General features: G+C 41.7%; 3 protein-coding genes and 1 pseudogene across 10 annotated transcripts; 2 read left to right on the forward strand and 2 right to left on the reverse strand.

Moving 5' to 3' along the window:
- Positions 1-11,694: 11,694 nt before the first annotated feature.
- LOC133226888 (basic proline-rich protein-like) lies at positions 11,695-17,287 on the reverse strand. Its single transcript, XM_061380934.1, has 2 exons — positions 16,545-17,287; positions 11,695-11,843 (listed from the first exon to the last, which is right to left on the reverse strand). The coding sequence occupies exons 1-2, from the start codon at positions 17,026-17,028 to the stop codon at positions 11,815-11,817; spliced, it is 513 nt and encodes a 170-aa protein (XP_061236918.1). The 5' UTR covers positions 17,029-17,287; the 3' UTR covers positions 11,695-11,814.
- Positions 17,288-17,591: 304 nt separating this feature from the next.
- On the forward strand, positions 17,592-30,285 carry TSKU (tsukushi, small leucine rich proteoglycan). Of its 2 annotated transcripts, none has more exons than XM_061380933.1 (2): positions 17,592-17,728; positions 27,805-30,285. In XM_061380933.1, the coding sequence occupies exon 2, from the start codon at positions 27,812-27,814 to the stop codon at positions 28,886-28,888; it is 1,077 nt and encodes a 358-aa protein (XP_061236917.1). In that variant the 5' UTR covers positions 17,592-17,728; positions 27,805-27,811; the 3' UTR covers positions 28,889-30,285. The 2 variants fall into 2 exon arrangements, with proteins under 2 accessions (XP_061236917.1, XP_061236916.1); XM_061380932.1 differs by lacking the exon at positions 17,592-17,728 and adding an exon at positions 20,342-20,431.
- Positions 30,286-83,135: 52,850 nt separating this feature from the next.
- Positions 83,136-242,115, forward strand: ACER3 (alkaline ceramidase 3). 7 transcript variants are annotated; one of them, XM_061380941.1, is made up of 12 exons: positions 83,233-83,466; positions 84,171-84,274; positions 137,996-138,106; positions 160,482-160,534; positions 180,300-180,352; positions 183,067-183,148; positions 185,955-185,990; positions 201,829-201,887; positions 225,536-225,637; positions 230,252-230,356; positions 239,619-239,664; positions 240,151-242,115. In XM_061380941.1, exons 3-12 carry the CDS (start codon positions 138,019-138,021, stop codon positions 240,202-240,204), a joined length of 678 nt encoding a protein of 225 aa, XP_061236925.1. In that variant the 5' UTR covers positions 83,233-83,466; positions 84,171-84,274; positions 137,996-138,018; the 3' UTR covers positions 240,205-242,115. The 7 variants fall into 7 exon arrangements, with proteins under 7 accessions (XP_061236927.1, XP_061236925.1, XP_061236926.1 ...); XM_061380942.1 differs by having other exon boundaries at positions 83,270-83,466; positions 84,167-84,274; XM_061380947.1 differs by lacking the exon at positions 83,233-83,466 and adding an exon at positions 83,579-83,678 and having other exon boundaries at positions 84,167-84,274.
- LOC133226889 (heterogeneous nuclear ribonucleoprotein K-like) lies at positions 174,879-176,988 on the reverse strand (annotated as a pseudogene).
- Positions 242,116-243,793: the final 1,678 nt, after the last annotated feature.

A 243,793-nucleotide genomic window follows, 5' to 3' on the forward strand; every position in this document is an offset into this window, starting at 1 on the left:
AGGCATTCAGAGGTGCTGGGAGTTAGGACTTGAATGTACGGATTGAAGGGGAACTCATTTCAGCCTGTAACGATGGATAAGTGACAGAACCAGGCTGAATTTGGGTCTTTCTGGCTCGAAAATCTACCTCTTTCTATCATACCACGTTATCCTTCTTCCTCTCTCCCGAATCCGAGGTTGATTTCTCATGAGCCTGCCGAAAGGCGAGCTAGCACGCTCTCAGTGTCTAAGTGCTTTGCCCCCATGACTGCATTTAATACAATACTGTGAGGTGGGCACCTTGGAGAAACTGAAGCTGAGAGAAGAGAAGTGGCTGATGGCACGCAGGGAGTTCATAGCTGAGGCAGGGCATGAACTCTTGTGTCTGACCTGCTCTACCCACCACACTGCTGCTCACCCGGGGCGATAGTCACACTGCTTGACCACTCTATGGCCACAGAGCAATATGGCGGCACGGATAAATGGAGGTTGGCACTCCTGGCTAGGACAGGGGCTGCCAGGCACTAACCACTGAGCTGCTGGAGTGTCCGGCAGACTAGGGAGCACTAGAAGAAATGAAGGGAAATGGCTATTTACAAAGCAAATAGAAGTATATCCATCTTTTCACAGTCAGTGAAGCAGTCCCAATGCACACAATCTGAATGCCAGGCCTATTCTCTACCATCAGTCATTCCTTTGGTTAGTTTAATTAAGTTCAGTCACTCAGTCGTGTCCGGACTCTTTGTGACCCCATGGACTGCAGCATACCAGGCTTCCCTGTCCATCACCAACGCCTAGAGCTTACTCAAACTCATGTTTATCGAGTTGGTGACACCATCCAACCATCCCATCCTCTGTTGTCCCCTTCTCCTCCCGCCTTCAATCTTTTCCAGCATCAGAGTCTTTTCCATTGAGTCAGTTCTTCACATCAAGTGGCCAAAGTATTGGAGTTTCAGCATCAGCACCAGTCCTTACAATGAATATTCAGGACTGATTTCCTTTAGGATGGACTGGTTGGATCTCCTTGCAGTCCAAGGGACTCTCAAGGGTCTTCTCCAACACCACAGTTCAAAAGCATCAATTCTTTGATGCTCAGCTTTCTTTATAGTCCAACTCTCATATCCATACATGACTACTGGAAAAACCGTAGATTTGACTAGATGAACATTTGTTGGCAAAGTAATGTTTCTGCTTTTTAATATACTGTCTAGGTTGGTCATAGCTTTTCTTCCAAGGAGTAAGCGTCTTTTAACTTCACGGATGCAGTCACCATCTGCAGTGATTTTAGAGCCCAAATAAATTAAGTCTCACACTGTTTCCATTGTTTCCTCATCTGTTTGCCATGAAGTGATTGGACTGGATGCCATGATCTTAGCTTTCTGAATGTTGAGTTTTAAGCCAACTTTTTCACTCTCCTCTTTCACTTTCATCAAGAGGTTCTTTAGTTCTTTGCTTTCTGCCATAAGGGTGGTATCATCTGCATATCTGAGTTTATTGGTACTTCCCCTGGCAATCTTGATTCCAGCTTGTGCATCATCCAGCCTGGTATTTCACATGATGTACTCTGCATATAAAGTAAATAGGCAGGGTGACAATATACAGCCTTGACGAACTCCTTTCCCGATTTGGAACCAGTCTGTTGTTCCATGTCCAGTTCTAACTGTTGCTTCTTGACCTGCATACAGATTTCTCAGGAGGCAGGTCATGTGATCTGGGATTCCTGTCTCTTGAAGAATTTTCCGTAGTTTGTTGTGATCCACACAGTCAAAGGCTTTGGCGTAGCCAATAAAGCAGAATTAGATGTTTTTCTGGAACTCTCTTGCTTTTTCGATGATCCAGAGGTTGTTGGCAATTTGATCTCTGGTTCCTCTGCCTTTTCTAAATCCAGCTTGAACATCTGGAAGTTCATGGTTCACGTACTGTTGAAGGCTGGCTTGGAGGATTTCGAGCATTACTTTGCTAGTGTGTGAGATGAGTGCAATTGTGTAGTAGTTTGAACATTCTTTGGCTTTGGTTAGGACCATCACTAAAAATCAAGGTGGAAAACTGCCTGGAATTCCTCCTGACCTAGAAGGTGCTTGACAAGAAGGAGTTTCCTTCCTTTGAAAACAAAAGCCATATCTAAGGAGTCATAGCTCAGAGAAGAGGGTACAGGGCTGGAAGGGGCCTGGATGGAAGGGGCCTGAGAAATCGCACCGTCCAAGCCCCTTACTGGGCAGATGGGAGACTGGTGCCAGGGACAAGGATCTGCCTGGTGTGTGCGGTGAGCTGGGCCAGAGGCAGGGCTGGCACTTTAATCTCCAGCTTTCCTGACCACATGTGCCCAAGTGCCCTGACCTCACCAGAACCAGCTTTCCACACACACCCATGACCTCAACCCATAGGAACTGCGTGTAAGTTCAACAGCCTCTTATCTGCTGGTTTCCACTGGAGATAAGAAGCCTAGAACAGGGCACCAGAGTTCCTGCAGTGTCACAACCTGCCCTGACCCAAGCTGAGCTAAATAAGCCTGGCAACCATCCCTAGAAGACATGCCTCATCCACTTGCCTGTCCCAGGCCAGGCCAGCTGACCATGCTGTTGAACTTGGGGGCTCAATGAGCCCCTATCCACGAGTGAGAGGGCAGGGGCCTCAGGGCACAAGTGGAACTTCCTCCACCCTGAACCCCCACGTAAGTGAATTTAGAGGGCCTGAATTTAAGTCTGGCTCTACCACTTACTAAGTCCATGAATCAAATAAGTTATTTAACTTCTGTATGTCTCAGCTGGACTTACCTGGTGGCCCAGTGGTAAAGAATCCACCTGCCGATGCAAGAGACCTGCGCTTGACTCCTGGGTCGGGAAGATCCCCTGGAGAAGGAAATAGTAACCCACTCCAATATTATTACCTGGAAAATCCCATGGACAGAGGAGACTGGCAGGGTCACAGTCCATGAGGTCACAAAAGAGTCAGGCATGACTTAGCCACTAAACAACAACAACGTGCCTCAGTTTCCCTTTCTGTAAAATAGGAATGATAACATTAGTGCCTTCCTCATAGAGTTGCAAGGATTAAATGAGTTAAGATCTGTATCTTGCCCATTGTAAGTCTCAGTAAGTTGTTAAGTCTAAGTTTTATTTAACAGAGCCACCGACACAGGCACCAAGAGCACAAAAACTAACTTTAAATCGCAGCTCTGCCTCTTTCTCACAGCACGGCCATGGACAACCTCTCTGAGCCCCAGTCTGTAAAGTAAGGGCTTTAGTCCCACTTTCCAGGGTCCCCACAAGCATCAAAGGTAACCACAGCAGGAAACCTGGCAATAGTCTGCTTGCGTGTGTGAGCAGTCGCTCAGTCGTGTCCGACTCTTTTGTGACCCTATGGACTGTAGCCTGCCAGGCCCCCCTCTGTCCATGGAATTTCCCAGGCAAGAATACTGGAGCATCTCCTGTGTCTCCTGCATTGGCAGGATTCTTTACCACTGAACAACCTAAGAAATAGCCTACAGACATTTAACTCCTGTGACTACCCCCAGAAATTAAAATGAAAACATGTGAACAGACAAATATCCTTTTTGTGTTTGGGTAGGGGACTCACCCTGAAGCTTTAAAGAATAGGACTTGGAGCCTGTTGGGATGAGGAGGAGGCCCCCATCTCTGACATGGACAAGTCACTGATCCCGGGTGCTCACCAAAGGCCGAAGCATTCCTCTCTTGTGCAATTGTTTCCTGGATATTTGCTCTGGAAGCACAGAGCCTGCCACTGATGAACTCTCTTCACCTGCCTGGGAAGGTACCTGAGTTCAGTCACGCATTGGCCCTGGGCACGCAACTTTATGTAAGAGCACCCTGGGTCCTGCCCTGCCCTTTCACCCTCTTCTCTCCCAACCCTCTCCCTTCCTTCACCTCTTCTTCTCTGCTTCCTACCTCCTCACCCTCAGATCATCCTGCTTCCCCGGCTCAAGCCCTGGTTTTATGGATAGACCTTGACCTCCCGGCTCCTAGGCCTTTACGACAGATACTCAGGATTTCATCTTCGGGTTTAAGGGGAGAGGTTACTAAGAATAGAGGAAACAACCAGAGCAGACGTTTGGAGGATGGAAAGCATGCAGTGTCTGGGGGCCTGTGGCTGGTGCAGGTGACCATCATCTGTGTATGTGGGTGGGCAGATGTGTGGTGGGAAGGAGCCTGGATGGGCAGGCAGAGCCCCCCTCATGACCTCCCAAGAGCACTGAGAGACTGAGGGTAGCAGAGGTGATGGGGCAAAGCCCTAATGATCAGCGTGCGCTTCCCTGGAACCAGAGCCCCCTCAGAGGGTCCATTGTGGTGGCCCTGTGTGGGGCGTGCATGGGGCGCCTCTCAGCAGGAGAGCTAGAGCTGACTCACCTGCTCTGAGGGAGGTTCTGGCAGGTGTGAGCCTGGAGGGGTGTGGCTGAGTGCTCCAGGCTTGCAAGTCCCCAGCCTGAGGTTTAATCTCCATCTAGCCACAGGCAAGCCATCCAACCCCTCCCTTTTCCTAAGCCTCAGTTTTCCCAGCTCTAAACTCAAATGAATGATGGCACCTACTTTGTTGTGCGTGTTCACAGAGGTGATGTGGGCGATCGTGACATTTAACCCAGTGCCTGACACACAGCAGGAGCTTCAATCATATAAGTCCCTTCCCTTGCCCTCCACTCCTTTACCCTCTGCTCTAAGCTCTGCGGGCAGGTACATGATCTGAGCACCCCAAATTAATCAATAAGACTTTACCGACCACCTCCTTCTAAAATGTTTATTGTAAGAAATAATTATTTTATTGACCATAATAAACACTTGGGCTTCCCAGATAGCACAGTGGTAAAGAATTCCCCTGCCAACGCAGAAGACACAAGAGACACAGTTTCAATCCCTGGGCTGGGAAGATCCCCTGGAGTAGGAAATGGCAACCCACTCCAGTGTTCTTGCTTGGAAAATTCCATGGACAGAGGAGCCTGGCAGGCTACAGTCCATGGGGTCACAAAAAGTTGGACGTGACTGAGCACATACACACAACATGCAATAAACATTTACTGAGCAAGTATTATATGTCCAGAATCATGTGAACCACTTTACATAAGTGAATCCATTGGATCCCTTCCACTACCTTGCAAGGTAATAATTTCCTTTATTTTACAGAAAAGGAAGTGGAGTCTTTAAGGGCTAAAAGGAAGCAGCAGAGCCCAAATTCCATCCCAGGTCTGTATGTCTAAGAGTTGACCTCTTCCCACTTTTTCTGGCTGTTTCCACTGTACTCTGTGGTCCATCGTTTTCCCAGCAGCCTCCCTGCTCAGTCCACTTCCCAGGGCAGGAGGCAGTGAGTGCCTAAGGGAGGCAGCGTGATGCAGCTGAAACAGTGTGGGCCTCAGAATCAGAGAATCCGGCTGGAGTTCTGGCTCTTCCATCTGTGAGCTGAGTGACAAGCTGTTTTAACTCGCTAAGCCTCAATTTCTTCATTCAAATGACAGAGGTAAGATGATGTAATGGATGTGTGCCCTCAGCCCAGAGCCTAAATTAAATGCCCCTTTCCTTCTCTTCATCTCACACAGGGGTATGAGAACCATTTTGTGCACATGACCTTACTGTGGTCATGGCAGGAATAATTAACCAGAACTCTCTGCTCAGCTGGCAGACCCAGAATGTAATGATCTGGAACCATCTGAAGAATGAACCTGGAACACTGCCATCTGCAGAAACCCTAAGCATGGTTCCTATTGTTCTAGACCAAAGTGAATGCCTCCAGGTAGTCTAGAACTAGAGAGATTGGGAATCTAAGAAGGAGATTCCCTGATGACTCAGAGCCCAGAGGAGTAGATTCTAGCTGTGGCTCTGCCCTAACATGCTGTGTGATCTTGGACAAGTTCCCACCCTCTCTGAGCTTCAGTTTCCCCATCTGTAAAATCCAGACTTCGAAGGCAGTTCAGCCTGACTTCATTATAGAGAATTGCTCCTGAAGGATATTTGTCCTCTCACCCAGGGCCTGACTCTGGGTACTGATGCATGCCAGTCAAGGGCAGGGGTTGTCCTGAGTCCCCAGGCAAATAAGCCCCAAAGCACAGATAGTTTAAGTAAAATAATCCAACCAGGTCTCCCCGTGAAAAGCCCAGGATAGCTGTTTGGTTGCAAAGAAACTCAATCAGATCAGAGGGAGCAATATGTGCACACTCATAGTCACGTTCATGGTTTCATGGCTTAAAACCCACAGACTGGACTGGCAGGGACTCTTATCAGCGCTTTATAAAAAATGAAACCAAAAATCAGAGAAAGGGTTTCATCAACTTGCTTGATATTGCAGCTGGGAAGTGGCAGAACTGAATATCCTTTGGTCCCACAAATCTGTATACTATAAGCCCAATCACTATGTGTCCATGATTCCAACATCCTCTGACTCTGTAACAGTTTCTGTTCCAAATGTTGGTTACTGTCCCTAACACTGTGGTGGTTCTGTTATGTTTCCAACATTCGTTCAGTCTAAAAACGCATTCTTTTACAAATTCTCATGGAGTGTCTATGTTATGCCGGAGACATAGCAACCAACACAGCAGAGTCCCTAGACTCACAGGGCTTACCATCTGGAGGCAGAAAGGAGAAGCATGAGCCCATTATGACCCTGTGAGGTGAGAACCATGATGGAAGAGGCAGGGGATACTGCAGACCCACTTAGAGCAGGTCAGAGAAGGCCTCCTGAAGAGTTGCCCAGCTAAGCCGCACATGGAGACAGAGGTGCACATTAACCAGAGTCCTAGTTCTACAGAACTAGGTGCAAAGTCTGGAACAGGGGTAGGGGCACCTTGTCCAAGGAACCAAAGGTGGTTGCTACGTCTGGATACGAAGACACAGGAGAAATGTGAGGCAGGAGAGGTAAGCTGGGGCCAGATTACACAGGATTCTTTATATCACGCTGCTGCTGCTAAGTCGCTTCAGTCGTGTCCAACTCTGTGCGACCCCATAGACGGCAGCCCACTAGGCTCCTCTGTCCCTGGAATTCTCCAGGCAAGAACACTGGAGTGGGTGGCCATTTCCTTCTCCAGTACATGCAAGTGAAAAGTGAAAGTGAAGTCACTCAGTTATGCCCGACTGAGCCAACCAGGCTCCTCCATCCGTGGGATTTTCCAGGCAAGAGTACTGGAGTGGGTTGCCATTGCCTTCTCCTTATATCATGCTAGACAATTACAACTTCACGCTAGAAGCAATAGTCTTGGGAAGATTTTAAACCAGATAGAGACAAGATCACTATTGCATTTTAAAAGAAACCCTCTTACTGCTCCAAAGAGCTTGGTCTGGCGGGTGAGGATATGCAGGCAGGGAGACCTCAAGGTATCTCCACAGTCTAGGCAAGAAATGCCATCATCTGGACCAGGATCAGGTGATGCAAACAGAGAAGTGGATAGACTTGAGAGGCTTGGGCATGTACTGACTGTGGGGAGGAGGAAGAGGGAGGAGGAAGAGAGAGCAGGAGCCTTGGGGGAGTCACAGCTTCCTGGTTTATACAGGCAGGTGGGTGGTGGCACCTTTCACTAAGATGAGGACTCGGAGGGGCAAGTTTGAGTGAAAGCTAAATCTTTGATTCAGGCAAATGAAGTGCAAGGCCCATGGAACTCCCAAGTGGAGCCAACAAGCAAGCCAGTGGCCAGAGAGTTCTGACAAAGGCTGATATCAGAGATGCTGGCAAGAGATACAGATACACATGCCTCAACTTCGGGGAGCAGCTGAAGGCAAGGGGCAGGGGTGGGGTGAGCAGGCCCAGGAACCAAGCACAGAGTGAGAGGAGCAGGGGTTGCAGGGCAGAGACTGGGAAACAGTTACATATGGACTGAGGACCAAAGAAGAGCCAGCAAAGGAGACCAAGAGGGAAGCCAAGGAGAAACGGAGTCATCTTTGACAAATGTCAGGTGTTGAGGGCTGGTGAGCCATTGTCAGCAGCTTAGCAATAAGTAGCAAAGGGCAGTTTATGATTTTTAGAAGGAATGAATGGGAGGTGGGAAAGTGAAAACAATAGATCCAGGCTATCATTCAAGAAGTTTGATGAAAAGCAAGGAGCTCAGTAAATTCTCAGTAAATACATTTGTAAGTGAATGTATCAGAGACCAGTTTTGGAGAGAAAGTTTTGGTGATTATCATCATTATTCCTAATGGAACAGAATAGGAGGGAAAAGAAAATATCGTAGTGTACCATCTGTGGTAAGGGTAAATATTGTTTTATGAAACTGATTTTATCCATGAAGTGAAAAGTGAAGTGAAGCTGCTCAGTCCTATCTGACTCTTCGAGACCCCATGGACTGTAGCCTACAAGGCTCCTCTGTCCATGGAATTTTCCAGGCAAGAGTACTGGAGTGGGTTGCCATTTCCTTCTCCAGATTTTGTTTTTAGTCAATAGATACATAGAAAGGAAGGAAGGGAGGAAAGGAGAGAGGAAAGAAAGGATAGGAAAAGAAAGAGGAAAGAAAGGATAGGAAAAGAAAGAGAAAAATCTGAAAGCCTCTTCAAAGAACTTGTTTGCTTATGGATTAGAACGATGCTAAGGTTTTCTGAGAGTCAGTTTCTGTGGGGGTAGAATTCTGCAGCTCTGTTTGTCCTGGGACAGATGGTAATAAATTGAGCACACACTCCTTTGCACGCAATAACGTAATTATGTAACACAAGCCTTTTAACAAGTTCCCCAGAGTTCACTGGCCCTCAAGGACTAGACTAGCCAGAAAGGCTGCTGAACGGTGTGTAGATGAGCCCTCTTCCCCTGTAGAAGGCGCTGTGGCAAGGGGGTCAAGGAGACAACAGTCCTCTGACTTTATCAGGGGAAAATGGCCGGGCAGATACGTTGTTGTTAACAAGCTGTTCTTGCCCAGGTCAGCTGGTGACAAAGCCAGGCCTGGAATCCCATGTCCTGACCTCCAGTCCGGGGTTCTTTGCCTGCAGAGTGTGGTGGTAGGAGACAGTCTGTTTCTTGTCAGGAAGATTGGACAAAGGGGAAAGGTGGGGAGGGCCCAGATGATTGATAAGGATTGACAGGCTAAAAAGAGACAGAGACAGGGCCAGAGGAGGGAAGGGGGAAGGGGGGAATGACTAGTGGGGGATGGGGAGGGATGGAAGGTCTCTGGAAGCTTTGGCCCCAAGGACTGTCACCTCAGCCAACCCATAGGGCCCCATGCCCTGCAACTTGCTCCCCTTCTCTCAGAACTGTCCCTGGCTGGGCTCCCTCAGGTGCTGTAGCCCAACAGTACTGAACCACTTATTGTTCTATACTCTTCCCTCTGGCCTTTGCTCCCACAGGGGGAATGCCCTTAACTTGCTCCTTAATCCCATATTCCTAATCTCTCTAAACCCAGCAGGGTTCTCTCAAGCATCACCCTCCTGATGACACATTTCCTCATTGCTCCGACTAGAGCCTGGCCCCTCTCTGTTCTGAATGCTCTGCACAGGTTTCTATCGGCATCCAAAACTCTTTAGGACCTCAGACATGTCTTTGGGACCCACTCCAACTGTAAACTCCGGGAGCCCAGCACCAGATCTGACATGTGTCAGAGGTTCAAGAGGTGAAGATTTGTTAGATAGATGATGGATGGATGGATGGATGGAGAGTAAAGACATTAGGAAAGATGAATGGAAGGATGGTCTGGGAGAAGAGGAAGCACGCAGTTGCAGTGAAAATGCAGAGAGGTTAAAAGAACTCTTAACTGGGAGTCTAGAAACCTTTGTGTTCATTAGCTCAGTGACCTGGGACAAGCCACTCCACCTCTCTGGACCTCAGTCTCCCGCCTATACAGTGACAGAGGTGATAGGGTACAATGCCTGATATCTGATCCCCAAGGGCCCTCCACCTGCCTTGCTGGCTCCATGGTGGCAGATGCATCGCATTCTGTCTGAACACTCAGGTCCACTTGGCTCCTGGATACAGGGGTGGGGGCCAAGGTTCTGGGGTCAGAAGAAGCCTGGAAGCCAAGGTACAAAAGGGCAGCACCTGAGGTGTGGACCCAGCCTCCTGGCAGGAGACCACCTCTGGCAGCAACTCAGGAAATAATTTGTTCCTGACCTGCTACCACCACTACCACCAAACAGCAATTTGGAGGCTGAGGACTTGGCAGACTTGAACGATAGCCGTCTGCTCTTTGCAGGCCATGGTCTCCTTGCCCAAAGGATTAAACAGAGACCCAAGGCTCCAGTTGAGGGAGCCTCCTCTACTGTGTCCCCTCTCTTCACTCAAGGTCAAAGCCACCTCCCATTTTTTTCTCTGCAGTGGGAGAAAAAACCACTGTACCTGCCAAGCTTCCTACATCTCCCACTGTGTTCTCCTAGGCTATGCAATCAGGCTCCTGCCTCAGTTTCCTTGTCCAGTTTTACATGTGTTTTTCTTATGAACTAATAAATCATAATATTAGTTACCCACAGTTATCCAGTGCTCACTAGAGTAAGTCACTATTCTACACGGATTAATTCACTTAATGTTTGCAACAACGCTTGAGCTAGGGACTATTTTACAGATAAGAAAAATAAGGCAGAGAGAAGTTTCAAGAATTTGGCCAGTCTGAAGCCGGGATGCATACCTAAGCAGTTTGGCTCCAAAATCTGTGCCGTGCTAGAATGAATGAATTAACGAATAAATGAACAATCCTGTTCACGACAGAGGTATCCTCGCTGTACCATGGAAGCACAGAGGAAGGGCCTCCAATGGTAAAGTTAAGGGTTGGGAAGATCAGAGGAGGCTTCCTGGAGGAAGTGATAACCTGAGATGAATTTTGGATGATAAGAAAGAGACAGGGATAGGGCAAGGGGCACTTCCAAAGGTGGGGCAAAGACATGGAGGCAGCAAGGAATTGGCAGAATGCAGGGAACCCCAACAGCTAAAGATGCTAGGGAATCAAGTCACAGCAGGAGGCAGGGCTAGCGAGGGGGGCTGCACGGAGGCACAACCCAAGTGCTTCCAGGCTCAAAGGAAAGAAACTGGGCAATGGAAATGTCTTTGTGGAGGAGGCAGCAGAGCTTGGAAGCTAGCGAGGACTGCAGCTGGTAGATAGGCTGGGAAAGTCATTCCAGGCAGGGGACAAAGTATGGAGGTGGGAGAGTGGGAGAGAAATATTTAGGGAAGCATCTGATTTGGCAGGAAGGGAGGAATGTTCGTTGTACAGTGACTGCTGAACACCGGCAAAGCCCATGCACCAAATCTGGCCCCGCAGAGGAATGGCTGGAATTGTTTTAAAGAACCACTTGTAGGTTCTATCTGGGTGACCCTGGATGAGTCACTTCAGAGTCTCAGTTTCCACGTCTGTAAGATGGAGGTGATAAGAGACTATCCAAAGTTTTTTCTAAGAGGTTTCAAAATGAGACTATCTGTGGAAAGACATTATAAACCCTAAGGCACTCTGCCATGTCCCCCAATCCCTGTACTGAACCACCATAGGCGCTTTTAAAAAACACAACGTATGGAACTTCCCTGGTGGCCCAGTGGTCAAGAATCGGCTATCAGTGCAGGGGACACAGGTTTGATTTCCTGCTCTGGGAAGATCCCACATGCCGCAGGGCAACTAAGCCCGAGCACCACAACTACTGAACTGGTGCTCCGGAGCCCACGTGCCTCAACAACTGAAGCCCTCGCACTCTACAGCCCGCACTCTGCCACAAGAGAAGCCACCATGATGAGAAGCCTACACACCGCACGGAAGAGTAGCCCCTGCTCTCCGCAACTAGAGAAAGCCCCTGCGTCGCATCAAAGACCCAGCGCAGCCAAAAATTAAAAATAAATGAATGAATTAATTTAAAAAAACACAACAGAATCAGGAGGTTGAACTGGCATTTTTTTTTCTTCCAGCTCTTCTTTTCCATTATTTCTGCACAAGGTCTTGATGCTCTGTTAACTTTCGATCTGCCAGCTTCTGACAACTGCAAAGAAGAAAATACAGTAAGAAGAATAGCCAGAGATCCTGGAGCTTCATGGGCTTCTCTGGTGGCTTAGTTGGTAAAGAATCCGCCTGCAATGCGGGAGACCTGGGTTTGATCCCTAGGTTGAGAAGATCCCCTGGAGAAGAAAATGGCAACTCACTCCAGTATTCTTGCCTGGAAAATCCCAAGGACAGAGGAGCCTGGTATGCCGCAGTCCATGGGGTTGCAAAGAGTCGAACACAACTGAGCGACTAAGCACTAGGCACTGGAGCTTCATGGAAATATATTGGATTTGGATGCTTTTTCTGGTCAGGGCTTGACAGATTTGATAAAAGAGAAAAAAGAAAGACCTTTTAGCATTCTCAAAATGTGGGAAATAAGCAAGGTAGCCAAAGGGGCTAATGAGGCCTTTGACCTCTAATCTGGAGAGTTCTGAGAGAAAAGAGATCCTCAGCCAACACCCCATTTGAAGTATGTCTGGTCAAGAAAAGTACACAAAACCCTACAACTTACAACATATTTATATATGTATTAATCCAACTGATCTACTCCATATCCCTGTAAGGTTATTGTTCAGTCGCTCAGTCGTGTCTGACTCTTTGTGACCCCATGGACTGCAGCACGCCAGGCTTCCCTGTGCTTCACCATCTCCTGGAGATTGCTCAAACTCATGTCCATTGAGTCGGTGATGCCATCCAACCATCTCATCCTTGTCATCCCTTTCTCCTCCTGCCTAGAATCTTTCCCAGCACAGAGTCTTTTCTAAAGAGTTGGCTCTTTGCATCAGGTGGCCAAAGTATTGAAGCTTCAACTTCAACATCAGTCCTTCCAGTGAATATTCAGGGTTGATTTCCTTTAGGATTAACTGGTTTGATCTCCTTGAAGTCCAAGGGACTCTCAAGAGTCTTCTCCAACACCACAGTTCAAAAGCATCAATTCTTCAGTGCTCATCCTTCTTTATGGTCCAACTCTCACATCCATACCTGACTACTAGAAAAACCATAGTTTTGACTTTGTTGGCAAAGTAACGTCTCTGCTTTTTAATATGCTGTCTAGGTTTGTCAAAGCTTTTCTTCTAAGGAGCAAGTCTTTTAATTTCATGGCTGCAGTCACATCTGCAGTAATTTTGGAGCCTAAGGAAATAAAGTCTCATTGTTTCCACTGTTTCCCCATCTATTTGCCATGAAGTGATGGGACCAGATGCCATGATCTTTGCTTTCTGAATGTTGAGTTTTAAGCTAGCTTTTTCACTCTCCTCTTTCACCCTCATCAAGAGGCACTTTAGTTCCTGTGAGGTATGGTTTCTTATTTATTCTCATCTTACAGGTTAGGAATCTGAGGCTCAGGGGGAGAGAGTGACTAGCCCAAGGTCAATAGGTAGCCGGGGACAGAGCAATGATTTCCACCTGGGACTCTTAGGTACCAAGGCCTCCCTACAACACCACATTCTGCTTCTTGTATTGATTGTAAGGTAGTAGGAAGAGCACTAGAGTCCTAAATATTGTTCCAGCTCTGCAGAAAACATACTGTGTAACCCAAGAGAGATCTCTTACCCTCTCTGGGCCTCATCACTATCAATCTAGGGTGGTTGTTACAGGGATTAAATGATATAATAACCGTAAAAGTATCCAGCACAGTCCCTGGCATGGGATAACAGCCAAGACTGTTGCAGCAAAAACAGTAATGAGTGAACAGCCTTTTGTCCATACCAGCCAAACAGAACTGCAAGAGTTAAACAGTCTTGGTTATTCTTTAGCTGCTACTACTAACAAACAGTTGTAGCTGGACTTGTCCTTCACAAAACTAATTACTCTCTGACTCCGTATAAATTATACTCTACAGCTGGCATTCTTCTCCCCCTACACTCCCTTGTAGGATTCTGCACTTCCAAAGGAAGGAGCTCACAGTCAATAACTTCAGGGACACCAGAGCAGGTGGTTGAGCTACCTGATGCCAGCTTTTGGCTGTAAACTTGCAGAAAAAAAATTATATACAAGACTTTGATGAGGATATAAAATCTCTCCCTGTTCCCCATAGAAGCAGGGCACAGTTCTTGAGGCGCTAGCCTGCTGTGTACTCCCCTTTGCCAAATGAAGCCATTTCTCTATTTCTTCCAAACTCTGTCTCCGCACGTTTTTTATTCAGCCCTGGGTGACAGGGGGTCAAGATTTTGGCAACTATGTGACCACAAGAAGGGGAAGAGAATGGGGAAAGTGGTAGTGCATATGTGCAAAGGGTGTAGCGACAGAACAGAAGGAGGGACCAAATTCACCAGGCATTGGGTTTCTGGGGGAGGGAAATTTGGACAGAGATTTGAAGAATTCAGAGGCCCTTCCTTCCCTTCCCTCTCTCCCTCTTGTTTCATGTGACTTAGAGGACTGGAGCTTGGGATGTGTAAAAGGGGAGCGACCAGAAGTGAAAAGCTAGGATCCAGGGGAACATATTACAGGGGCCTTGAATGTGAAGCCAAGGAGTTTGACTTTTGCCATTGAAAGGTTTTAAGGGGGCAAGCATCCTGATCCATTTTGCAGATTTGCAGTTTAAAAAGGTCATTTTTACTGCAGCAGGAACAGCAGACAGGAGGAGGGGCCTGGAGGCCAAAGGACCATTGTGGGGGAAGGGGGGAGGGCTGATGGAGATGCCCAATCCAGTCTCCAGAGGCCACCTCCCACTGAGAAAAGATCAAGCAAGGGAAATGATGAATGTAGCAGTACACTGAAACTGCCACCAGCTGCCGGCCAAGGTGTGAAAGGTGGTTTGTTAGGCTTCTGTTATGAGAGAGGCCCTTTGGAGGGGCGTAGAGCCTCCAGCCTCTGTGGTTGGAGCCTGCAGACAAAGGACAGTGGGAGTTAGAGTTAGTGTTTAGCTCCATTGTCAGATGCTGAGCCTGAGCCTCATCCCAGAACTCCACCTTAAGGGAGGGGAGGATGCAAGTTCTCCAGCAAAGAGCAAAGGTTGAGGGGGAGGGGTCCTTTGAAAGATGGCTCCGTCCCCCACGGGAGGGCAGGAGATGGCCAGCAGGTGGGCTAGATGAGCAGAGGGTCAAGTGACCATTCTCCTGGCTTCTCCCCTCCCAAGCCAGCTCAGCTTTCCAGACTACACACACCATCCCTGATTAGAGACAACTTGGTTTAATAATAACGCTAATAACCCACAATGGCACTTCCTATCAGCCAGACTAAAGCCTTACTAAGATACTGTTTACTCCTCACAACAGCTCTATTACAGCTGCAGAGACTCAGAGAGGTTAGGTAACTTCCCTAAAATAACCCAGAGCTGGTAAGTGCCAGGGCTGGAACCTGAACCCTGTCCAAGCTGGGGGCCCTCACCAGACACGAACTGGCAGGTCTTTCCCACCTCCAGGCCCAGAAGAAGTAGGAGCGGGAAGGTCTCTGACCCTTCTTGACGGCCCCAGGATGCACAGAGAACCACAAGGGGATGCACAGTTGAATGTCAACAGCATCCTTATTAAGCACGACTGTGAGGAGGCTGGGTGCAGAGAGGCCTATGGTACAATTTCAAAGACAGTTGTGATGAGACGTCTGAGCTGGTGGCCTCCCAGTTCCAGAAGCTGGGATTCTAATGAGGGGAGGACAGTGAGAGGCAGAAAGGAGGGAGGGGAGCTTTCCCTGTCGCAGGCTGGTAGGACTAGGCTCCCAGCCTTCTCCCTGCACCTCCCTAACTGCCAGGGCCCCCAGGCCTCGCCATCCCAGGGGAGCAGAGTGGCCACCAGCACCACCACCACCACCACGCAACCACACAGACTAGTGCCAGTGAGGGCCTGCAAGAGCACTTTGTCCCCTGGAAAGCCGATTTGTTTTCGCTGCCCTGAGGCCCGGGCAGTGGCCTCTACTCCTTCCTCCCCATCTCCTTACTTGTCTCTCTCCTTCCCCAGGCAGACAAGCAGACACAGACTCAGAAGCCCAAGCAAAAAATTTTTAATTAAAAAAAAAAAAGCAATAAAAGGAACAAAAAGACTGGGTGTGCAAGTCTGGGCTACTGTAAAGGGAACACTGCCCAATCTCTGCACAGCAGGAAAGCTCCTGGGAGGTCCAGTGTTCAAGGCCAAAACCTCCCTCAATCCCCAGGCCATATACTTCTGGGGTGCCTGAGAACTAACACCTCCTTCAACCCCAGAGTGTCTGGGTGTGCAGGGAGACTCAAATTCAAGCCCCTCAACCAAACGCACACACACACTACTTGTAGGGAATGCATCCAACAGGCAATTTCTTCCCCCCAACTCCCAAGTGAAAAAGGTTTCTTGGATGCTTTTCTGCACTTTTTACCATAAGGAAGGGTGAGAGAGGATGGGCTGCAGAGGGAGGAATAGATTTAAACTGCTCCCTGTTTCCCTTCTTAGAAATCTAACCAGAAGTCGATGGTTCCCTCCAGGAAAAGAAAAAAGAAATTAAAAAAAAAAAAAATCTGTTTCCCTCTCTCTCCTCTCTTGCCAGCTTTTCTGCCTAAGCCTGACTGTCTCTCTGTCGATTCGTCTTTCAGCCAGTCTTTCCCTGCTTCAGATTCTTGGACTCCCTCTCACTAACGTCTTGGAACCTCTTTCACCCGTTTTAAAAAACTGGGGAACCGGGGGGATGAACTCGAGAAGAGGGAACCCTCACCACCCAATCTCTTTCTTAACAAAACATCTCTCTTTCTCTCTCTCTCTACACACACACACACACACACACACACTCCAGCGACCTCCAGATGTTCCCGACCGTGCGGCCATCTGCTGAGAAGGCTCAGGCGCTCCGGGGAAGCGGGCAGGGACCCCGGGATGCAGAAAGCTAGGAGCAAGGCCGACTAGAGTGGGCGGGAGCTGCATGCGCACTTTTGAGACGCTCCCTAGGGTGGAACCCGGGCTGGGCACGGGCTCTGCCGGCGGGCGGGGGCGCGGAGTGGGGAGCGCGCCGGGAAAGGCCAGCACTTTAGCGACACTCCCTAAGTCGCCGGGCGGCCGGCCGGAGCCGCCACTGGGCGCCGGGCGGGCGGGTGGGGGCCGGGGGGCGGGCCACGCCGCGCCGAGAAAAGCGCCGGCCGGAGGGCCCGCGGCCGGGCCGCCTGGGTGAGCGTGCCGAGGCGGCTGCGGCGCAGGCTTCCAGGTGGGTACGGGTCCCCGGGCAGAGCGGGAGTTCGCGCTGCAGGCGAAGGACCGGAGGCCCCTACCCCAGCCTCGCCGCTCCATCCGGCGGGCGAGCCGCGCTGGACGCAGGGGCGGGGCCGGGGCCCCTCAACTTTTCCCGGACCCAGGGCGTCGGCAGTGGCCGCCTGACGCTTGGGGCTCGGCCAGAGTGAGGAACCTGGACCTAGAAGGGGGGCTTCCAGGAGACAAAGGCTCTGACCCGGGGCCGTGGGCGTCGGCCGGCGCCTCTGGGGTCTTTGTGCGGACACGTGCGTTTGTGGGTCTTTGTGAATTTGGTCCGGGGACATGCATCTGCCGTGCCTTTGTGTGTCCGTGATTTGGGGACGGGGGCAAGGACCCGGGATGGGGGCCCGCGTTTGGTTGTGGGTGTGGGTGGACGCATCGTTGTGTCCGCGTACGTGGTCTGTGCCTGTCGACGTGTCTGGGTTGGGTGTCCGCGGAGTATGTGCGCGCCGAGAGCCAGACACCGCCCCAACTCCTCGCTCCCCTCAGTCCACCCGGGCCGACTTAGCTTCAAACTTTTCTCCGCGTTCCTCCTCCCCGCTGCATCCCGGGCCGGGGGGCGGGGGTGGGGGGTGGTGCACTGGCAGTCCTCCCTTCCTACACCTCAGGGATTTTTAGAGCCCAGAGGGAATGAATAGGATTGGTGGGTGGGGGGATCGGCAGCGCCTGAAGACTGATCCGAGCCAAGGCTGGGCAGAGCGTGCCGGACACCCTAGGCGAAGTGGCTGGGAGAAGAAAGGTAAGCAGCGGGTCCTGGCCCCCCGACTTGGGGGTTGAAGAGAGGAGAGGAACGGGCACCGGTGTGGCCCGCCCCACGCTTCTCGGAGAGAGTGTTTGTGACCGAGAGAGACTTGTCTGTTTGGCGGAGAGGCCAGCCCCTGGGGCCCCCCTTCCCCTCCTCCCGCGCCTCCTCTTTGAGATCCTCACTCGGTTTGCATCCCGCCCCTGGGGTGAGGGGGTTGAACCCTCCAATCCCAAAGGTGGAAAGGTGATGATGGCTCCGGGGACCTCCAGCTGGGCTGCTGGCAGTAGGAACCTTGCACACTGTAGTTTCAAATGGAACATCCACTGGCCCACAGTATGGCACTAGGCAAGTTGCTTAACCTTTCTGAGCCGCAGTCACCCTGTCCTGGATGGGGTGAAAACTCCCTCGCGAGGCAGAGCCTGCGGTGGGGATGAGCGGCGCAGCCAGGGACGGCCAGAGTGCAGTGCCCACCCACACTTGCCTGGCGGAGGAGGTGACTCAGGAGCTTCTGATCCTCCCTGCCTGCTCTACCCTTCGATAAGTCCAGACTTGCAGAGTTCAAGTCTGATCTGAGAGTGAGGGCTCAGACTGCCGGGAGCCTGCTTTTTGATCCTGGATGGCAAAGATAAACCCAACAACCCCCCTCCCTCCCCTACCCCTTGCCAGTCTTTAACCTAGAATTTTGCTAGGTCCTGCAGATGTGAAGGGTGGGTACAAGCCACTCACCTTGGAAAGAGGCAACTGTGGGCGCTTTCCTTTCCCTCTTTGGGCCTCAGTTTCCCTGCTGGAAAAGGGGTTGCTGACAGCCTCTGTCTTCCCTTCCAATTGTGGCTGACTGGTTGAGACCTTAGAACCTGGAAACACTTTGATATTTAACACTTCCATTCTGACTTGGCACTTATTTACTCTTTTGAAGAGGGAGAGGGGAGATGGCTGTGAAGTTATGTACAGATTAAGGCCTTCCTGGAGTCCCTGCAGTCCAGGAAGGCTGAAAAGCAGCAGAATGGGGAAGTGGGGGGAATACACTGGGAAAAGAGGCAGAAAGTGCCTCCCCCCTAGGGAGCTGCTCTGCATGACTCTGTGTGTCCCGAAACAGCACAGGGGTGGTCAGCATTGTGGACTGCCAGATGCAAGATTGGGGAAGAAGGGATGGACTTCACCCTGAGGCTGGGAGGGACTGCAGGGGCCACAGAAGAGGGCCTTGAATGCCAGACTTAGGAGCGGAGATCTAGGCAGTGGAGAGCTGCTGGAGGGTTTTTTAAGCTGGCATGATAGGGTGGGGTTGGTAATTCTCAGAAACTGTCCTCTGGCTTGTGGGTGGTGCTGGAGCCTGGGAAGCCAGTCTGGAGGCTTGAGTGCTCCGGCCTCTTAGAGTCAGAAGGAGATTTTCACTTATTTCATTGCTTCCTAGCTCTGTGACCTTGGGCAAGTGACTCTTCCTCTCTGATTCTCAGTCTCCTCATCTTTCAAATGAGGATAGTAATTCTGGTCTCACTGATTGTTATGGATGTTAAGTACGATGACAAACTACCTGTGCTAATAAAATGAGAAGAGGTTTGTGGCCTGTATTGCATTGTGCAGACATCTGTCGAACTGCACTAACAGTAGAAGGCAGAGCCAGTATCTACTGTGGGTCCTAAACCTTAGTTCACCACCTGGCAAAAGCCCTAAGTATCCTGCAAGCTTGGACCAACTGATACCCTCTCCTAGCAGAGGGAAGCTTTTTGCCCAGGGCATTTCTCCCATCTGGCTTATCCACTTCACATGGCCAGGTCCACGCAGGAGAGGAGCTGGACCATCAGAATTGGAGATGGCCACACGTCACAAAGTGTGTTGAACCTTGACAGGGGTGGCCCAGGAGGAGAGTGACCTTTACTGGATGAAGGGCGAGTTAGACTGGGAAAACCTCACAGAGGAGGTGACTTTTGAATCAAATGAGTGAGAATTTGTATGGAGGACAAAGAAAAGGGTGTCTCTGTCATCTTCACTGAAGGGGACAGCCTGTGCAAAGACATGGGGCCCAAGGAGAAAGACAGGCCCCCAGACAGGCAAACTCTCTTGGCAGGAGAGGCTTTAAAGTAGGAGCGGTGGTGCAGTCCTGGTCTGTCTGGATGGCATTCTGGTGCCCAGCAAGGCTGGCAGTTGGAGGCAGAGGGCCAGGAATGAGGCTGTTGCAGCAGTTCTGGCCAGGAGGCCTCCTGAACCCGACCGGGGCAAGGCCCAGGGGAGAGGGAGGGGAGGACTGTGAGCCACCCACCCAGGGGTGGCTGCCAAGTCTCAGGTCGTCATTCTGTCACCGGTGACACACCTGCTTCAGCCTCCTCCAGCCTCTGCAGTATTTCCACACTCCCTTATCAGCTCGCTGGCAGAGCACTTGTAGCCCAAGTGAAGCCCTGGAGGGTGCACTGAGAATCCAGGAAGAGCCCACGTTGGAGTCTTCTCTGTCCTCTGCCCCTGCCTCGCTCTCAGATCTGCTCGTGTCACTGCTCCTTTTTCTTTCCTGGTCTCTGAAATTACGCTCTGGTCAGGGGTGGGGCAGGAACCCACATGCAGTGAGCGCCAGTGTGTGCCAGGCCTGGAGCTCAGTCTTCCTTTACCTCCTGTAATCCTCAGTGACCTTGTGGGAACAGCACCAGGTTTCTCACCAGGTTGCAGATGAAGACTCGGCAGGGAGAGGACACACAGGCCTCCTAGCAGGTGAGGTTTGGTGGGGTGGAGCCCAGTGTGCCTGACTGCAAAAGCCATTTCCTCTGCCCCATACTGCCTTCCCGTGTGTCTACACATGCCTCAGACCAAAGGGAACTTGCCAAGCTTCAGAATGGAGAAAATAGTATTGGGAGCCTTGTCCATTTCTCTGTAGATTATTCTCCAGGGATGATATCATGGAGGAGCGTAGGCACCAGGTGTCAGAACACCTGGATCCTGAGTCCAGCCTCTGACCTCACTGTCTCTGTGACTCTGGGCAGATCACCGAACCTCTCTGGGTCTCTAGGCAGGTGTACAATAGATACCATGCCATCCAACCTGCTGATCTTGTAGGGTAACTGAGCAGATGAGAGTTGAGGAGGCAGTGGAAAGACTGAGAGGTGTCCTTTGATGAGGCGGCAATATTCTAAATGCCTGGTGTATCTTCATATAGTACCTGCTCTGTGCCAGGCCTAGCAGTCAGCTTCCAAGACCTAAAAGTGAATCTAACCCCATGCCTGCCCACAGGAGCACAAATAGGTAAATGTAATTATAGTCCAGCACAATCCACATGTGCCCATTTGTAAGGTGAGGCACAGCCGTATAAGGAGCATTGGATTTGGTTTGAGACTGGTTCCTATTCTGCCCCACTCAATGTCAGTCTTCTTGTCTGCAGAACAGGGACAGTAGTCCCCATGGTCAAGGGTGGTGGGGAGGCAGGAAGGAGCCACTGCTGTAGAAGTGTGTGGTGAGCTGATGTGTTTGCACAGATGTGTGGCGTTAGTGCCTCTGTTGGGAGAGCCAACCCTCAAGGCTCCGGGAGTTTGGCCCTAGGCATTCTCTTTGCCTTGCGTTTCCAGAACTGACTTAAGCAGTTGGGGGCCAGGACACTGATGGAATTTCCACCTGGGGATTTCATTGGCATCAACTTGCGTGAGCTCACGATGAAGGGTGGGACGTGACTCAGCACTGAGCAGCCAGTGGAGACAAAACCCATCTTGGGTGGATGCTCGGTCCCCTGCCCAGCTCGTCCCTTTACCAGGGGCTTCCCCTTAAAGACATGGTGAGGAGCTGGCAAATCTGTGGGCCATAGATGCTGGGGTGCAGGTGAGTGGGACCAGGAGGACACGAGCTGGAACCCCTAGCCCCAGATAGGCCTCAGAGGAGAAAGGAGATGGGGGCCTTGCCAGCAGACACCAGCATGGTGACCAGAGGCTGTTAGCACAAGTAGTCAAAGACCCGTCGGGTGCCTGGCACCTCTTTGGGTAGTTGGGTGGGGAGGAAAAGAACAACAAATAACATGGTCATGGCTTTCAGAAAGCTTAATAAATCGTCACAGTCCTTGTCTACTATGCATTCGGCACTCAGCTTGTAGGAGTTGCACCAAATGTTCCACTCGCTGTCCCCTAATGCTTCCACCAACGCTGTGTTGTCACCCGTGTGGAGGACACTGAGCCTCAGCAAGGTTGAGACGTGCTCGAGGCCAGTAGGTACAGAGCTGAATCCACAGCCAGCTCTGTGTCCCACGGTTGACTCTTAATTTCTGGGCCCTCCATTCATCCAGCAAGTTTGCCATGCCTGCCAGGCCTGGCTCCGGCCCCAGCTGGGGGAAGGGTTAACAGGTGAAGAAGGCAGGGTCACCGCCCCAAGATGCTTCACACTTCAAGTCAGGAAACAGGCAGGTCAGTAAAGGCAGAGAATTTACCTAGTGTGCGTCTGAAGGTGTGTTGACAGTACGGAGCCAGAGGCCCCGCGAAGCCAGGAAAGGAGGGGGAGTGGCCCAGGGGCCTGAATGGACAGAACGGGCTTTGTTCCACTGGCAGGGCTGGGGCAGGCCTGGGGGATGCGGCTGTCCTGGCAGTAGTGTGAAGCATCCAAACCCAGGCCCCAGGTCCTGCTGTGCTGTTTCCTTGCCATCACAGTCCCTCTCTGGGCCTCAGTTACCTGTGATCTCGGAGGGGCCTTCCAGCTCTTCCAGTCCTGGAATCCTCTTGAGTTTGGGGAAGTGTGCACTAATTCAGAGGCCACCACCGTAGGTTCAGATCAAGATGGGACTTTCAACCCGAGGGAGGACCATGGGGGCAGATCTGCACAGAGGTGCAGATACCTGTGTGCCAGAGAGAACTTGGTTTCTGTAGGTAAAGCGGAAGTCAGGAGGTTTTTAAGAAGGGGCATGATCTAGCCAGAGCTGCTTGAGAGGCTCTCCTAGCGGAGTCCGCAGTGGGGAGACCTGCCTGGGGACCTCTTAGGGTCCCACCACTGACACTGTAACTTTCCTTAGCATCCCGATGCACCCATCAAGGAATCACTCATGGCCCCTGCCCAGCGGACCTCATGCCGCTAAGCCTTTGTCCGGCTGCCCTTATGTTCTGTAACCTGGCTCATCAGTAGATGACTTTGATCTGCAGGTTAGGATTTGGAGAGAAAGTGAAGTATCCTCTCTTGGCGTTCCATGGTGAATACCTGCCTGCCTTTCCCTTTCTCCCGAGCGTAGATCACAGGGTCTCGAGAGAAGGAAGGAGGCAGAGTCAGTTCTACAAGACAAGAAAACTGAGGCTCCAAGAAAGAAGACTCTCAAGTTCACACAGTTAGTAGCAGGGCTGGCACTAGAGTCCTGGTCTCCTGGATCTAAAGCAGGTGCTAGATCTTGATATGAGTTGGTATCCTGTCCCCATTGCTGGTCTGTAAGCCTCATGGGGACAGAGGCCCTGGGATCTCCTGCCCTGACCCCAGCATGCACCTCACAGGGCCTAACAGACCGCCTTGCCCTCAGCAATTTAGTGCTGTGGTTGATTGTGTCTGCAGTGGATATGGGTAGAGGTGGAATGAAAAGGCACAGTCTTTGAATTATATGGCTTCCACCCCCTTGGGGCCTCATTTCTTTACAGGGATGTTGGTCTTCTGAGTCTCTTCACAGCCATCTTCTCTGCAGCTGATGGAACCATCATTAGTATCCCAGATTCACAGCTGAAGGTCCAGAGAGGTTAAGTGACTTGCTCAGTTCTACTGCAAGTTGATGTCGAGAGTCTTCTCAGTCTCTGTGCGGGCCTTACCTCTCCCTGGAGCTGAGGCTAGTGGTTTTTGTGAAGAGGAACTCACATTAGTCATCCCTTCCCAGACGCAGCAGCCCTGTTGAGAAACAGCATAGCTTGGTTTCCCAGGAAGAACTGCTTTCCTGGAGGGCAGTAGTAAGACCTTTGTCATGTTTGATAGTGTCTGCTGGAGGAAGAGAAATCCCCTCCCCAGCCACTCCCTGTCTGGTGAGGAGGGCCGGGGAGCCCCCACTGGACCCTCCCCCATGTGGGGAACCATGCTCAGGTGCCCCCCCTGCCAGTACGTTTCATCCTCTTGACAGGCCTGTGAAATGGCTATTAACACCTGTATTTGACACATGAGGAGGATGAGGCTTGGAGATTGTGGCTAGCCAAGGTCAGAGAAAGCAGAGATGGCCATGAGACAGTCCTGAGTCTTCATTACTCAGTCTGTTTTATATCTATATATATATAGTTACTATAAGAGAGGAAATAAGAGGGGGAAAAGGAGATTAAGACATGGTGAAACCACCCAAAGTTCTGCCATCTAAAGGAAGACCACTACAGGGTTGACAGATTTTCTTCTAGACTTTCTAAAATTACCGTTTAGGTTAGTCTTTTTTTAAATGTATAGCTATAATTTTCTTAGCATACAATTTACCCTTATGATCCTTAGCATTATGGCATCAGCCCCCTCCTACATGAGGTTGCAGACTCTTCTGAGCACTATTTTTATTGACTCCATAAGATCCCTAGGAGAGTTCCACAGGCATCTTGAGGGGACTGGGAAGCACTGGGCCTGGAATCAGAAGGTCAGAGCCTGAGCATCAGCTGCCGTCACCTCACTGGCGACCCAGGGACAAGATGAGGGACCTCAGCTTTCTCATCTAGAAAGTGAGGGATTGCACGCCCTGCTCTGCAGCCCTCACAGCTCAAATAAGCAAAGGTCTTTTGGAAAATATCAAGGGCTGTGCCCTTGGCAGGGGTTTTCCTTATCTTCCCTCAGTTTCCTCCTGGGAAAGTTCTACCCTGCCTTTGGCTCCTGGGCCTTTTGCTCTAAGCAGCAAAACCAGACCTCAGCATCTCTGAGTCACTCACACAAAGGCACTCCTCACGTTACCCAAAAGGGGACATGACCTCTGAGCAGAGCAGGGGTACCAACCCTCAAAGACCACTAGCCCACGTCTCTGCCTTTGCCCCCTGCTGGCTCCAGAGTTGAGAGACCTTCCAGAGATTTCTCTCTCCTTTTTTTCTTCTCCCAGGGAAAGATAAGGAAAACCCCTACCAAGGGCACAGCCCTTGATATTTTCCAAAAGACCTTTGCTTACTTGAGCTTGTGAGGGCTGCAGAGCAGGGTATGTAATCCCTCACTTTCCAGATGAGAAAGCTGAGGTCCCTCATCTTGTCCCTGGGTCCCCAGTGAGGTGATAGCAGCTGATGCTCAGGCTCTGACCTTCTGATTCCAGGCCCAGCACTTCCCAGTCCCAGCTGCATGGGACAACCCTGAGAGACCTCTGGGCTCTGCTGTGACCTCAGGAACACCCAAGAGCCACTGAGTATTAGGAAGCTGGGTACTGACGGTCACAGCAGCCGACAGTAGCTGGAGCCTGGCCCTGGGACCCTGGACGCTTAGCTCTTTTCCCAGCAACACATAGAAGTGCACATTCCCCCTGAACCTAGCCGGTTACGAGGTTACAAAGGCCTGAGTTCGCTTGCTGGTCTCTGGCGCCTTCCCTTGCCATCCTCAGTTTCCTCTACTGTAACACGGACATAAGAATGACCTCCTGGAGTGACCGAGAATGGCGTAAGGGGACATGTGACTGGCACGTGGTGGGGACAGGCTCAGTCACTGTCAGCACTTTCCACTCTGTCCAGGCCTGGCCCAGAATGGGGGCCCATGGAGAGTGTCCGCAGTGCAGGGCTGAGCAGGGACCTTGTCTGGGGTGTCCTGGAAGCATCAAAAACAGTTTTCCAGGCGGGTCTCCATCCACACTCCTGCCCCTCTGTGGCCCGGTGATGACCTCCCAGCACAGGTGCACAGCGCTTCACAGTTGGCATTGCTCTGCATGTGACTTGCATCAGTGTGTATGAGGCAGGCAGGAATTACTGCCTTGTGGTACAGAGGACAAAGCCTAGGGCTGGAGAGGCCCCTCGTCAGGGGGGTAGGGGAGCACTGAGCTGAGTTACATAAGCAGGAGCTCATGAGGGGCTGTTTGGCACTTGAGAGGCACATTGTATAATCACCTTTGGGAACGAAGGGTAATCTTAGGCCTTTTTGTGTGCATTTGGTGTTTGTTTAAACCCCAGGAAGGGGTGGGTATGAGCAGATCAGCTTAGCAGGGAAGGTGAGGCCCTAGGTAGTAATGAACTCCTGCTGTGAGAAGCTCACCCCGGGAACAAAAGGGGTGTGAAGCAACTGAATATTTTCCTTTTGGTTCCAGACATTGGAACACTCTGTCCAGCCTCAACTGGGACCGAGCCCAGGATGCACCTGGGCTGGGTTTAATCCTCAAATTGGACTCCACAAAAGAAAGGGGTGGGAGAGGAAGGGCCTGCAGAGGGAGGCCAGGGAGAAGCGCCCAAGTGCAGATCAAGTGGCTGCCCCTTTAAAGTTTCATGTAGAACTGGTAATGCGATCCTGCTGCTCCCCCATCCACCCTCCCCCCAGCCCACCCCTCCCTAAAGGCCAGGGGGAGGAAGGTTGGGGGGAAGACGTGGCAGGGGTGCAGAGCGGAGAGCTGGGCCACTCCAGCCGAAGGATCTGCTGGCGTGAGGCTTGGTGTCTTCTGCTCTTCTAGCAGGAGAGGGTGACCACAGACTGTCCAGTTAGCAGCTTTCTTTCACTGCTCAGCCTTCTCTCTCATCCTCCAGGGAGCTGCAGATGTGTGGGGGGATGAGTGTTGAGGGTGGCAGTGTAGAGGTGGTGCTTGGCATCAATGGCAGCTGCTGTTAGAGTTATCCAGGGAGAGACAGTGAAGCCAGGAGAGGGGCAGTGGCTTGCATTGTAGCCCCCGTCGGTGGGAAGAGCCCCTCTTGGATCGCATCTCTCCTGCCAGTCACGGAGGCAGTAGAGGAAAGTAGAATTAGGACTGAGCAGGCCTGGGTTCTAATCCTGCCCTGCTTTTTACATACGGGTTTTGGGTAAAACCCTTTTTGTCTCTGAGCCTCTGTTTATTTATCTGTATAATGGGGGACACAGCCCAGCTGCCTGCCGTGGGTTAAAGGAAGGGCCAGAAAAGTGTAATCACTGACAGCTTGGGGGTCAAGGTGGGCAAGGGGAAGGGACTCAGCAGAGTGGTCCCCGGGGCCCATCTGGAAGTCTAGATGCAGGGTCCCCTGTTGGAATGAAGGATCCTGCCCCTAGAGGCCAGGCCAGGGGAGAGGGCTTATGACAACCCAGCCATTGTTACCCACAAAAGGAGTGAGGAGGGGACAGTTGCTACAGGCCCCCCTTGCAGGAGAGGCCTTGGTTTGGGAAGCTGGAGCAGGAGTCTCAGGCACAGCTCAGCACGACAGTGAGCCATGCCCCTGGGAGCACCGTTCAGTTCCGCTCCCACTCACATGTGGCCATGCATGGCTTTCTGAACCTGAGTCTCAGTTTCCTCTTCGTGAAGTGCTGACAAGATTGCTGCCGTGCGGCTTCTGTGGCTGTGAGGGCTGAGTGAGGCCGTGCAGAGAGCCAGCGAGCACAGCACCGAGCCCGCAGCACAGGCTCTGCAGAGGTGAGGGGAGCACTCCCCAAAAGCACCTGCCCTTCACATCCCACGGCAGGACGGTGAACATGCACGGAAGACTCAGGCTCCCACCTTCACTCCAGAACAGGCCCACTCTCACCTGCCAATCTTATTCAAGAAAGGGTTCACATACTTCCAGTTTAAGACCCAGCTATCTAGCCTAACTCGCCATATCATACAGATGGGGAGACTGAGGCCAGAGAGGAACAGGGACTAGGAATTATTTGAGGAAGGGGTATTCAGGGAAAGCATCTAGGGGCACTGAGGGGCATGTGGCAATTTTCATCTGTGCCTACACATGTTGGCCGGGGTCTTCCAGGTTGGGCGAGAACCATCTGGAATGGGGTGCGTGCGTGCTTATGGTCAGTTCAGTTGTGTCCGACTCCTTGTGACCCTTTGGACTGTAACCCTCCAGGCTCCTCTGTCCATGGGATTCTCCAGGCAAGAATAGTGGAGTTGGTTGCTATTCCCTTCTCCAGGGGATTCCCCACCTAGGGATCGCTCCTGCATCTCTTATGTCTCCTGCATTGGCAGGCAGGTTCTTTACCACTAGTGCTACCTGGGAAGCCCCTGGAACGGGGTACCCACTGCCAACCCTCACCTGTGGCTCTCTTTCTAGCCCCACCATGCCGTGGCCCCTGCTGCCGCTCCTGCTGCTGCTGCTGCTGGCCGCAAGCGGGGCCCAGACCACTCGGCCCTGCTTCCCCGGGTGCCAGTGCGAGGTGGAGACCTTCGGCCTCTTTGACAGCTTCAGCCTGACACGGGTGGGCTGCAGCGGCCTGGGCCCCCACATTGTGCCCGTGCCCATCCCCCTGGACACAGCCCACCTGGACCTGTCCTCAAATCGGCTGGAGACGGTGAACGAGTCCGTGTTGGCAGGGCCGGGCTACACCACGCTGTCTGGCCTGGATCTCAGCTACAACCTGCTCACCAGCCTCTCGCCCACGGCCTTCTCCCGCCTCCGCTACCTGGAGTCGCTCGACCTCAGCCACAATGGCCTGGCCGCCCTGCCCACCGGGAGCTTCACCAGCTCGCCCCTGAGCGACGTGAACCTGAGCCACAACCGGCTCCGCGAGGTCTCCGTGTCCGCCTTCGCCACCCACAGCCAGGGCAGGGCGCTGCACGTGGACCTCTCCCACAACCTCCTCCAGCGCCTGCTGCCCCATTCCTCGAGGGCTGGCCAGCCGGCGCCCACCATTCAGAGCCTCAACCTGGCCTGGAACCGGCTCCGCGCTGTGCCCGACCTCCGGGGCCTGCCCCTGCGCTACCTGAGCCTGGATGGGAACCCACTGGCAGCCATCGGCCCCGGCGCCTTTGAGGGGCTGGCGGGCCTCACTCATCTGTCGCTGGGCAGCCTGCAGGGTCTCCCCATGCTGGCGCCCCACAGCTTCCACGAGCTGCAGGGCCTGCAGGTCCTGGACTTGTCCAGCAACCCCAGGCTCCAGTGGGCAGGACCTGAGGTGTTCTCAGGCCTGGGCTCCCTGCAGGAGCTGGACCTGTCGGGCACAGGCCTGGTGCCCCTGCCCGAGAAGCTGCTCATCCACCTCCCCGCACTGCAGAGCATCAGCGTGGGCCAGGGCGTGCAGTGCCGGCGCCTGGTGCGGGAGGGCACCTACCCACGGCAGCCTGGCTTCACCCCCAAGGTGGCCCTGCACTGCATAGACACCCAGGAGTTAGCCGCCAGGGACTCCAATACCTTGTGACGAATGGTGCAGCCTGGGGCCATGGAACAGACTGTGTCCTGAGTTTCCTCAGGTCCTGGGTAATTTATATTTTAATGTGCCAATGCCCACAGGGACTCTCCATTCCTGTGTGGCAGCATCATTGAAAGAGAGGCTTTGAACCTGGGACCCACACCCAGGAGCAAAGTCTTGTCCTTTGTCTGTGTTGCTCCCCGGACCATAAGCCGAGGGTCTTCGATGCCAAACCAGACAGCAGCCCCCTGCTGTCCTTCCCCACTTGTCCCCAAAGTGCCTTCCCTGAGGCCTGGACCAACCTGACCTGTGACAGGAGGTGAGTGGGAGGGAGGTCCAGCCGCTCGGATGTGGGTTCTTCTATGGCATAAATCTCTCTTTGTTCTGGCCACGTGAGGCCTACCTCATTCTTTTTTCTTCCCCTAGAACTCTGGATAGGACTTCAGTTATAAAAAGGATGGGAGAAAAATGTCAAGCCCACTTCCTCATGTGACAGATAGAGAAACTGAGGCCTAGAGAAGGAAAAATGGTGTTCAGAGGTCTCACAGCAGCAGAGGCATGAGTGAATCAGTGTCTGGCCTGCCTGCCCACAGGGCCCATTTGCACTTTTCTCTCCTCTAAATCATGCCCCCCTCCCCTTTCTGGGCTCCCCCTTGCTTCCAAGACACATCCTCCCATTTGTGCCCTTTCCCTGTCATCCCCAGGAGGGCAGGCCAGGGCCTCAAGGGTGGCACTCTGGGCCCGGTAACTAGCTGTGGCACAGGCTACAGTTCACCTCAGAGCCTCTGGAAGCCTCAGGGGTGCCAGTCCCAGTTTCCCACTTGGGTGGCATCCCCCAGCGTCCAGAATGGAAATGTGCTCCTTGACCCCTGAGGTACTGCCTCTAGCTGGTTCCTTAGGAGTTGATGCAGTCCTGGAGCCCCACCAGCTCCGAGGGGCCTCCTGGAGTCAGCCCCTACTGGCCTTGTGCCCGACAGCCCAGCTCAGCCTACTCCGAACGCAGCCAAGGAGGCAGGGTAGCCCCCACCCATGTTTATGCTTCCCCACCAGGGTGGCATCTCAGCTTCCCAGCCCTGGGCTCTTTCCTTAGTATCAGTTTCATAAAAGTTGTTGCCTTTTTAATGGACTGTCACTTAGGACCACCCCCCCCCCATCCAGGTCCCTGCTGGCAGGGGATTGGAAATACGTCATTTGTAAAAGAAGGAAGACATTGCATTTGTTCACTTTTGTAACCCTGTGTCCTGGGGATGAGCTGGAGAGGAGGTGTTGGGTAGAAGCCAGCCATATGTCGCCACGTGGGCATCCATGGGGCCGGTCCCTCAGAGACGCCTACAGGACAATGAGAGCTCTGTCCTCCCCCACAAGCCCCACCCAACATCTTGGTTTAATAAACACTACAAAGAGTCTTCCTCTTGCCATCATTTGACCAGTATCCATTGACATTCCCCAGACGGGTCTCTGGGGCCACAAGGATGAATCAAGACAAGCTTGTTCCCTCTGAAAAGCCCAATAACCTCCTAGGATTAGGGGAGTGAGGGAGGGAGTTCCTTGGGGTGGAACCTTTCGGTGCAACTTACACCCTCGACCTTCCTTACCTCTCTTCCTGCCTCCCCAGCTCCAGCTGTCAGGCCCTTGCATGCCTCTGCCTTTGCTCAGGCTGTTATTCTGGGACCAGGCCCTTGCCCCCCTACCCCAGCTTCTCTGCTCCTTCCCAGCCTAATAGACCCAGTTTCTGCCTCATCTCCTTAGAAGCTTTCCCCAAGGTCTCCACCATCCCTCCTGCTAAGCCCCAACAGTACTGTGTTCCTTCCTGGCATCTGAATACTGTGGTACCCTCTCCTGTTCACACACTTTCTGTGACAGGGAACCCACTTCAAGCTCATCTGAATGGCGCTGCTGTCAGCAAGTTCTTCTAACTGGCCAAGATCTGCAGGCATATATCCGTAACGGTCACCACCACCACCAAGCTTATCCTGTCTGTTCTGTCTTCTGGGACTCAAGTTCCTGGGATGGGAGGGGACAGGGACACCTGACTAAGAGCAGCACAGGGAGCTGTGCAAGCCCTGTGGTGGGGTTAGGAAGGCTTCCTGGAGGAGGCTCATCCATGGGGTCAAGAAGAAGGACAAGTGGACTTGGACAGAGGGGGCTGGCACTTGGAAGGGTCATCGGTGAGCAATGGCACAGATTCCCAGGACATTCACGCTATGTGTGTGGTTGGGGTGCTTGCCCATCACGTGGCTTAAGCCCCCCACGGCTTGGACTCCCTGAGCCAGAGCCTGGCCACCACCAATATGGGAAAGGTCTGAAGCAAGGGGGACAGGAAAGGATCAGAGTGAGACCCCAGCCTTCACAGTCCTCAGATTAGTACTTCATCCTCCCACATTCCTTGGGGCAGGAGAGACCTCAAATACAGGGGTGGAGGGAGGGATCCCTAAGACTTTCACCCAGTGGGTCTTAAAAGCCCCATTTGAAGAAAGTGTCCTTGGGGGAGGGCTATCGAACATAGGGGTCTTAAAATTAGTGGCGCTGAAATCGGAGGAAAGGTAGCCGGTAGCCGGGGCTCCTGCAAGTCACCTGGCCCTGAGCTGCAGCTTCTACATCTGCAAAACGGGGCGGGGAGGGAAGCGCCAGCAGGATGCTGGGCTCCTCCTTCCCAGTGGGGGCATCCCCTTGCACACCTCCAGCGCCTGCGTGGCCTCACAGAACCAGGCGTTCCCGCGACCCCTCCGGAGGCTCTCAGCCCGCAGCGCCACCTCGTGGTCGCGCATGGCCAGACACCCCAGATCCGAGGGGTCGCCAAGCAAGGCGTAGAGCCGCTGGAAGCCAAAGTAGACCAGTGCAGTTTGCGCGGTCATCCCTACTGCCTTCATCCCGCCACACTCCGCCCTCTTGGAATCCTGGGGCAGAGAACGAGATCATTGGAATCTTACAGTCATAGAGATTAGTGCAAACCTTCTGTTTTGGAGTTCCCAAAAAAGGGTTAAAATTGTGTGATTTCGGCCAAGTCACTTTTCTTCTCTGAGCCTGCAAAATGGGGATGAAAATATCTCCCTGCACAGGATTGTATGGAGAGGAAAGGACGTAATAACACTTGTAAACAATCAGGTACAGTGCCTGGCAGAAAATACAGACTCCAGAAATGCTTGTTTTCTCATTCATTCAACCATAGAATCATGAATTAGATTGTAGAACCACGTGGTCGTAGACTCATATTTTGATATTTGATTCAGAACTGAAGGATTTCATAAAGCTTTAGGATGGTAGACCTGCAGAGCCATAGTGTGGTCCATGGGATCTTTGCTCTGTGCACCTAGGCAGAATAGACCTTCAACACACACGTCAGCTGAGTTTTAGAGATGGGGAAACAGCTGAGCACAGGCTACAAAATTTCACTGCACTTCATTAATAATTCAGTTGTGATTTACTGGGCACATGTCCTTGGACATGGTGTACATGCCATCCTTTCCTCCCCATAACTGCCCTGGGCATTACTGTCACCATACACAGCTGAGGAAACTATCCTACTCCTGTCTTCATCTGTCAGATGGTGAGTCTGGCATTCCTGGCTGTCTCACCTCAGTGTCCAGGTCAACTGTGCAGAGGTGTCAGGGCAGAGGTGCTCTGAGAAACCAATAAACACTAGGACTCCATTTTTTTTTTTTTTTTCTGCTAGAAGAAAAAGACAGGGTGGAGTTATGCAACTCTAAGTATCTCCAATCAGACCATGGACTCTAGAGCATGAAAATGTTAGTCACTCCAACTCTTTGTGACCCCATGGACTATAGCCCACCAGCCTCCTATGTCCGTAGGATTCTCTAGGCAAGAATACTGGAGTGGGTAGCCATGCTCTTCTCCAGGGAATCTTCCTGACCTAGATATCGAACTCAGGTCTCCTGCACTGCAGAGCATGAAAAGCCAAAGATAAAATCCTTCCCCTCCTGGCCCCATTTTACAGATAGAAAATGGAGGCTCAGAGAGGAGCAGCCCAAGGTTACATGACAGGTGACAGGGCCCCTTGGCCAGGATTCTGTGCTTCAGGACTGGCTATATACTTGGTGGCTGCTGCTGCTGCTAAGTCGCTTCAGTCGTGTCTGATTCTGTACGGCCCCATAGACAGCAGCCTACCAGGCTTCTCCGTCCATGGGATTTTCCAGGCAAGAGTACTGGAGTGGGTTGCCATTTCCTTCTCCATACTTGGTGGAACCTAGGGTAAAATGAAAATGTAGGGTCTTGTGTTCAAAATTATTAAGAATTCAAGATGGCAAGAGCAGAGTCTTAAACCAAGCATGGGGCCCTTCTAAGTTCCCATTGCCCATTGAAGCCAGTCCTGCTGTGCTTAGATCTTGAAAATCCAGTAATTTCCCTCCATGAGTGTTATCATACCACCCGCTGATTTCCCCAAATTGTCATGGCCAAGCAGTTGACCTCTCAGAGAGGGTATGGAGATACCATCACCCATCAACTGCCTCCAACTCAGCTCATAGGATGTGTCTCTGGACGAGACTGCCAGGCATGTGGGGAGCAGGGACCTACTTCTGTTTGTACCTAATGTCCACCAAGACATTAGACATCATCACAGGCTAATAAGGTCTTGCCCATTGATGCTCAATGTTGTATGACAGCTAATTTCACCAGGGGGCAAATGTCCATTGATAACTGATATTTATCAGCACCCATTGTTCATCCCTGACAGCCCTCACCAGTGGCTGATACTCACAAAGGGAGAATGCCCACTGCTGCCCAACATACCCAGTGCCAGGGCTCACAGGTAGCTCACTGCAATGATCATTGCTCTGCATGTCAGTACCTCGTGTCGGTCCATAGCTCAACATCTGGCAACAGCAAATAGCCATCTGGTGAAGTCACATGCCCTGTGTTTATTCTTCTATTTATTTAAGTCCCGGTGGTTGTATTTATGGAGATTAATGTGTTTATTGAGCTGGGTGGGAAATTCTTCCTGTGTTTACAGTGTGATTCCAAAAGCTATTTATTATTTTATTTGGCATACCATCAGTCAACATATTCTGAATTAGGAACGCAAGCATACATTTATGTTTCTTGATGTATACACGTTCGTATATGTAACATGTATATATATAGTTATTAAATATAGGAAAGGTACAGAAGGACAGAAAAAGAGAAACTGCTTTAAGGACAGAAGTGTCAAGACACGAAAAATTTTCTAATTAGTTGATTCTTAGAGGCAGCAACTTTTCCAAAACGGAGTTAATAATTCAAGACATCAGCCCCCTTGCTCTGGCAAAGAAGGACACAAAGCCCTACTTTGGGCTGAAAAAAGCTAAGTTCTCAAATCAAGTTAAGTCAGTGACGCAAGTGGCTTAGGGCAGCATAACAAGTGGTTATGGCACAGGCTCTAAAAAGTGGCTGCCTGCGATCAAGGACAGCTCTGTTACTTACAGCTAAGTGAGCTGGGCCAAGCCGCTCAGCTTCTCTCTGAGCCTCAGTTTCCACATTTCCCATATTTCCATAAAATGGAGATACTAGTCACCTCAAAGGGTTGTTACGGGAAATAAGTAAGTCAATGTACGTAGAATACTTAGAACAGTGCCTGGCATATAATAAGTTCCATATAATAAGTGATAGGAAATGCAATTGACTGCTGTGCTGAGCCATTATACATTGGAGTGGTTTCTTACACGGCAGTGAAAGTGAAAGTCGCTCAGTCGTGTCTGACTCTTTGAGACCCCATGGACTATACAGTGCATGGAATTCTCCAGGCCAGAATACTGGAGTGGGTTGCCATTCCCTTCTCCAGGGGATCTTCCCAACCCAGGGATCAAACCCAGGTCTCCCGCATTGCAGGCAGATTCTTTACCAGCTGAGCCACCAGGGAACACCAAGAATATTGGAGTTGGTAGCCTATCCCTTCTCCAGGGAATCTTCCCAACCCAGAAATCAAACCAGGGTCTCCTGAATTACAGGCAGATTCTTTACCAGCTGAGCTACCAGGGAAGCCCTACATGGCAGTTGATAACCAAAACAAACAAGTCACAGGCTGGGTTCCCCCCTCACACACACACACACCAGCCCTGTGGTCCCTCTTCCACCCCTCTGGCTTTCCTAGTGGAAGAATGGCTAACCTAGCCGTGGTATCTGAGCAACCGAAGAGGCAGACACCAAATGACAAAGCCAGACATCCAGAGCCTTCCCTAGGGACCAGGCAGAGAGGCACAGCTGAAAGGAAACACATGTGCCCCCTATTTTAAAGTTTATGGGGCCTGCACATGAGCTCATCATCTCATGTTATATTTTTGCCTCACAGCCACCCAGCAGGCTTGGCCTGTCTCCCCTCAGGCTTGCAGTCCCCTCACAGCCCAGACAAGTGACCTGCAGGTCCCCAGACAGACCTACCTCTCACCCTCATCTGTCCACAGCCACAGCTGGGAACTGGGAGCGTAAAGACCTAGACCCACCCTCCTGCAAAGGGACCATCTCCTGCCCTCAGGGCCTTTCCTCCAGACCCAGGGGCTTACAGGCAGAGGACTGAGGAGGCTGGGGGGAGGACAGGCACTGGGCCGGGACAGGTGAGAGCAGTCTAATGAGAACAGGCAAGGGAGGACCCAGTCTGGAACACAGAGGGCCCTGGGGAAGGCGTAGCTTTTTAGCACTTCCCGCAGACTGTGGACAAAGTCATACTTAGCTCAAGCTTTAAAAATAGTCTCCCCACACACAAACACTGTAATTCTCCTGACGGGCCCCACCTGCGGGTAAAATCTGCGTCTGTGCAGACACGTAGGGCGTGGGGACCAAGAGGAGTGCTTGGAGGGAGTGTGGTTTAGGTTTGGAACAGACTCCTCAGGAGTGACTGCGGAGAACTTCCCTTTGCCGACAGGTTCTACGGGAAGACGATGCTTGAAGGAACAGGGTAGGGGGCCATGAATGCTCCCCTGCCTTCACACCTGTCAGCCCGATTACCTCCCCCTTATCCTTCCCCTCTCAGTGTCCCTGCCACCTCCTCTGGGATGCCTCCCTTGACCACCTCTGCCATCCCACTCTAGGTAAGATTAAGTGCATCTCCTCCATGCTCACCTCATCTTCCCTCCAGAGTGACACTCAGCGCGTTGATTTTCTGTTTATTTTTCCAGCTTCCACTTTACACTGAGAGCAAGAACTGTGCCTACATTTGCTCTCCAAAGGATCCCTAGCACCCAAGCTGGGTGCCTGGCACATAACTGGTTATCAACGCACATTCAAAAAATAAAAAATATGTCCATTTTATTGATGGTTAAGTGGAGGCTCAGAGAGGTTAAGGGATTTTTTCCTAAGGCTGCACAGCAAATTCAGCAAGAAACCAACTCTTGAGACTTTCAGTTGTGAAACAGGACCCTCCCTCCCCCTGCTTCCCTCCCCATCCCTCAGGTGGCAAGTGTGTGCCCTGATAGGCCTGAACGGGCAGGAGTCCACAGTGAGGATCCACCTCTTCCTCTCCAGCACCCTGACAGGGGCCCACCTCTACTCTGACTTCCACCGGGTGACTAAGTCTGTGCCCTGCCTCACCCACCCCAACAGCAGCCCCACTAGCTATGGGAGGGCAAGTCCCACTTCTCTGAGTCTGCTTTCCCAGCAGAAACGTGAGTCGGAGATCCGGAGGCTCCTTCTAACTGAGGGTCTGGGAACTCCTAGGAAAGAGACTGAAGAAGGCTAGCTGGCCAGCTTTCTGTGTGGCATCAAGCACAAACCTTCACCAAGCACCAAAAAGGCCCAGAAATCTTGTTTTTTTTTAAACGTACCAGAGTTTTGAAGTGAAGAGAAAGTCTTTCAGTCGTGTCCTACTCTTTGAGACCCCATGGACTCTAGCCCTCCAGGCTCCTCTGTCTTTGGAATGCTCCAGGCAAGAATACTGGAGTAGTTTGCCATTTCCTTCTCCAGGGGATCTTCATGACCTGGAAGAGGACTGAACCTGGGTCTCCTGCATTGCAGATGGACTCTTTACTAGCTGAGCCACCAGGGAAGGTTCCAGAGTTTTACTTTAGTATTTTACATAAGTTTCTAACTTTCACTATATATTATATTGTGTGTGCGCGTGTGTGATGGTAGTTTCCAAGGTTTAAAAACAAACAAACAAAAATCCAGAGGATTCTACAGCGTAATCAGGTCTAGGCAACACTTTAAAGTTTACACAAAACTTTCCTCTCACACCCACACCTCGTGTCCTCTTCACAACCTTCTCCTGAGGAAGGTCTATCAGGAACCCACTTCACAGGTGGGGAAAATGATGCCCAGAGAGTGGGTGGCAGAACCTGGGACTTGTAGTCAAAAGACCTATTCCAAACTCTCCTCCCACTTCTCCAGAGTGATTGAACCAGAGTGATTCTGGTTCAAACAAAAAAGAAAGAAAGAAAAAGAAAAAAAAGAATAAGTATAATTACTTGAGACCTGCCCAAATAGCTTGCTGAGCCCTGGCAGAGAGCTAAATCATTTGGTAGGAAGCCCATTCTCTAGGAGGTGGGAGTGAGAGATGACAGGAATAATAAAACTCGCAGACAAAGGCAACAGGCTGCTGAGAGACTGACTCAAACGATTAGGGCAGCCCAGGGGGTGAGCCCCAGGCCTCAGAGCTCAGAATCCGCCCACGCGCACTTTTAAGCCAGCGTTTGTTAGAAAGAAACCACAGTCCTGGCCACAGGGCACCCAGAGGTGGACCAAACCCAGCCCTGGTCCCGGGGGATCCCTGTCGACTCCAATACAAGGCGGCAAGTGACTAAATAGGCGGGACTGGAATGTGCCTTCCCATCTGACAGAGGGACTAACGGAGGATCCGCCCACCCCTCTGGTCCCGGCCAGACCTGAGCTGCCGGCCGAGCTCCGGGCTGAGGCCAGGTCTCTGATCGGCCACCAGAGGGCGCTGCCTGGGACTCCCCCCCGCGCCCCACCCCCGCCGCCCTTTGTCCGCGCCTTTTTTCCTGGGTTGCTCTTGCCCAGGCCTAGGGCGGAAGGGGAGTGGGGGCATTCCTACAGGGGAGCTGATTGCGAATAGCAGAAATTGGAAGGAACAGTGGTTTTCGGCAATCTGCAAGGACTCCATTACCTTCACATCTTCCCCTGGATGAAATAACTCCCAGCCTTGTGTTTTACAGAATTTTAAAACGAACATGTATTCAGGTTTTTTTTTTTTCAATTTAACAAATAGTTGATGTTTATATTAACTATTTATATAAGAATCCGCCTGCAGTGCAGGAGACTGCTTGCAATGCAGGAGACCTGAGTTCTGTCTCTGGGTGGGGAAGATCCCCTGGAGAAGGAAATGGCAACCCACTCCAGTATTCTTGCTTGGAGAATTCCATGGACGGAGGAGCCTGTTGGGTTACAGTGCATGGGGTCACAAGAGTTGGCCACAACTTAGCAACTAAACCAATGCTTATACATGGACTTATTTTATTCTTACTATACAAAATGGGCTTCCCAGGTGACTCAGTGGTAAAGAACCCACCTGCCAATGCAGGAGACATAAGAGATGCGGGTTCAATCCCTGGGTCAGGAAGATCCCCTGGAGAAGGAAATGGCAACCCACTCCAGTATTCTTGCCTGGAAAATCCCAGGGACAGAGGAGCCTGGTAGGCTACGGTCCATGGGGTCACAAAGAGTTGGCCACCACTGAGCATACACATACACACATTATGCAAAAAGGTGTTTGACAGTTGAAAACACTGAAGCTCAAAGAGGTTAAATAATTTATCCAAGGTCGCACAGCAGGAAAGTGACGGATTATAGATTTTAAAAGTAAATCTCTCTGATTCTGGAGCCCAGAAATAAAATAAGTGTATAGAAGGTAAAAGTAGAATACTAACCTTACATAATCAGGAACAGAGGATCCCAGAGTGTCAGTCTCCTTGCTCTTTCCTTAACAAAACCAAGATGGGCTTGGTGGGGACTTCAGAAGGGACTCTGGGTCCCGCAGGCCAGTGATCCAACTGCTTTGACCCAGGCTCCAGCCCAATGCTACAGCCTCTAAGCAGGGTCAATCGGAAGCAGCGTCTGCTCGATGCTGCGTGGTGTTTTCCTGGCCAAGGACAGTTACTCTGGGAGGCTCCTCAGTGTGCATTCTTCCCCTCCTTAGGTAACCTTCTCAAAGCTGCTCAGCCATGTGGTCATGGATTTGAACCTGGGTCCTCTGACCTTCCTATCCAGGCGGGTCCTCCCTTTCCCTCACAGGGCCCTGCTCAGCACGGGGTAAGCCCAAAAACGTCTCGTGGGCCACTGCTTATGGCAAATGAGGACACGGCCTAGTCTCTGCCCTGGTCCATGGCTTTCTAATAGGGACTTTAGAGATTTGCTAAAAATATTTGGTTATGTGAGGATTCTCAGACACTAAGGTAGGTCAATGGGGGAAGGAAATATTTTGTGTCTCAAATCAGGGTGGCAGGGGGAACTTCCCTGGTGGTCCAGTGGCTAAGACGCCACGTTCCCAATGCAGAGGGCCCAGGTTCAATCCCTGGTCAGGGAGCCACAACTAAGAGCTGGCATGCCGCAGCTAAAGAGTCCACATGCTGCAGCTCAAAGGTCCCGCATGCACAAGTGACGATCGAAGAGCCCGTGTGCTGCAGCTACGACCCAGAGCAGCCAGATAAAATCATTAATATTTTAAAAAAATCAGGGTGGCAGAGAAAGCTGTGGGCACCTTGCATCCCAGTCTCTCCTGCCACTTTTCTAGTTGCATCACCCCAGCCAAGGCATTTTACCCTCTGAGCTCCAGTTACCTGGCAGGAAAGTGGTGACCTTAACAGTGTTTACAGCACATTCTCACCACGCTCAGAGCCCCATCACATGCCTGACCCACTGAGGGACTTAGGTAGCATCAGCTCCTTCCTCCCCTCCCCAAGGCTGAGGTTCAGGGTGAATATCCCAAGACAGGGCCCCACGTCGGTTTTGACTAGTGCCATGTTGGGCAGTTACATCCTGTGACTCTCTTCTGCTGCTGTCCTTACATCGTTAGGTCTAATCTGGAGAGTGAGGACCGGGTCATTATCTCATCGACTACTCAGTTGGGGGCACTGATAAAACAAATGACACTAATGCAAAGTTTAGCCAGAAAATACTCAGGAAGAGGAACTAAAAGGAACAGTACAGTGAGTAATGCCCTACAGCCTGAACAGCATGTAATATTTCAAAGCCATTGCATGTCCATGACGTATGTTGATCTTAACAAAAATCTGTGAGGAGCTAGGATGGCATTGTGAGCTCCCTTTACAAAAGAGGAGACCAAGGGTCAGAGAGGAGGAATGGGGTTTGTCCAGGGCCGAATATCCAGTGATAGGAGAGAAAACTCCAGTCCTGGTCCCCAGACCTGGTAAGAACACATAGAAAGACAGGGAAGAAGGAAGCAATATGGGAGCATAGAATCCCCTATGTCTGCCTCCCAGGTTGCCTTTAGTAATGAAAGAATTACAAATTAAAACACAGTGGAGAGCTCATGTGGTTTCTGTTTGTTTCCAGGAGGCGGGCCCTCCTGGGAGGAAGGAGGTGGCAGAAGAGTAGGCTGTTTCATGCCAGCATATTGGCACCAACTTTGCTGAAGAGCAATTTGGCAATATGTACCCAATACCCTAAAAATTGCTCTGGTAATGCCACTTTTAAAATGTTCTTGGAAAACAATCATGGAGAAGTATAAAATTTAGCTACAAGGTTATTCATCACCTATTGATAATGGCAAAAATATTGAAAACAATCTGAAGATTCATCGATAGGGTAGCTGTGTAAGTAACTTATGTCTAAGGATAGAATATTGGCCACTCATTGAAAATTAAGCTGTACATAGACAAAACCGAAAAGTCAACACTAATCCAAATTTCATACTCTATACAATATTAACTCAAAATGGATCACAGGCCTAAATGTAAAAGATAAACATATGCAAATTTGGGGGGGGGGGCGGAGAGAAAAGCTTCAAGCCTAAGATCTAGCCAAAAAGATTTTTAGACTTGATAACAAAAGCACAATCCATAAAATAAAAATGGATAATTTAGACCTCGTTAGAATTTTAATTTTTTGCTCCATGAAAGACCCATGAAGAGGACGAGAAGACAAATTATAGATTGGGAGAAAATAGTTGGACACCACATATCTGACAAAGGACTTGTATTAAGAATGCAAAAAAAAAAATCTCAAATCTCAACAGACAAAGAACATCTCAAGTAGAAAATGGGCAAAAAAACAAGAACAGAGATTGCACTGAAGATGATATACAGATGGTAAATAAATGTGAAAAGATGTTCAACTTCATTGGCCATCAGTAAAATGTAGATTAAAACCACAGTCAGATACCTCAACACACCTCTCAGAATAGCTAAAATAAAAAAAAAAAAACAGTGATGATACCAAATCCTGACAAAGATGTAGAGAAATCAGATCACTTGTACATTGCTGGTGGGAATGCAAAGGGAACGGTCATTCTGGAAAACAGTTTGTTATAAAACTAAACAATGCACTCACCACACACCCCAGCAATCACACTCTTCTGTATTTATCCCAGAGAGATGAACGCTCACGTTCACACAAAATGTGTACACAAATATTCATAAAGGAGATTCACAATAGTCAAGAAATGGAAACAAGTTTTCCAACAAGTTTTCCTGGCTGTCCATTGGTCTTAACCCCTGTAAGGGACACAGGTTCAATCCCTGGCTGGGGAACTAAGATCCTGCATGTCTTGAGATGCAGCTAAATAAATAAATAAAGGCATAGAAATCTCATGCTTTGGGTTGGAACATTCAGTTTTGTTTTGTTTTGTTTTGTTTTAAAAAGAAGGAAACAAATGGGAAAAAATGTTCTTCAACAGATAAATAGTTAAACAAATGTGATATACCCACACTATGGAATACTGCATAGCAATATAAAGGAATGAACTCTTGGTATATGCAACAACTTGGGTGGATTTCAAGGGAATTGTGCTATGTTATGGGCTTCCCTGGTTGGCTCAGTAGTGAAAGAATTCGCCTGCAATACAGGAGCTGCAAGAGACTTGGGTTCAATCCCTGGGTCAGGAAGATCCCCTGGAGGAGGGCATGGCAACCCACTCCAGTATTCTTGGCTGGAGAATCCCATGGACAGAGGAGCCTGGTGGGCTTTGGTCCATAGGGTTGCAAAGAGTCAGACAGGACTCAAGCAATTTAGCACTCACACACACATGCTGTGTTATAAAAGATAATCCCAAAGATTATGTGCTGCATGATTCTATTTATTTAATATTCTTGAAGTAACAAAATTATGGAGGACAGATGAGCAGTTGCCAGGGTTTAGGAGTAGGGGAGTGGATATGGTTATAATGGGCAGAGCAGGAGAGAGCCTTGTGGAAATGAAACAATTATGTATATTTATTGTAATGATGGTTACATGAATCTGTATCAGTGACAACATTGCACAGAAGTACACACACAGAATGAGGGCATATAAAACTGGTGAAACCTGAGTGCTCGGTAGATGATACCAATGTCTATTTCTTGGTTTTGATACTGTGCTATAGTTGTGCAAAAATATTGCCATTGGAGGAAATCGGGTGAAAGATACACTGGACCTCCCTGTACATCTCTTCCGCTAACTTCCTTTGAATCTATATTTCAGTTCAGTTCAGTTCAGTCACTCAGTCGTGTCCGACTCTTTGAGACCCCATGAATAAAAAATGTTGTATGAAGCTACAACCCCAGGGGTGAGAGGTGGTGGCTGGCAGGAAGCCTGAGGGAACCCTCTGGGGAGCTGGTAATATTCTGTTCTCTTGATCTGGGTGCTGGTTACACAGATGAGTTTGGCTTATGAAAATTCAATGAGCTGTACATTTATAATCCATGAACTTTTCTGTATCTATATTATACTTCAATAAAGTGTTTCCTTAAAAGTTAAACCTACAGAAGAATATTTAAGGATGTGAGAAAATGTTCATGTATATATAGCTATCTTAAGTGGAAATAAAAGCAGAGGACAAAATAGTATCTATTATTTGATATAATATTTAGTTTAAAAATTATATGAATATATACACACAGAGAAAAGTGAATAAAGGAAGACATGTCCAAATGTTCACATTGGCAGTCTCTGGGTGGTGGAATAATGACTAATTCTAAATTTTCTTTGTTGGTGTTATTCATATTTGCTGTGATAAACATGTTTTACCTTTGAAAACACACACACGAAAAGTCATTTTATATGCTAATCTTTGATATTTGTATGGAATATCCTAGCTTACAAGTATTATTGTTAGTAACCATGTTCTCAGAAAGATCAGCAAGTGAGAGAGCATTATTCTGGTTTAAGATCAGGCAGGGACTTCCCTGGTGGTACAGTGGGTAAGAATCTGCCTGCCAGTGTAGAGGACACAGGTTTGATCCCTGGTCCAGGAAGATTCCACATGCCTCAGAGCAACTAAGCCCTGGAACCACAACTCCTGAGCCTGGATGATGCAACAACTGAAGCCTGTGGGCCTAGAACCTGTGCTCCGCAACAAGAGAAGCCACCCCAGTGAGAAGCCTGTGCACTGAAACAAAGACCCCGCATACCTAAAAATCAATTAAGTTGAGAAAATTAAAACTTTAAAGAGATTAGGCAGTTGTAGCGCAGGGAGGAGGAGTCACTTATCCAGAGTCTCCAGACATTTACAAATCTGAATGAAGACTAGCTCTCGGGTCTGCCAGCTCTGATTCTGAGCTTTCACCTTCACCACCCTGCTGACGTGGGCAAGAGACTACGCTGGGCACCAAGGGGACTTCCAAGGGTGACTGGAATCATAGCCCTCTGAGTCAGACCTCACATGTCATTCAGTCCAGTACTACATCGTGTCCCCAGATTCCCACCTGGTCCTTACTTGCACACCTCCAGTCAGGGGAGCTGCTTCCATTCTAGAGCTGCTCTAGTGCTCAGTGGACCACCTGGTGTTTCCACTGACCCCAAATCTACACCCACTCCTCCACTCTCCTTCATCCACCTTCACCCTGCCCCTTGGGCTGTACGAAGAGGCATGATCCCCTTTTCATGTGCAGTCCTGAAGAATTCGGGAGATGACAATCTCTCCCTGTCCCTATTTCCTACGGACAAGGCTCCAAGCTTCTAAATATTCTAGATCTGGACTCCGAGGCCCAGAGAAACTGAGTGACTTACCAAAGGTCACACAGCAATTTTGATAGGTGATTAATCAGTGGCTGTCGTGGCACAGCATTCTGTTGACTCAACTGACATGGCTGGAGCACTCCGGACACTGGGGGGCCATCTGGGATTCCCCTTTGAGGAGCAGGGGGTAGAAAGGGGACCTAGGAGACATCTTGGTGCCAAGCCTCTTCGGGGTCCTGTGGGAGCCAGCATTGCCCTTCCCCCACAGACACCCTGGGGAGCCTGCATGCACACAACCCACACACCTCACTGCCCCGAACTGCCTCTGAAATCCCTCAGGTCTCACGAAACCCAGCTCTGCTCTAGCAGTCCTGAGGGACATGAGTCGGGTGAGAGGAGCTGAGGAAAAGAAGGTGAGGAAGGAAGGAAACAGTTCCTGGTCTCCCACAAGGCATTCTGAAATGACCTTGAACAGGTCACTTCTCCCCTTGGACCTCAGCTTCCTTGTTTGCCAACCAGGACGTGTGTCCCCACCGTCAACCACTTCAGGGCTGCTGTGAGGATCCAGTAAGACCAGGAGTAAGGGAGGGAGTCCCTTGGAGTCAATCTTAAGGAAATCAACCCTGAATATTCATTGGAAGGACTGATGCTGAAGCTAAAACTCCAATACTTTGGCCACCCAATGTGAAGAGTCGACTCATTGGAAATACCCTGATGCTGGGAAAGGTTGAAGGCAAAAGGAGAAGAGGCCTGCAGAGGATGAGATGGTTGGATGCATCAATGACTCCATAGACATGAATTTGAGCAAACTCTGGGAGATAGTGAAGGACAGGGAAGCCTGGTGTGCTACAGTCCATGGAGTCACAGAGAGTCAGACACGACTTAGAAGAACAACAACAATCAGGGACCTGGGATAACAAAGGTGATCCAGGAGCTCTTGCTCTTTGGAGTTCTGGGACCAGCCTTTCTTCCCTTTTCATCCACTCATTCAGGCCTTCTCTCTTGGCCAAGCCCTGGGCCAGGCACTGGTGATAAATGAATCAGCCAGGGTCCCACCCTCAGAAGTGTCCATGGTGGCAGGAGGCGCTAGGGGAGAACAGGGATGAATGTAGATGAGTAAACTAACAATTGCCAATGATCATGAGACGCTCAGCAAACTGTGGGAGAATCCAGAGAAAGAACTCAGCCTGTGAGATACAAGGAAGGTGGAAGTGACCTTAGGTTAGGATTTGAAAAAGGAATGGGAGTTTGCCCTGGTGAACAAGATGGGAAAGGACAGAGCCAACTTACAAAGCAAAGGCAAGGACGTGAGAAAGGACCTCCCCGTCATGGTCCAAGAAGAGCTTTCTAAAGATCCATGTGAAGACTGAAAAGTCTTCCTTGGAAGGAAGGGCCTGGAAGGAGCTGGCTGTGTTTGGAATACTCTGAGGAGACAAAATTAGTAGGCGACAGAGAGGCTGGAATAAAAGGCCTTTCATATTTTTCTAAAGTCTGAGATTCCAAGTTGACCCTGATTAAAAGGAGAACATAAGGTTATTTTCCCTCTGCACCCAAAAGGCAATGTCATGTCTCTGGACTAAAGAAGGGTCTGGAGCCAAAGTTACAGGATTACCCAACTCCCAGTGGGATCTATATCCTGCTGCAGCCAGCCTTCAACACGCACAGCCTCTCCTGCCCGGAGGGCCTTCATCTTCCCAGAATCAAGTTTTGGCTTCCCCTTCGCTTCTCCAAGGAGGGGCTGAGCGCTCCCTGCCAGAATGAGGACTTGTGAAAGCACAGGGAAGGGCCCAGAAGGGCTCCAGCCAGCGGCCCAAGGTTGAGCTCCCAGCCAGCACCCTGACTGACCCCAGAGGACCCCCAGCAGAGATCCCGGAGATTCAGAACTGTCTTGTTCTGACACCCCATCACCAATTTCTCCCCTGTCCCCTGGAGGCTGGCATCCTCAAAACATGGGTATGGCCATCCCCATTAAACACAGTTCTCTTCAGCCAAGACTAGGAGCTTTTGGCTGCATTCTCTGCCCCCAGTGACATTAGATGAGTAAACTGAATATCATCCTGGTTCCAAAATGATTCAGAGTGGGGAGGAGGAGGAATTGAGGGATGTCTCCGGGAGACCAGACCTTTGTGATGGTCCAGAAAGAACGGACAAGGTCTGAGCTAGGGCTGAGGCCCCAGAGAAGAGATTGTTGGGTGACTGGTGACTAATTGGATCGGGGGGGCGGGGGGCGGGTGAGAGGCAGGGAGGGGATAGGATTGATTCCAGAGTTCTGGCTTGGCTGACAAGCTGGTGGATGAAACAGAAGGAAAACCCAAGGGAGAGGGATACATAGTGAGTTATTAATAATAAGAAATGCCCATCATCTCTTTTAAAAATTTACTTTTTGCCCAGTAGGAAAAACACTATAAATAACTTAGATGTCAATAGAGAGGAAGTTAAAAAAACTGTTATATCTATACTAAGCAATATTATGAAATATGAGGAAATAGTCACAATAATTTATGCTTTGGAAGGGAGTCATAAAAAAGTGTTACAGAATAATTCTGTTTTTGTAAAAATATTGCCTGTGTTTATGTATGAATTTTTTTAAAAAAACTAAAATAGTAAACATCAAAGTATTAAAAACAATTATCTCTTAATGATGAATCACAGGGGATTTTTACCATCTTTACGTATTTTCCTCATTCCTTCTCTAGGAACAAAACCAAATGTTACTAATCCACGTCCTCTGCTATAAAGATACAGAGTCTGAACTGACAGTCCCTTAGAGCCATGCCAAAGGGTCTGAAGGCACTTCTGCCCCTCACCCTGAGTGTTTTGTCACGTGGAAAAGCAGCTCCTTGGGCCCTGGCAGCAGCTGGGCAGCTACTTCTCTGGGTTGTGAATGGTGCAATCCTTCTGGAGTCTTAGACCCTAGTCTAGGTGGGACAGAGGCCACTAATGAATTGCATCAGGATCTCTGGCTTAAGAGGGTGCTGGGGCTGTTCCTTCCAAGTGGATGAGGAGGACAGGGGTAAGCTGCTGTTGGAGGCCCACGAGTACATGACAGTCATGCAAGAAAACCATATTGAATGAGTTGATGAAGGGGCGAGATCAACACTTTTGAGTGAATCTTTTGGAGGTATTGGGAATTCTTTTTATCAAATGATGAGTGAATTGAACAAATTATAAACCAATTAAATCACCAAATACAAGTCACTATATGTTAACTGCCCCAGATTAGTAGAGCTCAGTGCTAGTAAAATCTAAAGGGTGAGAGACACCCCTGAGTCCTCAAAATCCCCCTGAGTTCTGGAGTGAGAAAGAAGGCCTGTTCTTCTCTAATGGTGGGGCCCAGCCCACATGGGGTTCAGTTACATTCTACTAAGTGCAGAGAAGCGGGTGGAAGCGGGGGGGTCTCATTAGCTGTGTCTTGTCACCCCCCAGAGCTCACTAATCTCTCACTATTCCCCTCAAATTTCTACATGCCCAGGATGTCCTTGGATACTTGACTGAAATTGGCAAAAAGCCCCTGACCTTTTTCTAGTGAAAGCATTATCAATGTTCTCCGATTAGAATGACAGCCCATTGTGTTTTTCTTCCTTTCCTGAAAACCTATTCATGGAGGAGCATGGGGATTTCAGAGTTGGTGATGACCTTGACAGCTTCTCCGACCACTCTGCCTGGGGAGGCCTCAGGCATTCAGTGGTATTTCCTGTGAGCCTCCTAAGAAGCTTCACGATTTCTAGACTCATTTCCGTCTAATCACTCTAGCATCTTCTAAGCAGATGTAGTTGCTGTTTCCTGGCAATTACTCTTTATCCTGCCTCCCTCTGCTCTGCATGGCTGTGATTTCTGGCCTTCAGCGTTGGCAGAGGTTTAGAATCAAACACTCAGTCAAGCGCTCATGAAGGTCAGAGCTGCAGTGGTCCTGGGAGGGCACGGTATCCAATCCCCTCACATGAGAGCTCATTTCAGTTCTTTTCATCCATCATCACCGAGCTGCTCCTCTGTCCTGGGCTCAGTGCCAGGCTCTGGGGGCTCAGAGCTGGCGCTCCTCAGTCTCCCCAACAGCCCTTGAAGAGTTTGCTCACAGTCTCAGAGTAAAGACAGACAGTAAACTTATGAAATTCACTCAGTATGATGAGGCTTCAGTAGACAGCCAGATAAAAGTCCAAGAGCAGGGATCAGAGAACTGAATGGCCAACTGGACATGGTGAGGTCAAAGAAGGCTGAGTAAATGGAAGTGGTATTTGAAATGTAAAAATTGACATTTTTAAGGATAATAGTTAAGGTGTTTTCAAGGAGATGAGGGAGTAACATGTATTTCCAGTAGAAACAGTGGCCTGATGGTACAGAGCCTGAGCACTGGTGTGACTAGCTGGGTTTGAATCCATCTCTAACCAGCCATGTGACCCTGATCAAATTATCTATTCATCCTCTCTCAGCTCAGCTTCCTATTCTGTAAAATTCTCAGACATCTTAAGCAAGTCTGACCCATGCAGTCATGTGGCACGTCAGGGTGCCCTTCCCAAGGTCGTGCCCTTTCCTACTGAGAGGCGTATGTTTGTTAGAGCAGCTTTCCAGTAGATAGTAGTCTAGTGCTTGCTTCCCCATAATATTGTCAGTTTGTCAGACGCAAGTTGAGGGTCCTGAGGAAGGGCCTTTTTTCGAATTTGCACAAAGGTACCAAGTGGGCTACAGGTGGTCCAATACTCATGGTATTTTTCTTTCTCCTTTCAAAAACGAAACCCTTTCTAACAAGCAGGGGTCAGAGGCATTTCAGTCTTCTTGCCTCTCTTCAACTGTCCACCCTGGAGCACTCTTGGCAGTTTGGGCCACTATCCACTGGGCTACAGGTCTCTGTCTTGGGACCTGGGCTGTAGCCCCTCAGTGGGATGTGAACACCTTTCTCCATAGAAGTCCTGGGGGAGATGGAAAGGAACAAGGCCCCTTTCTCCCCACTTCCCTGCCCCTTCAGTCCCTCTAGTTAAACATCAAACTGGGCAGGGAATAAAGCTTTCTGCATAGAAGGATTGAACAATCCTAAAAGGTGCTACAGTATCCAAGGGGAAGGCTAAGGCTCTCCCTCTCTTGACATTTCCCAGCATATGGAAGGGAAACCCTTAGGACTTTTCATTAAAGGAGAGGTTCCCACAGGGCACACCCGTTTCTAACCTCCCCTCACTTGCTGGCAACCCACTCCAGTATTCTTGCCTGGAAAATACCAGGGACAGGGAGCCTGGCAGGCTACAGTCCACAGGATCGCAAAAACTGGGACATGACTGAGCAACTAACACACTTGCTCTGAGATCCACACCTCTCTTTCTCCAAAAGCCTCCTTCTCACAAGCCTCTCATTTGCTTCCAATCCAGTCCCACAGAAATCCAGTGCCCACCACAGGAGGGAGGTCTCACTGTTTGGATCTACCCACCCAGCCCACCCTGACCTGAGATGTGCAGAATCAGAATCCTGGGGGTGAGCCCAGATATCTGTACCTTCAACGTGTCTCTGGGTAGTTTTTAGACTCATCGAGGCTTGCAACTTCTGCTCCTTGGTTCTCTCCCTCAAATGAAGGAGGTGTTCAGATTGATCATTCCCTTTTTAAATATTTATTTAGCTGTGTTGGATCTTAGTTGCATCATGTGGGATTTTTTGTTGCAGTGCACAGACTCTAGTTGTGGTGCGTGGGCTTAATAGTTGAGGCATGAGAGCTCAGTTACCCCACGGCCTGTGGGAACGTAGTTCCCTGCTGAAGGATCAAACCTGCCTCCCCTGCATTGCCTTCTTAACCACTGGACCACCAGGGAAGTCCCCAGACTGACCATTCTAATAAGGATTTTTATCAAATGCTTTAGTTCTCTTCTTGATGTATGTGCAGTGAGTATGTATGTGTGATGTGCATGCATGTGTGTGTTGTGGAGGTGTGTGAGAGGGTGGATATGTGAGTGTGATATATGTGAATGTGATGGGCAGCAGGCAAGCCGGGGGAAGGTGGGTCAGTTTTCCACACTACACACCAAAGTGATAAAAGTACTTATCTCTGGGTCATGGTAGCTATTTTTCTTTTCCCTAATAGCTATTTTTCTTTTGCCTCCTCTGTATTTTTTCAAATTTTCAACAAGGAAAAGCTTATTATGTAATAACGTGCTGAGTCACTTAAGTTGTGCCTGACTCTTTGCAACCCTATGGACTGTAGCCCACCAGGCTCCTCTGTCCATGGGCAATAATACTGGAGTGAGTTGCCGTGTCCTCTTCCAGGAGATCTTCCCAACCCAGGGATCAAACCGACATCTTATGTCTCCTGCTTTGGCAGGTGAGTTCTTTACCGCTAGTGCCCTCTGGGAAGTATTTTAAGAAATTCGCTGTATTTCATTGTCATCCATCTTGAATCTCTTAGTCCCATTAAATCCTTTGTGCACCCTGCTCTCCCAGCCTGATGCGTCAGTGAGAGTTGATCAACTGCTTTCAGAAACCAAGCTGTTCCTAGGCGCCATCTGGAAACACGGCCCTGCCCTGCTCTGTCATCCAGGGTTCGCCCAGATGGCGTCGTAGGGCCTTGGCAGCGTCCTGAGTGAGTCCCAGGGTTCCTGGCAGCTTTGGACCTGGATTCAGGCCAGGGTGGGGGAACCAGGTGCAGGCTCTGGAGAGAGGCCTGGTGAGAGTCAGGATGGCCCAAAGCAGTCCCATCCAAGAGTCCTGCTGTAGCTCCTCACCTCCAAGACATGCCTTCTTCTCCTTGGATTGTGTTTTTAATTTGTGATGTGGCTGAAAATTTGTATGTACATTTAGTGAAGCGATATTTCTTGTCTTCCCTAAAGGTTCTGATTAAATCTGGGAGTTTTACACAGAATGGAGCACAGTGCCTGGTTCATAATAAAATGTCTGTTAATAACTGAATACATATATGACAAGGAAAAAATAACATCTGTCTTCTTATGATAAGAGTAAAATGCCTGCCACTCACTCCAAAGTTAGTGATGATTGTTTTGGGGTCTCTCTTGGGCTTAGTTAGCTTGGCACAGTCTCCCTGGGGGACAGACATTTTCCTTCATGTCTTTTTTTAAAAAATATTTATTTATTTATGTTTATTTGGCTTCGCCAGGTCTTAGTTGGAGCATGTGGGGTCTAGTTCCCCAACCAGGGATTGAACCCAGGTTCCCAGCATTGGGAACACAGAGTCTTAGCCACTGGACCACCAGGGAAGTCCCTCCATGTTTTTACACATACAACCATCCTCAGTCATCTCCCCAGAAGCACTGAGGAAGTTCCTGGTACAAAGTAGCAGCTCAGTACTGGGTTCCACCATATCCCGGAACTCCTCCCATCTACGGCATGTGGAATTCCTGTCCAGAGCAGGCCTTTTCCTTCAGAAATATCTTTGCTTAAGGAAGGTAAGAGATGGAACTGAGTGGCCACAGTGTAGCCAGACGTCAATTTAAAACAACAGGCACGTAAATTATTATTATAATTTTTAAAAAGCAACAGGTGGGACTTCCCTGGTGGTCCAGTGGTTAAGACCACGCACTTCCCTGGTGGCTCAGACAGTAAAGCGTCTGTCTACAATGCCAGAAACCCGGGTTCGATCCCTGGGTTGGGAAGATCCTCTGGAGAAGGAAATGGCAATCCACTCCAGTACTATTGCCTGGAAAATCCCATGGACAGAGGAGCCTGGTAGGCTACAGTCCATGGGGTTACAAAGAGTCGGACACAACTGAGTGACTTCACTTTCACTTTCACTTTCACCTCCATTGCAGGGGGCACAAGTTCAATCCCTGGATCCCTGGTCAGGGAACTTAGATCCCACATGCTGCAGTGCAACCCCTCCAAAAAAAGCAACAGAAACTTCCCACTCCTATTCCAGGGCAAAGGAGTGGCAGTGTTTAAAGGGATACTAAAAAAGAAAACAGTGATTTATTCCAGATGTGGAATATTTCATCACTACAAGGAAATGAACTATCTTGAATGATTATCCCTTTGGATTCAGAAGGAAATGACTGAGTCCAGAGGTCTCTAAGTTGGTGCCCTCGGTGAGCTGGGTATCTCCACACCCAGCTGTTCTAACTGCTGTTCACCCCAACCCTCCCCCACACATTCTAAACCCCCCTTAGGTGGAAGCGGAGGGAAGTTGAGATCAGAATAGCCGAAGTCAGAATTTACAGGTGCAGACATAACACTGGAATCTTCTTGAATGTAGCTGTGTGATCACTGGCATTTGCCTTGTGGAAAGGCCTCATGGCCCTTCCCCATCCCTAGGGATCTCCCACCTTTGGCACCTTGACATGGTTTTGCCTTTTCTGCCTGAAATCTATGTATTTTCCCTCAGTTCAGCTCCCATTCAGGCCCTCTAGGGGTCACTTGCCCTTCTAGAGGTACCTCTTAACCTGCTCTTCTCCATGGAGACATACCTGGCTGTGGGAAACCCCCACGCATCCCAAAGCATGCCATGTCATGACTCGGCCACCAGTGGGCGCTCTAGCCAAGGCTGTCACCCATATACATGTTCAGGTGTGGTTCAGGGACTAGTTCTACACTCACGAAATGTTGACACACAAAAAAACATTCTCTGGGTGGTTCCCTGGAGGCTTCCCTCAGTTGGTTTAAGAAAGGAAGAAGCTCCCTTTTACCCTTCTCACATGGGGGTCTGTACAGGCAGGGATGGAGAGGAACAATACTGTCCACTCTCCAATGAAACCTTCTTTTTCCATCAAAGTCTCAGCTTTCATGTATCTTCAAGGTGAGGATTTTAGTCTCTCAGCTTGTCCCATGTAGGTTGTCTTGCCTATGGTTTTTGGTGCCCCCAGAGATTCTTCCAGACAAACAGGAAGCTCTTTCAGCCCTGTGAGGCTCCATTGATTCCATCAACACTTAGATTCTCACGTAGTCAGTGGGATATGGATTCAGATCCCAGCCCCTTCCTCAACAAGCCTTTGGGGCAAATTGCTTAACTCCTGGCTTCAAGTTCCTCACTTGAGAATTGAGAAATTCTAAATTAAGAATTTAGAAATCCTTAGCTCACAAGGCTTGGGAGAAGTTCAGGGAAATTATATTGCAAGGCATTTGGCACAGTGTTTGGCTTCTAATAAATGCTCACTTAAATAGGAATCGATATTTACACAGCCCTGCTGAGATGTGAGCTTTTTGCTCTCAGCCTGGGAGGTTTCAGGCTTTCAAGAGCTGTTCTGCAGTGGGGATAGGTATGTATGTGTGTGTGCTCAGTCACTCAGTCATGTCCAACTCTTTGCAACACTATGGACGGTAGCCCATCGGGCACCTCTGTCCATGGGATTTTTCAGGCAAGAGTATCGGAGTGGGTTGCCATTTCCTCCTCCAGGGGATCTTCTGGACCCAGGGATCAAACCTGCAGTGGGGATAACCTCATCCGTTTTGCGGCCAGTTGCTAGGTTGGCTCCCTGAGATGGTAGGGAAAGACCACAGGGGTTATCTTCATACAAGCCCTGGTTTCCATTCTGCCCTGTCACTTCTCAGATGGATGACCTTAATATACCCAGGCTCCAGGTTCTTCCCCTGGAAAGTGAAGACGACATCAAACTTTGTCTTGGAAGTTAACTCTCCTTGGCTTCACTGGGCTGTCGTGAGGACGAAATTAGGTGGCATATGGCAGGTGTCTGGCACAAGGCTTGTAGCCTGCGGGCCCTCAGCAGTGGATAATTCCATCACCCTTCCCACTGAGAGGGAGCAGTGGGAGTGGTGTGGGTCACCTACGTGTCTTAATCCACGAAACTGTTGTGACTTTTGAAGAAAAGAGTGTGTGTTATAAAGGGTTGTAGGCATTGTAAAGGATGAGTGGGCTCAGAGGCCAGAGGGTCTTTGAAAACTTCCTGAAGAAGCCGCCACTTTAAATGTCATCCCTCAAGGAAGATTCAAACCTATCTATTCTTAGGGACTTCCCTGGTGGTCCAGTGGTCAAGACTTCGCACTTTCAATGCAGGGGATGTGGGTTCAATCTCTGGTTGGGGAACTAAGATTCTGAATGCCAGTGTGGCAGAAATAAAACAAAACAAAAAACCAGTCTGTTCTGCTGAAATGTATTTCTTTTATAGGAATAGCGCACACCCATAAACATGATTGATAAAGGCGGGGAACCCTGTCCATACTATGTGGAAGTTATACTGATTCCTATGCAGTATATTCCAGAACGTGCTTGTTTTAAAGCAGTTAGGAGCAGGCCTTCTCACCACTAAAGAGGAAACTGTAACATTTTATGAAGACCTTACAAAAATGCGGAAAACCCTGCAGAAGTGCTTTGTTCTGGTGCACATCACCGGTTTAGTGGCTTTGGGAAACACCATCCTTTCCAATGTGAGACTCTCTGGGGAAGTGGAGAGTGCAGATACTTCCTGTGGTATCTAAGAAAAAAAAAATAGTATTCCTTTTGAAAAAATCAAAACCTTAGATTTTTCACTCCGGTGACCCTAGTCTCTGTCAGAGGCAAATGCCATAAAGATCCTACATCTGGGGGGAAACACAAAACCTGAGGTTCTAGGCGGCTAGGATGAAGTGACCATGAGAAGTGTGTTAGTCGCTCGGTCGTGTCCAACTCTTTGTGACCCTACAGACTGTAGACCTCCAGGCCCCACTATCCAAGGGATTTCCCAGGCAAGAATCCTGGAGTGGTTTGCCATTTCCTTCTCCAGTGGATCTTCCTGACCCAGGGATCAAACCCATGTCTCTTATGTCTCCTGCATTGGCGCACAGGTTCTTTACCATATCATCTGAGCCATCAGGGAAGCCCAAAGTGACCGTGAGGCTGGGTGCAAACGCTGGTGGTGATTAGCCCTGCTAATGTGTTATTGGGACCAGTGCTGTTTGTCTTAGTGCTCCGCTTACACAGATTCATAGATTTAAATGATCTGCCCCAAACTTGGTTGTTAAATCCTATCATGTTTATACCATGTGACTTTGCAACAGGATTATGTTTTACTTAGTTTTGTTTCAGGATCATATATATGGCATTACGGCAAAAATGTCCACATCAGGACCCAATCAGCAAATCAGAATTACCTAAACGTCCAAGAAGCAAAAACTAAAGTGTTTCAGGGGTAGTTCATTTCTCCTCACCCATACATTTTTCAGGTTTGAGGAAAGCCCTGTTACCAGGGCAAGAGAATATTCTTCACAGAGAAAAAAGTGAAACTGAGATGTCACCTCCTTCAGGAAGCCCTTCCTATCTACCAAGTTGGTCTAGGGACTCCTCCTCTGGGCTCCCCCAGCTTCCTGTATTTTTCTGTCTCTGCTCAGAGTACATCGTGTGGTCAGTGCCTACGTCCACGCCTGTTCCCACCCCTTAATCTGATGTCATTGGTCTTCCAGAGTCCAGGGCTCAGCATAAGGCCAGCCTATGGGGTGATCAGGAAGCATTATGAATTGAGCAGAATGACAGAGAAGCACAGTTGAGGGCTGGTGAACATTACTGTGTCTCTGCCTGTGCTTATGGTCACTGATAATTTATTCCAGAGTTTACCATTGCAATCCTGTTGGCACACTTTTTATAAAGCTTGTGAAGTATTTCCATTTTGTTTACCAGCTCTGGCACAGGCTTCCTCCGAGCCTAAATAGCCCCCTGAGCTGCAGAGAGCTATGTGGCTGCATACAAAACCTGGGACAGGCCCCAGAATGCTGCGTGTGAACAATGAATAAAAGCAGAGAGCAGAAAATGGAGGAAAGGGGGATAAAAAAGCACCGGGCTCTAAGTTAAGCCGGGCTCTCAGCCACTCTCTGCCATTCACACACTGTGTGACAGTCACTCTGCCTCCCTGGGCTACAGTTTCCTCCTCTGTGGAAAGAGGTTCCACTATTACACAATATATACAAGTCTTTAGGACCTGCGCAGCCACACAGAGGAGATATTGAAGATAAGGCTGCCCTTGGAGGTCACATCCTGGAGAGTGAGACGGGCTTGTGCCCACAGGGTCCCCATGGAGGTAGGAGGAATTAACAACTTACTGAGCACCAGCTATGTCCTCGGCACTTTACGTCTAATGTGTAATAGAATGCCCCCTCTAAGGTAAGCATTATTACCCCCATTTTATAGCTGGTGAGACTGAGGCTCAGAAGGTTAAGTGGCATATGTGTGCTAACAAACAACAGATCTGGCATTTGAACCCAGGTCTTCCTGGGCTCCCTTGGTGGCTCAGATGGTAAAGAATCTGCCTGCCAGTGCAGGAGACTTGGGTTCAATCCCTGGGTCAGGAAGATCCTCTGGAGGAGGATATGGCAAACCACCCCAGAATTCTTGCCTGGAGAATCCCATGGACCGAGGAGCCTAGTGGGCCACAGTCCATGGGGTCTCAAAGAGTCAGATACAACTAGCAACTAACACATTCACTTTCTTTTTTTTTTTAATTTAATTTAATTTTATTTTATTTTTAAACTTTACACTATTGTATTGGTTTTGCCAAATATCGAAATGAATCCACCACGGGTATACATGTGTTCCCCATCCTGAACCCTCCTCCCTCCTCCCTCCCCATACCATCCCTCTGGGTCCTCCCAGTGCACCAGCCCCAAGCATCCAGTATCGTGCATCGAACCTGGACTGGCGACTCATTCCATATATGATATTATACGTATTTCAATGCCATTCTCCCAAATCATCCCACCCTTTCCCTCTCCCACAGAGTCCAAAAGACTGTTCTATACATCAGTGTCTCTTTTGCTGTCTCATATACAGGGTTATTGTTACCGTCTTTCTAAATTCCATATATATGCGTTAGTATACTGTATTGGTGTTTTTCTTTCTGGCTTACTTCACTCTGAATAATAGGCTCCAGTTTCATCCACCTCATTAGAACTGATTCAAATGTATTCTTTTTAACGGCTGAGTAATACTCCATTGTGTATATGTACCACAGCTTTCTTATCCATTCATCTGCTTATGGACATCTAGGTTGCTTCCATGTCCTGGCCATTATAAACAGTGCTGCGATGAACACTGGGGTACATGTAACACATTCACTTTCATTGCCTGACTCTAAAGATCAAGATAGTTTCCACCCAATTTGAACAGTCTATGACACCATGATTAAAAAAAATCAATTCAGGAGAATGCATATTCACTTCCTTCTTTAAATCCAGACTTTTAATCTTTTTAATTAAAAAAAAAAACCTTCTGATTCAGGAAATGGATAATATCTTGTTTTAGAATATACGTTACAGAAAGCTGAAAGATGGTTCATTCATTCGTTCACTCAGTCATTCAACAAATACTTACCAGTTGTTTATTATGTGCCAAATATGTCCTGTTCTAAGCACTGGATGTATCATAATGAGCAAAGACAGACTAGGTCTCTGTTCTCAGGGAACCGATTTTGTATTGAGAAGACAGATGACAAAGATGAAAACAATTAAGGAAGATGATTTTGGTTTGTACTAAGTTCTAGGAGAAATGTAAACTAGGAGAATTGATATGGTAAATTGGGGTTCCATCTAAGTTCAGATGGAAATGGCCTCTTTGAGGAGATGAACTTTGAGCTGAGATCAGGTTGCAAAAGACCTAGCCAGATAATGATCTAGAGAAAGTACTTGCTGGGCTGAAAGACAGCAGGTGAGAAGCACTGAGGTAGGGCCAAGCGAGACTCCCTGAGGAACAGAAAAGAAGCCGGTGCGGCTGGCTTAGATTAAAAATAGGAAAAGTGGCAGAAAAGGACATGGGAGGGTGATGGGATCATATGGGGCCATGGCATGGAGTTTAGATACCTACAGAAAGTAAGGTAAGCAGGGTAGTTATATTTAGCCTTAGGGATGACAGGAATAGTAGAGTCATTCTGACCCAAGCAACTTACCTCACACTGGTCCAGAGGAAGAGACCTGTCCAGAGACTAACAGGGTCCTCAGTGGTAGAGCCAGGAGTTGGTGGGAGATCTCATTCAACCAGAGCCCTCAGCCAGGCCACCGACACCCAGGTTGTAATACAACTGCCCAGCCACCATCCTGGCCCGGGCCACCAATGTGTCTTTCTCCTGATCAATTGCACCAATCTTCACTGGTCTTCTGACTCTCATCCTTACCCTCCTAGGGCTTGTTGTCTACACAGCAGGCAGAATGAACATGGTATCCCTTCCTTTAGATAGTGTCTTCCCTCTGCCCAACCCCTCTGACGTCTTCCCTGTTCCTCACTGTACCTGTTCACTTGTCTCTCTGCCAGCCCTGAGAGCAGGCCCTGGTCTTAAATATCCTTGGATTTCCTTGGTGTACTGGATAGAGGACCTGGCCCATAAAAGGCACTCAATAACTGCTGAATGAACAAATTGTATTGTTGTTCAGCTACTCAGTCATGTCCTACTCTTTGCAACCCCTGGTGTGGTTGCAAATGAATGGTTACAAACAATGACTCTACCATTCCTGTCATCCCTAAGGCTAAATATCACCACCCTCCTTACCTTACTTTCTGTAGGTATCTAAACTCCATGCCCCATATGATCCCATCACCCTCCCATGTCATTTTCTGTCACTTTCCCTATCATTAATCTAATCCAGCCCCATCGGCTTCCTTTCTGTTCCTCAGGGAGTCTCCCTTGGCCCTACCTCAGTGCTTCTCACTGCAAAGCCTGGTATGGACTGCAGCACACCAGGCTTCCCTGTCCTTCACTGTCTCCTGGAGTTTGTTCAAACTCATGTCCATTGAGTTGGTGATGTCATCCAATCATCTCATCCCGTCATCCCCTTCTCCTCCTGCTTTCAATCTTTCCCAGCATCGGGATCTTTCCCAATGAGTTGGCTCTTCGCATAGGCTCTTTGAATGAATAAATAAACATGTGTAAATATAAAATCTGCAAATGGGCTTCCCTGGTGGTACAGTGGATGGGAATCTGCTAGTCAATGCAGGGGTTCAGTCCCTGGTCAGGGAGGATTCCATATACCTCGGAGCAACTAAGCCCTTTGCCACAACTACTGAAGCTCTCGCTCTAGGGCCTGCAAGCCACACTGCTGAGCCCTTGTGTCACAACTTGAACCTGAGTGCTGCAACTACGAAGCCTGAGCTCCTAGAGCCTGTGCTTTCAACAGGACAAGTTACCACAATAAGAAGTCCATGTGCCACAACAAAGAGTAGCTCCCGCTCATCGAAACTAGAGAAAGCCTCTGCAGTAACGAAGACCCAGTGCAGTCAAATATAAATAAATAAAATAATAAATAAAATCTGAAAACAAGCACACTAGGTAATTTAATTTATGTCTACGTAGGAGAATCTAGCTGGTTATTACTTATGGATAACACATTGATTAACAGCATGGGCTTTGAACTGGACCCCCTAGGTTCAAATCTGGTCTCTTCCATTTACCAGTGGTTTGACCTTGGATAAATCATTAACCTCTTTGAGTTTCAAGAATCCTTGTCTATCTTGAGGGGATAATAATAGTATCCAACCCACAGCATTGCCTGGTGGCTCAGAGGTTAAAGCGTCTGCCTGCAATGCAGGAGACCTGGGTTCAATCCCTGGGTCAGGAAGATCCCCTGGTGAAGGAAATGGCAACCCACTCCAGTATTCTTGCCTGGAGAATCCCATGGACGGAGGAGCCTTGTGGGCTAGAGTCCACAGGGTCACAAAGAGTCGGACACGACTGAGCGACTTCACTTTCATGTCACAGCATTGTTGCAAGTATTAAATTAGTTGATATACATGAGAAACAATTCTTGGTCCCTCTCAACTATTAGTCATCTATATCATCGCTGTTATCTCCATATGCAATGAGGGACATGAATGCCAGAGAGGTCTGGATGGCTTCAGTGGAGGCTCCCAGTATGGGAGACAAGGTGCTGTCTTTGGAAGTTTCCCCTAATTTGCTTCTGCAACCTGGGACAAGTCACTTCACATTTCAGAATCTGTTCCCGCATCTGAAAAAAAAATGGAGATATTCTTACTCCTGCTATCGTTTTGAGATTACGTATATCAAGTTCCGGGCACAGCACCCAGCTCCTAATTGAAAGACAATGAATGCTTCCTTTCTCTCTTCTCTCCCCTTGGCCTGTGAGCTTGCCAATCATGGGATCCTTGTTAACTGTGCTTGAATAACTGCCCACACCCTCAAGCCTAGCACAAAGTCTGACCCTGTGAACTGAGAATAAGCAATAAGAAGAGAGTTAATACTTGTGGAATCCTGAGTAGGCTGCCTTTGCCTCCTTCACACATCTGTCGCCTCAGTTTCACTATTTCCACCAGAAATCTGGTCCAGAGAACCTCACGGTGGCTATGCCAACAACCGCCTACTGATCTCCCCATTCAGGGAAGGGCTTGTCCCTCCAGCTTAGTGAACATGCTACCAAATCTGTCATCGTACACTTTTATTTATTTATTTATTTTTGGCTGTTCTGGGTCTTCACTGCTGCAAGGGCTTTTCTCTAGTTGCTGTAGTGAGGACTACTCTCGGCTTGTGGGGCGCGGGCTCCTCATTGCGGTGGCTCCTCTCGGTGCAGAGCATGGGCTCTAGGGCATGTGGGCTCGGTAGTTGTAGTTTGCAGCTCTAGAGCACAAGCTCAGTGGTTGTGGCACATGGACTTAGTAGCTCTGCAGTGTGTGGGGTCTTCCCAGACCAGGGATCAAGCTCACGTCTCCTGCATTGGCAGGTGGATTTTTCACCACTGAGCCACCAGGGAAGCCCCAGATTTGTCCTTCTTTCTAAAGCACAGACCATGTCCCCAGTCTTGCACAGAAGCCTCTGTGGCCTCCAGAGTTGCTCCACCCACCCCTGCTCCTTAGGCTGGTGTTTAGGGCTCACCATGGGCCACCCCCGGCTGGCCCTGCCATGTCCTGTCTCTTTCCCTGTAGCCACACACACACACACACCCCAGACTGAATCATCTGTTCCTTGGGCCTCGGCATCACTGTGCTTTGCTCACGTTGTGCCCACTGCCCAGAGTGGCCTCCTAAAGCATCAAACCCCCATGTCCCAAGGTCCTACTCTACGGCCTCCTCTTCACCTGACCCCACACATCTGCATGAGCTAGAAGCGACCCTCTGGCACCTAAGTTCCCACAGGGCTTCAGGGTCCGGCTCCTCACCCGCTTACCACTGCAGACAGTGTGTGGTGTATATTTCTGGTCCTGGGCTAAGCGAGCCCTCAGTCAATGTGATGGATTAATGTGGGTTGGCCTCAATGGGAGGGAAGTGTCTTCTTCATCTCTGCACCTCTCTCCTCTCACACGCATACATGTTTTCCTTAACACAGCCAGAGTATAATGCATATTTAACAGAGGAGCCACCTGCCCTTATCATTCTGATGAGAAAGGGTGTCTTGAATCGGTCTCTTGTTCTTCAGTCCTGCTCTTGCCTTAAGTCAGACCACACCATCTTCAACTTGAATTGTTACAATAGGCTCTAGCAGTCTCTCCTCTTGCTTTCTAACCCCTGCACAGACTATCAGAGTGAACTTTTGCAAACAGCAATTTCATCATGCCTTTCCCCTGGTAAAAATTTTGCTTTAGCTCCCAGTGCCACAGGACAAAGCCTCAGTCACCTTTCTCTTCAGCCTAATCTTCTGCTCCCATGCCCCTTCCTCCGAAACGCCTACACTTCCTTGCTGTACTCCAGAACTACTGTAATACCACGGCAATCCTGTGTCATTTCAGGTCTGTGTGTCTTGACCTATGCTATTCCCTCTTCTTCAAATGATCCCTCAACATCTGAAAAACAGTTGCCCATGCCTCAAAACCCAGTGCTGATGAAAGCCTTCTTTCTGAGGGAGGAGATGGCTGACTGAATGAACACCCCCCAACACTAGCCATACATCCACCCCACAATATTGGGCATTCACCGAGCACCAGCAACTCCCTCTAGGCAGCTGCTGCCCTGGCCAGATTCCTGAGGTTTCAGTCACCACTGTTGACATGAACTGTGTACATACCTTTCTTGTTTCCTCGCCCAGACCCCCCAGGGCCTGGGCTGCTGCTGGCTGTCATCACTGAGTGCCCCTCCTCCCGTGCTCACACGTGGGAGCCCTGTAAATAAGCTGTGCCGAGGCAGGGGAGAAGTCAAGTGAGAAATAGGGCCGGACAAGCGCGAAGGGCCGACCCAAGGCTGCCAGAGCCTCTTGCATCATATTTCAGAGTCCAAGATCCTGCTGGTTAACAGCAAAAGATGCTTCAGCTTTGGTTATCCTAGGGCACCTGCTCAGGCTTTGAGCAAGTGGTTCTTAGCGGGAAAGTCCTCAGGAAACTCCCTGCAGCCCCCCAAATGCTGGTCCTCCAGGCTGCTGACCACCCAGCGCAGTGCGACATGCAGCTTTGTCATCATCAGAGTGGCAGGAAGTCAGCCAGTGGTGGCCCTGGTGTCAACTGTTCAGACCCTGAGTGTGTCATTCTTCTCTTTAACAAAGCTTGCCAGTACCCGCTTTGTGCCTGGCACCAAGGAAAGAGAAATTAGTCAGTTCCTGCCCAGGAGAAGTGGCTTGTCTGGGGTAAAGGTAGTGGGCTCTGAGACAGTTCCCAGAACAAGAACATGTGGCTAAGACCCAAAGAACAGGTTCCTAAAGGAAGAAGGAGACTGGTGCACTTTAGGAACTGAGAAGATGAGTGGGAAGTACCTGGAGATTATTTACAAGATCCCAAGGTGAAGCTGGAGAGGCCATGCAAGGTGGAGGTAGGGGGAGGGGCACAGCCTTTTAACTATAGTAACAGCTCCGGTGGCTCAGTGTTAAAGAATTCGCCTGCCAATGCAGAAGTGGGTTAGATCCCAGGGTCGGGCAGATTTTGCTGGAGAAGGAAATGGCAACCCACTCCAATATTCCTGCCTGGGAAATCCTATGGACAGAGAAGCCTGGCCGGCTACAGTCCAGGGCTACATGCACTAACTCCTTTAATTGTCTCAACAACTTTAATCATTGTGATTATTATCCTGTAAGCCAAGGAAGCCAGGGTATCTAACAGGGCAAAGAGATCAGATCTATATATGAAACATTTCTCTCTGGATCTGGTTTGGAGCACTGAAGGGGATCAGAGTAGATACCAAGAGACCCATCAGGAGGCCCACACCGTTGGTCCTAGGGGTGGCTGTCGGGGTGGGGAGAAGGGGGCACACCTGAGAGCTGTTAAGGGGGGGAACTGGTTAGCACTTAGTCATTATCAGGACTCAGCCACGGCCTCCAACAAAGCTCCCCTCTTCCTCTAGGAGGGTTAGGGGCCGCCCCCTCCAGCTGGCCCGTGCCTTTCTTTCTGCTGATAGTCCCACTCTTAGGCAACACCAGACTCCAGGTCAATTTTACAAGCAGATCACAAACCACACGCTGTCACATGGCTAACAGGCCAACAAATTAATTCATCAAAACCTGAGTCATTCAAAGTTAATTCTCTAAACTTCCTGGCTTCTTTTTAAAACTATTATATAATTTATATCAGTTAGTATTAGGTGGGTTAGACTTTTTGTTTGTATTAATATTAAGGAGGAAAAATATACTTATAAAATATGCGAAAGGTATTCAAAAATTATACAACAAAACTTCTGCACTCAAAAGCAGTTTTTAAAAATGAACACTACCAAAAACAATTTTTATATAAAAAAATGAACATTACCACTACCTTAGAAACCCCCTGAGTGCCTCATCCCATCGCCTTCCTTCTCATCCAGAGATAATCACATTCCCGAATGTTTTGCCTTTCTCCCTCGCTTTTCTTTACAACTAACTACATAATTTATTTTTAAGAGTTTTTTTTCCAGTTTTTGTGTGTGTGTTTTTTTAACTTTATATAAAACGAATTAGGGTGCATATGTTTTCCTGTGACTTTTTTTATTCAACATTATGTTCCTGAGATTCATACTTGTTGATCCATAGAGTTCTAATTCATCATTTTCTTGGCTATGTAGCATTCTGTTTTATGAATACATTATAATGTATTTATCCAGTGAATTGAAGGACACTTAAGATGGTTCCAATGTTTTTCCAATACACACAGTGCTGCTAGGAGCATTCTTGGGTATGTCTCCTAGGGCACGTGTGCTGTGGAATTGATGGAGTTCATTCTTTACAACAATCCTATAAGGTATGTATAATTAGCCTCATTTTATAAAGTCATTGAGGTTCAGAAAATTTAAACGGCTAAAGATAAGGCTCTAATAAGAGGTGCGAGGCTTTTATATGTTGAACCTCCCGTCTCTGAGAGGAGAAACCCAACCTCCCATTTCCTTAACAAAGAGCGCCTCTCTGGTCAGCTTCTACTCCCTGCCCCCTCCCCCCACCCCCAATCCCTTCCTCACAGCGTCCAATCAGTCCCTCCCTCCCAACCTCATTCCTCCTTGTCCCCTTCCTGTCCTCCCCACTACTGTCCAGGTTTCAAACTGATGCTGACCATCCCCTGAATTAGAAACAAGAGCCAAGGACCCTATTTCCCAGCTACTCTTCCCACCTTCCCTATCTCTCTGTCTCTTGCCCCCCAGGCAGGCATCTCCCCTCCCCTTCTGACCACCCGCACCTCTGCCCTACTTTGAGAACCCTGAATACTCTGTCTAGGATGCAGCAGATCCCTCTCCCAAATGGAGCTCTTTGAGCAAGGGCCTGGGTCTTTCATGTCTATTTCCACAGCACCTCCAGAGGATTTCTCTGAGTAATGTTTATTTAACACCTTCTGTTTCATGTTACTTGACTTCCCTGGTGGCTCAGACAGTAAAGCATCTGCTTACAACGCAGGAGACCTGGGTTTGATCCCTGGGTTGGGAAGATCCTCTGGAGAAGGAAATGGCAACCCATTCCAGTACTCTTGCCTGGAAAATCCCATGGGCAGAGGAGCCTGGTAGGCTACAGTCCATGGTGTCGAAAAGAGTCAAACACTTCCTTTCATATTACTAAGGACCTGTTTTATTCTCCTTTATCTTCTCTGGACCTTGTACAGAGTGAGTAACAAATATTTAATGAAAGGATTGATTTTCACCCAAAGCACTTCCTGTGCACTGCCTGGATTAATTTCAGTTAATGTTTACCGACCCGTTTTAACGTACCAAATGCTGTGCAAAGCCCTCCTGCTCTGGGCGAGTTGAGCCATTCTCTTCATCTCATCTTTCCAGGCTCAAGCAGAAGTTCCTACCCTGCATCTGTATTAACCCTACCTTGCTGGGAACAGTCTCCTCTGAGATATCCTCAAATTCTTTGTTGTTGGTTAGTCACTAAGGCCTGACTCTCTTGCAACCCCATGGACTGTAGCCAACCAGGTTCCTCTGTCCATGGGATTTCCCAGGCAAGAATCCTGGAGTGGGTTGCCATTTCCTTCTCCAAGGGATCTTCCTGATCCAGGGATCAAACTCACATCTCCTTCTTGGCAGGTAGATCCTTTACCCGCTGAGCCACCTGGAAAGCCCATCCTAAAATTCCAGCCTCTAACCAAAAGCACTAACATTCCCACGACTCTTTCAAGTTTAAGCAGCACTGTCAGCCCCATTTGATCTGTTCAGCCATTCAACGCTACAGGTTTCATGATCTCCATTTTGCAGAGAAGAAAACCAAAGTTAAGAAATATCAAGTGACTCATCCTGGTCCACACAGAAAGTCTCCAGAATTGAATCCAGCTTTTCTAACTTGAGAGCCCTTGCCTTTCCACTATATTTAGCCATCTTTGCTATGAAACCTTCGTAGAGGCAATGGGAAGTTCACATGATGGAGAGGTGTGATGGAAAAGTTGCCAGCTTGGGCTAGGTCAGCCTTCGAGTTTGAGTTTGAGTTCCCTTGATGGCTCAGCTGGTAAAGAATCTGCCTGCAATGCAGGAGATCTGTGTTGGATACCTGGGTTGGGAAGATCCCCTGGAGGAGGGAACAGCTACTCACTCCAGTATTCTGACCTGGAGAATTCCATGGACTTACAGTCTGTGAGGTCTCGAAGAGCTGGACACGACCGAGGCCACTTTCACTTTTCCATCATTTAGTAACTGTGTAATCTTAATCAAGTCACCAACCTCCCTAATTCTGACTGCATCATCTGCAAATGGGGCAGTAGTACCTACCTCACAAAATTACAAGGATTTAGTGAAAAAAAAATGTGTATAAATTGGCTTACATGTAGTCAGGCTCAGTAAACCTTAGTCCCTTACCTGGCTCTTCCCCCAATCTCTGTGGGGGATTGAATACAGTAACCCAATACTCCAAGTTCTGAGGTCTTCATTATGTGCATGCAGGGGACTGCTCACCCACAGAAGATGGGGACACTGAGTTCAACACAAAAGACAAGTGCATATTAACTTCCTCACCCTTAGGTCCAGCTCTTTATGTTCCTCTGGTTGGTTGGTTGCCTTTTGAGACTTTTGAGAGCATACATATTTGGGTTTGCCCACGGCTTTATGCAGCGTGGTTTTGCTACAGAGCACAGTCTTAGCATTCCTCCTCCCATAATGAATACTTCACCCCACCCACCAGCTACCAAGCTACAAAAGAGTTTGTGGTTCCCTGAAGCCCACATCACCTTCAGGGGATTTTTTTTTTTTTTGTAGCTGCTCTTCATCTCAGAAATTATTCCCTGCATCAGTCCATTTCTGAAGACTTTATCTAAGTGCCAGTTCATGTACCACACCAGAAATAATGACTAATGACAGAGTTTGGCAGTTACAAGGCACTTATATGTATGCAATGGCACTAAGTGCTTTATACACATGATCTCATCTAATCTTGATAAAATGTTGGATGGGTAGTTACTCCATGTCAAAGATGAGAAAACCAAGGATTATAAAGCCTTGATGACCTCAAGACTGCACTAGTTGCAGAACTATGGTTCAAAACCTAAGAATCTCCCAAGTCTCTTAGAAACTCAGAAACGAACACCTCATTCATTGCAAATGTCCCTTTGTTTTTGATTATAAAAATTACTTCTGGGGGCTTCCCTGGTGGCATTTTGGCTATGGGTTATTTTAAACTGAAGGCAATCAAGACCCAGCACTTAAGAAAAGCTTTTTACCTCTCCCTTACCTGCATAAAACACTTTAGAAAGGGGGCACGTTCTAAGAAGAGACCTATTATCAGAGACAAGTATTTCATCTGCAAGACATATCTGCATGGCAAAGCAAGCATTTGTTTGTTAAATGTTTGCTCTTCTTACCTTTCTGTGAATTGCTTCTACCTGCCCCCACCACCACTTCTTTGAAGACCCAGATTCCTGTCCCTTTCCTTAGCTCAGGATGGTAGATAAACCTCAATTGCCTAACTGCCTTTGAGTCCCATATATTTGCAAAAATTTGTTTTTATTCCATTAATCTGCCTTTTTATTGTGGGGTTCTCAGCCAAGAACCTAGAAGGATAGAAGGAAATTTATTTTTCCTCCCCTACACCAGTTTTTTAAACCAATCAAAACGTGTGTTAATTGTTCAGTCGTGTCCAACTCTTTGCGACCCCATGGGCTCCTCTGTCCACAGAATTCTCCAGGCAAGAATATTGGAGTGGGTTGCCATTTCCTTCTTTCTCCAGGGGATCTTCCTGCCCCAGGGATTGAACCCAGGTCTCCTGGATTGCAGGCAGATTCTTTGCCATCGAGCCACCAGGGAACATAGTGGAACATTTAGAAAATATAGCCAGTAATAAAAATCATTTCTAATCCCACTTTACACAGATACTTGTATCTGCCTTTTTTTCCCCCTACCCACACGCTAAGAATGGGCTTTTATTTACACACACCATTTTTGTAATGTGCTCTTTTTCTCATATTACAATCTTATGACACATTACTTTTTGTGTCTATGAATAAAGCTCTGATAATACTGTTTGAAGCTCAGATGGTTTCCAAGCCCTTTATATTTGGAGAATGCTGAGATGAACTTTCCTGAACTGGGATTTGCAGCATCCTGTTGAAGCGGGAGGCAGCGACAGTGAAGGGCTCACTACAGCACATGCTGGGCCCTCGGCTGCGGGCGCTGGGAACCTAGAGGCCAGGGAAGAGTCCTGGGCTGGGAGGCAGGCCCGAGGCTGGGCCTGGGCCGGGGAGGGTTTGGTGTCCTCTGGTCTCCCTACCACCAGCAGTCTGGCATGGCTAGAGCTGCGGCGGTTCCTGGCTTGGACGGGTTCCTGGTGGGGAATTTTGGTTCTCCTCTGGCTCTAACTTCCGTGGCACCAGCAGGCAGGTGTCCTCTCTTAGGAGAATTGCAAGACTCTCCCAAGAGTGACCAGAGCCTGCTAGACTTCAGATGTCAGGCACCCGTGGCGTAGGTCAGTCACTTTGTCGCTGAGGCCCAGAGGCTTACCAAGAGGCCTGGGGAGGCGGCCCTCGTCGTTGAAGGTGGTGGACTGATCCAAGGGGACATTTAGGATGTTTCGGACCCCGCAGTCTCTATTCTCCATGTTCTTGATGAAACCTTTTAAAAATATTGTAAAATAAAGCACTCACAAAAATAGAATAATATAACCAAGTACCAGTCACTGCTTAGAACTTTCCTGCATTTGTTTCAGCTGTCTTGTTCTTTAGGCAATGAAGCAATAATATATATAGCTAAATGTCTCTGTTTAATCCTGCCTGATTTCATTCCCTTCTCTCCCGACAGGTCACTGCCATCTTGAATTTGAGACTCACCAATTTATCAACTCAATGTGTGTTTTTACACTTCTAGTACATATGTATTTATCCACAAAAACAGATGGCTTGTTTTGCATGTTTTAAGCTTTATATAAATGGTATTCTCCTGTAACTATTCCTGAATTTCTGATTTTCCCCCTTCAACTTTATGCTTTGAGAGTCATTCAGTAGAACTCATGTATAATATTTCATTTTGTGATAATATTCCAATTCATTTAAATATCCTTCTGTTCAATAAACAATCACACAACGAACATTCTTGAATATGCCTCCTAATACCCAGGTGTGCTCATTTTTTAGGATATAGTCCTAGTAGCGCATTTGCTGAATCATGGTGTATGCACAGCTTCATTTTTGCTCTACCATACTCTCCAAAGTGGTAATAAATCATTTTACATTCCTACTAGCAATGTGAAGTTCATGTTGTTCTATGTGGTTGCCAAACTTGATTTATTTTAATAAAGCCTTAAAAAGTTTCTTTTTTTAACCAAGTTCAAATTTCATCTCTTCCATTTTCTCTCAATACACCTAGTATGAATTATTTTGCCTCTCTAAGCCTGGATTTTCTTATCTGTAAAATGAGGATAATGATACTCATCTTATTATAATGAGCAGGAGGACTGAATCAAAAAATGCATACTCAAATGCCTGGCTAAAATTTGATAGGTACTCTGCAAAGAATAGTAGTAGTAGTAATAATAATAAGTGGTAAATTTGTATTGAGTTCTTGCTATGAGTCAGGCATTGTCCTAAGTGCTTGAAGTTCATGATCTCAATTACTTGTAATAGCAACCATATGAGGTTGGTATAAGTACTAGCATAGTTTTTCAAGTGAGGGAGCCAAAGCATATATAGTTCAAGCAAATAGCTCAAAATCACAGAGATAGTAAGAGGCACTACTGAGAATCACTGAAGGGGAATCATTCATTCATTTGCCTGACAGCAGTTTGTGCTACCCTGTAAATAGTAATTGCTATTATTATTATTATGGCTTCCCTGGTCATTCAGATGGTAAAGAATCTGCCTGCAATACAAGAGACCTGGGTTCAATCCCTGGGTTGGGAAGATCCCCTGGAGGAGGGCATGGCTACCCACTCCAGTATTCTTGCCTGGAGCATTCCATGGACAGAGGAGCCTGGTGGGCTGCAGTCCAGGGGGTTGCAAAGAGTCAGATAAGACTGAGCAACGTGACTAACACACGCATATATTATGTCCATAAGGCAATGTAGGGGAGACGAAGGAGAAAAGGCTGGAGTGAGGTGACCTATTTTGTTCCTGGCCCCATGCTCGGCGCTAGGGATGCACTTTCCTTGAGGTTGCCTGGAGTGTGGTTCAGTGTTTCTTAAGATTTGGTTTCTGGACCATTTGTCTAACAATAATGCTTGCTGCTTCTTCAACATGCAGATTCCCAGCTCTCTCCTCCTCAGAGATTTTGATTCTCTAGGTTTCTGGAAGAACATTATGAACAGAGAATTCTGACTTTCTCATGAGTTTGAGAGCCACTGATCTTGTTGGTGAGAAAGACAAGTAATAGATGGCTACAATATAGAAAAATAATAGTTAAAAAGGCAGATCCTGGAAGATTTTCTGGAGGAAGTTTGATCTAAGCTGAGATCTGTTAGATAAGAAAAAGTTAGTCATGGGCAGAAACAAAAGGGGAGATTCAAGCTGAAAGGAAAATGAGAGAAGCGGCTCCCTTAAAGAGTGCCGTATGCTGTGCTTTGTCATGTCCTACTCTTTGCCACCCCATGGACTATAGCTCTCCAGGTTTCTCTGTCCATGGGGATTCTCCAGGCAAGAATACTGGATTGGGTGCCTATGCCCCACTCCAGGGGATCTTCCCAACCCAGGGATTGAACCTAGGTCTCCTGCATTGCAGGTGGATTCTTTACCTTCTGAGCCACCAGGCAAGCTCAAGAACACTGTTGTGGGTAGTCTATCCCTTCTCCAAGGGATATTCCTGACCCAGGAACAAACCAGTGTCTCCTGCATTGCAGGCAGATTCTTTACCAGCTCATTTAAAGTATTTTAGTGTGAGTGGAGTTCATAATGAAGCAATGAGGCTGCAGAAATGGGCAGAACAGTTGCAATGGTCACAAAGAACCTTGTTGGTCACGTCAGGGAGTTTAGATGTTACCCTACAGGTAGTGGGAAATTTATTTTTTGGGGAGAAGGCATCCATAGTTTTGAATTTAAGAAAGAACCCTATGGCAGACACAATGTTAAGAATAGGCTGTGGGACTGGAACAGAGCAAGACTTTGCTCAGGGCAATCAGGAAAGGCACAGGCAGTAATGACTAGGACTGAAATAATGGCAGGGAGAGAAGGTGGGAAGTGGACAGACAGAAGAATCCATATTCTTCTGGCAATCCATCAAAACACGATTTGATATGTCTGGATGGGGTAAAGAAGGAGTTAAGGGTTAGGAATATCAATAACCTCAGATATGCAGATGACACCACCCTTATGGCAGAAAGTGAAGAGGAACTCAAAAGCCTCTTGATGAAAGTGAAAGTGAAGAGTGAAAAAGTTGGCTTAAAGCTCAACATTCAGAAAATGAAGATCATGGCATCCGGTCCCACCACTTCATGGGAAATAGATGGGGAAACAGTGTCAGACTTTATTTTTCTGGGCTCCAAAATCACTGCAGATGGTGACTGCAGCCATGAAATTAAAAGACGCTTACTCCTTGGAAGGAAAGTTATTATTATTTTTTTAAATTTTATTTTATTTTTAAACTTTACAAATTGTATTAGTTTTGCCAAATATCAAAATGAATCCGCCACAGGTATACATGTGTTCCCCATCCTGAACCCTTCTCCCTCCTCAGAAGGAAAGTTATGACCAACCTAGATAGCATATTGAAAAGCAGAGACATTACTTTGCCAACAAAGGTTCGTCTAGTCAAGGCTATGGTTTTTCCTGTGGTCATGTATGGATGTGAGAGTTGGACTGTGAAGAAGGCTGAGCGCTGAAGAATTGATGCTTTTGAACTGTGGTGTTGGAGAAGACTGCTGAGAGTCCCTTGGGCTGCAAGGAGATCCAACCAGTCCATTCTGAAGGAAATCAGCCCTGGGATTTTTTTGGTAGGAATGATGCTAAAGCTGAAACTCCAGTACTTTGGCCACCTCATGCGAAGAGTTGACTCATTGGAAAAGACTCTGATGCTGGGAAGGATTGGGGGCAGGAGGAGAAGGGGACGACAGAGGATGAGATGGCTGGATGGCATCACTGACTCGATAGACGTGAGTCTGAGTGAACTCCGGGAGTTGGTGATGGACAGGGAGGCCTGGCATGCTGCGATTCATGGGGTCACAAAGAGTCGGACACGACTGAGCAACTGATCCGATCTGAAGGGTTAGGAAGGAGTTAAGACTTTCTTTTCGAACTGGGTCAATGGTTGTGAATTTCACCAAAGAAGAAGAAACAACAACAAGAAACACCAGAAGAGAAATCAGTGTGGAGGGGAAATGACAAGATGGCTTTAGCACATAATGAATTTGAGATCCTTATGAAATACCCAAGGAGAGCTGTCCAGAAGATAGGTGAAAATCCTGCTAGTTACTCACTCAATATCCTCTTCTCTCCTAACAAAAGCCAGCTTTGTTTGGAACAGTGAAGTGCCCAGTTAAAACATCCACCTTCCTAGACTCCTGCTAGTCTTCCCAGACTCCTTATGGTTGGTCATGCGATTCAGTTTTGACCAATAAAGCTCTAAGTGGACATTGTTGAGTGAAGGTTCTGGAAAAACTATTGTTTTCCTGGTAACAGTGTATGGCCCCAGCTGATATTTGCCTTTCCACCTCGTCCTTCCTTCTCCCTGCCTAAACCGACTGTGATGCTTGGACAAGATACAACCACTTTGTGACCATGATGATGAAGGCTCTGTGCTAAGGGAGACAAAGGAGAAAGACAGGAGGATTCGGACTTTGTAGAGCTGTTGTATGGCCCTGGGCTATATACCATCTGAGAAAAATAAACCCTAACTTAGTTAAGCCCCCAGGATTGGTTTTCTGTCACCTGCAGCAAAACATGGTCTTAATATGATTCAAGGACTAAGGCTCTGGAGATAGATCTGGGTTAGAGATAACTATTTAGGTCAGCGTCTGGATGGTAACTGACAGTATTTGGGTAGATATAAGAAAACTAGGCACCCAGGTAGGCACAAATGTAAGAGATTCTTGTGAGTTAAAAGACTGAGAGAACTCAGTTTGTGGGCAATGTTGAAAGGAGGCATTCCTGTTCACAGTTCACTTTGTTTGTTGTTGATGTTTCCATAGCCTCATTCAAAACAAAACAATCAATTTAGGGCTACTCAATTCATACTTAATCCACCTGAAATTCTATTCTGTAACAACTTTCAAGGTGCTTAAGCAAAGGCTGATGACTCTGGTCATAAGTGTGGAGACTTCCTTCCCTGGGAGTGGCGTGTTTGGGGCTCAGGAATGGACTTGGTAAACCTTCATTATCCTGTTTTCCCTGGAGCAAGTGCCCCTGCAATTCCTTCTGGTGGGTTGGAGCGAGGATGGCTGGCCCAGGGTCTGTGTTGCAATTTAACTGGATTGTCCTATCTTTTGTCAAGATTATTAGCCACAGCCTCCTAATTGATTTTGAGGCCAAGCAGGTTAATTTCCTGATTTCTCTCTTCTCCCCACCCTGCCCCAAACAACAACAACAAAATCCCTAAACCAAAAATCTATTCTCCCTAATACATGCAAACATGTTATTCTCTCTCTTGAATACTTTTATGGTCTCTAGAATAAAGCCTGAATGTCTTATCACAGCATGCTGCTGCTGCTAAGTCGCTTCACTCGTGTCCGACTCTGTTCGACCCCATAGACGTCTGGCAGCCCACCAGGCTCCCCGGTCCCTGGGATTCTCCAGGCAAGAACACTGGAATGGGTTGCCATTTCCTTCTCCAGTGCATGAAAGTGGAAAGTGAAAGTGAAGTCACTCAGTCATATCCGACTCTCAGTGACCCCATGGACTGCAGCCTACCAGGCTCCTCCATCCATGGGATTTTCCAGGCAAGAGTACTGGAGTGGGGTGCCATTGCCTTCTCCTACCACAGCATAGTAAACTCCAATCTCTCCTTCCTCAATCCCTGATAATTGCTTCCACCACTCCTCCATCTCTGCACACATGGGCAGCCACCATGAATGTCTCATTCTGCCCACATTCCTCTTGCCCTTTCAAGCCTTGGCAGGCTATTTTCTCACCCAATAATGCTTTCTCCATCTCCTGCACTCCATCTCCCACTGATACTCACTGTAACCAGAATAATTTGCTGGTCTTTCAGCAGCCATGAATGGCTGGAAACCCAGGAGCAGGCTATTTCCTACTTCTCCCTCTATGCTTCCTCCCCATCCCCAGCTGCTCTTCAAATCCTGTTGATTCTATCCCTTAAACATCTGTAAATTTGTCCTCTTTTCTCTATCACTCCTGCTACTAACCAAATCTCTGTAAATCTCTTAGGAACCTCCATGTCTTCACTCTTTCCCAAGTCAATCAATCCATCCTTCCCTCTGCACATTTATTCATGTGGATCTCTTCCTTAAAACCTTCTTGGCCCCTAAGGAAATCATCCCTAGAGAACTCTCAATCCTCATTTTCTACATTCCAGGAGCAGAGAGAATTCAAATCCAGTGTTGGCTCTCTGTCCTACACGGCCCCTCTGCTGAGCACCTGCAGGACCAGCCTGGCATGGTATTTAAGAACATGGCCTCTGACACCAGAGTGCCTAGATCCCAGCCTCTCCTCAGTTGATATAGCTGGGTGCCCTTGGGTGAAACAAAATTTTCAAATGTTTAGGGGATAGAATTCACAGATGTTTAGGGGATAGAATCAGTAGGATTTGAAGACAGTGTCCATTTCATTACTGGTGAATGAGAACTAAAAGTAGCTTTCATTCATGGGGTTGTTAGATTTTAGAAGGTAATACTGAAAAGTACTCAGAACAGTGTCAGGAAGAGAGTAAACCTTATATGTGTTAACTATTATAACTGTTACACTTCATTTTGATGCTTTAGATGTGTCTATTTTGTCCTCTTCTGTTGTTAGAATAGTGCAGGAGATAGGGCAGCAGATGGCTGTGGCTAGGGTATGCGAGCAGGTGACAGACTGTGAGAGGAAATACTGGGAGATTAGGGACTGGGGAGCCTGGTGGGCTGCTGTCTATGGGGTCGCACAGAGTCGGACACGAATAAAGTGACTTAGCAGTAGCAGCAGGGGCCAAGGAAGTTTAGCTACTCAAGGAGTAAGAAATTGACTTTTTGTCCTCTGTAATCCAAGTTTTGTTTTAGTGTTATGGGGAAATTGAGCCCAAATGTGCCCATCTCCCCTGTGCATGGTGGGCACTATACTGTGCTTCACCAACGAGGCGTCCCCCTCCCTTCAGAGTAATACCCTGAGGTGTATTGCTCTCATTCCATTCCCAGATACTGTATTTAACAACTATTTTTTGAATTTAATCTAAATGTGACGTGGGTACTACCGCCTCTCCATTTGATAGATGAGGAAACTGAGGCTTAGAGGGTTAATAGGACCAAAATCACAGCTTATTAAGAGATGAGTTTGAGATACAAAATCATGTTTGCCACATTGCAGAGCCAATACCCTTGACAGCTATGCCAGATTGCTTCATAGAAGTGGATTTTTTACTTAATCTGAGAAACATCTACAAATTTGCTCACATGCTAGGCCCAGTAATTGAGAGTCCCTTGGACTGCAAGGAGATCCAACCTGTCAATCCTAAAGGAAATTAGTCCTGAATATTCATCGGAAGAACTGATGCTGAAGCTGAAATAGCAATACTTTGGGCACCTGATGAGAAGAACTGATTCATTTGAAAAGACCCTGATGCTGGGAAAGATTGAGGCTGGAGGAGAAGGGGATGACAGAGGATGAGATGGTTGGATGGCATCACTGACTCAATGGACATGAGTTTGAGCAAGCTCCAGGAGTTGGTGATAGACAGGGAAGCCTGGTGTGCTGCAGTCTTGGGGTCACAAAGAGTTGGACATGATTGAGTGACTGAACTGAACTGAAGGCCCAATAATGGGCACTGGGAACATAAGTTGAATATAAATGATCCTTTCTTTCCATTGTTTAGTCGCTAAATCATGTCTGACTCTTTTGCGACCCCATGGACTGTAGCCTGCCAGGCTCCTCTGTCCATGGGACTTCCCAGGCAAGACTACTGGAGTGGGTTGCCATTTCCTCTTCCAGGGTATCATCCCAACCCAGAGATTGGACCCATGTCTCCTGCACTGCAGGTGGATTCTTTCCCACTGAGCCACCTGGGAAGCCCAGGGAACTCATAACTGCCTTGTGGGTACTAACTAGTCAATAGGCAAAGAGATTAAGTGTGGGAAATGCACCAGAAGGCAGAAAGCAAGGAAAGCACTAACTTTGCCTGAAGAATGGGGCCTGGGGTTCCCACAAAAGTGTCAGTTAAGTCTCAGTGTCTAGGATTGGGTGTGATGATTACAGTAATGATGCTCCTGGAAGCATAAGCATCAGCATGTGCATAAAACACTTATTCTTTAACTCTTATCATGTACTGTAACTGACAACAGGAAGCTCCAAAATGATCTGCATTTTAAAATTCTGACAAAATATATATATGTCTATAGGTAATAAAACATATACACACGCCCACATAGAGAAAAATGTTTGGCCATTTATATACTAAATATTATCAGTGGTTGCTACCAAATGATGAAATTTCAAGTGATTCTTTATATTTTTTATTTTTTATCCATTTTTTATTGTGGGTTTTACTTTTATAAATACATTTTATATTATGAAACATAATTTTATTGTAGAAATGTAAATTGGTACAACCACTTTGGTAAACTATTTGGTGTTATCTGAGAAATTTGAAGATGCAAAGACACTTCCATTCATAGGTAATACATTAAAGAAATTTTTGCACATGTGTCAGATTTGGAAAAATGAATGTTCAGGGTAGAATTTGTTATAATAGCCAAAATAGGAAACAACTTATATTCATCTCAGAAAAATGGATAAATCCACTGTGTTACTGTCATAGAAGACTTTAAAAATTTTTTAAATTTTATTTCTCCTACCCACTAGTCATGTATATTCAGGCAAGTAATTCAACTTTCTTATACTTCAATTTCCCTAACTATGAAATGAGGGAGAGAATAGTACCTAGGGTTGTATCATAGCATCGTAGGGTTGTTGTAAGGTTTCAGTTCAGTTCAGTCTTTAACTAAGTTAATATATATAAGGACTCAACAGAACTTGGCCCATGTAAATGTTTAATAAATGTTACCTTATTATTGTTGTTATTTTGCTTTATCATTGTTATGATATTACTATAAATATTCCCTGAACATCAATTTTGTGTCAGGCCCAAGTGAGAGATTGGAGACGCAGAAATAGAATGAGACAGGTTCTGTCTGGAAGATCAACTCCTAAGCAGAATACTGTGAAGTGTGAGAAGAGCTATGGTGGAAGGAAACCCAGGGGCTGCAGGAATATAGAGGACCCAACCCAGGCTGGGTGTCTGGGGACTCTTCCCAGGGAAGCCTAGGGCTGTGTCCCCAGGTTGTGGTTTGTTGGACCTGGGCAATGCTCTAATATCCCCTACAGATGGGGGCTAGGAAGTGTTGATAGACGGCCACGCCTGCACCTCACTGTAAGAGAGGCTAAGGGGTAACTTGTAGGTCATAAGATCACTTAATCTGGTGAGCCTACACACTCAATCTTTGTAGATTCAAATTTTCCTTTGCAGTTATGAAGTTACGGCACAAATTGTATCTCATGTGGAAAAAATGGATTACAGTTGGGATTTCTTTGTCTTGGCAACTAGTATAAAGGTTTCTAGTAGGAATCTGAGTAAAGCTTTCAAAATTAGGATTCTCAGTTGCTAGTTGAAAAATAAATATAAGCATTGGAAATAACCTAAATATCTAGTAGTAAGGGACTAGTAACATGGGTATTTAATAATTAAGTAAATTGTGGTATATCTATGAAATTGAATATAACTTTTATATTTGGAGAAGGAAATGGCAACCCACTCCATTATTCTTGGCTGGCAAATCCCATGGACAGAATAGCTTGGCAGGCTACAGTCCATGGGGTCTCAAGAGAGACAGGATTTAGCGACTGAATGATCATAATTTACAACGGTTTTTAGTGGCATGAGAAATGCTTTTGAAAAAAGTATGATGTATAAAGTCATTGCTAGCACCAAGTGAAAAAAATCCATACATAAAATGCTCAAAGAAAATATACTTCAGTGTTGTTGACAATGGTTATTGCTAGTTTGTGAGATTATAATGATTTCCTCTTTTTTTTTAACACTTTTTTGTATAGTTTCTAAATTTTTCAACATTAGAATGTATTTTACAGAAAGGTGTATTAAGATAAAACTCACATATCACACAGTTCAGCTATTTAGAACATTTAAAATAGCTGTGCAATTTAAAATATACAATTCAATGCTGGGTTTTTTTTTTGCATATTTACAGAGTCGTGCAACCATTACCACAAACTAATTTTAGAACACTTTCATCATCCCCAAAGAAAACCAATGTGTACCTGCTAGCAGTCACTCTGCATTCCGACCCACTTCTCTGCCAACAACTAATTTATTTTCTATCACTAATAGATTTGCCTACCCTGGATGTTTTGTATGAACAGAATCATACAATATGGACCGTTTAGTGTTTGACTTCTTTGGTCCAGTATGTTTTCAAGGTTCATCCATATTGTATCATGTATCAGTGTTACATTTCTTTTCATTGACAAATAATATTTCACTATATGGAATAATATTCCATTATATGGGTATTCTATACCCATAGGAATAGCTAGCAGTTCCAAGAACCACCCCTTTAAGTTCAATCTGTAGAAAACAAGAGAAATGGGTAGATGTGTCATATGTGTTGCTTGTTATCTCTCTGTGAGACATGCCAGACTTGTGTCCTAAGGGTGCAGATTTGGGTGTGAAACCTTTGGTTCCCTCCTGTCCTCTTACTTAGCTCCTATATCCAGGGCTCCCAACTGAACAGGCTGAGTCAGGGCACCCTTCCAGGATGGGTTGCCTCAGTCTTGGTAGAAATTCAAACAGTACCGATTGCAGTTGAGACTATTTAGAGGATCCAAAAAGTACATGAAGCCTTTATGGGACTAACCTTCCTTTATGACCTTACTTGGAGAGATGTAATGTATGTCTTTGGACAGACGCTGACTCCTGACTCGAAAACTCGAGTTTTGTGGGTAGCTACTACTTTTGGAGATGATTGGCTTAATTGTGAGACAAGGGGAAAGAGGGAACACGAAATAGCCCTCCTCCCTACTGGGAGCCAAATAGTTCCCACAACAGAGACACTTTGCCAGATGTATTTTTGAAGGACTCAAGCGAGCGCATGCTAAGACTTTAGACTATACTAAGTTTGCTGACATTGGAGGAGGAAATGGCAACCCACTCCAGTATTCTTGCTTGATGAATCTCATGGACAGAGGAGACTGGTGGGCTACGGTCCATAGGATCGCAGAGTTGGACACAACTGAGTGACTGACACACATATGGGTAGTCAACACTTTATTACTTTATTCATCAGTTAATAGAATTCGCTTTGTTCCCACTTTTTGGTTATTGTGAATAATGCTGCTATGAACATCTTTGTACATTTTTTGGACATGTGTTTTCAATTCTCTTAGTATATACCTAGAAGTAGAATTGTTAGGTTCATATGGTAAATCTGCTTAGCATTTTAAGGAACTGTTTTTCAAAGTGGCTGCATCATTTTACATAGCAGCAATGCATGAAGGTTCCAATTTCTCCACATCTTTCTTTAACATTGGTTTTCTTAGTGTGTGTAAAGTAGTATCTGATTATGGTTATTTATTTGCATTTCTAGTATGGCAAACATGAACATCTTTACATGTGATTATTGGACACTTGTAGTTTCACTGCAAGGGCATAGTTGCTCTGCAGCCAACTATGTGTGGGATCTTCCTGGACCAGGGATCAAATCTGTATCCTCTGCATTGGCAGGGGGATTCTAAACCATTGGGCCACCAGGGAAGCTACAACAAAGATTTACTTTTATGTATATTCCTAAGAGTTTATCCTTTTCAGTTCAGTTCATTTGCTCAGTCGTGTCCGACTCTTTGTGACCCCATAGACTGCAGCGTGCCAGGCTTCTTTTCTATCACCAACTCCCGGAGCTTGCTCAAACTCATGTCCATCGAGTCGGTGATGCCATCCAGCCATCTCATCCTCTGACATCCTCTTCTCCTCCTGCCTTTAATCTTTCCCAGTATCAGGGTCTTTTCCAATGAGTCAGTTCTTCACATCAGGTGCCCAAACTATTGCAGTTCAGCTTCAGCATCAGTCCTTCCAATGAATATTCAGGACTGATCTCCTTTAGGATGGACTGGTTGGATCTCCTTGTAGTCCAAGGGACCCTCAAGAGTCTTCTTCAACACCACAGTTCAAAAGCATCAGTTCTTTGGTGCTCAGCTTTTTTTATAGTCCAACTCTCACATTCATACATGACTACTGGAAAAATCACAGCTTTGACTAGATGGACCTTTCTCTTGTGGCTCAGCTGGTAAAGAATCCACCTGCAATGAGGGAGACCTGGGTTTGATTCCTGGGTTGGGAAGATCCCTTGGAGAAGGGAATGGCTACCCACTCCAGTATTCTGGCCTGGAGAATTGTTAATTCATTTATAGTTTTAGCTCTTACATGTAAGTCTATGATTCATTTAAATTAATTTTTTTAGGTCATCTATAAAAAAGGAATTTTTTAAGAAGGAATCTCATTTCATTTAGAAGGAATTAGAAGGAATCTCATTTCTTTCTTTTGCATATGGATATCCAGTTGTTGGGCTTCTCTGGTGGCTCAGTGGTAAAGAGTCTGCCTGCCAATGCAGGAGACATGGATTCAATCCCTGGGTGGAGGAAAAGGCAACCTGCTCTAGTATTCTTGCCTAGGAAATCCAATGGACAGAGGAGCCTGGTGGGCTACAGTCCATGGGGTCACCAAAAGAGTTGGACATAACTTAGGAGCAAACAACAACATCCAGTTGTTACACCACCAGTTGAAAAGACTATTCCTTCCCTTAGCATACTTGTTGAAAATCAACTGACCATAAATATCTAGTTTATTTCTGGAGTCTTGATTCTGTTCCATTGATCTACTGGTTTATCCATATGCCAGTACTACACTGTTTTGATTGGTGTAGGTTTGTAGTAAGTGTTGAAATCGGGAAGTGTAAATGTTCCTTCTTCTTTTTCGAGATAGTTTTGGTTACTCTGCTTCCTTATATTTTCACGTATTGCATTAATACTGGGTTGGGGGTTAAGTTTTTTAGAAAAGAGAGAAAGGAAGACAGATATTGCTGAAGGATCTATGAAATCCACTTTGTTTTTTCTCAGTGATACTACTGCAGTTTACCTTTTCTCTTTATTGATCAGTTAATATTTCTTTTGGGCTTCCCTGGTGGCTCAGGGGTAGAGAATTCTGCAATGCAGGAAACATGGGTTCAATCCCTGGGTCTAGAAGATCCCCTGGAGAAGGAAATGGCAAACTACTCTAGTATTCTTGCCTGGGAAATCCCATGGACAGAGGAGCCTGGTAGGCTACAGTCCATTGGGTTGCAAAAGAGTAGGACAGGGTTTATTGACTAAATAGCAACAATAACAAATAATTCTTTTAATTGATTTTTCTCTCCTAAATTTTGTCCTGATCATTGTAGGTCCCCTCTGCCCCCAACTGTTAATGTGCTAGGTATTGATGTAGCCAAGACCTCATCTTCTGCTTTGGGTCACTTGGCTGAGTTAGAGATTCTTTCCGCATAATGGCTCCCACAACACCCTAATTTTTGCTTTACTTCTAGCAACAAGTATTATCACAGTCTACAGTTGTGGTCTCTACAGTTTTTATTGAAATCTCATCAGCAAATCACTTGTAGTATGTATTTCTGCATATTCATTTTGAATATACAAGTATATATATAATTTATAAATTATGTAAACTTATGATTATTATATATATTAAGGACATACCTGAGACAGAAATTTTAAAGGTCAAGATAAAAAATGACCAGAAATAAAAGTTCTCCCGCTCCTCAGTATTATTTCTCTCTTTAGAGACTGCCATCTTGGATGTCTTCTATTTACCTCCATGTGTTCCTGCTGTTGTTAAGTCCTGTATGACTCTTTACAACTCCATGGACTGTAGTCTATGAGGCTCCTCTATCCGTGGTATTTCCCAGGTAAGAATACTGGAGTGAGTTGCCATTTCCTCCCCGGGGGAATCTTCCTGACCCAGGGATCAAACCTTCGACTCCTGCATTGGCAGGCAGATTCTTTAACACTGAGCTAGCAGGGAAGTTCCCATGTGTTCCTAGCATTCAGCCAAAGGCTGAGTACATAGCAGCTCAATGTCTGCTGTTCAAAAGAAAAATTTTGATATCCTACTATTTCTATTAAACACTCATCCTCTATTCCTAGGTTTGCACACTGCCAGTAAATGTTCTGTATCTATTATCTGCTATAGACATTTTGTAGAGAGGCTGTGGGTTGCCTCAACTCTCCTTGTTTTCTCTTTTACCTTTTATTACATCTTACCTGACTTATTTCTTTAGAAAATATTAAACTGCAGTTGTGTCATCCTTAACTGTGTTGCAAAGTGCATGGTCAGGCAGAATCCTGGATGTTAGGAGGTAAAGATGGAAATCAGACTTTCAGATCAGGATGTATCTTTCACTGGAGGATATGAACAAAGGTCAAAGGAGCTATTGAGGGTAAGAGTCAGGAGGGTTTCAGGACGCCAGATTCTAAAGGACCAGTGGAAATTAGTCAATGGAGAAGAGAGGAAGGCCAGCAGTCCCAGCTGAAAGGCAGGTGCAAAGGCAGGAAGATGGGAATGGACCCTGTACATTGTGAGCTAGGGAAGAGTTTGATGCAGCTGAACTCTAGGGGCAGGGGGCGTGCATTTGTGTTTTAAAAAGATCCCTCCAGCAGCTCTGTGAAGTATTAAGGTCTTGAAGCTGTTAGTAGGGGAGGCTGTGGGTTGCCTGAAGAACAGGGCACAATTATAGATTGCTAGACGGTGGAAACTTCTCGGCTTGGAAGCCCACGGGGAAGCAGGCTTTAGCGTTCTGGCTGCACTGTTGTTTTAGGCTAAGTGCCCCCTCCCCCTTCTTTTTTCTGGGACCAGGATTTGTTGTTCCGCAGTGGCTCAGATGGTAAAGAATCTGCCTGAGACGCAAGAGACCTGGGTTCGATTCCTGGGTGGGGAAGATACCCTGGAGGAGGAAATGGCAACCCACTCCAGTATTCTTGCCTGGGAAATCCCATGGACAGAGGAATCTGGCGGGCTGCAGTCCATGGGGTCACAAAGAGTCGGACACGACTGAGCGACTGAACTGACTGACACTTACACCTTTATCAGAAAATTATTGTTTGTTTCCTGGGAGTCCCCGGCGGGGCTGGAGTAGGCGGTTTCTGGGCTCCTCTGGAGGCCTGTGACCCAGTAAAGACACTGAGGCGCATCCCTGCACAGGTTTTATCAAGCCAGGGCTTGATTGAAGCCTTCATCCCACCCCCGCCTCAATAAAATCAACCGCCCCTCCTACAGAAGCTCAGAGGTTCAGATAGAAAACTGCCTCAGGGATGTCAGGAACGCCTAACCCACAGCCAAGGGCGTGTCTAGGCGGGGCCGGCGGCCCAGGTCACACCCCTTCCCGAGAAAGGAGGGGGCAGGGCGGTCCCCGGGCCTCGGCCTGGGCTCTGCGCCGGCCGCGGTGGGCGGGGTCTCTGGCCCGGCGGGTCGCTGACGGCGCCGGGCCCCGCCCCTCAGGGACGGAGGGCGGGCGGGACCCTAGACTAGCGCGCCAGCAGGGCCAGAGCCGGCCTGGGAGCCCGCGGAGCCGATTGCGGCCAGTGGAGCGCTTGGGCGGCGGCGGTGCGCGCGATGGCTCCCGCCGGGGACCGCGAGGGCTACTGGGGTCCAACGACCTCCACGCTGGACTGGTGCGAGGAGAACTACGCGGTGACCTGGTACATCGCAGAGTTCTGTGAGTGCGGGTGCCGGCCTGAGGCGGGAGCGAGGGAGGGAGGGCGCCGGTCTGAGGGGGAGACGCCGCGTGAGGAAGGCAGAGGGCGGACCTGGCCGCCGCGGGAGGCACCGGGCCTGGCCGGGGGAGGTGGCGTAGGGGAGACCGGGCCAGGGGACTGGAACGGGAATGTTGCGGAGGAAGGCAGCAGCTAGAGCAATCCGGAGTGGCGAGTGAGGAGGGCCAGTCTGGACGGGTTGAGGGGCCTTGAGATAGGGGGGCGGAAGAGAAGTGGAGAGCCCTTGCTGGACCTAAGGGGAAAGCCCGAGGGGCAGGGCTGGGAATGGGGACTCCGCTGCCTGAGGGGCGAGTGGGGGCAGCCCAAGAAGGGCTCGGGACAGTGGGGGACTCTGCTTGTTTGAATGAGGGCCCGGGACACCTGCTCCCACTGTTGCTGTCACCACCTTCGTCATAAGGGCGCAGGAGAAGGGAACAGGTCCTGGCTCAATCTTCCCCCAAATACGTGAAAATACGGTCTTTCCCTTCCTCTTTCTCTGTTCTGTGAGACCTCTTCGGTCACTTTACAGGGAACGGTTTTCCCAGTGTCAGATCCCGACCCCTGTCCGTACCCCCCAGCCCACTCCCACCCGGGATATCTTCGGGTACCAAAGATCACCTCCTGTCGGAGTACGATCATTCGTCTATCTCCTTGTGTCCGAAGGTAGACGGCAGCGTCTAGTCAGGACCTTCCGGCTCGTGCCAGGCCTCTATGGGCACAAGGGTTCCAGTCCCTACTCCACCCTGCCTCCTCTCCGACTACCTGACAAAGGTAAAGGTTCTTCTGAGGACAGTACTTGCACTGATTGCACCCACTGAGGACTTGGGGAAGAATCCTCTTCCAGTTGCTGCCCTTGACTGGTCCCTTGGGGCTTTGCGTGTGTATTTCCCCAGATGGACGTTCTTGCCAGGCGAGGAGAGCTCAGGAAAAATCTGCCACTTCTTTTTTGTAGTTTACTTTGGTAAAGTTTTAAGAGCACAATATTTGATCCTTCAGGTACCTGCTTCTGGCAAAGTACATAGAATATTTTTTGGCTCACTATTACTGCCTTCTTTTAATTGGCTCAACTTTCTCAGGACTGGAAGCAAAACCCTTTTTTAGCTAAACTTCCCATTGTTGGATCTTTTTCCCCCAGGCATGTGTTTGGTTTTGTGGGAGAGACAAGACTTTCTTGCCTGCTGATCCTCCTTTATTGGGTTCCCCGGTAATTGACTAGCATTAAAAAAAAAAAAAAGATTGTTTTCAAGACTTTTAGTACCATTTTCTTTAAACTGTGATTTAGGCTGAGAGTTACTTTTCCTGAACTACTAGTTAAATTAATAATTTTTACATAGTAATGGATGGATATGGACAAAGGGATCATTTGTAGTGTAATTATTTGGCAGCTCAAATGTTGGAAAAGGAAGTGCTTTACATATTTGTTAGATCACTTTGACAAGCCCATACACGGTCCAGAGGAGGTCCATGAGAGAAGGGGCTTAAAATTGTGCTTTCTGAACTAGAAATGTGTAATGTGGAAAAGTGAAACTCAGGAATCTTCAAATGTTATGGGGCTCTAGTATAGAATAGATAAACTTCCTGTATTTTTCTAGAATGTGAAATTAGAGCCTATGGTTGGAAACTACTTGTAAGGGGAGAGATTTTGGTTCAACATAAGGAAAATTAAAAAGTTATAATCATTGAATGGATTGATTCGAGAGGTAGAGGGCTTTCTGTCACTAAAAGTGTTAAAACAGACCTTGCTAGGCTAATTCACATAGAATAGTTTAGAGGGAATTAATTGTTTGGTGGGCTTCACTGATGGCTCAGTGGTAAAGAATCCGCCTGCCAATGCAGGAGACTTGGGTTTGGTCTCTGGGTCAGGAAGATCTGGGGAGGAGAAAATGGCAGCACACTCCACTATTCTTGCCTGGAAAATTCCATGGACAGAGGAGCCTGGTGGGCTACAGTCCGTGGGGCCACAGAAGAGTCAGGCATGACTTAGCAACTAAACAACTGTTTGGTGGAGAAAAGGGATTGGCTTCAGTTGGACTTTAGGTCCTTTGCAGCTTTATGGGTCAATATAGGTAATAATGACTGTTAGTTTAGAGTCAAGGATTAGAATCAAAAGAGAAAACTGACAGTTAAGTCATGTGAGATATGAGAGAGCAAGATACTATTGTTCTGACAGATAGCTCTGAGAAATGGGAAATGGCTTTGGTTCTTAATGTCCTCAGAAGAGGAAACTCTGAGCAGACTAGGTATCAGGGAATGCAAGAAGAGGATGAGTGAGTGTTGGCTGCCTTTTGCACATGTACCATGGAAGAAAATGATCTGAAAGAATTTAAGGGCAGCCTTCTTAACCAGTAAGTAGTGGGTATCTATTCATATCTGAATATGAGACTTTATCTTTGAAAAATAGGCTGATTAATAATGTGTTTGGGCTCTCCAGGTGGCGCATTGGTAAAGAATCTGCGTGCCAATGCAGGAGACATGAGTTTTGATCCCTGGGATTAGGAAGATCCCATGGAATAGGAAATAGCAACCTACTTCAATATTCTTGCCTGGAGAATCCTATGGACAGAAGAGCCTGGTGGGCTACAGTCCATGGGTTAGGAAAGAGTTGGACATGACTGAAGCAACTTAGCATGCACGCACAATAATGTGCTTAAAGCAAGGCAACTTTATCATGATTAAAATATTTATAATAATGATAGAAATATTAAGGATAATGATAATGGTGATAATAGCTATATATAAATGCTTACTATGTATCACAATTTGCTAAGCACTTCATATATCTTATCTTTTTTGACATTTACTATAATTCCAAAAAGAAGGCATTATTATCCTTATTTCACAGATTAAGAAATTGAAACCCTAATAAGTAATTTAAGGTTGCAGAAAAGTCGGGTAGAGATAATATTCAAGTTGAGGTCTGACTCTAAAGTTACTATACCATATTATTTCTATCACGTATTCATTGTTTTGCCCCAGCATGCAAGGGATGAGGACAAGCAAGAAGTAGTATACTATCACAGATGACAAATTAAATAACTCTTCAGGAAGCCTATCTCTCAGCATTGGGTATGTGTGTTTTGGGTAATTTAAAAACAGGTTTGGGGAATTGCATGTAAAGATGGCAGCAGTTCTCAGTCACTAAAAACCCTTAAACACAATCTTCTTAACATCATCCAATTTGAGTTCATATTCCTTTTTTGTTTAAGCAGATTTTAACAAAGGAAAAGGTAGTTTCTTTCTTTTTTTTAATAGTTTCTTTTTTTTTAAGTTGATAATTCGGCGGGGCTGGGTCTTAGTTGCTGCATGTGAACTCTTAGTTGAAGCATGTGGGATCTAGTTTCCTGACCTGGGATCAGATCCAGGCCCCCTGCATTGGGAGTGCAGAATCTTAGCCACTGGACCACTAAGGAAGTCCCTTTGATGGTTTCTCTTTAGTTGTGAAATACTAAATACCTTGATGTGCCAGAACTTACAAGTACAGACAGTCCTCACTTTGTTTAGTAGGGTGGGACAATGCAAATGACTATGCAAGTTAAAACCTAGCTAATCAGTCTTAATACTCAATGAGAAAACTTATGAGTGTTCTGTGACTTTTACAGGTTTTTGTCAAACATTGTAAATCCTCATTGTTAGTCATAAATATATGAAAAAATAAAAAAATATTAAAACATACTTTTTTTTCAGTCACTACGTTGTGTCCGACTGTTTGTGATCCCATGGCCTCATGGACTGCAGCACACAAGGCTTCCCTGTCCTTTACTATCTCCCAGAGTTTGCTCAAACTCACGTCCATAGAGTCAGTGATGCCATCCAGCCATCTTATCCTCTGTCATCCCCTTCTCCTCCTGCCCCCAATCCCTCCCAGCATCAGATTCTTTTCTAATGAGTCAACTCTTTGCATGAGGTGGCCAAAGTACTGGAGTTTCAGCTTTAGCATCATTCCTTCCAAAGAACACCCAGGACTGATCTCTTTTAGAATGGACTGGTTGGATCTCCTTGCAGTCCAAGGGACTCTCAAGAGTCTTCTCCAACACCACTGTTCAAAAGCATCAATTCTTCGGCGCTCAACTTTCTTCACAGTCCAACTCTCACATCCATACATGACCACTGGAAAAACCATAGCCTTGACTAGACGGACCTTTGTTGGCAAAGTAATGTCTCTGCTTTTGAATATGCTATCTAGATTGGTTATAACTTTCCTTCCAAGGAGTAAGTGTCTTTTAATTTCATGGCTGCAATCACCATCTGCAGTGATTTTGACATTAAAATCATTGAGAATTAAAATGTTTTATTTCTATGTCAAAGAACTGATCTAGAGTAGTCTGAGTAGTACTTGCCTTCTTGTCATGTAACCTATGATATGGAATGAGTACTTTTTTTTTTTTCTTCTGTGCCTTGGTGGATTGTCTTGATCCTTTCTAAGTTTGGATCACTTTTCAACATTTCATTCTTAGCACTTTGTGGAATATTTCTGAGAGTTCCTTTAATGCACAGTTTTTGCTGGTGTCACTTCTGGTCTTTTTCTTCATTCTTTTCTCACAACCAGTTTCTTTTGTAACTCCATTTATGTTTGAATTTTTTTTCTAACGGTTACTTTTTAAAAAAATTTTATTGAAGTATAGTTGATTAACAGTGTTGTGTTAATTTCAGCAAATGTGCAGCAAAGTGATTCAGTTATACATATGTACATTCTTTTTCATATTCTTTTCCTTCATGGTGTATCACAGGATATGGAATGTAGTTCTCTGAGCTATACAGTGGGACCTTGTTTGTCCATTCTCTGTGTAATAGTTGAAGTGAAGTGAAGTCGCTCAGTCGTGTCCGACTCTTTTCGACCTCATGGACTGTAGCCTACAAGGCCTCTCTGTTCATGGAATTTTCCAGGCAATAGTACTGGAGTGGGTTGCCATTTCCTTCCTGGGGATCTTTCCCACCCAGGGCTCGAACCTGGGTCTCCCACATTGCAGGCAGACACTTTACTGTCTGAATCACCAGGGAAGCCCATATAATAGTTTGCACCTGCTAATCTCAAACTTCCAGTCATCCCTCCCCCACCCCAACACTACTACTTTTTTTTGTTTCTTTTCTGCATTTTCATCATTGTTGGCCTGTTCCACCTTTCAATTATCCATTTTTGTAAAATGCCACGTATATTCCTCACCGGGAGACTAGGAGGCAACTTAGCTACATACGTTGCCCTCTGTATGTGAACTAAAGAGCAGATGTGCAGTGACTAAACACCAAGAGACTTTGCCTTGGGCTAGGATTATTCAAGCTAGATAGGCGTTGGCTCTTCTTACAGATTTGCTGCCCCTCTCCCCATCCTGTTCACAGGAGTTGGGCAGAAGGGAAGCAGGGCAATCAGTCTTTCACCGCTATGATGGGATTCTCTTAGATGGGATAAAACAACTATCCTTTGTTGCCAATGCAGCAGGAGACTAGAGAGGCTTTAACCAGCTACCTCTGCCATACACATGTGCTACTTGTGTCTTATTGCACACTTTTCCTTCCTTTTTTCAGGCCCTTTCCTACTGTCTTCTCTGAATAGTGGCCTCTAGGAATTGAGCATACTTCAGGCTTCTTTTGGCCCTGGGGTTCTGTGGGCTTGGTGGAGGTGGTGTCCCTGTCACCTTAAGGAAACAGTCTTTTTCCTGAGAGTTATTGACAAGCAAACAGCACTGCCTCTGACTCATGGCTCAGAAACACCACTGAAGAATGAAGGCTAAATGGAGGGCCAAATTCATGGTACCAGAGGGTTTGGATTTAATGTATACAAGTCAGAGATGGCCAGTAAATTGTTTCAGTTGCTGTGATGAATATATGTATACATTGGAATGCAAGGAAGGGGGGTACTTATTAAAAACTTAATGCATAAGGGCTTTACAGTGTTAGTGCTGGAAGAACAGCTAGCTGTTTGTATGCTTATTTATTAATCATTGTGGAAAAACACAAGTAACATAAAATTTACCATTGTAACCATTTTTCACTGTACAGTTCTGTGGTGTTAAGTACGTTGACATCGTTGCACAACCAATCTCTGTGACTCTTTTCATCTTGCAGAACTGAAACCCCAAATCCATTTACCAACTCCATTTCCCTCCTTCCTCCCTACCCCTAGACCCTGGCAACCAGTCTTCTGCTTTCTGTCTTTATGAATTTATATAAGTGGGATCAGCAGTGGGTTTTTTATTTGCAACTGGCTTATTTCATTTAGCATAATGCCCTTATGTAGCATTTTGTACCATGTATTAGAATTTCCTTCTTTCCAAAGGCTGAATAATATTTCATTATATGTGTACACTGCATTTTGCTTATCCATTCATCCACTGATGGACACATGGGTTGCTTCCTCCTCTTGGCTCTAGTGAATAGTGAGGCTGTGACATGGGTGTACAAATATCTCTTTGACCCAAAAGTGGAATCTCTGGTTCATATGGTGATATTGCAGCTATTTTAACCTTTTCATTAGAAAAAAATCATTTTATATTTTATTATTTTCTTTTTTGGGCAATTTATTATTTTTCTTACATAAATTGTAACTTAATATTCTACATAAATTATAATTATTAATATACTTTATCCCTATTTAAAATAATCAAAAGCACATGTGACTGTCAATCAGAGGATATGTTACTACACTGTATTGATTCATATGAGATATATAAGGTAATATATTACCTTAATGTATTGCTTTAATTCTAGTCCAAAGAAAAGCAGCATAATATTTTCTTTGCAGCCTTATTTCAGATAAATTTGACTTTTGAGATATTGAAAATAGCCAATAGAAATAGCTAACATTATAGGACACTTATTAGCCAATAGAAAAGCTAACATTATACAACACAATGTGCAAAGCCCTGTGTGTATATTATCTTATAAGAATGATTATTATAATCCTTATAACTCTTTTAAAGTTTAGGAAGGTTAAGTAACTTGCCCTAGGTCACAGACTATTAAGTGGCAGAGCTTAAGTGACCCGAGGGCCATCTAATTCTAAAGCTATCCTCTTAACTTATCTTGCCTCCTTCCATTACTACTTTTTCAGACTTCAGTGAGTCCAGGGACCTCAGGTTCATAACTAGTGGTCTAACCTCATTTTACATATAAAAAGAAGAACCTTGAGAGTTAACATGATTTGCCCAAGATTATATTGCAAATTAGTTATGAAACCTAGACCAGAATCCACATTCAGTTGTTTCTCAGTATGGGAAATGGTAGAGCTGAGGAGGATGATGTCATATCTTGTTGATGTCATACTGTTAATGAGTTACCAGGTCATAGGACTTCCTCAGAACAAAAAGTGTGCCTAATGAATTATTTTTTTGTTGTGAAAATACCTAACAACTATAGAGTGCTTTACAGTAGTGCTGCTCAGATTTTCATGTGCATGTGAATTACCTAGAGGTCTTGTTAAAATGCATATTCCAGTACAGTAAGTCTGGAATGTAGCCTTGCTGCTGCTGCTAAGTCGTCGTGTCCGACTCTGTGTGACCCCATAGACTGCAGCCCACCAGGCTCCCCGTCCCTGGGATTCTCCAGGCAAGAACAGTGGAGTGGGTTGCCATTTCTTTCTCCAATGCATGAAAATGAAAAGTGAAAGTGAAGTTGCTCAGTCGTGTCCGACCCTCAGCGACCCCATGGACTGCAGCCTTCCAGGCTCCTCCATCCATGGGATTTTCCAGGCAGGAGTACTGGAGTGGGGTGCCATTGCCTTCTACGGGAATGTAGCCTTAGATTCTGCATTTCTTATAAGCTATCAAGTCATTACTATCAAGTCTTATAAGCTATCAAGTCTGGAGATTATACTTGGGAGAAGCAAGACTTTATAGTTCACAAAGCATTATTCTTTTTTTCCTATGGGATGTAAGTATCATCCCTGTTTGTAGGTAAGAAATCAAGTTCAAAAGGATAAATGACTTGTTCAGGATCATAGGGCTGGTACTGGAATCTAGGATTCTAACTTGAAAATCAAGTTAGGTGTTGCTCACCACCCTCTTCCCCAACCTTGCTTCCAGGAATAACAGGCCAAAAACACTGCATGTGAAGAAAAGTTTGAAAATGATGGTCCTAGGTCATGAGCCAAATTGAATTTAAAATTGAATGTATTACATTTTCATTTTGGAAACAATTTTCATTTGTTCCTGATATCTAAGCCAAGCTCAAGCCAAACTATCTTTTAGACTTTGGTCTATATTTAGAAAGCCTTCAAAGAAATAGAGGAAAACAACAGAATGGGAAAGACTAGAAATCTCTTCAAGAAAATTGAAGATACCAAGGAAATGCTTCATGCATGGATGGGCATGATAAAGACAGAAATGGTAAGGACCTAACAGAAACAGTAGAGATTAAGACGAGGTGGCAAGAACACACAGAAGAACAATACAAAAAAGGTCTTAATGACCCAGATAACCATGATGGTGTGGTCGCTCACCTAGAGACAAATATCCTGGAGTGTGAAGTCAAGTAGGCCTTAGGAAGCATTACTACGAACAAAGCTAGTGGAGGTGATGGAATTCCAACTGAGCTATTTCAAATCCTAAAAAATGATGCTATTAAAGTGCTGCACTCAATATGCCAGCAAGTTTGGAAAACTCAGCAGTGGCCACTGGACTGGGAAAGGTCAGTTTTCATTCCAATTCCAAAGAAAGATGATGCCAAAGAATGTTCAAACTACCATACAGTTGTTCTCATTTTACAGACTATTAAGATTATGCTCAAAATCCTTCAGGCTAGGGTTCAGCAGTTATGTGATCAAAGAAATTCCAGATGTACAAGCTGGGTTTTGAAGAGGCAGAGGTACCAGAGATCAAATTGCCAACATTTGTTATATCATAGAGAAAGCAAGGGAATTCCAGGAAAACATCTGCTTCATTGACCAGGTGAAAACCTTTGACTGTGTGGATCACAACAAACTGTGGAAAATTCTTAAGAGATGAAAGTACCAGATCACCTTACTTGACTCTTGAGAAACCTATATGCAGGTCAAAAAGCAGCAGTTAGAACCACATATGGAACAACTGACTGTTCCAAATTGGGAAAGGAGTATGACAAGGCTGTATATTGTCACCCTGCTTATTTAACTTATGTGGAGTGGTGGTGGTTTAGTTGCTAAATCATATCTGACTCTTGTGACCCTGTTGACTGTAGCCTGCCAGGCTCCTCTGTCTATGGGATTCTCTAGGCAAGAATACCGGAGAAGGCAATGGCACCCCACTCCAGTACTTTTGCCTGGAAAATCCCATGGATGGAGGAGCCTGGTAGGCTGCAGTCCATGGGGTCGCTGAGGGTCGGACACAACTGGGTGACTTCACTTTCACTTTCACTTTTCACCTTCATGCATTGGAGAAGGAAATGGCAACCCACTCCAGTGTTCTTGCCTGGAGAATCCCAGGGACGGCGGAGCCTGGTGGGCTGCCGTCTATGGGGTCGCACAGAGTTGGACATGACTGAAGCAACTTATTAGCAGCAGCAGCGGCAGCAGACAAGAATACTGGAGTGGGTTGCAATTTCCTTCTTCAGGGGATCTTCACAACCCAGGGATCGAACCCAGGTCTCCTGCATTGCAGGCAGATTTTTACCAACTGAGCTACAAGGGAAACTCATATGTGGAGCATATCATGTGAAATGTCAGGTTGTATGAATCACAAGCTGGAATCAAGACTGCTGAAGAAATGGCAACAACCTCAGATATGCAGATACCACCACTCTAATGGCAGAAAGTGAAGAGGAACTAAAGAGCCTCTTGATGAGAGTGAAAGAGGAGAGTGAAAAAGCTGGCTTGAAACTCAACATTCAAAAAACTGAAATCATGGCATCTGGTCCTATCACTTCATGGCAAATAGAAGGGGAGAAAATGGAAACAGTGACAGAATTTATTTTCTTGGGCTCTAAAATCACTGTGGACAGTGATTGCAGCCATGAAATTAAGAGATGCTTGCTCCTTGGAAGGAAAGCTATGACAAACCTAGACAGAGTATTAAAAAGTAAAGATATCACTTTGCCGACACAGGTCTGTATAGTCAAAGCTAAGGTATTTCTAGTAGTCTTGTATGGATGTGAAAATTGGACCATAAAGAAGGCTGAATGCCAAAGAATTGATACTTTTGAAGTGTAGTACTGGAGAAGACTCTTGAGAGTCCCTTGGACAGCAAGGAGATCAAACCAGTCATTCCTAAAGGAAATCAACCCGTGTATTCATTGGAAGGATTGTTGCTGAAGCTGAAGCTCTAATATGGTGGCTATGTGATGCAAAAAGCCAACTTATTGGGAAAGATTCTAATGTTGGGAAAGATTGAAGGCAAAAGGAGAAGGGGATGGCAGAGGATGAGATAGATAGATAGCATCACCAACTCACTGAACATGAATTTGAGCAAACTCAGGGCAATAGTGGAGGACAGAGGAACCTGGTGTGCTGCAGTCCACGGGGTCTCAAAAAGTCGGATACAACTTAGCCACTGGACAACAACTGTATTTAGTAATTAGTTGTAATATAGTAGTCCTTACTTATGTTCCAAGACCTTTAAGGGATGCCTGAAACAGCCTTCTATAGTAGACCTTCCTTATGTTCCAAGACCCTTAAGGGATGCCTGAAACAGCCGTATATGGTAGACCCTTGAACAACCCCAATCCTCTATATAGTTGAAAATCCACATACTGATTTACAGTTAGCCCTCTATATCCCTGGTTCTGCATCTGTGGTTTCAGCCAACTGTGGATTGTGTAGTGTTGTAGTATGTATTTATTGAAAAAAATCCACATATAGTGGATTTGCACCATTCTAGCCAGTTTTTGTTCAAGGGTCAACTGTATGTACTATGTTTTTTCTTATATACACTTAAGATAAAATTAATTTATAAATTAAGCTCAATAAGAGATGAATAACAGCTAATAATAGAACAGTTATGCAAAATACTGTAATAAAAGTTATGTGACTGTGGTCTCTCAGAATATCTTATTGTACAGTTCAGTTCAGTTCAGTCACTCAGTCGTGTCCGACCCTTTGTGACCCCATGAATCGTAGCACTCCAGGCCTCCCTGTCCATCACCAACTCCCGGAGTTCACCCAAACTCATGTCCATCGAGTCAGTGATGCCATCCAGCCATCTCATCCTCTGGCGTCCCCTTCTCCTCCTGCCCCCAATCCCTCCCAGCATCAGGGTTTTTTCCAATGAGTCAACTCTTCACATGAGGTGGCCAAAGTATTGGAGTTTCAGCCTCAGCATCAGTCCTTCCAATGAACACCCAGGACTGATCTCCTTTAGAATGGACTGGTTGGATCTCCTTGCAATCCAAGGGACTCTCAAGAGTCTTCTCCAACACCACTGTTCAAAAGCATCAATTCTTCAGTGCTCAGCTTTCTTCATAGTCCAACTCTCACATCCATACATGACCACTGGAAAAACCATAGCCTTGACTAGACGGACCTTTGTTGACAAAGTAATGTCTCTGCTTTTGAATATGCTATCTAGGTTGGTCATAACTTTCCTTCCAAGGAGTAAGCGTCTTTTAATTTCATGGCTGCAATCACCATCTCCAGTGATTTTGGAGCCCAAAAAAATAAAGTCTGACACTGTTTCCCCATCTTGCTACTGTAGGAATGCCCAATTTAAAGCTTGCCAGTTGAAGAGAATTATGACCTTGATAAAGGATGACTGTTCTTTGGTTAAGAGCAGCCATAATTAGGTAAACATTTGGCCCCTTTTTGCCCTTCCTTCAGCTTGTCTTCTTTTTCTTCAGAAGTAACCACTATCTTAATTCAGTGTTTCATTTCCTAGCCTTTTACCACTCATGCATTCCTAAAACACACAGTTTAAGTTTGCTTGTTTTACTTTTTATGTGAGTGAAATTTTGTGTGTGTATATATATATATATATATATATATATATATATATATATATGTTCTTCTGCAACTTTTTTTTTTTTTCACTCAAATTGTGGTCCTTAGTATCATCCATGTTCCTGAGAATTACTTACATTGATAAGTTAGATAGTTGATTTTTCTCTTAACTGTTGTTTAGAATTTCACTGTATGTACACAAATCCTTGGCTACTTCTCTGTTTAAGAGATAAAATTTAATTATTACACCTTCTCCTGAGTGTGGGCCAAATTTAGTGCCTTGTTTCTAATAAAATAAATTAGAAGTAATGTGATGAAACTTTGCACACTAGGTTATAAAAGGCATGACTACTTCCCTCTTGTCCTGTTTCTTGGATCACTCATTCTGGGGGAAGCAAGCCCTCATGTCATGAAAAGTCTATGTAGTGAGGAGCTGAGGCCTCCAGCCAATAGCCAGGAGAATTAGCCATCTTGAAAGTTGATCTTCCATGTCCATTTAGGCCTTCAGAAGACTTTGGAGCTGGCCAGCATTTTGACTGTGTCCCCAGGAAAGATCCTGAATCTGAACTGCTTCCATATTTTTGAAGCAAATTATGTGATGTGATAATTGTTTGATGGTTTAAGCTGCTAAGTTTTGAAGTAATCTGTTAAATGAAATAGATAATGCATCAGTTTTTATTTTAAAAGCCTACTGGGATTGTGTTATACCTGTAAATCAGTTTGAGGAAAACAGACATCTTAAAAATGTGAGTCTTATAATCCACCATCTTTTATTTCTCCATGTATGTAGGTCTCCTTTAATTTCTCTCAATAGTTTTCATTGTGGAGGTCTTAAACATCTTGTTAAATTTATTTCTAAGTGTTTTATATTTTTTGATGTTCTTATCAATTGTATTTTTAAGATTTCATGTTTCTCATTGTTGCTAGCATAAAGATTTAAAATTGATTTTTGTTTATCATCCTTCTATCTTCTACCTTGCTAAACTTGGTTATTAATTTTTTGTCACTAAGTAAACAATCATGTAATCTGTGAATAGAAATTTCACTTCCTTCTTTTCAATCTTTTTGCATTTTTTTCTTGCCTTATTACATGGGCTAGGTCCTTCCAGTACATAGTTGAATAGAAGTGACATGAGCATAAAGCTTTGTCTTTCCTCGTTTAAGGAGGAAAGCCTTAAATGATTCATTATTAGATATGATGGGGTTTTTTCTGTTGTTGTTATTATTAGATAAACTCTAGGTTTTTTTTTTAGACCTCTTGTTGAGGAAATTCTTTTCTTTTCCTGACTTGCTTGAGTTTTATCATGAGTGGGTTTTGAATTTTGTCAAATAGTATTCTATATCTATTGAAGTGATTTTGTCCTTTATGTTAACACGATGAATGAAATTTATTTTTTTTTATTTCACTGATGGACAAACTTTGCATCTCTGGCCCATTTGGATATGATATATTATCATCTACATCTATGTCTGGGTTTGATTTGCCAGTACAGTTGCCCCTTAAACAACATGGATTAGAACTGTGTGGGTCTACTTTTATGGGGATTTTTTTCCCAGTGAATATGTGCTACAGTTCTGCATGGCCTGTGGTTGGTTGAATCTGCCAATATGGAATCCATGGGCACAGAGCCCATGAGTGGAGTGTGACTGTAAAGTTCTGCTCAGATTTTTGACTGCTTGGAGGGTTGGTGCCCCTAACCCTGTGTTGTTCAATGGTTAGCTGTGTTTTTGGTAAGGATTTTGTGTCTTTGTGAGAGATAATGGTCTATAGTTTTGTTTTTTGTTATGCTTCTTTTGTCAGTTTTTATAGATTGTATTTTTCAAGAAATTAATTTTATGTAAATTGTTGAATTTTCTGGTATTCTCTTATTGCTCTTTTAATGTCTGTAGAATATAAGGTGATCTCTGCTCTTTCATTCTTCATATTGGTAATCTGTATATTCTCTTTCTTGTTGATTAATTATCCTAGTGGTTTATTAAATGTTGTTTATCATGGCAGATGTACAACCTCTTGCTACTAATATGTTAATTTTCTCCATTTTTTTATTCTATTCTCTTTTTACCTTATTTCTTATTCAGTGTATTTTTTTTTTTGTAGTTTCATGAGGTATAAGCTTAGAATAGTAATTGTAGACCTTATTTTTCAAAACAGAATCATTTATAGTTACAAATTTTTTTAATATACTATAACTATACAACACATTTTTATATGCTTTATTTCTATTCTTCCTATGATTCCTTTTAAGTGACTCATAGGTTAAAGAATAAATCACAGGGGATGTAGAAATAAACTATTGATTATTTTGTCTAATTCCCGAATATTTGAAATTTGCAAGTTGTTTTTTTTTTGTTACTGATCTCTGGTTTAATTTCATTATGTTCAGAAAATATTATTAAATTATTCTAAACTTTTTGGCTTGTTTTATGGCTCTTCATAACCCACTGCAGTGTTCTTGCCTGGAGAATCCCACGGATGGTGGAGCCTGGTGGGCTGCCATCTATGGGGTCACACAGAGTCGGACATGACTGAAGTGACTCAGCAGCAGCAGCAGCATGGCTCTTCATATTGTATACTTGGTGAATGTTTCACATGATTTTGAAAATAATTTATATTCTGCTCTTTGTGCATGTAGTAATTCTATAAATGTCAGGTCAAATTGGTTGATAGTGTTGTTTAAGTCTTCTGTGTGAGTTCAGTTCAGTTCAGTCGCTCAGTTGTGTCCGACTCTTTGCGACCCCTTGAACTGCAGCACACCAGGCCTCCTTGTCCATCACCAACTCCTGGAGCTTACTCAAACTCATGTCCATTGAGTCGGTGATGCTATCCAACCAGCTCATCCTCTGTCATCCCCTTCTCCTGCCCTCAATCTTTCCGAGCATCAGGGTCTTTTCCAGTGAGTCAGTTTTTCGCATTGGCCAGAGTATTGGAGTTTCAGCTTCAGCATCAGTCCTTCCAGTGAATATTCAGGACTGATTTCCTGTATATTTACTGATATATCTGTGTACCTCTATTAATTATTAAGAGGAGTATTGGAATCACAAATACTATACTACAACTATAGTAGTATATTTTCCTATATCTCCTTTCTATTCTTATATGCTTTGATGCTACATTTTTAGATTTATACACTTCAGGATGTAATCTTGAGGTACTCACCTTTTATCATTATGAAATGTACTCCTTTTTCTCTGGCAATATCCTAATATTCTGAAGTCTATTTGTCTAATATTAATGTAGCCATTTATCTTTCTTATAACTTGTGTTGGTATGGTACTTTTCTATACTTTTAATTTTATCCTCTTTATTTACTTTAATTAATTCATGTGGCTATGCTGGGTTTTGTTGCTGTGCTTAGACTTTCTCTAGTTGTAAGAGGGAGCTACTTTCTAGTTGCAGTGCATGGGCTTCTAATTACACTGGCTTCTTTTGTTGTGGAACATGGGCTCTAGGTGCTCAGTAGTTGTGGCCCACAGGCTTAGTTGCCTCATAGCAGGTGGAAACTTCCTGGACCAGGGATCCAACACATGTTTCTTGTATTGGCATGTGGATTCTTAACCACTGGGCCACCAGGGAAGTCCCCGAAAGTGCTTTGCTTATAGTCACTTATAGTTGGCTCTCTCCCTCTCTCCTTTTTTTTTTTGGTCTAGTCTGATAGTCTGATGTTTTTGTTTGTTTGTTTGCCAGGTCAGCGGAGGGGGACGTGCTGTGCAGCTTGCAAAATCTCAGTTTCTTCCACCAATCAGGGGGGTTGAACTTTAACCATTAGGCCACCAGGAAACTCTCTGATGATTTCTGTTTCTTAATTAGTTCATATAGTTAATTGACATTTAATGTAATCATCACTGTGATTAAGTTAACATCTTGCTATTTATTTTGTATTTTTTCATCTCTTTTTTGGGGCTTGTTTTCCCTCACACTTTTCCTGACTTCTTTTAAATTAACTTAGGGGTGTGTGTGTGTTTAGTTGTTTTATTTCATCCTGTTTGCTAGCTTCTCCACTACTTCTCTCTTTAATTCCATTGCAGTTTGCTGTGGAGTTTACAGTATATATCTTTATTATAGTTTACCCTCAAATAATATTATACCACTTAATGTATAATGTTGTAATGTATGCTGCTGCTGCTGCTAAGTTGCTTCAGTCGTGTCCTACTCTGTGCGACCCCATAGATGGCAGCTCACCAGGCTCCCTGGTCCCTGGGATTCTCCAGGCAAGAGTACTGGAGGGGGTTGCCATTGCCTTCTCCGTTGTAATGTATGAGTTGGCTTAAAACTCAGCATTCAGAAAACTAAGATCATGGCATCTGGTCCCATCACTTCAGGGCAAATAGATGGGGAAACAGTGGAAACAGTGACAGACTTTATTTTTTTGGGCTACAAAATCACTGTAGATGATGACTGCAGCTGTGAAATTAAAAGACGCTTACTCCGTGGGAGAAAAGCTATGACCAACCTAGACAGCTTATTAAAAAGCAGAGACAAAAATAAAAAGCAGAGACATTACTTTGCCAACAAAGATCTGTCTAGTCAAGGCTGTGGTTTTTCCAGTAGTCATGTATGGCTGTGAGAGTTAGACTATAAAGAAAGCTGAGCACCGAAGAATTGATGCCTTTGAACTGTGGTGTTGGAGAAGACTCTTGAGAGTCCTTTGGACTGCAAGGAGATCCAACCAGTCCATCCTAAAGGAGATCAGTCCTCAATACTCATTGGAAGGACTGATGCTGAAGCTGAAACTGTGATACTTTGGCCACCTCATGCAAAGAACGGACTTATTGTAAAAGACCCTGATGCTGGGAAAGATTGAAGGCGGGAGGAGAAGGGGACAACAGAGGATGAGATGGTTGGATGGCATTACCGACTCAATGGACATGAGCTTGAGTAAACTCCATGAGTTGGTGATGGACAGGGAGGTCTGGCGTGCTGCAGTTTACCGGGTTGCAAAGAGTTGGACACGGCTGAGCAACTGAACTGAACTGAATGTAGAATGTGATAACCTTGAATTATATACTTTAACTTGCTTATAGTACACTTCTGTTGGTAATAAATTTTGTCAGTTTACATTTGTCTGAAAATGTCTTTTTTCACCTTCCTATTTGAAACATTTTTGCTGGGTGTAGAATTCTTGTTGAATAGTTATTTTCTTTCAGCAGCTAACAACTTGTTAGATTGTCTTCTAGTTTGGATTTTATTTGTTTGTTTAGGGAGTCATCATTTATTGCTATCTTTATTCCCTTTGCCATTTTTCTTTATCTGCTTTTAGAGTTTTCTCTTTTGTCTTTGATCTCAGTAGTTTATTGTTATGTTCCTTAGTGATAATGTGGTGATGTTAATGGTGGTTTGTGTGTGGTAATCTTGCTTGAAGTTTCTTCATCTTCTTAGGCCTGTCGATTGATTTTTAAAAAAATAAAATTTGGAGTATTTTAAGTCAGTATGGCTTTAATATTTTCCTACTTTGTTTTCTGTTTTCTCCTTTTTTTAGTACTTCAATTATACATGTGTTTTTTAATAGTCTTTTACAGATTTATTTATTTAACGATTTTAAATTATTTATTTGGCTGCACTGGGTCTTAGTTGCGGCACGCAGGATCTCTGGTTGTGGCACATGGGATTGTACCCAGGCCCCCTGGGTTGGGAGTGCGGTACTGGACCAACAGGCAAGTCCTGTACACGTGTTACATAGTTATTATCTTACTTGTCCTTTGATTCTTTTTTCTTGCCTGTTTCACTTTGTGCTTCAATTTGTATAGGTTCTATTTCCTTAGTTTCAGGTTCACTGGTCCTTCTGTTAAGCACATACAATGAATTTTAAAATTTCAGATACTGCATTTTTCAGCTATAAAAGTTTCATTTAATTTTAAAAATAGTTTATGTATTTCTCTTTGTCATATTCATTTTTTTTTTTTAATCCTTGAACACATTTGTAATAGGTGTTTTAAATCCTCATCTACTAGTTCTGCTGTTCATCATTTCTGGGTCTGATGTTTTTCCCCTGGTGTTGGGTCACATTTTCACATTTTCCTGATTCTTTGCATGGAAAGTAATTATATAAATATGTTAATCTACAGTTATATCTGGTTAGGGAAAAAAAAAAAAACCTTGAAAGCATCTCCAATGTAAAGAATAGTTTCAAGTACGGTGCAAATAACTTTTTTTTTGAGCCATTTGAAGGTATGTCACTAACATAATTCTGTTACCCCTCATACTTTATTGAATATTTCCTTCAAAGGAGGATGTTGTCCTACAATAACCACAATACAGCTACTAAAATCACAATGAACATTGATGTATTACTGCCATCTAATCCTATAATCCCATTTAACTTTTTTTTTAGTTTTCCCAAAAATGCCCTTACTAGCAAGAGTATCTAGTCCAGAATCACATGTTACATTTAGATCACACATCTATTTAGTTTCATTCTGTCTGGAATAGTTCCTAAAGTTTTTTTTGACCATTATGACCGTGATAATTTTGAAGATGATATACCAGTTTCCTTATAGAATGTTTGCTAATTTGCTTACAGTCTAAGAACCCCTCCCCTCACCAGGATAGTGTAATTCTTGCAAAGGAAAAAACTCTTTCCTCAGATCAGGTTAAGATTTTAACCTGATCAGACTCTCAAAACCAGAACCCTTAAATTCTAGGTAAAAATTAACTCAGCACACATACTATGCATCTTAATAATCAGTAGAACCTCAAAGTAATTGCAAGAGGAAAGAAATCCTTACAGTTCTGTTATACAGTTGTCTTGCACGCCTTCTAATAACCTGAAGATTCTCTCAGTATAAACAGTTTGAAGTACATAGTTCTGAATAGTGTAGAAACAGGCAGGCTCCTCAGAGGGAGACCGGTGAAGGTCATTTTTACCTTTCTCTGCTTGCTGTTATCTCAGTCCTACCTTGAGCCATTATTCTTCAGTTGCTGCTCTCGTTTTGGTTGATCTAAACACTAATTGTTGAAATTAAATAAACAGCAACCCTCAAAACTTTTTAAGTAAGAAATCCATTAGAAATCACGGTTTTACTTTTAAGTATGAAGGGAGAAGGAGAATCCCAAAGCTCTTCTAACAGAGAAATATCACAAGTATTTCTCTTTTAAAAACAAAACTCTGAACAAGTAACAAAAAATTATCAACAGGACAACAGACCAGCAGGTTTATCTCTGATGGTTGGTTATGGGTCTACCGTTTTATTATTTTTATGTTAGTTTTCTCTGTTCTTTCATATTTTGATTTTTTTTTTTTTTTACTTTTTGAGAATTTTATTTTAACTTTCCATTTCCTATTGGCATTTCATCTGTAGTATTTATTTAGTGGTTTCTTGAGGGATACAGTGTATATCCTTAACTTTTCACTGCCCACTTCATGAAAAATTTAGAAATGTGTAGAATAAGTCAGTTATATAGGTCCATATCCTACTTTCCTTGTTTTTATGCTGCAGTTTTTTTTTTTTTTTTATCTAATATGTTATGGGCTTCCTTTGTGGCTCAGCTGGTAAAGAATCCGCCTTCAATGTGGGAGACCTGGGTTTGACCCCTGGGTTGGGAAGATCCACTGGAGAGGGGAAAGGCTGCCCACTCCATTATTCTGGCCTGGAGAATTCCATGGACTGTATAGTCCATAGGGTCGCAAAGAGTTGGACATGAGTGAGTGACTTTCACTTTCACGTGTGTTATGAACGTCACAACAACTATATGGTAAAAGTAAGAAAGTTACAAGTAAATTGAAAGAAAAAGGCATAATATCAACTTTTGTACTTAGCTGGGGGTTTACCGTTTCTAATGTTTTTCTTTCCCGTCTGAGGATCTGTATTTCCTTCTGGTATCATTTCCCTTCAGCAAGTCTAGCATCTTATGTTTATAAACTTCTATCTTTACCATATTTTAGAAAAGATTGGTCAGTCTTTACATATTCTCTTCTGCCTCAGTCTCTGTCTCCTATCATTTGTTTCTAGTTCAAGTATGTTGGACTGTTTGATGTCATCTAACAGGACTTTTAAGGTCAGATCATTTTACAAAATATATTTTTTTCTCTCTCTATGCATGTGCAGATTGGATAATTTTGATTAATCTGTCTTCAGGTTCACTTTTTTTCCTGTCATTTTTTTCAGTGAATAATTTATTTCAGATATTGCATTTTTTCAGTTTTAGAACTTCCATTTAGTGCTTTTTAAAATCATTTCTATTTTTCTCCATGAATTCCCTCTTTTCATTATTGTTAGCATATTTTGTCTTGTCATTGGTTTAATTTATTGAAGATTATTATTAGATCTGCTTTAAAGCCCTTGTCTGCCTGGGTGATCTGGGGATTCATCCCCAGTTGATACTCTTTTCTCTTAAGAATGTGTTTCATTTTCCTGGTTCTTCCTATGTTAAATAATTTTAGATTTTATTTTGGATAGTAAGAATGTTAAATTGTGGAGATTCTGGGTTTTTTTGTTGTTTTTTTTCCTGGTGAGTGTTTCTTTGGTTTTAATTGACAGTTATCTTGACTGACTTGAGTTTAACTGTAAGCTCTTATTTTTTGGCCATTGTCTCTTTTGCCTTTAGCTGAACTTCTTTCAATCTGTCACATACATGTGGGTTTTTCTAATGGGACAAATATAAGCAGACAGAATTTGGAGATAACCTTCTTAGTGTTGTTCCTTTTAAGGATTTCTCCATTCTCTTCAGTGGTCATGTTTCTTCTGACTTCAGTTTCTTGGTTTCCCAGGCTAGAAAGCCTATAGTGTTATATTCTACTGCTCTTTGTGTGTTGTACTTTGCCCAAGGCCGAAAGCTGGGTAAATAGGAACTTGCTTTGTACAGCTCCCCTTCTTCAAGTATATACTCTGCATTAGAGTCTGCTTCTCTTATACTCTCCAGTGCTTTCATGTAAAGTCTCTCTTAGTATTATTCCAGATTTTACCATTTTTATGAAGAAGAATTAGACAGTAAGATCTTACTTTATCATTACTGAAAACAAATGTATTATTACATTCTCTCCTCTTTATTTAGATGTTTTTCTATAGGTTCTTGAACATGGTTATAATAGCTGGTATAAAATTTTTGCCAGTTTCAGGGGACTTCTCTGGTGGCCCAGTGGTTAAGAATCCACCTTGCACTGTAGGGGACGTGGGTTTGACCCCTGGTTCAATTCAGTTCAGTTGGTCAGTCATGTCTGACTCTTTGCAACCCCATGGACTGCAGCACACCAGGCTTCCCTGTCCATCACAAACTCACGGAGCTTTCTCAAACTCATGTGCATTGAGTTGGATGATCCCTGGTGGGGGAACTAAATCCCATATGCCATGGGACAGCTCCTCCTGTGCACTGAAGCTACTGACCCTGTCTGCTCTGGAGTCCGTAACTCAAGCACGTGTGCCGTGACAGAAATTCCCATGTGACCTGATGCAGCCAAATAAATATTTTTAAAAAAAATTTTTGCCACTTCCGTTATCACTGTCATTTCTAGGTAGTTTCTTTTGACTGATTGATTGTCTTGCTTTTTAAACTTAAATAGCAATTTTTTTTTGATGTTGGAATTGTAATGTGATGTTGAATGACTAGACTGTTTTTGTTGTCTTCTTTAAAAGGGTGTTTGGCTTCTTTTTGGCCAGTGATTAAATTTCTGATCAGCTTATCCTTTCATGGCTTGTTTTAAAACATGTTTTGGGGTGGGTTTAGAGCTGTTGTCTTTACTCTTTTGCTAGTTTTGCTTCATTACTGAAAACAGGACATTTCTGGGATCCCTACTGCACGCCTTAGGGATTGAATGCATTCTGTGTGATCTCTCTTCTGTCTGCTTTGTTAGCTGTCCTTTTACGGCTCTATAGTAGTTTCCCCCCAGTTGTTCTTTCCTCTGCCTAATGGAGCCGCACTGTGTGCACGTGCTGCTTAGTATTCAGCAATAGACACAAGAGGATCCCTTGTAGAGTTCTGGACCTCTTTCTCTGCAGAGCTACCTCTCTCCTTTGGTATTCTGTCCTCTAAATCTTAATGTCTCTGTCTTTCTAAAGTCTAATCTGTCTCCTCAGTTTAATGAGATGGCTGTACTGTGTTTGAATTTCCTTTTCTTACACCATGGTGTGGAAAGTGTGTCCTCCAAAAAATTGGGGTACGCTTATCACTCACCTCATTTGGTTCCCTTTTCTCAAAGGTCACCTTTCTGCACTACCTTGTTGTTCAGTGACTGAAAGAGTTTTTTCCTATCTTCTGACCTCTTTTCTAGTTGTTGACAGCAAGAGAAAGTCCAGTCCCAGTTACTCTATAATGGCTAGATGTGAAAGACCCTCAAATTATTGTAGTGTCCTTACATCTGTTAGTGCTAATGTTTACTTGTTTAAACCACTTGTGGTATTAACATATTCTGGAACCCTGCTGATTTGGGGGTGAGGGTGGTGTGGAGAGTAGGATGAGAAAAGTTGCTTTATTTTTCAAACATTGAGATGGATAGGTTGATGGATTTGATAATTTCCCCTATATTATTCTGTTAGTTGTTGTTTTAAGTGTTTTGAAGCTACACAGTTAAATTAGACACATATGTGATTAGGGTTATGATATCTTCCTGGTATACTGGATCCCTATTTTTATAGTACTTTTTATTTTAAAGTTCTATTTGTCTGATATTATGATAGCAATACCAGCTTTTCTTCCCCTGTAGTAGTTATAAATTATCTTTTTCATCATTTTATTTATCAACTTTTTTGCATTCTTATTTCTTATTTGAAACTCTTATGAACAGAGCATATCTGATTTTTATTCATCCCTGTATCTTTAGTGCTTAACAGGATACCTATCTTTTATTGGGCAAAGAATACATGTTTTATAAATGATTCAATTGTTAAAGTGTATTAAAGAATGATGTGAGTAAACTCAGTCATGCTAGGAACTGAAGGGAAACAAAGGAATTTATTCTTCAGGTGATACATTCAACAAATATTTGTTGAGCATGTATTTTATGTCAGACATTTATTTAAAGGTACATATTTGTTTAATTAGGGCTTCCCTGGTAGCTCCGATGGTAAAGAATCTGCCTATAATGTAGGAGACGTGGGTTTGATCCCTAGGTTGGGAAGATCCCCTGGAGAAGGAAATGGCAACCCACTCCAGTATTCTGCCTGGAGAATTCCATGGACAGAGAAGCCTAGCAGGCTACAGTCCATGGAGTTGCAGAGTTAGACACAACTGAGTGACTAAGCACAAATAAGGTATTATAAGACACAAACATGAAAATGATTGCCAAGAAGGAGGAATTTTTGTATTACTCACAGTCCCCTAGAAGCTGAAGACATAGCACATTGTGCAGCACCACATGGGGAAGCACCACAGTCAGTCAGGGGAGGGGAGGTTGTGGAGGGAGGGGGGATGTGGGTGAGAGCATTTATTGTGGTATAATCTTGTGGAATATTGTGGAAAGGAGTGGGCAAGGTAGGGTAAGCAGGTCTGGGATAGGTAGGTTTGAATAATTTTTCAATGGGCTCTGGGACTTAGGGACTGTTTTTAGTTGTCTGGTACATGGCCCTGAAGTGATTAAGGCTGGGGAATAGTGGCCTGGAGTCTGATAAAGGAGGTGGTTGGGATTATGGGCTCTGGATTGTTTGCTTTGCATATAAAAGGTATGTAGTAGTAGTGTAGTGTTAGTTGCTCAGTCGTGCCCGACTCTTTGCGACCCCATGGACTGCAGCCCACCAGACCCCTGTGTCCATGGGATTCTCCAGGCAAGGATACTGGAGTGGGTTACCATTTCCTTCTCCAGGGGATATAAAAGGTATGCTTACTGCAGCGTGCCTATTACCTTGTTTTATTTCTTAGTAGCATTTATCACAACTAGAAACCGTTTATTAAAATAGACTCTATGTATTTGTCATCTTCCCTCAGGTAGAATGCATTAGTACTTGTAATAGCCATGTTTTCTGGTTTTTGTAATTTCTGCTTTGATATGTGGGGTCTTGCTGACCTTGGTAGGACTGTTCTTCCCAGGGCTAGCTGCTGCTGCTGCTAAGTCGCTTTAGTCGTGTCTGAGTCTGTGCGACCCCATAGATGGCAGCCCACCAGGCTCCCCCGTCCCTGGGATTCTCCAGGCAAGAACATTGGAGTGGGTTGCCATTTCCTTCTCCAATGCATGAAAGTGAAAAGTGAAAGTGAAGCTGCTCAGTCATGTCCGACTCTTAGCGACCCCATGGACTGCAGCCTACCAGGCTCCTCCGTCCATGGGATTTTCCAGGCAAGAGTACTGGAGTGGGGTGCCATTGCCTTCTCCGCAGGGCTAGCTAGTTGGCACACTATTTGCCTGGAGAAGGAAATGGCAGCCCACTCCAGTGTTCTTGCCTGGAGAATCCCAGGGACAGGGGAGCCTGGTGGGCTGCTGTCTATGGGACTGCACAGAGTCGGACGCAACTGAAGCAGCTTAGCAGTAGCAGCAGCTAGCCCTGGGAAGAACAGTCCTACCAAGGTCAGCAAGACCCCACGTATCAAAGCAGAAATTACAAAAACCAGAAAACATGGCTATTACAAGTACTAATGCATTCTAATGAGGGAAGATGACAAATACATAAATGAGTCTATTTTAATAAATGGTTTCTAATTGTGATAAATGTTATTAAGAAATAAAACAAGGTAATAGGCATGCTGCACTCCATGGGGTCGCAGAGTTGGACACGACTGAGAGACTGAACAACAATATGACAGAGAATGGCTAGAGGACTTCTTTAGAGAGGGTTATTAAGGAAGGGTTCCCTGTGTTGGTAATATTGGACATAATACCTAAAGAATAAGAAGGAGTGTTAGGTTATCTGGGGTAGTGATGTTCAAGGCAGTTCTGCTTATGGCCCTGAGACTGGAATAATAGACTTGGTTTGTTTTGGAAGCTAGGAAGCATTAGGAAGGCTAGTGTTGTTGGAACAGATGGGCAAGAAGCATAATTAGAAGAGGTAGGCAGGGTTTTGACTTTGTAGTTTTTTGACTTTGTAGTGTTGACTTTGTAGTCCACAATAAAGTATTCAGCTTTTATTTTATTTGTGATCAAAACCCTTCAGAAGGTTTTAGCCAGAGAAGTAAATCTTTCTACACTCAGCTCAGAACAAATCTGTAGAGTACCATGACAATGACAGCGTAACATGTGGGAGATATATTAACATGTTACAGTTACATGATTAAAAGTGAAGATGTTATTAAGTTGGGAAGGTTTTCATGAAACAGTTATCTTCTAAAGAGAATATTGATTATGGAGGGGAGACTAGGATTGGTGAAGAATGAGGGTGAAACTAGAAAGGAGAAGAATCCAACAAAGCAGGCCTGTGTGCTGTGGTGCCCTCACTTTTTAAACATAAGGCTTGTTATCAAGAACAACATATAGATAAAGTTTAAATTTTAAGAACAGTCAGAAGAAACGATAAGAGAAAGGAGATATAAAATAGCTATAAAAGTCAGAGAAGGTCGTTGTCCTCAACTTTCTTTGAAATATTTTCAGTAAGAGATTGGAGGACTAAAGCTAAATTAATTTTAAGAGAGTATAAACATTATGAGTAGATGATGAGAAAGCAAAGGAAAACTCAAACTGAGGTACAAAGGTAGCTTGAAATAAATTTATATGCCTTGTATTAGATGCATCAAGAAAATCATCATAAAAAGTCATATAATTGGTTGCCAACATTGTATTTTTAAATATTTCACATTCTGTAGGCTGTATGTGTTTTTGTTGGTTTCTTAAAATTAAATTTTATTTCAGTAAAAGAAATGATTTTTAGGATATGGATGGCCACATGTATTTCAGATTAAGCTATTTCAAGGAAAAGATATTTTAATCAGTGCCTTTAAAGACTAAGAGAAAAGTAATAAGCAAATTCAAAGGTGTGACAGTAAGCATAAGAATAAATCCTACTTATATGAAATCATCTGTTCTTGTCTCAAAAGTTTTTAAAGGATTGAAGCCTTTTGATTAGTTACACACTTAAGAAAAAGAAAGAATTAGTTAATGGGATTTTGAGTCACTTTTTAAGCATTCTGAAAGTCGTTACTCTTCAGTAACTTTCATGAAGGAAATTTCCTGGTAGTCCAATGGTTAGGACCCAGAGCTTCCACTGCAGGGGCCCAGGTTCCATCCCTGTCATGTATACTGCCTGTCTTGCTTGTTATTGTCCTCTGTTAGAGTAATCTTTCTTAATTATGTGATAAGCATGCTGTGTAGGTATTTTCATGAAATTTTACTATGTTAGCTGTGAGATTGGTACAATGGTTTGTTTCTTTAAGAGGTAAGATCAAAAGAGTACTAATTCAAGAAATGACTTGAAACTTAAGCTGTATGTTGAATTTATGCTTAGAGAGAGAGAGAGAGAGAAAGAAAGATTCTTTTGCCTGGCATATTTTTTTTTTTTCCAGGTTTTTACTTTGAGCTGTTCTGTGTGTTTTAGGTGTTTGTAATGTAAATAGCAGGTAACTATTTCTGTTATTTTAAAAATTCAGTCTCATTCTTTTTCTACTATATTTACTCTGATTATTGATACATTTTTTATTTACACCGTTTTTAATGCTGTTTATTTATCCTACATTTATAAGAATTTTTTCTTCCCTATATTTTTAAACTTAACTTGGCATTGATAGGCTTTTTAAAAAAAATTATTATTCCCTTCTTCCCTCTACTGTTTTGAGAGTTACTGGTTTGTCCTAGTTTTATTCTGAAAAGAAAGAAAGATAGCACTAAGTCGTGTCTGACTCTTGCAACCCTATGGACTGTAACCTGCCAGGCTCCTCTGTCCAGGAGGGATTCTCCAGGCATGAATACTGGAGTGGGTTGCCATTTCCTTCTCCAGGGAATCTTCCTGAACCAGGTCTCCAGCATTGCAGGCAGATTCTTTACCAACTGAGCTACTCGGGAAGTTTTTTTTAATGCATATTTGACTTAAAGGCAAACTTATCTGTTCTTTTCAGAGAACCTCCTTTAACTTTCAATATGCTCCTCTTAACTTATATTCTGTTGTTTTGCAGTATTTAGCTCCACTTTGTATTAGTCTTCTTTGCTGCATAACAAATTACCCACAAATTAGTGGCTTAAAGTAAACGCATGTTTATCATCTCACAGTTGCTGTAGGTTAGTTGGGGCTGTAGTCTCACCTGAGGCTTGAATAGGGAGGACTCCATTTAGAATAATCCGCCCCCTGTGGTTTTAGACATGAGGTATCAGTTTCTTACTGGATTTTGAATAGTGGCTACCCTTAGCTCCTAGAGGCCATCCTCAGTAATTTGTCAGATTATTGTTGTTCAGTTGCTAAGTCATGTCCAACTGTTTGAGACTCCATGGAATGCAGCATGCCAGGCTTCTCTGGCCTTCACCATCTCCAAGAGTTTGCTCAAACTCATGTCCGTTGAGTCAATGATGCCATCCAACCATCTCATCCTCTGCTGTCCCTTTTTCCTCTTGTCTTCAATCTTTCCCAGCATCATAGTCTTTTCCAGTGAGTTGGTTCTTCACATCAGGTGGCTGAAGTATTGGAGCTTCAGCATCACTCCTTTCAGTGAATATTCAGGGTTGATTTCCTTTATGATTGACTGGTTTTATCTCCTTGCTGTCTTAAGAGACTTCTCCAGTACCACATGGGACACCTTAAGATAAGCAACCCCCTGTGTATGAGACTGCAAAAGAGACACCGATGTATAGATCAGTCTTATGGACTCTGTGGGAGAGGGAGAGGGTGGGGAGATTTGGGAGAATAGCATTGAAACATGTATAATATCATGTATGAAACGAGTTGCCAGTCCAGGTTCGATGCACGGTACTGGATGCTTGGGGCTGGTGCACTGGGACGACCCAGAGGGAGGGTAGGGGAGGGAGGAGGGAGGAGGGTTCAGGATGGGGAACGCGGGTATACCTGTGGCGGATTCATTTCGATATTTGGCAAAACTAATACAATATTGTAAAGTTTAAAAATAAAATAAAATTTAAAACCTGTTAAAAAAAAAAAAAAAAGATAAGCAACCCCCTAAATAGTAGCTTGCTTCTTCAAAAGCAGCAAGGGAAAGAGAGCCTCTAGCAAAATGGGTGCTACAATCTTATGCAATGTTATCACATACACATAGTCACATCTATCTTGTCACCTTACTGTATTCTGTTGGTTAAAAGCAGTTCACAGGTTCTGTCCACTTGCAGGGTTACACAGGGTATGTATGCCAGGGGTGAGGATCATGGGACTGAGTTTCAAGTGATTGTTGCACATCTTGTTTTTATATTTCCAAGTGTGGTAATTGTTTTTATTGTTTTATTTATATTTTTTTCTACATAGAAAAGCTTTCTTGTTTCTCTGTGATAGTGGGTAGTTAATTTCCTACTTCACTTAGCTACTGTGTGGATTGTCTCTCAAGCATCTCAGCTTTACGTAGATGATCTCAGATCCAGTTCCCACACATGTGTGGTCCAGTGCTTCATCTTTTATTCCTGTGTGATCATTAAATTCAGCCTCCTATGGTACGGAGTCAGGCATTTCACTGCCTTACCTTTTTCCCTTGGTAGGAGAGTCATACCCAAATACCATATTGATTTTCAATTTACTCTCATTTTTCTTTCCTCTTCTTGGAATTACCTTTTTATCTCTTGGGAGCTCAGCTGTGCATTTAAAAATACACCTATTAGAAAAAAAAAATACACCTATTAAATATTATTCGGCCTATCTAGGTGTTTGTAAAGAGAGGATTTGGGGGTTGTCTGCCAAATTGCCCAATAGCTATTTTCTTTTAACTAAGGATTTATATATTTAAAAACTGGAAATATTATTTACTGTATATTCATATAAATTTGTATATAAAATAAGAACTTCAGGTATCAGTATAGGCACACATAGACTATAGAGTTGAGAAATATAGAGCATGAAGGCTTTCACAGTCTAGCCCTGGATGACTTTTCTGATGTAATCGCTTGCCTTTTTAAACACTTGCACATTATGCTTCAGCAATATAATTCAGCTTTTATTTCCTCAGACACAGAATTCAGCTTCACGGTTTCATGTTTTTGCATACACTGTCTTTTCTGTCTGGAATGTCCTCTTTATCCCTCTCATCTCTCTTTACTTGGTTAATTCAGCTTATTTTTTTTTCTTCTAAATTCACTTTTTCTCTTTAATATTTTTAATTGCTATATATTTTCATTTTTAAAAGTTCTCTTATTTCTTTTTAAAATCTGTATGGCGATTTTTGATGATTTTTTTTTCCTTCCTTGGTTCTTTTTGTTGCTTTTATTTCTCTAAATATACTAAATGTACTTATTAAATATTCTGTGTCCATTAATTTCAGTATCTTTCATCTCTGCTTATTTGTTTTTGTCGCTTCTTTTACTCATTGATTTCTTTATGGGTACATTACTTCATGTGTTCTTGTGATATTTGACTATGAGTTTATTTTTTCTGGAGACTTAGGAAGTCTTTGAAGCCATGTTAAGTTATAAAGTTTGTGAGGGCAGGGACCCTCGAACCTTGTTCATTGCTGTATCCCAGGTCTTGTTACAGTGTTTGTTGTATGAAGTTTTCAATAAATATTTATTGAATGATGTGTGTATACTTCATACAGTATTGATATTATTTATTTATATGTCTATATCCTCTACTGTTTTGATAATGCCTCAGGTTAAAAAGTTTTTTTAACTCTAGGCTTGTATCCACAGCACTTAACATAGTGTCTAATATAGATTAAATTTGCTGTAAATATTTATTAAATGAGTATGGAATTGTTTGGCATATTCTGCCCATTGTAATCTACAGAATAAAAAAAGGTTTGTTTTGCCTGGTTGTCATTCTGAAGCCATTTTGATAAAATGAAGAATACTAGAGAAATGATAAATCAAGTCAGATAACCAGTAATGTGTCATGATCAATTAAGATAGAACCCTTTTTCAAATTGAACTCCAAAACCAGAACTTTAAGACCAGAGTCACTGACAGCTAATCATATCATCAGCTATTCAGATACTTACTGATTTCAAGGCATTATGAATATACAAAGTATTCAACCAACAAATATTTACTAAGTACCTACTATATGTGTATTTCTTTGCAATGTCATATGATGGATTTTTTTCCCAATAGGTTATGTGTTAGCTAGAATATAAGCTTTAAAATGTGAAAAGATAAATAGCAAAAAAGATAAATGATTCATTACACCAGTGAAGGAATTGTTTTTAAGATAGCATCATTTCTTTCTTTTTATGGAGTACAAATGAATAAATTCTATACAGGTTCAGATGAATGTAAGATAGTTGCCAGAATTAATGTGGTTTGCTTCCCTCTAAAAATTGTTCAAGTAGACCAATGCTCATGATTGTGTCTTTTTTTATCTTTTTCCTTCTCTTTTTCTTTTTGTATGATGGGTAGGAGAAACAGCTTTCGTTAAAGAGAAATGGCATGAGATTTAATCTAGATATTCCTATTTAGGAATACACTGGGCAAGTTCTTATTCTTACTGTGTCTCAGTTTCCTGATATGTAAAATAGAAATGATAACACCCAGCTCACAAGGTGATAGTTTATATTAAAAGAGATTATGTAAATAAAATCACCAGGATACTTCTGGACGTAGAAGTTCAATAGATTTTGGTACGCTGTTTTATTGTTTTTCTTTTATTACCTAATTTGTGTGAATTTTTTCACTATTTCATTCTCTTTATTTTTTTCATGTAAAATCAAAACCAAGTTTAAAAAAAATTAATGTTTAGATTAAAGGTTAATGGGAAAAACCATAGAAATATTACAGTTATATGTGTGTATGGGTATAACAGCACTGCTATTTTAGTTGGATCACAGAGAAACCTCTATTTGCTACATGGCACACTTGTCTTGGCTGACCTATCTCATTTTCTCTGGTTTTCTTTAAAGCAGGTTTTTTCAGACCTTTAAAAGCTGACACTTCGGCAGTGAATACCCTGGAAAAAAAGTCTAGTTTCAGTGGAACTTGGCCCAAAGGATTCAGAAAGAACTAGAACAGTTCATTTGAGAGATTTGGGATTTAAAAAAGTTTTGAAACTTGTGTTTTACAGTGTTTATAATTTTTTCCTTACTGCTTAGGAATTTAGCTCAAACACTGAGAATTTAAGTTAAATGAATTGGATTCATTAACTTGTAGTTTTAATGTATTCTTTTTAAAATTTTTATTTTATTTATTTTTGGCTGTGCTGGGTTTTGTTGCTGCTTGGGCTTTTCTCTAGTTGTAGTGGGCGAGGGCTACTCTCTAGTTGCCATGTGCAGGTTTCTCGTTGCCGTGGCTTCTTTTTGTTGCAGGGCACAAGCTCTAGGTCCCCTGGAGGAGGAAATGGCAACCCACTCCAGTATTCTTGCCAGAAAAATCGCACGGACAGAGGAGCCTGGTGGGCAATAGTCCATGGGGTCGCAAAGAGTCAGACATTACTGAGTGACTGAACATGCGTGCATGCACAGGCTCTAGGGCATTGGACTTCGGTAGTTGTGCTGCTGCTGCTGCTAAGTCGCTTCAGTCGTGTCTGAGTCTGTGCGACCCCGTAGATGGCAGCCCACCAGGCTCCCCTGTCCCTGGGATTCTCCAGGCAAGAACACTGGAGTGGGTTGCCATTTCCTTCTCCAATGCATGAAAGTGAAAAGTGAAAGTGAAGTCGCTCAGTGGTGTCTGACTCTTAGCAACCCCATGGACTGCAGCCCACCAGGCTCCTCCCCCATGAGATTTTCAGGCAAGAGTACTGAAGTGGGGTGCCATTGCCTTCTCCGCAGTAGTTGTGCTACATGGGCTCAGTAGTTGCAGCTCCTTGGGTTCTAGAGCGCAGGCTCAATAGTTGTGTCACAGGAGCTTAATTGCTCCAGGGCATGTGAGATCTTCCTGGATCAGAGATCCAGGAAGCAACCTGTGTCTCCTCCATTGGCAGGTGGATTCCTTATCACTGAGCCACCAGGGAAGCCCTACGTAATGTTTTCTTTTGGGGAAAAAAAAAAGTTTCTTACACTGTTCACGATTGAGATACTATTAAACATTAACAACTAATTATACATTTTCAAAAAATTCCACAACTCAGACAGCTTTTCATGTTTAGAAAATACTAAATTTAATTACTTGTTTCCATTATATTGATCCACAAGCTGACTGAAAGAAATGAATGATTTTTGTTTCATTTGCCCAAAAACTGTTTAAAATTACCCAGAGGTTAAAGATATATCATTCAATAAATGTTTAAGAATATTTATTTATAATCATCAGTTAGGAAGACAAGTAGATCAACTATATTCCAATTTAAAAAAGAGGGAGAAAAAAGAAAACCTAGGACATTTAAATTATTTTACTTTAAATGATAAATTATTAATAATTATGATACCCAAATAATTATTATGATACCCAAATATCAAATAATTATTATGATACCTTTACTTAATGAGTTTCATCTTGTGGATTTTTAAAACAAAAGGTGAAATAGCACATGTAAATCCAAATCAACATAAGAATAAGAGAAATATAAAGTAGAAAGAAAATAAGTTACTAGTACCCTTGCATTTGAATACTGACTGCCTTATTATACAAGCTGCATGATTTTATACATATATTAGAACAAATTACTTAATTTAAATTTTTACTTTCCTAAGCTGGAATCAAGATTGCTGGGAGAAATATCAATAACCTCAGATATGCAGATGACACCACCCTTATGGCACAAAGTGAAGAGGAACTAAAAAGCCTCTTGATGAAAGTGAAAGAGGAGAGTGAAAAATTTGGCTTAAAGCTCAACATTCAGAAAATTAAGATCATGGCATCTGGTCCCATCACTTCATGGCAAATAGATGGAGAAACAGTGGAAACCGTGTCAGACTTTATTTTTTTGGGCTCCAAAATCACTGCAGATGGTGATTGCAGCCATGAAATTAAAAGACATCTACTCCTTGGAAGGAAAGTTATGACCAACCTAGATAGCATATTGGAAAGCAGAGACATTACTTTGCCAGCAAAGGTCCGTCTAGTCAAGGCTATTGTTTTTCCAGTAGTCATGTATGGATGTGAGAGTTGGACTGTGTAGAAAGCTGAGCGCCAAAGAATTGATGCTTTTGAACTGTGGTGTTGGAGAAGACTCTTGAGAGTCCCTTGGACTGCAAGGATATCCAACCTGTCCATTCTAAAGGAGATCAGTCCTGGGTGTTCATTGGAAGGACTGATGCTGAGGCTGAAACTCCAATACTTTGGCCACCTCATGGGAAGAGTTGACTCATTGGAAAAGACTGTGATGCTGGGAGGGATTGGGGGCAGGTGGAGAAGGGGACGCCAGAGGATGAGATGGCTGGATGGCATCACCGACTCGATGGACATGAGTTTGAGTGAACTCTGGGAGTTGGTGATGGACAGGGAGGCCTGGTGTGCTGCAATTCATGGGGTCGCAAAGAGTCGGACACGACTAAGTGACTGAACTGAACTGAACTGAACTAGCTGTCAAACTGAATTACGAATATCTCAGCTTTGTTTTGAGGATCAAATTAGGTAAAGTAATAAATAACTTTATACACGCTAAAGTACTATTTAAACACTGTTCAATGGCTTTCTTAAGAATTTAGAATATCAAATTATGCACTCATTCAAGCTTTCCTTTCATACATGAACTGAAAAAGTATTCATTTCTCTCTTTTAAAATGTCTCACTTTTTCACTAAAACTGTAAACTCTACCTAACACAGTGCCTAAGCCCTATAATAGGTGCTCGTATATTTGTGGAGTGAAGGGGTAAATATGTTCAGCTTCTTGTTAACAACATTGTATGTTACTGTTAACCTCTTTAATAGATTAATGCTGATGTCTTTGTGACTTGTTTCAGGAAACTTTTATCAGGATACAGAGATATTACCTTAAATCCTCAAGTTACAGCATAGTCATGTACAATTGACCCTTGAACAACAGAGGGGTTAGGGCTGCTGAGCCCAGCATAGTTGAAAATCCCTGTGTAGCTTTACAGGTGACCCTCCTTATGCAGAGTTCCTCATCCACAGATTCAACTAATCATGCATTGTATAGTACTGTAGTACCTATTTATTGAAGAAAATCAGTGAGTAAGTGGACCTGTGCAGTTTAAACCCCTGTTGTTCAAGGGTCAGCTATGATTGCTGCAACCACTGGGGTCAGCCTCTTATAGCCAAGAGGTCCAGACTAGGCTTGAATCCAGTTCTGCCCCTAACTGGTTGAGCTCCTGTAGACAAGTCATTTAATCTTTTGTGCTTGAGTTTTTCCAGTGTAAATGGTGAGACTACACCTCTACAGGGTCTCTTTGGGAATTTAGTGTTAGTGGATGTGAAAGTATTTATAAAATGTAGAAAATTTTGTTTTATAAGATGTTGACATGGATATAAGCTGGGTCCTGTGGCTTATTTTTATATACACAGAAGTGTAGAAAGTATTATTGCAAGATTTCACAAGTTTGGATAGTTGAAGGACTCACAGGCCTCCATAGAGCATATTTACCTAAGGCTTTTATTTGAAGGCAAAGGATATGGTGCAGCAAGAGAAAGACAGCAGACAAGCATTGAGGATGTGGGGAATGTCAAAGGAAAACTCAAGATCCTGATTTATACACATGTCTATTTCATCTCTGGATTGAACCACTGAGATCTGTGTGATAAGTTTTGGGTTCAGGAGCACTCAAGGTAGAAGATCCCAGTGGGATATTTTTATGTCGTTCTGGTCATATAGTCAAGGTAGGCAGACTAATGAGTTCTAACAGGTAAAAACCATCAGTGAACACTGATTCAGAGGCCACCAGGGCAGTTTTAGACTCTAAGCAGCACATCTTTAAATCCAACTGATCTTGTCTTGTCCAAGATCCAGACATCCAGGTGTTCCCAGCGATAAGGATAGAGCTTTCCTAGTCCTGCTATAAATGGATTCTGCCCTACACAGTTATGTTGGAGCACCTACTGTGCACAAGGCATACGCTGTGCCTTTGGCACACCAGGAAGAGTAAGACAGCTAGAGAGGTCAGGGATTAGTGAAGAAACAAAAAAATCAACCAAGTGATACTGGCATTTAGAGGAACAAGCAGCTGACTCTGTTAGGGTGTCTGGTGAAGATTTATTGAAGGCTTCACAAAGGAAATAACAATTTAGATAGTTTTAAATGATGAATAGAATTTTGTATCCATAAATGAATAATCATAGTTTACCTGTGAGTTCTTATAAATTGACATTTCATGGAAAAATTGAGATCACAACTCAAAATAGTGACACAGATATTTTTTCTTGAAATGACTATCATGCTTTAAAATTTTTAGTTCTTTATGCAGATTCCCATTTCATTACAGAGAATATTAAAAATTGCATGTTAGATTTAATGCAATTAGTAATTTTTCTTATTTTTATCAAAGTAAAAAGCATTAAAATCTTCATCTAAATGAAAGCCTTCATCAAAGACATTGCTGATTGAAACTGCTTTTTTAACACCCCTCCCCCACCGATTTATTGAGGTATAATTGACAGATTGTATATATTTAAAGAAGTTCCCGGTTGAAATCTGGGTGCCCCCTTGCCTAGTTTTGGCCTTCCCAGATGGCTCAGTGGTAAAGAATTCCCCTGCTAATGTAGGAGACCCAGGAAACACGGGTTGGATCCCTGGGTTGGGAAGATCCGCTGGAGAAGGAAATGGCAATCCGCTCCTGTATTCTTGCCTAGGAAATCCCACGGACAGAGGAGCCTGGTGGGCTACAGTCCATGGGATTGCAAAGAGTCGGACATGCCTTAGCAACTGAGCATGCACACATATATTTAAAGTTCAACGTGATGATTTGATACCCATATATATTGTGAAATGATTACTGTGGTCAAGTTAATTAATTAGCACAGTCATCACTTCACATGAAACTGCCTTTTTTGCAAAACTGAATGTTCAGTGGTGGGAAAGAATACAATATGTGGTGGGGAAGAATATAGTATAGTTTGGTTGCTACTGCCCTGATTTGAGCAAAGGTGCCAGCAGGTGTACCCAGCATTGCCTTTGTGCCATCAGGGCAAATGTCAATACAGTGAATAAAGTAAATAACTCTCAGTATTATGAGAATACTCACGATCACTTATTTAGACTATTGCTAAAGTGTCCTTTTTGTCCCCTTCCAGTCTGTCAGGTGTATCTTAAACTTACTTGTCTTTTTGTCTTTCTTCTGCATCATTTGCTCTCCATTTGCTCCCTCTGGGATACAGTTCAAATTTTTTTACAGTTCTATACAGAGATCACAAACATGTTACCTATGTTTATATTGTGCTGTGCTTAGTCGCTCAGTCGTGTCTGACTCTTTGCGACCCCATGGGCTGTAGCCCGCCAGGCTCCTCTGTCCGTGGGGATGCTCCAGGCAAGAACACTGGAGTGGGTTGCCGTGCCATCCTCGTAGGTTTTTTTCCTTCCCCGACTTGCTCCTTGAACATAAGTTATGTCTCGTGGTTTCATAGGCATACCGTGTTCTTTCTTGCTTTTGTACATCCCTATATTATCTCTGCCCTGAATACTGTTTTTTGCATGTGTCTAACTCTTATTCACCCTTTAAGGCACACTCAAATGTCTCTTCTGTGAATTTTTCATCAATTATACTAGGTCAAGTTTTAATTGATAGCATTTTTATCAACCTCCATTATGGTATGTTACATTTAGAAAATTGATGCTATGTTCATATGAATTTTCTTTGTGAAAACAACTTTTCTTGTTTTTCTTGTTAGAAGAAATTATTTTCCTATTGTAGAACATTTTTAATAGGTCAGTAGATATTAATTGATTACTTTCAATATGCCATACACAATGCTAAGCCTGAGAGAAACAATGCTAAAGTCTTTTTAAACAATTATCTATTTATTTATTTGTGCCGGCTCTTAGTTGTCACACTTGGGGTCTTCGATCATCATTACAGTATATGGGATCTTTGGTTGCAGCATGCAAACTCTTAGTTGCAACATGTGGGATCTAGTTGCCTGCCTGGGATTGCATCTGGGCCCCTGCACTGGGAGCTCGGAATCTTAGCCAGTGGACCACCAGAGAAGCTCCCAGCAATGGTAAAGTCTTTGTGGAGCTCATAATAGACATGGGGAAGTATTCAAACACATTAACTCTTCAAAATATTGTGAAGGAAAAAAATAAAATACAAAGAAGCTGAAAAAAAGAAAATGAAAGCACCAGTAATCATTGTAACCAGCATCATGTTATAAAATGAAACTGAGGGCTTTTCTGGTGGCTCAGTGGTTAAGAATCCCTGCTCCCAATGCAGTGGGGCTGGGTTTAATTGCTGGTCAGGGAACTGATAAATTCTGCTGCAACTAAGAGCCTGCATGCTGCAACTAAAGATTCTGCATGCCATAACTAAGACCAGGCACAGCCAGATACATTAATTAAAAAAAAAAAAAAAAGAAATTGGTAAAAATGAAACCTTGCTCAAGCAGGTCCATGACACACAATTTCACTGCACAAGCAGGTGCTTACAATCCATGGTACTGGCTCCTACTGCTTTTCCACGTCACCCTCATCCCATGCCTGTGGCCTTAGAGAAAGTTTCTTAAGACCAGTTAGTTATTTGTTATATATTCTCCAGACTGTTCTATTTCTATATGTATATACACACGTACACACACATTTTTAAAATAAAAATGTGAATATACATGAGGTAATATTTTTGATATGATTATCTGACTTAATGAATTTATTGAACACTTATTGTCATCGCTCAGTCGTGTCCAACTCTTTGTGACCCCGTGGACTGTAACACAGCAGGCTTCCCTGTCCTTTACTGTCTCCTGGAGTTTGCTCAAACTTGTGTCCATTGAGTTGGTGATGCCACCCAACCATCTCATCCTTTGTCATCCCCTTCTCCTCCTGCCTTCAGTCCTTCTCAGCATCAGGGTCTTTCTGATGAGTTGGCTCTTCACTTCAGGTGGCCAAAGTATTGGAGCTTCAGCTTCAGCATCAGTCCTTCCAATGAATATACAGGATTGATTTCCTTTAGGATTGACTGGTTTGATCTGCTTGCAGTCCAAGGGACTCTCAAGAGTCTTTAACACCACAGTTAGAAAGCATCAGTTCTTCGACACTCAGCCTTCTTTATGGTCTAACTCTCACATCTGTGCATGACTACTGGAAAAACCATAGCTGGACCCTTACATGTCTTTACAAAGTAATTTAGAAGATACACTTTTCCCATTCTATAGGAGCTTACCTTTAAATTAAAAAAAATATTGAACCTGCATTTCTCTATCAAAAGTGAAACAGTATCTATTGACTTACTGCTTGTGAAATTGGAGAAGGAAATGGCAACCCACTCCAGTGTTCTTGACTGGAGAATCCCAGGGACAGGGGAGCCTGGTGGGCTGCCATCTATAGGGTCGCACAGAGTCGGACACGACTAAAGTGACTTAGCAGCAGCTTGTGAAATAATACTCTCAGCATGGATTGTTCTAGAACTTTTCACTTACTACACTTTTAATCATATAAGTCAAGGTAAGAGCCTGAAATCTGGCAGTGATAGTGAGGATGGATGTAAGGGAACTCTACTCCAGTGAGCATTCCCGTTCTTTGTTCTGCTTCCTGTGATAGCTAGGATGCTTCTCCACCCCTTTCGTCTTTTCCTTTCCTTCTCCCCGAACTAGAAAGACTCTTTTATATATATGAAGCATGTATACAAACACCTGTATACGTGTACATAAATAAGGATTTCACTGAAACACTGTTTAATAGAAAAACGTAGGAAACAGCCTAGAATGTCCATTAAAATGAGAATCAGATCAGATCAGTCGCTCAGTCGTGTCCGACTCTTTGCAACCCCATGAATCGCAGCACGCCAGGCCTCCCTGTCCATCACCAACTCCCGGAGTTCACTGAGACTCACGTCCATCGAGTCAGTGATGCCATCCAGCCATCTCATCCTCTGTCGTCCCCTTCTCCTCCTGCCCCCAATCCCTCCCAGCATCAGAGTCTTTTCCAATGAGTCAACTCTTCGCATGAGGTGGCCAAAGTACTGGAGTTTCAGCTTTAGCATTATTCCTTAGATATGTAAAATTTAGTATATTCCTATAATAGCATACTGTACAGTAATTTTAAAGAAATGAACTAGAGCATCCTTCAAACTATCTACTGGATCTCTCAATTATAATTTTTATTAATAAAAACTATTGGTGGGGGGCTTCCCTGTTGCTTCAGTAGTAAAAAATCTGCTGCCAATGCAGGAGACACTGGTTTGATCTCTGATCCAGGAAGATCCCACACACAGCAGAGCAACACAACTACTGAGCCTGTGCTCTGCATCGAGAGAAGCACTATAGTGAGAAGCCCACACGCTGCAACTGGAGAGTAGCCTCTGCTCACCACAACTAGAGTAAAGCCCGTGCAGCCACAAAGACCCAGCACAGCCAAAAATAGCTAACTAAATAAAAATTATATAAAGCAAAACAAAAACTATTGGTGGAATGATATATGCAGAGTTACTCTATTTAGGTAAACATCAAAAGCACAAAGCTAAACTGTATGTTTATGGACACATATGTAAAATAATTTTTAAATGAATTTCAGTAATGCATACCAAAGTAACACCAGCCACTACCTCTGGAAGTCTGTAAAGGGAAGTTGAACTGGAGAGATGGGTAATTTTGACTTTATCTGTAATATTAATAGTTTATTCCCTTTATTAAAGTAAAAACCTTGAGGCAGACAAGACAAAATATAAGCAGTGATCAGCTCTAGGCAGTAGATGTGTTGGTACCATTATTCTTTTTTCTACATTTTAAAGTTTCTGAAATTAAAGTTCATGTTGTGTAGCATGACTCCTACTTTTCTTCACCCATTCCTAGAGAAGGAGTGGATCAGTAATAATGTTTTATGATACAGATTGGGCCAGGAACCAGTTTTTATAAGAAATACCAGTACTTGCTGTTTAGCAATTTTTGTGCTGTTACCCAGTGATTGCTTCTGCATTTGAAAGTCTTCTGTAAAGTACAACTCACCAGATATGATTTCAAATGAATCTATTGTGAAACCTGTGGTATTTATTTGCTGCTGCTACTGCTAAGTCGATTCAGTCGTGTCCGACTCTGTGTGACCCCATGGACTGCAGCCTACCAGGCTCCTCCGTCCATGGGATTTTCCAGGCAAGAGTACTGGAGTGGGTTCCCATTGCCTTCTCGGAGAAAGAGGTACAGAGTTGTTGGTTTAACACAATGAGGTGTTGGTGAACTTTTAGGATCTAATACATAGGGTAAAGGAGTGACCTAATGATATGCAAGTTAAAAAGTTTACTCTTAAAGTCTGAGAAATTGACAGAAGCAGCCTGTATGTGCATCTGCTGTTGCTGCTAAGTCGTGTCAGTCGTATCCGACTCTGTGAGACCCCATAGACGGCAGCCCACCAGGCTCCTCTGTCCCTGGGATTCTCCAGGCAAGAATACTGGAGTGGGTTGCCATTTCCTTCTCCAGGTATTTATCTAACTTGTTCTTAGTGGACTTGCTGCTGGTATGATTGTATCTGTTTCTCTGGTTACGTCTTTCATATTGTTGGCAACAAGGATAACAGTCTCATGTGGTGACTTTGAGTGCTTTCATTTTTTTTTCCTTCTTCCTTTTTAACTGTTCAGATTTACAAGACTATTTTCAAAGAAAATAAGCCAACAGTGTCCAGGTTTATGAAATTATTGTTGCTTATCATGATACTGTTGTTGAGTAACAAAGTCCGACTCTTTTGTAACCTCATGGACTGTAGCCCACCAGGCTCCTCTGTCCATGGGATTTCCCAGGCAGGAAGACTGGAGTGGGTTGCCATTTCCTTTTCCAGGGGATCTTCCTGACCCAGGGATTGAACCCGAGTCTCTTGTGTCTCTGCATTGGCAGGCAGATTCTTTACCATGCATCATCAAGGAAGCCTTTAACCATGGTATACCAACTATAATTTTCACAATAAATATTAGAATAACCACTTATTTTTTTTTTAAGATTATGTATACATTCCAATGAATCTATTACTGTTTTTTCTAAGAAATGATTATAGGTGTATATTTTTCTAAATTCTTTCACAGTATTAGAATAAAACTGTTATATCTTATTACAGAATAAAATCTTAGGAGAAGAGGTAACATTTGTTGTGTACCAACTCAGTGTACTTTTGTAGCATTTTATCATAATGATAGGTATTATGCCTAATGTACATATGAGGAGATTAAGCCTTAAGGTTGTTAAATGGCCTGAATAAGCTTTTCATAAAATATACTATTAATAAACAAAAATAAAAATGTATAGACAAAAATAGTTCAGTAATCCAAAGAAATATAATGATATATAATTTTTCATCTCTTAAATAAGATACTGTATTGTTCAGTTTTAGGGTTATAGTGTGATCAGTCACCCTTACATACTACTAATAGAATACTTGTTCCAATCATTCTGGAAAGCAGCTTGGATTTACTCTCTTAACAACATATATAACATACAGCAGTGCTAATTATATTTATCATATATATATTACGTTCCTATATGATCTCGTGCTAGTGGTAAAGAACCTGCCTGCCAATGCAAGAGACATAAGAGACTCAGGTTGGTTCCCTGGGCCAGGAAGATCCCCTGGAGAAGGGCAGGGCAACCCACTCCAGTATTCTTGCCTAGAGCATCCCATGGACAGAGGAGCCTGGTGGGCTACAGTCCATGGGTTCTCACAGAGTTGGACATGACTGAAGCAACTTAGCACACACATTGTAGAACAGCCATCTTATAATGAAGTTTGTACCTTTTCTATTAATTTATTTTTAAAGTATAATTGACCTACAATGCTGTGTTAGTTCCTGGTTTACAAACTACATAGTGATTTGATTACTTCTAGATGTTTCAAAATGATAAATCTAGTTACCATCTGTTACCATACAAAGATGTTAAGTAATTACTGGCTGTAATAATCACCACACTGTACATTTCATACCAGTGACCTATTTATTTTGTAACTGGAACTTTGTACCTCTTGATCTCCCTCACCTATCCACTCCCCACCCCGCCCCATCCTTATTCCTTCTGCCAACCAACTGTTTGTTCTTTTATCTATGAGTCTGTTTTTGTTTTGTTATGTTTATTCATTTGTTTTGTTTTCTCAGATTCCACATATAAGTGAAATCATACAGTATTTGTCTTTCTCTCTCTGACATATTTCACTTAGCATAATACCCTCCAAGTCCATCCATGTTGAACATGTCAAAATTGCAGTTCTTAATTTCTGTGTAGTAGTTCATCGTGTGTTTGTGTACGCGTGCATCTTTATGTGTATCTCACGTATTTTTTTTAGCTTTTATTTATTTTGGCCACGCCATTTGGCTTGCCAGGATCTCAGTTCCCCACCCAGAGACTGAACCTGGGCCACAAAAGTGAGAGCCCAGAATCCTAACCACCAGCCACCAGAGAACTCCCACATCTTTTTATTCATTTGTTGATAGACACTCAGGTTGTTTCCATATCTTTTCTGTTGTAAATAAGGCTGCTATGAACACTGGGGTGCCTGTATCTTTTTGAATTAGTGTTTCATTTTTTCAGATATATACCCAGGCATGGATATATATGCTGGGTCGTAAGGTGGTTCTATTTTTAGTTTTTGAAGAACCACCACAGTGTATGGGGGTTACCTTTTTTCCACATCCTCGATAACATTTGCTTTTTGTGTTTTTTTTTTTTTTTTCATATGTAATTGTAGCCATTCTGCTGGTGTGGGGTGATATCTCCTTTTTGTGGGTTTTAATTTGTACTTCTCTGATAATTAAGGATGTTGAGCATCTTTTTCTGTGCCTGTTGGCATCTGTATGTCTTCCCTAGATAAATGTCTAATCAGGTCTTCTTCCCACATTTTAAATGGGTTGTTTGTTTTTTAATATTTTATTTATTTTTTTGACTACATTTGGTGTTAGTTGTGGCACATGAGATCTTTGTTGCAGCATCCAGGATCTTTCTTTGCAGTGCTAGGCTCCAGAGTTCTTGGGCTCAGTAGCTGTGCTCATTGGCTTAGTTGCCCTATGGTGTGTAGAATCTTAGTTCCCTAACCAAGGCTTGAACACACTTCCTCTGCATTGGAAGGCATATTCTTAACCACTGGACCACCATGGAATTCCCTGTTTGTTTCTTATGTTGAGTTGTATGAACTGTTTACATATTTTTTATGTTAACTCTTTATCAGTCATATTATGTGTTAATATCTTCTTCCATTTGGTAGGTGCCCCTTTCTTTTGTTGATGATTTATTTCACTGTGCAAAAGCTTTTTAGTTTGATATTGTCCCATTTGTTTATTTTTTTATTTTTGTTATCCTTGCCTGAAGAGCCACATCCAAAAAATATTGCGAAGACTAATGTCAAAGAGCAAAGAGCATGCTGCCTATCTTTTTTTCTAGAAGTTTTATGGTTTTAGATCTTACATTTAAGTCTTTAATCCATTTTGAGTTTATTTTTATATGGTTTGATTGTTTTGCATGTATTAATAGCTGTCCAGTTTTCCCCAACACCATTTGAGAGGCTGTCTTTTCCCCATTATATGGTTTTGCCTCCTTGTCATAGATTGGTTGTCCACATAAGTAGGGATTCGTTTCTGGGCTCTGTTCTGTTCCGTTGGTCTATGTGTCTGTTTTTGTGCTAGTACCATGCTGATTTGATTACTGCAGCTTTGTAATATAGTTTAAATCAGGGAGCATGATAGTTCCAGCTTTGTTCTTCTTTCTGAAGATTGTTTTGGCTATTCAGAGTTTTTGTGTTTCCATACAAATTTTAGAATTATGTGTTCTAGCTTTGTGACAGATGCCATTAGTATTTTGATGGGTGTTGCCCTACATCTGTAGATTGCCTTGAGTAGAATGGTTACTTTAACAATATTAAGTCTTCCAACCCATGAGCATGGTGTATCTTTCCATCTATGTTGTCTTTAATTTCTTTCATCAGTATCTTACAGTTTTACAAGTACAATTCTTCCTTAGTTAGATTTACTCCCAGGTATTTTATTCTTTTTGATCTGATTGTAAATGAGATTGTTTTCTTAATTTCACTTTCTGGTAGTTCATTGTTAGTGTATAGAAATGCAACAAATTTTTCTATTTTTTAATTTTGTATCCTACAACTTTACCAAATTCATTAATGAATTCCAGTAGTTTTCTGGTGGTGTCATTAGGATGTTGTGTATGGTATTATGTCATTTGCTAACAGTGACAGTTTTACTTCTTTTTTTTCAACTTTGATTCTTTTTATTTCCTTTTCTTGTCTTGATTGCTGTGGTTAGGACTTTAAAAACTATGTTGAATAAAAATGGTGGGAGTGGGCATCCTTGTCTTGTTCTTGATCTTAAAGGAAATGCTTTCAGATTTTCACCCTTGAGTAAGATGCTGGCTGTGGGCTAATCATATATGGCCTTTATCACTTTCCTTTAGGGCAGTTAAAGAAAAAGGTTATAGAACTCTAATCACTCATATTTGGTGGACGAAATCCCTGAGTCTTGATCAGAGTAACTTGGAGATAGTGTAACAGCCATTTTTTTCCCCTTGTGCCTAATATAAATGAGAATAAGTTATTTTAAAAACATTGTTTGCATTTTTTAAGTCAGCTTAGGAAATTTTTATGCCATTGTAAAAAACTTAATGAAAATAAATTATAAAATATGGATGCGTGTCCTTGGTGAGATTTTAATAGTAATAAGTAGCTTGCATTTTTATTAAAGTTAGTCTAAAGTTTTAAATGCATTGCACATTCATGATTTTTAAGAGATGCATTTCAACTCTAAGTAAATGAAAAATTATAGTGAAATTAGCCATGAAGAATGAATGTTAAATTAATTTGAGGGTAAAGAATGGCTCAATTATATCATAATTGAATTGCATCTAAAATAATGTCACTTTGGTTTTAAGTACCTTTACTATTTTGTGAATTTGTTACTAGTTTGATTTGTGTGAGGGCAGAGTCTATCTGGTTTTCCTTTGTATTCTCTTACAGTGCCTTTCAGAGTAGATGCTCAGTAAGTATTTGCTGTTGAATGAATGGGTAAATGTAAGGCAACTGCTCTTAAAAAATTTAACTTAAAGAGATAATACATAAATATCTATATTCTGATTTAGTGAAAAGAGCTATCTGTGGAAGACAGTCTATGCTAAGTGCCAGATGAGAGATTAGAACAGTAAGTGCTATAAGAAGAGAATGATCATTTTCAGTAGGATAATTAGGCAAAACTGACTTTATTGAGTTGAGCCCTGCAAAGAAACTTTTAATCAAAATGGAGAGGAAGTGGGGATTATAAAAAAATCATGATTTCATCAAATGTTTCTCCAGCGAGTTTAAGACTGTCTTATTTCCCTTGTTTTCCTGACTCTCTTCTTCTCTGCCATGCTTATCTGTTAACTATTAATTCTCACTGTTCAGCTCTCATCTTTGACCCTTCTTGAAAGCAGTTATTATATACAGGTAAGGCTCTTTTTGAGCTTCCCTTGTGGCTTAGCGAGCTTCCCAGGTGGCACTAATGGTAAAGAACCCACCTGCCTATACAAGAGACATAAGAGACACAGTTTTGATCCTTGGGCTGGGAAGATTCCCCTGGAGGAGGACACAGCAACCCACTCCAGTATTCATGCTTGGAGAATTCCATGGACAGAGCAGCCTGGCAGGCTATATATAGTCCATAGCGTCATAAAGAGTCAGAGAGACTGAAGCAATTTAGTATGCACTCAGGGTGGCTTTGTGGTAAAGAATCTGCTTGCAATGCAGGGGACATGGGTTCAATCCCTGAGTTGGGAGAGCCCCTGCAGAAGGAAATGGCAACCCACTCGAGTATTTTTGTTTGGGAAATCCCATGGAGAGAGGAGTATGGCGGGTAACAGTCCATGGGGTCACAAGAGTTGAGCACCACTTGCCGACTAAACTACCACCAGTGCTCTTTTTGCTATTCTTTCCCGCCCTATAACCGCTGTCCTGTTAGGCAGGAGTTCACCTGAGCTGTAATTGATAGGAGCTCCCCAGTTCTCTCACGTCTTTACTCCTGTTTTTGGCCTTTCTTCCCAAATCTAAAATGTACTTCTTCTTGAATTTAATGTGATTATTTCCATTTTTATTATATGTAATTTTAAAATATTTTTGTTAAAACTTAAATGCAATAAAGTGAAAGTGTGAGATGTTTTTAAAAAATAATGTGAAAAAACAATTTTCATAAATTAAATAATGTTTTGAAGCTACTGTATGTGCTGCAGAGGAAAAAAGGTGCTTCTTGTATTGATAATGATAAATACTTACCTTTCCTTCTTTCAAGACAGGTCAAGTGCTACCTCCTTACTGAAGCCCTTCTTGGGTTCCCTCTGTATACTGTTTGTGCTGTTTCATCCTGCCATTCTCCGTTACTGGTTGCTTATCTGTTTGTCTTTCCTACTAAATTGTGTGTGTGTGTGTGTGTGTGTGTGTGTGTGTGTGTGTATACTTTCTCAGGACAGGAACCAGGGTTGCTAACCTTTCTTCCTATCTCCTGACTCAGTGCTTTGCCCATAAAAAATTCTTAATGAATGTTTGTCAAATTGAATTTGCTTTGTGTTTATCACTTTTTAAAGACAAACCTGTATTGGTTTTTTGTTTTTATTCTGTTATCTGTCTTAATTAAAAACTGCTAAGGAGGGACTTCCCTGGTGCTCCAGTGGTTAAGACTTCGCCTTCCAATGCAGGAGGTACAGGTTTGATCCCTGGTCAGGGAGCTAAGATCCCATATACCTTGTGGCCAAAAAACCAAAACATAAGACAGAAGCAGTACTGTAACAAATTTAGCAAAGACTTAAAAAAAAAATAGCTGCTAAGGAGCACCTGTAACACACACACACTCATGTACATATATGTATATTTTAAACTTGGTGAATCAGAATACTCAACTTTCCTTGTCTGGATTGGAAGACGGACTTTCTCCCTTGTGACAACTGCTCTTGAACTGATTTAAGTATTAAGACAATTCCCAGGCAGCACTTAATTTTTAGCACAGGAAGATTGTGGAAGTTCCTATATAATGTTCCATGGATCTTTCTCATATCAGAAATAATCTTTATATTGTGTTATTTGGTTGTATTTATTTTCATCATTTTAATTATTTAAATAGTATTTTCCTGTGTTTTATAGGTCAAGAAACTAAGACTTAAGCATAAATAAATCGCCAGATTCACACAGAAAGTGCTAATAGGTATAAACAGAATGTTGCCTTCTATAATTGAGGAGATTAATTTAGAGTTGATTTCCCTTTTTCCAGCTCCAAAGACTCTGAAGCTCTGAGAGTCTTTTACATTATTTGAACACTTGGATAGGCAGTAAAATATTTGACAAAATGAACTTGCTTTGAGGAAGGTACGAGGTTGCTTTCAGGCTCAAACCGGTAACTGATTTCATCTAGCTCATTTGCTAACTGCTTGGGAGGGCTCCTTGGCAGTGGCAGTGAAGCAGTATAGATCACTTTTTCAGCTTCACCAGGTTTTAATGGTTCTCTTTTTTCACCCTTAGCTCTGGGTAGTGGTTATACAATTGTAAATACAGCTGAGCTGTAAATTGTCTACTCTGTTGCCCCAGGACTCATGTATTTTGCCCAATTTAGGAGCCGTTTTAAGACTGCTGAGCGCACTGTAGGCTCCACCTACTGTCATGCTGAAGCTACTGCATCTTCATTCAGCATTGCTACTGCTACTGCGAAGTCATTCAGCATTATTTCAAACTTAACTCTTTTGCACATTACCTGTTTCCCCTGACCTTCTTTCTTATACTTTAGATACTTGAGTTTTCTTATCATTTGCTAAAAGATGACTTTACCGATTAATAAATTTTGAAATTACTGAAATGTTGTCAGCCTCACCCATAATTTGTATTGAGAGGAGAATTCAAAGATACTATGTTTCAGAGTATAAAAATACCATAGTTTTTAGAGTTAAAAAAATCCCTTTTGTCCATATCCAAACAGGATTCCCTCTAGAAAAAAAAAAAGATTTTTCCTACTTTAAAGTTTTAGTATACTATTGTGTGGTATATGAATGAATCTCTAGTTTTACTTCTGAGGGGAAAAACCCTGTTTTAATTGAATTTTCTGGAAGCAGCTCAAGATCAATTAAACTCTTAGTAGAAGAAATCTAGCCTTTATTTTCTATAATTATATTATTAATATTTTAATCTTAAATTATAAAAACAGGATAACCACATTGTAGAAAAAAAAAATCCATTGCTTTACTATCTTAAAACTCTCTTACTTTGGTGCTTGGGGAACCATCACCAAGCATAGTTTGGCCCAGCAATAATAAACATATGTTTTGGTAAAAACATAGTTTTATCATTGTTATCAATGAGTTATCAGTATATTATCTCTTGGATCTAAATTCATCATTCATTGCGTGGTCTGTGAAAATGGACCTGTGCGGTTTAAATTTGTTTCCTTTGCCAACCAGCCAGATGTTAAATTTTGTCAGTAGAGGGCGCTGGAGAGACATTGCAAGAGGAAGAGTTTCCCTTCCTGGTTCTGGTGTGCTGGCTTGGTGGCTTCTTAAGTGCCTGACCCTTGCCGTGTAAGTGTTCATCCAGCTTCTGTCCCATGCAGTGCCCAGATCCTGAAGCTTACGTGGCTTCTCCAGTGCCAGCTCATTCACTACTGCAGTCAGCAGCACCAGTGGCCATTAGCTTCCCACTCCAGGTGATCACTTTTCCCTGGCATCCTAGAGGGCAGATTAAGGACAAGTTCCTAAGGGTGTTTGATATTCACTCTTGCCATCTCCTGTTTGACCACTTCTGATTTACCTTGATTCATGGCCCTAACATTCCAGTTTCCTATGCAAAATTCAGACTTAAATTGAGGAAAGTAGGGAAAACCACTAGACCATTTAGGTATGACCTAAATCAATAACCTCAGATATGCAGATGACACCACTCTTATGGCAGAAAGTGAAGAGGAACTAAAAAGCCTCTTGATGAAAGTGAAAGTGGAGAGTGAAAAAGTTGGCTTAAAGCTCAACCAACATCTAGAAAACGAAGATCATGGCATCCGGTCCCATCACTTCATGGGAAATAGATGGGGAAACAGTGTCAGACTTTATTTTGGGGGGCTCCAAAATCACTGCAGATGGTGACTGCAGCCATGAAATTAAAAGATGCTTACTCCTTGGAAGGAAAGTTATGACCAACCTAGATAGCATATTCAAAAGCAGAGACATTACTTTGCCAACAAAGGTTCGTCTAGTCAAGGCTATGGTTTTTCCTGTGGTCATATATGGATGTGAGAGTTGGACTGTGAAGAAGGCTGAGTGCCGAAGAATTGATGCTTTTAAACTGTGATGTTGGAGAAGACTCTTGAGAGTCCCTTGGACTGCAAGGAGATCCAACCAGTCCATTCTGAAGGAGATCAGCCCTGGGATTTCTTTGGAAGGAATGATGCTAAAGCTGAAACTCCAGTACTTTGGCCACCTCATGCGAAGAGTTGACTCATTGGAAAAGGCTGATTCTGGGAGGGATTGGGGGCAGGAGGAGAAGGGGACGACAGAGGATGAGATGGCTGGATGGCATCACTGACTCAATGGACGTGAGTCTGGGTGAACTCCAGGAGCTGGTGATGGACAGGGAGGCCTGGCGTGCTGTGATTCATGGGGTCGCAAAGAGTTGGACACGACTGAGTGACTGAACTGAACTGAAATCAAATCCCTTACTATTATACAGTAGAAGTGACAAATAGAATCAAGGGATTAGATCTGACAGACAAAGTGCCTGAAGAACTATGGATAGAGGTTCCTAACATTGTGTAGGTGGTGGTGATCAGAACCATCCCCAAGAAGAAGATATGCAAAAAGGCAAAACGGTTGTCTCAGGAGGCCTTACAAATAGCTGAGAAAAGAAGAGAAGTGAAAGACAAAGGAGAAGAAGAAAGATATCCATCTGAAGAATAGAAAGGAGAGATAAGAAAGCCTTCCTAAGTGATCAGTGCAAAGAAATAGAGGAAAACAATAGAATGGGAAAGACTAAGATCTCTTCAAGATAATTAGAAATACCAAGGAAACAAAGATAGGCATGATAAAGGACAGAAATGGTATGGACCTCACAGAAGCAGAAGATATTAAGATGAGTTGGCGAGAATATACAGATCAGATCAGATCAGTCGCTCAGTCGTGTCCGACTCTTTGCGACCCCATGAATCACAGCATGCCAGGCCTCCCTGTCCATCACCAACTCCCAGAGTTCACTCAGACTCACGTTCATCGAGTCAGTGATGCCATCCAGCCATCTCATCCTCTGTCGTCCCCTTCTCCTCCTGCCCCCAATCCCTCCCAGCATCAGAGTCTTTTCCAATGAGTCAACTCTTCACATGAGGTGGCCAAAGTACTGGAGTTTCAGCTTTAGCATCATTCCTTCCAAAGAAATCCCAGGGCTGATCTCCTTCAGAATGGACTGGTTGGATCTCCTTGCAGTTTCCAAGGGACTCTCAAGAGTCTTCTCCAACACCACAGTTCAAAAGCATCAATTCTTTGGTGCTCAGCCTTCTTCACAGTCCAACTCTCACATCCATACATGACCACAGGAAAAACCATAGCCTTGACTGGACGAACAGAACAATACAAAAAAAGATCTTAATGACCCAGGTAACTACAATGGTGTGATCACTCACCTAGAGCCAGACATCCTGGAATGTGAAGTCAAATGGGCCTTAGGAAGCATCACTATGAACAAAGCTAGTGGAGGTGATGGAATTCCAGTTGAGCTATTTCAAATCCTTAAAGATGTTGCTGTGAAAGTGCTGCACTCAATATGCCAACAAATTTGGAAAACTCAGCAGTGGCCACAGGACTGGAAAAGGTCAGTTTTCATTCCAATCCCAAAGAAAGGCAATGCCAAAGAATGCTCAAACTACCACACAGTTGCACTCATCTCACATGCTAGTAAAGTAATGCTCAAAATTCTCCAAGCTAGGCTTTAACAGTACATTAACCAAGAACCTCCAGATGTTCAAGCTAGATTTAGAAAAGGCAGAGGAACCAGAGGTCAAATTGCTAACATCCATTGAATCATTGAAAAAGCAAGAGAGTTCTGGAAAAACATCTACTTCTGCTTTATTGGCTACACTAAAGCCTTTGACTGTGTGGATCACAACAAACTGTGGAAAATTCTTCAAGAGATGGGGAATACCAGACCACCTTACCTGCCTCCTGAGAAACCTGTATTGCAGGTCAAGAAGCAGCAGAACTGGACATGGAACAACAAACTGGTTCCAAACTGGGAAAGGAGTATGTCAAGGCTATATATTGTCACCCTGTTAACTTACATGTAGAGTGCATCATGCAAAATCCTGGGCTGGATGAAGCACAAGCTGGGATCAAGATTGTTGGGAGAAATATCAATAATCTCAGATACGGAGATGACACTGCCCTTATGGCAGAAAGTGAAGAGGAACTGAAGAGTCTCTTGATGAAAGTGAAAGCGGAGAGTGAAAAAGCTGGCTTAAAACTCAACATTCAAAAAGCACAGATCATGGCATCTGGTCCCATCACTTCGTGGCGAATAGATGGGTAAACAATGGAAACAGTGACAGACTATTTTTTTTGGAGCTCCAAAATCACTGCAGTTGGTGAGTGCAGCCATGAAATTAAAAGACGGTTGCTCTTTGGAAGAAAAGCTATGACCAACCTAGACAGCATATTAAAAAGCAGAGACATTACTTTGTCGACCAAGGTCCGTCTAGTCAAAGCTATGGTTTCTCCAGTAGTTGTGTATGGATGTGAGAGTTGGACCGTGAAGAAAGCTGAGTGTTGAAGAATTGATGTTTTTGAACTGTGGTGTTGGAGATGACTCTTAAGCATCCCTTGGACTGCAAGGAGATCAAACCAGTCAATCCTAAAGAAAATAAACCCTGAAAATTCACTGGGTGGATTGATGCTGAAGCTGAATCTTTGGCCACCTGATGCAAAGAGCTGACTCATTAGGGAAAACCCTGATGCTGGAAAAGATTGAAGGCAGGAGGAAAAGGGAACGATAGAGGATGAGATGGTTGAATGGCATCACTGACTCGATGGACGTGAATTTGAGAAAGCTCTGGGAGTTGATGATGGACAGCGAAGCCTGGCATGCTGTAGTCCATGGGGTTGCAAAGAGCTGGACACGACTGAGTGATTGAACTGAACTGAGCCAGTCTTTTGGGCTTCCCAGGTGGCACTAGTGGTAAAGAACCTACTTGCTGATGCAGGAGACACAGGTTCCATCCCTGGGTCAGGAAGATCCCCTGGAGAAGGGCATGGCAACCCGCTTCAATATTCTTGCCTGGAGAATCCCACGAACAGAGGAGCCTGGTGGACTGCATTCCATAGGGTTGCAAAGAGTCAGATGACTGAAGCAACTTAGTACAGCTCAGCCAATCTGTCATTACTACAATTCCCTCTTATATTTAATGACTCTTTATAGCAAACTTTTCCTGTTCAAATAACTGTGGCTTGTCTCTCTTGATTGGACCCAGACTAATAGCATTTTTAACCAAAAATTTCAGTCTGTGATGTTTTTGTACATTCTTTTTGTTCAGTAAATTTAAATTAGTATGTATTTATCCTCTTGTTTACAAAGTCATTTCATATCAATTATTCTTTAAATTATCTTTTTAAAAACAACCTTTTATTCTTCTTGATTTAAAGTCTTATCTTCTTTTTTTTTTAAATTTTATTTTATTTTTAAACTTTACAATATTGTATTAGTTTTGCCAAATATCGAAATGAATCCGCCACAGGTATACCTGTGTTCCCCATCCTGAACCCTCCTCCCTCCTCCCTCCCCATACCCTCCCTCTGGGTCGTCCCAGTGCACCAGCCCCAAGCATCCAGTATCGTGCATCGAACCTGGACATGATATTATACATGTTTCAATGCCATTTTCCCAAGTCTCCCCACCCTCTCCCTCTCCCACAGAGTCCATAAGACTGATCTATACATCAGTGTCTCTTTTGCTGTCTCGTACACAGGGTTATTGTTACCATCTTTCTAAATTCCATATATATGTGTTAGTATACTATATGGGTGTTTTTCTTTCTGGCTTAATTCACTCTGTATAATAGGTTCCAGTTTCATCTATCTCATTAGAACTGATTCAAATGTATTCTTTTTGTAGTCTTATCTTCTTGACTGTTTAATCTTTTTGCTTTTGTGGTTAATTGTTTTTGTGTCCTATTGAAAAACTCTTTGCTACTTCAAGGTCATGAAGATGTTCTCCCATGTTTTCTTCTAAAAATTATACTGTTCTACCTTTCACATTTAGATCTGTAGTACATCTGGAATTTATTTTTTGTATAAGAAGTGTGAGGTTGGGGTCCAGGTTCATTTTTTTCCCCATGTAAATTAAATATCCAATTGATCCATTTACCTTTATTGAAAAGATTATCTTTTTCATACTGTATTCAGGGTCGTGTTTGTCATGAATCAAGTGGCTAAATTTTAGATTGTTCTTGCAATCTTATTTGTTCTACTTCTTTATCTTCTTAATAGGCCTTGATATCTAGTTGTATAAATACTCTAGTTTTGTTGGTACACAAGATGTCTTGACTCTTTTTGGCCTTTTAAATTTTCATATACAGTTTAGAATCAGGTTATCAATTTGTTCCCCAAAAACCTGCTGGGAGTTTTATTAGTATTATATCTTGCACACCTTTTGTTAGATTTGTACCTAGGTATATGACATGTGCTGAGGTTATTGTAAGTTATATCTGTAGCACCACAGCTGTAGTTAGATTGTCAGTCTAACTAGAGTCAACAATGGCTTTAATTTAATACTGTTATTAGCTGTATATAGAGATAGGGTAGGTATAAAATCTGTCTTATCTGGATGCCCAGTTGTACTCAAATACACAGTCAAGTAGAAAGAAAGAATTCATCAGGAGTACAGATGAAAAAGGAAGTCACATACAAAAAATTCAGACTAGCTTTAAACTTCTTCATAGTAATATTCAGTCTGGAAGACAGTATAATAGTACTTACCAACTTTTGAAAAAAAGACACCAAAATTTTATAACTAAGTTATCTTTTGAGTATAAAGGCAAAAGACAATATTCTCAAGCACTTAGGAAGTCAAGGAATACAGTACCTATAAATCCTTGAAGAAACTTCATGAAGATGAATGATGAAATCTAAACAAGTAAAATGTTTTTTTTTAAGGCAAAATGGACCATTCTTTCAGAAGCATTGGTATAAGCTGCTTTTTCCAACTCAATTTTTGTTGTTATCTTTGAGGTTTATTCTGAGATACTTTTGCTTTTTACCTTGAGAATTTAGTTCTCTAGTGGATGTTCTCATTGAAAATTCTTAGTTTCATTTGTTTGAAAGTATCTTTGTTTTGCTTCAATATCTATAAGAAATTTTTGTTGAGGAGAAAATTATTTTCCTTTAGCACCTTTTAAATATCTTTCCATCATCTTTCTAAGAAGTCACCTACTTGATTTTTGCTAAAGGCTGACTGTGTATCTTTACGTGCATGTCTGTGTGCTTAGTCACTCAGTGGTGTCCAACTCTTTGTGACCCCACCGACTGTAGCCCACCAGGCTCCTCTGCCCCTGGGATTTTCTAGACAAGAGTACTGGAGTGACTTGCCATTTCCTTCTCCAGAGGATCTTCCCAACCCAGGGACCGAACCCATGTCTCCTGCGTCTTCTGCATTGGCAGGTGAAATCTGTAGCACTGAGCCACCTCCTTTTAATTTAAATTAATATTGATTAATCTCATTATCTTCTTGTGCTTTTCTTTTCCTGTAGGGAATACAGTGAGTAACCTGATTATGATTTTACCTCCAATTTTTGGTGCGATGCAGAGTGTTAGAAGTGGACTGGAAAAGCGGTACATTGCTTCTTATTTAGCACTCACAGGTATGTATAACACCTCATCTAAGAATGATGTAAAAAAATGATGTACAGGATTCAAACAGTCAGTTTTTCTTATTCATTCTTAAAATTGTAGCATATTCTGAAAGTTCTGAATAAAATTACACCAATCTTGCCAGTATTTGAACTGTATTTTGAGTAAATTAAAAAAAAAAACCACAAGATATTTCAAGCATCCAGAAAAGAACAAGGATAATATAGCAAATATACCTATGTATCCTACCTTCCTCCTTTGTCAGATCTTAATATTTTGGAATATTTGTTTCAGATTTTACTTTTTCCTTTTTAAAGAAATAAACGTAAAAAGTTAACGCTTTGTTTGTATTCCTGCCTGATTTTATTCCCATCTTCCTCCCTGCTCACCCTGCTAGAGTTATAAAATTTTTTGTAAAGACTATTTTATCGTATCTAACTTTTTACAGCTTACTCCTATTCTCTACCTGTTTATGAGACAGAGACTGTATCTTAGTTATATTTGTATACTGGTTGTCTGGCAAGTTAGTGGTCCTCAATAAATGTGACATGGAGTATAAGTGAACTTTATCAGAGTCTAAGATGGAAAAATCACTCTTTCATGTTCATGCATTATCATCATAAAAACAAAACTAGCAAAGAAAGTAGGTTCTAGTCTGTATTTTATATAACTTTCTAAGCTAAACAGTTTCTTTGGTTTTAATTCAAGGTAGATATTATTTACACAGTAATATTTATCTAATTACCACAAAACTGTAAGATATAGTGTATCATATCTGATTCTATATAATCATATTAGTCACTGTGTATGAGAGTTTTTCCAGTGGTCATGTATGGATGTGAGAGATGGACTTTAAAGAAAGCTGAGTGCTGAAGAATTGATGCTTTTGAACTGTGGTGTTGGAGAAGACTCGAGAGTCCCTTGTTTTGCAAGAAGATCTACTCAGTCCATCCTAAAGGAAATCAGTCCTGAATATTCATTGGAAGGACTGATGCTAAAGCTGAAACTCCAATACTTTGGCCACCTCATGAGAAGAACTGACTCATTTGAAAAGACCCTGATGCTGGGAAAGATTGAAGGTGGGAGGAGAGGGGGATGACAGAGGATGAGATGGTTGGATGGCATCACCGACTCAATGGACATGATTTTGGATAAACTCCTGGAGTTGGTGATGGACAGGGAATCCTGGTGTGCTGCAGTCCATGGGGTCACAAAGAGTCGGACACGCCTGAGCAACTGAACTGAACTGATGAGAGAGTTTAATTTTTGTGTCTCTTATGTAGTGTTTTGAGAAAGTTACTTGATTGATCTTCAGTAGGAAGACTTGTTCACAAACTTAACCCTTTGCTTTATTTCCTGGGGTGTTTTAAGAATGTTTGTAAAATCCTGACAAATCACAATCAGTAATAACAGAATAAAAAGATTTGAGGGACTTCCAAGTTGCCTTAGAATAATACTGACCTTAGAGTTTGTCCTCTCATCCTTGTGGACAACCGTACAGATTAGAAGGAAAGTAAATAAGCCACTTTTAGCTCACACTTTCAGCCTTACTGAAAGAAAAAGAATACTATGAACTTCAGATAATTTTTAAACATGAAATAAATACCAAATTCTAACAGAACTGTCTTTAATGTTTTAGACTTTGGGAGGTTTGAAAAACTATGTGGAAAAGAGGAGAGAAGATTTGAGGACTTAGTCTGACAAAACACCAAGAGAAAGGGAAAGTTTCACGATAAATGCAAAATTTCTGAAAACATTCTAAGAGCTGGTAAATCATAGTAGTGGCAAGTATACAGTAAAAGACTTGAAAGTATGCGAGGCCTCATGTGGCAGTTTTGAAAAGGTATTGCTTCTGGGAAAGGAGATAGCCTTTGGAGATGTGTTGGAAAAGAATGAAGTTAGAGGCAGGAATTAAGATCCTACTGAAACAAAATAACTAAAATACATTAGACCCTTCTCCCTGCTTGGCCCTCTCCCCCTGCTCCCAAAACAAACACATATATATGAAAAGGGAATGTAACCTTTATTCAGAAGGGGGCAGTCTCAAACTAGGAATCTTTTAAGACACCCCAAACCTTTACTCTTTCCACAAAATAGACCCCACCAAAGTCAGTCTGCATCTATGCAGTTACTGTAATAAGAAAACAGAAAATGAGAATCAATACCTTTTGATTCGTGGTTATTCTTTTCCCACTACTAATTATAAAGCAGAAAGAAACTGCAGCACGATATTCCTAACTGAATTAGCCTCAAACCAAAAATGGATAAAAATTTAAAAACTAATAACACCAATAAAAATTAATTAAAAAATATTAACGGAAATAGCTTCCTCACCTCCCAAAAGAAATAAAATTAAATTGATTAAACTTAGGAAAGAAATGAATCCTGAATTACAACGTGTTGAGTATTTAATAAAGACTGTTTAAGAAAGGAAAAAGAAAAAGACACAGCAAGAGAATGAAAATGAGATAAAGAAATAAAGAGTAAGAGAAAAAGTACTGAAATGGAAGACAGGCAAAGAAGATTCAATATAATTTAATTGAAGTTCCTGAAAAAGGAAAATAAAACAATGAAACAGATCTTATATTTAAAACTATAGTTTTAAAAATAATTTGAAAGATGACTTTTTGAAAATGGAAGAAGACCTGAATCTAGATTTTGAAAGGTGCATTTTTGTATTGTAAAACTGACTTGGAATGGTCAACTCTGAAAAAGACTAGTAAGATTACTGGATTTTAAAAATGAAAAAAAAAAATTCTCACAGCTCTAGGGAAGAAGACCAGATTACTCATAAGGGCAAGAAAATTAGACGGCACTAGACCTCAGCAACATAAAAAAGAAAAGCATCAGTGTAACTGCATTTTTAGTGCAAACCAAGGATTTTATATCCTAACCAAATTGTTTTTCAGGTATCTAGGTTGTGGAAAAACAGTTTTAAACATACAAGTACTCATTGAAAACTACACACATGACTCCTTCCAGATGAATCCATGAGTATTGCTCTGTCTAATTTAGTAGCTGCTAGCCACATGGCACCCCACTCCAGTACTCTTGCCTGGAAAATCCCATGGATGGAGGAGCCTGGTAGGCTGCAGTCCATGGGGTCGCTAAGAGTTGGACACGACTGAGTGACTTCCCTTTCACTTTTCACTTCCACTCATTGGAGAAGGAAATGGCAACCCACTCCAGTGTTCTTGCCTGGAGAATCCCAGGAATGGGGGAGCCTGGCGGGCTTCCGTCTATGGGGTCAAACAGAGTCGGACATGACTGAAGCGACTTAGCAGCAGCAGCAGCAGCCACATGTGGCAGTTTAAATTTAAATAAATGAAAGTTAAATAAAATGTAAATTTCAGTTCCTCTGTCACATTAGCCATGTTTCAAGTGCTTAGTACCCAAATATGGCTTATGGCTGCCACGTTGGGCAGTGCAGATATAAAACATCACCTTCAGTACAGAAAGCTCTATTGACTGTGTTGTCTGGAGAACGATGTTCATTCAACTAGGAGAAAACTAGGCAGACTTGGGCAAAATGTCTGATAATGAACTTTTAATACATTTAACTATAAATCTAAGATTAAAACAATGATAGGATAAGGACCAAAGAATAGTGTATGGACATTATATGGTCTAGTAAAATAGAATAACAATATTTTAATATGCTACAATTCAGTACAAGACAAATGAGGTGAACAAAATATATCAACCAATATCTGGAAGACCTAAAGAGCATAACCAATAAAGTTGATTTTATGGCTTTATGCTCGGAGAAGGCAATGGCACCCCACTCCAGTACTCTTGCCTGGAAAATCCCATGGGCAGAGGAGCCTGGTAGGCTGCAGTCCATGGGGTCGCTATGAGTCGGACACGACTGAGCGACTTCACTTTCACTTTTCACTTTCATGCATTGGAGAAATGGCAACCCACTCCAGTGTTCTTGCCTGGAGAATCCCAGGGACAGGGAAGCCTGGCGGGCTGCCGTCTATGGGGTTGCACAGAGTCGGACACGACTGAAGCAACTTAGCAGCAGCAGCAGCATGGCTTTATGCTGAAGTTTACACCTTGAGAACAGAATATATCCTCTTTTGAAGTATGCATAGAACATTTATAAAAACAAAACAGTAAGTTCTCTTAAGTAGAAATATTAAAACAACATCCTCTGGTCATAGTGCATCCATGCTAGAAATTAACAACAAATTCAAACCATAAAAAAACTCTTGCTATTTAAAATTTTAAATCTTCTACTAACTCTTGGTTGAAAGGGAATATAGAAATGAAAATTACAGGATTCCTAAAATACAGTTGCAACAAAAAGTCTGCATATCAGAATCTATGGAGATTTATATAAAGCCACCATCAGAGGATAATCCATAGGCTTAAACAAATAATAATAAAAGATAAAAACGAAAAGTGAAAAATTAATTAAAATCCCAACTCTAAAGGCAAGAAAAAGACCATAAAATAAAGATAAAAGCAGAAAGTGACAAGATAGAGAACAGAAAACTGTAGATATAATTAACAAATCAAAATCTATTTTTTTAAGAAAAAAGTAGACAACTAGCTAACTTTAGAAGAAAGAAGCAAGGACTTCCCTGGCTGTCCAGTGGTTAAAATTCTGTGCTTCCAGTGCAGGGAATGCTGTTTTGATCCCTGGTCAGGGAACTAAGATCCCACATGCCATTTCATATGGCCAAAAATAAATGAATCAATAATTTTTTAAAAAAGCAAACATGAACACTGAAATAAGAAATGGGGACTTCCCTGATGTTCCAGTGGTTAAGAAGCTGCCTTCCAATGCAGGGATTGAGGGTTTGATCCCTGGTCGGGGAACTAAGATCCCACTTGCTGTAGGTCAACTAAGCCCACATGGTTCAACCAACACTCAGTGCAGCCAAAAATAAATGAATGAATAAAATATTTTAAAAAATAAGAAATGACAAAGAGGAAATGTCCACTGAAACAAAAGCAAGAATTTTAAAACCTCCATGTATTAGAATTGGCTAATTTCCTAGGAAAATGCAATTTGTCAGAATTGATCCAAAAGATAGAAAGTTTTATCAGCTAATTTTTATTTAGGAAATAGAGTAACTTATTAAGGAATTCCTCCGCAAGCAGTGCTGTGTCCAGATAGTTTCAAAGAGTTCTAGTAAACTTTCAAAGACCAGATAGTTCCAATGCTACATAAATTTTTCCAAAGCATAGATAATGAAAGAAGACTTCCAAATTCTTTTTATGAGGCAAACCTAATAAAATGCCATAAAAATAAATTTAAGAACTAATATCATTATCAGTGCAAATATCCTATGTAAATTATTAGCAAACCAAAGGATCGAACTACTGCTACATATAACATCATTAATGAACCTAAAAAAACATTATGCCAAGTGAAAGGAACCAAAAGATGCAAAGGACCACAGATTGTATGATCCTATTCATATGAAATTTCTAGAAGAAGTAAAATTATACAGATGAAGAGCAAATAATTAGTTACTTGTGATTTAGAGTGGATGTTGACTGCTAATAGGCATAAGAGAAATTGGGGGTTGAGGGAATTCTCATAGAACTGGATTGTGATGATGGTAGCACAACTCTTTAAATTTACTAAAATTCTTAAAACTGTACACTTACCCTGAGTGAATTTGATGGTATATCTCAATTCTTGTTTAAAAAATAAAACCCAGTGGACACAGGACATGGAGGAATGTGCATATTGTGTGAGAGAAGAAGGGATGTTTAGTTCCTACATCTCAGAGGTGGTATGGAAGGAAGAAAGAAAATAGTAGAGCAGAATAAATATAGAGAGAACATTTTATATCAGTGGTAGCATGTATAGGTGCTGAGACTCTTCTGCAGAAGAATGCAGCTACTTTTCCTCTTGTCCTTGACAAGTAGAATCCAAACAACCACTCCTAATTGTTCAAGATTAGGTAAGTCTTATTTGTCTCTCTGATTTTGAGGATTTTTTATTCTCTCTTGCAAGGATCTGTGTCTTATATATATATATGTATACAGAGAGAGGAAATCTATCCTTTTTAATTTTATGTATTTATTTTTGGCTATGCTGGGTCTTCACTGCTGTGTGGGCTTTCCTCTAGTTGCGGTGAGTGGGGCTACTCTCTAATTGCCGCTTATGGGCTTCTGTTTGTTGTGGCTTCTCTTGTGGAGCATGGGCTTTAGGCACGTGAGCTCAGTGGTTGCAACTCCCAGAGCACAGGCTCAGTACTTGTGGCATACAAGCTTAGTTGCTTTGCAGCATGTGGGATCTTCCCAGATCAGGGATCGAACCTGTATCTCCTGTATTGGCAGGAGGATTCTTTACCAGAGCTACCAGGGAAGCCTGGATCCATTCTTTATTAAGTGATTTCCTTTGCAACTTAAAGACCTCAAGTTATTGTTTGATCTCTATACAGATACGACGTTTGGAGAAACTATTCTACATATAATAATCTGCCCTCTTCTAGTATTCTTGTGACTGTGTGGAGGAGCATAACTTCCTGGATTATTTTTTCCTGTAATCTTCTTCTAACTGAAGAATGTTAGGGGGTAATTTTTAGACAGATCTCTTTATATCAGTATCTCTTCATGGAAAGTCATCCTCATAGAACTCACTCTCTGAAGTTCAGAGAAAGCCCATGAGCTCAATTTCTTTCTTTTAATTTCTTTCCATTATATCACTAATATATGTTAACAGATCCTTATCCAAACCCTTGGGACCAGAAGTATTTCTGAACTCAGATTGTTTTTTAATTCTAGAAAATTAATAGACTATGTTTGCTAGTATAGTATAAAGCCTGCTGAAACCTGGGACAGCACCCTGCAGGTGAACATATCCATATTGCTGCTTAACATGTAAATATTCATACTAACTAGGCTTAATAATCACTATAAATAGCCTCATTTCCAATTAAGTCAGGCTTTGCTATCAAATGAATTTGTGACAAACTTAAAGAACAAAACATCTTCTGGTTTTAAAAGCCTTTTTTGGAATTGTGTTATTAAACAAGCTATGTAAATTTATCTTTCTGTTTTCTTCTTTTAAAAAGTAGTAAGTAGTAAACAGAATGTAGTCTCACATTAGGGAAATAATACACCAAGACAACTGGAGTTTGTCTCTAGAATGGATGATAATTCAAATTTTAGAGATCCATTAATTCTATTTACTATATTAATTGATTTAAGAAGAAAAACTACGTGATTATCTCCATAGATGTTGTAAAAGCCATTGTCAAAATTCAGCAACCATTTCTAATTTAAAAAGAAAAACTCAAGGAAATAAGAATTCACAAATCCTGTCTTAACATGGTAAGATACACAGATCCATCTTGAAGCTAGCATTAGGAATAGAAGCATTCCTAGAAGGTCAAAGCAAGGCAAGTATGCCTTTCTCCACGACTGTTTAAAGAAGTATTAGAGGTATTAATCAGTGCATTTCTGTGTGTATTTATGACCAAAAATCTATAATAACTACTTAATTGTTATGAACTTTTTGGCATTGGGGGAAATTTTGCAGAAAGAATTGGGAACTTTGATGTTGTGTAGAAGTATATTAGGAGCAGATTGTTACAGGGGTCATTGTGTTCTGGCTCAGAGCCTATTTTAGTAATTTTTTAATTTATTCGGCAGATTTTTACTAAAAATCAGTTATACTTAGTTATGTGTTAGTTATAACTCTCAAGCTTCCCAGGTGGTGCTAGTGGTAAAGAACCTGCCTGCCACTGCAGGAGACGTAAGAAACATGGGTTTGATCCCTGGTTGGGAATTTCTCCTGGAGCAGGGCATGGCAACCCACTCCAGTATTCTTGCCTGGAGAATCCCATGGACAGAGGAACATGGCAGGCTGCAGTCTTTGGGGTCACAAAGAGTTGAACATGAATGACTGAAGTGACTTAGCACACACATAGCTCTCAAACCGTTGTTCATTGGAGCTTAGAGTTTAGCAGGGGAAACAAATTAATCTGATAAATTTATAATTAAGTGTGCACTAACAAGGGCTTCCCTGCTGGCTCAGCTGTAAAAGAACCCGCCTGCAATGCAGGAAACTCGAGAGGAGTTGCAGGTTCAACCCCTTGGTCAGGAAGATCCCCTGGAGAAGGAAATGGCAACCCACTCTAGTATTCTTGCCTGGAGAATCCCATGAACAGCCCATGGGGTCACAAAAGAGTTGGGCTCGACTTAGCAACTAAACAGCAGCAACAATGTACTAACAGTGTGGTGTTATGATGGAAAGGTGCCAAGTGCAATGAAGAAGAATGAGGGAAGGTAAGAGTGAAAAACATTACGTTTTAACATCCCATGTCCCTGAGCAACTGCCAGTTCTTCCAGTAAGCCAGATTTCACTTCAGTCTACCTGCCCGTTTATAACTGCTTTGGAACTACCTAGTCCCTTTATCTTTTTCTTCCTTTTTGTTTATTTTTCTGCTATATTATATCCCAAATGTGTACATTGTATGAAAGGAAGAGATATTCATAACAGATCAGTGGAAAAACAAAAAATGTCCTCTCATTATTTTTCTAATAGATCTCAGTAAAACTTGCTGTTAAGACGAGAGGGAATAAGAACCTAATGCTTGTTTTAAATAAACATATTCAAAATCAGCCCTGTATTGGTTTTCTACTGCTCCTCTAACAAAGTACCAAAAAAAAGGATAGGTTTATTATTTTGCATTTCTTTAAACTAGAATTCTAATACAAGTCTCAGTGGGCTAATGTCAACATATCTGTCCTTCCTGAAGGCTGTTGGGGGAGAGCCTGTGTTCCTTTCTGAAGGTTGCAGGGGGAGAGTCAGTTTCCTTGTCCTTTCCAGTTTATGTGGCTGCCCACATACTCTGTCTTTTCCATCTTAACTTGGTCCCTTTTCCCCCATCTTCAAACCTAGTAATTTTACATCTCTGACCGTTTGCCATAGTCACATCTTCCAAAGTTTCCTGCTTCTGAGCACTCAGATGGTTAAGTTGTACACTGTTTCCTCAGTGTGGTCAGACGTCAAATGGATTAAAGAGATGTGTATCAGAACATATCTGTAGTCTGTTGTAACCTTGAAAAAGATGGTAGCATACCAAAATATTTGAATCAAGAGGTTCCAACCTGGTGAAATTCTGCTTATATGCTTGAGAGACTCTTTAAACCATGGTAAAATGCTGTGAGTATGAACATCTAGTTAGAAAATTCTAACTAGATATATTGGTGCATTTGACCTCTTTATCTGGTTCCATTACTAATTTGACTGCCTCAGTTTTCACTACGTATAGCCATAACCATGTCAGCAAAGTTGTTTTTCCCTGTTACTTGTTTTTCGGAATGCTCTAGACAATTCCTAAAAATGTGAATTTTATTTTCACTTTGATGTCTCAGACTTTTTAAGGGAGACTATGATGAAATGTTGGCTAGGTCACCCTTACATTAATTAAATATTTTATTCTCTGTGTGATTGAATCATTTATTTTGCAAAAGAAAGAAAAGGACAATGCTTAGATTCTTTTTTAAAATATTGTCAAAATTTCTAATCTGTATAATTCAAGGATCAATGAGTATTGTTTTGCTTTTACACATTTAGCATTTGTTTCTTAGCTAAAAGAACTCAACTTTCCTATTCTTGAATTTATTATTTGTGTCAATTTGAATAATATGTTATAAAATATGTACTTGCTGATAAATTGTAGTTTGTCACTGGTGAAAACTGGCTTACTAGCTAAATTTTACCAGTGTTCTCTTTAGGCGAGTGTGCCTCTTTTGATTCAACCATTTTCTCTTTGAATGAGATAACCTATTTCAAAATCTATATTTCTAGGCAAGTTGGTCCTAATCTGGACTCTCTGCCTTAACAAGTCTCATTTTCCATAACTCTCACACATGTACCTTATACTTAAGCTGTATCAGCCTATTAGCTGTTTTTAGTACTGTATATATTTTTATATCTCTGCTTGTAACCTCTTATTTGGTGAACTTGGCGTGTATGTCAGTCAGGACTCAGTTTAAGTGTCATTTTCTCTAGAAAGCCTTCCTTTTAAACCTTCCTCAGCCACTTGATAGAATTAGATGACCCACTGAATACGAGGCATATCTTTATCACAGCACTTAATGCATCATATTTTATCTGTTTACTTTTTGATTTTCCCTTAATACTCATTAGTAGTTAAGAGGGAAAGTAGCAGAACATGAAGTTGGAGAGATTTAGGCAGGGGCCAGATCATGTTGGGTCTCACCATAGGCCAGAGTGAAGAGTATGGATATTATTCTAAAAGCCAGTGGAGGGTTTTAGCAGGAGAGTGGCATGATCCTATTTGTGTTTTTAAAAGATCTCCCTGACTATCTGTGGAGAATCTATTTGTGGACAGTAAAAGTGCAAGCTGGAAAACCAGTCAACAGAGACTACTGCAATGGCCCAAGTAAGAGATGATAGTGGCTCAGACTAGGATAGCATCAGTGGAGATTGGTGAAAAGTGGATGTTCAGTTCAGTTCAGTCACTCAGTCGTGTCCGATTCTTTGCGACGCCATGAACCACAGCATGCCAGGCCTCCCTGTCCATCACCAACTCCCGGAGTCCACCCAAACCCATGTCCATAGAGTCGGTGATGCTATCCAACCATCTCATCCTCTGTCGTCCCCTTCTCCTCCTGTCCTCAATCTTTCCCAGCATTAGAGTCTTTTCAAGTGAGTCAGCTCTTCGCATCAGGTGGCCAAAGCATTGGAGCTTCAGCTTCAACATCAGTCCTTCTAATGAACACCCAAGACTGATCTCCTTTAGGATGGACTGGCTGGATCTCCTTGCAGTCCAAAGGACTCTCAAGAGTCTTCTCCAACACCACAGTTCAAAAACATCAATTCTTCTGCTCTCAGCCTCCTTTCTAGTCCAACTCTCACATCCATACATGGCCACTGGAAAAACCATAGCCTTGACTAGACGGACGTTTGTTGACAAAGTAATGTCTCTGCTTTTCAATATGCTATCTAGGTTGGTCATAACTTTACTTCCAAGGAGTAAGCGTCTTTTAATTTCATGGCTGCAATCAGCATCTGCAGTGATTTTGAAGCCCAGAAAAATAATGTCAGCCACTGTTTCCCCATCTATTTGCCATGAAGTGAAGGGACAGGATGCCATGATCTTAGTTTTTCTGAATGTTGAGCTTTAAGCCAACTTTTTCACTCTCCTCTTTCACTTTCATCATAAGGCTCTTTAGTTCTTCTTCACTATCTGCTGTAAGGGTGGTGTCATCTGCATATCTGAGGTTATTGATATTTCTCCTGGCAATCTTGATTCCAGCTTGTGCTTCTTCCAGCCTAGCGTTTCTCATGATTTACTCTGCATATAAGTTAAATAAGCAGGGTGACAATATACAGCCTTGATGAACTCCTTTTCCTATTTGGAACCAGTCTGTTGTTCCATGTCCAGTTCTAACTGTTGCTTCCTGACCTGCATACAGATTTCTCAAGAGGCAGGTCAGGTGGTCTGGTATTCCCATCTCTTTCAGAATTTTCTACAGTTTATTGTGATCCACACAGTCAAAGGCTTTGACATAGTCAGTAAAGTAGAAATAGATGTTTTTCTGGAATTCTCTTGCTTTTTTGATGATCCAGAGGATGTTGGCAATTTGATCTCTGGTTCCTCTGCCTTTCCTAAAACCAGCTTGAACATCTGAAAGGTCACGGTTCGCGTATTGCTGAAGCCTGGCTTGGAGAATTTTAAGCATCACTTTACTAGCGTGTGAGATGAGTGCAATTGTGTGGTAGTTTGAGCATTCTTTGGCATTGCCTTTCTTTGGGATTGGAATGGAAAGTGGATGGCTCAGCATGTATTTTGGAGTTAATGCCTATTGGACTCATTAATGGATTAAAAGTGGGAGTTGGAAAAAAGGAAAGATTTTCAAAGTTTCTTTTCAGGTTTCCAGTTTGGACAACTGTGTAGAGAGAAAATCTGGCATTGTTTTGATTATGTTGAGTTTAAAATGCCTGTGAGACATTAAATGAAGCGCTAAGTAGGCATTTAAATACATGGCATTGGAATTTTAGAGGTGAGGTGTAGACATCATTGTTATAATTGGTATTTGAAGCCTTGGGAACTGATGAGATCCCCAAGAGGATGAATATATTGAGAGAAAAAAGCCCAAAGATGAACATAAATACCAAAGGTTCATCACCAAAGGCAGAATCTGGCATCCTGACATGTTTTAATTGCCATATTTAAAATTTTAAAATGCTTTAATTTCCCATATTTGAAAATTGAGAGTTCCCATAAAAATTCAGATTTTTGCCTTCTCTTGAATAATTTGAAAATGCAGCATCACTAAGCCTATATTTTTATGCAGGAGCAATCAGCCTAAGCTCTGTTCTTTAGTATGGTCTGTCCAGTTAAGCACAGTCTCTACACTGTTTCTTACTTTTTTTTTTTAACTTAGCATGTTTTAGTCAAATATCTCTCTAGGCACTTGAATTTACAGACCCTGATTTACATGTTAAGGATAGAAGGAGCCAACAAAAGAACCTATGAGGAAGCAACACCAAGATAGGAAAACCAGCAGAACAAGGTGTTACAGAAAACTAGAGCGGAACACGTCTTGCTTATTAAATACTATTAAGAGATTGAGGAGGATAAAAAGAGAGAAGGGCTTTTTCAGTGGTGTGAATAGATTTGAGGAAGGGATGGGGAAGAGAGGTGAGGAAATGGAGGCAGTTTTTTTGAAAACTCAGGAAAGTGAGGAAGCACAGGTAAATGGGACAGGAGGTATTAGAGACTTTGTGCACAGTCCATTAGCCAGGTGGCAATGGTGATACAGGAGAGAAAAGTGATAAAACATGAAGTACTTAGAGACCAGGTGGTGCCCTAGACCACAAGAGCCCAATTGGCCTTTGCATGGAAGAGGCATGCTGCTGTGGGGACAGAGGGGAGGAGCGCCCTGGGCCTGAGGTGATGGCAGCACAGAACACTAACATATAACAGTGAGAATCAGCAGTGTTCACACAGAATCAGAGCGTTGTTTTAGGTTGAATATTTAGACTCAAACTGTGTGTTTGTTCTGCGTTTTCTCTGCCTGTGAATCTCTCTGACTCAGATGTTACCTTGCCAGGCAAGGCTTTCTGTTCTGTTGTCCACATTATTCCCAAATAATATTTTTTTTCTCTTCGATACTCATTTATTTCTCCTGTTATATTTTCTCAATTCATTCCTCATTTTCCTCTACTAGTCATACACACATTCTTACTTTAATGTGAAATGCTAGATCATGGAGAAGGAAAAAGAGAAAAAAAGGGAGAAAGAAAAAAAAATCAACCAGTCACCAAACACTTAATAAGTGTTCTCTATGTGCCTGGTTCTGTGCTAGCTTCTAGAGATTCTATCAGTTCAGTTCAGTTATTCTGTCGTGTCCGACTCTTTGCAACCCCATGGACTACAGCACGCCAGGCCTCCCTGTCCATCACCAACTCCCAGACTTTACTCAAACTCATGTCCATTGAGTCAAAGATTCTTTAGTGAACTATAGAAACCTGGACCATACTTTGTCTTAGAATCTTTGAATTTAACAGTGATCTTTCACTTTGAAGGTTCAACAAGTCATTGATAGGCCTTTAAAATATAGGTACCAGCACACCCACTGAATCAGGAGTTTCTGGGACAAGGTCCTAGCAGTTGTGAAGATCTTGAGGCAAAATAGTGTTTTCCAAAAACTGATAACTACTGGTGTAGCCAAACATTATTTCTTAGATGCCTTGTATGGTTGACTTAACTGGGGAGAAAACAGAGGAAGATTTAAGTTAGGACGTGCCATTTAAAATGGATCTGGCAGGTACTGCTCAGGGGAGGGAACAAGAGATATAAAAGAGGGAAGCCAAAACGGGGCAGGGCTACTCCTGTAGGGGTTGGTCTACTCTCACGTCTCAAAATGGTTCTGCTTACTGCTTGCCCAGTAAATCTTGCCTGCTTGAGTTGTAAAAATAAATAAATAAAATGGATTTGGGATATACACTGAAGTATTAAGGGGTAAAGGGACATGATGCATCCAGTTTACACAGATGTTTCAGAAAGATAATAATTTATATATGCATATGTAAATTATTAAAGTTGGTAAATCTGAATAGAGCATATACAGGAGTTCATTAGACTATTCTTTCAACATTCTAAAGTTTGAAATTGTTTGACAAGGTAAAAGCTGAAAGGAATGAAAATCACAAAATAAATTGGATCTAGAAGTTACATGAGATTTCAGTAAGCAGAGACAAAGGCTAGTGGCAGGTGGTGGTGGTTTGGTCAATAAGTCATGTCTATCTCTTGCAAGCTCATGTACCTGCCAGGCTTCTCTGTCAGTGAGATTTCCCAGGCATAAATACTGGAGTAGGTTGCTATTCCCTTCTCCAGGGGATCTTCCCAACCCAAGGACTGAACCCACATCTCTGGATTGTAGGAAGATTCTTTACCGCTGAGCCACCAGAGGCAGGTAGGATTAAATAATGAAAGGGATAAGTGTTCCAGGCTGAAAGAACAGGGTAAGCTGTGAACAAAGGCAGAACAGATTAGAAGATGATAGTGTTGAGATGAGAGAAGTAAGCAGTCAGGTGTAACTGAACTACAAGTTCGGTAAAATGAACTGAATGGAGCCAAATTAGGAAGCTCCATGTATGCCTTGCAAGGAGTTTAGTCTTTATCATTAAAACTGACAGTCATCAAGTGGGATGCTCATTCCCCAGGTAGTGAGAAAAATGATCTGTTGGTGCAGGAAGAAAGCTGTAACTCCTCTATTTGTATTTATTTTATCATTTAAAAATTTTTTTTCTATTTTACATGTTTAAAAATATATGTAGTATCTTAACACAGCAGTGTGTATACAATTTATAAATAAATACACATATATGGAGTTCCTAAACAATTTTTTTTGCTATCAAAGTTAGGAAACTACTCCTGTAAACATTTTCCTGCCTTGTAACCACAGTGATATTTTTTTAATGCAAAAGTCAGTCCTGTTAATCTGTGTGTGCACTTATGTATTTGTATATGTGGATGTAGTTTTTCAAAGACTTACTTTGTGTTTTAGGATGCAGTTCAAATCATAGCATGACTTTAAAAGTTCTTCTCAGTTTACTGCCTGCAAATCACGGCAATATTCTCACTGGATGCAACAATGTTTATAGTTGAAGCCAAGCTCTTTTACTTCTTTAAGTGCATTGTCATTCCTTTATGTTGGATGATCCTTCTACATAGAATGATCTCATTTTAAAAAGTTCTTTTCACCTATTTAACTCCATGTGTTACTTCCCCTGATATCCCTCTTCTGACTCACTAGACGAGGTAGTATAACCCCCTTGCGTAGTCTCCATTAGCTTTGAAATGGCCTCTCTCATATTTTTAGTGTCTTCCTAAAAGTTCTTAGGACAGGAAACATATATCTCTTATTCACTCCTTTATCCCAGTGGAAATGCTTGGAATGTTGGTAAGTATTAGTCGCTCAGTCATGCCTGACTCTTTGTGACCCCATGGGCTGCAGCCCACCAGGCTCCTCTGTCCATGAGATTTTCCAGGCAAGGATACTGGAGTGGGTTGCCATTTCCTTCTCCGGGGGATCTTCCCAACCCAGGGATCGAACCCAGGTGTCCTGCACTGCAGGCAGATTCTTTACTAACTGAGCTACAACTGCCGTGAAACGTTGGTAGTTCAATTTAGTTGCTCTTTCATGTCTGACCCTTTCCGACCCCATGGACGGCAACATGCTAGGCTTTCCCTGTCCATCATTAACTCCCAGAGCTTGCTGAAACTCATGTCCATCGAGTCAGTGGTGCCATCCAGCCATCTCATCCTCTTGTCCCCTTCTCTGCCTAACTTCAATCTTTGCCAGCATCAGGGTCTTTTCCAGTGAGTCAGTTCTTCCCATCAGGTGGCCAACGTATTGGAGCTTCAGCTTCAGCATCAGTCCTTCCAGTGAATATTCAGGGTTGATTTCCTTCAGGATTGACTGGTTTGATCTCCTTGCAGTCCAAGAGACTCTCAAGAGTCTTCTCCAACACCACAGTTCAAAATCATCAATTCTTCAACTCTCTTAATGGTCCAACTCTCACATCCATACATGACTATTGGAAAAACCATAGCTTTGACTGGATGGACCTGTGTTGGCAAAGTAATGTCTCTGCCTTGTTGTATGGTCTCTAGGTTGGTCATAACTTTTTTCCCAAGGAGCAAGCGTCTTTTAATTTCATGGCTGCAATCACCATCTGCAGTGATTTTGGAGCCCAAGAAAAGAAAGTCTGTCACTGTTTGAACTGTTTTCCCATCTATTTGCCATGAAGTGCTAGGGCCAGATGCCAAGATCTTAGTTTTCTGAATTTTCTGAGATTTAAGCCAACTTTTTTACTCTCCTTTTTCACTTTCATCAAGAGGCTCTTTAGTTCCTCTTCTTTTTCTGCCATAAGGGTGGTATCATCTGCATATCTGAAGTTATTGATATTTCTCCTGGCAATTGCCGAGGTCCAGCCCTGGCTGATCCAGGGTATTCGAAGGGGAGACTGAGTCGGCGACTATTTACATATTTATCAAAGATATAAAGAGTAATAGAATGAGGATAGCTCAGTAGGAAAATTCAGTGGAGAAAAGAGGCTGAGTAGCTTGGTTTACGCGGGAGACCAATAAAACTTCAAGACAAGAAGTTTGCACCACTTACGTAGGCCGCAGGCGCCCTCTCGAATAGCGGAAGGTGTCTCACCCTAGACACCTTCTCGAGTGGGTCTTAGAAGCCCAGGCATAATTAGTAAGCATGGTGGGTTCCGCACTCCAGATGGAGACTTCAGCCAGAATGTGAAAAGAATGACATGGGGAGACCAAGCGCTGGTGAGCAAGGCCTGTAGCTTTATTTTCAACGGGGGCTTATATACCCTAAGTTACACATAGAGGATAATAGGGGATGCAAAGTCAGCAGTCTTTGATTCTTATCAAAAACCAGGGTTTCTTTCCTGCAAATTTATCGTATACAAATGGTTTAGGTGATTTACATCATCTTCTGGCCAGAAGGCCTACTAACATTTTATGACTCTTGACAAGGACTTATCAACAAAGACTTATTTTCTCTAAGAGTAATTATTTTAAGGTTTGGCGCCATCTTCCGAAGATAAAATTGCATTCCTATAGGGCGGATGTGTAATGGGTTTACAACAAAGAAAAGAATTTATTACCTTAAGGGTCTAAAGTTACTAACACCAAGGCCACTACTTATTTTTTCTACATACCAACTATTAATTAATACATATTCAAGGATGCAATTCAGGGGATGTGAAAACTTGGCAAGAAACATTGACTCATCAATGAAATCCTTTACTAGTCTTATTCTGACAGTTTCTAACTCTCTGAGAGGCTCTAAGCTATTTGATTATCTTAAGCTTCCCGTGCCTCTCAAGGCTGGGAGACTGTAAACAATCGTATGCATAGCTGTAGGAGTCCGGGTAAACTTGTCAGGCGAGTTAGAGAGCCATCTGAGGGGTTTGGATTTAAACACTCCTAATTGCCCAGGAACTTTATTAATTGGAGCTGTAAGTTAACTCTTTGACAGAGAGAGCGAGATGGTGGTGGAGGACAGCCCCCAGTAAAGTCAGAGGTGAGAGCACAAAGCAATAAAGTAGGCAGACTCTGCTTTTTGGGGGGTAGATGCTCGAGAATATCCGGGGGGACTCCTGAAGCTCGATCCCGCCTTTGCGTTTGCCGAGCCTCCTTCCTCATGACCTTTGTCACGAGTGGAATGCCTCACTGGCTCCCGGCAAGCAATCTTGATTCCAACTTGTGCTTCATCCAGCCCTGGCATTTCACATGATGTACTCTGCATATAAGTTAAATAAACAGGGTGACAATATACAGCTTTGATGTACTACTCCTTTCCCGATTTGGAACCAGTCCATCGTTCCATGTCCTGTTCTAATTGTTGCTTCTTGACCTGCATACAGGTTTCTCAGGAGGCAGGTAAGGTGGTGTGGTATTCCCATCTCCTCTACTAGCTTTGGTCATATTGATGCTTCCTAAGGCCCACTTGATTTCGCACTCCAGGATGTCTGGCTCTAGGTGAGTGATCACACTGTCATAGTTATCTGGGTCATGAAGATCTGTTTTGTATAGTTCTTCTGTGTATTCTTGCCACCTCTTAATATCTTCTGCTTCTGTAAGGTTCATACCATTTCTGTCCTTTATTGTGCCCATCTTTGCATGAAATGTTCCTTTGGTATCTCTAATTATCTTGAAGAGATCTCTAGTCTTTCCCATTCTATTGTTTTCCTCTATTTCTTTGCACTGATCACTTAGGAAGGCTTTCTTATCTCTCCTTGCTATTCTTCAGATGGATAGATCTTTCCTTTTCTCCTTTGCCTTTTGCTTTTCTTCTTTTCTTATCTATTTGTAAGGCCTCCTCAGACAACCATTTTGCCTTTTTGTATTTCTTTTCCTGGGGATGGTCTTGGTCACAGCCTCCTGTACAATGTCATGAACCTCTGTCCATAGTTCTTAAGGCATGCTGTCTGTCAGATCTGATTCCTTTAATCTATTTGTCACTTCCTCTGTATAATCGTAAAGGATTTCATTTAGGTCATAAGTGAATGATCTAATGGTTTTCCCTACTTTCTTCAATTTAAGTCTGAATAATAAGGAGTTCATGCTCTGAACCATGGTCAGCTTCTGGTCTCGTTTTTGCTGAGTATGTATAGAGCTTCTCCATCTTCGGCTGCAAAGAATATAATCAATCTGTTTTTGTTATTGTCCATCTGGTGATGTCTGTATGTAGAGTTGTCTCTTGTGTTGTTGGGAAAGGGTGTTTGCTATGACCAGTGTGTTCTCTTGGCAAAACTCTGTTAGCCTTTGCCCTGCTTCATTTTGTACTCCAAGGCTAAACTTGCTTATTATTCCAGGTACCTCTTGACTTCCTACTTTGCGTTCCAGTCCCCTTATGATGAAGAGGATATCTTTTTTGATGTTAGTTCTGGAAGGTCTTGTAGAACTGTTCCACGTCAGCTTCTTTGGCATTAGTGGTTGGGCCATAGACTTGGACTACTGTGATATTGAATGGTTTGCCTTGGAAACAAACAGAGATCATTCTGTCATTTTTGAGACTGCACCCAAGAACTGCATTTCGGACTGTTTTGTTGATTATGAGGGCTACTCCATTTCTTCTAAGGGATTCTTGCCTACAGTAGTAGATATAATGGTCATCTGAATTAAATATGCCCATTCCGGTCCATTTTAATTCATTGATTCTTAAAATATCAGTGTTCACTCTTGCCATCTCCTGTTTGACCACTTCCAAGTTACCTTGATTCATGGACCTAACATTCCAGGTTCCTATACAATATTGTTCTTTACAGCATTGGGCTTTACTTCCATTACCAGTTACATCCACATATGGGTGTTGTTTTCACTTTGGCTCCATCTCTTCATTTTTTCTGGAGTTATTTCTCTACTGATCTCTAGTAGTATACTGGGCACCTACCGACCTGGGAAGTTCATTTTTCAGTGTCCTATCTTTTTGCATTTTCATGCTGTTCATGGGGTTCTCAAAGCAAGAATACTGAAGTGGTTTGCCATTCCCTCTCCAGTGGCCCATGTTTTTTCAGAACTCTCCACCATGACCCATTTGTTTTGCGTGGCCCTACCGGCATGGCTCCTCGTTTCATTGAGTTAGATAAGGCTGGGATCCATGGAACATTGTTAAGCGCCCCGTAAATATCTGTTGAAAAGGAACTGAGGTTTTGAAGCAACAGGAACTTTCATTCATTGCTGGTAGGGATGCAGAATGACACAGCCACTTCGAAACAGTTTGGTAGTTTCTCACAAAACATACTCTCACCATACAATCGAACTTTCCCTGGCATTTACCTGATAGAGATGAAAATTGTTGTTTACACAGAAACCTGCACACAGATACAGGTTTATTCACAATGCCATACCTGAAAGGAGCTAATCTGCCCTTTAATAGGTGAATGAAGAAATAAACTGTGGTACCTCCAGACAATGGAATATTATTCAGCACTAGAAAGAGCTGTGGTATATAAGGCCATGGACAGCCATGGAAGAACCATAAATGCATATTACTAAGTGAAAAGCCAGTCTGAAAAGGCTACTTACTGTATGACAGTTTGGAAAAGACAAAACTATAGACAGTAGAAAGATCAGTGGAGTGTAGAGATCAGTAGAAAGATCTCTTGCCTGGAGAGTCCCATGGGCAGAGGAGGAGGACTATAGTCCATGGGGTTGCAAAGAGTCAGACTTCACCGAGCATGCACACATACATGTGAATTGCATCTCAATAAAGCTAATACATTTTAGCAAAAATTGGTGGTTTGCTTTATAGTGGCAAAATATAAAATATTGTATTGTGAAAGGTGATATTCTGTTCTATTTCTTTGCACTCTAAATGGAGTTTTGAATGGGAATAAACTGTAGAGATTTTTTTAAAGATCAGGCTTTAATGTGATATAGTAAACAGTGACAAGAGAATATTTGGAAATGTTTGGATAAAAACAGCCCTTGAGTGAGACAAAGATTAAGAGGCCAGTCTGCCTTTCAGGATAAATAGTCATCCACCTCATTTTTATGTTTTTACTTTATAGTATATTGTATGAGTTTAAATAGCTCACAAGGTTTGGTTTTTTTCTCCTGCCATTAATTATCTAATTTTGTGATTTCTCCTTTGAAAAAGGACAGCCACCATCCCACTTCCTCAATTCCTTAGTAAGATGAGTTCAGTAACTCTTTACTTCTATCATCTCCTTTTGAGCACTGAAAAAATGTGATAATATCGGTACTGATTTTTTTTTTTTAAACAAGAGTAACAAAGGGTTTAAAATCTTTCCCTAATGGCTTTGTTGAAATGATTTGATAACATCCATATTTACTGTGTTTGTTGGGCTAACTGTTATATCCTTGAGACAGATTCCTCTGGTATCATTCTTGCTTTCTCTGGCTTCTTTTGTAAGTGCTGTCTTTTGTGCTCCTCTGGTAGAGAGAGAGAGAGAGAGAGAGAGAGAGAGAGAGTGTGTGTGTGTGTTCCTCTCAGTCGTGTCCAACTCTTCCCAAGAACTGTGCTTCTATGGTAGTGTGTGTGTGTGCATGTGCATGTGTGTGTGCGTGTGGACTGCACTCTCAGTCATGTCCACTCCTGTGGACTGTAGTTCCTCTGTCGGTGAAATTTTCCAGGCAAGAATACTGGAGCAGGTTGCCTTTTCTTTCTTCAGGGAATCTTCCCTACCCAGGGATCAAACCCATGTCTCCTGCATCGAGAGGCGGGTTCTTTACCAGCGGAACCACCAAGGAAGTTCACTCTATGCAATAATCTTTTTTTTCCTCCCCATTTGTCCACGTACTGGTATCTTCTGTTTATCGGCCTGTCTCTTCCATTAGCCTGTATGCTTGTCTCTCCCATTAGCCTGTATGCTTCATAAAGACCAATGACTGGATCTTATCTTTGTACCTCAGCGTCTGTAGTTGAATTTGGCAAATAGGAAGAACTCAGTAAAGGCTTATTGAACTGAGCTTCATCACAGTAGAAGCTGGATTATCAGATGTGATCAGGAGTGATATTTATTCTGTTAATTTTTAAAGAGTCAAAGCTATAATTATTGAAAAATATATATACCTGTTCTTTAAGTTTTATTTTAATTGAAGCATAGTGGTATAATCTTTGACAATGATTTGATGCAGATCATGGCCTTTGAATATAGTACCCTATAGTTCTGATTAGTCTTTTTTGCATTGAAAAACAAACAGAAAATTTTAAACCTTAAAATGAAAACGATTTATTTAAAATAGAAGCACTTGGAAAGAACTTCGAGACATGAATATAGAATTTTACCCAATTTGTAACATGTATCTATAGATATCAAGAGCAATTTTTATTAGCAACTCAATTTTATTGTCTGTTTTAAACATTTCTTGAAATATTTTAAATAGTTTTTATAGAAACAGTAGCTGTCTTTTTGCAGTCATATTTCTGTTGACTAAATGCAGTGGCATTAACAAGTTTGGGAACAAACAAACATAACTGATTGGTTCTTATTAAGCATATACTTCAACTATTTGGATTAGAAATACAAAGAAGTACTGAAGAGTAGCTAACCAGCTCTGAGCATTAAAACTTACCCCTAGCATCCATAATACATTTTATGCAAAAAAATGGAGAATATTGATTAATCTAGTAAATCACTTACTGGAGGGAATTTACGAGAATTTATGCTTGTTTTTTTTTTCTTTTTCCTGTTCCAAAATTTCATCAATTATAGATAGAGCTTAGGCAGGGTCTGGTATATCTTGCCACAGGATTTCATAAATTTGTTCTTAAAACTCAGTGCTTTAAAATGTCTTGTTTTTTCAAGTCACTCTGGCCCCCCACAAAGAATTTCATGCTAATTGTTTTTGTTTGTTTGTTTGTTTGTTTTAATTTCAGTGGTAGGAATGGGATCCTGGTGCTTCCACATGACTCTGAAATATGAAATGCAGGTCAGTAATAACAAAATTTACTAAATGCTTATTTCCCTTAATCCAGAGACACTTCATATTTTAGGAAAGAGCGAATTTCTAGAGGGTGATATTGAGACAAGAGAAAAAAGATGAGATCTGTAATCCCAAGAGTTTTTACTTCAGGCCAAAGGATCCAGGTTGAATAAGTGAAGTAAAGAGGCAAGCAAAGAAGTGGTCCAGAGAGAAACCAAGCAAGAGCAGTATGAGTTTTTGACCACCTCTGTTAAGGCATGTATGGCTTTAGAGCAGGATTAGAAAGTAAAATGCCATGCAGACATCCTCACCAAAACAATGTATTCTTATTCTTAGCTGCTATGTTCCCTTATATCTCTTTTACGGTGTCCAGTTGAATGGTCTGGTTCCTTTAACTAGCAGGGTTTTAGAGCTATGCTAGGATTTATATTTACTGTCCTTGCTCCAAGGGGGCCGTATAGGTTGTCCTGAATCTTTTAACCTCTTTGTTCCCCATTACTAACCCAGAAACTTCTAGAATAGCACCGTCTAATAGAAATATAATGTTGAGGTTCGTGTTGAGGTTTGACAGAAAACAAAAAAATTCTATAAAGCAATTATCCTTCAATTAAAAAATATATTTGAAAAAAAAATAATGTGAACTACTTGTATAATTTCTAGTAGTCACATTTTAAAAAGCCACATTAAAAAGAAATAGGTGTAATTAATTTTAATAATATATTTTAACTCAGTATATCCAAAGTATTGCTATTATTTCAACATATAATATAAAAATCTATTAATGAAATGTCTCACAGCCTAAAATTGGGTATATATTTCACACTTGCAGTGTATTTCAGTATGCTGCTAAGTCGCTTCAGTCGTGTCCGACTCTGTGCAACCCCACAGACGGCAGCCCACCAGGCCCCGCCATCCCTGGGATTCTCCAGGCAAGAACACTGGAGTGGGTTGCCATTTCCTTCTCCAATGCATGAAAGTGGAAAGTGAAAGTGAAGTCTCTCAGTCGTGTCCGACTCTTAGCGACCCCACGGACTGCAGCCTAGCAGGCTCCTCCGTCCATGGGATTTTCCAGGCAAAAGTACTGGAGTGGGGTGCCATTGCCTTCTCCAGTATTTCAGTATAGATTACTCCAAATGCTCAATAACCACATATGCCTAGTGCCTACTGTATTGGATAGTGCTAATCTGGAAGAACCTGTTTAATTAACAGTCTATGAATTATTAATTACAGCTATATTAAAATATGAGTGACATTCTGTAAAACAAGTGGCCTGTAATCTTCAAAAGTATCCATGATCATAAAGTGAAAAGACCAAGGAACTGTTCAAGATTGAAGGAGACTAAAAAGACATGAGGAGTAAATACACTGCATAATTCTGGACTGGATCCTGTGAATGTATATGTGTGTGCATGTGTGTGTGTGCACGTGCGCTTGTACTTATGATATTATTGGGACACTTAGAAAAATTTAATGGGATTGGAGGATTATGTAGTAGTAATTAATCTATGTTAATTTCTTGATTTTGGTGGTGGTATTGTGGATATGTAGGTTCTTTCCCCACTGAAATGTCTTGGCACCCCTGTTGAAATCAATCAATTATAAATTTATGAGTTTATTTCTTGACTCTTGATTCCACTGACCTATATGTACCTTGATTCAGGTAGGTTTGTAGTAAATTTTGAAATTGGGAGCTGTGAATCCTCCAAATTTATTCTTCTTTTTAAAAATTGGTTAATGTATTTTGGATCCCTGGCATTTATCAATTTCTGCAAAGTTAGGTGGGATTTTGAAAGTCAGTGAATCAGTTCAGTCGCTCAGCCGTGTCTGACTCTTTGCGACCCCATGGACTGCAGCATGCCAGGCCTCCCTGTCTATCACCAACTCCTGGAGTTTACTCAAACTCATGTCCGTTGACTCGGTGATACCATCCAACCATCTCATCCTCTGTTGTCCCCTTCTCCTGTTGTCCTCAATCTTTCCCAGCATCAGGGTCTTTTTCAATGAGTTGGTTCTTAGCATCAGGTTGCCAAAGTATTGGAGTTTCAGCTTCAGCATCAGTCCTTCCCAGTGAATATTCAGGACTGATTTCCTTTAGGATGGACTGGTTGGATCTCCCTGCAGTCCAGGGGACTCTCAAGGGTCTTCTTCAACACCACAGTTCAAAAGCATCAATTCTTCAGCACTCAGCTTTCTTTATAGTCCAACTCTCACATCCATACATGACCACTGGAAAAACCACAGCTTTGACTAGATGGACTTTTGTTGGCAAAGTAATGTCTCTGCTTTTTAGTATGCTGTCTAGGTTGGTCATAGCTTTTATTCCAAGGAACAAGGGTCTTTTAATTTCATGGCTGCAGTCACCCTCTGCAGTGATTTTCAGATCAGATCAGTCGTTCAGTCGTGTCCAACTCTTTGCGACCCCATGAATCGCAGCACGCCAGGCCTCCCTGTCCATCACCAACTCCCGGAGTTCACTGAGACTCACGTCCATTGAGTCAGTGATGCCATCCAGCCGTCTCATCCTCTCTCGTCCCCTTCTCCTCTTGCCCCCAATCCCTCCCAGCATCAGAGTCTTTTCCAATGAGTCAACTCTTTGCATGAGGTGGCCAAAGTACTGGAGTTTCAGCTTTAGCATCATTCCTTCCAAAGAAATCCCAGGGCTGATCTCCTTCAGAATGGACTGGTTGGATCTCCTTGCAGTCCAAGGGACTCTCAAGAGTCTTCTCCAACACCACAGTTCAAAAGCATCAATTCTTTGGTGCTCAGCCTTCTTCACAGTCCAACTCTCACATCCATACATGACCACAGGAAAAACCATAGCCTTGACTAGACGAACCTTTGTTGGCAAAGTAATGTCTCTGCTTTTCAATATGCTATCTAGGTTGGTCATAACTTTCCTTCCAAGGAGTAAGCGTCTTTTAATTTCATGGCTGCAGTCACCATCTGTAGTGATTTTGGAGCCCAGAAAAATAAAGTCTGACACTGTTTCCACTGTTTCCCCATCTATTTCCCATGAAGTGATGGGACCGGATGCCACGATCTTCGTTTTCTGAAGATTGAGCTTTGCCCCATGTAAATAACAGGGAGGGAACACAGCCCCACCCATCAACAGAAAATTGGATTAAAGATTTACTGAGCATGGGGGCCATCAGAACAAGACCCAGTCAGTATCCCTCTCAGTCAGTCTCTCCCATCAGGAAGCTTCCATAGCCTCTTATCCTTCTCCATCAGAGGGCAGACAGACTGAAAACCACAATCACAGAAAACTAACCAATCTGATCACATGGACCACAGCCTTGTCTAATTCAATGAAACTATGCATTATGCCATGAAGGGCCACCCAAGACGCATGGGTCATGGTGGAGAGTTCTGACAAAATGCGGTCCACTGGAGAAGGGAATGGCAAACCGCTTCAGTATTCTTGCCTTGAGAACCCCGTGAACAGTATGAAAAGGGATTTTGAAAGAGATTGCATTAAATCCATACTTTGTAAAGTATTGCCATCTATATATTAGGGCTTCCAATATTTGAATACAGGGTATCTTCTCACTTATTTAAGTCTTTTAAATTTCTTTCAATGATGTTTTATAGTTTATGTGCAAGTCTTGACTTCTTTTGTGTAGGTATTCTTTTTGATGCTATAAATGAAATTGTTAATTTCATTTTCTGATTTCTCATGCCATTGTATAGAAATAACAATGATTTTTGCCTATTGCTTCTATTCCTGCAGCCCTCTTGAACTTGTTTTTACCTCTTACAGTTTTATGTGTATATGTATATGGATTCATTAGGGATTTTTGTCATATGTAAATAGAGATAGCTTTACGTCTCTTTAGCAATTAAATGGCTTTCACTTATTTTTCTTGCCTAACTGCCCTGACTTGGACTTCTTGGACAGTGTTTTATTTTTAATTGAAATATAGTTAATTTACATTATTATATTAGTTTCAAATGTACAACATAATGATTCCATATTTTTACAGATTATATTCCATTATAAATTACTATAAGATAATGGCTGTGGTATGCTATATATCTTTGTTGCTTATCTATTTTATATTGGTATGCTATGTATCTTTGTTGCTCATCTATTTTCTATGTAGTACTTTGTATCTATTAATTCTACACTCTAATTGTCCTTCCCTTCTTCCTCTTCTCTTTGGTAACCACAGGTTTGTTTTCTATATTTGTGAATATGTTTCTGTTTTGCGTGTATATTCATTTGTATCCTAGACACTGTTGAATAGAAGTGGAGAGAACAGACATCCTTATTTTCTTCCTATCTTAAGAAGAAAGCTTTCAGGTTTTCACCATTAATTATAATATTAACTTTATTAGGCTGACGAAGTTCCCTTCTACCTCATTTGAGTGTTTTTAATCAAGAAAAAGTGTTGGAATTTTCAGATTTTTTCTGTATCTCTTGAAATGATCGTGTGGTTTTTCTTCTTTATTATATTAGTATGGTCTAGTATGTTGATTTATTTTCACATATAATACCAACGTTGCATTCCTGTGCTAAATTCCATTTAATCAAGGCATATAATCTTGAGTGAATATCCTTGTAGGAAACGTGCACTAAACTACTTTGGAGTTGTGGAACCTCATGTCACTGGCTGACTCAAATGGTTCAGGGAGAAGAAAATTATTTTTATTGTACTTTAAACAGAAAAACAATGGGCGTATACTTTGACCCAGTAATTGCACTCCTAGGATTGCTTCCTAAGAAAGTAATCAGAGGTAGAGAAAAGATGTTTCACAAAGATATTTATCAGAGCATCACATGTGATAAAGAATTTTAAATGATCTAAATGTTTAACAGTAGGAAGGTCTTTTGGAATTCCCTGGCAGCCCAGTGGTTACAGGGCTCAGCACTTTCACTGCTGACACCTGGGTTAATCCCTGGTTGGGGAACTGAGACCCCAGAGGCTGTGAGACATGGCCAAACAAAAAGAAAACAATAATTTAACAGTTGCTAAATATGCTGTGATATACCTAAAGTAATATTTTTGAAGACTGTTTACATGGGAAAATATTATAAAGATGTAAAACTTTGTGTAATATGATATCAGTTGTATAAATAATAATGAAAAGACTGGGAGGAAGTACATTTTGCCTCTCCTTTCCCCTTTTTTACAAAGTTTGTAATCTGTGGCCCTCAATTATAATAATTCTCACCCATCCATATAGATACCCTTAAAGCCGTCTTGCTTTTTGAGTAATATTTAGCCCAGATCAAGCTCAATTACCTGCCTACTATGTGCCTGAACTCAGTAGCTAAGTATTGCTCATAGAAGTCACATCCCTTTGTTGAGTGACCTCACTTTTAAGTTATTAAACAGAAATTGCAAATAAGCACCGAATGCCACAAAGCAGTGCAATTACATTTCCCTCATAATTTCACTTCCCAGAACCATTATTTTACACCTGTTTCCTTTTTTAGATTTCTTTTTATATCTCTTTTGGCCTCATACCCTGTGCTCCAGAATCACTGCAGATGGTGACTGTAGCCATGAAATTAAAAGACACTTGCTCCTTGGTAGAAAAGCTATGACAAACCTAGACAGCATATGAAAAAGCAGAGACATTACTTTGCTGACAGAGGTCCATCTAGTCAAAGCTATGGTTTTTCCAGTAGTCATGTATAGGTGTGAGAGCTGGACTGTAAAGAAGGCTAAGTGCCGAAGAATTGATCCTTTTAACTGTGTGGAGAAGACTCTTGAGCATCCCTTGGACAGCAAGGAGATCAAACCAGTCAATCCTAAAGGAAATCATTGGAAGGACTGATGCTGAAGCTCCAATACTTTGGCCACCTCATGGGAAGAACTGGCTCATTGGAAAAGACCCTGATGCTGGGGAAAATTGAAGGTAGGAAGAGAAGGGGGCGACAGAGGATGAGATGGTTGGATGGCATCACTGACTCAATGGACATGAATTTGAGCAAGCTCTGGGAGTTGGTGATGGACAGGGAAGCCTGGCGTGCTGCAGTCCATGGTGTTGCAGAGAGTCAGATACGACTGAGCGACTGAGCTGAACTGAACTGAGCATTCTATACAGTGTTTACTTTTTCTTCATGAAACAGTTATCTTGACTTCCTGGTTTTCCTTGTCTTATGGAAAACGAAATTCCCCCAGCTTTCTTCCTTACTCTACTGGCCACTCTTTTGCCCTGAGCCACGTTCTCTGTGGGCTTCCCTGGTGTTTCAGTATTTAAGAATCTGCCTACTAATGCAGGAGACATGGGTTCGATCCCTGGTCTGGAAAGATGCCCAGGAGAAGGAAATAGCAACCCAGTCCAGCATTCTTGCCTGGTAAATCCCATGGACAGAGGAGCCTGGCATGCTACAGTCTATGGGGTTGCAAAAAGTTGGACATCACTCAGCAACTGAACAGCAGCAATCTTCTCTGTGTTCCCTCCTAGGTGATCTTATATAATCTCGTACGTTTGAATGTGACCTATACACTGATGATTCAAAACATCTCTATTCAGTTCTGATCTCACCTCTTAGCTATAGATTTGTGTATCCAAGCATGTTTGACATATCATAGACATTTCAACCTTTAACATGAGCAATATGTAATTCTTTATTTCTTTTCCCATAACTGTTCCTCCCTGGTGTTCCCCTGTGATGGCCTCACCCACCCATTTGCTGAATGGAAATGGGAATGGAAACATCCAAAAACCTGGAGTCATCCCTGATTTCTTTATTTTCCTCATCCCTCATGTTTAATTTGTCCTTCTGATTTTATTTTTAATGTATATCTAGATCTGCCTGCTCTCCCTGTTTTTACTGCTTCTACCTTAGTTTAAGAAATCACCATCCCATTTAGTTAATCACACAAGTGAATAAAAGAGTTATATTGAAATATTACAGAAACTCCTGGTCTATGGGTTTACATGCAGCTATATTTCTCTGCATTTCTGCATTTAGCAAATTTCCTGCAGTAAATATGAAGTACTTTTGTGATAAGAAAAATTCATGTTTATGTTTGTTTTAAAGAAGAGACTTTAAAGACGCCAGAGGTGCTTTGGTGGAATAATACTACTAACAAACCAGTCAGAATACCTTTCATCCTAAAGCAGACTGCCTCCTAATATTAGGGATATTTAACTCAGCATTAAGTTTTATTTACATGGTAAGATTATCATATTTTCCAAAGATGTTCACACCCACATATCCCATCCCACCTGCTTTTCTTGCAAGGTAACATTGACTTTCCTTAAGAGATGGAATCTTTGTTGCCCTTGAATACTGGGCAAGACTGTGACTATAGCAGATTCAAAGCTGTGTGACATCCAAGTTTGAATCACAGAAAGCAATACAGCTTCTGGCTAGTCCTCCTGGGATGCTCAGAACCCAGCATCATATTGTAAAGAAGCCACTTGCAAGGGCCAAACATAGATGTCTTTGCTGTACCTCACGCGTAATCCCCAGACTTTAGCCCGCGTCAACTGCCAGAAAATTGAGTGAGCAAGTCTTTGGGTGATTCCAGCTCCCAGCCTTTTGGCTATCCCAGCTCACACTGAGTGAAGTAGAGATGGACTGTCCTCTCTCAACTCTGCTTTCAATGCGTATGAATGAGCAAAGTAAACACTGCTATTTTAAGCTGCTGAATTTTGAGGTGGTTTTTTAATACAGTGACATATGACCAGAACAATTAAAAAACTTCTAGTCTAAATCTTTGCATGCAGTATTCTCTGACATTCCCTTAACACATGTTTTCTAAGACTTAGATAAATTTTAAAATTTCAAGGATCATTCCTGCTGTCTACTGTTCCTAAAATGTTTACCCTGGAAGTTAGTGTGTGTGTCTTCCACACATGAGGAAACTGGGCCAGTGTGCTTAGACAGGATATCAGACAGGACTAGGTGTCTGAGCTGGGGTGGTGATGTAGAGGCTCCCCAGCTGCAACCTGGCTATGTATTCAAATGAGAGACCTCAGAATAGTGAAATAACTAAAAATCTAGTCATGATGCCTGAGGAAGGAACTGGGAATGTTTAGCCTGAAGAAGAGAAGATATGCTTAGTTACCCCCTCTCAGCTGTATGCACCAGACTTTCTCTTTGCATTTGTTTATGTCTGGCCTCTCACTATTCAGTTTGTCTTTTAAACTCTCAGGCAAAGTGGTAGCTCCTCTAGGAAGCCTTCCATGGCCTCAGGGTGAGATTTGTACCCCTCATGTGTTCTTTCATAACACGCTTCATGCATCTGTATTACTGCCCTTATCCATGTTATTTTATTTGTATTTGTGTGTCTGACTTCTGTAAGAGAGTGTGAGTTACCGAGGACCAAGGATTGTCTAGTTGACCTTGGTATACTTATCCCCTGGGTCTTGCATATACCACAACATAAATGTTTTACAAATCAGTATTTAAAGTTGACACTAGGAGGACCAGGTTTATTCTGTGTGGTTCTAGTGGGGGTTAAAGATTGAGCCATCTTGCTCAACATAGGGAAGACTTTTCTTAGCCAATAGATAGTAAGGGCTACCTTAGAAGATCTTGAGTCCTCTGTCTTTAGAGGTTCTCAAGCATAGGCTGGACAGACACTTTCATCAGTTAAAAAAAATTTTTTTTTGATACCTAGCTAACAGGTATGCCCAGGTAAAGAATATATAATCCTTCTTTCAAGAAATCTGTGTTCTAGGGTTGAAGATTATATGCTAGTGAATGCAATGATAGAGGTATGTACAGGGTGCTATAGAAAGTGATTGTTAGGGCGGGGAGGTCAGAAAAGGGATTTCACACAAATTCAGACACTTGTTTGAGTTAAATTGTCAAAGATGAATAGGAATTTGCCGGGCTAACTGGAACCCACAGTTGTGAATAGGTTTGGCTTCTCAGGGTACTGAAAGCAGTACTGATACATTATGGTTGTAGTCGTGCAGTGGGAGAATGGATGTGATGATGATGGTGACAGCGCTACCGGCAATAACAGCTACCATTTGTTACATTATTGAGTACCTGCTCAGAGCAGGCATTGAACTAAGTGGAAGGAGATGTGGTTTAGGGAACTCACCACAGGCCCGTCAAAGCCACATGGACTTTATCCTCTGTGAGTCATTATTTTAACCTGCATTTTGAGCAGAGGTAGGACACGCTTTGATTTGCTGGTAAGCTTAGTTGTTGGCGAGATTGTCACCAAGGTAACATCACATTTGGATGGACACGATGGCTGTTGATCCTGCGGTCTTTGGCACTGTGTTTTTGTCGTTATTATCATACTGTTTTATCAACTTCATGGGCAAATTTTACATACGCCTTATTTCATTTGCCCTTTTTCTACACTATTGTGATTTTATGTGCTTGTGTAACTGGGCAGAAATGAAATATGACCCATTTTATCAATGATTGAGGAGGAAGGAGGAGTCATCAATATTGAAGGATTGGTTTAAATAGCTTCTCCATTTTCTTAATGTAAACATAAAATGATCATAAATATTCACTACAAGTTCTCCCTGTCTTGTCTCCTTCCAGGATAAATTTGGCTCCACAGTGTTAGGCTGTTGTTTGTTAGGCACAATCGCTGAAGCAAAGTGAAAAATGGCAGAGTTGCCACATATCTGCCTCTGGTGGTCAGCAAACCATTTCACCAGCCTGAACTTAGTGTGTTGTAGCTATAGAGAAAGTGGAGGCCTGTTTTATTCCTGCACACACTGAGCACAGCAATTATTGACAGTTCTGTATTAAGAATGCTTTAGAGCTAGAGTGCTGAAAAGGCAGTGGCACCCCACTCCAGTACTCTTGCCTGGAAAATCCCATGGACGGAGGAGCCTGATAGGCTGCAGTCCATGGGGTCACTACGAGTCGGACACAACTGAGCAACTTCACTTTCACTTTTCACTTTCATGCATTGGAGAAGGAAATGGCAACCCGCTCCAGTGTTCTTGCCTGGAGAATCCCACGGACCAGGGAGCCTGGTGGGCTGCCGTCTATGGGGTCGCACAGAGTCGGACACAACTGAAGCGACTTAGCAGCAGCAGCAGCAGAGCTAGAGTGATATTTTCATTAGATTTATTGTTCCTAGGTGGCTGCTACATGAGTTCCAGTTCTGATTCTACCATTTTACTGGCTGTTTAAGCATAGTCATGCCACTTAATCTTGCTGAGCCTTAATTTTCTCATTTATCTAAAGAGTCTAATAATACCTGTAGGAGTATTATGAGGATCAGTTGATTGGCATATGAAAAGACCATCATAGGATCTATTAATTAAGTGTCTAATAAATGTTAATTTCCTTCCTTTTTCTTCAGTCAGTCAGAATGTTTGAACCACCATTACTGATCCATGGTTAGTGATTCATTCCTGTAAGTAGTATTGAATTGTGTGTGCCCTTATGGAGGCTTTTCCTGACTTCTTCCTTGTGATCATTGTGTCACGTTTTTGTGGCAGCCAGTCAAGAGCAGTACATTTGGGAGTAGGATTAAGGACAGCATTATAGAGAAGGGGTAGAGATAATTGGTGTGGGCAGATGGCTGTCACATAAGGGGTGAAAAGTACCAACCAAAGGACAATTTAGAATCATATGAACCTTAATATTAAAAGAGATTTTTAAAATTTAGTCCAAATTTGTAAATTTTAGAAATGGAAGAATAGCCCAAGAGAGGGAAAGTTATCTGACTAGAAGTTAGGGACAAGATTAGGACCCACATTTGTTTTGTTTTGTTTCATTTTAGGACTTTATCTTGCGTTGATGATTATAGGAACTTTAAGTTTTTAGGAGACTTCTCCCAGATTTTCTTTTCATCTATTCACTCATTCAATTCATTCTTTTATGCGTTCACTAACTGATATATACAGTTACTGATAATCCTGGGGAGGGTAAAAATTGAAGAAATTTTTTCTTTGTGTTCTTCTGCAATTTCTATGTATTCTGTACTGAGCATGTAATATGTTTGATGTTAGTGGAAAAATGCTATTAAAAGAATATTCATGTATTTCAACTAAGTAAAAATAATTATATTTATCCTAGAAACTAAAACCAAAGAAAAATGTTTGTTCACTTATAACTTTGTTTATAATACAAAAATAAAAATAGCTTAAATGTTAGGTAGTAATATAAGCAATATCAGACTTTATAATGTCAACAGCAGATGTTCTGGTTATAAATAAATACTACCCTTCTTTCTCCTTTGCTCCCTATTTCAGTGAATGAAACCACCTTACATCCAAAACCAAAACCAAAACCTTTGATTCATTTCTAATTTCTCCTGCTTTTCTCACTTCTAGAAACTCTAAAACCTCTTGATTCAACTTCTGTATAATAACTGTTGAGTGCATCTACCTCTGGCTCTCTCCATCTGCCTCTGCCTTAATCTGTTATCTCCAACCCAGATTGCTATAACTGGTTCCTAATTGATGTCTCTGCCTCCCCCATCAGCCTTTTTACCGAAATAGAAATACTCTTATCTTTTTCCCTTCAGAGCATTCTCCACACATACCTGATCTGACACCACATATTTACTACTGTACTAGTCATCTCAGGCTGTATGTTGTCACCCTGCTTATTTAACTTATATGCAGAGTACATCATGAGAAACACTGGGCTGGAAGAAGCACAAGCTGGAATCAAGATTGCCGGGAGAAATACAGTAATCTCAGATATGCAGATGACACCACCCTTATGGCAGACAGTGAAGAGGAACTAAAAAGCTTCTTGATGAAAGTGAAAGAGGAGAGTGAAAAAGTTGGCTTAAAGCTCAACATTCAGAAAACGAAGATCATGGCCTCTGGTCCCATCACTTCATGGGAAATAGATGGGGAAACAGTGTCAGACTTTATTTCTGGGGGCTCCAAAATCACTGGAGATGGTGATTGCAGCCATGAAATTAAAAGACGCTTACTCCTTGGAAGGAAAGTTATGACCAACCTAGATAGCATATTCAAAAGCAGAGGTATTACTTTGCCAACAAAGGTCCGTCTAGTCAAGGCTATGGTTTTTGCAGTGGTTATGTATGGATGTGAGAGTTGGACTGTGAAGAAAGCTGAGCGCCGAAGAATTGATGCTTTTGAACAGTGGTGTTGGAGAAGACTCTTGAGAGTCCCTTGGACTGCAAGGAGATCCAACCAGTCCATTCTAAAAGAGATCAGTCCTGGGTGTTCATTGAAAGGACTGATGCTAAAGCTGAAACTGCCACCTGATGCGAAGAGTTGACTCATTGGAAAAGACTCTGATGCTGGGAGGGATTGGGGGCAGGAGGAGAAGGGGACGACAGAGGATGAGATGGCTAGATGGCATCACCAACCGATGGACATGAGTTTGAGTGAACTCCGGGAGTTGGTGATGGAGAGGGAGGCCTGGCGTGCTGCGATTCATGCGGTCACCAAGAGTCGGACACAACTGAGCGCCTGAACTGAGTCATCTCAGACTGCCATTACAAAATACCATAGACTAGATGGTTTAAACAATAGATTTTTTTCAGGGTATCAGCGTGATCAGATCTGGTGAGAGAGCTCTCTTCCTGGCTTGGAGTCAGCCACCTTCTTGCTAGTTTTCTCGTGTGTCTTCTTAGAATTAATTAATTAATTAATTAATTCCATCATGAGGGCCCGGCCCTCATGACCTCATCTCACCCTGATTACCTCCCAAAAGACTCATCTCCAAATACCATCAGACTGGGGGTTAGACCTTCAGCATATGAATTTGTGTTTGACACAAATATTCAGTTTGTAACAACTTTATTATCTTCTGTATTCTTGATGCTCTGGCACATGAATATACAAGGGATAGCCAGTTCTTAGATATAGCAAAACTACTCAGCCTGAACTGTGCCTTTTATATGCAAACTAACCAATTCAGAACCCATTCTCTAAACTACCTCTTACACTACAGGAGGCAGTATTTCTCTGCCCTAATCATTTCAGTGCCAGGTACCTGATAGTGCCAGCCATGAAATCAGAAGACAGTTGCTTCTAGGCAGGAAAGTGATGACAAACCTAGACATTGTGTTGAAAAGCAGAGACATTACTCTGCTGAGAAAGGTTCGTGTAGTCTTTACAGTGGTTGCATACGGTTATGAGAGCTGGACTGTAAGGAAGGCAGAACGCCAAAGAATTGATGTCTTCCAACTGGTGCTGGAGAAGACTCCTGAAAGTCCCTTGGACAGCAGGGAGATCAACCCTGAATATTCACTGAAAGGACTGATGCTGAAGCTGAAGCTCCAGTATTTTGGTTATCTGAGGCACACAGCTGACTCATTGGAAAAGTCCCTGATTCTGGGAAAGATTGAGGGCAGAAGGAGAAGAGGGTGTCAGAGGATGAGATGGCTGGATGACATCACTGATATAATGAACATGAACTTGGGCAAACTCTGGGAGATGGTGAGGTACAGGGAGGCCTGGTGTGCTGCAGTCCATGGGGTTGGAAAGAGTTGGACTAGGTGACTGAACAGTAGTAGCAACAACCAGATAACTAGAGATAACGCCTATATCCTAGAGCCCCTTGAAGTTATTCAAATTAGTCAATTCTAAAACTGCTTACCTTCCCTTGCCTTGCATTTCTTAGGGAAATAGCTATAAAGGCTCTTGCCCATAACCTTCCTCTTGTTCTTTCTGCCTCCTGACTGACCCTGGTGCTTTGCTGTGCTGCTCTGCATGGCAAGGCAGTTCTCTCTTGGGAACTGTGAATAGCAAACTATCTTTTCCTTCTTTTTCTTTTTGAAGGAGGAAAGTTCCCCCTTAATTTTCACCTCCTATTTTGTTTGTTTACTTTTTTTTTTTTTCATCTTTTTTTTTTGAATTGTTCACAAACATTTCCTACATAATCCAACATACAACAGAGAAATGGTACATCTTTTTCTTTCAATTTGCATACAATGGAAAAACAAGAGTATATATATATTTTACAAAGTTTAACTAATAGACACTACCAAGCTGACAGTTTAAGTCTATATGTGAGAAATTATCTAATAAAAAATAATCAGAATTTATTTAGCATCAGTCACTTCCATAACCAAGTATTATTCTGATTGATAAAACTTGTCATTAAGCTTCTGGTATAAACTTATACCACTATTCCATCGGTTGTGTTGCTCCCCACCTTGGTTCTTCAGAATTACGAACAGAAAATCGTTGCAAAGTAGGGGCAAGCATTTGCAAAAACAAACAAAAATCCCCAGCTTATTATAAGCATGAATGTGTGGTGGAATTTCCTCCCAAGCAATGGACTTCAAATCATTAAGAATCACCAGAACTGAGTATTGTCAAGATATTTTGCCTAAGTCCAAGAAGAGATGCCATTTATTTATATCCAACAGAGGACTGAAAATTAAACTTAGTGTTCCGTTTGGGGGTAGGTTGGAGGGAATTCAGCCATTTGAAAAATGACCATCTTAAAAAAAATGACCACCAAAAATAGGTTCACTAAATTTATTTTAAAAATCATAAAACGTTTCTTACAAAAGAGCATTACATTCTGCACACTGCTCTGAATAGATGCCAGGGACATATGGACTACTGTTACTTTTCCTCCCTGTCCCATCACCCCAAATGTTACAGTGACCACAAAGCAAAGTGTTCACAATAATTACATGGGGGGACTTCTTTAAACCACCAACAATGAACAAAAATTAAAATTCACTCACTCTGCTGCTGTTTCAAAATTTCAGTGTTAGTTTTTGCACACCCTCCCCCACCCCCACCCTGTTTGTAAGGAACTAAAACATTACATCTGGTGAACAGCAAAGATTTCACTACACCTCAAATGCAGAACACCTATGAAGCAGAGGAAAGTTGGCTTTTTAAACAGAAGCAGATAAAAAAAAAAGATGCAGGACTCCTTCAGTTCTTCACTAGTCTTATAAAAACTTTCCAGAATACTGCTTCACACTATAAAAAAGAAAAAATATCTTGCTTTAGAATCCTTCAACATCTGCATACTGCTTCACACTGTTCTGCAGCAAATACTGTGCATTCTGTATCTGGTCCTGTGTTCCCGTAATGGTAATGATCTGATCTTCGGATCCTTCTAAAGGCTCATCAATTTTGATCGAAGCTCCTGACTCATGACGGATTTGTTTAATCCGATGACCACCTTTGCCAATAATAGATCCAGCCAAATCTTTGGGAATAGTTACTTGTGTAGTAATAATAGGTCCACCAAGATCACCATATGAGCCACAACCCCCTGCATAGGAATAATCATATCCAGGGCCACCCTGTGGTTCATAAGCCATCTGCCACTCTGATGGGCTCCATGTATCTATTGCAGAGTCTCAGGTTTCATCAGCACTGAAACCAACCATGCTATCATAACGGTCTCCAGGTCTTCCTCTTCTGTCATAGGCTATTAGATCTCCTCCTCTAGGTGGTGGTGGTGGTGGAAGAGGAAGATTCTGAGCTCTACTACCTCCCCGGCCACCTCGTCCGGGGGGGGGGGGGGTGGAGGAGGTCCTCAACGAGGGCTCATATCATCATAATCTCTTCTGGAGAGAGGCATGGGATGCCCACCCGGACCAGGCGGCATTCTGTCAAAACCACCTCTTCCCCGCATGGGAAATCCCACAGGACGTCCACGGCAGTCATCAAACATCATTGTAAAACCACCATAATCATAGGTTTCATCATAAAAATTGGGATCATAAGGCTGAGCGCGTCCTTTGATGGGAGACTCTGATATAAGATCAAGGATGCACTCTACAACCCTATCAGGTTTTCCTCCGATAAGAATGACTCTTTCAGTAGATTGAGGACAACATTCCTGGAAAAGCTTGATTGTTGTCTGAGTGTTCTCTCGAAGTTCTTTGATTTTAGCACCTTTGACTCCAATAATTCCTCCTGCCAGACTCTGATGAATCAACAGTCTCAACTCTCAGTCAAAGTTACTTCCTTTATAGTATTGGTAATTTAAGCATTCCACAGCATCAGATTCGAGTGGGAGCTGGCTGGTTGCAGTGGGTGATGGCAACTGCAGGCCCTCTTCCAAGGTAGGGATGATTTTCTTCAGAATTTCTCCAATTGTTTCAATATCGGCACTGATACTCAATATGCACTTGGGGCCACTGCTGTCTGGGACTGAAACACTGGCATTGTAGTCTGTACGGAGAGCCTTAATATTCTTGCCTCCTTTTCCAATCACTGCCCCAGCATTCTTGCTCTGAAGCAGAATGCGTAATTCAACCATCTCATCAGTGTTTCTAGATCTTTTAAAAGCTTGTTCCTCTTCCATATCTTCAGCAGGGCGTTTACCAAATTCGCCATTGGTTTCAGTGTTGGGAAAGGTTTCCTCTGGCTGTTCAGTTTCCATTTTCTTGTATTCATGGGACACACCAATCAGTTATTAAATATATCCTTCCAGGGCAGAACTGAAGTGTTCTGGGCGGGACCAACTGACACCCTAGTGCTGTAGTAGCCTATAGGCCGCAAATAGGCGGGAAGTAGGCAAGATGTCGAGGTCGGTGCAGCAGAGAAACAGAGGATAATGGCGTCTGCAGTGCTTTTGCCTGAAGCGCCCTCCTCCTTTCCGTTTGCTTGTTTTTGACCTTGCCACAATGCTTGCAGAATCTTAGCTCCCCAACCAGGGAGCTAACTCGGGCCCCAGCACTGGTAGTGCAGAGTCATAACCAGGGGACCACCAGGAAATCCCTTTTCAGTGGCAGTCATCTCCTGATCTATTGGCTTCACCATACCTGAATAATAATAAAATTTATATTACAAAACATACTACCACAGTTGTGAACTGAATTGTGTCCCCTTAAAAATCACATATTGACTGTTTGCAGATGATAGGATACTTACATAGAAAATCCTAAAGCAACATCAGAAAACTCTCAGAGCTCATCAATGAATCTGATAAAGTTGCAGGATACAGAATTATTATATAGAAATCTGTTGCATTTCTGTGCACTAACAAAGAAATATCAGAAAGAGAAACTGAGATAATCCCATTTACTATTACAACAAAAAGAATAAAATACGTAGGAATAAACCTACCTATGGAGGCTAAGCTTCCCTGGTGACTCAGCTGGTAAAGAATCCGCCTGCAATGCTGGAGACCTGGGTTCAATCCCTGGGTTGGGGAGATCCCCTGGAGACGGGAACGGTTACCCACTCCAGTGTTCTGGCCTGGAGGACTCCATGGACCGTATAGTCCATGGGGTCGCAAAAAGTTGAACATGACCGAGTGACTTTCACTTCACTTCACAGAGGCAAAAGACCTGTACTCGAAAAGTATAAGACCATGATGAAAGAAACTGAAGATGACTCAAACAGGTAGAAAGATACATCATGTTCTTAGATTGGAAGAAACAGTATTGTCAAAATGACCATACTGCCCAAGGTGATCTATAGATTCAGTGCAATCCCTAATAATACATTTTTCACAGACTTAGAACGAAAAGTTTAAAATTTTAAATGGAAATACAAAAGACCCATTTATATGTTTAATGTAAAGTCAGTAGATCCTGGTACAAAACTTTAAATAAAGGAATCTTCATAAAACTAGTGGTTGATTTACCTGCAGCTTGGGCTCCAAAATCACTGCAGATGGTGACTGCAGCCATGGAATTAAAAGATGCTTACTCCTTGGAAGGAAAGTTATGACCAACCTAGATAGCATATAAAAAGCAGAGACATTACTTTGCAACAAAGGTCCGTCTAGTCAAGGCTATGGTTTTTCCTGTGGTCATGTATGGATGTGAGAGTTGGACTGTGAAGAAAGCTGAGCACCGAAGAATTGATGCTTTTGAACTGTGGTGTTGGAGAAGACCCTTTAGAGTCCCTTGGAGTGCAAGGAGATCCAACCAGTCCATTCTGAAGGAGATCAGTCCTGGGATTTCTTTGGAAGGAATGATGCTACAGCTGAAACTCCAGTACTTTGGCCACATGATGCGAAGAGTTGACTCATTGGAAAAGACTCTGATGCTGGGAGGGATTAGGGGCAAGAGGAGAAGGGGACGACAGAGGATGAGACGGCTGGATGTCATCACTGACTCAATGGACGTGAGTCTGGGTGGACTCTGGGAGTTGGTGATGGACAGGGAGGCCTGGCGTGCTGCGATTCATGGGATCGCAAAGAGTCGGACATGACTGAGCGACTGAACTGAACTGAACTGTCATTGTGTTATACCAGTGTTTTTGAACATTTAAAGGTGACTCAAGTGAAAGGTCTTGGAGGCAACATAATATAAAAGAGTCCCTTCAAAATCTGGCTCTGTTACTTATTAGCATTGTGATCTTCTAAATGTTGCTTAAACCATCTAAGCCTCAGTGTTTTCATCTTGGAATGTAGATAATAGTTCCTACCTTAGGATTGTGCAGATTAAATGAGATAATGAATGTGAAACATTTAATCATAATACCTTGCACAAATGCTGTCATTTTCATTATTATAATTTACTAGAATATATCGCTTTGCATAAATTCTCTTCCTTCTCCCTAGAATGCCTTTCTTTGCCATCTCACTTCATTTCCTGCCACTACCTTTTCTGGCTTCTTTTGCTTCTTTTTTGGGAATATTTACTGTATATTTAATCACTTATTTTTCATTCCCTCTACCTCAATAGACTGTGAACTGCCTGAGGGGAATTATGTGATTATGTCTTGTTTTCTTCATATCCTCAGCTCCTAACATGTTGCCTAGCGTATAGTAGTATATTATTAAAGAATTCATTAACTGCATATTTAGTGAGTAAATTCTATAGGATTGGTTTAAGGATTAGAAGTAAACCCTCCCCCGCCTCCCCCCCAAAAAAGAAATAACTATCATAACACTTAGCTGGACACTCTCCAGCTTGTAGTTTAATATATAGTAGCTATAGTTGTTCCTACCTGGAGAATCCTAGGGACGGGGAGCCTGGTGGGCTGACATCTATGGGGTCACACAGAGTCGGACACGACTGAAGTGACTTGGCAGCAGCAGCAGCTATAGTTGTGAGAAGGCAATGGCAACCCACTCCAGTACTTTTGCCTGGAAAATCCCATGAACAGAGGAGCCTGGTAGGCTGCAGTCCATGGGGTCGCAAAGAGTCAAACACGACTGAGTGACTTCACTTTTCACTTTCATGCATTGGAGAAGGAAATGGCAACCCACTCCAGTGTTCTTGCCTGGAGAATCCCAGGGACAAGGGAGCCTGGTGGGCTTCCATCTCTGGGGTCGCACAGAGTCAGACACGAATGAAGCGACTTAGCAATAGCAGCAGCTATAGTTGTTATTATTGCTAATAATAATATTATTTCTCAGAGACATACTTTGACGTCACTTACATCAACTGACTTCCCCAGCCATTACTATCTCTTCTTATATATATGAGTGGTTGTTCAGCTGCTCAGTCTTGTCTGATTCTTTGCAACACCATGGACTGTAGTACGCCAGGCTTCCCTGTCCTTCACCATCTCCTGGAGCTTGCTCAAACTCATACCCATTGAGTCAGTGATGCCATCCAACCATTTTATTTATCTTAGGTGCTATAGGATGAAGAAAAAAATGCAAAAGAATACTGATAGGACCTATCACCTGTATATGATGGACATCATTCCTTGATGGAGGCATGTTATCATAGTTTATGATGCTGAATGATCCAAGCTGAGCAGTGAGTCAGGCATCCTACTTAAATATGTACATTAAGACAGATGGATGGCTAGATAAGTTCATTTGTTCAAAAACAATAATCTATACACACAGAGAGTAAATTAGATAATGATATATATATGATAATTAGTAAAATGTATTAGATAATAAGAGGTGACCATCTTAGTCATTCTGATGTTTTATTTTGGATTTTGATAATAATTGCAGCTCTACAGTATTCAAGTCCTATTACCTGTCTGTTTCTTTTAGCTATTGGATGAACTCCCAATGATCTACAGCTGTTGTATATTTGTATACTGCATGTAAGTATTTATGTTTAAAATTCATTTACTTGATATATTTTAAAATTCATGTTTGTTTCATAGGGAATTAACATAATTAATGCAGTTATATTACTGGGAGATAAAAACGGTGTAGAAGATTATAACTTTTGTGATTTTAATACAGAGTATAATCTTTTGGAAGTTATACTAACAATGTTTATGAATTTGTGTGATCTCAAATATATTATCCAAAATCCATAACATTTTTCTACTTTGTACCTTGAATTATGCAGGGCAGCAAGTCATCTCTAAATTTTCACAGTTGTACAAGATAAATGGATATTGTCCCCATTTTATCTAAGACTATAAGCATAGCTTATGCTGAGATGACTTGCTTAAGGTCATGCAGTTAATAACCTACAAGTTTAATAAACTTAACTTTTAAAGTATACCTTCTGTTCCCTAGTATTAATACTTCAAACTTGTCTGAACCTCTTATGTGATGGTTATCTGATTCTTTTCAACCAGATCATCATTGCTAGCTCAATAATATCTTCTTTTAAAGATATGCAAAAATAAAAAGTTTTCATATGTATACTATGGTTGATTCATGTTGATGTTTGACAGAAAACAACAAAATTCTGTAAAGCAATTATGACCAACCTAGACAGCATATTAAAAAGCAGAGACATTACTTTGCTGACAAAGGTCTGTCTAGTCAAAGCTATGGTTTTTCCAGTAGTCATGTATGGATGTGAGAGTTGGACTATAAAGAAAGATGAGCACGAAGAACTGATGCTTTTGAACTGTGGTGTTGGCGAAGACTCTTGAGAGTCCTTTGGACTGCAAGGAGATCAAACCAGTCAATCTTAAAGGGAGTCAGCCCTGAATATTCACTGGAAGGACTGATGCTGAAGCTGAAGTGCCAATACTTTGGCCACCTGATGCAAAGAACTGACTCCTTGGAAAAGACCCTGATGCTGGGAAAGATTGAAGGCAGGGGAAGAAGGGAATGACAGAGGATGAGATGGCTGGATGGCATCACTGAATTGATGGACATGAGTTTGAGCCAGCTCCAGAGTTGGTGATATACAGGGAAGCCTGGCGTGTTGCAGTCCATGGGGTCACAAAGAGTCGGACATGACTGAGTGACTGAAATGAACTGAAAAACTAAATAAATTTTAAAAAATTAAAAATAGTTTGAAAAAACATATTATTAAAAAGAACTCATCAGAAACTGTTTCTGTAAATAACCAGAAGTAATTATTTTAGGCTCCCTGGGCCTGTGGTCTCTGTTGCAAGTCTTCAACCTCTGCTATTATAGCATAAAAGCAGCCACAGATAAGCTATAAACCAATGGGTGTAACAGTGTTCCAGTACATTTTATTTACAAAGTCAGTTTAGGTTGAGAAACTGATTTTTGCACTGTGGTTTAAATATCAATAACCTCAGATATGCAGATGATACCACCCTTATGGCAGAAAGTGAAGAGGAACTAAAAAGCCTCTTGATAAAAGTGAAAGTGGAGAGTGAAAAAGTTGGCTTAAAGCTCAACATTCAGAAAACGAAGATCATGGCCTCTGGTCCCATCACTTCATGGAAAACAGATGGGGAAACAGTGGAAACAGTGTCAGACTTTATTTTTGGGGGCTCCAAAATCACAGCAGTTGGTGATTGCAGCCATGGAATTAAAAGACACTTACTCCTTGGAAGGAAAGTTATGACCAACCTAGATAACATATTCAAAAGCAGAGACATTACTTTGCCGACAAAGGTCTGTCTAGTCAAGGCTATGGTTTTTCCAGAGGTCATGTATGGATGTGAGAGTTGGACTGTGAAGAAAGCTGAGTGCCAAAGAATTGATGCTTTTGAACTGTGGTGTTGGAGAAGACTCTTGAGAGTCCCTTGGACTGCAAGGAGATCCAACTAGTCCCTTATAAAGGAGATCAGTCCTGGGTGTTCATTGGAAGGAATGATGCTACAGCTGAAAATCCAATACTTTGGCCACCTGATCTGAAGAGTTGACTCATTGGAAAAGTCTCTGATGCTGGGAGGGATTGGGGGCCGGAGAAGAAGGGGATGACAGAGGATGAGATGGCTGGATGGCATCACCGACATGATGGACATGAGTTTGAGTGAATTCCAGGAGTTGGTGATAGACAGGGAGGCCTGGTGTGCTGTGATTTATGGGGTCGCAAAGAGTCGGACATGACTGAGCAACTGAACAGAACTGAACCCCAATCTAGAAAAATATGTCATCAACCCATCTGTGACAGTGCAGATTTGGGCACTTAGAAAACCTAAGATCAAAACCAAGGAAATTCTAGCTACTGTTTTCTGAAACCTATTCTTAAGACTGAGACTAGAGTCTGTGCTCTCCCTAACATTGTTTGTTGATCTATATTTTCTGTCAAAACTATATTTATTGAAAGAAAAAGTAACAGTGAGCATTGATAAACTAATATCCTGATACACCTGTACCTGTGTGAGACAACGTTGAGAGTAGATAATTTAATAAAAGAGCAGAAGATGACTGCTTTCTTCCCTTATTTGAAATCAGGTGTCTTCTCCTGATCCCCACAGCCTGTTGAAGGCTGTAGGCCGTGTGGGTTCTCTAAGATGAGTGTGTGGTTGCAAGGAAATGATGGGCACCAGTATACCCAGGGCATGTATACACATGGCAAAATAGCATTCTGTTTGTTTTCCTAGTTTTATATTCTAAAACAAGTTTCTCTCTTTTTTTTCTTTTTAAGGTTTGAATGTTTTAAGATGAAGAAGTCTGTGAATTACCATCTGCTTTTTACCTTAGTTCTCTTCAGTTTAATAGTAACCATGGTAAGTCATATTTTATTTCTAATAAATTAAGCATGTGAACTGCCATTTATGGAGTTTGGTACATTTTGCTGTAGTGTTTGCTTCATGCTGTTCAAACTGAAATATTTCTAAAGGAAACTCCCTTATAGATATTGCTTCTTTGTTTTCTATTTAGGTGTTATTTCTCAACAAAAAGTTGAAACAATTTTTTTTTTAAACCTGTTTTTTTTTTTTTTTTTTGACAGGAAGTGGGAAAAGTCAAAAAGCAGATATTCAATAGCAATAGAAAGCAAATAATGATTAACTTTTCCTCATGGATGAACATATTATGTCCTATTTGTTAAAAAAAGAAATTGGCTCTGATCTTTAGTGCCTCCTGTGACTATTTTAATGCCTAAACTTTTCCAAATAGGTTGAGATAGCTGATCACTTATGTGTGCCAGTTCATCTGTTCCCACATTTCTAGTACTACCTATAACCTGACAACTATCAAATCCACATCTTAAGCCTTAGATATCACTAATATTAGGAACCTCAATCTCAGCACATTCCAAGTTGAACTTATTTACCCCTGCCCCATGATACAAACCTACTCATTATCTTTCCTACAAAATCTGCTTATGCTCTAAGTTGCTTGTCTTGGTTGCTACTGCTGCTGCTAAGTCGCTTCAGTCGTGTCCAACTCTGTGCAACCCCACAGACGGCAGCCCACCAGGCTCCCCCATCCCTGGGATTCTCTAGGCACGAACACTAGAGTGGGTTGCCATTTCCTTCTCCAAGGCATGAAAGTGAAAAGTGAAAGTGAAGTCGCTCAGTGGTGTCTGACTCTTTGCGACCCCATGGACTGCAGCCTACCAGGCTCCTCTGCCTGTGGGATTTTCCAGGCAAGCGTACTAGAGTGGGTTGCCATTGCCTTCTCCGCTTGTCTTGGTTAAGGACCTACTAAATACCCTGTTACTTAATAACTATGGGACTTTGGACAAGGTACTTAACCTCTTGAAATTTCCTCATTTGTAAAGTGAAAATAGTAATAAACATACATTTCATATTAGTTGTAAAAATTAATCCCTGGTACACAGTAAGGACTCCATAATTCTTTTGCCTTAAAAAAAAAAAAAAAGCCTTTTAAGAGCCTTGCCCCTCTGCATTTCTTCTGTAACTAACAGTGAGAATCTGAAATTATGTAAAGGGAAATTAGTATTTTGAAATAGCAAATTTCAGAGTTTAAAAACATTCTGCCTTATTGAGTTTAGAGTTATACGTATATAAATATTTCATACACATCTTACTATTAAAGCTTTCTGGTTGCTTGAAGGAAATGATCTACTCTTGTAAAGAAGGAACTTCCTCCAGGAATAAGAAATTCTGTAGCAAATTGTAAAATTACATAAAATTTGTGAGATCAGCAGTACATTAAATGAGGCTATAGAGATGTATAAAAATGGTCCTTCCTGTCAAAAAGATTATTTCCTTGTAGGGGAGAGAAGCAAACTAATAAATGCCATAACATTTATACATTGACAGTCTGGTAGAAAGAAGGATGAGTGGTGGATTCTGCTAAGCAGAAAAAAAAAACCTCAGAAAAGACTTCAAGAAAGAGGTATAATTTGAGCTGAATCTTAAAAGATGAGTGTTTACCAGCAGGGGCATTTGCTAACCCAGTGAAGCATGGCATGTTTAAAGATACAGAAGCATGAAACTAGCGTCTTTGGGGTAGCAGTATACTTTTTGGAGCCTAGGATGAGAAAGAGACAGGAAGATACGAATAAGGCCAAACAGAAAGGCTAGAGCAATGTCATGGGAAGGCTTTGAAATTTGGACTTTGTCTTGTAAGTGATAGGAGTCATTTCAGATTTGTGATTTAAATTTTGACTCCTCTCTACCATGTCTTTTTAAAGGTGTACTCTTACAGGGCAATAAATGCATACAATAAGTGGGCATTGAACTTAATCACCCACATGACATTGGAGCCTGAAACTAGAGTTTGTGTAACTGAAAATGTTTCTCAGTGAATGCATTAGAGATTTTTGGAAGCAGAAGAAAGAACAAGAAATTTATTTTAAATGCTTTTACTTATTAGCATATATTATGTGCTAGAGACTTGCGCATATTTTGGCTAATTATTGCTAACTATTATTATTCCCATTATCCAGATAAGGAAAAATGAGTCTTTTGGTTAAATGACTTGCTCAGACATATAGCAAGTAAGTGGCAGTTTGAAATTTTGCTGCTAAGCCCAGTGTTCTTGCTAGTGTGAAACAGATCTGCTGCAGGGATTGTCAGCATAACCTCTTCAGCTCTGATGAGTATTCATGCATCTGTGCTCCCTGATGCTCATGCAGAGGCCAAGAGGCCAGAGTAGTCCACAACAGCTGTGAAACATTTAGTTTACCTTGAAGAAGCTCGGGCTTCCCTAGTGACTCAGCAGTAAAGAATCTGCCTGGGGTGCAGGAGACATAGGTTCAATCCCTGAGTCGGAAAGATCCCTTGGAGAAGGAAATGGCAACCCACTCTAGTATTCTTGTCTGAGAAATTTCATGGACAGAGGAACCTGGCAGGCTACAGTTCCTGGGGTCGCAACAGTCAGACATAACTTAGCAACTAAATGACAACATGATGAAGCCAGCCGTGGCGCAGACACACCTGAGGTAGTAGCCCTTTTGTGGCAGCCACGTAATCTGATTGGTTTCACATGGCTGGAGTCAGTTCTAGGATGCAAAACAAGGGAAGCCAGAGACGTATGAGATTTGCAAGGTAGTAGGTATAGGTTTTCTTTCCCCTTCATAAGGCACTTCTTTCACATCTATTTCTTTTAATCTTTTTTCAGGTTTACCTTAAGGTAAAGGAGCCTATATTCCATCAGGTAATTTTTGAAAATTATTACACATTTTATTACTTAACCTGCTTTGTATTTTCCTTTTCTAGTATATTATATGCATGTATAACTTATGGAAATGAAATGGTGGATGCTCTACAAAAGAACAGTGTTTAAAACAGATTGCAGACAAGCTCCTATAGGAGGTGTAACAAAACAAATACCAAGAACATTCAATGCCCAGGCTCCACTAGCTGTTGTTAGACAATCATGCAGGTGCAGCATTGCTCTTATAAGCACAAAAAAACAGGAAATATTATTCACATGCACATGTAAACAGTCTTTTTTATGACATTATCTTTTAGAGAAGATATAGGGAAAATACTCAAGAAATTTTCAGTCTAACATATATGAGTTGGGAGGTTATTTATATCAAAAGAAACAAACATAAGAAACTTTGGTATAAGAAATAGTAACTTATGTGCATCCTAGAAAGAAACTAGGGTAGAATGAGTATGAGACCCTTAATAAAGAGAGCCATTGTTTATTGAGTGGTGTGATGTGCCTGTCACTATGCTCATTACTACATAGACATTAATCTCCACAGCAGTCCTAAAAATTATGGATTATTGTCTACATTTTAAGGGAAACTAGCTCAGAGATATTAGGTAATTTGCCCCATGGTTACACAGTTATTAAGGGGCAGAGCTAGGATTCTAACTAGATTTGTTTGACTCCTGTCACTATTCTTTTAACAAAGCAGGATAGATAGAAATATATACATAAGCAAGGAACCACATATTCCAGGAGGATTAGAGGCCTTATACTTTTTAGAATATTTTGTGTTTATATTAAAAAGTAAATGTTCCTGTAACCTTTTAAACTAAAACTAGACAATAATCATCTGAAATATGTTTTTTAAAGAAATAAATTCCATATCCACATTATTGTGCCTAGGTTTTTTCCATAGGCCAGCTGAAAGGAGATGTACTGAATAACATAGATGGTATTGGGAGGGGGGCATTCTCACTTTCCTGTTTGTTATAACTCGAGGTGATGTCACTGTGTATTTATCCCTTTATTAGAAATATTTATTAACACAGTATAAAAATAAAGTAAGTTTATGTGAAGAATACTTCAGTTTTTATAAACTTCTTACTTGAAAAATTTGAGTTAATTTTTCTACGTTTATGACCACTCAGTTTTCTCTTTTGTGTTTTTTACTTATTTGGTACTGTGTTTTGTAATAAAAGGTACAAACTATTCATGTAACTTTCCATGCTGTAATTTCCTGTGTTTTTCCAATAACATTTTCTTCTCTGTGTATAGGAAAGATAAATAGATATCTGTGTATGCTGATAGGAGGGATGAAAACTTATAATTATGACTAATATCCTAGGCTTCAGTTCAGTTCAGTTGCTCAGTCGTGTCCAACTCTTTGTGATCCCGTTAACCGCAGCACGCCAGGCCTCCCTGTCCATCACCAACTCCCGGAGTTCACTCAAACTCATGTCCATCGAATCAGTGATGCCATCCAGCCATCTCACCCTCTGTTGTCCCCTTCTCCTCCTGCCCTCAATCTTTCCCAGCATCAGGGTCTTTTCAAATGAGTCAGCTCTTTGCATCTAGGCTTAGAGATTAAAAATCAGGATAGGGAAATGAAGAAGTAGAGGAATGCTAGATGAAGTGGATAAGCATTCTGAAGGTAGGGATTCATTCATTCGTTTATTCGTTAGATGTTTGCTGTATACTTTCTAAGTACCAAATTCTGAGCCTGATGTTGGAAATAAAGAGGCAGTAGAGCACAGACTTAAGATCTAAAGTCAAGCATAACTGAATTCAAGCTAGTCTTTCCACTTACCGTATAAGTTACTTAACTTTATTGAGCTTTGGTTTCCTCATTATTCAACAAACACTTTTTAAGTACCTTCAGTATACCAGGTGCTGTACTAGGCACAGGAGATATACTCCAGTTCAGTTCAGTCGCTCAGTCGTGTCTGACTTTTTGCGACCCCATGGATCCCAGCACGCCAGGCCTCCCTGTCCATCACCAACTCCTGGAGTTCACTCAAACTCATGTCCATCGAGGTGGTGATGCCATCCAGCCATCTCATCCTCTGTCATCCCCTTCTTCTCCTGCCCCCAATCCCTCCCAGCATCAGTCTTTTCCAATGAGTTAACTTCACATCAGGTGGCCAAAGTACTGGAGTTTCAGCTTCAGCATCAGTCCTTCCAATGAACACCCAGGGCTGATCTCCTTTAGGATGGACTGGTTGGACCTCCTTGCAGTCCAAGGGACTCTCAAGAGTCTTCTCCAACACCACTGTTCAAAAGCATCAATTCTTTAGTGCTCAGCTTTCTTCACAGTCCAACTCTCACATCCATACATGACCGCTGGAAAAACCATAGCCTTGACTAGATGTACCTTTGTTGGCAAAGTAATGTCTCCGCTTTTGAATATGCTATCTAGGTTGGTCATAACTTTCCTTCCAAGGAGTAAGCGTCTTTTAATTTCATGGCTGTAGTCACCATCTGCAGTGATTTTGGAGCCCCCAAAAATAAAGTCTGACACTGTTTCCCCATCTATTTCCCATGAAGTGATGGGGCCAGATACCATGATCTTCGTTTTCTGAATGTTGAGCTTTAAGCCAACTTTTTCACTCTCCACTTTCATCAAGAGGCTTTTTAGTTCCTCTTCACTTTCTGTCATAAGAGTGGTGTCATCTGCGTATCTGTGGTTATTAATATTTCTCCCAGCAATCTTGATTCCAGCTTGTGCTTCTTCCAGCCCAGTGTTTCTCATGATGTACTCTGTGTAAAGCGTCTGCCTACAATGTGGGAGACCCAGGTTCAATCCCTGGGTCAGGAAGATCCCCTGGAAAAGGGAATGGCAACCCACTCCAGTATTCTTCCCCGCCCCCCAAAAAAGCAGAGATATACTAGTGAGTGAAATAATGACATCTCTGCTCTTATAGAGCTCTATAGACTGTGTCTCTAAAGTTGGTATAATAATCTCCTAAAGTTGTCTAAGTTTAAATGAAACAGTGCATTTAAACCTAGCATGTAAAGAAAGTAAAAGAAAGTGAAGTCTCTCAGTCGTGCCCGACTGTTTGCGACCCCATGGATAGTAGCCTGCACCAAGCTCCTCCGTCCATGGGATTTTCAAGACAAGAGTACTGGAGTGGGTTACCGTTTCCTTCTCCAGGGAATCTTCCCAACCCAGGGATTGAACCCAGGTCTCTCACATTGTAGACAGATGCTTTACTGTCTGAGCCACCAGGGAAGTCCAGAGTAAATGTTAACTAGTATTAATATACTACATGGCTGTTGGTCTCAGAACTCACTATCTGATCAGGATGATTAACTTGTAAAAATGTATTTGTAGTATATATGCTTTATAATAAACATGTAAAAGAAGTACTAATGCAGGCAAAGACACAGTCTATCTACCTAGATGACTCAAAATAGAATTACAAAATATACTTATTGTATGTAGCTAAATAATTGCTGTCTTTGGTACTGAAGAGCAATAGTAAGGAAAACGGCTCACTGTTTTGATACAGTAGTATTCCTTGCTACTTTGTTAAGTTTTATTTAAAGAGAATTTAGCCTCAGATGTCTGATCTAGAGTATCCTATGCTGATCTGTTAAGTAATTATAATTGATACTTTCTATTTATGGCTTAAAAAAAAACTTATCCCTAATTATCTTCTGAGTATCATTTTTAAGAAAAGAGACCTTATTCTGAGAATCTTCTAATTGTCAAAGTTTAGAGTATTTTTCTTTCATATAAATGTTGATGTTTTTATTTGTAGAAACTTAGAAAAATTGCTTTGGAATTTGTAAGTGGAAAAATTGTTTTGGAATTTGTGACAAGATTTTTCAAAATCTTAACAATAATGAAAAAGGAAAGCAGAGCAATGTGGTTTAATCTAAAGGAACTCTGACTTAAGGCTGGGATCTTTATTTCTTACTACTTTGATTTCTTAAAGTTCAGAATCTCAGTATCTTGCTATTTTATTATCCATCAACAGATTTCTTGCTGTACAATAATCCAGTATTGTATTCTCCAATATCTTTGTCTGTAAAATGTTCAAAACAAGGATATGTACTATTTCATAAAGATTATATAAAAGTAATTAATATAAGATAATGCAAAGCATAAGGCAATAAGCATAATAATACTGTGTAATACTAAAATTACTTAGTAAGATGTAAGATGACATGCATAAATTTCTGCCTATGATGATCATGGAAAGCTTCTGAAAGAGATATTTGAGTTGAGCTAGACAAGAAGTAGTGATAGTAGTGATGTGTGTTTGCTTATTCGCTCAGTCGTGTCTGACTCTTACGACCCCATAGACTGTAGCCCACTAGGCTCTTCTGTCCATGGGATTCTCCAGGCAAGAATCCTGGAGTGGGTTGCCATTTCCTTCTCCAGGGGATTTCCTCACCCAGGAATCAAACCCAGGTCTCCTGCCTTGCAGGCAGATTCATCACCTACTGAGCTACGAGGGAAGCCCCGATAGTAGTGATAGTAAAATTAAAAGTACCTGTCACAACAAGGATGATTGTCTTGCTAACCAGATTAGCTTCTCTGAGGAAGAATATACTGATAACAGTTCTACTTTATTGAGTCCAAGGTGATCCAGACATCTGAAAGGGAGCCAAATGCTATTTATTTAACTTGATGGCCTTGCGAAAGATAATATTCAAATCACATAGCTGTCACATTGAATAGAAACACCAGCATGTCTTAAGGAGGAAAACAAAAACAAAAGCATACATGAGAATAGATTAAATGGACATTTAAGAAATAATGTAACCCTTTTAAAGAAGCTAATTGAACAATCAGTAGTTGAGTATCTCAGATGAGATCTCATCTAATGTCTCAAAGAGTACTGTTGCTTAAAATCTTACCAAAGTAGATGTCTCCTAAAGATTGTTTCTCGACATGGCACATCAGTATTTTATTACTGTGCCTTCTAATTTGACACTCAAGGTTTGCAGGAAAGGACACACTATGTAAACAATTTGAAAAGGAGAAACTTGGATTTTTAACATTTTTAAATTTGTATTCTATCATGTTTTGTTTGTGCCATTTTATTACAAATTAGAGTAGAAGGATATATAAGCACACTGGAAAAGACGCTGACTTTTTTAGTGTTTACTAAATATTGTGCTAAATATTATATATTCTTTCATATAGTTTATGTAGATTGACTAACTCATTATCTTATTAAAATATCAGCAAATCTGTTTAGGAATTGGGATTATCTTCATTTTATAGATGAGATAACGGAGAATCAGAAAGGTTAAATAATTTGCCCAGTGTTCAGCTCATTGATTGGAGAACTGGACATTGAACCCAGATCCTTTTTTCCCCTGAAACCCATATTACTTTTATGATATGTCCCTATAGCTAATTACTTTGGAATCTAATTTATTGTCCGAAAGATCTGTTTTTCAAAAGAATGAAAAATACTATTTAGATTTTTGTGCAATAGTGAACTTGGAAGAATGTGAAGACCAAATATATAAAACTTAGGGATAGCTGTGCTTTACTTTAAACCTCAGTTCAGTTATGAATTTAAAAAACTGCCCAAAGTCAAATATAAGTGAAGTACTTTGGGAATAAAAAGAGATTAAGTAATTTTTATAGAAGGATATTTGGAAGGCTTCACACAGGAAATGACATTTGAGGAGGATTTATTTGACCATGGAACTCTTTTTTTTTTCTTTTCATTGAATATCTCTTAATATCCCTCAGCACAGTGGTATTCTGGGGTCTTATTTGGGAAATCTTATGCTAAACACAAGATCATGTAGAACATGAGAAGAGAAAGAAGAATGGAACCAAATTGTGACTTATTGACTGTCATGCTAGAGTTTGGAACTTATTTTGTCATTGACAGAGACATAACATTATAGTAGTTGCATGTAGGCTGGATTAGAAGGCTGTATAGTTTGGGCAGAATTAAGATTTTAAACTAGTTCTGAATACCTACAAAAACTATGCTTTTACAAAGTCTCATTGCCTTATGAGTCTTATGAAATTATGTTACAGTTAAAAAGTAGTATCTGCATTTAGCTTACTACTATTTAAACTATCATCTAATTATGTAGGAAGCACCAGCCTTTTAGCCTTATCATATGAGAATTGTTCAGTCACTAAGTCATGTCCTACTCTTTGCAACCTCATGAACTGCAGCACGCCAGAGAATAATTTATACTATTAACTCCCAAAATAAAATGCTTCTTACATCAGTATTTTGAGTATGATTATAAAAATATGAAACCACAGTCACCTAGTTCAGTCCCTTCATTTTACAAATGGGAATCCAAGAGTTAGATGAGTGAATGGACTTATTCAAGTGACTTACATATTGAAACTGTAATCAGGTGGTAGAAAAATCTGGATTCCCCTGACTGTAGCCCTTGGCTTTTTCTGTTAGAGGCTCCCTTTACTATGTTTGGGCAATTGAATGAGTTCATTACAAATTCCAAATGCCTAAATCCCATTACCTATTACCACCATCGGTTCCCACTCACTGGTACTTTATCCACAGATCCCTACGTGATCTCCCACCCTCATAAATGTTTCTTGACCACAGATGAGCTGAGTGCCTTTCTCCAAGAGTGAAAGACTTGAACCCACTCTGGGCATTTAATGTGAAGCTGTTAATTATTTCAGCGGGTTATTATGGAATTCTTTATTGTCTAAATGTCTTTTACTTTTAAACAATATCAGAATTACAGAAAAGCTGCAAGGATGATAAAAAGAACTTTTGCCCCAAACCACGTGAAAGTTTATTGTCAACATACTGGAACATGATGACTTATGATAGTGTCTAATACACATCTCCATTGTGTAATTGTTCTCTGTCCTTTCATAATTAATAACAACTTGGTAGTAAAGTACTTTGAGATTTATGAAAATACTCTTAATTGTTAAACTTTGAATTTATTTATTTTTATCTGTTTGGACTCTCTCTTATATTCCTACTTTATTCAGTATTCACTGATTTGTAACTATCATGATTTATTTTGGTATATCATGATTTCCATATAAAGAAAAGGTGGCAAGGATACACAGAAAAAGTGTACAAAAAAGATCTTCATGACCCAGATAACCATGATGGTATGATCACTCACCTAGAGCCAGACATCCTGGAATGTGAAATCAAGTGGGCCTTAGGAAGCATCACTACGAACAAAGCTAGTGGAGGTGATGGAATTGCAGTTGAGCTATTTCAAATCCTAAAAGATGATGCTGTGAAAGTGTTGCACTCAATATGCCAGCAAATTTGGAAAACTCAGCAGTGGCCACAGGACTGGAAAAGGTCAGTTCTCATTCCAGTCCCAAAGAAGGCAAATGCCAAAGAATGCTCAAACTACCACACAATTGCACTCATCTCACACGCTAGCAAAGCAATGCTCAAAATTCTCCAATCCAGGCTTCAACAGTAAGTGAACTGTGAACTACCCGGTGTTCAAGTTGGATTTTGAAAGGGCAGAGGAACCAGAGACCAAATTGCCAACATCCGCTGGATCATCAAAAAAGCAAGAGAGTTCCAGAAAAACAACTACTTCTACTTTATTGACTATGTCAAAGCCTTTGACTGTGTGGATCACAACAAACTGTGGAAAATTCTGAGAGATGGGAATACCAGGCCACCTGACTTGCCTCCTGAGAAATCTGTAAGCAGGTCAGGAAGCAACAGTTAGAACTGGACATGAAACAATAGACTGGTTCCAAATTGGGAAAGGAATACATCAAGGCTGTATATTGTCACCCTGCTTATTTAACTTGTATACAGAGTACATTATGTGAAATGCCAGACTGGATGATACACAAGCTGGAATCAAGATTGCTGGGAGAAATGTCAATAACCTCAGATATGCAGAAGATACCACCTTTATGGCAGAAAGCTAAGAAGAACTAAAGAACCTCTTGATGAAAGTAAAAGAAGAGAGTGAAAAGGCTGGCTAAAAACTCAACATTCAGAAAAATAAGATCATGACATCCGGTCCCATCACTCCATGGCAAATAGATGGGGAAACAATGGAAACAGTGGCAGACTTTATTTTTTGAGGCTCCAAAATCACTGAAGATGGTGACCACAGCCATGAAATTAAAAGATGCTTGCTCCTTGGAAGAAAAGCTCTGACCAACCTCGACAGCTTATTAAAAAGCAGAGACAAGGTCCCTCTAGTCAAAGCTGTGGTTTTTCTAGTAGTCATATATAGATGTGAAATTGGACTATAAAGAAAGCTAAGCACTGAAGAACTGATGCTTTTGAACTGTGTTGTTGGAGAAGACTCTTCAGAGTCCCTTGAACTGCAAAGAGATCCAACCAGTCAATCTTAAAGGTTGTCAGTCCTGAATATTCACTGGAAGGACTGATGCTGAAGCTGAATCTCTAATACTTTGGCCACCTGATGCTAAGAACTGACTCATTGGAAAAGACCCTGATGCTGGGAAAGAGTGAAGGCAGGAGGAGAAGGGGAAGACAGAGGATGAGATGGTTGGATGGCATCACTGACTCGATGGACATGAGTTTGAGCCAGCTCTGGGAGTTGGTGATGGACAGGGAAGCCTGGCGTGCTGCAGTCCATGGGGTCACAAAGAGTCAGACACGATTGAGCAACTGAACTGAACTGAACCATCATGATATATTTTGGTATACAAATTTTCTCAGATTTCGCCATTGGAGCAATTTCAGGCTGGTATCTATGCCCTTTTGACCTGTTCCCATCACTCTTTGAATATGTTTTACTTTTTGGCACAAGAAGATGTTCTTGACTCATCTTGTTCTTTCCCTGCTCCAGGCCTGATCTCCATGGAACCTTGGTTTCTTTTATTGGAGAATGGAATTTAGAAACCAGATCCAAGTGCTGGATATGTGGTTACATATGTCTCTCCTCTATTAGACTGAGCTGTTTGCAGTCAGAAATAGGGTATCTTTTCATCTTTGAATGACACATGCCTAGTCCAGTTACTGTCACACAGTCTGTGTTCAATAATTTGTGGTTGTTTAGTCGCTCAGTTGTGTCTGACTCTTTTGCGACCCTGTGGACTGTAGCTCACCAGGCTTCTCTGTGGGATTTCACAGGCAAGAATACTGGAGTGGGTTGCCAGTTACTTCTCCAGGAGATCTTCCTGACCCAGGAATAAAACCTGTGTCTCTTGCATCCCAGGCAGTTTCTTTACTGCTGAGTCACTCAGAATTCTCATTCAGTAAGTACTTGTTAGAAAATAAAGTGGCCAGTTATTTGGAACCCCTCTCTATGTTTTTGCTTGATCCACGGAATAGACCATAATGAATAAGTCATGGAGAATGTAGCTCTGAAGAAAGATTGAAAGTCAATCTCCCTCATTATCAAAATAATTATTGTATATCTACAGTTTTTGACTTCCCTGGTGGCTCAGATTGGTAAAGCATCTGCCTGTATTGTGGGGACCTGGGTTCAATGCCTGAGTTGGAAAGATCCCCTGGAGAAATAAATGGCAACCCACTCCAGTACTCTTGCTTGGAAAATCCCATGGACAGAGGAGCCTGGTAGGCTATAGTCCACAGGGTCACAAAGAGTCGGACACGACTGAGTGACTTAACTTCATTTCACTTCACTTCACAGTTTTTCAGGTCCCACACTATAGCCTCAGCCTACTTAATTTGCCCTCTTTTACCTCTCTGTTTCATCTGTCTTCAAATCTTTCCACATAGGCATCTTAATGCCACATCACAGAAGAAAAAATTGTTTTTCTGCCTTGCTCAAGTAATCTTTCTTTTTACTGATAAACAAAATCACAACATGCCTTTTTCCTAGGCTTCTTAGGGATAAGTACCAGGTCTCAGCTTACACACAGTATATTTCTATGATGCTTTAGCAGCAAGAAAATGCAAATATTATTTTTATTATACTCTTTGGAGTTTGGAGATTGAAAAAATTATTAAATATGGAGAGAGATGAAAATTCTTTATAGTAATCTTTTAAAATGAAAATTGTAGAGAATGGGAAAGTACATTCTGTTATCTTTTTATTTAAAAATGAATAATCTTAGAAGACTCTTGAGAGTCCCTTGGACAGCAAGGAGATCAAGGCAGTCAATCCTAAAGGAAATCAACCCTGAATATTCATTTGAAGGACTGTGGCTGGAGCTGCAGCTCCAATACTTTGGTCACCTGATGCAAGAAACAACTCGTTGGAAAAGACCCTGATGCTGGGGAAAATTGAGGGCAAGAGGAGAATGGAATGACAGAGGTTCAGATGGTTGGATGGCAACCCTGACTCAATGGACATGAGTTTGAGCAAACTCTGAGAGATAAGTAAAGTGTAGAGAAGCCTGGGGTGCTGCAGGTCATGAGGTTGCAAAGAGTCAGGCATAACTTAGTAACTGAACAACGACAACAGTCTTTGAATATGTATAAAAAAAGGGTTATATGGACACTCCTAGCTCTAAGAAAACCTAGGAAATCAAGCTTTTATAGCTGGACATATAACCATCCTAATAAGATCAGTCTTTTATAAAGACAGAGGCAGGAATAGATACTGAGTAGGCCACTACAGGGTCTGCCTCAGGTTCCTAGGGGAGAATAAAAATATATAGGATAGCCAGGCCATGGAAGCAGCCTAGATGTCCGTCAGCAGACGAATGGATAAGAGAGCTGTGGTACGTATACACAATGGAATATTACTCAGCTATTAAAAAGAATGCATTTGAATCAGTTCTAATGAGGTGGATGAAACTGGAGCCTATTATACAGAGTGAAGTAAGTCAGAAAGAAAAATACCAGTATATTAACACATATATATGGAATTTAGAAAGATGGTAACGATGACCCTATATGCGAGACTGCAAAAGAGACACAGAGGTAAAGAACAGACTTTTGGACTCTGGGTGAAGGCGAGGGTGGGATGATTTGAGAGAATAGCATTGTATCATGTATATTATCATATGTGAAATAGATCGCCAGTCCAGGTTTGATGCATGAGACAGGGTGCTCAGGGCTGGTACACTGGGATGACCCTGAGGGATGGCATGGGAGGGGGGTTCAGGATGGGAAACACATGTACACCCATGGCTGATTCATGTCAGTATATGGCAAAAACCACTACAATATTGTAAAGTAATTAGCCTCCAATTAAAACAAATAAATTAAAAATATATATATAGGATAGAGATCTTTGTGAAGAAGAGAAAATTTATTTGGAAAATCCTCATTGTACTTCCAGGGTATAGGTTGTTATCCACCATTAGATATGTTTAACATGCTCTCTGAATCATCCATTTCTTTTGACTTCTCTATGCTAATAATTTGTAAATCTGTTAATTAAGCTCAGTTTTTTCTTCTAAGATTTAGATCCAAGTATCCAACTCCTGTTACAGATCTCCACTTGGCTATCTAACTGACACCTCAAAGCCTGAACATACACAGAAATGAAATAAACATTTTCATCCCTTGTCTTTGTTTTCATATTATTATTTAACCCAATAAACAGTTTATGCACTCAACTGCCCAAGTCATAAACCAGGCCATCATAGATGTTCCCAACTTTTCAGTTCAGTTCAGTTCAGTCGCTCAGTCATGTCCGACTCTTTGTGACCCCATGAATCACAGCACGCCAGGCCTCCCTGTCCATCACCAACTCCCGGAGTTCACTGAGACTCACATCCATCAAGTCAGTGATGCCATCCAGCCATCTCATCCTCTGTCGTCCCCTTCTCCTCCTGCCCCCAATCCCTCCCAGCATCAGAGTCTTTTCCAATGAGTCGACTCTTTGCATGAGGTGGCCAAAGTACTGGAGTTTCAGCTTCAGCATCATTCCTTCCAAAGAAATCCCAGGGCTGATCTTCAGAATGGACTGGTTGGATCTCCTTGTAGTCCAAGGGACTCTCAAGAGTCTTCTCCAACACCACAGTTCAAAAGCATCAATTCTTCGGCGCTCAGCCTTCTTCACAGTCCAACTCTCACATCCATACATGACCACAGGAATTTATACCATATCTTAAAGTTGTTCTAAACCTTATTATCTCCCTAATCTATCCATTTTTCTCCTTTCCCATTGATACTACCCTAATTCAGGCCCCCATGTCTCACCTAGGTCACTACAATATCTTGTCAGTGGTCAGTTTTCCATTAGTCTCACCTCCTAATTCATTCTCTGTCTACCATGACAGGGACATCTTTCTAATACATGAGTGATTATATTGAGCTACTGCTGAAACTTTCATTGACTTTGCATTGTTCTTTACATAAAGTCCCAACTCCTTAACATGACTTGTAAAGCAGATTTGATCTCTGCTTACCTTCTAACTTCATTTTCCTTGCTCTTCTCTCCAATAAGTATGTCCTAGACAGCATTACTTTTTTCTAGTCCCCACAGTGTAAGCTATGCCAGTTACTCTCTTCCACCTTCTTTTAATAATGTTTGTTATTACTAATAATTCTTGTCCTACTAATACTTCTGTTATAAAATTAAACATTATATCCTCCAAAAAGTCTTTCTTTTTTTCTTTCAGTTTTATTGAGACATAAATTACATATAGCACTGTATAATTTTAAAGTGTATAACATAATGATTTGACTTACGTACGTCATGAAATGATTGCCACAGTAGGTTTAGTGAACATCATCTCATAGAGATACAGTATATTAATGAAATTAAAATAATTTTTCCTTGTGATGAGAACTCTTAGAATTTACTCTTGTCAACTTTTATATGTAACATATAGCAGTGTTAATTACATCTCATGTTATACATTACATCCCTAATCCATGGAAATCTCTTTGATCTGCATAAGTTTAGATTAGGTGGCCTTCCTATGTGCTTGCAAAATGCTCTGTTCAGTCCCTGTCACAGAGATAAAATACTACATTTTAACTGCATGGTTGCTTATCCCTCTCCTCACCAGGTTGTAATTGCAGGGATTATGACTTTTCTATTCACTGTTATAGCAGCATAGCTGCAATTACTGATTCAGGTGGAATCAGTCTCTGAAGTGAAGTGAAGTGAAAGTTGCTCAGTCGTGTTCGACTCTTTGCAACCCCATATACAGTCCATGGAATTCTCCAGGCCAGAATACTGGAATGGGTAGCCTTTCCCTTCTCCAGGGGATCTTCCCAACCCAGGGATCAAACCCAGGTCTTCCACAATGCAGGCAGATTCTTTACCAGCTGAGCCACAAGGCAAGCCCAAGAACACTAGAGTGGGTATCCTATCCCTTCTCCAGAAGATCTTCCCGACCCAAGAATTGAACCGGGTCTCCTGCATTGCAGGTGGATTCTTTACCTACTGAGCTATCAGGGAAGCCCAGGTATCAGTCTCTAATAGACTTTAATCTAATACTGTGTTTATTTACTTTTATTGTAAAATACATGGTAGAGGATACAACAAGTATAACATTTTCATCTTATCAAGAAATTCAGAGCTAGCCTTATACACATATGTTGTGTATCAGATACACATTTTGCCCTCTCATTCATGTACGTGTGTACATCTGCCAGGTTTGAAAGCTAAGAGTAATGGAAGTCACTGTAAAGAAGCAACAGCCCCTTTTTTCTTTCTTTCCTCCCCCTCACCATTCTTTATTATGGGCATCTTTTATACTGTTCTCATGTAGTCCCCAAGCCTGCAACATGTGCAGTCCTTGACAACAACAAAAGCAGACACAACACTCCTCATTTATCTTACCTGTTGTTTTCAAGGCTGGGAGACCTGAGGTCATTCTCAACCAGGCCCACACCATCCCAGGCTGTATATTAACCCTCTACGCATAACATTATCTCCCCAGGGACTAGTGCAATGCTCAATAGATATGGTTGGATTCTATGTAGTAAAACACAACTAGTAGGCAAGAATCATAGCAGGGCCTTATAAGAGAGTCCAAAATAGAAAGGGTGAAAGTGAAAGTGGAAAAATACATATCATGCAAATGCTAAGCAAAAGAAAATATGATATAGTATCAGACAAAATAGGCTTTAAGCGGGGAAAATATTTCTGTTGATAGAAAAGAATTACTTTGTAGTATTAAAAGTGTTCAATTTGGAAAATTATAATTTAATTTATAATTTAATTTAATTTATAATTTATGTACCTTTAATATATATTGGAGAAGGAAATGGCAATCCACTCCAGTACTATTGCCTGGAAAATCCCATGGACAGAGGAGCCTGGTAGGCTACAGTCCATGGGGTCGCAAAGAGTCGGACATGACTGAGCGACTTCACTTTAATATATATAATACCTCAAAATATATAATGAAAAAATTGACTAAACTAGAAGAAAAACTAGAGAAATCTATAACCTTAGGTTACTTTAGTGCACAATTATCAGTACCTTATAGAAGATACAGAAGACAAACAATATGATTAAAAAAATTTGACCTGTAGAGCAAATGTAAAATATTACACCCAACAATTGCAGAAACACTTTTTGTTCCACATTTACAGAAATTGACTATATACTTGTTCATACAGTAAGTCTTAACAAATTTCAGATGACTTAATCGGAATATAATTTCTGACTATAAAGCAATTATATTAGAATTTAAGTAATATAATTTTAAATAACATGGATCAGAGAAATCCTAGAAATTGGAATTGAATTGAATCAATGGAAAACAGTTTGACACGTCTAGTAATTTTGATAATAATATGCCCTCTGATCCAGCAACTACATCCCTAGGTACATACTCTGGAGAAGTTTTTGTATGTGTGCAGTAGAATGTGTGAAACCAATACAATATTGTAAAGTTAACAAATAAAATTAAATTTTAAAAATAAAATTAAATAAATAAAAACAGAATTAAAAAAAAAGAGAATGTTCATAACATTGAAAACTAGAAATAACCAAAAATGTCCATCAGCATAGCAATGGGTAAATAAGTTGTGATATTTATTTGTGTGATGTCAAAAGTGATTGAACCATGGCAACATATAACTAGATCTTAAAAGACAAAAACAAATGTATGTAATGTTATTCTATTGTAAATTAAAATTAAAAATTTAAAAACCTATATTTAGGAGTGCATATTTAGGAGACCAGTTTAATTTAGTAAATATGTAAGGAAAAGGAAAATGTTTATTTAAAAAATCAGAGTGGTTTTCTCTAAGGAGTAGGGGAGAGAGTTGGACTGGGAAGAGACAACATATATCTTGACCTGAATGGTACCCAGTTATTGGCTTTATAAATATTTGTTACGTTATACCTTTATATTCTATGAAGTTTTCTTGTATTTAATAATTCACACTCTTAAAAGCTAAATTTTCCCACTAGTTTCAGGTTTCCAGTTGGTAATACCTATCCAGTGCTCAGTATAGAAGAGAAAGAGGTTAGTTGTTGGAACCAAGTCTGAGAAGATGTGGGAACATATAGAATAAAGAACACAGGGGAGTGGACTAACCTCAGTCAAGAAAAAATGGGCATCTCTTTCTTTGAAAACTAGGAATGGGAGAAAGAATACAGGGAGAGGATGCAGAAACACTTAGGAGGAGAGTTTAAAAGAGTCCAGATATATAAGACAGGAAGTAGAATCATTTGCTAAAAGTGAACCTAACAAAAAGGGAGGGATATCTAGGGAGTATGAAGCAGAAATACAGCATTTATTCAGGTTTCAGCAGATATTTAAAATTTCTCGTAACCATTCAGAGTTAAAATTAATGTGGGACTTCTGATATTGGTTATTCACAAGCAGGATCTTTCCTCAAAGGTTAGTATGACTCTTAATTATTTAATTATATTAACACATATGTTCTTTAAAATGTAATGAAAAATAATAAATGTTTACATTTAACTTGGAGGGCTGTTTTTGTAGGCAAAGTATACTTCCACTGCCAAAGAATGATGATCTTAAGAACTTCATTTTTCCTTTCTTCTTCAGGTCATGTATGGAATGTTGGTCTTCACTTTAGTGGTTCGATCTATTTATATTGTTACATGGTAAGTAGTTTGGATCAAAAGAGTATACTTAGGTGGTAAATCTATAGCCTAATTGAAATAACTCATAAAATCCAACTCCAGAAGGGATATTGATAGAAAACTTATAACCCAACATTTATTATGGTAGATTGCAAGGAATACTAATTCTTTAAGCAAGTTGTTAATAGGCATCATGTGAAAGCAAGACTTTTAAAATAAAAGAAATTTGAGGAAAGCTGTGTGTGATGGCCTCCTTTTGAGTATTTATAATGTACATGAGTATATTAAAGGACTTGAAAACTCCTACAGTAGAAAGGAAAATAATTGTTTTTATGTTTCTCAAACTACTGCAGACTATGTCTCAAGAAAGGCTGTCTGTGTCACAGAGAAACAGTGTTCCAGAAAAATCATTTAGGAAGTAGGCATAAACTTTATAGAGTTTGTGAAAAATAAAATATTTCATGTGAGTACCTGACACAGGGCCTCGCCATATAGCAGGTGCTCAGTAGGTAAATAGTATATGATTTATGGGTTTGTTCCTTTTTTTTTTTTCTCTTTTATTTAAACTTTTTATTTTAAGATAATTGTAGAAACAAATGCATTTGTAAGAAATTAAATAGAGATCATCTGTACTCTTTACCAATTTCTTCAAGTGACAATGTCTTGCAAAACTATTCTGCAATATCATAACAGGATTTGACGTTGACAGAGTCAAGATACAGAACAATTCTATCACCCTGTGTTGTCTTTCTGTAGCCACATCCACTTTTGCTCCTGCCCTATCCCCTCACTAGCTATCCTTAACCCCTAGCAACCACTAATCTGCCCTTCATTTCTCTAATTTTTTCATTTTAAGAGTGTTATATAAATGGAATCATACAGTATATATAACCAGTGGGACTGACCTTTTGCATTCAGCATAATTCACTGGAGATTGATACAAGTGATTGAATATATCAGTAGTTTGTCCCTTTTTATTGTGGATAATATTTCATGATATGGGTGTACCACAAGTTAATCATTCACCTGTTGAATGACATCTGAATTTATAGTTTTTTATTTCTAGTTTCTTACTGTTACAAATAAGTCTGCTATGAAAATTTGTTTACAGATAAGTTTTCATTTCTCTGGAATAAATGCCCAGAATGCAATTACTTGGTTGTATGATAGTTGTATATTTAGTTCTTTTTAAACCTGTCAGACTGTTTTCCAGAGTGGCTGTTCGATTTTGCATTCCCACCAGCACTGTATGTGTGAGCCATTCTCTCTGCATCCTTGCCAACGTTTGGTATTGTCACTATTTTTAATTTTAGCCATTCTTATAGATAAGTACTGATATCTTATTGTGGTTTTAAGTCTCATTTCCCTAATGGGTATTGATGTTGAACATATTTTCATGTGCCTACTTGCCATCTCTATGTCCTTTTTGGTGAAATGTCTGTTCCTGTCTTTGTCTATTTTCTAATGAGATTGTTTCTGTCTTTTTCCAGTTGAGTTTTGAGCATTCTTTGTATATTGTAGATACTAATCCTTCCTCAAATATGTGGCTCACAAATATTTTCTCACAATCTGTACTAGTCTTTCCATGGTCTTCACGTGGTCTTTCACAGAGCAAAAGTTTTTAATTTTTATGAAGTCAGTTTATCAGTTTTCCTTTTATATATCACACTTGGGTGTCCAGTCTAAGGACTCTATGCCTAACCCTAGGTTTTCCCTTGTTTTTTTACTAAAAGTTTTGTATAGTTTTACATTTTACATGGAACTTTATTTTGAGTTATATAAGGGTAAGGATTAGCTTGAGGTCCATTTTTTAGCCTTTAGATATCCAACTACTCCAAGACCACTGGTTGAAATGGCCATTTTTTCAATGAATTGCTTTTGCACCGTCCTCAAAAATTATTTGAATATATTTATGTGGATGTATTTCTGAGTTTTGGAATTCTATTCTACTGATTTTGGTGTCTATTCTTCTACCAATCCTATACTCTATTGATTACTGTACCTGTAGAATAACTCTTCAAATCATATAGATTGATCCCTCTCACTTTGCTTTCAAATTGTTTGTGCTATTTGGATTTCTTTGCCTTTCATACAAGTTTTAGAATAATGTCTATATTTAAAATCTTATTGGGATTTTGATAGGAATTGCACATTGCATTGAACCATCATATCTATTTATGAAGAATTGACATCTTTACTATGTTGAGTCTTCCACTCTATGAACACTATGTGTCTTATGTGTCTCTTCATTTATTTGGATAATCTTTGATTTCTTCCATCAGCATTTTGGAGTTTTGATATTTTTTTTTTAAACAATGGTATTGTATTTTTAAATTTTGCTGTCCAAACATTTATTATGTATAAACATAGCATATTAATAATAGTACCAGAGAGATCAAGATGACAGAATAGAAGGATATGGAGCTCACCTTTTCCCACAGATACATCTCACAGAACAGTTCTCATAATGACTACTGAACACTGCAAAAGATCTCATACAACGAAAGCTGCAAGAAAGTTCACCATGTAACTGTGTAAAACAAAAGGAAAAAAAAAATACAGAATTGGGCTTTGACCTACACCCTGGGAGGGAACTATGAAACAGGAAAGATTCCCTCATCCTGGGAATGCCCTTCCTCAGCTGGGAGATCAGTCAGGACAGAAAGGGAGCATCGGAGCTTCAAAGGAGTGTACAGCAATTGGCTTGTGGCAGGCAAAACAGAGAGAGACCAGTACAGAAGATCTGACCACCATGCTGCACCCCCTAGCCTGAGACATGCATCTGCTGTTACATGTAGGGGCTGAGTGCTGAAATTCGGGCTTCAGCAGACAAACCTGGGGAGAGGACTGGACTGGGGTTGGCTATATGGAGACAGCCTGAAGAAGCTGGAGTGTGGCCCAGGCCACAACTGGGGGTATGTACAAGATGGAGCCCATGTCCACCGTAGAAGCCCCATTGTTAATGCACACACAAACAGAGGGGAGGGACCCTGCCATAGAAAACTTTTTTTCCTCTTTGTTCACAGCAGGCACAGTTCCCCCTCTATGAGCTCTAGGAGCTTGCAAGCCCTGGCAGTTGGCCATGCACTGAGGCAGGGCTGAAATCTGGGCTTGCAGCTTTGTGACTGATGGATTTACAACACTGGTGCCTTTGTAAGTTCAGTGCCTGCTGGACATCTCAGTGGATTACTTGTGCTCCTGAGCCTGGAGTGGGTCCAGATTGAGTGGCTGTTGGCTTTGTGGGCATGTAAATGCACACATGGGCCAGGGTCTACACGGATTCCGTAGCTCCCATGGCAGTTCCAGGGGAGCATTATGGCAAGTCCCAGTGCCTGACTTTGGCAGATCTGGGCCAGTGGCTTTTGAGCACAGCAGCTGAGGGACATTCATACTGATTGCCTGCATTCCCATGACTGAAGCAGGGCCGAGGGTAGTGCCAACAATGAAGTACTTTGTGAGCCCACACAATGGTGGCAGATGACACCAGAGTCACATTCTGGTGGACAGCTCCTGTGGAGGAATACTCAGTGGTTCCTCTCCCAGCAGAAGCACGCCAGTTCCATGTACCCGACACTGAGTTTTGAATTGGATCTGGAGGTTTCTATTGGACTTCCCTGGTGGCTCAGACGGTAAAGCGTCTGTCCACAATGTCAGAGACCTGGGTTCGATCCCTGGGTTGGGAAGATTCCCTGGAGAAGGAAATGGCAACCCACTCCAGTACTTTTGCCTTGAAAATCCCATGGACAGAGGAGCTTGGTGCAGGCTATTATCCATGGGGTCGCAAAGAGTCGGGCATGACTGAGCTACTTCACTTTCACTTTGGGGGTTTCTACTCCAACAACTGGGGAGCAGACCCTGCCCCTGACAGGGCTGTGACAGCCACAGAGTAAAGAGGAGGCCCTAGTCAACATACAGTGCAGGCTGTGGTCACCACAGCACCCACCCTTATGAAGGGAATAAGAGCCAGCACATACTGAGGAAAGACATGGCAGGCATCCATACTAAAAAACAAACTTTGCACCAAAAATATTAGTCTCATACAGGCTCCACGGGAATGTGAAAGTTGCTCAGTTGTGTCTGACTCTTTGCGACCCCATGGACTATACAGTCCATGGAATTCTCCAAGCCAGAATCCTGGAGTGGGTAGCCTTTCCCTTGTCCAGGGGATCTTCCCAACCCAGGATTTGAACCCAGGTCTCTCGCATTGCAGGTGGATTCTTTATCAGCTAAGCCACAAGGGAAGCCCAAGAATACTTGAGTGAGTAGCCTATCCCTTCTTCAGCGGATCTTCCCAACCCAGGAATCAAACCAGAGTCTCCTGCATTGAGGGTGGATTCTTTACCAACTGAGCTATTAGGGAAGCTCCTCCACAGGAATGTTCCTACATAAAAACAGCCCTTAAAGACCACAGTAGATAACTGCTCCTCCTAAATTCATAGAGAAATAGAGGTAAAAAGAAGCAGAGGAAACACTGCCAATTAAAAGAACGAGAGAAGTCCCCTCAAAGAACAATAAAACAGACCTCTCCTGTCTACTAGATCCCATGTTCAAAAAGGAGGTAGTAAAAATATTGAAGGAATTAAGAAAGGCTATCAACAGAAATGTACATCACTGTAACATGGAACTAGAAACTATTAAGGGGAATCAATTAAAACTAGAAAACTCATTTGCTGAAGATGGAAGCCAAGCTGAAGGCAGTGAATAGCAAACTAAATAATGCAGAAGATCAAACAAGTGATCTGGAAGATATAATAATGGAAATTACCCAATCAAAACAGCAGACAGAAAGACACACACGCACACAAAATCAATATATAAGACCTTTTGGATAATATAAAGTGAGCCAGTCTGTGGAATAGGGATCCTAGAAGAGAAAAAGGAAAGAGGGTTGAAATTATAGTTGAAGAAATTATGCCTGAAAACTTCCCAAACTTCAAGAAGGAAACAGATAGCCAGGCACAGGAAGCCCAGACAAGGAGAACCCAAACAAACCTACACCAAGACATGGTATAATTAAAATGGTGAAGATTAAAGATAATGAGGATTTTAAAGGCAGCTAGAGAAAAACAAAGAGTTAGTTATAAGGAAATCCCCATAAGGCTCTCAGCTCATTTCTCTACAGAAACATTCCAGTCAGAAGGGAGTGGCAATATATATTCAAAGTTCTGAAAATGAAAAGCCTGCAATCTGGAATACTCTACATAGCAAGATTATCATTCAGAATAGAAGGATAAAGAATTTCTCAGACAAACAAAACCTAAAGGAATATAGTAGTACTAAACCTAACCTAAAAGAAATATTGAAAGGTTGTCTGTAAATAGAAAAGAAATAGGGAATTCCTAGCAGTCCAGCGGTTAGGACTCAACACTTTCAGGGCCGGTCCCAACATCAATTCCTGGTCGTGGAACTAAGATCCTGCAAGCCATGCAGCTTGGCATAATTAAATACATACATACATAGAAAAGAAGCAACAATCTATAGGAAAGAGAAAATCATGATTGGAAAATAAGGCAGAATTTAAAAAAACAAACAAAACAAAACTTTGTGAGAATAGTGATAACTGCAATGAACAGCAAAAGGATAAACATGAAGATGTTAGAGAAGACATCAAAATCATAAAATGTGGGAGAGGAGAGTAAGAAAACATAGGATTTTTTTTTTTTAAGCCCATATGACTACCAGTCTCAGGCAAATAGATACATTAATGGATTAATATACTTGGAAAACAGAGTAACCACAAATAAAAAACATAATTGATACAGAAACAACAAAAAGAACTCAAGCATAATACAAAAGAAAGTCATCAAACTACAAAAGGAAAAGGGAAAAAAGGAATAAAGAAGAAATACAAAATCTACTGGGAAGCAAGGTTTTAAATGGCAATAAATACATATCAATAATTCCCTTAAATGTCAATGGACTAAAGACTCCAATCAAATACGTAAAGTGGCAGATTGGATAAAAAACAAGAGCCTACAATATATATGTTGCCTACAAGAGACCCTTTTTAGAGTGAAGGACACACATAGATTGAAAAGTGAGGGAATGAAAAAAATATGCACTCGGAAATGACAAGAAAGTGGGAATTGCAATACTCAGTATCAGACAAAATAAACTTTAAATTAAAGGCTAGAAAGAAAGATAAGGAAGGCCACTAATGTTAAAAGGATCAACAAGGGAAGAGGATTTTATATTTTTATGCATCTACTATAGAAGAACCCAAATACTAACAGACAAAAAGGGAGAAATTGATGAGAATACAATAATAGTAGGATTTAACATCCCACTGACATCAGTGGGCATATCTTTCAGACAGAAACTCAGTAAGGCAACAGAGATCCTAAATGGCACAATAGAGCAGTTAGACTTAATTGGTTTTTAAAATTTTGATACATCTTGATATGGTGACATGACATAAAACCCAGGATACACATTCTTTTCAAGTGCACATGGAACATGATCTAGGATAGACTAGAAATCAGCCATAGAAAGAGAAACAAGGGGGAAAAAAAGTTACTAAGTAACATGTTGCTAAAAAAACCAGTAGCTCAACTTGAAGAGGAAATTTAAAAATACCTTGAGATAATGTCAGTGAAAACACAACCATACAAAATTAAAAATGGGATGCAGCAAAAGCAGTCTTAAGAGGGAAGTTTATAGCAATATAGGCCTTCTTCAAAAAAAAAAAAAAAAGAAAAAGAAGAAAAATCTCAAACAACCTAACCTATCATTGAAAAAAATTCGATAAAGAAGAAACCTAAAGTTAGCGAAGGAAGGAAATAGTAAAGGTGAGAGAGGAAATAAAATAGAGATTAAAAAACAATAGAAAAAAATCAATAAAACCATGAGCTGTTTTTTTGAAAGGATAAACACAATTGACAAACCTCTACACAGTTTACTGAAAAGAAGAGATTCCCAAATAAACAAAATAAGAAATGAAAAAGGAGAAATTATATCTCATACTACCACAGAAATACAAAAAAAAAATAATAATAATAAGAGAATGCTATGAATGTTATATGCCAGCAAATTGGACAACCTAGAAGAAATGGATAAATTCCTAGAATCACGCAACCCACTAAAACTGAATCAAGAAGGAATAGATAATTTGAACAGACTTAATACATGAAGTGAAATAGAATCTGTAAAACAAAAAATATATATCTCCCTGCAAACAAATTCAGGACTGGATGGCTTCACTAGAGAATTCTAGGACCAAGCATGCAAAGACAAACTTATACTAGTACGTCTCAAAGTCTTCCAAAAAAGCGAAGAAGAAAGAAGACGCCTAAAGTCAGTCTTTGAAGCCACCACCACCCTGATACCAAAACCAGACAAGGACACTACCAAAAAAGAAAATTATAGGCCAACATCACTGATAAACAGCAACACAGAAATCCTGAACAAAATATTAACAAACCGAATCTAACAGAACTGAAAAAAGATCAGATGCCATTATGAAACTGGATTCATCCCAGGTTACAAGGAGGTTCAATATAGGCAAATCAATCAATGTGATCAGATCAGGTCAGTCACTCAGTCGTGTCCAACTCTTTGCGACCCCATGAATCGCAGCACGCCAGGCCTCCCTGTCCATCACCAACTCCCGGAGTTCACTGAGACTCACATCCATCGAGTCAGTGATGCCATCCAGCCATCTCATCCTCTGTCGTCCCCTTCTCTTGCCCCCAATCCCTCCCAGCATCAGAGTCTTTTCCAATGAGTCGACTCTTGACATGAGATGGCCAAAGTACTGGAGTTTCAGCTGTAGCATCATTCCTTCCAAAGAAATCCCAGGGCTGATCTTCAGAATGGACTGGTTGGATCTCCTTGCAGTCCAAGGGACTCTCAAGAGTCTTCTCCAACACCACAGTTCAAAAGCATCAATTCTTCGGCGCTCAGCCTTCTTCACAGTCCAACTCTCACATCCATACATGACCACAGGAAAAACCATAGCCTTAACTAGATGAACCTTTGTTGGCAAAGTAATGTCTCTGCCCTTGAATATCCTATCTAGGTTGGTCATAACTTTCCTTCCAAAGAGTAAGCATCTTTTAATTTCATGGCTGCAGTCACCATCTGCAGTGATTTTGGAGCCCAGAAAAATAAAGTCTGACACTGTTTCCACTATTTTCCCATCTATTTCCCATGAAGTGATGGGACCAGATGCCATGATCTTCGTTTTCTGAATGTTGAGCGTTAAGCCAACTTTTTCACTCTCCACTTTCACTTTCATCAAGAGGCTTTTTAGTTCCTCTTCACTTTCTGCCATAAGGGTGGTGTCATTTGCCTATCTGAGGTTATTGATATTTCTCCCGGCAATCTTGATGCCAGCTTGTGTTTCTTCCAGTCCAGTGTTTCTCATGATGTACTCTGCATATAAGTTAAATAAACAGGGTGACAATATACAGCCTTGATGTACTCCTTTTCCTATTTGGAACCAGTCTGTTGTTCCATGTCCAGTTCTAACCGTTGCTTCCTGACCTGCATACAAATTTCTCAAGAGGCAGGTCAGGTGGTCTGGTATTCCCATCTCTTTCAGAATTTTCCACAGTTTATTGTGATCCACACAGTCAAAGGCTTTGGCATAGTCAATAAAGCAGAAATAAATGTTTTTCTGGAACTCTCTTGCTTTTTCGATGATCAGCGGATGTTGGCAATTTGATCTCTGGTTCCTCTGCCTGTTCTAAAACCAGCTTGAACATCAAGAAGTTCATGGTTCACATATTGCTGAAGCCTGGCTTGGTGAATTTTGAGCATTAGTTTACTAGCGTGTGAGATGAGTACAATTGTGTGGTAGTCTGAGCATTCTTTGGCATTGCCTTTCTTTGGGATTGGAATGAAAACTGACCTTTTCCAGTCCTGTGGCCACTGCTGAGTTTTCCAAATTTGCTGGCATATTGAGTGCAGCATTTTCACAGCAGCATCTTTCAGGATTTGAAATAGCTCAACTGGAATTCGATCACCTCCACTAGCTTTGTTCGTAGTGATGCTTTCTAAGGCCCACTTGACTTCACATTCCAGGATGTCTGGCTCTGGGTCAGTGATCACACCATTGTGATTATCTGGGTCATGAAGATCTTTTTTGTACAGTTCTTCTGTGTATTCTTGCCATCTCTTCTTGATATCTTCTGCTTCTGTTAGGTCCATACCATTTCTGTCCTTTATCGAGCCCATCTTTGCATGAAATGTTCCTTTGGTATCTCTGATTTTCTTGAAGAGATCTCTAGTCTTTCCCATTCTGTTGTTTTCCTCTATTTCTTTGCATTGATTGCTGAAGAAGGCTTTCTTATCTCTTCTTGCTATTCTTTGGAACTCTGCATTCAGATATTTATATCTTTTCCTTTCTCCTTTGCTTTTCACTTCTCTTCTTTTCACAGCTATTTGTAAGGCCTCCCCAGACAGCCATTTTGCTTTTTTGCATTTCTTTTCCATGGGGATGGTCTTCATCCCTGTCTCCTGTACAATGTCACAAACCTCATTCCATAGTTCATCAGGCACTCTATCTATCAGATCTAGGCCCTTAAATCTATTTCTCACTTCCACTGTATAATCATAAGGGATTTGATTTAGGTCATACCTGAATGGTCTAGTGGTTTTCCCTACTTTCTTCAATTTCAGTCTGAATTTGGCAATAAGGAGTTCATGGTCTGAGCCACAGTCAGCTCGCGGTCTTGTTTTTGCTGACTGTATAGAGCTTCTCCATCTTTGGCTGCAAAGAATATAATCAATCTGATTTTGATGTTGACCATCTGGTGACGTCCATGTATAGAGTCTTCTCTTGTGTTGTTGGAAGAGGGTGTTTGTTATGACCAATGCATTTTCTTGGCAAAACTCTATTAGTCTTTGCCCTGCTTCATTCCGTATTCCAAGGCCAAATTTGCCTGTTACTCCAGGTGTTTCTTGACTTCCTACTTTTGCATTCCAGTCCCCTATAATGAAAAGGACATCTTTTTTGCATGTTAGTTCTAAAAGGTCTTGTAAGTCTTCATAGAACCGTTCAGCTTGAGCTTCTTCAGCATTACTGGTTGGGGCATAGACTTGGATTACTGTGTTATTGAATGGTTTGCCTTGGAAATGAACAGAGATCATTCTGTCGTTTTTGAGATTGCATCCAAGTACTGCATTCTGGACTCTTTTGTTGACCATGATGGCTACTCCATTTCTTCTGAGGGATTCCTGCCCACAGTAGTAGATCAATCAATGTGATAGATCAATCAGTGTGGTAAATCACTCAATGTGATACACCAGATCAAAAGACAGAAATCATCTCAATAGATGCAGAAGAAGCATTTGATAAAATTCAACATCCATTCATGATAAAATTTCTCACTAAAGTGGGTATAGAGGAAACATACCTGAACAGAATAAAAGTTATTTATGACAGATGTACAGCCAATATAATACTCAGTGGTGAAAAGCTGCCGGGGACCAGCCCCGGCTGATCCAGGGTATTCGAAGGAGAGACGGTGTAGGCGAAGATCAGGAAACAATTGCTTAATTAAATGTTAATTAAGGATATAAAGAGTAATAGAATGAGGATAGTTCAGTAAAATTCAGTGAAGAAAAGAGGCTGAAATAAGGATAGCTCAGTGAGGAAATTCAGTGGAGAAAAGGGGCTGAATAATTCAGCCAGAAGGTAAGAGAAAGAACGACATGGTGAGACCAAGTTTCGGTGAACAAGGCCCGTACTTTATTTTCCAAAGTAGTTTTTATACCTTAAGTTATGCATAGAGGATAATGGGGGAAGGGGTAGAGTCAGGCAGCAAGCCAGGCTTTCTTCCTGCAAACTTATCATATGCAAAAGCTTAGGTGATTTGCATCATCTTCTGGCCCAGAGGCCTGTTAACATTTTAAGACCTTTTCTTCAGAAAACTTATTTTTCTCTAAAGGTGATTGGTCAGGAGCCACCCTCCAAAAGCATTAGATAAAGTTGCATTCCTACAGAGCAAAGGTGTGGTGGGCTACAACAAGAAAAAGAATTAACTCAAGGGTCCCAGGTTACAAACATTAAAGCTACTACTTACACCAATTAATCAATACACTGCCAGGGACACAGCAGGTAAGGGATATGGAGACTTAGCAGCAAACATTGGCCCAACAAGTGAAAATCCCTTCACCAATACAATTTCTAATCAATCTTTTAACTACTCAAAAGAATCTGTGTTTAGACAGTTTAGAACATCTCCTGCCTCTCACAGTTGGGAGGCTCTGAACAATCACATGTGGCCGGAAAACCTATTCAGGCAGGCTAGAGGATTTCCAAAGGAGTTTGTAGGTTAAACACTGTCACACCCAGGAATTATTAACTGGAGCTGTAAGCTAACTTTTTTCAGAGAGGTAGTGGGGGACAGCCCCCCGTAAAGTCAGAGGTGTAGGTGAAAGCACAAAGCAGAAAGTAGGCAGACTCTGGTTTTGGGGGTAGATTGCTCGAGAATTTCCAGGGAGACTCCTGAGGCTTGATCCCGCCTTTGCGTATGCCAAGCCTCCTTCCTCATGACCTTTGTCATGGGTGGAGTTCCTCACGCTGGCTACCGGCAGTGATAGAATTCCAGTTCAGCTATTCCAGATCCTGAAAAGTGCTGCACTCAATATGCAATATGCACTCAATATGCAATATGCCGGCTCCCGGCAAAAAGCTGAAAGCTCTCCTGTTAAAATCTGGAACAAGAGAAGGATGCCCGTTCGTACCACTTCTATTCAACATTGTATTGGAAGTCCTCAACACGGCAATCAGATGGGAAAAAGGAAATAAAGGTATCCAAGTTGGAACAGAAGAGGTTAAACTGTTATTATATGCAGATGATTAATATTATATATTGTTGTTCAGTTGCTCAGTCGTGTCTGACTCCTTGTAACCCCATGGACTGCATCTTGCCAGGCTTCCCTGTCCTTCACCATCTCCCGGAGCTTGCTCAAACTCATGTCCATTGAGTTGGTCATGCCAGTCAACCATCTCATCCTCTGTCGTCCCCTTTTGCCTTCTGTCTTTTCCGATGAGTTGGCTCTTTGCATCAGGTGGCCAAAGTATTAGAGCTTCAGCTTCAGCATCAGTCTTTCCAATGAAGATTCAGCATTGATATTATAAATAGAAAAGCTAAAGACTTCACACAAAATCTACTCAAACTGATAAGCAAATTAAGCAAGATATAGTAGCAGACTACAAGACTAACATACATAAATCTGTTGCATTTCCTTACATTAACAATGAATTATTAGAAAGGGAAAGTAAAATAGCAGTCTCTTTTAAAAGCACGTTGAAAAATCAAAATGCTTAGGAATAAACCTGATGAAGAGGGTCAGAGACTTTATATGCTGAGAACTATAAAATGTAGTTAAAGGGAACTAAAGATGATTCAAAGAAAGGGAATTACATCTCATTATCTCAGTTTGGAAGAATTAATATTGTTACAATGACCCTATTACCCAAAGCAATCTACAAATTTAATGTGATTCCTATCAAACTACCCATGATAATTTCCACAGAACTAGAACAAATAATCCTGAAATTTATGTGGAAAGATAAAAGACCCAGAATTGCTAGAGCAGTTCTGAGGAAACAGAGCTGGAGGCATAGCCCTTTTAGACTTTAGACAATGCCTCAAAGGTACAGTAATCACAGCAGCATGATGTTGGCTCAGAACAGACCTATGGATCAGTAGAACAGAAGAGAGAGCTGAGAAATAAGCCCATACACCTATGATCAATTAATGTTTGAGAAATGAGGCAAGAATACACAATGGAGAAAAGATAGTCCCTTTGGCAAGTGATGCTAGGAAAGCTAGACACCCACATATATATCAGTGAAGTTAGAATACTCCTCACCCCGTACCCAAAAATAAACTCAAATGGATTATAGACATGACTTTATAAGACATGACACCATGAAACACCTAGAAAACAAGATAGGGAAAACATTCTCTGACATAAATCATGCCAATATTTTCTTAGGTCAGTCTTTCAGGTCAATACAAATAAAGATAAATAAATGGGACTTAATCAAACTTATAAGCTTTTGAACAGCAAAGGAAACCATAAACAAAGTGAAAATACAACCTGTGGACTAGGAGAAAATATTTGCAAACAATGCAACCAACAGCCTTAATTTCAAAAATCTACAAGCAGCTTATACATCTAAATAACAAAAAACAAACAACCCATTCAGAATATGAGCAGAGGACCTAAATAGGTATTTCTCTAAAGAAGACATCCACATGGCCAGTAAAATATGAAAAGATGGTAAATATTGCTAATTGTTAGAGAAGCACAGATTAAAACTACAATGAGGTATATCACCTCACGTCTGACAGAATGGCCATCATTAGAAAGTCTAGAAGGAATAAATTCTAGAGAAGATTTGGAGAAAAGAGAACCCTAAAAAAAGAACCCTCTCACACTGTTGGTAGGAATGTAAATTGGTACAGCCACTATGGAAAACAGTATGGAGGTTCCTTAAAAAACCAAAAATTGAGTTACCATAGGATCCAGCAAGCCCATGTCTGGGCATATATCTAGAGAAGACTCTTAATTCCAAAAGCTACATGCCCCTTGATTTTCATGGCAACACTATTTACAATAGCCAAGGCATGAAAGCTACCTGAATGTCCATCAACAAATGAATGGATAAAGATGTGAGATATATATATACACACAGATATATAATATTCCACTGTATATATATATATGTATATACAAAGAGAGAGGAATATTAAACAAGTATATAAGAAATGAAATAATGTCACTTGCCATAACATGTGTAGACTTAGAGATTATCACACAGAGTGAAGTAAGTCAGGAAGAGAAAGACAAATATATGGTATTACTTATATATGGAGTCTAAAATAGGACATAAATAAAAAAGGACTTATTTACAAAACAGAAACAGACTCACTAACATAAAAAGCAAATTTATGGTTGCCAAACAAGGCGGGCAGAGGGATAAATTAGAAGTTTGGGATTAGGAGATATAAACTACTATATATAAAATAGATATATAGCAAGGTCCTACTTTATAGCACAGGAAACTATATTCAGTATCTTACAGTAAACTATAATTGCCTCATATATCACTTGGAGAGTGTCTCTTCTTTTTCTATTCACTGTGAGAATCTGTAAGACTGCAATTATTTATCTTAATGTGTGGTAAACATTCTAGCAGTGTCACATTTGCATACAAATTTCTGACTACTGACGTGATTTAATTGTTGTTTTTAAGCCACTAAGTCATGTCCAACTCTTTGCAACCCCATGGACTGCAGCACACCAGGCTTCCCTGTCCTTCATTATCTCACCAAGTTTGCTCAAACTCATGTCCATTGATTCGTGATTACATCCATACCATCTCATTCTCTGTTGCCCTCTTCTCCTCCTGCCCTCAGTCTTTCCTAGCATAAGGATCTTTTCCAATAAGTCAGCTCTTTGCATCAGGTGGCCAAAGTATTTTAGCTTCAGCATCAGTCTTTCCAGTGAATGTTTATTTCCTTTAGGATTGACTGGTTTGATCTCCTTGCTGTCCAAGGGACTCTCAAGAGTCTTCTCCAACACACTGTTCAAAAGCATCAATTCTTGGGTGCTCAGCTTTCTCTATGGTCCAGTTCTCACATTCATACATGACTACTGGAAAAACAGTAGCTTTGACTAGACAGACCTTTGTCAGCAAAGTGATTTCTCTGCTTTTTAATATGCTGTCTAGGTTGGTCATAGCTTTTCTTCCAAAGAGCTAGCGTCTTTTAATTTCATGTCTGCATTCACCATCCACAGTGACTTTTGAGCCCAAGAAAATAAAATCTGCCACAGTTTCCATTTTTTCCCCATCTGTTTACCATGAAGTGATGGGACCAGATGTCATGTTCTTAGTCTTTTGAATGTTGAGTTTTAAGCCAGCTCTTTCATACTCCTCTTTTACCTTCATCAAGAGGCTCTTAAGTTGCTCTTCGCTTTCTGCGGTAAGGGTGGTATCATTTGCATATCTGAGGTTGTTGATACGACCTTGTTACCTCTGGCCATTGGCAGAAATTCTGACACCCCAGTAGGTCTACTCTGATATCACCACAATGAGGAGAGAAAGCACCTGATTATTACCACATGACGATGGAAGTCCAGGCTCCCCACATGGTCTCCACTGACACTGCAGGAAATGGAGAGCTTGTTACTTCTGAGTGGGGAAAGTTCCAGCCCCTCACTGCTTGATATTAGTATAGCAGGAGATTGGGGTATTAGTATAGCAGGAGATTGGGGTCAGAGAAGGCAATGGCACCCCACTCCAGCACTCCTGCCTGGAAAATCCCATGGATGGAGGAGCCTGGAAGGCTGCAGTCCATGGGGTCGCTAAGAGTCGGACACGACTGAGCAACTTCATTTTCACTTTTCACTTTCATGCCTTGGAGAAGGCAGTGGCAAGCCACTCCAGTGTTCTTGCCTGGAGAATCCCAGGGACGGGGGAGCCTGGTGGGCTGCCATCTATGGGGTTGCACAGAGTCGGACACGACTGAAGTGACTTAGCAGCAGATTGGGGTACCTTCTTTGGGCCTGATTAGGAATGAAGTCTAGGCTTCCCATTCAGGCTTTGAGGATGAATGGAGGGTGAGGCTATTGTTTTTTCTGTGGTGTTTGGCTATAGAATAGTGATTATTGTAAGCTTTCTATCTTGCTAGATTGCCTTTTTCTTGTTTCTTTGGAGAGACAGCAGTCTGTTTTTTTATTGTGCCTAGTGGTATTTCTGGCTTGGTAGCTTCTTCAGTTCAACTCTTAAGTGTCTAAGGCAGAAAGAAAACACATGTAACTTACCACAGCAGCATTTAAATGGTATACATGATCTTATTGCAAAACAGAAAGAGTCACAGACCTATAGAGCAAACATATAGACACAAAGAGGGGAAGGATGGGGTGGGATGAATTGGAAGATAAAGATTGACCATATATATACTATTGACATATATACACTATTGTATAAAATAGACAACTAATGAGAACCTACTGTATGGCTCAGGAAACTACTCAGTGCTCTGAGGTGACGTAAATGGGAGAGAAATCCGAAAAAGAGGGGACATATGTATGTATATAGCTGATTCACTTTGCGGTACAGTAGAAACTTAACACAATATTGTATAGCAAATATACTTCAATAAAAATTAATTTCAAAAAACCCAAAAAATTATTGAAATAAACTCAATGGATAAGTTAAAAATAGACATTTGAAGAGAGAACTAATTAAGTGGAAAGACATATCTAAAGAAATAAGCCAGAAAGCATCACAGAGAAATAACATGTCTAACTGCACTTCCAAAGGGAGAGAATAGAAAAAATGGAGAAGGAAGAGATATTCAAAGAGATAATAGGTGAGCATTTTCTAGTATCCTTAAAAGATAACTCCTCAGCTTCAAAAACAATAATTCCCAAGCAAGATAAATGAAAGAAAGTCTTTATCAGGTAAAGCAGGTATAATAGATTAGTTAGTTCAATATTGTTTCAGCCTCCATCAAGTGAGCTTTCCTGTAATGTAGATGCTAAAAAGCTAAAATGTATATTTTTCATATTTCCTTTGTAGGTAAGTTTTCAAGTACATTTAGATTTTGCCAATCACATGTGTTCACATGAGACTTGAATTCAGAACCAAGTTAAATGGGGAGGAGACATGGTAGTATGTAAGGAATCCATTTACTTATATGAATCTAGGGTGTGCATTGTAGCTCTGGAGCAAATGTGTGATAGCAACTTCCTGAGCTGTGATTTATAGCTAAGATGGTGTGATGCTGGATGAAACAGTTCGTTGGTCCAGAGGCTTTCCAATTCTCCAGGTTTGTAAATATGAAAAAGAAAAAAAAAATTCCTTTGGCAAAATAATCCTGTAGTAGTGTTCAAAAGTCATTTCTGAAGTGTCTAAATCTATTCAGTATTTCTTTTGGAATTGAAACAATTTATTTTCTGCTTTAGATAGAGGTATTATCTGAAGTTGAACCCTGATTGATACCTATTTTTAAAAAGCATAGTAAAAATACTGAAATGCAATGACAAAGATCCTAAAAAAATCCAGACATAGAAAACATTACCAGTAAAGGAATAACATATAGTCTACAGTAGACTTATGAACAGCAATACACATGGTAGACTTATTATCTTCAAAGAGTTGAGAGAAATTAACCATCAAGTTAGAATTGTATATCCAGATATCTTTCAAGAACCAAGGTAATATAAAAACATTTTGAGATAGATAGAAAAGAAGAAATTTTACTAGTACCCTTCTTAAAGATGTTTTTTAGAAGGAAGAGCTGAGATACAAGAAAGAACAGTAAAGAAGAAAAAGTGAAAAATTTATGGGACTATCTAAACAAAATATTGTGACTTTTAGTGATACCTAGTTTGAGAGATTTTTTTAAAAGGAATTAAAATGATGATAGAATAACATGTGAGATACAGGAGAATACTCTTAGTTACATAGTTCCCAAGGTCTTTATTTGAGGATACGATACAGCCAGTGATTAATTTTGGATTTTACATGTCCTTTTTTGGTAACTACTAAAAACAGTAATTGATTTCATAATTTCAGTTACAAAAAGATGAAGGAGTAAGTGGGATTATAAAAACTGAATCCAAAGAAAATGAGAAGGGGGAAAAGGGAAGCAGAGAAAAGTGAGGAAAAATACAAAGCAGAAAATTAAGGGGTAGAAATAATTTAAAATATATCAGTAATCCCAGTAAATATAAATGGACAGAGCTAAACAATTAAAAGACCAAGACTCCAAAACAGGGAAAAATCCAGATATCTGCTATTCATAAGAAATGTGGTTAAAACATCAATACATAGTACTTTTGAAAGAAAAGGATATAAAAAATACATACCATACCAATATTGACTAAAAGAAGCCTGGACTAGTTGTTTGAACAACAAAGAAGTTCAAGGCATTATTCACAACAGGTGTGTTCGTTGCATTGTTATTAAAAGGTTCTATTTACCACATTCTAAAAAGTGGCAACTCTAAACGTGTGTGGAAATTTTTAAACAAAAATTGGCAGGATTACAAAGGAGAAATAGGTAACCATTCTACCATGATGAGATATTTTAGCCCAGTACTTAAACCAAAAAATATGAATAGGCAAAATTTGAGTAACATTACAAAATGATTTTATATACTCAACAAGTAAAGAATGCATGATCTTTTCCTTCATGGAGTAATTATTAAATCTACCAATACTAGCATTAAAGCAAAGTTCAACAGATTATAAAGAATTGGTGTCATGCATAACATGTTCTCTGACAATTAGTTAAAACAGAATTAGTCAAAATAGCACATATATTTGGAAACTTATAAGTACACTTGTAAATATGAGTAAAAAAAATCATAATAAAAATATTGAAATACTTAGGATGTAAGCAAAATGAAAATACTATAAACCAAAATAGGATGTAGCTAAAGTGGTTCTTAGAGGGACATGTTTACATTAAATATTTACATTAGAAACAGAGAGTCTGAAGAATAATGAGCTAAGTATTTGAGTAATTAGAAAATATATTTATAGAATAAACCCAAAGAGAAATGAAGAATGATACTGATAAAAGAAATTAATGGGAAAAAAAAAAGCACTACTGTATTGAAGATCACTAGATATCTAATTTTGTTCCTTTCTGAGACACTACTAAAACTATAACAAAAGAATTTATTTATAAAGTATAAACCCACAAGTTGAAGACTCAATAAAATTTTAGAAGCTAGAAAGTAAATGGATTACTGCTAATTGCCATAACTAACCCAAGAGCCAAATTCTAAGCCAGGAACCACCAGTTTACATCAGAGAATTTTCTTAAGTATCAAGCCTTAGCAACAGACAGTTTGGTGAAGGAGATGGAGGAGGAGTCTAAAATAAAGGGCATTGATTAAAAGCTTTAAGAAATGGTTATATGCTTAGGTTCCCTCACCCAACTTCATGCCATGAAGCAACTGCAGAAATCTACAGATTTAATCTCTGGAAAAGGGTGAACAGTGTGTCTACATTGGGTTTTGCCAGGCACAGTTGAGCATACAAATACCATATTGAAATCAGGTAAGTTAGGTGACCTTGTGCTTTATGAATGCTGAATGCAAAAACGTCTAGACAGAATACTGAAAGAATCTTCTTATTGAATATATGAGTAGCCTAAAAGGCCTTATTGGTATTGGTGTTGAGGGTTCCCTAACAATTGACCCAGGAAAATAGCCCTACAGCAAAGGTTACTAACTAGGGAAAATAGCCCTACAGTAAAGGTTAGCAACTGAATACTTGCTTGGGACCACCTTTTTAGTTTCTTACTCTTAAGAATGAGGAGACAGTGCCAGATGTATGATGAATACATTCAATATGAAAGAGGCCATAACAAATAAGGGAGAAAAAAATCAGCTTTAAAGAAACTGAAGAAACTTTAAAAACAACAAAATGACAACAAATATTATAATTTATTAATATTCTTAGGAATATAGTATATCTATGAATCAAGAGTACAATGCTATAAAAAAGAACATTCAGAGAATCCCCCAAAAATGGACATTAAAAATATAGTAAAAAGCTGAAATGAATATTTTGAAAGATACAGTTAATGAAGACATTGGAATTCTTTCTCCAGAACACACATTGTGATTGTTTTATGGTCCAGGAGCCCCTATACCCATTCACCAGCAAGCATCCACCACAGGAGAGGCACTGAGCTCATGTTATGGTCCAGAGTGAACAGGACAGCATGGGGCCTCTTGGCCTCAGGACCCTTGGACCCACTCACCACCACTGCTGTGGACAAATAGCAAGTGTTTCCTCAAGTCCATGGTCCCTGGGTTCCATCAGAATGGTGGGAAGGAAATGGAGAATAGAAGGAACTCAGTAGGGGTTCTGATTTCAGGACCAGCATATAAAAATGCATATTTCCTCTACCAGTACTGTGTAGAGGAAAGGGAAGGGAGGAAACTATTACCAAAACAATTTAAGAAAATATCCTGTAATTGAAAAATAAGAGTTAATAGATTAAAAGAACCTACTGCGTACTTAGCACAGTGGTAGAAATAGATCCAAGCAAGTTTCAAAATTCTAGACAAGGACAGTTCTACAAGCTTAGAGTCAGAAGGTAGATACACTACATACAAAGGATCAGGGATCAGAATGGTTTTGGATTTGCCAAAGGAAAACTGGAAGCCAGTTACAGGATAATACCTAGCCGAACTATTGATAAAATATGGTGACAGAATACATTTTCATACCTTCAAGTTCTCAAAAAAAAGAAAAATACTTATATACCATAAACTAGTGCTCAGAAACCTGTGGAAGGTTGTGTTTGACCAAAATGAGAAAACCAAAAAGGAGGAAGATATAGGAAACGAGACATAGAAAATCCAACACAAAGAGGTGAAGGCAATTTCCAAAGTGAAGGCAAAGGGAAGGGATTTTTCAGAGAATGGCTGTCCACTGGACAGGCAACCAGTCTAGATTGAAGCAGTGTGACTCCTGATGCAGATATGTTGAGGGTCTTCTGTGTTACACACTCTTGACCTGATAATATACAAGTAGTCTGTCCCCAGAATCTTACCTGTACTTAGCTTGCCTGGACCATGTGCTGATGAAGTTCTTGCTCTCTCTTACGTGCCCTGCTACCTGGATAACCAGAGACATTCATTTCACCCCACAGAAGAATTTTGCTTTGAATTACTTCTGAGAGCTGAAGATTGGCCCTGGTAAGTAAGCTTAGAAGCAGAAAATAGAGAGTATCTCACCCCTAGTGATCACTTCCTTGTCGTATCTCAGCACCTGGCCCATCCTGCAGTTCTGCCAAATGCCTTTACTTTGTGCTTTCTGGGACTCATTCTTGCCTCCCTCAAATGGGAAAGTGATAAACTCTGAAAAGCTGAAGGCATACTATGACTCTTTTAAACTCATCTTTTCCAAGAATCTTCATCAAACTATGGCAATAATGTCCCTTCCATGCACAAGCAGATTTGTGTTTTTCTGATGATTTTTTTTTTTTGGCCACACTGGGTCTTCGTTGCTGTACGCAGACTTTCTCTAGTTGCAGTGTGTGGGCTTAGTTGCTCCACAGCATGTGGAATCCTCCTGGACCAGGAATGACATCCGTGTCTCCTGCATGGCAGGCAGATTCTTAACCACTGGACCACCAGGGAAGTCCCTGATGAGTTTTAAGTTAATAACACAATTCATTTGTTTATATGCAAACCCTGGAGGAGGGCATGGCAATCCATTCCAGTATTCTTGCCTGGAGAATCACATGGTCAGAAGCGATCCCAGTCCATGGGCTCACAAAGATTGGGACACGACTGAGCAACTAAGCACAAATAGTTAACAAAATATTTCAGAAAATCTATTCTCATCATTTACCATATTAAAAAATAAAGGAGAAAAACTACATGATGATAGCAGTACATTCAGATAAAGCATTCCATAAAATTCAGCTATTTATGACCCAAAACAAACAAAACAAAACCCTTTACAAACTCAATAGAAGGGAAGTTTCTTAACCTTTAAACTACAGCATCTACCACATTTCCATAAAATGTTTTTAAAAGTTACCTTTAAAATCAAGACTAAAACAAGGATATACATCGTCACCACTTCTATTCAACACTGTATTGGTGGAAATCCTATCCAATGTAGTGTTTACAGATGACACGATCACATACAGAAAATACCACAAGATGTGTACCACAAAATCACTAGAAGCAATAAGTGGAATTCGGCAAGATCATGAGGTTCAAGTCCTTATTCAAAAATCATATTTCTGTGTGCTAGCACCAAACAAGTGCATAGTAAGTGAAATTGTTAAGTGAAATTTTTGAAAGTATAATTTACAGTAGCATCAAAAAACATCAAATATTTAAGGATTAAATTTAGCAAATATATGCAAGCTGTATATATTGGAAACTGTGGCGAATAAGTTTTTGCTAAGCCAAATTAAAGAAGACCTAAGTAAATAGATGTTTCATTTTCATAGATTAGAAAACTTCAATGTTATTAAGATGTCAGTTCTCTCCAAATTGATCAGGTTCAAGGCAGTCACAACAAAATCTCTGCAGGCTTTTTGGTAAAAATTGGGAAACAGTTTCTGAAATTTACATGGGACTGCAAAGGATCTAAAAGGGCCAAAACAGTTTTTAAAAAGAACAGCAGAGAGGCTTATCTTCAGAACAGAAACAGACTCACAGATGGAGAGAACAGACTTGTGGTTGCCAAAGGCAAGATTAGGGTCGGGAATGGATTGAGAGTTTGGGGTTAGCAAATGCAAGCCATTACATACAGAATGAATTACAAGTCCTACTGTATAGCACAGGGAACTATATTCAATATCCTGTAATAAACTGTAATTGAAAAGAATATATGTATGTAACTGAATCACTTTGTCATACACCAGAAACTAACAGAACATTGTACATCAGCTGTATTTCAATTAAAAAAAAAAAAGGACGTGAAAGGCAACTCACAAACTTGGAGAAAATGTTTGCAAAATATATATCCAACAAAGGACTTATATTTAGATAAGTATAAAGAACTCTTGAAACTTAATAATAAGTAACAATTTTTTTTAATGGGCAAAGATTCAAAACAAACTATCAAAGAAGATATAGGAATGGCAAATAAGTACAAGAAATGATGCTCAATAACATTTATCATTGAGAAATAAAAATTAAAGCCACAGTGAGATACCTCTATGTACCTATAGGGCAACTAAAATGAAAAAGACTTATATCATAGCAAGTGTTGGTGAGATTGTAGAACAAAAAACTCTTCTACCCTGCTGATGGGAATGTAAAATGATACAACCCCTTAGTGCTGATTAAACAGTTTAACTGTCTTAAAAAGTAACATTTACCTGCCAGACAATTTAACTATTCTCCTATCTTTTTACCCAAGGGAAATGAAAGCATATATCCATACAAAGACTTATTTATGAATGTTCATAGCTTCTTTTATTTGTTAGAGCAAAAGAACCTGGAATACAACAGAAGTATCCAACAACATTTGAACAGATTAAACCATGGTGTATCCATATAGTGGAGTACTACTCAACAGTAAGAGGAAATGAGTATTGATATACAACAGCATGGATGAATTTCAAAATAATTATGCCAACTGAAAGAAGCCATATAACAAAGAAAATATACTGTATTATTCCATTTATATAGCATTCTAAAAAATATATAAGCTTTTGGAGGTAAAGGGTAAAGCTATAAAAAAAACTACATTAGCTATACCTGTTGTTTTGGGTAACTCACCAAACTTCAGTTTCCTCATCAGCAAAGTTAAAGAAGTGTTTATTGGAAGATTGTATTCATATGTGTGTGTTTATTTGAAAATTATATTCATATATGTGTGTTTATTTATATATATCATGTGTATCTAATATACTGTAGTGCCTGACACAGAACTGGTGACTCCATTAGTGTTTTTTCTATCCCACCAGCCTTCTACCTCTTCCAAAGAACTAATAAAGTTATTGAGTGCTTTCAGATTACCTTCTTGATACATTTAGCAAACTCTTAGTGGCACTTTTCTTCCTCAGTAACTTTTAATGGCTAAATGTAATGGGCAGATGTATTAGAGAATTTAATAGTTAGGTTTGCTTTTAATACTTATGAAAACATTTCCCTCTCATGACATGACTTGACAAAATTTCATTTTGGTCTTTTTTTTCCTCCACACAGGGTTTATCCATGGCTTAGAGGGCTGGGTTACACATCCTTGGGTGTATTTTTATTAGGATTTTTATTCTGGAACATAGATAACATCTTTTGTGATTCACTGAGGTAAGATATATTTTCAATCTTTGAAAAATATTTTTGGAATTTGTTAAGCAGAGCATTTCATAGACATATAGAATTATTAGTGCACTGAAGTGAATTTTTCCCATCACTGAAATTAAAAAGATATGTATAGCAGAATGAAGCAGGGCAAAGGCTAATAGAGTTTTGCCAAGAGAACACACTGGTCATAGCAAACACCCTCTTCTAACAACACAAGAGAAGACTCTACACATGGACATCACCAGATGGTCAACACTGAAATCAGACCAATTATATTCTTTGCAGCCGAAGATGGAGAAGCTCTATACAGTCAACAAGAACAAGACCGGGAGCTGACTGTGGCTCAGATCATGAACTCCTTATTGCCAAATTGAGACGTAAACTGAAGAAAGTAGGGAAAAACCACTAGACCATGCAGGTATGACCTAAATCAAATCCTTACCATTATACAGTGTAAGTGAGAAATAGATTTAAGACACTAGCTCTGATAGAGACAGAGTACCTGATGAACTACGGACGGAGGTTTGTGACATTGTACAGGAGACAGGGATCAACACCATCCCTAAGAAAAAGAAATGCAAAAAAGCAAAATGGCTGTCTGAGAAGGCCTTACAAATAGCTGTGAAAAGAAGAGAAACAAAAATCAAAGGAGAAAAGGAAAGATACACCCATTTGAATGCAGAGTTCCAAAGAATAGCAAGGAGAGACAAGAAAGCCTTCCTCAGTGATCAGTGCAAAGAAATAAAGGAAAACAATAGAATGGGAAAGACTAGAGATCTCTTCAAGAAAATTAGAGATATCAAGGGAACATTTCATGCAAAGATGGGCACAATAAAGTACAGAAATGGTATGTACCAAACAGAAGCAGAAGATATTAAGAAGAGGTGGCAAGAATACAGAGAAGAACTGTACAAAAAAGATCTTCACGACCCAGATAATCACAATGATGTGATCACTCACCTAGAGCCAGACATCCTGGAATGTGAAATCAAGTGGGCCTTAGAAAGCATCACTATGAACAAAGCTAGTGGAGGTGATGGGATTCCAGTTGAGCTATTTCAAATCCTGAAAAATGATGCTGTGAAAGTGCTGCAGTCAGTATGCCAGCAAATTTGGAAAACTCAACAGTGGCCACCGGACTAGAAAAGGTCAGTTTTCATTCCAATCCCAAAAGAAGGCAGTGCCAAAGAATGCTCAGACTACCACACAATTGCACTCATCTCACACACTAGCAAAGCAATGCTCAAAATTTTCCAAGCCAGGCTTCCACAGTATATGAACCATGAACTTCCAGTTCCAGCTGGATTTAGAAAAGGCAGAGGAACCAGAGATCAAATTGCCAACATCCGCTGGATCATCGAAAAAGCAAGAGAATTCCAGAAAAACATCTATTTCTGCTTTATTGATTACGTCAAAGCCTTTGTCTGTGTGGATCACAATAAACTGTGGAAAATTCTGAAAGAGATGGGAATACCAGACCACCTGATCTGCCTCTTGAGAAATCTGTATGCAGGTCAAGAAGCAACAGTTAGAACTGGACATGGAACAACAGACTGGTTCCAAATAGGAAAAGGAGTACGTTAAGGCTGTATATTGTCATCCTGCGTATTTAACTTATATGCAGTGTACATCATGAGAAACGCTGGGCTGGAAGAAGCACAAGCTGGAATCAAGATTGCTGAGAGAAATATCAATAATCTCAGGTATGCAGATGATACCACCCTTATGGCAGAAAGTGAAGAACTAAAGAGCCTCTTGATGAAAGTGAAAGAGGAGACTGAAAAAGTTGGCTTAATGCTCAACATTCAGAAAACTAAGATCATGGCATCCGGTCCCATCACTTCGTGGCAAATAGATGGGGAAACAGTGGAAATAGTGGCTGACTTTATTTTCTTGGGCTCCAAAATCACTGCAGATGGTGACTGCAGCCTGAAATTAAAAGACATTTGCTCCTTGGAAGAAAAGCTATGACCAACCTAGACAGCATATTAAAAAGTAGAGACGTTACTTTGCCAACAAAGGTCCGTCTAGTCAAGGCTATTGTTTTTCCAGTAGTCATGTATGGATGTGAGAGTTGGACTATAAAAAAAGCTAAGCGCTGAAGAATTGATGCTTTTGAACTGTGGTGTTGGAGAAGACTCTTGAGCATCCCTTGGACAGCAAGGAGATCAAACCAGTCCATCCTAAAGGAGATCAGTCATGAGTGTTCATTGAAAGGACTGATGTTGAAGGTGAAACTCCAGTACTTTGGCCACCTGATGCGAAGAGCTGACTCATTGAAAAGGACGCTGATACTGGGAACGATTGAAGGCAGGAGGAGAAGGTGTCGACAGAGGATGAGATGGTTGGATGGCATCACCAACTTGATGGAGATGAATTTGGGTAGACTTCTGGAGTTGGTGATGGACAGGGAGGCCTGGCGTGCTGCATCCATGGGGTCGTAGAGTCGGACATGACTGAGCGACTGAACTAAATTCAACTAATAGCACAATAAAGTTAAATTATGGGGACACTTGTTTAAATTACCTAAAAATTTGAACTTAAAAATATTTCCTAACATCTATAGGGATTTTTGTGCATACATCACAGTAGTGTACAGTTAATCAAATATTAATAATATTGACTGTGCTCAGTTGCTTTAGTCATATCTGACCTTTGCAACCCCATGGACTGTAGCCTGCCAGGCTTCTCTGTCTAGGTCTTTGAAATCTGTCTAATCTGCTTTATTGAAGAAATATTTACTGGAATTTGAATCATGGGTCTTGGACTCTAGTTGTCACCTTAGACACCTTCTGTCTGGGCCCCAATTTTCATAAAATGAACATGTTAAGTAGGTTAAACTAGTTTCCTTCCAACTCAGAATTAGCTGATTTAATGGTATTGTGTAATATTGAATAACACCACAGAGAGGCAATCAGCAAAATTCAAACTGGGAAATCTATAGAATGAATAACCTAGCCTCTTAAGTAAATAAATTGCAGGAAGGCGGAGGGGGGAAATGGAGGAGAAATGTATAGATTAAAAGAGACTTGGAGACTTCCCTGGTGGTCCAGTGGTTAAGAATCCACCTGCCAATGTAGGAAACATAAGATCCCGTGTGCCATGGGGTTAGTAAGTCCATGCGCCACAACTACTGAGCCAGCACTCGCCTGCGCACCCTGGAGCCTGTGCTCTGCAAGAAGAGAAGCCACGGCAATGAGAAGCCTGTGCACCACCACTAGAGAGTAGCCCCTGCTTGCTGCAGCTAGAAAAACCCCAAGCACAGCAACAAAGACCCAGTGCAGCCATAAATAAATAACTTTTTTTAAAAAGAGAGAGAGACTTGTGGCTTCCCTGGTGGTCCAGTGTTAAGACTCTCTGTTTTCAATGTAGGTGCACAGGCTTCTATCCCTGGTTTGGGAAGTAAGATTCCACATGCCACCTGATGCAGCCACGAAATGAAAAAATAAAATAAAAGAGACGTAAGAGCTATATCAACCAAACTCCAAAGTAATGTAATTACTTTTTTTGGATCTTGATTGAAACAGACTTGTGTTTAAAAAAATCTGTATGATTTTATGATCACTAATTGAATATCAAATATGATTAGTAATTGAATGTCTGATTAAGGGATTAGAGATATATACTGAGATCTTTAGAGATAAAATGATACACTATCTGGGATTTGCTTCAAAATAAATAATATGGGAGAAGAGAAGTAGGTGAGAGCTTAGATGATATGAGATTGGCCATAAATTGTAATTGTTAAAAATAAATAATTTATAATTGTTGAAGCTGGGTAATGGGTACATTATTATTTTGCATATTTTTGCACATGTTTGAAATGTCTTTAAATGCACACAAATAATACATCTTGCTTAGAAAACTAAGATCTAATGGAGTGGTTCTGAATCAGCAGTATCCATCAGAACTCTCGTTGGCGCTTTTACAGTGCAAAAGTAAGTCATCATCCTCTAGCTGAGTCCTCTTTGTTTCCGAGAAATGTTGAGATGTTCGCAAAACTTGTGGAAAACAATTTGGTGTTTCACACTCAATTTCTCTGCTCTGATAGATGAGAATATTAATATAATACACACTTAATCACAAGGTCTAGAATTTGAGGCTCAGCTGTCCCACTAGCTGAGTACTTGGGCAACTCAGTAATCTCTGAATTTTAGGCTCCTAATCTGCAAAGCACAGCTTTTAACAGCCACCTCAAAGACTCACTATGAAGTGAGACCTTGCAGGAAACACTTGGTCCATAATGTGTTAATAAATATTACCTGAAAGAAAGGTTCCATGAACGAGTAGTTTACCTGAAAAAACTGATGATAAACTGTTTAGTTATGGTAGGACTTTTTACAGCTGTTAATCTGTTAATATGCATTACAAATCTCCAAAAGGGCAGCAGACTATGTACTGTTTCCTACATTTATTTTGACCACAGTCATTTCTTTATGGAACGTCTATTAGGAATACTGTTCCTCAAAATATACTTTGGAAAACAATACAGCAGACAAAAGGAAATGAAATAATTGCCATGTTTGAGACTAATGTTTCAAAATGCTTTGATACTATCAGCATTAATTGTTAAATATGAAAAATAATTGAATGCTTATTTTCCTCCCCTTCACACAGGAACTTTCGAAAGAAGGTACCACCTGTCATAGGTGTTACCACACAGTTTCATGCATGGTGGCATATTTTAACTGGCCTTGGTTCTTATCTTCACATCCTTTTCAGGTAGGAAATAGAGACTTTTTAATCCTACTATTGGAGTGTTTCTTTCTTTACTCTTCAAATAGAATGTGTAAATACAAAACGTCAGAGACTGAATCAGAGTGATTTAAGCAAGTCCCTTCCTCTCCCTGAACCTGTTTTCTCATCCTGAAAGGGTGACAGCTGTATAACTGACCTCTGGCACATGATCTACATTTTAAGTAGATCATTCACCTCCTTTTTTAGTGCAGTAGGATATAAACATTTCCAATTCTTGTTGAACAGCATATCTTTGTTTATAAAGAACAAATTTAAGAGGGAAAAAGCAGCCAGATCCCCTGAGCAGCAACTGAGAAAGCATGAGTACATCTGAAGTCACCAACTTACTTTGTCTCCTTCCCTGAAACAAATTGGTTGCTACTGTTTCCCTTATAAAGAATTTATTGGAGGTCAGCCACTTACAGTAAAAATGGAACCAGAATTGTCTCTATTCATCCTACTCACATAATATGTCTGTATCATTCTCTCTCCCCTTACCAGAATTCATTTTTCTTCACAGCATTTTTAAACAGTTATATAAGGGTTTACTTGTTTACCTTCCCCAGCTAGATTGTAAGTTCCTTGAGAGCAAGGGCTTTATTTCATTCACTGCTACCCTCCCAAGTGCTTAAAATAGTGCCTGTCACATAGTAAGCACTCAGTATATGTTGCTAAATGATTTAATGAATAAATGTTATCATAGTGATCTCTTTACCAGAGGATGTTCAGTCGCTCAGTTGTGTCTGACTCTTTTCAACCCCATGGACTGCAGCATGCCAGGTTTCCCTGCCCCTCACCAACTCCTGGAGCTTACTCAAACTCATGTCCCTCGAGTCAGTGATGCCATCCAGCCATCTCATCCTCTGTCATTCCCTTCTCTCTCTTTCAATTTTTCCCAGCATCAGGGTCTTTTAAATGAGTCAGTTCTTCACATCAGGTGGCCAAAGTATTGGAGTTTCACCTTCAGCATTAGTCCTTCCAATGAATGTTCAGGACCGATTTCCTTTAGAATGGACTGGTTGGATCTCCTTGCAGTCATGAGACTCAAGAGTCTTCTCCAACACCACAGTTCAAAAGCATCAATTCTTTGGTGCTTAGCTTTCTTTATGGTCCAACTCTCACATCCATACATGACTACTGGAAAAACCATAGCCTTGACTAGATGGACCTTTATCAAGAAATTAATGCCTCTCCTTTTTAATATGCTGTCTAGGTTGGTCATAGCTTTTCTTCCAAGGAGCAAGCATCTTTTAATTTCATGGCTGCAGTCACCATCTGCAGTGATTTTGGAGCCCAAGAAAATAAAGTCTCTCATTGTTTCCCCATCTATTTGCCACAAAGTGATGGGACCGGATGCCATGATGTTTTCTGAATGTTGAGTTTTAAGCCAACTTTTTCACTCTCCTCTTTCACTTTCCTCAAGAGGCTCTTTAGTTCTTCTTTGCTTTCTACCATAAGAGTGGAGGTTATTGATATTTCTCTTGGCAATCTTGATTCCAGATTATGCTTCATCCAGTCTGGCATTTCTCATGATATACTCTGCATATAAGTTAAATACGCAGGGTGACAGTATACAGCCTTGATGTACTCCTTTCCCAATTTGGAACCAGTCTGTTGTTCCATGTCCAGTTCTAACTGTTGCTTCTTGACCTGCATACAGATTTCTCAGGAGGCAAATCAGGTGGTTTGGTATTCCCATCTCTTTCAGAATTTTCAACAGTTTGTTGTGAACCACATAGTCAAAGGCTTTGGCATTGTCAGTAAAGCAGAAGTAGATAGTTTTCTGGAACTCTATTGCTTTTTAATGATCCAACGAATGTTGGGAATTTGATCTCTGGTTCCTCTGCCTTTTCTAAATCCAGCTTGAACATCTAGAAGTTCATGGTTCATATACTGTGGAAGCCTGGCTTGGAGAATTTTGAGCATTGCTTTGCTAGTGTGTGAGATGAGTGCAATTGTGTGGTAGTTTGAACATTCTTTGGCATTGCCTTTCTTTGGGATTGGAATGAAAACTGACCTTTCCCAGTCCTGTGGCCACTGTTGAGTTTTCCAAATTTGCTGACATATTGAGTGCAGCACTTTCACAGCATCATCTTTTAGGATTTGAAATAGCTCAACTAGAATTCCATCACCTCACTAGCTTTGTTCTTAGTGATGCTTCCTAAGGCCCTCTTGACTTCACGTTCCAGAATATCTGGCTCTAGGTGAGTGATCACACCATCGTGGTTATCTGGATCTTGAAGATCTTTTTTGTATAATTCTTCTCTGTATTCTTGCCACCTCTTCTTAATATCTTCTGCTTCTGTTAGGTCCATACCATTTCTTTCCTTTATTGTGCCCATCTTTACATGAAATATTCCCTTGGTATCTCTAATGTTTAATCTCAAATTCATCTCAAGAATTGAGAGATCTTAAGTATTTGTAGAAAAGGGAAGAAAATTTTCCTTTGAACCAATGTGAAAATTTATTCAAATGAAATTTTAGAATACCTTCTCAAAATAACATTTGCATCCCACCTATCTAGAGATAATCTATTTAGGCAACCTGAATTATCTAAAATTTAACTACTTGAGAATTACATAAAAAGAACTTCTGGGCAGCTAAATAAGAATCGGTGAATTCATACCTTGAAGAGCTCAAGGTTATTAATTATGGAAGAGCTTTAAAAACTCTGGCTCTATGTATACTTATTCTGGTTTGCTACTGTTACTGCATTAATTGTTTGGATTCTTAGCCCATAGCATATTAGAAATATCTATTTAAGAAGGGTTATGGCAGAAAATGTTCGGGAAAACTGACAAATGATAGAAAAGGAGAACCAAAAGTAACTAGAACAGACCCAAGAATTAAAAACTTGGTTCTGTAACACTCCCCAAGAAATCCCAAGTACATTAACGCAGTATAATATAATATACCAATGAATTTTTCTAGTAAGGACTCAAGAAGGGATGAAATTATACTCAATATATCCTATTTTGAAAGACTAGGGATGCTTTTGAACCGTGGTGTTGGAGAAGACTCTTGAGAGTCCCTTGCACTACAAGGAGACCCAACCAGTCCATTCTAAAGGAGATCAGATGTTCTGATCTGGGTGTTCTTTGGAAGGAATGATGCTAAAGCTGAAACTCCAATACTTTGGCCATCTCATGTGAAGAGTTGACTCATTGGAAAAGACTCTGATGCTGGGACGGACTGGGGGCAGGAGGAAACGGGGACTACAGAGGATGAGATGGCTGGATGGCGTCACTGACTCTATGGACGTGAGTCTGAGTGAACTCCGGGAGATGGTGATGGACAGGGAGGCCTGGCGTGCTGCGATTCATGGGGTCGCAAAGAGTCGGACACGACTGAGCGACTGAACTGAACTGAATTGAGGGTTTCCTACTCCCCCCTCCCCTTTTCTACATTTTCCTTTCTATCTTTTTTTTTTTCCCCCCCACTTTCTCCTTCTGTCTTCCTGGTGTAGAAACCTTTCAAGGAAATAAGGCAGTGAGGGGGAAGAAGTGCTGTGCAGAGGTACCAGGATTTAGTGACCAAGGAATAGGGAGTGAGGAAAAGGGGTCAGTGGTAGTAGCATGCTGAATTACTCTAAGAAAATCAAGGTGATGAGGATGGGGCTTCTGTGTGGGACAGGAAACAGGATGGTGAGAGGAAGGGATGGATGGAGGAGGTAGCTGGAGTTGGGAAATAGATTACATTGGACAAATAAATTAATTGGTTAAACAATAAGTAAATATATTGAGAGGTTAACAAGGGCCTGATTTTTCCACTGTATTACAAGGGATTTAAAAATATGAAAAGAGGGAAAGATAGAAGGAACTCTGAGCGGGTTAGATTGGGATTAAAAGTATTGGTATTGGGCATTCCCTGGTGGTTCACTCGTTAGCACTCCGCACCTTCATTGTTGTGTCCCAGGTTCAGTCCCTCGTTGGAGAACGAAGGTCCCACAAGCTGTACAGTGATGCTGCCGACATCCCCAAAAACACACTCAAGAATGTGTGACACACACACACACTTACATATGTACATACACTCAGATATAGGACACATTAGATGTATTCAAATTGCAATCTATTGAATAAAATAGGAATCAGTGACTGCATACTAATATGAATAAATGAGAAGGGAAAGCTCTTCCTTACAAAAGAATGCTGACTGATAAATGCAGAAGGAACAGTAGAAACAAATAATTACCATTTGGGAACTATCTATTGGATATATGATAGATATTAGTTAACAACTGATCTCTGGCTGATAGGTGGATGTTTGATGAGCAAAACAGATTGACATAATTCAGAATTACTGAACACTCTCATGAGTATTATGAAATATTCCCATGAGGCTCCCCTTCTAAAACACTAATACAGAGAGGGAAATAGTGAATTTACAGTGGGGAAAACTAGTAGCAACCAACTTTCCTGCATCTAAGGTTGGCATTGCCCGTGTTGGGGCTGGTCACTACAGTGTGACTCCTGATACAGTGCACTGAAATGAGTTTAGCATCAGTTCTGTGGTATTCCTGCCAGAGTTGCAAGGCCTGTGTCTGGCCATGAAAACACTGATGAAATCATGTTGAAGGTATTTCTACAGAGTGAAAGTCTTGTAAGACCATCAAGTTATGGGAGACAGAGAGCTGAAGAATTATTGAGTTAGGAAATGATGGTTAAGACATGACATGGAAACTAAATGCAGTGCGTGTTTCTGGATAAGACCCTGAATCAGAATGGAGAAGAGAAATTGTTGGGACATTCAGCACAAGTTGAATTGTTTTGACTTGGATGGAGTACTTTATTAATACTAATTTCATGGTTGGAACAGTTATATTATAATAATTTAGGAGAGTGTTCTTGTTTTGTGGTGATACACAATGAGGTATTTAGGGATGATGGCCATCATGTCATTTAATGACCCTGTAGGAAATAGATAAATAGATATACAGATACACATACATTATGTGTTTTTGTGTATGGGTATAAATATAAAACAGATGTGGTTCAATGGTAACAATTGGGGATCTGGAATAAGGGGATACAAGAATTCTTAATCTTGCAACCTTTCTGTAAGTTTCAAACTGTTTTTAAATTAAAAAAAAAAAAACAAGAGAGGCAGGCCAGGCCTATTTTTGTGAAGAGGAGGCTGAGTACACATATATGCTGAGAAATGTGAAAACTCTTTTTAAGGTTACACATAAGCTGTTAAATAACAGCAGTTAGCTCTGAGCTGAGGGTCAGGAATAGGAGACAGACCTCTTTTTTCCTGTACACCTTTTCATACTGTTTGAATTTTTAACCAAATGCTTGTATTAGCCTTTCAAAAAATAATTTAGAAATAAAAGAGTGGGATAGTTTATATAACCCTTAAGTGAGCTACAGTAATATTTTTAAACTCTCTTCTTTATTCTTTAGTTATAGTGAAAATGGTATCATACATTACTTGTCAGTGTAAATTGATAAAATCCATTTGAAAGAAATTTGATGCTACATATGTTGATGAAACTGAAATGTTTATATTTTTATCACAATTATTAGCTTTCTCAAAATTTATCCTAAAGAAAAAAACCTGGAAAAATGAAAATGTGTGTAGACACAGAAAGTTTTATCACTGTTATTTAATTTAGCAAAAGAAAAACAATAATCCCTAGATGTCCATCAGCAGATGAATGGATAAGAAAGTTGTGGTACATATATGGTACACTATGGAGTATTACTCAGTCATTAAAAAGACTACATTTGAATCAGCTCTAATGAGGTGGATGAAACTGGAGCCTATTATACAAAGTGAAGTAAGCCAGAAAGAAAAACACCAATACAGTATCCTAATGCATATATATGGAATTTAGAAAGATGATAACAATAACCCTGTATGCGAGACAGCAAAAGAGACACAAATGTATAGAACAGTCTTATGGACTCTGTGGAAGAGGGACAGGGTGGGATGATTTTGGAGAATGGCATTGAAACATATATAATATCATATGAAACGAATCACCAGTCCAGGTTCGATGCAGGATACAGGATGCTTGGGGCTGGTGCACTGGGATGACCCAGAGGGATGGTATGGAGAGGGAGGTGGGAGGGGGGTTCAGGATGGGGAACATGTGTACACCTGTGGCAGATTCATGTTGATGTATGGCAAAACCAATACAATATTGTAAAGTAATTAGCCTCCAATTAAAACAAATAAATTTATATTTAAAAAGAAAAAGAAAATATCCAATAGTTAGGGGAAAAATCATAAAGTAAATCATAGTATCTCCTTTATTCAGCCATTTAAAATTATAAATATGATAATTTTATGGCAACATAGACATTTTTATTTTTAAGTGAAACAAAGTCATGTATATAAAATTATTAAACCAGTGTAAAAATTCATTTGTATGGTGACACAGTTTAAAGTAAATACACAAAAATTGAAGCATTTTGGTGAGATTTGATGGCAAGATTTTGAGTTAATTTTTTTTTCTAGTAATGTTAAAATGTTTTCCTATTTTTTTTTTAAGGAGACAGGGAAGAATAGAATATATTTTAGATATATTTCACCCTAAATAACTAAAATAAAAGAAACTTCGATGTTATAAGTTTTAATTATATGGAAATTTTGATTCTGTAGGTCCCTCATTGAAGGGAACATGTGAATAATGATATTTCAGAGGGACGATTTGAGAATTTAGTAACATGATGTACTCTAAAACTTAAGTCCTGTACTGATGTTTGAAACAAAGAGTAACACAGTAGAGTAAAAATATCTGAGTTCAGATCTTTACTCCTTTACTTCATAACTGGGTAACAATCTTGAGCCAAGTTATTTACTTAGCTCTAAGTCTCCATTTCCTGATCTGTTAAAATAAGGAGAATACTCTTTTATTCCATAGATTGTTGAAATGTTTAAATTGAGCAGGACTTTCATTTGCAATGATGCCAGCCTAGGATATTCAGACAGATTTCCTGCTAAAACAACGAAGAGTGTTGAATAAAATATTTAAAGCATCAAATGTTGACAATATTAAAAGAAATGTTACAGTCTAAAAGAAAACAGGTACCTAAAAAGAGCACCACAGCTGCTTTGGGCTGGAAGAATTTTTGTCAGTCCATCAATTCTAAGCTCTGATTCCGTGGCCTCATGGAATAAAGGAGGCGGAAGTCAAGACCTAAAGCTAACCAAAGAAAAGGAGCCAGCCCAAAGAAGGGAGTCTAATGGAAGACTTTTCTGCATCAAGTTGAATGAATCAGAAGCTCACTCTACTCCACCCCCAAAAGACTAAAAAGTTAGTTGCTTTGAAACTGAGCAGAGGAAAAAAAATAGTAAATTAGGGGAGAGGAATATGTTTCACAGAAGTAGCCATCAGACATTACTCACACAAATTTACAACCATCTACCAATCAAGACCTTAGAAATAACCCAGTATAACTTCCTCATTTTATGGTGAACAAAACTGGGGCCCAGAGAGAAGTGACTTGATCACTGCCCAGTTACAGGACAACATGTTGGATAATCATTAGATGGCACCTGACTTCAAATCTTGCTTCTACCATTTAATAGCTATACCACCTTGAATGAAATGTTTGACCTTTTTTGAGACTTTCTCATATGCAAAATAAGAATAATACCTATCTAGTAGGGTAATTTAAGAATGAAGTGTGTATAAAGCTCTGGGTCCAGTGCTTGCCCACATGTTGTAGGTACTTAATAAATAGTTGACAGTGGTAGAGGGAACAGCAAGGATTGGAATCCAGGGCTTCTCTGCCCCAGTCCAGGACTCTTCACTAAAGAGAGAATATGGTAACCTCATTTTAGAGATTAATGTCTGAAAAACTGTCAAAGTAAGTTTATATTATTATAATCTTGGACAGCAAGGAGATCAAACCAGTCGATTCTAAAGGAAATCAACCCTGAATATTCTTCAGAAGGACTGATGCTGAAGCTGAAGCTCCAACACTTTGCCCACCTCATGCAAAGAGCCTACTCTTTGGAAAAGACTCTGATGCTGGGAAAGATTGAGTGCAGGAGAAGCGGGCAGCAGGATGAGATGGTTGGATGGCATCACTGACTCAATGGACATAAGTTTGAGCAAACTCAGGGAGATAGTGAAGGACAAGGAAGCCTGGTGTGCAGCAGTCTAAGGGGCTGCAAAGAGTTGGACACGACTGAGTGACTGAATAACAACAAAGGTTATATTCTAAAACAGTGCAGTATTCTTCTTAATATATGATGCCTCTCTTCACAATTCCAGTTTGAGGTACAGTAGGATGGTATAGCCACACAAAGTTACCATGCTCTTTTTCATTCTGTTATTTAAAGTAGGAAGTTTTTCATGCTATAAAATTATGTTTTACATATGTACTCATGCTATATATTACTATTCAAATACAATTAAATAGTGTACATAAACTATGTATGTTGTAAGTTATACATAGTTTAATAAATTTTTCAGGAATAAATTGAACTTTGATATTAAAATCTTATCTTCAGAGGTGATTCATTTTAAAGAATTCTCTGAAGAAGTGATACCTTTCTGATTATTTCACACCTATATTATAATCCTTATAGAGTTGATATAACCATTTCTAAAATGTTCTAGGAATACTCTGCCTTAATTCTTACTACCATATAACTTCAGAGATGAAACTGGCAATCATGACATGAATCACATCAAGCATGAGTGGAATGCTCCCTACAAATATCCTGAGTGTCCAGTGCTAGAGTTGTTCATTTCTCCGTCTTTCTTAGTACTTTGCCAAGTATTCTGCACAGAGTACATTCTCAAAAAATGGTTACTAAAGTTCATTTATCAGTGCTACTTTTTCTTTGTATGTACAGAGGCAGTGTGGTTGAATTTGTCAATAAGCCAGTTTACATGAATTAAAAATTTGTCTGAACTTATTTACAAAACAGACATAGACTCACAGACATAGAAAGCAAATTTATGGTTGCCAAAGGGAAAAGGGGTTGGGGAAGGAGGGATAAATTAGGGCTTTGGGATTAACAGATACACACTACTATATATAAAATAAACAGCAAGGATCTACTATATAGCACAGGGAACTATATTCAATATCTTGTAATAACCTTTAATGGAAAATAATCTGAAAAAGAATACATATGTGTGTGTGTGTGTGTGTGTGTGTGTGTGTGTGTATAATCACTTTGCTGTGCACCTGAAGCTAATCAACACTGTAAGTCAACTATACTTTAATTTAAAAGAAAAAAAATTGTCTGAAAAGCTCTTCCCTCTCCCCTTTTCTTTCAGTTTATATACAAGAACACTTTATTTGAGATACAGGCCAAAGGTGAAGGTAAGTCTTCTTCCTAGGGAGTTGTTTGTATGTGTGTGTTGGAGGAGGAGGTAATGGGAGGATGGGATGGAGGTAGAAGAAGGGGATGGGGTGGAAAGAGTACAGGCTTTGGAACCAGATGCTCTTGAATCTTCTGTCTTTGACTTACTGTTTATGACCCTGGGCAAGTCTCCTTTCTTCAAGCCTTAGTTTCTTCAGCAATAAAATGGAGCTGTTAATAGCTAAGTTGAAGAGCTGTTTTAAGCATCTGAGAGAATTTAAATGCCCAGCTCCATGCTTGACAAAGTAAATGCTTAATATATTTAAATAACTAAAAATTGTTTCTGAGATATGCTGCAGACCTGGAAAGAATATGCTGTGCTCTGATTATTAATACCAGGACAACCACTAACAAACCACTGTAGTCATAGCCTAAGACTTCTTTTTCAGGGATAACATGGAACAATTTTATCTTCTTTCATTTTGTCCTAACTTGTTTCCAAACAGTTTCTCTTCGGAATCTGGCCAGTGATCCTGTTTGAGCCTCTCAGGAAGCAGTGATGAATTGTTACACCAAGAAAATAAAATAGCACGTACCCTAGGCCTAGCCAAACAAACAAGGAAATAAAGATCTACATGTTCAGATGTATTACGACCATCACAGCAAAGGAGTGACTTTCTGACATGCTGCCAGCCACACAGAGAATGAGGAATGGGACTTGTTGGATGTTTAGCTTGTGTCTTTATCTCATTTGTCTTCCCTCTCCTCACCCTCACCCTAAGATGTTTAAAAAGAAACAGACATAATGTGTATGTATATACCCGAATGCTGGAAGTATTGGGCTTCTCTTAACAGGTTAACAGTTTATGCTGATCATAGGAAGTTAACTTTTTCTCTTTTTTGACAAGGCTTGCATATGAATTTTTCTTAATATTTGATTAAATAATGAAAACAGTCAGCTAAGGACTAGCAAAACCCCATATCCAGTTGGCCTGCTATGAGGCAGCACTTAGCTGCATCAGCCTTGATTTATATTTTTGTCATTATCTGCCTCTGCTGGTCGGAGTGTTGTAAGCAAGCTCAGACCTGCCACTGGGTTCTACACTTGTCACATTCCAGACTTACGGTGGGCGCTGGAGTGTCTCTGTGTGGTCACAGCCCAGCAGAGCGGGTGAGTCAGTCACCTTCTGCCCTTTATGAAGGCTGCCAGGACACCTGTAGAATGTTCCACCTCCAGCCAGTTAAAGGTTGTTGCCATGTTTCCTTTGATCTTTGCAGATCTTTAAGTTGTGACTGTTCTTACGGCTAGGCAAACATGATTGGTGGACTGACCTACTCATATTTCATCCTCCTAGAATAACTTATTTGAGGTTACCAGTAAATGTTGTTGTACTCTGACTTTAAAATTATGCAATATTTTCCAGTTTTCAGAGAGTCAATAGTTATGCCCAGGGAAATGCATGGAGTTAATTAGAGCTAAAATGATCAGGATCCTATTTACATAAAGCTTATTAGAATGCCTGTTCCTTCATGTTTTTAGAAGGAAATAGACATTAGGGTTGAAAACAGCTCTAACTTACTTGAACTTGTAACAGAACTACCAAAAATTAAAGCGCTAAGAGACGGCAGTGAAATCTCATTGTAAGGCAGCTAATTCTATTGGAATTGAATGTATAACAAATTGAGTCACTTGTCTAAACACAACACCTGCCTGGAGTGAAAACTTGATTTGACCCCTTTGCTCATATATCACCATATTTGTAGCTCTGTACCTTAGCATTTTTACAACTTTTCTGTGCTTATACATTATTATAAAATCCATATTGTTTTTATTACATGTTATCATTACCCCAGATTAAATTCTGAGCTACAGCTTCCAAAGGAAAGTCATTTTTTTCTTATGCAAAGATGTAAGACACTTCTGTTGTTTTTCTGTTCTTCAGTAAGAAACCTTGGTATTAATTTAAAACCAATACAAATTTTGTTGTTTTTTTTCACCAGCTGACCTTAGTTTTAGTCCAAGTCCTGTTTTTCTTACTTTAGCATGCCAATTGGCTGTTACTTCCACCTGCTTTTATGATCCTCCAGCGAGAAAAACACTTACCAGAGTATAAATATGAAAGAACTTTGGTTGTGCCTTAGGAAAATGGAAACTAAACAGAACCAACACAAGCCTGTAGGACTATTCTTTCTTTTGCTTCTAGATTCTGGCGTCTGGCTGCATTTCACGCACACCTACCTAGGCTGTCAGCCATCTGACATTTTTTGAATAAGTCATTTGTTTCACATCATTGTCTTGTTTGTGTCAGGAAGGCACTGTGAGACTAAGGTTCTACAGTATTAAGGTCAGATTAAGGGTACAGAGAACATACCCTGACACTGAGGTCCTTTTGAACAGTTTGTTTTGTTTCAACCACAGCCACGTGTAATTTCTTGTTGAATAAAGTTGTCCAGCAGCTTGGAGACTATAACACTGGCCAGTTTTTCAAACACCCTTGTTTCTGCTGTGAAAACAACAGCATGAAAGCTTAGCAGAAGACATTTTAGAAGGGTTGGTCAGAAAGCAGAGACTAAATCAGGCTCTTTAATTTTCTAAGTTAGTTTTTGTCTCACACCTGGCTCCCTTTTTAGCAATCTGTGTGTTAGCACACAAAACTTTGTATCTGTGCCATATCGAGTATCAGTATTACAAAAATACTGATGAACTTTGTGATACTGCTGAATCATCTTTATTTCAATGTGGCTTACTTTTTTTATTCCTTCTAGGACTTTGGGTTATAGTATTACAGGGTTATTACTACTTCTCTTCCCTTTATTAACATTGTCTGTTCATTTCCTGTTCCCTTTCCTGTTAACTAGGAAGTGCCCAAAGAAACCTGTTTTCTTCTGAGTGAAGAAGTTTTGTGTATATATCACTTAATGTGAAAGGTGCTCATCTATGAGCCCTACAGCAAATTGTATTTTAGAAAACATTAGTCCTTTCAGTTCAGTTCAGTCGCTCAGTCGTGTCTGACTCTTTGCGACCCCATGAACCACAGCACGCCAGGCCTCCCTGCCCATCACCAACTCCTGGAGTTTACCCAAACCCATGTCCATTGAGTCTGTGATGCCATCCAACCTCTCATCCTCCTTCTTCTCCTGCCTAGCATCAGGGTCTTTTCCAATGAGTCAGCTCTTTGCATCAGGTGGCCAAAGTACTGGAGTTTCAGCTTCAACATCAGTCCTTCCAATGAACACCCAGGACTGATCTCCTTTAGGATGGACTGGTTGGATCTCCTTGCAGTCCAAGGGACTGTCAAGAGTCTTCTCCAACACCACAGTTCAAAAGCATCAATTCTTCAGCGCTTAGCCTTATTTATAGTCCAACTCTCACATCCATACATGACTACACGTCGTGTAGTTCACAGTTCATGTATTGCTGAAGCCTGGCTTGGAGAATTTTGAGCATTACTTTACTAGTGTGTGCGATGAGTGCAATTGTGCGGTAGTTTGAGCATTCTTTGGCATTGCCTTTCTTTGGGATTGGAATGAAAACTGACCTTTTCCAGCCCAGTGGCCACTGCTGAGTTTTCCAAATTTGCTGGCATATTGAGTGCAGCACTTTGACAACATCATCTTTCAGGATTTGAAATAGCTCAACTGGAATTCCATCACCTCCACTAGCTTTATTCATAGTGATGCTTCCTAAGACCCACTTGACTTCACATTCTAGGATGTCTGGCTCTAGGTGAGTGATCACACCATCGTGATTATCTGGGTCATGAAGATCTTTTTTCTATAGTTCTTCCGTGTATTCTTGCCACCTCTTAATATCTTTTGCTTCTTTTAGGTCCCTACCATTTCTGTCCTTTATTGAGCCCATCTTTGCATGAAATGTTCCCTTGGTACCTCTAATTTTCTTGAAGAGATCTCTAGTCTTTCCCATTCTATTGTTTTCCTCTATTTCTTTTCATTTTCTTTATGAGGATGCAAAAGAAGCAGTTAGCTTGCACATTTTAATATCCTACCTCTGCTGCCATTTTAACTCCAGAAAATTGAAAGCTGTTTGATTCCTTTTAAGGAAAAACTAGGTGAAAGGTGCTTATGTTCATCTGATTGGTCACTCTACCCACCCCTCCCAACGTGGTGCTTTCCTGAAACATTGCCACT

The sequence above is a fragment of the Bos javanicus genome, chromosome 15 (assembly GCF_032452875.1).
Source record: "Bos javanicus breed banteng chromosome 15, ARS-OSU_banteng_1.0, whole genome shotgun sequence".
Lineage (NCBI taxonomy): Eukaryota > Metazoa > Chordata > Mammalia > Artiodactyla > Bovidae > Bos > Bos javanicus.

Bases quoted from the DNA above. Each gene is read 5' to 3' on its own strand.
- LOC133226888 (XM_061380934.1), bottom strand. From the start codon at position 17,028: ATGGAGCGGCGAGGCTGGGGTAGGGGCCTCCGGTCCTTCGCCTGCAGC. The intron at 11,844-16,544 runs GTCGCTGGAGTG...TCTTCTTTGCAG, and splicing joins ACGGTCGGGAACATCTGGAG to TTGTCAGAAGCTGGCAGATC.
- TSKU (XM_061380933.1), top strand. From the start codon at position 27,812: ATGCCGTGGCCCCTGCTGCCGCTCCTGCTGCTGCTGCTGCTGGCCGCA.
- ACER3 (XM_061380942.1), top strand. From the start codon at position 83,364: ATGGCTCCCGCCGGGGACCGCGAGGGCTACTGGGGTCCAACGACCTCC. The intron at 84,275-137,995 runs GTAAAGGTTCTT...CTTTTCCTGTAG, and splicing joins TCTCCGACTACCTGACAAAG to GGAATACAGTGAGTAACCTG. The intron at 225,638-230,251 runs GTAAGATATATT...CCCTTCACACAG, and splicing joins ATCTTTTGTGATTCACTGAG to GAACTTTCGAAAGAAGGTAC.